The sequence below is a fragment of the Patella vulgata genome, chromosome 1, assembly GCF_932274485.2.
Source record: "Patella vulgata chromosome 1, xgPatVulg1.2, whole genome shotgun sequence".
Lineage (NCBI taxonomy): Eukaryota > Metazoa > Mollusca > Gastropoda > Patellidae > Patella > Patella vulgata.
This window is the reverse complement of record NC_065879.2, coordinates 61,920,494-62,208,851: the sequence shown is the minus strand read 5'-3', so window position 1 is coordinate 62,208,851 and position 288,358 is coordinate 61,920,494. Positions and strand designations below refer to the sequence as shown.

General features: G+C 36.5%; 7 protein-coding genes and 2 long non-coding RNA genes across 15 annotated transcripts; 4 read left to right on the top strand and 5 right to left on the bottom strand.

Moving 5' to 3' along the window:
- Nucleotides 1–1,600: 1,600 nt before the first annotated feature.
- On the top strand, nucleotides 1,601–34,100 carry LOC126831298 (uncharacterized). 3 transcript variants are annotated; one of them, XM_050561921.2, is made up of 2 exons: nucleotides 1,601–1,762; nucleotides 26,348–34,100. In XM_050561921.2, the coding sequence occupies exon 2, from the start codon at nucleotides 26,362–26,364 to the stop codon at nucleotides 28,147–28,149; it is 1,788 nt and encodes a 595-aa protein (XP_050417878.1). In that variant the 5' UTR covers nucleotides 1,601–1,762; nucleotides 26,348–26,361; the 3' UTR covers nucleotides 28,150–34,100. The 3 variants fall into 3 exon arrangements, with proteins under 3 accessions (XP_050417878.1, XP_050417877.1, XP_050417876.1); XM_050561920.2 differs by having other exon boundaries at nucleotides 1,601–1,872; XM_050561919.2 differs by lacking the exon at nucleotides 1,601–1,762 and adding an exon at nucleotides 1,902–2,288.
- Nucleotides 34,101–43,006: 8,906 nt separating this feature from the next.
- LOC126831750 (uncharacterized) lies at nucleotides 43,007–52,433 on the top strand. The gene is made up of 5 exons (XR_007684293.2): nucleotides 43,007–43,114; nucleotides 45,740–45,809; nucleotides 47,340–47,522; nucleotides 48,577–48,768; nucleotides 49,561–52,433. It is a non-coding gene; the product is annotated as an uncharacterized LOC126831750 (long non-coding RNA).
- Nucleotides 52,434–54,721: 2,288 nt separating this feature from the next.
- LOC126831651 (mediator of RNA polymerase II transcription subunit 4) lies at nucleotides 54,722–63,423 on the bottom strand. The gene is made up of 6 exons (XM_050562263.2): nucleotides 63,268–63,423; nucleotides 61,484–61,605; nucleotides 60,612–60,727; nucleotides 57,052–57,196; nucleotides 56,450–56,563; nucleotides 54,722–55,405 (listed from the first exon to the last, which is right to left on the bottom strand). Exons 1-6 carry the CDS (start codon nucleotides 63,330–63,332, stop codon nucleotides 55,221–55,223), a joined length of 747 nt encoding a protein of 248 aa, XP_050418220.1. The 5' UTR covers nucleotides 63,333–63,423; the 3' UTR covers nucleotides 54,722–55,220.
- Nucleotides 63,394–73,851, top strand: LOC126831664 (eukaryotic translation initiation factor 4E type 2). Of its 4 annotated transcripts, none has more exons than XM_050562285.2 (7): nucleotides 63,394–63,520; nucleotides 64,952–65,018; nucleotides 65,727–65,849; nucleotides 66,453–66,557; nucleotides 68,419–68,571; nucleotides 71,615–71,751; nucleotides 73,004–73,851. In XM_050562285.2, exons 1-7 carry the CDS (start codon nucleotides 63,501–63,503, stop codon nucleotides 73,044–73,046), a joined length of 648 nt encoding a protein of 215 aa, XP_050418242.1. In that variant the 5' UTR covers nucleotides 63,394–63,500; the 3' UTR covers nucleotides 73,047–73,851. The 4 variants fall into 4 exon arrangements, with proteins under 4 accessions (XP_050418242.1, XP_050418250.1, XP_050418265.1 ...); XM_050562308.2 differs by lacking the exon at nucleotides 63,394–63,520 and adding an exon at nucleotides 63,625–63,792; XM_050562301.2 differs by lacking the exon at nucleotides 63,394–63,520 and adding an exon at nucleotides 63,625–63,848.
- Nucleotides 73,852–80,866: 7,015 nt separating this feature from the next.
- LOC126831639 (D-beta-hydroxybutyrate dehydrogenase) lies at nucleotides 80,867–97,959 on the bottom strand. The gene is made up of 9 exons (XM_050562241.2): nucleotides 97,882–97,959; nucleotides 97,459–97,635; nucleotides 95,151–95,275; nucleotides 92,037–92,159; nucleotides 90,350–90,453; nucleotides 88,598–88,670; nucleotides 84,984–85,045; nucleotides 82,492–82,542; nucleotides 80,867–81,271 (listed from the first exon to the last, which is right to left on the bottom strand). Exons 2-9 carry the CDS (start codon nucleotides 97,611–97,613, stop codon nucleotides 81,179–81,181), a joined length of 786 nt encoding a protein of 261 aa, XP_050418198.1. The 5' UTR covers nucleotides 97,614–97,635; nucleotides 97,882–97,959; the 3' UTR covers nucleotides 80,867–81,178.
- A 33,890-nt stretch (nucleotides 97,960–131,849) lies between these two features.
- On the bottom strand, nucleotides 131,850–197,175 carry LOC126831420 (transcription factor Dp-1). The gene is made up of 12 exons (XM_050561929.2): nucleotides 196,770–197,175; nucleotides 189,605–189,720; nucleotides 181,576–181,639; nucleotides 177,753–177,844; nucleotides 167,086–167,204; nucleotides 156,606–156,771; nucleotides 152,763–152,906; nucleotides 151,159–151,227; nucleotides 148,821–148,969; nucleotides 147,751–147,917; nucleotides 142,108–142,195; nucleotides 131,850–137,051 (listed from the first exon to the last, which is right to left on the bottom strand). The coding sequence occupies exons 1-12, from the start codon at nucleotides 196,813–196,815 to the stop codon at nucleotides 136,847–136,849; spliced, it is 1,425 nt and encodes a 474-aa protein (XP_050417886.1). The 5' UTR covers nucleotides 196,816–197,175; the 3' UTR covers nucleotides 131,850–136,846.
- A 9,932-nt stretch (nucleotides 197,176–207,107) lies between these two features.
- On the top strand, nucleotides 207,108–216,351 carry LOC126831567 (2-acylglycerol O-acyltransferase 1). 2 transcript variants are annotated; one of them, XM_050562149.2, is made up of 5 exons: nucleotides 207,108–207,199; nucleotides 209,783–210,103; nucleotides 210,490–210,664; nucleotides 212,976–213,175; nucleotides 215,773–216,351. In XM_050562149.2, exons 1-5 carry the CDS (start codon nucleotides 207,127–207,129, stop codon nucleotides 215,928–215,930), a joined length of 927 nt encoding a protein of 308 aa, XP_050418106.1. In that variant the 5' UTR covers nucleotides 207,108–207,126; the 3' UTR covers nucleotides 215,931–216,351. The 2 variants fall into 2 exon arrangements, with proteins under 2 accessions (XP_050418106.1, XP_050418097.1); XM_050562140.2 differs by having other exon boundaries at nucleotides 209,611–210,103.
- Nucleotides 216,352–218,101: 1,750 nt separating this feature from the next.
- LOC126831460 (E3 ubiquitin-protein ligase RNF13) lies at nucleotides 218,102–257,182 on the bottom strand. Its single transcript, XM_050561965.2, has 12 exons — nucleotides 257,051–257,182; nucleotides 249,975–250,094; nucleotides 245,867–245,953; nucleotides 241,630–241,755; nucleotides 236,634–236,724; nucleotides 235,211–235,295; nucleotides 234,317–234,428; nucleotides 230,588–230,681; nucleotides 230,034–230,114; nucleotides 227,943–228,167; nucleotides 227,021–227,209; nucleotides 218,102–222,783 (listed from the first exon to the last, which is right to left on the bottom strand). The coding sequence occupies exons 2-12, from the start codon at nucleotides 250,077–250,079 to the stop codon at nucleotides 222,647–222,649; spliced, it is 1,332 nt and encodes a 443-aa protein (XP_050417922.1). The 5' UTR covers nucleotides 250,080–250,094; nucleotides 257,051–257,182; the 3' UTR covers nucleotides 218,102–222,646.
- Nucleotides 257,183–280,877: 23,695 nt separating this feature from the next.
- On the bottom strand, nucleotides 280,878–281,887 carry LOC126831814 (uncharacterized). Its single transcript, XR_008785886.1, has 3 exons — nucleotides 281,825–281,887; nucleotides 281,487–281,660; nucleotides 280,878–281,322 (listed from the first exon to the last, which is right to left on the bottom strand). It is a non-coding gene; the product is annotated as an uncharacterized LOC126831814 (long non-coding RNA).
- Between the last annotated feature and the right edge of the window lie 6,471 nt (nucleotides 281,888–288,358).

Below are 288,358 nucleotides of genomic sequence, written 5' to 3'. Positions count from 1 at the left end.
TTTCCTGTATTTAACCATTGTAGTTTTCTGCATTTGTTATATAAACTTAGTAACAACATAAACGGTGTTCCAGAATCAATTAATTGATGATTGAAATAATTGATCCCACAACGTGAAGTCAAAGAAAGTCCTAGACGAAAGTGTTACATATAATTCCTTATTTAGTGCCGTGACGAAGGGTTAATCTCGTAAATGACCGCAGTGTTATAATCTATACTTAAAATCGGAACCTTCCGATGACCGAGAGAGTTAAGTATGGGCTTCTCATGTTAATAAATGTGTGTGAAATAACTTTAACGTCCGCTTCCACCGAAGTGATATCGCCGAAAATGACATATTATATATTATATAGTTACATATTTACATGGTGATTAGCGTGAAAATAGCGGAAAGGTGATATTTTTATATATAATATGGCCACAGATCACCAATGATTTCCCCATTGACTTTTCCCAAATTTTCGTTGGGTAGAACGCCTTCTACCACAGATGGAGCATCATTTGGCAACCTCTTGCCCAAAAGCACGTATGAGGTTCATCATGAAAAACTTGTACCCGTACGCCTTAAAATCATTAATATTCATCAAAACCTGGCAGAAAATGTATATTCAAACCCTTTTCTTCAATTCTACACCAAAAAGTCAACAAATATCGACACGCAAAGGGAGAGAAAGAGAGAAATGGGGTTTAACGTCCACTCGACACAGACTAAGTCATTTCGGGCTAACATAATATGGTTTTAATTTTATTTCAATAATTCGCTTGCGCGTAGGTGTCTTTAGCAGTGGGAGGAAACCGGAGGACCCTGGGAAAACCCACGGGGTTGGACAGGCAATCTAGTCCTTGTCACGTACAACCGGGGATTCGAAACCACGCCAGTTGACTCAATGACAGGCCTCGTGATACAGCGCGCACGTGCTAACCATTCGGCCATCCAGCCCCCCCCCCTCCAGCCATGCAAAGGGGGGAGAAAGAGAAAGGGGGAGAAAGATTAAAAATAGCTTTGGCCCTTGTATCGTAGGTAGAATTAATTGGGGAGCTGTGTTCATAATATTATGTACATAGAGACACAATTAAGGGCAGACAATTGGACAATAGACATTAATTTAACAAGCAGACGAAGACATATACACTCTTACAAAATAGGTACGAAAACGACACATAGAGACAAACAGGTACAACATTTACATGCCACACTCTAACAGACAAACATTAAACAAATAAAATTGGACAAACATAAAATGTACACACACACACACACATATATATATGCAATATACTGTGTTTCTTTCCTCGACATCTTAATTTTCATATAATATACATAAATAAAAAAAAAATACCAGTTAAAAAAACAATCACCTACAAGTTATACGCCTTCATTCTGATGTACATGAAATGATAAGCTAGTTGTCTGCTCTTTCTCGAGCGTCTTGACACCTTCAACAAGAGTACGTCAACACCCATAAATTATATAGTATTTCTACTATTGGTGTGCAGTATGTGTAACGCTCTAGTTTTACCTGTGGGCTGTGTATATACAGCCATTGCGGAATAAAGGGGTTGTCTACTTGTCTTTTATAATCGTCTTTTGTGTGTATACTTCATTCAACTATACTGCGCGACTAGTCGGGTTTTGTTGAGTTGGACTACTGTACACACTTGAATAGCTTTTAGGCAGTTACGATACAGCTGTCTATGCGGTTTACATTTAAAGTATGCTTCAAGTATTGGACTCGTATCCATATAGTAAAGATGTCGATAATGTGAGTTCTTGATAATACCTGGATATAATAGTGAAATTACTCGTGAATAGCAAACCAATGTGGTCTAACAGAGGATTTCATTTCCAACAATAATAGCTGGATGTACTAAGGTTTGTGAAATTTTCGTGCACGAAATACTGTTAATTTCTGGTTAAAATCTTTCATAAATCAGATTTTAAATATCTACTAGAGCTGATTGAATTTTATTAACTTATTTATGGTAAACACTACTTGTAAAAGACACCAAAACATATATTGTATTACTGTTTACGATCTCGCTAGAACTTGTCACAGCATGTCCCAGAAAAATTGACGGCATATAGGTCTATAAGGTAGTCTTATATCATTCATTGTTGAAAGCTCATTAGGTAATTATCTGATTAATTAATCTCTGAGGGATTATTGACAGGTAGTATTCAGTACTGTCGTGTATATTACCTAGTTACACGGTGTGCTCTGTGATAAACTGTTATGAAAAGGTCGTAACGGGAATATCGTAACGTCGGAATATAACCCACAACTACAGGTAAATATATCGATTTTTTTTTATATACAACTAAATAATTTATTGTAGCACGACCATTTTAATAACATTTTAAAACCGGCGTTGTTGCGATTTATTCTATCGTAATAAGACAAGAAGTCAGAGGGAACTGACGGAAAGACAATTTGACAGTATAACACTACTGTATCTCATTTATATGAGTTTTCTTAAACACTCGCTAAATTACAAAGTGCACATAAAGTTAGCTGTCTAGAAGATGGCCATTAATTTTGTAGTTTAAATTTGTTTCTATTGATTTCACATCCCCATGTTTATACATATAGGAATAATAATTCGGCTATATTTTATAAGCCCACGGGCCACATGGAAATGTGGTTGTATATTGCCGTCGCCCCCGTCTGTCGGTACGTCGTTTCTTGTAAACACTCTACAGATTACATTTATTCCCTGATTGTTTTAAAATTGATATATGTTGTTTACTTTAATGAGATGAAGAATACTATTTAATTTCTATAATGTCCGTTAATTTCTTCTTGAGTTATGGCCCTTGTTTCACTTTGTTGCACCTTTTGAACGCTCTAACGACAAAGGTTCTCATCCGATCTGTTTAAAATGTATATGCATTATTTAAATTAGTAAAAGGAAGAAGCCTATTGGATTTCAGCAATTTCCGTTAATTGCGTCTAGAGCTATGACCATTGTTTCACTTTGTTGAATCTTCTAAACGCTCTAACGACAAAGTTATCATCCGATCTGTATGAAATGTATATGAATGATTTAAATTAGTGAAACGAAGAAGTCTGTTGAATTTCAGCAATTTCCGTCAATAACCCTGTGAACGCTCGAACACCAAAAGTTATCACCGATCTGTATAAAATTTATATGCATCATTTAAATTAGTGAAACAAAAAATCCTATTGAATTTCAGCAATTTCCATCAATGACTTTTAGAGTTATGACCCTTGTTTCACTTTGTTGAACCTTGTGAACGCTCTAACACCAAAAGTTATCATCCGATCTGTATGAAATTGATATGCATCATTATCATTAGTGCAATGAAGAATCCATTTGAATTTCAAAAATTTACGCCAATTAATGCTAGAGTTGTGGTCCTTGTTTTACTTTGTTGAACCATGTGAACGCTCAAACGACAAAAGTTACCATCCGATCTGTATGAAATTGATAATCATTTAAATAAGTAAAACGAAGAATCCTATACATTATTTAAATTAGTAAAAAGAAAGTTTCTTAGATATGCTTAATTATATAATAAAGGTTTGCACATTAAAATAGAAAAGTTTCATAGTTTTGTCATATATAATATGACAAATTCTTACTGTGCTTAGTCTAGTGTGAGAAATTGTTTCGCAAACTTCCCTTTACGATCAGTTAGTATAATTACACGCGCTGTTTACGCCCTTACACTGCTTTCTTATGGATGACGCATAACTTTTATTTTGACAAACTAGAACTTTGTTATGTATGTTTGTTCTAATGTTATCTTTGTAATTGTATGCTGCTCCCCGTGGCCTTTTTTATGCAATAAAATTTGTCTTTAACCAGTAATGGTCATCTAGCCTACAAACACACGGACCCTCTCTCTCTCTCTCTCTCTCTCTCTCTCTCTCTCCCCCAATGTCCTTTCTTTGATAATAATTTCTACAGTACAGATATGGAGAGTTTACTTTCCTGTAACTATTGACAACTTAAGAATAAAAACACATAAGTAAAAGTATATGAACAAGGTGATAGCAATCCTTTATTACCCAAAAATATACATTTGAAGATACATCGAAGTGAATACAATAAACTTTATATATTAATGACCGCCAAATGATACTACCTACAAATTACATTTAAAGGTATATCGAAGTCTGATATACTACACAATAGTGGCCGCCATAACCTACATTCTACATAAAGGTATATTGAAGTGTGATACAAACCATTATATCAAACAATAATGGCTGCCATAATCCATGTGATCCTACTAACAATCTACATTAAAGGTATATTAAGTCTGATATACCCTTCATTCTACATTTTAAGGTATATTGAGACATGCATTTCAAGTTCCATCAAAATTGGGTGAAAATTCTGACCTTTAGAGTGTCCACAAGCTAAAAACGTGATTGTTCGTACAATTAGGGGACATAATCCATTAAGTTATGATCCGATACATGCCAATATCGAAATGAACCAAGATCTTTGGGAGATAAACCTATTTTTCACGCTTTGTCAAAATAGGATAAAAATTGTGACCTGTACGTATAGTGTCCACAAACAATTGTGGAGAGAGAGAGAGAGAGAGAGAGAGAGAGAGAGAGAGATGGGGTTTAATGTCCAATCGACACAAACTAGGTCATTTCGGGACTAATATATGGTTCAATTTTATTTCAATAATTCGCTTGCACGCAGGGGTCTTTAGCAGTGGGAGGAAACCGAAGGTATGTGTCATTTTAGCAGGGATCACATGAAACTACAATATTGTGAAAATAGGAATATCAGTAGAAACTGGTTTAATTCCGTTCAGTATTTACAAAAATATGTGGAATTGAAATTTCATCGATCTATGCAGCTCGTTATGTAATTACCCAGTTCGCACTTTGTTGTCTGCGAACATTTATTGATTGGCCGGTTTTGAATCTGACTGAATCCAAATCCATGGCGGGACATTATCTGTTATAGCGTTAGTATTTTGATTTTGTTTTTTAATCAAATGTTAAATAATCAATGTAAGTACTTATTAGTCTGGATTAAGCCGTGAGAAATATAGATTCATGGGTGATATTACCCATATACTTACTGCGATATCTCCCAGGCCACATAGCTTTAACGTTTTGATGCGCTCATTTAGAGGCCAAAGTTATCACCCGGTGGACTTAAATTTATGCACAGTGTTTGTGCTTTGAGACAAAGAATCCTATTGATCATTGATTCTCAATGATATCCGATATTTACTGTTGAAGTCATGCCCCTTTATCAATTGAAAAATATATTGGTCCTTCAAGTAGCTACAATTATTATCAGATTGATTATAAGACGGTCTGCGCCCCACACACACACCCATACATACCCACACACACACAATTTGGGCTTAGAACAAAATTAAGAGTTAGATTTGAAAATACGAAGGTAACCCTCAAATCGCGACAAAAGCTTCTGAATTGATACAATTGACAGGGGTTCGTAACTTTGTCGACTTTTGGCTAATTGTTTCTCATATAATATTTTATTATAGTGACTGTTTGTCTTTAAAGAGCACTGGCTAGTATTCGTACCTAGATTGATGTTTGAAACTTATGTTCTAATACACAAAATGTTCAATATTTCTATTTTATATTACTTGTGTTACTCGCCCAGAATATACCCCAGAAAGCACAAAAACGAATCTATTTTTCAAAATGTTCTTGACCCTTTTTTTCGCATTTTCGTAATTCAACCCCTTCATTGATTTGTCCCGGGTCTCACAAAAAGCATAACCCGACCCTGAACCCCAGTCCTGTGTTTTCCTGTCTATATAGCACGTTATAGCCTACAGTTGTCGATCCACCGATTGACTATTGACTATTGACTTAGGCAATGGCGAGACGAAAACAATCAAGTATAGATGACCCAATTAAATCATCTTGATATTTAAGCTGGAATACCATGATGACCTTGGAGAAAACTCTTATCAATTAAGCGGGAATGGTCTCGAACTGACATTTAAATATACAATTAAGACGCTAAAACCCTCTCTATTTTTATAAAATTCAAAGAAAACTTTATGATTTAAAAAAACAACTGTCATTACTACCTGGTTGTTTCCTTGTACAATTCAAAAGATCTGATGACTCGTGACTAGCGCGAAAACAGAATATTCATTGTATTATAGTTAACCATCCTTATTTAAACGATAATTTTATTGGTAGATAAATATAACACACTGCATAATTGACTGAACATTTTAGGATGGCAACCACCATATAATTTCGATATTATTTAGATAGCTTTATTTGCTGTGGTGTATGCTTAAGCATCTGATAGGAGCGATTGATTTCTAAATATTGACCCAGTAATTGAATGCGTTCAAGTAATTGAAGTACGTCTTGGCCCACCATTGCCATTATATTGTCGCGTGACATTGTTTGATATTGTTAGAGGGGGGTGGGGGGGTGGGGGGTGTTTGGTTTCGCTGGATGCCAATATCGCGATTCGGAGCATTTAGTGTATGATATTGTATACTCTAGAATTTCGATATAATTAAAACATATAATTAAAACATATACAACGAACCATATCCCAAGCCGGAAATATTCCCATTTGTAGATTATGAATCCTTTGGAAATATGTACACTTTTGGATGAGTCCACGTGAATATCGACAAATTATTTGTAGGCCTGTGTGTATCAATTTATCAAATACTGGTAGGCCTACTAGTTAGATTACAGTGCTCTGTTTAATTTGACAGAATGGCCTCATTTCAAAAACTAGGCTTTCAATTGTTTTGTTTTTTCAATTATACTGACATTTTCGTCTACAAAATTAGTCAAAATGATAAGCGTAGTGAGGGTTGGCGCCTATCTGGGGTCTATCTGAATCGTATAAGAGCGGCGCTGGTTTTGGTGGCTCGCTCGAATGGCACCGAAGATGTTGGTTCGCCAATAGCGGCGCCAGTTTCGGTGGTTCGCCAGTTTTATGGTCGGTCTCGTATTTGTTTAGCTCCACCTCGTCCCTGAACGTTACAAACTTTTACACGTATAATTAAATTATGTAGGCTTACGGGTTTTATTCAAATTATTTCAGGCATGTCGATTAGTTTAGCTGTATAATAATAAGTCATTATTTATATTTCCACGACGTTGAAACAAAAGGTGACTAGCCCCTACTGACCCCAATAACCTTAACTTTATCATTCAAGACAGTCCAGGTGCGTGGGAATTGACTCTAAACCGAGAATATAAGTAATATTTTCCCATGTGTGGCGAATGTACTAATGGTGTCCGACAACCTGTTACTGTGACTGTTAATCAATCAGCCGAAGAAGGACCTGTGTGTTTGGGGGTTCAAGTAATCCATTAAAACCAACCGTCAAATTGAAAATGCATGACGTCAACGCGAAATCCAAGATGGTCGACAATAAGTCAACGAACCAATGACGGATATATATATTAAATATGTCAGTGCAACGAACTATGAAACTATAACCTCACCTAGCAGAATAGTAAGTTTGAAGGGAAATGTATCAAGTTGCGTAACAGTTTAAAATTTCTCATACGATGTAGACATGGATGTTTAGCCTACTGCAGAAAAGGATCCCTCAACCACTTTGACGGTTTCTAATTGATTATCTCTCGTTGTATATTAATGTTTTCATTGTTCCATATTGTGTGTATATATATCTTCACGGTACTTTGGCTGTCAATCTTTGCTTGATAAACACGAGGGAACCCTCGTCGAAACGTCACCGGAAATAAACTTTTAAGTAACTTGTATTCCATCATTATGTCGTTATTATGTTAGCGACAGCGGCACTACAACCTCTTATATCGAATTTCTTTTACTTCCATGCCAATGTGTACCGGGACATCGGCTTTTCATCTCACCCGAACGACTATACATTCCTTTCTCTTGCCAGGCCCCCCGCCCTGCGCCACTGACAAAGAGAAACTACGCCAGACAAATCCCGATGAACTCACAGGGATCGAACACAGTACCTCCAGGTTGGCGAGTTAACGCCATACTCACTGAGCCACCGTGGCTCCCACGTAATCATAGTTAACAGAACATTCTTGCTATGTTCAATTGTTCATATCATCTTCTGTATTTAAACATCTGCTAACATTTTCTTATCAAATATTGTTATATAATTATTTTAATTCCTAACTTGACCATAGTTTAGTAACCATTAGCCAGTTGAGGAATCTCGGTTATTAAAAGTATATATTTAAATAATTTAACTGCGTTATCGTCGTTAGTGCTGGAAGAAGCTACACCATGGCAATGCTAACGTAACATGTTTATTGTACACAGTTGTACGTAGGTAGTTGTGTGGGTATTTTAATTCAGTTGGAAGTTCAAGTCTCGTACTAAACACTATAGATACTAATTATTTACACTGCACGACCGTTCTTCACCATCTCTACACTAGTTCATTAAAATTACATTCTCACAACGGTAAAGAAAGCCATGGGAATCGATGAATTTCATGTCAAGGTATTTTCATAGAGAGGGTAATTCCCACAAATCCAGTCACGGTGCACGCTAGGAATCTAGACATCGGTTTAAAGGTGAATTCAAGGAATCTAGACAGTGATTTAAAGATCGGTTCTAGGATCTAGACAGCGGTTCAAATGTCAATTCTGGGAATCTAGACAAGCGGTTTAATACCACTACAGAGTAGTTTAAAGGCGCACTCTATGAATCTGTATACTGTTTTAAAGTCCTGGAATGTAGCAAATCAGCCGGGCTCATCCTCTCCGATGCTTCACGCCAAATTTAAACATCAATAGGGTTAATCCACAGTACCATTGCTTCAATTGCTTCGCGCCAAATCTGAAATAATGCGGAAGACCATTAAGGTCAATCAAATAAAAAATGTTATTTTTATTATCTCGTAATTACGAGATAACTACATAATCATCTCGTAATTACAACATACTCAGAAGCCCATTAGGGTCAATCAAATGAAAAAAACTTATATATTCTGAGTATCTCGTAATTGCGACATTACTATCTCGTAATGACGACATAACTTTCCCGTAGTGGCGACATAACTATCTCGTAATTACAAATAAATATTTTGTGATTGCGATGTAACTAGGGTAGCTAGACCAATCCGCATATTGAATTCGACTGGTGAAAGGTTGCAATCAGTGTATTCTTTTCGTGCTCTTGTTAATATCACTTGTTAATATCATTCATTAATTTCCTGCATTCATTAAAATCAAATATTAATTCCATGGTCTCATTAATATCAATCATTATTTTCGTGCCCTTATAAATATCATTCGGTATTTTCATACTCTCATTATTTTCATACCCTTATAAATATCATTCGGTATTTTTATACTCTCATTATTTTCATATTTCATGGTTTCATTGATACCGTTCATTAATATCATGCTCCCACTGACACCATTCATTTATTAAAGCCGCTAATCGTCATTTGCATTTTCGGAAAATATCAAATTTTCCACGGATTAATTCAGGCGGAAATGTACCAAAATCAAAATATCACCGGTATATAATCTCCTGACTTGGACACAATCTCATTCGGATTAGAATAAGGCGCCACCAAAACGGTTCAGCGAAACTTAAAGATGGCGACTGTTTGTTTAAAACTAATATAGGCGAAGCGGCGTTAAGCCAAACCAGCCCAACATTTGGTCAAAATGGACCCATAGATTGGTCATAATAGCCATAAAAAAATCCAAACAATCGATTAAATATTTGTGATTTAATAAGAATCCAATGATTATATTTGATTCAATCAGATTAAAAAGAGACCCATCCACAGATTGTACCAAACGCGTGTGAATATTGTCGACGGGGATGCCAATTTTGTGAAATTTTCAAATCATGTCTTTGTAAATACTGAACCTAAATGAACCATTTTAGACAAATGTTCCCTTTAGCAATCCAAGTTTCACAATATATTTTAGTTTGCAAAGATTAACAAACATTCGGGGAATTTTAATATTATTCATTAATATGCATTATGTAAGAGCTAAATCTGCCTATCGCATACCTTTATTTTGGCTCCATATATATAAACTATTATTTAAACATTTATTAACATGTCAAGCCCATAATCAATCCCCTAAGCTCCGTTTTAAGTAGATTAGAACGCTTCGGCCATTTAACGATTTGATTTAAAAATGGAGAAGCGAGGGTAAGTCTCGAATGATAAGTACCATTGTTTCGATAATAAACAAACAATGCCACATATTATTAAAACTCCAAACATTGATAATACAAGGACAACCGTCTAGTGGTTCGGATGGGACGAAAACCCGCGGTCCCGTGTACACATTGGCGTGCTCGTAAAAGATCTCTTGACTTGGAATTCGATGTAAGGGTTGGCCGTAGTACCGCTATCCGGGCAAAATTTCCTTCATAGCACTGTTTAAAGTTTTGACAAGATGTGCCATATTTTGCATATTACCGTAGTAACGGTACTTGATAATCGAGACTAAGCCCCAATTTACAATTTTTAAATCAAATCATTAAATGGTGATCGGGTTTCAATATTTTTAAATCTCCGCTATCCGATGTTCTAGATAGTTCATAATAGGCTCTTTGTGTGAGTAAATGTCTAAATAATAGTTTATATAACATTTGAAGCCAAAATAAAAAGACCTGTAGATTTATCTGTTATATAATTTTAGATACACTATGTAAGAGCTAAATCTGTCTTTCTTTTGGTCTCATATGTTATATACTTTTCAAAAAAAGGTAGGGGATATTCAGAAACAATACAAAATTGCGGAAATGCACTGCTGATTTTATTAGAGGTAACCAGTGTATGTTAATAACACGCCAATCGCCTACACATGAACAGTTCATATGTGCGGCTTATCTGACGGTCCCATTTCACTCGCAAAGAGATACACTGTCAAACGTGAAAATGGACGTTTTTGATTTTTGCCTTAATAATGAGTAATTGCTCCACCAATCCTCAGACATTCAGCAATTGGTCGTGGCATACTCCTAATCAACCGTCCAATCACGATTTTGGACAATCTGACCCACTGCTCTTCCAGTGCCACGGCCAATTCTTGCAGTGTTGTCGGTTGACGTCGACGTCGACGAACAAGTCCCCGATCATGTCCCAGACATGCTCTATAGGGGAACGGTCAAAACTCATGGCTGGCCAATGCATATGGACAATATGGTGACGCTGGGGGTAGTCATTCAGGACACGAGCGCGGTGGGCACGGGCACTATTATCTTAAAAGATGAAACGTCGACCTGCACGTTGAGCAAAGGGCAGAACTATCGGTGCCAGGATGTGGTCACGGTAGTACACACCAGTGACCCTTCCTTGAACAATATGCAAGTCCGTTCTGCTAGTCATGGCGATTCCTCCCCACATCATAACAGACACACGCCCGAATCTGTCATGCTGTCTGACGTTAACGTTAGCATGACGCTCATTTACACGCCCCCAAACGTGAGCACGCCTATCGGTGAAATCCAGAGTAAATCTGGACACATCTAAGAACATTACACGCGCCCATCGACGATTACCCCAATTTCTACGCTGCCTACACCATTGACGCCTGTTTGCCATGTGCTGGCGAGTTAATGGAAGTACAACACGCGGTCGTCGCGCATGCAAATGGGCTGCATGTAGCCGATTTCTAATCGTTTGGGGTGTAACTCGAATTCCTGTACAAGTTTACAGAAAGCTGATTGGCCGTCTGTCCTCGATTTCGCAGAACCTGTGTACGAATGTATCGATCCTGGGCTTGTGTAGTGGCTCTAGGACGACCTGAACGGGGTCTATCATCAACATTGTGTGTTTGTTGGTACCGGTTCCACAGTCTGCTGATCACAGACTGTGACACATTAGGCATGTTGCCTACTGCTCGCTGTGTAGAACACATTTGAAGCATATCAATAGCACGTAGACGTTCATCATGTTGAAAACGTCCCATTGCAAATTAAACGTAACACACTAAAGCAAAGATACGCTAAACAGTAAATCTTATGCAAGAACAATGGGGAAGCAAACATGGATAGGATAAACCAGCACGCGGCAGTTTTCATCAACCCTTCCTTGAAGTGTTAAATTTGACAATGAACCCCTCCCACGTGTATGTCGCTATTGCGTGTCGCACATGCAGCTCAGTGGTTCTGTTGGGCGATAAGTTCTTTATCTGTAAACATACTCTCAAAGCATCTCAAGTGTCCGTGGCTATTTATCATATCACAACCTGCATAGGTATTTGCATTTCAATATAGCCTACTTTTTTTGAAGAGTATATTAAGTATTAATTAGACATTTATTAACATGCCAAGACCATAAACAACTCAAGACCATCGCATGCTCGCAATTTCCAGTGGATTACAATATCGTGATTTAACAAATGGATAATCGAGACTTAGTAACAACAGTAGCAATGACAATCGAGATTTCACTATTTTCCAGTCAGCTCAGAATGAAGTAATTTGGCTGAAATTTTCAATATATTCATTTTTCATCATCTATTTTTAAACGATTAAAGCGAGAAATGTCAACTCTTTATCTAAATCTTACATAATGCACTGTAACGTTTCCTTGAAGGGAAAACGACGTTTGGGGTATGGGGAGCTTGGTATCTCTGCCACCAGTGATCAATTCCTGGCTGATCACGAGCCACCGGTAAACGGAACTTCGGAAGGGTGTGTAAGGACCAGCTAAAAAGTGGTCAGTAACGGTGTTTTGCTAAAATTATAATAAGCTTCACCGTAGGAATAAAACAGACTCGTTCAGTTTTCAAACCTTTATGTAACAAAAAAAACTTTCAAAATATATTTATATCAGTATTTACAGCTTAAATACGTTTATTTCTATTAATTACTGTCCTTTTTCGGGTGAACAGCGTTCACCGTACTCTGTAAGTGTCTTTCCTTTTTCGGACGAATAGCATTCACCGTACTTGATCTGTCAGTGTCTTTCCTTTTTCGGGCGAATAGCATTCGCCGTATTTTTCTTCAATCCGCAACTTGTCTCTTTCGGGCAATCCTAGTTTGCCGTACTCGCTGAAAGAGAAAGAAGCTTTAAAGGAGCTTCTGTGCCATCTGAACGTAGCTTGTCACTATCAGCGAGTTCTTCGCTGACCTTCGACCGCAGTCCCAGAAGCTAGCCTACCGTGCAAATTCCAGCCATCTACACGTATCTATAAGAGACATTTATTCCTACTGGCGATTCACAAATATTGCATGAAGAAATTCAAATCATAAGAACATAAACACGACTAATAAACAGTATCATATTGATTATAAAAGTACAATGTATATATTGGTTACCCTATATATGTCACAAAACACTAATCATTAGATAATAATAATTATTTACTAATTATATAAATCACTTTAGGAGGTAGGAGTTATCCGTTGTTTAATTTAACAGTTATATAATTACCCTGGTTATAAAGGTACGAATAATTAAGGTATTTAAACAAATGATTACGAAAGAACATAACACTATAGACTTCTATGATAAGACATATAATACATGTTTAATATATATATAAATGACAATGTCCTACGCTAACAAATAATGAAATATGATAGTATCAGTAAATATAAAAAACAAAGTAGTCGCGATCATCCTGGCTCTTGACTGCTTCAGCACCTGTAACTATTTATCATAGTTATCTTGGTTAGTGTTGGGATAACTACAACCCCTAGAATACAGCACTACAGCATTATTATATCGGGAACTGTCAGCTCTTTATCGAAATCATACCTAATGCATACGAATTTCTAAATACGTAGTTATAGAAATAACTAGTTATGGTCAGTTAATAAAGATATTGAAACAAAGAACCTTTAAATTTGTTTAAGTTTACGAAGCAGTAGTTTTCCTATTGTTGATATGGGAGAAATGCCATTTTATCCAGTGCTATTTTGACATTAGGAGAATTATACAGCGATTTAAGACACTATACTCTAATAAAAGTCCCGTTTTCAATTTTACATCAATTTAATAGTACTACTATTTAAAGGAATCGTGTACATGTAGTAACTTTCAACGCCATTTTTGTTGGTTTGTCCGTTTATTTATTTACAGAAAGAATATAGTATTATATCAGCTTTGTACGTAGATGTTTGTATATATTGTTATTTGTGTCCACATCCGTTATAGAAAGTATAAAGAATTGCAACGGTTTGTTTATTTAACTGATAGTTTAGTGTAATAGTTAAAATTTAAGTTATGCTGTTGGCTTTTTCTTGGCGCATTTGTCCTTCTGTTTAAGGTTTCAAAGTTATAATAATTTATGATTTATCTATAGAGATAAATGGATGGTACGAATTGATCTATCTGTTATCTATATCAAGTTTGTAATATATATGTTTCTTTTCCCTTCCAAACTCATAATTCAAAATGGTATGAAGTGGTATTATGTATAGTTTGCACTGTTTGTAACATTCACTGAGTTAGTTAATCTGTTTATTTTACATTCTTTAACTTATTGTTATGTTTAAAAGAGTCAATCGCTCATTTATCTCCAAACAATTTCAATGTTTTAATAAGCGTTGCCCATACGGATACATTCGCCCGATTTGATAGTTTGTTGTGGTTGCAAATCCCATGTGTCGCATGATATTCCTCTGAACTTTCTAAGGCCATTACTCATAATAATAGGATTTCAAAACATCCATATCGCAGCGCGTTCATAGGCGTAGGATTGGGAACAGGACCTGGTGTATAGACCCCACCCCCACCCTTCCTTCCTCCCTCAATGATCTTTTTGTTATTGCTGTTAATCAAGCTGATAATACATGAGCTAATTATATCTGTTAGTCAGTATTATCTAATCTTCCCAATTATTACAAAATATGTTAACGTGCCGATATACAATAAATATAACATTGAAATATTTATCTAGGGAACGATTAAGGTTAACTGTTAAACATGTAAATTGCTCAACATGACATTTATAATACGAAATCCGAATTTTAGCTTCGTCAACATTTCCTAGTTGCTATTCCTGTGTGTTTTTGGTGGATTAAATATGTGTTACAGCTGTGATGGTGGTAATTATAAACTCAGTATTCCATTCAGTGTGTGTTAGAGGTATCTACCAACGTACTGAGTCTAATAAAATTATACCAATATTATGTTTCGTTTATGGGTGTTTTTCCTGTGTACACATTGCCGAGCACGTAAAAGAACCCATGGCAGTTGGTATTCGAAGTAAGAGTAGATCGTAGTGCCGCTGTCCGGGCCAAACTTTCTTCATAGCACACTATATGGCGTATGCCCGTCTTCATTAGCCCAGTCGGAGCAGAACAATAGGACGCTAAACCCAGTTTTTATGGGGTTTTATTTTACGTCCAGTAAGTATACGGGATTTCGACTTATCGTCCCATTCAAACGACTAGACAGACTTTTGGTCCGCCTGATTGTATTGAATTACTTGACTTATATAGATAATCTAAATTAGAAATTCTTTGTCTCCTAGGTTACAGGTCAAAGTTCACGAGTCATCTCAATATGTATTTCAGGTAATATGAGAAATTTGGTTTATAAGATGAAGTCGTGCAGAGTAATTAAAAGGTTTTTTTAGTTGAAGTAAATGGGATATTATACTGGCTTGAAATGTAAAATTTATTGCAGCGATTCTTATTTTCAAATAGATACTAGATATTATTTGCACTCGTTGCAGAGTTTTGGTTTTTTATACGTCCTCATTTACGTTTATAAATTATGGTGGCTGTTAACGGCCATTCAAATGAATCTAAATCGTCGCCTTGTGAAGAAGGCGACAAGTCGACAAAATCAACCCGCCAATACGACAAAATAACCCGACGATTGTCGCCTTCATTTCGTCGACTTGTCGACTTGTCGCCTTCGACTTATTCACAACCCGACAAGTCGACAAGTCGATAAAATACAATTATTTCGACTTGTCGTGCGGCGACTTGTCGCCTCGGAAGTCAAACTCGTGTTTGCGCATTTGCTGATTGAATAACTTGCATGCGCACAGATTAATTTCTATGGAAGCGTATTTGGGTCACTACTTATTGAGATAATATCGCAACACATCGAACTAAAATATGTCAACTTCATGAGTTATGTTACAAAAAATCGACTTAATAAGTCGATTCGACGCATTAAATTCACCTCTAAACGACAAAAACGGCAACCCTACTCCTTGTCACGTACAACCGGGGATTCGAAACCACGCCAGTTGACTCAATGACAGGCCTTATGATACAGTGCGCACGTGCTAACCATTAGCGAGTATTGATGTTTGCTCCTGATGCATCAACACGTACAATTTTACTTGATATCAGTACTAACAAACATTGCGGTTTTATTAGGTGGTCATTCCCGTTAAGCGGTCAGTCATGCAAACCCCCTTGAGTCTACTGTACTCAGGAGAAATTTGAAGTAGGGTTGCCTGTCCAACCTAGTGGGTTTTCTCCGGGTCCTCCGGTTTCCTCCCACTGCTAAAGACCCCTAAAATTAAACCATATGTTAGTCCCGAAATGACCTAGTTTGTATCGAGTGGACGTTAAACCCCATCATTGGCTGCACTTTTATGAATAAGCAATCTCGGGCAATGAAATTAAGCACGTGGTACATAACTGAAAACGGCGACATTATTAAGTCTATATATTGCATTAAAATATGACTTGTTGATTTAGAGTCCAATCGACTATTGGCATGATGTAAACATATCAAGATAGTTTTTGTCGTTTAGAGGTGAATTTAATGCGTCGAGTCGACTTATTAAGTCGATTTTTTGTAATATAACTCATGAAGTTGACATATTTTAGTTCGATGTGTTGCGATATTATCTCAATAAGTAGTGACCCAAATACGCTTCCATATAATTTCCGAGGCGACAAGTCGAAATAATTGTCGACTTGTCGGGTTGTGAATAAGTCGAAGGCGACAAGTCGACAAGTCGACAAAATCAACCCGCCGACACGACAAAATAACCCGACAATCGTCGCCTTCATTTCGTCGACTTGTCGGGTCAATTGTGTCACCTTCGACTTATTCACAACCCGACAAGTCGACAAAATACAATTATTTCGACTTGTCGTGCGGCGACTTGTCGCCTCGGAAGTCAAACTCGACCTTGCGCATTTGCTGATTGGATAACTTGCATGCGCATAGATTAACTTCAGAGGCGACAAGTCGCCACACGACAAGTCGAAAAAATTGTATTTTGTCGACTTGTCGGGTTGTGAATAAGTTGACGCGACAAGTCGACAGAAATGACCCGACAAGTCGACGAAATGAAGGCAGACGATCGTCGGGTTATTTTGTCGTGTTGGCCGGTTAATTTCGTCGACTTGTCGCCTTCTTCATAAGGCGACGATTTAGAAGACATTTGAATGGCCGCTAACAGCCACCATAATAAATGCTTTCATTACCGACAAAAGAAAAAATAATTATGCGACAACCCTTGTGACCTTCGGACGACTTAGCTGCTGTAATTAATTTGAGAAAACTTTGTTTATAGATTGGGAGGATATTCACATTCGTTCACATTAAAAATTGTATAGTGGTTTTCAAGTTCACAGAACAGTCTGTATAGAATGCGTTACTCTAAACAGGACAGTCACTAATTACGTCAGTAAATTTTATCATCATACTTTCAAAAATCAATTATTTGTTTAAAGTATTAACGTCTCTAGATATTGTCTACCTTTTTTTTCTTCTTTTTTTCTTTTTAGAGAATTCAAACCTACCCAATATAGACGGGGTCAAGGTGACTTTATGTAGGCCTACTTGTTATTAATGTTTGTCAGGTCTATTGTGTACATGGTAAAGTTTTTATTTTTACTGCTGATTTGTTAAAGGTCCACTCTTGGTGGTAATTATAAGAAACAGTTTGCTCGAACGTTGACATATATCTCAAACTTAAAAAAATAACCGATTTAATGTAAGGACTATTCCTATTGTTATTACTTTCTAAGACACATAAAGATGGTGGCATGAAATCCATTGAAACCAAAACGTTATTGTAAGCGAGTAATTAATTGTAATTAAACCTGGAAGTGGTGTAATTGTCTTACCATACTCACTGGTCTCTATAGTAAGCATACAGCTTTGGCGTAAGTTTAGCGCTGTATTTTGTTCTCGCGTCGTCGTTTGGCCGTTTATTAGGATATTTATATACATGTATGAAATATTCTTTTATTTTTTTATTTTTTTTTTTTTTAAAAAAAAGATGCATTATGTAAATGCTAAATCTGCCTATTGCAGGTCTTTCGTTTGGCTTCAAATGTTATATAAATTATTATTTAGACATTTATTAACATGACAAGGCCATAATCATCTCTCTAGAACATCGGACGGATGACCGAGATTTAGCGATCAAATGGACAATCGAGGCTAAGTCTCGGTTGTTATGTTCCGTTGCTATGATAATGAATGATCGACGCTATATCTTCAAACAGTGATAACTTCAATCATAATAACGTAATTTGAATTAAGTTTTTAGTATATTCATTTTATCTATTTTTAAACTATTAGAGCAGCTCCAAATCTTACATTTTCCTGATTATGTCTAACGCTATTTTACCGAAATTTCGTCTAATGGTTTGGGTGTAGCTTTGGCAGCTTACTCTTCCGGACACCCGTTACCACTGTACATCATGTATTTTGTACATGGTGAACAGTCCATTTGCTGAATTCACTATTTTACCTATACCATTTTTTAGGACTTCGAATTTTTTCTAATGGTTTGGATTGTTCGTACTTGGTTTTATTTTATTAATAATTAATGGATCTTTAACATTTAATATACAGAGCATTCGCGTACACCCACCCTTACTGAACAGGACGCTGTTACGGCTATATCACGTGGTATGTTTTAAGTGTGGTTTAATGGTCGAGAGCGAGACATTAAGTAATATATTGAAACAACACGAGTGGCGTATTCACGAGTTGTTGTTTCAATATATTACGCAATGTCTTAAGCTCGAGATCATTAAACAACTTAAAATACAGACACTCACACGTGCTTTGATATGAAATACGTCACACGGGTCCAAAATTTTAACTAGTATAAATAATGATACGTCAACATCAGAGGATGCCGTCACATCTGTATTTTAAACTTATCAAATTATGTCAACGTCAGACACCAACGTATCGCAATATAAGATATTATCTTGTTTGAGCGCACGTTTTGCCTTAACCAGATTCTACTTTAAAGCAAGCTACTAGAATCACCTTTCTAGGCGCTTCCGTTCAATCGCCAAACTAAATTAAAGACTGTGAAACCAGAACTAGCAATGTTCCATTGGATAGGGGTAAACACATTACTAACAACCTATTTCCACATAAATAATTTGATCGATTTACTTAAAACTTCGCCATTTTAGTCTTGGGCATTCTATATTCAGAAATCTGGTAGCGGTGATGGCGCCACTAACGAATTCTTTAATTCGGAGATAACTCCTTCCTGTTTCGAATTTAGCGGGGTTTATTTTCCATTTAAAGATGCTTGAATAATTAGAACACGAGACACAGTATAAAGATATATTGCCAAGAAAGTATTTATAAGGTAGTTATTTCCAATATAACTAGGAATATTTTGTATTATATGGAGAGTAAGGACACTCAATCTTACAAGTAAAATTCTGGATTCCCTTAAAAAAATTTAAAAAAAAACATGGGGCGGTCACAGGACAAAAATGTAAGGATGTCCCTAATCGATAGCCAGCCTGCTTGACTGAGGTAAGGGGCGCGTCTTATGTCTTGATCTAATTGCTAACGGTTATGAGAACATTGAGAGACTTAAACGGCCATGCAGTAGATTCGCGATTTAACGGTGGATATGGCAAATGATACTCCAAGAGTTTACTTAGATCTCGATATTTAAGGCAAATGGACAGCGCCTAACGACAATAAAAACATACTGAAAATGGATTCTCCGTTACGTGACAAACAAGGAGGCTGAAAATAGATTCTAGCCGCATGGGTTAATTTTCCTGAGATTAAAATGTTTTAGAGAGATTGGGGAAACAAAAATCCTTTTGAAAGATAAATTAGTTTGTGTTGTAGTCCAAATATATCATCAAATCACACATTTTATACCGGAAGGTAGTTCCTTTAGGAACTATCTTTGACCGGACGATGTCCGCTGACAGTTCCTATCCCTTCCTATATAGCAGCAATATGAAAATACGGTAAAATACGGTAAAATACTGCTCTTCCCCACCTCTGTTCTCCGGCTATTTTGGAACTTTTGCCCTCTATTTTTCACCATGATTCTTTATTTTTCGCAAAAGGAATCATTTCTGAACATATCTGACACAAATTTATAAAAATTCAACACTGTTTTCTAGTAGAATTTAGCGATTAAATAAACATGCAAGTCAGGTCAATATAATGGAAAATTTCCCCTCAACCCCCCAAAAATTGCTACAAAAGGTTTCTCAACTGATTCTGGTAGGGTTTAGTGTACTTTATAACATACTAAATGTTTACCAAAGTAGGACCCCTGGAAAAGTGTTTTTTAAAGATGGCGTCAAAAATGGCCACCGAAACGTCTTAAAATGATCATAACTATGTAACTATCTACTCAAATTTGACGATCTTGGTGTCTTTCCCAAGGTTTTAGGGGGCAAAGAACACATTAAAATCATTAAAAATGATGTTGGCCTATTATGTCAAAAATGGCCGCCAACACCTCCAATTATTGACTCAAATTTGATGATCTTGTATATCTATCCCCAGGTTTTGGGGGACCCGGAACACATTAAGACAACTTTGGATATCACTGAGCTGTTGAATCATTATTGTGTTGGAGTTTTCTTCTTTTTTTTTCGTGAGGGGGGGGGGGGGTCGTTTAAAAAAACAAAGAAAGCGACATAGTTTGTTAGCTATGTTTGTGTGTACTAGCAAGAGTAAGCATGTCCTGTATGTGAAAGGCAAGATACTAATTTTTGTTGATTTTGTTTCAACCGACCTAAATAAGATGACTCTGCAAGAAAACGTGTAAATTGTTGAGAATGTAGCGTGTATTGAATATATCTGAAGGTAGCTGGTAAACGTCTAAATGGGGGTATAATCGCTAACATTAGTTTGACTGGGGGCATTCCACATCTAATAGTAACGTTTATTTTAACCACTGTTCAAATACTATCGTGTTGACAAACTGAAATAGGTCGTACAGTTTTTATACCATGTCGTAAAGTCAACTGTATAGAATTATCTTAAACTTTTCTTTTCTTTTGCGAAAAAATCTATCGTCATTACCTATAAAGTTTAAAGTAATATTGTTATCACTGTTTTGTGTGTGACAAAGGGTGGATTGCATGCCTAACCTCGTGGGGTTACTCCGGGTGCTCCAATTTCGAAAAAACGATAAAATATACCATGTTTTTGTACCGAAATGAACAGGGGTACATGTTAAATCCCACTTCGTCTTTCAATAAATATTTTCGGTTTTCTCTATTTCAATTGTGCATCTTCTCTGTGAATATGCACACATACCTAACTGTACATTGTTCTTCTACTGTCAAGTGTTCTTTTACGTGCACGCCAAGGTATACACGGTATTTGGTGTCATCCGTACGACTAAGCAGTGTTCCTACGCACTACACCACAGAATAGTACCCCGCCGGAAAATTCCGGGCCAACACAATACTGAGCCACTACTCGGATATCATACAGGCGCAGAGGTTTAAGGGGCATTATGAAAGATTAGATAAAGAGCTGACAGTTCTCACTATAATAGTAATAAACTAGATAATGTAAAGGGAATATACTGAAAATTTCAGTCAAATTGCTCCACTCTGATCGGAGATATTAGCGTATGAATTTTAGGCCTAGCCTCGATCATCTTTACTAAAGTTGGTACTATAAAAAAAACATTGTCTCGAATATCCATTTTTGGGTTAAATCATAAATGAGTGGTGAGCAGCAAATCGGATTTAAATTCAGTGAAAATCCGACACATAAGATGATATCGAGAGTTGTTTATGGTCTTGTCATGTTAATAAATGTCTAATCAATAGTTTATAATTCATTTCGGGCCCAAAGAAAGGCCTACAATAGGCAGATTTAGCTCTTGTATAATGTATGTTTAAAGATACATTATGGGAGATTAGTTAAAGAGCTGGCAGTTCTCACTATAATAGTTAAAAACTAGATAATGTAAAGGAAATTTCGGTACAATAAAAAGACATAGTCTCGATTATCCAATTCATTATTAAATCATGAATGAAAGTCGAACAACAAATCGGAACCTAATCCAATAAACATCGCGGGCTGGCGATGACATCGGGAGTTGATTATGGTCTGGATAAGTTAATTAATGTCTAATTGATAATTTAAATAACATTTCAGGCCTAAAGGCAGATTTAGATCTTGCATAATGTATATTGAATGTATAAAGTAAAGGAGATTTTGTTTCCCCATTAAGATTTTGGACTGGATAATCGTCGATGGACGAGGCCTTAAATGTCGGTGAAATGGCGTTTAATTTTTTTACTAACCATCCATTGAAGGAAAACAAACTAAGCTGTATGGTTATTCAACTACTGTATAAGGTGACATAATAGCCAGCCTTTAAATTCCTGGAATCTTGTTTTTAATTTGTTAACATACAAACAAATATAATTGTACCCCTTCCTTGACGTTTAAAAGGTTTCTTTATTTGAAGTTCACACGTATATTTTATCAATTTGAACAATGCTCTCTTGCATTTTTTAAAAAACTATCTGTTAAATACTAATCTTAGAAAAACAACGAACCGGCAACCATGTTAAGTCGTGATACATAGTCACATTTCAAATAAATGTGTATAAAAACAATTCAGTTGCCAGTGTCTGTAATTAAAGGCGTGAGAATTTATATAAAATTATCGAAAGGAACTGATTTTAACAAACACCATTTAGAAGTATTTTTGTGTTATATATTTTATAAAATACCATATGGAAAGTGTCCGTCGGTACTGTCACTGCCCTTGTATTTTTTGGCTGTGCTTTAAAATGCATTTCAGCAAAATATCTTTACAAGAGAGAGAAATGGAGTTTAACGTCCACTCGACACAAACTAGGTCATTTCGGGACTAACATATGGTTCAATTTTATTTCCATAATTCGCTTGCGCGTAGGGGTCTTTAGCTGTGGGAGGAAACCGGAGGACCCGGAGAAAACCGACGAGGTTGGACAGGAGACCCTACTCCTTGTCACGTACAACTGGGGAATCGAAACCCCGCCTGTTGACTCAATGACAGACCGTATGATACAGCCCCCAACTGTCTTCCCTGTTACGGAGTGTTCATCAATTTGCTTAATCGTATTTTGTGACTCAAAAAATAATTAAGGCCTATTGATCACGCGGTCCAGCGACCTGATAAAAGAGACAAAGTCACCAGGTTATGCCTATAGACATGGTTACCATAACACTTGTTGGCTGTCAAAATAAAACGTTTGCAATTCTTTGAGAATTATCACATAGCCTCAGGGCATTAACTTTTTACAGTCAAAGGCCTTGCGAGCTAAATTTAACCTATTCACAAGAGAAAAATATCAATTTAAAGGGTTAACTGACATTTGATGTCACTTACTATTTTTTTTTCTTACCCTTGTCATTAAAATGACTATACAGATTGTCAGTATACATACTAACGTGCATATATTTTGGTGAAGATTGTTGACTTAGAGCGATTAATGTATATCGAATTGATTTGATACACAGTTGACTAGTTTTATATAATAGATATATTGTATTTGATGGTGATTTTTATATCCCTTTACAAAAACACACATAACAAATACACGCAGTTGAATGAAAAATACATGAAAATGTCTATCTTTACTCTTAATATTTATTCAATATATATATTAACATTATAATCCTACATAAACCAATATCTTACATTGATCAATGCATTTGATTTCTCGTTATTCATGTGCCATATTTCAAAATATATCAAAGAATGCATTAAGGTCTTGTGTCGTTTAGGGTCAAATGGTAAAAGACATAAGTTTGTCTGGATATAAAATGTTATAAAATCTCTCATTTCCAACATAGTCGTACATCAATGTATTGTGCAGTCCATAGAGAGAGAGAGAGAGAGAGAGAAATTTTATTTTCATGTAACTATTGACGATTTAAAATAAAAATACGTAAGTAACAGTATATGAATAATGTCCGTTATATCCTTTAATAAAATCAATGTGATTCCACTTAGATTTAAAGGTGTATTGAGGTTTGTCAATAATGGCTGTCATAACCCATGTGATCTTACCTACAATCCTCATTCAAAGGTATATCGAAATATGATATTCAACCCAATAATGGCCGCCATAACCTAAATTCTACATTTTAATGTTTAACTCTATGTTAAAGCTAGCGCTATATTCCTATACAATATTGTGAAAGGTGAATCTCTAATAGGAATATCAGTCCAAATGTGGATCAATTCCGTTCAGTATTTACAGAAATATGTCGAATTGAAATTTCATCGATCTATGCTGCTCACTGTTCAGTAAGCCCGCCACCATTTTGTTGTCTGCGAAAATTTATTTAGGCCGGTTTTGAATCCGATTGAATTCAAGCCTGGACATTATCTAGAGTTGGTAATTTGATTTTGTTTTTTAATCAAATGTTAAATAATCAACCTGAGTATATATTAGCCTGGATTAAGCGGTGAGAAATTTGATATTTTAGCGAAATAAAATTCAAGTGACGCATCTTTACTTTGAAGAAATATAAACCCCATGTCTAATTTTTGTAAAGCCCCCTATAGAGCTATTATATATGGTGAATAAATAATTATTTTTATTACATGTATTATAAACCATATATCTACGAAAGCCCAGAAGGCTCATTCCAAATTCCAAATTCCAAATGCGAAATTCCAAATTCCAAATGCGAAATTCCAAATTCCAAATTACAAATTCATGTTTACCAATAAAATAGCAAATTGGCATCTCCCCTCAATTAAACAAATTAGAATTTAAATAAATTGTAATTTTACACAACTAATTGGTGTTAGTTTACCTACACGAAAGCCCGACTCATTCCAAATTCCAAATTCCAAATGCCAAATTCCAAATTCCATACACAGCGTTTAAAGTCGTGAGACGAAGAATCCTATTGATTTTCAGCTATTTCCGATTATTACTGCCAGAGTTATGGCCCTTGATCACTCCAAAAAATCTTGTGGACGGTCTTGAGGCCAAAGTAAATATCAAATTGACTTTAAATTTATACACAGTGTTTAAGGTCGTGAGACGAAGAAGCCTATTGATTTTCAGCTATTTCCGATTATTACTGCCAGAGTTATGGCCCTTGATCACTTCAAAAAATCTTGTGGACGCTCTAGAGGCCAAAGTGAATATCCGATTGACTTTAAATTTATACACAGTGTTTAAGGTCGTGAGACGACGAAGCCTATTGATTTTCAGCTATTTCCGATTATTACTGCCAGAGTTATGGCCCTTGATCACTTCAAAAAATCTTGTGGACGCTCTAGAGGCCAAAGTTAATATCCGATTGACTTTAAATTAATACACAGTGTTTAAGGTCATGAGACAAAGAAGCCTATTGATTTTCAGCGATTTCCATAATTACTTCCAGAGTTATGGCCCTTGATCACTTCAAAAAATCTTGTGGATGGTCTAGAGGCTAAAGTTAATATCCGATTGATTTTAAATTTATACACAGTGTTTAAGGTCATGAAAGAAAAAAGTCTATTGATTTTCAACGATTTCCGATGATTACTGCCAAAGTTATGGCCCTTGATCACTTTGAAAAATCTTGTGACGCTCTAGAGGTTAAACCACCGTATAATTTCTATATTATTTAGATAGCTCTATTTGCTGTGGTGTATGTTTAAACATCTGACAGGAGCTATTGATTTCTAAAAAATGGCACAGTAAAGGAATTCGTAATTGAAGTACGCCTTGGCCCACCATTTTTTGTTGTCGTGCAAGTATATGGGTTCGGAGCATTTAATGCATGATATTGTAAACACTAGAATTCCGGTATGAGACATAATAATATTTGGTGGGGGGGGGGGGTATTTGAAATAATGTCAAAGGTGATTTGTGGCGCATATCTCAGCCAAATATAATAACATCGAATTTCATCAGCTATGACCTCACCGTAATGCAACCAATAAAAAGCTTAAATTGACACAATTCATGGAAACAGAATATTAAGTAAATTTTTTATACTGTTATAATAGGCGGGGGGGGGGGGTGACTCGCCACTGGATCAAAATGCTGTTTTGAAGATTTGATATAACATGCAAGTGTGGGATAGGGGAACACCCTTGTTCTAAGATATATAAGAATGGTGCGAGCTTTTAGGGTTTACTTTTATGGTTACATCTAGTTTCCCGGTATGCCGTGGGTATGCTTGTTTAACTCACAATAGCTTCTTTTTCTACTTACAGGTAATTAAATAATCATGGATTTCCAGAATATAAGAACCGAAGTGACGACTACGACAACAAGGACAATTCAAAATGGCGTCGATGATTTCACATCTAAAATGTCGGACGGCGAAGACGAAGTTATCCAGACTTTTGATTCATTAGGTGATATAAGAGACGGAGACAGTGACAATGGCGACGAGAATATTCGAGTAAGAAAAACAGTTACATATGCATACAACACGAATGACATTTCCGATGACATTAACGTTAATCCGGAAGTACACGATTTGACAAATAACATCGAACGGACATTACCGAGTGATTGGGATCTAGATAATGTTGATCTTGTAAATGAACGTATTGGAACAACGGTGGTTTCTCATGTTGATGAAGATTTAGAAGATTCTGAGGTAGATAATTTTTTCGGTGTTCCGGAAGTAGATCATGAAATCGTAACGAATGTTGACGACCGAATGCGGCCACCAGTAGATTCTGAAATATCCGTTAATACAGGTTATCATAACAACGACACGGTTATAGCAGACGGTTTAATATCCGAAGAAGTCAATCGCATCAACCAGATTTCTGAAGATAATGAGTTTGGGATTTCTGATGCATTAAACAGCCCGCTTGCAGATTCCGGTGGTTTTATTCAAAATGGCGAGCATGTTATGGGTGATGTGAGAACCGACGTGACTGGAGATTGGAGAATGGGTGAAGTGGAAGGAAGTGAGGTTCCTGATGATTTCAACAGGGTAAGGGATGACGTAGAGGAATTTACAAATATAGCGGATGACCCAGCGAACACTCCTTCCTTTGGTACGGATATTAATATTAACCCAACTTCAGAAAACAGAAATGATGATATGAAACATGAAATTACAGACGAGGACAATAGTGCTACTGTAGACACCCCAGAGGGGGGTGTATTCGGAACAATTAAAGAAAAGGTCATGGAGGTTCGTTCCACGGGTTTGCATTACGCAGGAGATGCCATCACGAACAAACTGGAAGGCGCCAGCGACGAAGGAATTATGGGAACGATTAAACATAAAGCAAAAGAAACGAATGCAGTAGAAACCGTAAAAAACAAAATCACCGATGCCAGTGATTCTGCGATAAACAACGACGGTATTGTAGATATGGTGAAGGATAAAATGGGCAGCTCGGATTTCCTTGGTTCATTTGGTGCCAGTTTAACCGGTGGTTCTTGCGAGGGTGAAGAAAAATCAGAAACCTTGGATGTGATAGGAGACTCACCCGACGTAATCAGTAACAACACTAATCTTGCAGACGATACAACTTTAAAAATAGTAGATAACTCTGATTTTATTGAATCTGTAAAAGTAGCAGACACCAATGCCGAACCTCCATCAAATCATGTCCATTCGGAACCTCCAACAATTCAAGTCAATTCGGCACCTCCAACAATTCAAATCAACTCAGAACCGCAAGGCATTGAAATAGACACATTTAATGCTTTAAGCGATGATGACATGGACTATGAGATGAAAGACGTCGACATTAGTATCAACAACGAGGAGGACTTTGGGAAAGTTTTCGCAGAAAATCGTCAGTCCATGAGAGAGGGTCAGGGGACGGAATTGTTTCGTCAGCCCCCGAGGTTTAACAGTAACGAATCTCTGAATAGAAAGGACAAAGAGAAAAAGGCGAAAAAAGAGAAAGAGGCGAATGGAACGAACTACACGATATCGGACATGCCAAAAGATGAGGCTCGATCACAAAGAACCTGCGCGGGAATTATGAAAAGTTTCTTTTGTCCAAAACGCGGCAGTTGGCAACCGGACAGTTATCTTTGAGGAGTGTGTTGTAAAGTGAACTTAACTGAAACGTTTTAAAAACTGTGAATGGACACAAATATTGTTATTTGATATCAAATATTTTTATATGGTGCGAATGAATTAACCTAATTTTATAAACTAGTGACCATGGTGTCGTGTTTGTATGTGAACATGTTTGTATAGACTGTCTGATTTTGATTTATTTGTACTATCATAGGCCTACTAACATTAAGACGAAACTTTGACGTCATATACCATGCGACATAATAATCAACGCAATCACCGGCCATCCAGTGAGGTTTTAAGTCATGGGTAATAATAATATTATGTTAATGTTAATATGACAATGGCTTTGACAAGGAATGGGCGTTAACGAGGATCCACAATATTTGTTTGTTTTTGTAGACAGAAAGCGAAAACGATGTGTCATGTTTAGAAATGAAATTAATTGACATATTTTAAAAAAAAGTACCTAGTTAATAAGGTTCCTGATTACACAATAAACAAAACAGACAGAGCGGTGTGAATAAAGGACAATGTTGGTATCCAACTATTTTACATTTTGTGATAGAACTGGTTAAACACATTCCAAATATAATTGTAGCATAAAAATCTTTGCTATGATTTGGCCGACTGGAAAGGAGAGTGGTATGGTAACAGCTACACAGGCGAGTTTCAGCTCATTGGTAATTCCTGAGAAGACGAAACCAACTATATAGTTACTTACGCCATTTTTAACAGCATATATCAAAATATCATACTTAACGCAATCAAATGCTTTACTAGATTCGATACTATACAATACATACGACCCTTGGCTTTAACTAAAGCTCTAAAGTACAATATTTATGTCCACTAATATATTCAGAAACAATGCCACACTGAGGAAATGCTCTGATGCTTTTATTAGAGGAAACCCGTGTATGTTAATAACGGGCCAATTGCCTACACATGTACATAAACAGTTCATATGGGCGGCTTACCTGACGGCCCACTTCACTCGCAAAGAGATACACCGTCTTAATAATGAGTAATTGCTCCACCAATCCTCAGACATTCAGCAATTCGCCGTGGCATGCTCCTAATCTGTAATCAACCATCCAATCACGATTTGGGGCAATCTGACCCACTCCTCTTGCAGTGCCACGACCAATTCTTGCAGTGTTGTCGGTTGACGTTGAGGTCGACGAACACGTCTCCCGATCAAATTAAACGTAACACACTAAAGCAAGATACGCTAAACAGTAAATCGTATGCAAGAACCGATAGGAAAGCAAACATGGATAGATAAACCAGCACGCGGCAGTTTTCACCAACCCTTCCTTTTCATCAAATTTGACAATAAACCCCTCCCACGTGTATGGCGCTATTTCGTGTCGCATGTGCAGCTCAGTGGTTCTGTTGGGGCGATAAGTTCTTCATCTGTGAAAATACTCTCAAAGCATGTCAAATGTCCATGGCTATTTATCATATCGCAACCTGCATAGGTATTTGCATTTCAATATCCCCTACTTTTTTTGAAGAGTATAGAAAAATATTTTGGGCATGTTCATTAATACCATACGCTTACTTACTGATGAATTGTGTGTATACCATAGATAGATGTACTTATTTTCATACTGGTATAAAGTTCCTTTATCACAAAAGTAATTGTTTTAGGGGTGTGGTTCATAAAACATTCATGTTATAAAGAAATGTCGATCATAAAACATTTACTATTCAATTCTGTGTGAATTATCACCACTTTCTATCCATACCGTAGGCGAATTCGAAGCATCTCGAATCGGTTTTCTGGATTTGATAAATTCTTCTTAATGATTTGCTACAAACAAAGATCTCTCTACCCTGTCTCTAGAAATATTTTGCGTTACCGTCTTAGGGAGGTCTTTTTTCTTAATCATAATGTCTGTCAAGCATCGAGACTTGGACCCCAGGCTAAAGGTATACCATATTATATTAGCCTCTCTCCACCCACCCCCTCTCATATACAGTATTTTTATTTTAAGTCGTCAAAAGTTACATGAAAATAAAATCTCTCTCTCTCTCTCACACACACAGCTATTTATATCCCCCACCTTCTTATGAAAGAAACGCGTCATAGATCTAAATTACAGTAATAATAGACCAGTTTACAATTTTTGTTACAATTTAAATCTAATCAACATAATAGTTTTAGTGCTGTATATTTATTTATATTTTTGTGTTAACATATAGCTTATTTTATAAACAATATTTATCCAATCTTGATCTCACTTAATCACAAATTTCCTAGAACATATTGTTTAACAGTGTTATTTTGGGGGCTTTTTGTTAATCAGATACTTGTGAATTGTGTACATTTTTAATAATTTTGTTACAAGATTTAACCGCCATAAAAATGAGGTGATGTATTTATTACATATTTTTTTTTTTAGATATATGGGTATATATATTCCACATTAATTAAAAGTCACCTTTCTTATGGGAGCTTTCGGCTGTTGTTCATGGTCAACAATACAAAGAACGAATGGAACATGAACAAGACGCTATAGGGATGAATGGCAAAACTCTTTCATATGTTTTAAACTCAGGGAGCCACGGTGGCTCAGTGAGTAAGACGTTGATCCCTATGTTGACCAAGAAAGTTCATCAGATTTTTTCCGGCGTGATTCCCAATTGGCAGACATGTAGTAAATAGGGCCTTGCGAGGGACAGCGTGTAGCCGTTCCACACTGATCAGCAGTGAATTTTCGCTAGGCTGCTACAATCACTGATAAAGATGACATCGATGCGACTTAATGAGTCCCAAATATTAACTTTTTTTCTTCCGTCAAATTAAATTCTAAAACATTTTTTTCATTTATTAGAAAAATAAATAAAGACGTTTGAATTATTTGTAGGTTAAAATCATTTCCTATTTAGTGTAAATGGGTAATAAAATAAGTAAAATTCGTCATTTAGCCCGAATGTATAACGTCTTATGTAAACAATGATTGTAACCGTTCGGGTGGAACGAAAATCCGGGGTCCCGTGTACACATAGGCTTGTGCATAAAATAACAATTGACAGTTGGAATTCGATATAAGAGTAGGCCATAGCGCCGCTGTCCGCGGCAAAATTTCTCCTATAGCAACCTGATAGCGCATGCCCGTCTTTATTAGCCCAGTCGGTGCAGAACAGTAAGCCGTTAAACCATTTCATTTTTCGTTTTAAACTCAATATGACGATAGACACAAAACTGATAACTACGTATAAATAATGCTCAACGGACATTTTGGGCTCATTCAGATGAGGCTAGTAACAAGTGGTATCAACTCTTCTGGAAAGAATAAGACCCTCCCCCCACACACCTTCCCCATCATCCGTTAAAACGTGTAGCTATAGTTATCATTCTTGATGCTTTTATTCTCCAAGTTGTATAACTACAGTTCCTATGTATGAAATATGGAAAATGTAGTCAAATAATTGAAATCAAGAAAAATTTATTGTGATATCCCCGTGTTTAAGTTAGAAAGAAACAAAGCCAGTAATTGTTGTTGAAACATTATGTGATACTTAGTTAAATCTAGAAATGATATTTTAAAAACGTTTTGACTTTAAATTGTATCTATATTTTTATACGCCCGCATTGAAATGTCGTATATTGTCGTCACCCCTGTCCGTCGGCCCGTAATTACTTCCAGAGCTATGGCCCTTGATCAAGGTAACAAGTCTTGTTAATATTAACCACCAAAGTTAACATCCGTTTGACTTTAAATGTATACACAGTGTATACGGTCATAGGATGATGAATCCTATTGATTTCCAAGGAGTTCCGATAACTACACTACTGCCATAGTTATGGCGCTTGATCACTATAAAAAATCTTGTGGACGCTCTATAGGGCTAAAATTTCAATCTGAGTGACTTTAAATTGATGCACAATTTATTTTTAAGGTCGCGAGACAAAGACGTCTGTGGATTTTCAATGATTTTCAAAAAGAACTTCCAGAGTAATGGCCCTTGATCATATTGAAAAGTCTTGCCGTGGTTCTAGATACAATATTTATCATCCGATTAACTTTAAATGTATACACAGTCACAGTATTTATGTTCATTGAACAAAGGAGCCGTTTGAATTGCAATGAATTCCGATGACAAGTAAATCCATGATATTATATGTTTTTAAATTAAACGTTAGCATCGGGCAGAACTAGAAGCCAAATAAATTCTAATAATTTCTGATAACTCTTAATTAGCTTTTTGTGTTTTGTAGAGGCTTTCATTACCGACAAAAGAAAAATTAGCGACAACCCTTGTGGTCTATCGGACGACTTAGCTGCTGTGGTTGTATGTTTCATTGCCTGGCAACATATCTTTTATTTATACATTATACGTACATGTATTTCAAGCATATTAATTGATATAATTTATTAACATATGAATTTAAGTTGTCTAAATCAGGGTTGGAACTGACAATCTGTCGGACAAAGCTATCAACGTATACGCCAATTTCTCGTCACCGACATTTTCCTATCGCCTAATCTTCGAGGCTTTGCGCAGGTAAAATAGCTTCAAGTGCAAAATTCTCCACACATATAATTAGGTTCAGTTGTAAATTTTCAACACTATCATCACAGTTTGCATGGAAATAAGTAATTATGTTACAAATAGCGAAGAGTGGAACACTGAAATCTTAATCTTACCTAACTGAACAGTTTTTTCTGTATTTTCGAGTAACATGAAATCGCGTGATTCTGGTTCGGCGGCCATTTTAAAATGAACAGAAATTTCGCATAGCTTTTGGTTTGAATCAAATCATATACTTATGCGGTAAGGTTTTATCTTTATTTCAATGGTAATTAGTTTATTATATATTAAGCTATGTACAGTACAGTTCGAAATTGAGGGAGTTATAGGCTAATAACTTTTTGTAGTTAAATGACTACAAAACTTGCTCAAAGGAAGGCCTTGGGACGATCCACTACTATGGCTGGAGCAAGACGCAAGACATCAGTAGTGGAACCATTTCTAATATAATTATACTTTGTAAGTAGAATTTGGGGTTCGTTTAATTGGAAAGTACGGTAGGTTAATCCACTAACTTTGTTGTCATCAAATGATTACAAAACTTGTCCTGTAACCAACCACTACTGTGGCTGGAGGCAAAACGAAAGACATCAGTAGTGTAACCATTTCTAGCGTTCACCCATACAATTATTCGTTTAAATAAAACTAAACGGAATGGATTCAATCAATAACTTAAACTAAAAATCCCCTTTAGAAAAGATTTTATAACCCCGATGGTTTGTCGGCGATGGATTGGCTACCAAATATTGCTTGCTGTGCGCAGATTTTTCTGGAGTTCGTTAAACATCAGGTAAATTTGAAATTCCAACCCTGGTTTGTCCTTTAATAGAATATGAATTTTTTTTATATAGGAATGGTAAATACGTTTTGTTTGTATACAAATATATGAATTATAAGGTGATATTTTAATATTAATATTAATTCTCATAATACAGTAACTGACATAACATTTTAATCGGCGGTTTCCGTTACTCGGCAAACCTCGACAGATTCCGTTACTCTACATCTAGCCTCGGCTGTGTGGAGGTAAGTGATATGTACCTACGCCTATACAATTGCGATGCGGCACCGGTTTACTTATTAGGAAAAGTTGCCGCTTTTAAAAAGGTGTTATCAAAATTGCGTCGTTCAAAGCGTGTGTAGAATTGTCAGTGCAAAGTTGTCCTTGTTTGAAGAAAATCGGATGAACTTGTAAGAAAAACAGCTTCAGACTTTGAAATATTTGTATGATAAAACATCTTTCACAAGGCGTCGTCATGTGAAACGCTGTTGGTAATCCCGGAACTTGAAAGTAGTTCCAATGGCGTACTTCGTCATACAGCTAGATGTAGGGTACTGGAATCTGCTGAGGTTTGCCGAGTGGGTTACATGTAGAGTCCTGTATTATAAACATAATATAATAAATTGAGTATTTATATAAAGGTGTTTTATATTATAAGCATATAACAGAGTATGCATGTTAAATTCCTGCCAGTGTGGGGCTGTGATAGTCGAAAAAAGGTGGGCTGGCAGAGAATATTTGTAATTGTTATTGGATTTAGTCCATAAACATCTAAAGTAAATACACAAACAGTGAACAGCCGATGGGGGGGGGGCAAAATTCACAATAATGGATCCAATTTTAAGCATCTGGAACATTAATATCATCCTACCAGCGGTTGCCAGGCAAGATACGCCCACATTTTGCAAAAGATGGATAGAGAACAACCTAAACAACACCGCAATTTTTCGAACAATCACGGGCCATGATCCAGAAAGTTACGTTCGGATATCGACAAGAACCAAGATCTTTGTGATGTAAACAGGAATTTAAAATTTCATCAAAATCGGATCAAAATTGTGGCGACAACCTTAATATACCATATTTTTACACTATTTGCGTAAGAGGGGTGACCATTTTGTCCAGCAGTTTTGGTCCGATTTTCACAAAATTCAAACTCAACCATCATTAGGGTGTAACGGTGATATATTCAAACTTTTTTTTTAAATTGTGACCTCTAGAGGGACCGCAATCGAAAAACGCGATTTTTCGTACAATCATAATTCAGGAAGTTACAATCTGATATGCTCGAATATCGAAAGGAGAAACAAGATCTTGGGTTATAGACATGAATTTCAAGTTTCATCAAAATCGGATCAAAATATTGTGACCTCTAGAGTGATTTTTGTACAGTCAGGGGCCATAATCCATGAAGTTCTGGTCCGATACATGCCAATATCGAAAGGAACCGAGATCTTTGGGAGATATACCTATTTCAAGTTTCCTTAATAAACATCGGATAAAAATTGTGACCTGTAGAGTGTACACAAACAACGACATAATACCTCCACATAAAAATGTCGAGGTATAAAAAACAAAAGATGCTCCCCGCTGCCTTTCTCATGATTTGGGTTTGCAACTTCTGAGCAATATCATATTTCCCTTAGTGAGAGACATAAACTTATAACAGACTCTGTGATAAAACGGCGGAAAAATATGTAGGCATAGGATGAACCCAAAATATACGTCGATGTGTATGGTAAATTACCGTAAATGGACAGCGATTAAAGACAAATACGGGCTGAAATGGAACCCACCTCAGATTGACTGGTTTTACGACAGTCCAGTCGCGTGACAAACATGGATGCTTAAAGCTGAACTTCGATTACAAAACTACATAAATAATTAAATAATAAAAAAGGGAAAGGCCAAAACAATCGCCATACTTATATTAGGATCCCATATTTTCACGTTAAGATAAGAACGTAAATATTTGTATGGCTCTGTGGTATTACAATCAGGGCGGTAACTATAGCTCAGAGCAACGAGGGGGTGGGACGGGAAGTGTTCTCAGGGATGCTGTAAAATTGACGGACAAAGTATATCTAATGTTTTTATGGTCGACAATTTTTTCAGAGGAGGGGGGGGGGGCGAAACTGAAATTTTTTTTTTAAAAAAGTCCGTGCATTACCATGTTTTATTAGGTATACAATGAATAAAAACAAGGGAATGTACGGACTATTTCTTTCTTTCTCGTTTTCCCCTTATCTAGTGACATTCAATTACTTTTTTGAATTATCAGATATCCTCTCACTGTCTCGCATAACTTTTGATCTTCGAAGGAATTATTAGTAAGCAGAAATTCGCCCGTGTATCTGTTATCACTCGTCACTTCAGTCAATTATATTGGGTGCGTTCGATTACTAGCGCCGTGCTTACTCTAGTCTCCACACGTGCGTTCGGCCATTTAAACGGCTTACGCGCGCCAGGCCGCAGTAACCTGCCCCAAGGAGCCGGTTACTTCGGCAAGTGTCCCATAATCCAATTATTCAACATGGCAGCAAATCTACTTTTTTTTTTATCGAAGTTATATATCGTCGGTGACATGGGAAAACCTCGCAAGTCATTTTTCATAATTTTTTTTAGAAAAACACAAAAAACATTTTGGTTTAATTGCATTCTTGGCTAGTATTAAATTTTACACATAATGTTGCTCAAATATAGCTTTGATTTGTTGTTTGTAAGATTCTAAGAAAATTAATGTGGCATAATTTAAATATAGGGGAATGTTGTACTTACGATGTTTCCAATTCCAAAATATGAACACAAAAGCTGACTTGCGAGTTTATCATAATATATATTATCCTTTCAATAATTACAAAATTAATATAAACAACCCGTTTCATCTGTTTGTTTGAAGTAATATTCTGGTTGATAATTTGGGTGCCGCGGTGGCTCAGCAAGTAAGGCACAGACTCCTTAATCAGGAAGCCTCGTGTAAGGTCCCCCCCCCCCCTTTGCTGGCTCAGATCGTTCTTCGAATTTCTTTTTTTACGTGGTTCCACTTTGTCAGTGTCCAGTTATTCAGGTGGTACGGAAAACCAAAGCTCGATGTATACATTGGCGTACACGTAAAACAATCCTTGACTTTTGGAATTCGAAATAAAAGTATTCTGTAACACATTGAATCGCGAATGCCTGTCACCAGCCCATGCGGTGCAGAAAAGTAGGACGTTAAACTCCTTCCATTTCATATCTGACTGATAATTTACAGAAAGCATATTCGTGGTGTGCCGCTCTGGGTAAAAGACATATTTTGGTCGACCTAATACACATGGATAGTTTACAAAACAATGAAATTACTTTAAATTTAAAAGTGTGTGCGGTGGTGGGGGTACTTACTTTCTACTTTGGTGGTGGCGGGGAGAGTGTTGCCAACGCTCTACATTTTTGCACCTTAGGCTAATATGCCTTTTAGGGAAATTTTGTGACACCTACTCTTATTTATATTTCCATGTCAGGAGATCTTTAACATGCCGTCATTTTGATGGAAGTAGGATCTGTGGAAATATACTTGACACCGATAGCACAGGAGAATGGTATGGCTCACATCATTAATAGTTGGTCCTCGAGCCCTGGCGCTTTTGGTCAAAAACAAAAAATCACGAGAAAATCTCATTTTGTAGCAAAATTTGACATTTTTTGAAAACAATACTTTCCAGATTCGGAAAAGGAATTGCTACTGGAAATCACCTACTCGAGGCTTACAATTACACCAGGTATTAGACAACTGCGACGAGTGACAGACCATGAAACAGGTCGTTTCATAATGGGAGAAATTTAGCTTTGTAGAATTACGTACGTTATGGTCTGAAATGCGCAAATATCAAAAGGTACAGAGATCTTTGGGATATAAAGATATGTTTTAAGTTTCATCAAAATCAGAAAAAATTGTGACCTCAGTCTTAGAGGGTCCACAACCTTCGTATTACATACTTTTACACAATTTGCGTACAAAAAGTGGCCATTTTGTCGGACAGTTTCATTTCGATTTTCCCGAAATTCGAATTCAACCTTCATTATGGTGGAATGGTGATATATTTAAACGGTTTTTAAAATCGGGAAAAAAAATTTGTGACCTCTAGAGAACCCGCAAGCTAAGAATGCGATTTTTCGAACAATCAGGGGCCATAATCCAGGAAGTTAAGAATCTCGGAAAAACCAAGATCTTTAGGTTATAAACATGCATTTCAAGTTTCATCAAAATCGGATGATAATCGTGACCTCAGAATGGCCACAAGCTAAAAACGTGATTTTTCGTACAATCCATAATCCATGAAGTTATGGTCCGATACATGTCAATATCGAAAGGAACCGAGATCTTTGGGAGATAGACCTATATTTCAATTTTAATTTTAATCAGATTGGCGTGAGCTTGCCGTAAAGTGGATATAGTAACTATTGGCTACACGTAGCGAAAAAAACAATTGGGCATCTTATGTGGTCTTTAAGTTTCGTCAAAATCGGATAAAATTGTGACCTGTAGAGTGTTAACAAACAAATTGTGGACGGACGAACGGACAGGGGCAACGGCATAATACGTCCACATGAAAATGTGGGCGTATAAAAACTGGCAGGACATAACGCCATGGAAAACGCATCACTTAATTTTTCGTATAACAAAATGATCCTGTAAACATATCTTATTTATTTTGCTTCTTACTGTGAACAATATTCAAATGGGAACACGTCAATAACAACACATTTGTACACTTATGGATGTTTAATCTGTAATCAACGGTACAAAGTCAGAGGAGTCAAAACCAAAAGTACGACACAGATGTCAGTAGCGCGTGTGTCCTCCACGGGCTCTTACGTACGCTGTGCAGCGACGTCGCATGGAATTAACCGATGTTTGAAAGAAGGCCTGGGGCAAATTGTTCCATTCTTGGACAAGAGCAGCTTCTAAAGCAGCAATGGTGTGCATCTGTGGTCTCCGATACAGACGACGTCCAATCTCATCCCAGACATGTTCTATCGGTGCCATGTCCGGAGACATGGCTGGCCAGTCCAAGACATTGATGTTGTTAGCAGCCAGGTAGTCAATACTAAAACGGGCGGTATGCGTACGTGCATTATCCCCACACCATTACACTTCCCCCACCCCAACGATTCGTTTCGAAGACGCAGCAGTCTGCAAGACGTTCCCCAAGACGTCTCCACACACGTTGACGGCCATCAGCGTGATAAAGATGAAAGCGACTCTCATCACTGAAGAGCACACTTTGCCAGTCTACTCTTCTCCATGTCTGGTGTCCTTGAGCCCATATCAAACGCCGCTGACGGTGATGATCCCTGAGGATAGCTCCAACATAAGGTCGTCGTGCACGGAGTCCTACTTCTCTTAGACGACGTCTTACGGTGTTAACACTTACTGGTCCTTGTCTTCCGACGGTCACGTGTTGATCCAGTAACTCGAACACGTTCCACCAACCTTACAATAGTTGACTGATGACAACTGAAGTGTCTGGCAATAGCACGTGTAGACATGCCAGCCCGGGACATTCCCATGGCTTCATTCCGTTGATTTTCAGTAAGTCTCGGCATCTCTAGCTCGATTCCTTCACACGTCCAACAACAAATTACGACAGATTGACGTTTCACAGTTCATGTACTGCACATTAAGTTGAAAACATGCTTTTAAAGGGCTCACGCACAATGCTGCACGTGAATATTGGGTTTTTCATGTGCATCTCGTGCAATTGGTTCTTTTTTGTGCACACGGGCCGATATTTTTTGCGTTTGGGAGCATTGTGTGAAACAATAGTTCATAGTATTGCATAATATACTCAGCCAAATTAAAAACTTGACACTGATGTATTTCAACAAATTTTTTTTCTGGTAAGTCAAATAAATTTTAAAGTGTTTCTAACGATAGTAAGTAGTAAGAAGCCTTTAATTTCATAAAATTGTAAAGTCACGTGGATCACGTGACTTTTGAGCATATAAAGATGAAAAACCTGAAAAACACGCGCAAACACAAACTCGTGAGGTCAATCGATGCAAGTTTGCTTAAACTGAACACGCACACGTAACTTGAACTGGAAAAACAAATTAAAATTGTTATTTTCATCTTTGTTAGAAAATGCCGCGCCTTTCAAATGTAGAACGTCTACGTGCTATAGGTAGGCTCTATGCTGGTCAGTCTGTGGTCACTGTTGCAAGAGCCTTTAATTGTTCACGCCAGACAATAATTAATCTTAGAATGAGAGTGCTTCAAACTGGAACTATTGCCGACCGCCCAAGGGCGGGGGCGCCACGTGTGACGTCACTCCAGGAAGATCAAGCAATACGATTACGTCATCTTAGAAACAGATTTGTCACTGCAACCTCCACAAGTAGAGAGATGTTTGGTGGAAGGGTAACTGCACAAACTGTTCGAAATCGCTTGCAGGCTGCTGGTCTTCGAGCTCGGAGGCCCTATAATAGGCCAATATTGACACCTCTTCATCGCCGTAACCGACTTGTGTGGGCCACAAGACACAAAGATTTACTCAAAAACAGTGAAATTCGGTTGTCTTTAGTGACGAATCTCGATTCACTTTGAGATTTGCCGATGGCAGGGCCCGAGTGTACCGCAGACGAGGTGAACGTTACGCTCAAGTATGCGTCAGAGAAGTTATGGTTTGGGGTTCTTTTTGTGCACATGGACGTTCTCCTCTTGTTGTCCAAGGGAACTTAAATGCTGTCCAGTACAGGGATCAGAATTTGCAACCCGTTCTTCTTCCGTTTATGCTCGACCCCATACAGCAATTGCTACCCAAGTCCTGGATTGGCCGTCGCTTAATTAGCCCCAACCTTAATCCTATTGAACACATCTGGGGTCGATGTGTTCGTCAGCAAGTGAATCCACCACTGACGTTGCAGGACCTTCAACATGCTCTTGCTGAGCAGTGGCGACGTCTTCCTCGGGTAGTGTTAACTAATGTTCTGAGATCCATGAGAAGACATTGTGTGGCAGTACGAGACGCTAGAGGAGGCCACAACCGTTACTAAACACTTTATTCCGATTGTTCTCCAAGTCTGTGAATTTCATTTTGGGGGGTACTGTGACATCACGAACGTTATCAATGTCAAGGACTTTCGGCGAGACGTATGCTTGCTTTCTGTTGATGTCAAGGTCGTCTGTGCACAACATAACACTAAAATAGTTGCCTTAAACCAAATATTAAAAATCTAGAGTCCCAAAAATCACGAGTGTCAAGTTTTTAATTTGGCCGAGTATATTATACATACAAAACCACCTATATACATGTAGTAATAAAATATACTATTCAAAAAAAGTAGGGATATTTGATTTTGGGGGCATAATACTAAAATATGCAAATGACTACGAAAAAAGTCACTATAGAACCTAACAGAAGAAACATTTCCAGTTACATGTGACGCCCAAACGCACCAATAGCTACCGCATGGAATGCAGGTGATGCTTGAGATCATCATGGGGGTCCAACCCAAGATTTGCACGACTCTGACTTTGAATGTTACAGTCATTGTGGCATTGAATTCCAGGGTGGAAACATCAGTTTAATTGTTTTAGTGACCAGAAAACAAATTTTGATATGCGTCGGCTTACCCAAAATGAAAGGTTACGTGCCCTTGGCATGCTACAGATCGGCACAACACAGGCGGTTGTGGCGCGGACGATGAATGTTTCTCAGTCTGTCATAAGCAGGCTATGGTCCAGATACCCTGATACACAATCTGTACAGGACAGACCACGCTCAGGTCGACCAAGGGCGACATCTCAAGCCCAGGATCGATTTATCCGTACCTTGGCCTTGAGAAATCGTGTCATCACAGCAAATCAGATCAGCGCTCGTCTTCAAACAGACACTGGTGTGAGAGTGAGTGGCCAGACGATTCGGAATCGACTGCATAGGAGTCACCTTCGCGCCCGACGTCCTCGCGTGATCCCTTGTTTGAGAGATCATCACATTCAGGCAAGACGTCGTTGGTGTAGGGATCGTCAACACTGGGATAATCGACGCTGGAGCAATGTGATGTTTTCAGATGAGTCAAGGTTCACTGTTGATTTTTTTGGACAGACGTAGGAGGGTGTGGCGTCGTCGAAACGAGCGCTTCCAAGACGTTAACGTCATCAGACATGATCGATTTGGGGGTGGTTCTGTTATGGTGTGGGGAGGCATCACTGTTGCTGGAAGAACGGCTTTACATGTTGTTGCAGGGCGTGTTACAGGCCAGTACTACCGGGACAACATCTTGGCAGTCCATGTTGTGCCGTTCGCACGACGTCATGGCCGCCGTTTCATCTTCCAGGATGACAACGCAAGATGTCACAGGGCCAGGATCGTTACAGGTTACCTCCAACAACAGAACATCACCACATTACCTTGGCCAGCACTGAGTCCCGACCTCTCCCCCATCGAGCATGTCTGGGACATGCTTGGACAGAGGTTACGTCAACGTCAACAACGTCCTGCCAATGTCCAAGAACTTGCTGCTGCGTTGCAACAGGAATGGGACAATCTGGACCAAAATGACCTTAGACGTCTCATTAGGAGTATGCCACGTCGGATCAATGCTAGCTTGTTTGGCAAACAGAGGAGGATTTACCCGTTACTGACTTGGTTGTGATGCTGTGGTAACTTTGCTGTTTGACCCCGGGTATCATTTTACCCTTATAATGGTCAGTCTGTGCCTTACTTAGTCTAACGATCATTTGGAATAAATCGATGAATGTGAACTTCATTTCATTTTGTCATTTGTTTCTTCGTCAGTTTCATTAGGTGACTTTAATAACACTTAAAAATCAAATATCCCCTACTTTTTTTTGAATAGTATATTTGGAAAAAAAAGAGATACGTTTTCCATGCCATGCCGCTCAGTATATCTCGAAGATTGTGGCATAACATCCAAGAGGATAGTATGAAGAACCTAGAAAGGCCTTCGAAACAAGGTGGAAATTGCACGTATACCGATACCAGTATTAATAGCGAAGGTGTGAAAGTAAAGTGAGAGCTGAAGGGTTGCTTTTCGGAAGTAGGATACATAAGAATTAATAACTACTCAATTATTGTCGGTGTTTTGTTATTTGATTTTCTTTGACGCGCGTCATGTTTGAGATAATACACGGGTAAGAAAATAACGCTTAAGAAAACAAATGTATAAAACAAGACAGAATTATCAATATTAAAACACAGTATTTCAAAGACATCGGTCCGGGTGCGGTAGCACTATTTACCAAAATTCACAAATATTTCAACTCGCATAATAATCATTTATATCGATATTTGATTGCGCATTTAACTATCAACTTGCCTTGAAATCGCATATAAATTATTGTTTTAAAGTTGAAATAATGGTGGATTTGGGTAGATTAGGGTGATTTGGGTAAATTAGTCTTGGGATAAATCGGGGTTTAAGGGGTAAATTCCAATGAATGTAAGTGAATTTCGATGAATTTCGGCTTGGGGCCCAAAAACAGCTCCAATTCTAAATTTCACGTCTTGATAATCGAGTGTATATTTTACCTGTCGCCGATGACCTTGACACTTTTAGTAACAGGTAGTGAAGAAAGTGAAGTCTGGGGTAGATGCATTATATTAACGCGTCAGTTGACGTTATTAATCATTACTTACACCGAATTTGAAGGTCAGTATCATTTGTAAACTAGACATTTATTTTGATACCGCACCAAGAAAATATTCTTAGAATCATAATGAAATGAAATGATCGGCCAAATGAAGGAAGGTTAATATTAATAAGGACTATTAAAATCGACTATCGACAATTCCATCAGAACACTATAAAAAAAAAAAAAAACAACAACATAAAATCAACAGCTAGACCAAGCTCACATCTCATATTATGTGAAATAACAACTGCGGATAATCAACCCCCTTATATAGATCAACAGCACGTGCACTCCAAGAATATACGTGAGTTTTAGGCGACTCATAAATTATGTAGTTGAGTTTAGGCAACCTCTCAATACGGTTGAGTTTGGGAGAGCAAAACCAACATTGAAAGTTAGAAACTTGTCAAAGATATCTTGGATTTGTCAACTTCTGGAAAGTGTGTCCCCTAAATTTGACAAAAAGTGCTCTCAAGGGGGGTGGGGGGCATGTAAAGCAAATTCCCACCAAAAGGGCCCACAAATGGTGTATCACTCAGAAAAGTTTTTGATATCAACCCTGTCGATCCACCCTTTCAGGATTTGATATCAGAAAATATTTTGAACAATGCCCCCTGGCCTACATAGTGCAAAATATTTAATATTGGTTGGCATTTTAAACCAAAATGGGGCAAATTTTGAATATTTTAGGCACATTTATCAGGCACTATACGCTCTTAGAGAAGTGTGCAACTTTACCCTTTGTACATCCCTTTGGCAATGGGCTTGTTCATCATAGATAAGGAGTTGGCACAACATGCCCTGCTATATAAATAAACATATCCCGTCAACTGGGCAAGTTGTGCCATATGGATATCCCAGTTTGTTCACATTGTCCACTCTATGTTATTATAGATAGTGTAATACGATATTGCTATGTGGGTGACAGGGATGTGATACTTTGTGATAATCATTAAAGTAAAAAGTTGTGTATTAGAATGGACGAGCTAGCTAGGCGCTGAAAGCCACAATATGGCAGAACATACACCCTCCCCTACTGAAATGAAATGAGATGGGGTTTAATGTCCTACTGTTAGAAAATGTGCTATGTTATTGTAAATAAGTTATGATAGAAAAGCAATAAAAATATTTAGCTTACCTTGTTCAGAATATAAACATAAAATATATTTATGGGGTTTCCCGATTTATGGACCCAATACTAACACAAACAGCATCGTGGAAAATGTACTATACTGTCATGAAAATAAATAATCTGTAGAAAACCTATCAAAATATTAGGCTTATCTTGTTCAGAAAATAAATTTGACCAAATATGAAAATTACTCCGATCTAACTTGTAATTTGTCTTATTGGATAGATATAGAGGATATTTGTCGTTTTAGAGTGAATAACATATTTTATTTCATCGAGAAGCAAGAAAACTTATATTTTCACGAATGCGTAGCATGAGTGAAAATATAAACGTTTTCTTGCTTAGAGATGAAATAAAATGTGTTATTCACGACAAAACGACAAATGTTCTATTTATTTTAGGTAAAAACAATATGGACTACTTTAGCCAGTGGAATAACACTTTTATTTCACTGATAAAACGCGGTATTCCACTACTGATCATAAAATAAATCTGATTATTTATTGGATGTATTAGAGTCATCAATTAACAATTTTAAAGGTGTGATTCAAGTTTAGTGGTCCTTATGAAAGTCTTGTGTGAGGAACCGTGTCGAACACCTTATTGTGAAGTCTAGGGTTGCCAAGATATTTGTACTACACAAGTGATTTTTCCAAAATCCCCGTGTATATGACAGTGGCTACAGTTTTTAATACACTTTTTAAAGCTTGTGAACATGATAGAAATCAGATTTCTTGAAGGCATAGATCCTTATCAGATTTGGTCAACATACATGTTTGCTTTTGGGTAAGCTGTTGTCGAGACATAGCTGCTGTATGGGCATTTCCACACTTTGCTTGACTATTGTTTAGATCAGTGGTTCTCAATCTTTCTTTGCCAACGGCACACCTTGGAACACATTAAAAAATAGCGGCACACCTGACTAAATATATATGAAAAATATTTAAAATTTTGCAAAATAATCCATGTTAAGGCATACAACCGTAGACAGAGACTAGTCATAGACACATAGAATGACTCGAACTAAATAAAGAAAACACAGCTATGATCTTACCAGTAGACACCAGTGAATACTCATTTGGGATCGCTGGTTTTTCAAATTTTCTTAGTGTGCCGTTCAAAATTTCGCGGCACACTTAGGTAGATCTCGAGGCACACAGGTGTGCCGCGGCACACTGGTTGAGAATCACTGCCATTCACTGGTTTAGATTTATAGAGAATTTTTAAAATCAATGTAATTTCCAAATCTGTTCATTTATTTCTGAATGTTAGTTGATTGTATGGACTTATACAATTTTTCCTATACATGTAGCAGACAAAAAAAATGGTCAAATTCCATGACTTATATTTGACTTTGAACAGCGAATTCCAAAAAATCAGTTCGCATGGCCTCAATGAACTATTTGAATTCAAATATTTGAATATTTCTGTGAATATTACATGTTATTGGATAAGGATATCAAAGATAGATAAATATACATAAACATTGAAACAAATTTATATTTTCCAGAAAATTGTTATAATGATGTTACCAGTTGTAATACCAGTTTTGATTAGCTGTTTTGTCTCAGTTTATTCAGGTGAGTATAAATATTTTATTACTTGTGAAGGTTAACTATTTACATGTTTCAATACAACCTCATATGTTCACTCACTCAATTAACAAGAATAATTATAGGGTTGTCCGTTTGCTTATCAAGTAAAAATGAAATGAAATGGAGTTTAACGTCCTACTGTTGTGCTCCAAACTGGGCTAATGAAAACGGGCGTACGCCATACAGTGTGCTCTGAGGGAAATTTTGCCGGAAGTATTATGCGGTCACGTCCGTCTTTCCGTCGGCAATTTGTTTGTGGACACTCTAGAGGTCACAGTTTTTATCCTTCTTTGACAAAACTTGAAATATAGGTCTATCTCCCACAGATCTCGGTTCCTTTCGATATTGGCATGTATCGAGAGGTCACAATTTTCATCTGATTTTGATAATTTCGAGAAAATTGGACCAAAACTGCTAAACAAAATGCCCACCCCTCGTACGCAAATTACTGTAAAAAAATGGTACAACAATGTTGTGGACCATCTAGAGGTCACAATTTTGATCCGATTTTGATGAAACTTGAAATTCATGTTTATAACCCAAAGATCTTGGTTCCTTTCGATATTCGCACATAACGAATCATAACTTCCTGAATTTTGGCCCCTGATTGTATGAAAAATCCCGTCTTTAGCTTGTGGTTTACCTTTGATATTCGCACATATCGGATCGTAACTTCCCGAATTATGGCCACTGATTGTATAGTTTTAGCTTGTGGTATCACGACGGTCACAATTTTTATCCGATTTAAAAATGTTTGAATATATCGACGTTACACCATAATATCAGTTGAGATCGAATTTCCCGAAAATCGAAACAAAACTGACTGACAAAATGGCCGCTCTTTGTACCCAAATGGTCTAAAAGTATGTAATACGAAGGTTGTGGACCCTCTAGAGGTCACAATTTTATCTGATTTTGATGAAACTGACAATATATCTTTATATCCCAAAGGTCTCAGTCCCTTTAGATATTTGCGCATTTCAGACCATAACTTTCTGGATTATGGCCCCTGATTGTGTGAAAAATCACTTTTGTTTTTAGCTTGTTCTCTATCCATATCTTCCAAAATGTGGGCGTATCTTGCCTGGCAACTGCTGGTTTTAAATGGCACTACAAAAAACAAAGTGCTGTGTACACATTAGCATACACATAAAAGATCCCTTGACAATTGGAATTTGAAATAAGAGTAGGCCGTAGTGCTGCTGTCTGGGCAAAATATCCCACATAGCACACTATATGTCGTATGCCCGTCTTTCTTAGGCCATTATATTTTTTTATATTTTTTTGCCACAATGCTATGAAATACAATTACTGCTCATAATTTAGGGATGTTTCAACTATAGGCTTTTCTAGTCATTATCAAGCAATGTTCAATTACTAAATGCCAGTGAAACAATTCATTAGCCCAGTGGGTGCAGAACAGTAGGACTTTAAACCCCATTTCATTTTTGTCACTCAAGGATTACATAATTTCCTCGTGATACTCTCCCCTTAAACACTTATTGTATTTTACAGAAACTACTGTTGAAGTACCACGCTGGAAGAAAATATTGGGTAAATATATGAAATGGGAAGGCCGATATAATTACCAGTCAGAGATACATCATTGTAGAATGATTGTTCATTCTATACAGTTAACACAAACTGGTGGTATGGTGGCTACATTTAAAGATGAGTCCACAAATATGGATATAGAAGGTAATGCTTATGAACATAAATTTAAAACCTTGACTTGTCAGACTGGTAACAATTTTTAAAATATGTCCGCTAGTTATCTTGATATACTCACAGTGTAATGTGGTTGGTGGAACAATAACATTGTTGAATGAATGACAATTTTGGAGTTTACCAATGTGATAGAACATATTTCAAATACCCAGTATAATTTTAACAGAGCTCTTTGCTATGCTTGATCCGTAACAAAAGTTGGAAGTATCCAGAAGTGACACAAATAAAGGAAAGCAATTATTGTTGCTAATTTAAGTAGAGAGTGGTAACAGCTACCCAGACAATTTTCAGCTAACTATTAATAACTGTTATATGAGACTGTGAGGGGATATTGATTTGAAAGAAACTATTCATAAAAAGAAACTTGCTGTTGTGTTCAACATTTGACAGCGTAAGCCATAAACTAAAATTAGTAAATAGAGTTATCCCCCATTGCCGAAAGAATTGGGGATGCTCGATTGTCAGCCCGGAACGTCCCGAATTGACAGAATTCAATTCTGTCACAGTTCTGTCAGTCACAACTATGGAGGTGGTGTGAGTAGAATTGTGGCATAATTAAACACAACGATTATGTTTCAGCTGTCATGGTTGGTTGAGATATTTTCTTATGCAGTCGGCGCATGCGTTCTAGCTCCAAATTCCCATCTTCACTCGATTGTCATTATTTTTGGGGTTGATAGAATTAGATTCTGGAATGTTCAATTGAGCATCCCCCTTCTGAACACAAAAGAGACTACAGGTTTTTGAAGGGTTTATTTCAAATTAGGTGGGGAGCATTGGGGTCATGAGAGGACTGACCCTATCAATATTTAGCATTCCATGACCTTCTGATTCAGAAATTGAATTCCATTTGTTTCCTTAAAACTCCATTTTTAATGTGGACCCTTTAGAGGTTACAATTTTTATTTGATTTTAAAAACAGACAGAACGTTCTTGCGAAAATCTTTAATTATAAAAAAAACTAAGCTGGTGAACTAATGAATTTCGAAAAAAAAAGTCAGATTTGTGTCTATTTGTATTTTAGGGTATTCTACACTTACAGAAGAAGATGTTATAGAGATACGTAAAGTTACGGCCTATAATTCAAGTGACATATTTCCGCCAACGAAAGGTTTCCGAGCTTACTTAAAACTGAGATTGGATCGAGATCGTTGGATTTTATCAGGAAATGTAACAGAACCAAAAGGTTTTAGTGTCCTATATCTTGATGCTATCAGTAAGTTTTTAGCCTACATACATGTACTGATCAGGATAATTGTTGGAGATCTGAAGCACTAGGGAATAGGGAGAAGGTGGTCACAAGAAATGTTATTAATAGAATTTTCACTTTTGATTGTACACCCAAAAAACAATGCTGTAACAGGCCATACCACCAATTCATTCTAAATCGTACTTCAAGTGTATTATCTGGTTAGAGTAGGTAGTTTAGTAGTTTTCTATCTTTTGTATAGTCGAAATGTGGATATGTCTTGAAAGGTATAAAATTCAAAACTGCTTGCTAGTAATCAACCTGGTTCCAGAATGTCATAATTCTACATAGAAACACATAATCTCACTTCCTATAATACTTTCATGTTTCATATGAAAGCTTATTGTTTCTGTTAAGATAATTATTGTTTTGTGTGTTTTACTCATAGATCTAACCATAGGATCTTTGACCTGTATGTAACAAGGAGTTGGGTTGCCTGCCTAACCTTGTAGGTTTTCTCCAGGTCTTCTAGTTTGTTCCCACTGCTAAAGACCCATACCCATATGCTCAAGTAAATTATTGAAATAAAAGTGTACCATATTTTAGTCCCAAAATGACCTAGTTTGTGTTCATTAGACCTTAAATCCTATTTCTCTTATTTTCATTTGGTTTATTCAGTTGGTCACTTCATCAACATCTAAAGCCTTTCATAAGATTTTGTAGAATTTTCTGTATCACAGGTTTGATTGGTAGATTTGTATTTTAGTCAAAAGATAAAATGGAGTAATAAAATAAAACTGAACAAATTTTATTTTTTAGGTTCACATAATACAGCTACAGTATTGAATGATGATCAGAGAGCATCAAGAATTGGATTATCTGTGGGTATACCGTTAGCTCTAGCTATTATATTATCAATAGTTGCTGTTAGTTTGATAGTCTGGGCTATTAAACGTGGATATTTACGACTTAGACCCAACAGTTATAAACATTTTAGAAACAACGATATGGTCACATTTAATGACTGTAATCAACGTCCCACCATGGAGAAGGACTCTGGTCAACAGATGACGGATAGTAACACAATAGATCTTGGAGAAACACCATCTTCTGTTCACATCTAAACATTCCATCCATATCTTTTCTTTTTTCGACTATTCATAGCTTTGAACATTGATGTTTTCCATAACTTTTTACCCCTAATCTCTCTGACCATTGCTGTAATTGGAGCCAAAACTTGGGTTTTTGAATGGGTGTGTCTATTTTTGTCATCCAATTAAATCTTTCATTGTTGAAAGATTTGGGGTCTTTGCTTAATCTTCGGACAGTTGATTAACTGTATTAAAATATGGTGAAAACATTGTCGGTCTGCTTCAAATATGACCATAGAAACCCATGCTATTTTGACAAGGTACTGCTTCACAGTTCAAGTTTTTCTCCAAATTTGATGTGAAGCAGTGGGACAATGAAAGGATGAGCCCTATTGTCCATCTCTTGCAAAATGTTGATGTATCTTGCAAAATTAAAGTATTCTGTTTTTATATGCCCACATTGAAATGTGGTCGTATATTGTCGTCGCCCCCGTCCGTCCAGCGTCCACAAGATCTAGAGGCTAAAGTTAATATCCGATTGACTTTAAATAAATTTATACGCCATGATTGAGGTCATGAGATGAAGAATCCAATTGATTTTCAACGATTTCCGATAATTACTGCTAAAGTAATGGCCCTTGATCACTTTGAAAAAGCTTGTGACGCTCTAGAAGCTAAAGTTATCATCCTATTTACTTCAGATTGATACACAGAGTTTAAGGTCTTGAGACGAACACGTATATTGATTTTCAATGAATTTTGATAACTTCCAACAGCTGAATCCATGGTATTAAATGTTTCGTATACTAAACTGTTAGCATGGGGCAGAACTTTCTAAAACCAAACAAATTCTAATGATTTTCTGATAATTACTTTATGAGTTGTTTCTCTTAATCAGATTTTAGTGTACATGTATTATAAATGTTTCATTACCAAAAAAAGTCAAAATATGCAACAGCTCTTGTTGACTTCCCGGACGATTGAGCTGCTGTGGGCGTATGTTTCGTTGCCTGGCAACCTATCTTTCATAATAATATGGTAGTATTGGGTAGTAATAATAGTATTGGGTAAATTGTTCTGCCAGATTTTTCATGTTAAATTACGGAAAATGTTCCTCATATAGGTACACATATTTGTACCTCTGGTATATAACTTGCATCTTAGATATTAAAATAAATGGCTTTTATTGCTCATATTTAATACAGATTTATATTGTTTTCAGCGAGTTCTTGAAACATCAATGCTAATTGTTTAATCAAATGTCTGACATCATAGGGTCAAAAGCCACTAATATGACCCCTGACATGACCTCCCATTACAACCGGTCAGATCTTCATGTAGTAGAGGCCATTGCAAGCATAAAAAAAATGAAACGAAATATAGATTTATATTTTTATCAGATTGAGGGACATCAGCCTCACTTTTGGTTTGTTTATATAGTATTTTATACCCAGCTTTATACTGTCATAGTATGTATATATACGTTTTATCTCAAGAGCTGAATTTTGAATTAAAATGGTTATAATTTGGTTCAATATTGTTGTTGATAAATGTCTTCAGCTGTTTTTAGGATTTTATATTTTAATGATACAATCTAGTATTTTACTCTTTACAATAACACTAACAGTATAATATGTTTTATTGTGCATAATATTTTAAATTTCTATCTACATTTACTTCTATCAAAATAAATTTATTGCACCCGTTTGTGCACTGATAATTTTTGGAACTAATCGCCATTAGTTTTAAAATATTCTTATCTATCTTATACTGGTCACAGATTGTAGTTGGGAGAAGTGAGTCACAGTGGCTAAATGAGTAAGACGTTTGTTCGCTAACCTGGTGATGTCGTGTTCAGTCCCTGCATTGGCCATGAAAGTTCAACGGATTTTCCCTCATGGTTCCCCCATGTCAGTGGTGCAGGACAGAGGGTCTGGCAAGGGACAACGTTTAGTTCGGATGTGACGAAAAACCAAGGTTCTGTGTACACATTGACTTGCATATAAAAGATCCCTTAGTTCCTCATAGTACACTGTATGGCATATGCCCGTCTGCAGTACAGTAGGACGTTAAACCCCATTTCATTTCATAGTAGCGAAATTTCTAGTAGTATAATAAGAATGGCAAACATTTTGGAAAAACCCATTTCACATTATTGAGCAGGTCTATTGACAACTAATGGCCTATTTATTCCACAGACCGAAAATTTCTCCTGCATATCACCTGAACTGACAGTTAATAATGAAACCAGTCCCAAGTAGTCTTGCATTTCTAGGTATAAATCTCTAATATGTTTTTATTTTATTTATTACAAGCTGATTGGTATTTTATTTTAGGGGTAGATGTCTATAATATTTGCTATTTATTATATTAATTAGAAGGTTAATAAAATAAATATTTTTTCCATTCATTAAAATTATATTTCATGTTTGAAATGTTTCTCCGAGTTCAATTCTTCATAAATGTAACAATGTTGTAAAATTTTTTCATTGTATTAAATATGCATTCAAGCTTTGTATATATACATGTTTACATTCCATCCAATTATATTATTCTATTATGTTTACCATTTTATAAGAAAATGAATAAAATACAAGTATTTTTTTAAAATCCTTTAACAGGCTTTTGACTTGTGGTTTTTTTTGTTCAATGTGAACATATGTTGTCACATACCATCTTTTAAATGTAAATAGTAAATATCCCTCTTATTTTTTTTTCTGGTGTGAATATTAGGTAACCTTAAACTGATTTCATAAGTTAGTAGAAGTATAACTGGGATGTGGAAATCACATGTCTGGGAACAGCAGAGTTAACCAATAAGGTGTGATTAATTTCCTGCATTGTATTTCGAATGTTCTTTCCAGTTATCAGATTTCCTACTTTTCTGGCTCCATGGTATAGAGCAGTTTTAAGATGAGTAGCTAATTTTGCTGAGCATTACTTAAATGTGCTTCATCTTCGTAGAGATATTCTTTTATTGTGTTTTTTGCAAAACAAGTAACTGCATTGCTAAAAAGTTACGGTTTGTGTATGCACATCCCAATACATCATTTGTATTTTTCGCTAAAGTATCATATTTCTCACGGCCTATCACTAAATTTTCCCGGATAACAAACTGGTGTCAGGTTTATTGCATAAATTGATGAAATTTCAATTCAACATATCTTTGCAAATACTCATGGAATTAAACCCTGTTGGACTGATCGATATTCCCAGACATTCATCTATTGAAATATTGTAATTTGCAAGTGATTCAATAGTGCTAAAATGATGCATCAGGACTTTAACTGCTTTTTAAAAGCTATTGTTTTGATGTTATTTATATCATATTTCTGTCATAGTTCATTGTCCATATTTGTTAGGATTATCAAGATTGCATAAACCTCCTATGCGACATGTGCACAGTCTAAGGGAGATAACTACATTGTTTCTGCTGTAATTCTCTGCATATTTATTTATTGTACAAGCAGGATACCTGGCTTTGTCCAGGGCCCAAATTCGCTGGGGTCCAAATTTGAGAGCCTAAAATATGCACGAGTCATGCTGGTTAATTTGATACGTGGGGACAAAGCCTTATCCTAATTCACCCAGGGCCAAATTCGTTGGACTGAAACATTTACGGGGGTGGATCAAAGCATGATGGACGAACATACACACAGACAGCTTTTAACTGATTTATAGACTTTTGCGTCTTTACAAAATTTTATTAAAGTTCCCGAGTTTTAAAGGGTGTATGGCTCTATCCTTTGGAACCTTAAAAAGGATAAATATGGGTCTAAAAGCACATATTACTGAAATATGAATGTATATAGAAGGATTTTTTTTTCAAAATCTAAAACCACCCTAAATCATCTCATTGGTACTTGTCTCCAGTTTAAAGCCGACTGTTAAGTTTTGATAATGAGTGTCACATTTACAAGCATTTAATTTCCTGACCACTGTTTAAAATAATGTGATTTTCAACGATTTTTCAAACAAAAAACTGATACTGAATGTATGTTAATAGAAATTAGGGCCAAATACACAACATTAAATGATACCCGGGTTACAGTGATAATAGAACAAAATTCCCCCACCCCCATCCCGCTCTCCCACACACACATTTTTCTAAATTTAGTTGTCTGAACGAACTGTCATATTCCATCTGCTGTCGCCTTAGAGTCCTTTTTCCAAGTGCGAATTTGAGATACATACTAATCATACATGGTATGCGACTGATGGGCACTATGTCCATGACAAATCTGTATCTTCAGTTAGCATCATAATTAAATTGTAGGTCCACCAAACAGAATACTAATTCACCAGCAAGAATTACTCGCACATCAGGTTCACATCAGGTTTTCTTACGGAAAGAAATACCTCAGAAAAATAACCCCAAAGTCTCCTGGATATATATTCAAAGTCCTCCCCTGCCCCCGTATCAGATACCAGGAACAGAAAAACCTAGATAGATCAAAGGTATTTACTGTATATATGATTGTGAACTTTATTTCCCTGATGAAGATCTGTAAATAAAACAGACTGATATGTTGGAAATCAAGCATTTTACTATTTTAAATTCATTGTTAATCCTAATCTATCCCACAGTTTTTTTCTGTTCAGTGTTCCTAAATTATACCCATATACAACCGATTAGCATGCATGTATACATGTCATAAATGTTACTGTAAGTTACCTATATTCTATGTAACCATAGACAATCGTAACTGTGTTAATAAATATGTATAAAATGTATTTTGTCTATCTCTGTACAATGACATTATTAAACCAGTGTTGAAACAGCTTGTATCGGTGTACATTTCTCCTTTCTATTAATACCGTGAACAAAGTAGTGAAGCTTTACAGTTGTGATATATGAAAATTAAAATATTGAGAAAAGAAACACAGTATTATGCATCTAACGCTTTCAGTTCCATCAGGCTTTAATACACATTCTCCATTAATCATTACATAACAAATATATACAAGCTAAGAGCAGACCATCAATTATATTTTATATAAGGGGACCTTGTTTCTATTCTCCCCATGTCCTCCTCTCCATCAGAATAGCTTTCAATTATGTTCTTTAGGGCTCTGAAGATGTCTATAATTCAGTCCACACCTAGCCTAAAGCTGGACAAAACATACCATTTCATTGGTCCTCTTATATCAAAGAGAAAATGTCCTACTTTTCTGTACAAACAGAGCTACTCTTCCTTGAATTCTAACTGTAAAGGTTTTTTTTTTACGTGTACTTCAACGCTTTTCACTGCCAGAACCTCTGTCCTGAACAATATCCTTCCAGATCCCACTGTTGTGAAGGCGTAAAAAATGAAATAGGATTTGTACTTCAATCATATTGTAAATGACGGAGAATAGATACAAATAAAAAAGTGAGGTTTTTTTTGTTCATTCATCACTTGAACTGCTACTACTAGAGTCACTAGACATCAATTCTATTTCCTCATTCTCCTTATTATGTCCTTTGAAATCGGATATAGCATGGTGGGATATACTACTTGTGATCGATACTTCTGGTGGATGTTGCCACGACAACGAGTTGGAACTGACAGGCGTACTGTTCGTCTCTGAAACTAAACAGAAAAGTTTGTTTTCAATAAATAACTTAGAAGATTGGCAAGAAGTTGTGTCAATTTTAATCTCCTACAGATTAGCATGAACATCGAAATTCTTTTAGAATTGTGACACTTTTACCCAACAACAATCATTATCAAGTTGTTGGTGTCAGCGTTTGTACAATTTAGTGGTTGAGGGCAAGACAGGAATATTACGTGACTCATGCAATCATAGGTCTTTGTTTGGGCAGATGGTACGATGGAATGCAATTTTGCCTTATGAAAATTGTTAATAAAACAACATCTACCAGCGAAATACAACTGACTGAATATCATTCTTGTAACAACAAGTCGTTGCTATGCAAGATACACCCACATTTTGCAATAGATCAACCCAAACCACTAGGCCTCATTCTCTCATTGCTGCACATCGAATTCGAAAAATGTATTAAAAACTGTAGCTTCTATCGTGTTCACAAGTTTTCCTGAATGGGGGTAACTTTGGAACAGAATGTCACGCTGAATATTAACAGGACTCAACCTCTCATGATCCCAATGCTACACACCAAATTTAAAATAAATTTGTTAAAAACTAGATGGATTTCTGCCAAGAAGGCATAACTCTGGAACAAAAGGTCGCAGAGCGCTGATTATTGATAGGATTCATCCTCTCTTGACCCCAATGCTTAAAACCAAATTTTACAAAATATGGACTTAAGAGGGTCAAAATTTTGTACATATTTCACATTTAGCATGAAAGACAAGGGGCATAAGTCTCACACAGAAGGTCCGATGCACACATATTAAAGCTTTCAACTAAATCGGACAAAAATTGCAGTCTCTAGAGGGTCCACAAAATTTGTACATCACATTTTAGGTAAAACGCAGGGGGCATAACTCCAGCACGGGTCAGGTGCACGCCAAAACAGAACTCATCCAAGATCTTTTGATTCTGAACACATATCTATAAAGCGTCTTCATAAATTAGTAAATTTGGAAACTGGATCTGATTTAACATTTATATAATGTTGATGCGTGCATAGTAATACCAAAATAACTCACCATTTGATATTTGACTATTGCTCCGTGACACAGCTAATGTATCTGTGTATGTACCTTGACCTAAAAAACCTTGCCTCATGTCTAAATCTGTCGGATATGGTCTCCTTGGGTCACCTGAAAATAGTATATTACATTTCTAAAAAATATTATTGAATAATATTACATTTATTGTGAATTGAGAATTCAATATCAATTAAAACTAATTTTATTTGATTTGTTTTTTGTCGCCTATGACATATTCACTAATAATTATTAATTCCGTTAAATCAACTTATATTCAGAAACAAACAGATAAGGAAAATGTATATTTATTATTTATAGATATTTGAAAATGCACCAAAACCATGAAAAAGATAGGTTACCAGGCAACCGGGCAACAAAACATGGGTGATGACATAATACGCCTGCACTTAAATGTGCAAATATTTACAGTAGAGATCCTGTTAACAATGACAAGAACCCAAGGTTTGTTTTAGCACAAACTGGGACATTCTAGGCATAATTTTCTTACAACATGAGTCCATAATATGAAATACTAAAGACATGAGGAATGATAAAACGCATATAAAATTTCCAGAATTTGTTATTGTAATCATTGTTACCAGGTGCCCATGTTACAGGAGCTGCAACTGCATTACTAGCGCTGATTCTGTGAGCAAATTTTATTAATTCTTCTGATGATATTTTTTTTGTATTGGCCTGGTTTATACTCTCCAACTTCTGTTGAGCTTGGTACACTGCCGTTGACTGAAAAAGAGGGAGAACAAGATAGTTTGCCAGGCAACAAAATAGAAATGACGTCATGGTCAAATAAACTTAATAATAATGCTTTATAATTGTGGGATTGCGTTTGATCAAGTATTAAAATATCATCATAGCTCGTGCATTTTGATCACAAACGGCGTGATAATGACGTCATAATAATATATGACGTCATAGTCATTTTAGCCGTATTACGCATGCGCATAATCTCTGACGTCACATCGAATTTAAAATGGCGTCGTTTTGCGGGAATTTCGAAAAAACTGTGATTTTGAGTGTTAGAGTGTTGAATAATTGAATGGACACTGAATTGTATGCATGAATGGCGGAAGAAACTCCAACCCTTTGTCCCCTCTGCAGTGAGTCGTCTCCTGGTAAGGGTAAATTGATCTGTTTGACTGACAAAGGTGTTACTGGCATTTTGAAAGCGGCAGAAATCAGATCTATTTCTATTCATAGTATTAATATCGGAACCAATGTTCACAAAGATTGTCGCAGAAATTTCACTAGCAAGAAAGACATTCAAACATCAATCAAACGGGAACTGTCTGATATAACAAATACTATCAATCTTAGTCAGTGTCAGAAACGACGATCATACAACAAAAAATCTGAATGTCTTTACTGTGGTATGGAAGTGGATTTATCTAATTCGGATGCAAGTTCTGTTAAAACTGGTGCATTTGTCGACAGTATCACCAAAGCAGCAGATCAAAGGAAAGATGTATGGGCACTGGAAGTGAAGGGTAGACTTAATTACTACGCTTTTGATCTACATGCCGCCGATGTTGCCTATCATCATAAATGTGACATAAATTTCCGCACAGGTAAAGATGTACCGACTGCACGTGCAAATAGCTCAGTGCCAAATCGCAAGAAGTTGCGCACTCAAGGAAGACCCGTGGACAAAGAGAAAATGGCTGCTTTTTCCAAAGTGTGCACTTATTTTGAACAGAAGCAGCAGGCAACAATGTCAGAATTGGCAAGAAAGATGGAAGAATTTATGGATGGAAATGAATCATACTCTAATAAATGGCTAAAAACTAAATTACTCGACCATTATGGTACTGATATAAACATCAATACGCGCATAGGGTGTGATGACATTGTCACTTTTGTGGATACTATTGATAAAATATCTCGGGATTTTTTCCAAAAGTGCCAAATTGAGATGAATGGTGATAAAACGGCAGCCAAACTTATTCAAACTGCAATAAAAACCGCCGATTATCCAGGTATGGACTCGTATCCCACTAGCAGTGACCTAGAAATTGAGAGAATTTGGGCATCAACACCAGAGTTAGTGAGATATTTTTTGGAATATTTAATGGATGATAAGAAACCCACGCCCAAAACATGCTTCCTGGCGCAAACATTGGTGCACAATTTATGTCCACGATCGGTGATTACCCCACTAAATTTTGGGATTGCTGCCAGCACTTACACTGTACATAAATGTTGCAATATAGTTGATATTCTCAATTCGCTTGGTGTCTGCTCGTCATATAGCGAGGTTTTGAGATTCATTCACAACGCTGCCGCCACTAATTCAGACAAACCACTAGGAGAACTCAAAAAAACTATGACCGTTTTCTTTGTTGCCGACAATGTGAATCACAATCTGAGAACAGTAGACAGGAAGGGTACTTTCCACGGCCTGGGCATTTTGGCGTCGGTGACACCAGGGAACAAGAAAACTACTATTGTACCACGTAAAAGGATTGCAGACCTAAAAACGCAGGTGTTGGAAAGTAAAATCACTATTTATGACTACACAATGGCTAGAAAAACTTTAGGTCGTGTTCACTATACCGATATGCTAGATGCTCTGACGACTGCCAGTCAGAACTGTAGTACGAGAAGTGTTGATTTACTCTGGGAACTATCAGCGAGATTTACTTCTACTACACCAACGTGGAATGGAATGATGTGTTCTATAAATCCTTGAAGTTGTTCTTATAAGAAAGGATCAGCCTTTTACTGGACTTTCTTAGTGGAACAACTTCAAGATTGTTTGTATATAGTCAGTCGTATATCCGTCGCGCTTTTTACTGCAGTTGCTACTGAGCCTTCCGTAAGGTATCACCGTGCGACATATGACTGGGTAACTCGGAGTTACCTTGTCCGGAGTTACCCGATCCCGCCATTTTTCTGATCCTCGAAAATCACTGAGTTTGGGCCCCGCCTGAGATTAGACGCAAATGAGATTTCACCAGAATCCTTTTCAGCAGTGAAGTTTACGTTTTCATCTCTCGTTTGAATACAAATTCGACACAATGCGACTCTTGAAATACTACGAATAGAGTTGAAATTTTGACAAGGTATGCGACATTTTGGGTAACGCCATTTCTAGGATGGGGTAACTCCTCATGTTGTAGAAATGGTGTTACCCAAAATATTGCATATTGTCAAGATTTCGTCTTTATTCATAGTTTTACCAAGACTCCCATTCTGTCGAATTTATACTCGGTCGGAAGAATGACATGATAACTTCACAGCAGAAAAGGATTCAGGTCATATCTTCTCTTTTTCTAGTCTCAGTCGGCTTCCAAAATCAGAGATTTTCAAGGATCAGAAAAACGGCGGGATCGGGTAACTCCGGACAAGGTAACTCCGAGTTACCCAGTCATATGTCGCACGGTGAGGTATTAAAACTTAAGATAATATTGAAGTTTTTCGTTTAGAAATTATTTCTAGATTCTACAATCTATGTGAATATGTATAATCATTAAATTGTCTTGCATTTGCCCTTCACTTTTATTGATATTTTTAATTGTAATAAGAGAAAATATTGTTTATAACAAAAGCTATAGTTGTAATTCTTGAAACGAAATACCTAGTAGATCGGATTCTATTGAAATGGTCTCTCAAAAATGCGTTTTGTCGCATTTTCTTTCCTTGATTGTCCATCCCCGATAACCCCATGTATAAAGTCAAGTGTCGATACTCTATTAGGGCCCTATTATGATGATAAATCGCGGAATTAAGAGTCATGACGTCATTTCCAAATGAGGTCATGACGTCATATCGACGTCGCGTGACATAAATAATGGTTGCATTGGATTCAGCACCCCTGAAAACCCATAGTTTGACACTAAGTTTGATACTTTATGACAAATATTAAGGATTTTATGACAATTCTTTCATTTTTACCTCATTTTGACATGACCTTGAACTTTGACCCCTGTAGAACACTTATCTGAGGGCCGATTTTGTCCGATTTTCATATTTGCGACTTACAAGTCCCATAGCGTCGAAAAATGACAAAAAACAATTTCTTGCAATTTATTCTCGGTCCATCACTATTTTCTGCTATTTTTACTGGACTAATTAAACAATTGATGACATTTTTATTTGGTTTTTGTCATATTTACAAAACGATGAATTACTTTCTACTTACTAAAATTGTTTCAGATTCTTTAAGGTTTTTTTGTAATATCTTAATTTCTATATCTCGTTTATCAACTTGTGTTTTTAAACTGTCCATAACTGTCTGTATCTCTGCTTGCTCTTCAGCTAGTACATGTAACAAATGATCAAATATTTATAAATAACAGCTTTTACAATCAGATCAAAAACAGTTAAGATCTAAAAAAAAGAAAGAATGAATATAGGTTTAACATTTTGAGATAAACACGGAGATAGAAATTTCGTTTCTATGGTTATATGACTATGAGCAATACAATGGGGGAGAATTTTAACAATGTTTTCGCATACTCTTCTTCCTTTGGTTCTTTTAAGTGCATGCCAATGTGTACCTCGTTTTTAAGTCTCATCGAACAACTAGGTTCACTTTTCTTGGCAGCCCTGTAGGCAGTCCACCTGATAAGTAAGAATTGGGCTTGGAAAATGATTAAGCTTCTTGTCAGCCAACCCAGGTATTCCAACCAGGGACATTCTATTTGTGACTCAATTGCCTTGACAGCCTGAATTTGGTCGATTTGATGTGTTACAGCGATAAGTGATAAGGCAAAATCTATATTATTAATTTTTTGTTTCGAAGTTGGCTTATTTTAACTGATTTTAGTTTCATATTTGTCTTATTGTGGAACACACAATTGATTATATCTCAATATTGTCATCCCACAATAAAACAAATCAACGCATAAAATCCAATGAATTTGACACTTTTAACTTTTAACCCAATTCGCTCCATTGTTATTAGTACAGACATTTTAATTCTAAAAAAAATTCCCTCTGCTCCTTTATATTAGCAGAAAGTCTTGCAGAACTGAAATTAGTGTGGTCTTAATCATTCCAATCCAGCAGTACCTATCTTTAAAGTTGACTTAATTTCCTTGTCTTTTTCTACAAGAAGTTCCATTAACATGACAGTATCAGCTCCATCTGGTCGTAATTGATTCTTTGGTGTACTCATCGTTTCAAACAATTCCCTGAAAATATATGCATACATTATGTATATTGTACTAGGATTAAATATCAAAACATTGAAACAAGGGGATATTAAACTTAGTATCTTTCATAAAAAGAGCCACGCAAAGCATGGAAATACTCCCACACAGCAGCTATGTCTCAACAGCAGCTTATACGAAAAAAAAAAAATTCAAGAAATATAATCTCTATCGTGTTCACAAACTTTTCCAGACACATAATATAACTCTGAACAGAAAGTCCTAGATTGTTAAAAATCAATAGGGTTCATTCTTTTCCGATTCCATCCTCGGTATCCGCAGTGGTCTCATTCCATTTTACTCCACTAACCCCTGGGTTAATCGATGGGGGGTTAGGTGGGGAACACGTTTTCAAATTATCTGCCCTTGATGATTGTGCTATTTTTATTCACCAATCCCATAAATCGTTAATTGCAAATGAAGTTGGCAAAGGTAAGTAACTCAGCGGGTAAAGTACAATGTAAGCAAAACGCAAAGACAAGGTTAGAAATTAGCCAGAAGGTAGCCTAAATGAGAAAAGTCCAAATTATACTAAATGCGTATTTATTAACAACATATATTAATGAAGACCGGGCAGGTGTTTATATATGTGTAGGTTCAAGAGTTTTATTGAGGATTGTGTATGAAAGATGAGTGTGAGATTAAAATATATACATTAATAAATCATAATTACATTAACAATACAGTTTGGTATGAATAATAATATTGCTGTGCTGGCTATATCAACTTTTACTTGATATAATATTTTTAAATCTTTTGTATTTTCAGTAGTACGGTAGACTTGCGTTCTGGTGCCTAGGGGAGTGGCAGCTTGGGAAGAAAATTATATTTCATGTTGATTTATTTAATACAGTTAGCTACATAAATAAATATGATCCTGATTGATAAATAATTTGTTTTTTTAATTTTTTGAGGGGAGGGTATTATAAATATTATGATACTGGAATATAGATAGATTATTATATTTTATGTATATTTTTATTTTATTTTTACAAAAAAAATTGGTGTGTGTTTGTATTATTTTTTTTATTTTTTTGAGGGGGGGAGGGGTATTATTTTCATTTTATTTTTATTCTTCTTAGCTCATTCTTATTCTGTTTTGAATACTCTACGATGAAGTTTGTTTTTGTTTTTTAAAAAAAGGTGTTCATTACATTGTATCATTATTAATTATGATTATGTATAGTTCAAGTTCAAATAATTATTAAATATTCTCTTAGTAACAGTATTTCAAACCACAGAAAATAAACTATTCAAGTTAGGTGTCATGTGTTTGTATGGTTGTGTTGATATATAAATAAGCTTCATTTTGGGGACATAATTATGCCTCTAGCTCTTTTCACTTTCAGATATGAAGTGTGGTTGATCATTTAAGCAAAATGGCCAATTTCGCGAACACGGAGTCTGCCAGTTCGCGTTACTAAATGGACAGTAACTAAGTCAATTCTGCTCCGATTTTGAGATGTAGTAGGCCCTACTAAGCTGTAGGCCTACACTCCTACAGCTTTCCGAAAATAACAAGCTTCTGGAGAAGAAAATAATATTTAAAAATAGCTGCCGGTCGCTACTTGAAAATTCTAGTTGATTGCATATTCAACTAAACTAGTTACAAAATAAAACAAAGATAATTTTGAGAATAATTACTTAGAGACAATTTCTATGTCATCAATAAGACAGAGAAGTTTTTGTCTGGTACTGTTGGCTGCCATTTTGGATTTCTTGTGCTGCTAAACTAATGAAAATGAAAAACACATCGACTGAAAGGAAGCGCAAAGCGAGTCGTCCAATGAACTGCTCGGTAACAAATACGTTAGGCCAATTTTTATTTTATCAATAGACAATATTTAGAAAAGTTTCGTTTAATAAACTTGTCCAAAATGAACAATAAATTCGATGTGTAAGTAAAATATTTGATTTTCCAGAAATCTGAAACATTATCTGATAAAAATATCAGAAATTTTAGGACATCTGCATTCAGAGCTTCGGACACACACGTGGAAGACCTCACATCTCTACGCCTCACGGCCATTCACTCTACATTCACATGCAGTAGGACTCGGCTAGTACTAGTAGTACTACTCGGTCTCTAGTAGTAGTAGTAGTAGGTCTACTGTGTTCGTCAGACTCAACTCACTGACTGACTGACTTGATCATATAATCAGGCCTACGGTAAATTCAGTTTGGGTGAATTTGTGAGCTTGCTTTATAATTATATGAAGATAAAGGTATAACTAGTTTAGTTACTTTAACTTGCTTTCTTAGTGAGTTTTTGGCCGATTTTAATAATTATTTTTTCTTTAAAGTACGTAGCTAAGTCTCTAAAGCCTGTCGTACACGAGCAAATTTTCTTTTGACATTGCTCGTGTACGATAGGAAGTTTGCCACATTTTCATTTGCCATATGAGATTTGACAAAAGCTGGCATGCATAGCTTTTCGTCAAATAAATGTGTCAAAGATTTGGAACTTATGCTCGTGTACAGTCAAAGAAAATTTGAAGAGACCGTCAAAGAAAATTTGAAGAGACCGTCAAAGAAATTTGTCAAATTTTCTTTGCTCGTGTACAACGGGCTTAACTCAATATGACCAAATATTAGCGATTTAGCTCCTTTAATTAAGGTTCTTGAAAAAAAAAAATTGGTCAACAATACATTGATTGGTCTTGGGCTCATTCTTCACCCCTGGGACAGATTGAACCCTACGTGCACCGATTGTAATCAGCATGTATGTATCAAACTGGGACGCAGATTGTCAACTTTGTGCTGATTAGGCTACTCTTCAATATTTTTAAAGGACAATATTGGTGTCAGTCATTATCACATCCGTCATATGTGATAGAACTGATTTTTAAAAACACATTAAAAATATAATTTTCACACAGAGATCATTGCGCTTGTAGATTAGTCAATGGAAATTTGACTGGGATCACGCATGCGTGGGGATTTTTCTGTCCCCAAGGTGAATTCTGCACTCAGCATAGACATAGTGTGTGATAGCTGTTTCTAGGACAAATCTAGTTTATTCTGTCTGGATAAAAGAGAGGGCGTAAATGCATTGGCTGTTATTCGTGATCCATTGTGTTCACTCTGCTGAAGACATTTTGTTGTTCAATTAAATTGTCAATACCTTTTTGTAAGCTTATTGCAAAAATACCCCTAGTTATAGTAGGCTACATATAACAAAGCAGTCTGAAAGGATGTGTCTGGCATATTATGAAATTTTAATATTTATAAGCTACATCTTGTCATCAAATCCTCTTTTATTAATATGATTTTGTAAGATTTGAAAGATATAACCATTGTTTATACCAACTTTCATCATATTTTTTAGATTGAAAGGCGAAGATAGCGGTGACGAGGAATCAGTAGAAATGGATGTTCAGACAACCCCAGCTCCAGTACGTATCAGACTCTACTTTCACCTTCCAGTGCAACTAAAGTTCAAGTCTGTCTACATGCTTTCCCCTTCATGATTCATTCAGGGCTCAAAATGCTTACGTTAGACAGATAGTAAGGTAGTAAGTAAAACTACCAAGCGACAGGTGGACAAAATTTTAATAATGCTCAGTACTACAACATATCTTTAATTATTCCTTTCTTAAAGTCATCATCAACAATAATAATTTTACAACAACTCTGTGAAAACGGGCCCGAAAATAACCCTCATGTATGTCTGTCTAACACCATGATGAACATTCTGCCTGACATTTCGAATTTGGAGCCACTGTGGCTCAGTGAATACAAGACGTTCGTTTGCTAACCTGGAGGTTCTGTGTTCGATCCCCTGTTGACCAAGAAAGTTCATCAGGATTTTCAGGCGTGGATCCCCCTTGTCAGTGGTGCTGAACGGATGGCCTAGCAAGGAACAATGATAGTCATTTGGATGGGACAGAAAACCAAAGTTTTGTGTAAACATTGGTGTGCACGTAAAACAAAAACCTTGGTAGTTGGAATTCAACATAAGAGTAGTCCATAGCGCCGCTGTCCAGGCAAAATTTCCCTCATCATAGCATACTGTATGCTATATGCCCCCTTCATTAGCCTCATTGGGAGCAGAACAGTATATATTTATATATAGTATATATATAGTTTAATTAATATTTCAGCATCCGGGACCAGGTGAACATCCAATACAGTTTAATTATTCCCTCTGGTTTTCTAAACGAACCCCCGGCAAACAGACAACACGTTATGATCAAACTCTTAAATTTGTCGGATCTTTTTCTTCGGTAAGTACATGGTAGTAATTTATTAGAAAACCAAATCGGCTTAATTTTCTGTTCAAATTAAGGTGTAATTTGTACTCCGATAAACTGGCTAATTTGTTGGACAACCATGTCTTCCTTTTGGATAAGCTGCTGTCTGTGGCTTTTTTTCTGTGGGCATATTTCCACGGTTTATGTGGCTATCTTTTACTGAATTTGGGCTCTCTCTGTTGCCTTTAAATCAATGTTTTTCGGAATTGCTGTATGTTAAAATTTAAAGTTTGGTACACTGCTGTATAGCCGAGTTACATAATAAGTTGACTCTTCGCAAGATTCCATTAAAGATGCAGCATGTAAGAGCTAAATCTGCCTGTTGCAGGTCTTCATCAAATGTTATATAAATTATTAATTCAAAATGATAATTAATCACACAAGCCCATAATTAACTCTCTAAACTGTAGGATGCTTGTGATTTTGAACAGATGTTTTTTTTCTGCTAAATCTGCCTGTTGCAGGACTTTATCTTAGCCTCAAATGTTATTATAGATTATTAATTCAAAACGGTAATTAATCACCCAAGCCCATAATTAACTTTCTAGACTATCAGATGGTTGTTTTTTTCTTCAGGTAGAACAGTTTTGGTCATATTATACTCATCTGTCTCGACCCAGTGAACTTTCGGGACATAGCGATTATCATATATTTAAAGAGGGTATCAGACCCATGTGGGAGGTTAGTATAGATATTTATATTACAAGCGGGTATCAGACCAGTGGGAGAGGTAAGTATGCTGATTATCATATATTTAAAGAGCATATTGGAATTATATTAGGTTGGTATAGAGATTATAATATATTTAAAGGAGAATCTGACAATGTGGGAGTTCAGTATAGCCATTATCGTATATTTAATGAGGAATTCTCACCTTTGTTGGAAGGTTAGTATAGTGATTAAATATTTAATGAGGAATTCTCACCTTTGTTGGAAGGTTAGTATAGTGATTAAATATTATGATCTTGGGTTCTTTTGATATTTGCGCATATTGGACTGTAACTTCCTGGATTATGGCCCCTGATTGTACGAAAAATCATGTTTTTAGCTTGTGGACCCTGTAGAGGTCACAATTTGTATCAGATTTTAAAAAAAGGTTTAAATGTATCACCATTACACCCTTTGAAAAAAACGTTTAAATGTATCACCGTTACACCCTAATGGCTTGTAAGTTCGAACTTTGTGAAAATTGCACCGAAACTGCGTGACAAAATTGCCACTCCTTGTACGCAAATAATGTAAAAGTATGTAATATCAAGGTTGTGGACTCTCTAGAAGTCACAATTTTTATCCGATTTTGATGAAATTTAAAATATATCTTTATATCCCAAATATCTCAGTCCATTTTCACATCCACGCATTTCAGACCATAACTTCCTGGATTATGGCCCCTAATGTTAGCTTGTTCTCTATTCATCTCTTGCAAAATGTGGATGCATCTTTCCTGGCAACCGCTGATTAAAAATGAAATGAAATGGGGTTTAACGTCCTTCCTACTGTTCTGCTCTGAATGGGCTAATGAAGAGGGGCATATGCCATACAGTGTTCTATGAGGGAAATTTTGCCTGGAAAGCAGCACCATGGCATACTCTTATATCAAATTCCAAAGCCGTGTTACACACATCAATACATGATATACACCACTATTGGCTGGGTTTGTGTATTGGGTAGTGGTGGGTATTAGAATTAATCACATCTAGTTACACACCTTCTAATTAATGACTATTATATTATTTCTATTCATATTAAAGGTACATGTACATTGTCCTGAAAGTATTTATTGGGTGGTTATTTCCAATAAACATTTGGCAAATTTGGTATATATGGAAAGTATAGACACCCAATCTTACTAGAAAAATACTGTATTACCCCGAAAACACCCATGGGGCAAGCACTGGGCAAAAATGTCAGGGTATCACTAACTGACAAACCCGACTGTTCTTTACCAGGTTATTGTGTGCTAGCTTGACTGAGGGGGCGGTTGTTATTTCTTGATCAAATGGTTAAGCGCTTTGGGGAACATTGAGGGGCGCCAACGTACAAAAGACCCTGCAATTAACAACGGAAAATATAGTTGATAGAAAATAATCAAGAATTTACTTAGGTCAATATGTATGATAAAATACAGTCAGTAACAAAAAATACATTCTGAAAAATGGACCCTCCCTCAAGGAATTGAGCTGACAGACATGGCATCTAGCAACAGTTTATTTATGGCTTGCAGTATTTCCCGACGAATGCAAAGTTTTGAGAGGGATTTGAAGCAAATTTTTGATAGATTAATTAGTTTGAATATGTTTTTAGTCCAAATATATCATCAAATCACACAGTTTGTACATTGGAAAGTATCTTTAAAGATTAGCTTAGAGTAATGATGACTTAATAAATAAAAGTCATCTGTTCGTAAGTGAACAGTTTAAGTTTCACAGTGTTACAGGATGATGTTTATAAAGCATTGATGTTATTATTAAATGATGTTTATAAAGTATTGATGTAGTTATTAAATGATGATGTTTGTAAAGTATTGATGTTATTATTAAAGGATGATGCTAATAAAGCAGGTGGTAAATGGATTATACGTTTAAAGAAAGGAATTGCATCACGATGTTGGGAAAATTTAGTTTTAGCCATGTTAGGTGAACAGTTTATGGTCGGAGGAGAAGTTTGTGGAGCTGTAATATCAATTCGTTATCAGGTAGAGTTGTAATAAAATCAGTATTTGATGTGCGTATGACTATGGCTTATGTGATTCCATGTCAAGTGAACCAGTGGTGTGAAACCGACTCCTTCATTAAAATCTAGAAAAAATATATGTTAAAGAGTACAAAGTCTAAAATTACTTCAAATATTGGTGGAGATATAGCCATTTGAAAAAAAAAAGTTATAAATTTTTAATGAAATTCTATCGTGTCTAAAACCCCCTAACTAACTTGATAGAGTTTTTGACAGATTCTTTTTAAATTTGGTTATAAACATCATGGTCATGAGAGGCTACTTTTAGAGTTATGGCCTTTGTTTCACTTTGTTGAACCTTGTGGACCCTCTAACGACTAAAGTTATCATCTGATCTGAATTAAATCTATGTGCATTATTTAGATTAGTAAAACAAAGAAACCTATTGAATTTCAGTAATTTCTGTTATTAAAGGACAGTGTTGGCATCAGCCAATATATATGTGATAGACCTTACTGACCACATCCCAAATATAATTTTAACACTGAGATCTTTGCTACAATTGATCCGTAACAAAGATTTGAAGAATTAGGAAGTGACGCAAAAAAAGGAAAACATGAGTACTCCTTACAGACTGAAGTAGAGAGCGATAACAGTTACATGGGCAGTCGATTTTCAGCTCACTGATAATTCTATTAAATTGTTATAGGAGACCTTTAGAGGATATCTGTTTAAAACGAAGTATACATGTACATAAAAAGAATTTTTACAAGATAAGAGAATGGTAGAAAAATAGAAAAAGTCAGTGCATTCCCTTGTTTTTATTAATTCTGTATTTTCACATTGCAAGCGATAATTATAGTTTATTTAGGAAGCCCTACCAATGTTATTATGGTGACAGTTACTTTCGCCTCCGCCATGTGTATTACAAATCATATTTTGGCCTGTGCTCTAAAATGGCAATTAGGCAATCTTTATTCATCAAATACTGCATTCATATTTAATATCTCAACCGGCCCTTAGTTTAAAATTACTTGCCAATAAGTTCATTGAAAAAAAATATTTCTTTGGATTTCTGTGTACTTCTGATCAGATTTGCACAGAATGGGAATTTCGCTTGTTTTCCAGACCTGCAAACCTCACAATCTGTATGTATCAAAAATTGTATTTATATATGTGACAGTCAATGTCTACAATCGGTCAATGTGTACATTGCCGGGTTAGGGTAAGGGTTGAGGTGGGGGTTAGGGTTAGAGTTACAAAGGCATTGTACACATTGCCTGATTGTAGACATTGACTGTAACATAATACAAATGTAAAACAAAAACTGGTTGGGTTATGTGAACAACTAACATGGGAAGTGGTATAAGGTACTTTTGGAAAGAGTACGTGTGTATCCTACCTCGTATAGAACACCAAGCACTACTTTGAATCAGACGTCACTTTCAGAAGCCGGGGCTACTACTAAACTGGCATACTCCAATTTCTCTGAAAATTACAAAAGGGCTTAAAGTTGCAATTTCATATTTTTAAGTTATATTTTTAAAATGTATTAAAATAAAGCCTTAAAATAGATGGTATCTATAAACAGCCCTACCTTGTTAAAGAATAATCCTATTAATCCTATAATTCACTATTGCCAGTTGAGAAATTGGCAAAAATATCATTTTCCTCTTCAAATTCAAACATGGTGGAGAATAGAAAACAAGGGAGGTAATTGTGTAATTATTTCCGGTGTATATGAGTTTTAAGTGTGAGAATCACACCTATAATCGTATAATAGTGAGTTGACAACCTATTGAGTATATCTATATTTATAGGGCTGCCGGAATAAACTATAATTACTGCTTAAAATGTGTAAATAGAGAATTAAAAACAACAAGGGAATGCACAGACTTTTTAAATTTTTCTTGCATTCCCTTATCTTGATGGTTGATTCTTTTTATGTACAAATATTCTCTCCCGTCTCATATAACAACTTTTCGATGCCAACAGACTTATCATTGAGCTGAAAATCGACTAAGTAACTGTTACCGCTCTCTACTTCAGTAATAAAGATAACTTGTGTTTTCTTTATTTTGCTTCACTTTCTGATTCTTCAAATCTTTGTTACAGATCAACCATAGCATAGATTTCTGTGTTTAAATTATATTTGGAATGAATTTAACCAGGTCTATCACATGTAATATTGGCGAACACCAACATTGTCCTTTAAGTTCTACAGTTACATATGTATATGGCGGTATATTAGATTCAAAATTCTCCAAATCCTGCACTTGTCTTCAAAAAAAAAAGAAACAAATGTTGTATAGCATACATGTATTTGACATAGCATTTTGAAATATATATCTTGATCAATGCTGTTCCAATTTTAGCACCACATTCAATCTGACGAAGAGCGAGTTGTTTATATCAACCTAATGGTCCCAATCAGGTGCTCAATCACCAAATTTACCATGTAGTGGCGACAACAAACAACCTCATAATGATTGTTGCTAGATAGAAATGTCAAAATTCTAAATTTGTTTGATGTTCATGCTAAACATGTAAAGCATGAAGAAGACATTTTTGCCTTAATAATAGACATAAGATGAAATAATTAAAATTTACTCTGAACAAATAAATTGGATTATAAATTGTCTTAATTTAGAGTTTACATGAATAGAAGTTAGAAATTGGACAATAGCATGACATTAACAAATTTAGGATTTTGAATCTAATACTGCCATACAGTTATGGCCTTTGTTTTATTTTGTTGAACCTTGTGAATTCTCGATTGGCAAAAGTTATCATCTGTTCTGTATGTAATTGGCAGCATGTCTTGTAAATGCTCCTATTACATGTACCTACAAAGAATAAATATGTGACAACCCTTGTCGACTGCTCAGACGATTTAGCTGCTGTGGGAAGGGGATGACAATTGCCCATATTCAATGTTTTAATTTGTTAATTAAAGACAAAAAGATTTAAGCTTACTGCTATAATACAAGGTAATAAATAGAATATAGATAATATAAAAAAACAATGTTTTTCTCTAATAGTTAAGTGTATGGTTTTTTTTACAGGAAGATATTTTATCATTATGGAATAAAACCGCTAATGATCATGTGACCACATCAAGAATACGAGATACATTAAAAAGAATTTTAAATTTACCACCAAATACCATCATGGAATATAAATGTCACACAGATAGTTTAAAGTAAGTTTAAGTTTTGGGATATCAGGAGGGGTGGGACTTCTGGGTTTGGCGACTGGGTTGAAATAAGCTATGGGATATTACAAGTAAGTTTAAGTTTTAGAATATCCTGAGGGATGGGGTGTGGTTTCTCGGTTGGCTGACTAGTTTAAAGTAAGTTGAGGAATATTACATGGCTTGGGTTGGGGGTACTCTGAGGCCAAATGGTTTAGTTATGGTTTGGGGATATTACGACTACGAGGGATAGAGGAGGACTGAGTGGTCGAATGGTTTAAAGTAAGCTTGGAGATCTAACATTTGAGGGATATCAAGGAACATTATCGAAGTATCAGATTCAGTGAAACAACCACCATATTGACTCATATGATGGTGCCGTGTTGGCCAGTTACAATGTGATTGACCCCACAATTGTTTGTAACAAAGATTAAAAGAACTTTGCCGTAGATCCCAACTATTGAGCAATCAAAATTTACAATTGACCTTGTATTGATTTAGCATTAAACTTATTTCTTTCTTTGACCAAATTTGGAAGTCGTAGAACTAAGTGAGTAAGATGCTGGCTTACCAATCTGGAGGTCTAGGGTTTGTTCCCAGTGGTGACCAAGAAAGTTCCTGGCACAGGATGGAAGACTGTCTAGTCTAGTCATTCGGAATGGACGAAACACCATGGTCCCATGTACATATCTTGACACTTGAAATTCGATATAAGAGTAGGCTATAGGGCCACTGTCCGGGCAAAATTTCACTCATAGCACACTGCCTGGTGTATACCTGTCTTCATTAGCCCAGTTGATTCAGAAAAGTAGGATGATAAACCCCATTTCATTTCATCTGACCAAGTTTATCATTTATACTAGATCTTTGCCCACATATAGTCCATTCTAGATTTCTTGCAAACACTGTAAGTCTACAGGTCAGATTTCTTAACAGATTTTTTAAAATTTTCAGGGATTGTTTATAAGGAAGAACACTATTGAATTTCAGAATATTTTGATCAATATGTCTGGAGTAATGGAGTTGTATCCTCATTTATTTAATAACTTTTATATCTTGTGAACGAAATACAGGTATTGATTTTAGAGCTAGATGGGGAGATTTTTTGCTGGTGGGCGAATAAGGGACCTGATAAGCCCCTATCTATGTTTTTTTTTGTTTGCTATATGGAGTGGTTCACAGTTGGGCTTACATATAGGAACCCATGGCTCTAAAATTAATATTTAGCTGTTGTCATTTAGTGAAATATTGTTTATTCCAGAGATCGTTCAAGTTACAGAAATACAGATGTGTTTATGAGGTAGCCAGATAGTTTTTACACCAAGAAAAAATTTAAACTATTAAAGTGTTTTTAAAAGAATGTTTTAAAGAAAAATATGACAGTTTCTCAAGAAAAGAACAGAACTTATGTTACTTACGCCTACAAAGTTTTAGACTAGTGAAAGATATAGATCTACAGAAGTGGAAATTTGTGTTTGCCCAATGAACTTAGTCAGGGGCTAAGCATGCTGAGACAGAGTTTTCAATTTGATTTATGAGGATCTAACATATAGAAGCCAATTCTGGGACTTGATTAAGAAATTCATATACATTGAGTTGTGAAATTTGTTAATCATTAAAAGGGCAGTTCCACATCTCACAGGGTATTCGTTGATAAAAGTGAGAAATCGCCCAAATATCTTTTCTGAAAGTTCCTGCCCAAAATATTGCTGTTCAGAAATGATCTTCTTTAGCTATGGAAAACCTGGTAATAGCAACACTCTCATACCACTATAACTTATGTAAATGTATGTAGACATGGTCATCCTGACACGTGAACATAGCATCAAATTTGGGGACTTAAATGTACCACGAAAAACACATAGAAACTTTACTAAAAGTTTGTATCTTATTTCTGCAAAAAAGTACCACATGGCTTCTGATAGTTGTACAGATTTAGTATAAAGGTTTCTAAGAGTAATCCACAAGGTGGAATAAGTTTTATTAGACAAATGAAATGAAAGAAAATAGAAAAATGCTATAAATGATTTGAGCGGAATCCATATTGGGGGGGTAACTCATTATAATTTTAAAAGACTAGACCAAAATATAAATGTTGATTTTATTTAATTTTAATTGTTGATTTGTTTTATGGAATGGCCATCTGCCTTTGTTTTAAAATTTAGGTCTATAGATATTACCGGTAGATAAAGCCTGTGTTAAGATATAATCAACTAAAATTTCCAAACCAATCAACTTTTGCTGGATCTTTCCAAACAAAGTTTAAATGATATACAGCTTGCTCCATCACTAGTCGAAATAACACATCACTTCAACCCAATTTAATACTTTATTGTCCCGTGCCTTTCGAAGAAAGCAGGGAACTATTAAAATGGGATGTCTGTCACACTTTTTGAGACACAATAACTTTCCTTCTAATTGAGCTAGAATGTTCAAACTTGGTGTAGGTGTTTATTAGGAGTTCGAAGATGAGCATTTTCTGCTTAGGGTAAGCAGAGATAAGCAATTTGATTCTAAGGTTCGATGCTGAAGTAGAGACTTCAATCTGATTGGTCGAGACTTTGGAACACAATAACTGTCCTTCTAATTGAGGTAGAATGTTCAAAATTGGTGTACATATTACGTGGTTGAGACTTTGGAACACGATATTGAATAACTTTGGTTCTAATTGGGTGAGAGCGATGAAACTCCGAGTATAGTTCATTGTATCAATACATTGACTAAGGTTGATGATGAGAAATTTCTGCTTAGGCTAAGTAGTGATAAGCAAATTGATTGGTCAAGACTTTGGAACATAACAACTCTGCTTTTAATTGAGGTATAGCTGTTCATTAGGTGAATGCCTTGACTGAGTTCAATGATTAATATTTCCCATGAAAGATAAGCAGAGCTTTGGGACAAGATAACTTTGATTCTAACTAATGGAGAGTGATGAAACTTAGCGTATAGTTTCACTACCGGGTACTTCAAAACCTGAGTTTGATAGTGAACATTTTCTGCTTAGACTTAAGCATAAATGATCAGTTTGATCACTCAATTAATGTGCAATTAATTAATGTTTGGGATTTTGGCGGGGGACACTGATGGCTTGTTTTAACTGAAATCAAAGAGCTTTAGCTCCGTTGATTAACTAGAGAATTGCTAACGCTGCAATATACGTCCACATTCCTGCTTTCATTGATATGGTACTTTTTAAAATGAAGAGAATGAAATATGAAATAGCTGCAATTACTGTAATATGACAAGAGGCAAAGAAGGCTAGGGGTTGAGTTTGTTTGGCCAAATTTAGAGACTAAATATTAACAAAAAAGTGGGTGTGACACTGCCCCAGGGGGTCAGTGCATGCACCAAAATAAATAGTTGCTGTCTTTACGGCATAAGGAATAAATATGCAAAGTTCCAAGATGATCTTTTCAGAATTGCAGACTGTAGATGATAATACAAAAATATGGCATGGTTCTGCCCCTGGGAGTTGGATTTGGAACAATATAAATAGGTACCACCCTGTTATTGAAATGATTGATATGCTGAATTTGAACAAAATCTGTTAATTATAGCAACTGTACGTAGAGTATTTACAGACTAAAAAGTGGGTGTGGTAACACACCCCTGGCGGTTAGGACAATAAATAGTTGCTATCCTTACAGGAATAAATATGCCAAGTTCCAAGATGATTCATTCTGAATTCCAGCCTGTAGACAAAAATACACAAAAATTGGGTGTGGCGTTGGACATGGACATGGACCAAAATAAATAGGTACAACCCTATGATGGATCATTCCAAATTGCATCCAAATCTGTTAATAATTGCAGCCTATATAACATTTACAGATAAAATATTAACAAAAAGCGAGTGTGGCACCGCCCAAAGGTGTGGGGAGGGGGGAATCAAGCACCAAAATCGATAGTTTCCGTCCTTAGGGTATAAGGAATAAGCATACCAAGTTCCAAGATAATCCATTCAGAATTGTGGCCTTCAGGTGCTAAACACAGCTCCGCCCCTGGGGGTCAGGACATGCACCAAAATTGATAGTTGCCACCCTTAGGCTATAAGGAATACATATGCCAAGTTCAAAGCTGATCCATTCAGAATGTATATGACAAACACAAAAATTGGGCAGTGCTCTGTCCCTGGGACCGGGACGTGCACCAAAATCATAGTTGCCATCCTTTGGCTATAAGGAATATATATGCCAAGTTCCAAGACAATCCATTAAGAATTATGGTCTGTAGGCAATACATAGAGCCACAAAGAAAACATGGGTGTGGCTCTGTCTCTAGGGGTCAGGCATTCGCCAAAAACAATAGGAGTCATCCTTAGGGTATAAGGAATAGGTATACAAAGTTTCAAAGGATCTGTTAAGAATTGCGGCCTGTAGACGAAACACAGACACACATACACAAATTGGGTGTGGGTCTGTTCCACAGTGTCGGGCATGCACCAAAACTAATAGAGGTCATCCTTAGGGCATAAGGAATAAGTATGAAAAGTTTTCAAGACAATCGAATAAGAATTGCGACCTGTAAGCGACACAAACACACAAAAAGAAAATGGGCTTGGCTCTGCAGGGGGTTGGGCATGCACCACAAACAATATGTTCCTTAGGGTATAAGGAATAAGTATGCAAAATTTCGAGATGATACGTTAAAAAATGCGGCCTGTAGACGACAAACAAACAAATACATACGAACCACGACCGCAAGCCAGCATTGACGCCAGCTAGAGCCCGAAACGCGACACTCGACACCACTAGACCATCCCAACCCCCTCCTGAACTCTGTTGGTGATCTACCTGCAGGTTTAAGACACACATGAAAATCATACCTACAGTTACTCAATATGGTATGACGGCAATATATGCCAGAAAAGTTGTTATCTATTAGGTAAAATGATATTGAAAAGTTTCACATATTGTAAAAATATACATTTGTATTTAATTCAAATGGCTGCGCAAACAGGGATGGACTGAGGAGCCTGTGAGTATAATGGTTATTGTACGTTCTCGTGGAATTTGGGGACCCTTTTACTCAGGAAATACTCAAGTAAGCACCATTTACAGTCTTTTTTTTTTTAAATCCAGGCTCCCGAGGAAGAGACCCAAGGGACCTCAGACAAACAATCTGATTAAAACACATCCTATTTCGTTTCGTTTTTTATAGTTTAAAATTTCGGTTTTATACGCCCACATTTTTATGTGGACATATATTGTCGTCGCCCCTGTCCGTCCGTCCACAATTTGTTTGTGGACACTCTACAGGTCACTATTTTCATCCGATTTTGACGAAACTTGAAATATAGGTCTATCTCCCAAAGATCTCGGTTCCTTTCGATATTGGCATGTATCGGACCATAACTTCATGGATTATGGCCCCTGATTGTACGAAAAATTGTGGACACTCTAGAGGTCACATTTTTGATACGATTTTGATGAAACTTGAAATGCATGTTTATAACCCAAATATCTTGTTTCCTTTCGATATTCGCGCATATCGAATCGTAACTTCCTGAATTATGGCCCCTGATTGTACACAAAATCGCGTGGTCCCTCTAGAGGTCAAATTTTTTATCCGATTTAAAAAACCGTTTTGGTATATCACCGTTACACCCTAATGATAGTTGAGTTCGAATTTCGTGAAAATCGGACCAAAATTGCCGGACAAAATGGCTGCCCATTGTATGCAAATAGTGTAAAATATGGTATATCAAGATTGTGCACCCTCTAGAGACCACAATTTTCATCCGATTTTGATGATACTTGGAATGCACGTTTATAGCACAATGATCTTGGTTCATTTCGATATTCGCGCATATCCGATCGTAATTTCCTGAATTATGGCCCCTGATTGTACAAAAACTCGCGCTTTTAGCTTGTGGTCCCTCTGTTTGCCCCCCCCCCCCCCCCATAATTTTAGAAAATAAAAAAAAGTATTTGTGATACGTTTCGGTAATCAATACCTTCTACGGTGAATAAATCTCACATCCCCACTCAGTCATAAACTTGCATGTTGTAGAGCATTTCCGACAGTCTATTTTTCAAAATTTTCTTGGCGAGGTCCTAAATGGACTCGCTACTTTGACGCTCACAAGGGGAATTCGTTGAGGTTCGCAAGTCCGTTCGTTTGACATTTTGTTCTCTAGTCGGATAAACTAGTGATCAGGCGACGGACGGTATCTGGTCAGATCTATTTATCTCGACGATCGGTGCCTGACCGAATACTGTAAGACAGCATTTCCGGCAGTCTATTTTTCAAAATTTTCTGGGGGACACTCCCTACTTTGACGCTCTTTGTGTGGGCTTCGTCGTGATTCGCAAGTCCGTTCGTTTTACACTTTACCTCATCGATCAGTGCCTGAAATACTGCCAGGCTGCATTTCCGGCAACCTGTTTTTCAAAATTTTCTGGGGGAGGCCCCCTACCCCTAGCTAAAGCTCATGCCTTTGCCCCCTTAACCTTGGACTTTGCCCCAGCTTTGCCCCTCCAATCACCGACGACTGGCTCACTGGGTCCCTCTGGGCTCTAGAGGTCACAATTTTTATCCGATTTAAAAAAACTTTTTAATATATCACCGTTACACCCTAATGATTGTTGAGTTCAAATTTCATGGAAATCGGACAAAAACTGGCGGACATAATGACCGCCCCTGGTTCGCGAATAGTGTAAAAATATGGTATATCAATGTTGTGGACCCTCTAGAGACCACAGTTTTTATCCGATTTGGATGAAACTTTAAATATATGTTTTTATCATAAAGACCTTGGTGCATTTTGATAATCACACATACCCGCAGGTAACTTCCTTCATTATGGCCCCTGATTGGTCGAAAAATCGCATTTTTAGCTTGTGGATTCTCTAGAGGTCACAATTTTTTTTCCGATTTTAAAAACTGTTTAGATATATCACCATTCCACCATGATGAAGGTTGAATTGGAGTTTCGGGAATATCGAAATGAAACTGCCCGACATGGCTTCTCTTTATACGCAAATTGTGTATAAGTATGTAATACAAAGGTTATGGGCCTTCTCGAGGTCACAATTTTTATCCGATTTTGGTGAAACTTAAAACATATCTTATTCCAAAAATCGGAGTCACTTTTGATATTTGCGCATTTCAGACCATAACTTTCTAGATTATTGCCCCTGATTGTACAAAAAATCGTTTTTGTTTTTGGCTTGTTCTCTATCCATCTCTTGCAAAATGTTGGCGTATCCTGCCTGGCAGCCACTGCTATTTGTCTGTAATACACGGTGATCTGAAAGAGTTGTTATATAACATGCGTTCTGGATGGCGTGAAACCATCTGTTACGGGGACTTCTTGGCGTGCCATACACGGAACTTTGGGTAAACTACTAGAAACATCAACACTTATTGATTAATGAATGTCTCACGTCATAGGCTCAAAAGCCGCTCGTACAACCCCTGACCGACCTTTCAGCAGATCTTCATGTAGTGTTGGCCATCGAAAGTATAAAAAAAAACGAAACGAAATATAGATCTGTATTTTAATCAGATTGTCAGCAATGGACAAATATCAATTTCTAATTTCGAATACTGAGTTAGGCGTTTAGCCCCTTTAAAGATGCCTTGGTGATACTGTATATTTTACGAAAGCCCAGAAGGCTCATTCCAAATTGCAAATGCGAAATTCCAAATTCATGTCTTACCAATAAAATAGCAAATTGGCAGCCCCCACCAATTAAACAAATTAGAATTTAAATAAATTGTAATTTTACACAACTAATTAGTGCTAGTTTACCTATCTGATGCCTGGGCCGGATAAACACCCGTTCCAAATTACTAGATTCGAAATTCCAAATTCCAAATGCGAAATTCCAAATTCATGTCTTACTAATGAAATAGCAAATTGGCAGCCCCACTCAATTAAACAAATTAGAATTTAAATAAATTGTAATTTTACACAACTAAGTATGCGACACTTATCTTCTCTGCAGCTGCCATGATGATTGTAAAGAATTTGGAATTTCGAATCTAGTAATTTGGAACGGGTGTTTATCCGGCTCAGGCATCAGATAAGGAGGGAGAGAGAAATGAGGTTTAACGTCCACTCGACACAAATTAAGTCATTTCGGGACTAACATATGGTTTTAATTTTATTTCAATAATTCGCTTGCGCGTAGGGGTCTTTATCAGTAGGAGGACCCGGGGAAAACCCACGAGGTTGGACAGGCGACCCTACTCCTTGTCACCTACAACCGGGGATTCGAAACCACGCCAGATGACTCTATGACAGGCCTTATGATACAGCATGCACGTGCTAACCATTCGGCCATCCAACCCCCCAAATCAGATACGTAAACTAGCACTAACTAGTTGTGTTCAATTCTGAAGTACAGAAACCAGGTGATATTCTCTTCTGAAGGGTACCTTTTATTTTTAGGTCAACTGTGGCACCACTCTCACGAAAGAAGAATTTTGCCCGCCATACTTGGAACAGATCAGTCTTCTCCCCAATTAGATTGTCTTCTCCCAGTTCTACCGGGATTTTGTGATGTGTTCAGCTTGGAGCCCGTTCTGGAGTAGGATAGGAACCCATGGATTATGTGTTCTGAAGTGGTGTTTTATTTACTTTGGAACCATACCCTATCAGTTGAAAAAGGAATGAAAGTTTTCCGTCTTATTTGAAATAAACCTACGTACTCGGGTCACTAGGGGAAGTTCTGAAGCCAGAAGCCAGGGGATTTTTTGTTCTGAAGAGCACTTTTAAAATTTGTCTTAGCAACGTGAACATATGTAGCGAAAATTAACTTTGTCTGCAAAGATTTGAATTAAATGGACTTTTTCCGCGATTTCGGGGGCCTACAGCCCCTAAACCCAGGGGATGTGCAGCTTAAGAAATCCCATTTTAACCATTTTAACTTAACATACGTAATTAATAAGTATATTAACTTTGTCCGCAAAAATTTGAATTAAATGGACTTTTTCCGCGATTTCGGGGGCGTACAGCCCCTAATCCCAGGGGATGTGTAGCTTAAGAAACCCCATTTTAACTTATAATAATAAATATATGATGTTAACTTGAAGAGGGTGACATTTTGTCGGGGTGTGAGTTAGTGTTTAATAGCTTAGGTTCCTCATGGTAATTAACAAAATACTGAAAATTAACTTTTATCATAAAACTGATTTATTATATTGAAAGTCATTCTTTATCATGACACTAATTAATAATCATTTAAAAGCTTTGATATATTATCACAATTTCTGACAATACGTTTATAATTAAGCTTTCTGACAAGAAGTTACTTTTTTTATTTGCATAACCATTATATTCTCTATACCATGAATTAGAGGAAATTTTGACATATTCGTTAATATTTTTACTATGTTGTATCATTTTTACGATATAATACGGTTGACTCCATTTTCAGCTGTTCAAATTAGAACAGCTAAATGTTATTTGGTGGATGTTTGACGTTCTTTATCTGGCTGTATAACCACCATCTATCAATAAAGCTGTACCAGTGACGTTGCAGGCTCCTGGTGAACACAGATATAACACCATCTCACTTATCTACCAGAAAATAAAACAATATTTTATTATTAGTCACGGTGGACGAGCTAGTATTGCTTTGGTTGGTTACGGTAGAAGAGGTATGCCCCTTGAAGGCTGTTGTTTTTTAATGTTCTGTAAGTCGCGGAATGCTGAAAATCGATAGAGTTCGTCCTCTCACGACGACCACGATGCTTCTATCGCGCCCACGCGGTTTTCGGTCGGTGGGGGGGGGGGGCAGTGACGGATCATGGCGAGGGCAAGAGAGGCATATGCCTAGGGTCAAGACACCCGGCGATTTGGTCACCAAAAAATATTTGTTTTACATTTTGTGGAAAAAAATAATGAAGACCCATTTCCCAAAAACTGTGACAAAAAGTGGCCTTTTTTCGATGAATTTTGAAATTTCAGATTACTAGTCTAGAAGGACGCTAACTGCCTAGACCTAAGTATAGGACTTACCGCCCGGGATATACTCAACAGACCACCATTTCAGGTCGAAATTTCAAAAGATTTCTCAGGGGTGGAACCCCCACCCTTCAACCCGGGGTGGGGGGGGACGGAAGGGCGGAGCGGAAGTGACCCCAACCCCCTAAGGCGTCATCTTGATACTGGAGCCCGACAGCTACGCTGCCTCAGGGCCCGACGATCTCGTGATCCGTCACTCGGGACAACTCAGGAACGCAAGGCACCGGATGATGAATCGATGGCCCCAATGCTTCAAGCCAATCCCGGAACGCTGACAATCGATATGTGGTTCGTCATCTCATGACCACGGTGCGTCACACCAAATTTGAACTATTTAACACCTTCTGGGGGATCACGGTGGCTAAGTGGGTAAGACGCTGGCTCGCTAGCTTGGAGGTCGGGTGTTCGATCCCTGCATTGGCCGAAAAAGTTCATCCAGATTTTCCGGCGTGATTCTCCCCTGTCATAACATACAACTTTGTGGTGAGGAATTTTTTTTTGTTTGGTTGTTATTTATTTATATAAACTTACTTACTTACTTACTTACTTACTTACTTATTTGTACCATAACTAAAATAGTGTAATTATTCTTTACCTATATCATATATTACTTGAAATTGTACAGATATTATACACCCTACCCAAAAGGAAATAATATAAGCCTACATGGCTTGTTTTTGTATCCTATTATTTATACCTTTAAATTATACAATATTTAGTAATAAATAGTGTTTAAACCAAATCACCATTCCTGTCACGGTGTTTTTACTTACCTGATCTATAGTTACTAACTGATTTGTTGGAATCTGGGATGAATATTGGACCTGAAATTTAAAGGTATACAACTAGCTTAAAGATACATTAGTTAAGCGTCAAATATGTTTATTGCAAGTTTATACAGGCTTTAAATGTTATAGAAATTATTAATTGGTCCTTTATTTACACTATCTATGAGCCCAAAATCAACCCTGCAGACCCTCGGGTGGCTCGGATACAGCTTTGATTTAAACAGTCGTCCATTTAATAATTAAATCATTAAATGGCTGATCAAGCTAACATTTTACCGTTAATCACTGACGTCACTATCAGACACTGTCGATGACAGGACTGACAATCGAGGGTAGCCATTGAGAATGTCACTTGTTAATCGAGAATATATGGGTTGAGTTATCACCTGTCAATCAAACGATCGGCAATTCTCGGAGACGGTGCGAAGACAGTTGAGGCCTATTTCTAGTCCAAACTTCCTATAGTGATAATTCCGTTCAGAATAAGGTAATTTTACTGAAATTTTCAATATTTTCTTTTTTTCATCATCTATTTTTGAACTGTTATATCAAGAATGGCCAATTCTATTAAAATCTTAACTAATGTATCTTTAAACAATCCTCATAACTCAAACTAGGCCAAAATAATAAAAAAAAACAATTGTGTTTACGTTTACCCGATCGACGCTATTTGTTATGGCCAAAATAGCCGACCCCAAAACAGTTTTCCCCCATTTCCCAGGCCCTATACAAGCTTTGATTTTTTCTAGACAAATTCTTACACTGAAATTTCGGTATTATTTTCAAGAACTGTACCCAGTAATTAAGCTACAAATACAATGAAATAGATAACACAAATCCTACCAAAATATAATAAACAAAAATAAAATAGATTTTCCGACCGGCTGACCCTGTTTTTGCGGCCAAGTAACGGTATTTTTGTCCTTGGCTCATAAATCAGATTATTTGTTGTAATTTCCTATAATACGTATTTTGTTTTATATAAATTTTAGCTGTATTCCCATATTCTGTTCTGTCCACGTGTTTCCAAGACGGCTCACCATTCCCCCCAAAAGGTATAAAGATTAACGAAATTGATTAAATGGTATAAATGATTGGGTTTAGGGAATATTTTTTTGTTCCATGGGTTTCAAAACAAAAACAAAAAAAAAAACCCTTTTAAGTAAGGAAGTATAGTAACAACCCATAACCAGTTTGATCTTTACACAACTGGTACAATACAATTTCAACATACATGTACTTCAAATTTTATTAAGTCCCTGCAAGATGAAAACAGTGTACTTAATTTCTCTGTCCTTTGAAATTTCGCGGTCATTTTAACAATTGGAAAATAAGCATAACGTTATGTCTACCGACTAGCATGCGGGTTGATTTCACGTTCTAATTGTCAGGCATAGACCCCGAGAACCACAATATAGACATGTCGTAAGGTTTTGCTTGAATGTTGAACTATTGGTGGAATGATTTATTTCCACACCTTCAAAATATAAATTTTCTATCGTCATATTCAGTATACTTATGGAATACATTTTCAAATTTACTCAAGTATATTAAGGATAATGGTAATGTATTCAAGTTACAATCCGTTAATTAAAACAAAAGTGACGTCAAGATAATAATTAAAATGGCATAACAAATTAAAGAAGTAAAAATACAATAGCATACAAACATATAAAGGATATATTTAAAGGATTAATGAAAGGATTAATGTCAGGCGATCACAGGCGGAAAGTGACAGATATTGTCCAGTTTAACTTACACATGAATAAATTTGAAACATATATAATTTTGAGATAATTAATAATACGATAGTATTGTAATAATATTCCCAAAGCTTTTATTGTACTGTTGAATAATATACTCTTTATATTAAATATATTATGGGCTGATTTCGAAGCAATTTGCAAAATCTTAATTAATCTCTAGCTTTGATGTGTTGGTTTATAAAAGATAGAAGGAAATCTCCAAACACAATACTCGTATCAAGGTATTTTTGGTTTATAGATTTTATTATACAAACCAATTTCAACAATATTTAAATCTGTTAAATTCTCTTAATAATGAGATACATACAATGAAATTTAATATTAACTTCCATGTCAATATAGTTTATAGACAAATTAAGTTTACAGTATGTAATTCATCAATTAGTCACAATTTCTATTATCATTTTAATTTCAGGGGGGATAATCGGAACTATTTTGGATATATTTGACTTAATTTACCAAATTTTAACGGATTTTAAAAGTACTAAGTTAATATCTTTAAAGACAAACAAATTTGATACGAAATTTTCACTTTTTAAAAATTGAAACGTATAATATTGGCGTCAATATACGCCATAGCATAGATATTTGTAATGGAAATAGTGGCGTCTTGAAACATTTTTTCCGTGGGTTTGATTTGTGTAATTACGTGATGTGGTCCTCCTGAACTTACTATAAAAGAAATTAAATTATCAACATATTATTATTTACCTTGGCATCTTCATAACTTGTTTTCTGTTCCCCTGCTGCAACTTTTACAAATCGATGGAACACTTAAAACAAAATGCAAATACTAATTAATATAAACGACCTGGACACAAACTCGTTGAGCTGAAATACACTCGTTACATTAGAATGTTAAGAGCTATCATAGGCGAGCTTTTGAATAAAATATTGATTAAACCAAATACAAGGTTAGCCCAACACAAAAACAACGTTATATAGTCACGCTAAATTCATTATGGCGGCTATGTAGTTGTGTCATGAACATATTTGAAAGGTGTTTAACAACAATTGCAACTTCTAGAGGGTCCACAAGCTATAAAAACGATTTTTGGTACAATTAGGAACAATAATCCATACGAGTCAAAATTGACCGAAACCGAGATATTTGAGATATATTTTAGGTTACATCATAATCGGATGTAAATCGTAACTGGAAGAGTTTCCACAAGCTAAAAACACAATTTTTCGTACAATCTGGGTCAATAATCCAATATGTTACGTTCGGATGGGTGATAAAATCCACCTCAATTCACCGCCGAGATCTTTGGGTTATAAACATTGTGACATGTAGTGTGTCCACAAAGTGAACAGACGTCCGGACACGGCGACGACATAATACGTCCATATGAAAATGTGGGTGTATAAAAATATGTTAAAAGCTAAAGTCTCTATCCCATTCACTTGGTTTTCTGAAAATGGGGGTAACTCCGGAGCGTCCTCTCACGCTCCTAATACTTCAAACCAAACTTGAAAAACGTCTATTAAAAAACTGTAGGCTCTATCACGTTCATATCGCTTGGGTTCGTCCCGACATCACCAAATTTGAAATAATGTTTAAAACTGTAGCCTCTATCGCGGTAAAAAGGTTTGAATACGTTGCAGATTGCTGAATATCAATAAAGGTTTATTCTCCCATGACCCCAATGCTTCACACAAAATTTTAAATTTCTTTGTTAAAAACCATAGCCTCCATCATGCCCACAAGGTTTTCGACAAGAGGGGTGGGGGATATATCCGGTACGGAAAGTTGTAGCCAGTTGTTGACATACGGACCCACGGATAGGTTGACGATATGCGCCCAAACTACGCGTGGGCTATAATACAACCCGTTTCCATCTGTAGCCTCTAAATGTCGACGGATATTCATAGGAGACGACATAATACGCCAACAATAAAATTTATATACTTTTCACTTATGACTATTTCGTTTATAAATTAGAAATAATTTCAAGTACTGTGTAACAAAACTATAAAAGTATAAATTTGGAAAAATTTCACTTCATAATATTTACGTCAATATACGATATTTAGTCATTTATTATTTTTTATTTACTTCAGGTTAAAGCAGTATGCAGGGGCGGATTGGGGCCGGGAACTGGCCCGGGCTCCCGTGTCGGAGTGGCCCTTTTTACTGACCGCGGAGTTCGGACGGGGGTCCGGGGGCTCTCCCTCCTGAAAATTTTGAAAAATGAACCCCAAATATGCGATTTGGTGGCATATCTGATTATAATCTCTCAATCTGTTTCACAGAGAATTACGAGTCTAGTGATATATCTCTGTCAAAGATGACTGCCTTAACACGTGCTGTCACAGCACGCGGCGTCAATCATTGGCTGAATGGCGCGTGCATTGTTTACATAAGACGTTACTGCTTCGGAGAAAATGCTGCATTTTAGTCATTTTAATACCCATTTACACTAAATAGGAAATAATTTTTACCTACAAATACGTCAAACGCCTTTATTTATTTTTCCAATACATAAAAAAAATGTTTTAGAATTTAATTTGTCGCAGGAAAAAAGTTAATATTTCTGGCTCATTAAGCCACATCGATGTCATCCTTATCAGTGATTGTAGCGGCCTAGCAAATATTCACTGCGGATCAATCAGTGTGATAATCTCTGTCAAATAATATATCTCATAAATCAATTAACTTAGGCCAAAACCCCGCACTGCAAGTAATTTACAACCATCAACCTGTGAAATTATCATATCGTCATATTATTAATTAACGTATTATCATTGTATCGTCAAGAGTCAAGAGTCAAGAGAATTTAACTGGTTAAAAAATGGGACTAGTTAAGAAAATTTTGACCATTTGATTAATCAGTTAGGAATATTGAATAAGTAGGAATATTTCATTGAATGTCCCGTATAACAGGTGGCCTTGACGGAGTGGGAGCGGACATGCATAGGCGTAAGGGACACAATTCATTTTTGAATTTTTGGAAATGGGAGGCCATTTCCCGCAATTTGAGACCATTCCCGACATCCCAATTCTGTAACTTCATCTCTGAAAATAACGAGTTAATAAAAATGTCAAGGAATGTTTAACACCAGCCTCAGGAAATCGTCTCGCACTCATATTCAGCCAGCAGACCAGCTATCATCAAATTTTGCTGAGGCCTTAAAATTGAATTTTTTTTGGGAGTTACGAACCATCGGCAGACGTTTCTGACGTATCCCCACAAACAGGGTGTAGGTGACTTAATAATTAATAAATTTGCGGGCGACAGTGTCGGGTGAATCCGATGACATTTTCGGATGAAATTCGGAATCCTCATTGCAAGATTCCGAATTCCGGCCCACACCCAGCACACCCGGCCCAAAAAGTCTATTATACCAGTCCATTCCAGACTCCAGTGATGGCGTGGCGGCCCGTTAAAGCCACCGGCCACATACAACATGATCATCATCGCTCCATGGTCGGTCCAATACCCCCACCCCACCCCCACCCATCCCCCATATAATGTTCGGCAGAAAAAGGACAAAATTATTTTTTCGTTTTTTGTCCGACCAGCCCGATCGTCCGATGGCCCAATCCGCCCCTGGCAGTATGTACAATTATTTCAAACTATGGGGGGGGGGGTAGTTCATCTTGTCGGAAGGAACAATGGCAGTAAGTCTATGCCTTCTCCTGTCCTACATAACACCAAAACATCACATCAAACATGTCGTCGAAAGACGAAAGATCGATTATGATACAGGTCGCAATTCTATGGAATACAATTACTGCCTATTCCATAGAATTGTGACCTGTATATTCCAATCCAATTACTAAATGTCACTGAAACAATTTGTGATACAGAGGTCAATAAACATACGGCAAAACGATGTAAACACAGCAATATCCCTACTCCAATCTGGGTCACACACCAGTCATTCAAGGAAAACTCCTAAACGTCATCCAATGGGATCACGATTTATAGCTATCTAAGAAGATCGATCACACAGTCGGAATCTAAAAAGATCCCCCAACATTCACCCAAGGAAAGTACACAACTTACATCAAAAGAGACCACCCAGCAGTCATCTAAGGATATCACAAAGCAAGCAACGGACGCGGTCACTCAACAGCCATACAAAGAGATCTCACAACTAGCATCGCAAAGAAATTCACCAACAGTCATCAAACTTCAGTCAACCAACGTGATCACAAAACTTGCATCCAAACAGATCACTCAAATTTAGTCAACCTAAGCGATCACACAGCAGACATCAAAGCAGACCGGACAACTAAATTCAATACAAATCCCTAACCAGTCATCAAATGTGATTACAATTTTGGTATTATGTCCCTTTGCAATATAGACACTTACTGGGCGCATCAGCGAAACCCGGGCAGATAGCATTTACAGTTACACCATGTGCTGCTAACTCTAGGGCTACACCCTGAAATATACGATAGATAGCATTAACAGTTATATGTCATACTAGCAGGATACCCGGCTTCGCCCGAAACCGGAAGTGGTAGACTAACGCCACCTGGCCTATGTTACTCCCCGGTCCGAGCTACCCCTATACCCCAAATTTCAGACTCGGGGCAGACCTAGTGTAGCCGCCAACCCCGAACAGACCGGCTTCGCTCGGGGGTCATAACTCCGAAACCGGAAGTGGTAGACTAACACCACCTGGCCTATGTTACTCCCCGGTCCGAGCTACCCCTATACCCCAAATTTCAGACCCGGGGCAGACCTAGTGTAGCCGTCAACCCCGAACAGACCGGCTTCGCTCGGGGGTCATAACTCCGAAACCGGAAGTGGTAGACTAACGCCACCTGGCCTATTTACTTCCCGGTCCGAGCTACCCCTTTACCCCAAATTTCAGACTCGGGGCAGACCTAGTGTAGCCGCCAACCCCGAACAGACAGACAGCCAGACAGACCGACAGACAGACAGACAAACGACAGTCACAAATATATAGATAATAGATAATTTAAATACGTGTCTCCCCCATGGATGAGCCTAGGGGTTAGTGGAGTGGAACGGAATGAGACCACTAGGGTTACCGAGGATGTGCCATAGGAAAGGTGTTATTAACATTTACGCCATCAAAGGACTAGGGGCGTGGTGGGCCGAAGGGCGGTCCCAAGTAGCACAAAATTGTGGGGAGAAAATCGAAGGTCCATTTCCTAGTGTATCAGAGAATATTTCTAAAAGGTAATTCGATGCGTCGTTTCGCCTAACAAACCCACCCCATCCTTGAATCTGCCTAGCAAAAAGATAAAGTGAATAATGAGAAATGATCTGATTTAAATTGTGATAAGGACGAGGTTGGAACAGAATTCAGTGGCAACAAAAACTTCGCATTGGGATCGATACGGACCCGACTTCATTTCTCACGCGCACCAGTGTGATACTAAAGAATACACCCAGGCTTCAGCTGTCTGCATTGAAATCGTGTGAAAACAGCTCCGAATGGAACCGGAAAGATTGGATTGCATAGCCCGCCATGATGTTGAGACTGGTATCCGAACTTTTCATCTGACTCGCAATTTGACAAATATTCTGCTTTTTTCGCCTATAATAGGTCGTAAATGACGACTTTGACCATTTGACGAAGTATCCTATTGTAGTTCAAACATGATTGATTATTGTTGTTACTTTGTCTCATCTGCAAATGACCTGTAAAACTGTCTAAAATCTTCTGATATCGTTTTCATTGCGCAGGAGTTACTGTCTATTGGCAAAGGACAGATTGCATTAACAGAATTATGCTGCGACCAATGATGGTGATGCACAGGAGGAGGAGTGGCTCTGTTTCTACTGTTGCTACTGATGTTGAGGATGATGGTGATGATGGTGATGATGGATCGATAATAGGGTAATATCCACTAAACAGTCTATACGCGTTTTTCATTACAACCTGCCGTCTTCATTAGCCCAGTCGGAACAGAACAGTAAGACGCTAAACCCCATTTCATTTCATTTCATTTTATTACAACTTGGGGCAAACTCTAATTATAAACTCGCATCTCCGCAGTGTGCTCAATCTGAACATCGCCAATCCAAGATTCGACAACCAGTAAGCATAAGAAAAATGTGATGGTGTGTGATGATATTGTCGCCTACCTTAGTAAGACCAATGAGACCAGATTTAACAGCTGAATACGTCGCTTGACCTGGTGCACTCACGTGACCCATCTGTGAGGACATACTGATTATGCGCCCCCAACCTGTTATAAAACAAATTTGAATTCTGCTATGAATGGCAGTGATCACCCTGAACACAACTGGGTTATTCAGACACATATAATGGGAGAACGATCTAAGTCACATTTTTGTCTTTTCGCATAAAAGGCAAAACAGAGTTTTGGACGAGAATGCTTGATGCGAACAGAACAACAAGTGGGTTTAATTACAACTTCAAAATGATGTTTAATACGATTCATAATTACCAGTACAACAACTGACTTCCACTTTTCAGCCAAATTAAGGTCAAATAAAGGGTACGATGGACTTGTATTTGTCCGGGAGGCCATTTCAGAAGGGCTTTGGTTCGATGTGATTCCGATCGTTTTTATTTGAAATTGATTGTTCCACAGAAAGCTTATACAATTTGCTACCAGATGGCGCCATTAACTGGGGTTCATTGAAAAAGTGACTTAGATCGTTCTGTCCCGGGGCTCTTCATTTGTTTATGCTGTGAATGTTTTGAACGCAGCTGAAATCCAACTTGTGTTCATTAGCGTTAGTACACTGTATCCAACATTTGCCATATTATCTTAATATAACAATAAATGCAAGATCACAATAGGTTCAGTATCGCGTATAATCTGTAAATTCTGCGCACCAGATAGTGGTGCCTTACCTATAGAGACCTGGTCAAACCCATGTTCCAATAAAACCCCACAAGACCATGGCAGTTCAAGCTGCGTGAGAGTAGAGTTTTACTTGGTTGATGTGTCAATGAGATGTTTATTCATTATGGACAGCATGCATACAAGTAAATGTACATTTAAATAGAATCACACACATTACACAGTGTAATATGGAAACGACGTTGTTTACTTCTTTTCTGTATCAGTGGCTCTAGAATTATTCTTACCTGTATTTTGATTGTAAGGTTATATATTTATGAAAGACAGGGACAAAGAATTAAAACAAGAGGTTGGCATGAAAGATACGCACATATTTTGCAAGAGATGGACAGAGAACAAGCTAAAAGTTGATTTTTCGTACAATCAAGGGTAATAATCTAGGATGATACGGCCCGTCAAAAGGGATATTGGGATAAAAGCATATAATATTTTAAGTTTCATCAAGATCGGATATAAATTGTGACCTCTAGAAGGTCCACAAGCTAAAACGCGATTTTGCGTACAATCAGAGGCCATAATCCACGTAGTTATGGTCTGATTTATGCCAATATCTAAAGGAACCAAGATTTTTGGGAGATATACCTATATTTTAAGTTTCGTCAAAATCAAATCAAAATTGTGAGCTGTAGAGTCTGGACGGACAGGTGCGACGACAATATACGTCCACATAAAAATGTGGGCGTATAAAAATTAATTAAGACATTTCACCTATTTTTTCTGTTCGGCTGTTGTGAACTAAAAAACATTCATCATGAACTTTTAATATACGCTTTAAGTAATTCAAATATTTATTGATTAAGCCTACTTCTATTGCGTTCTAACGAATTACTAGGAAAACAGAACAGTAGATCTTCGACACTGCTCATTGTTTATTCTAAAGTAAAGATTGGGTGATACTTTGGTATCTATATTTATATAAAATACTCTCTACAGTCTACCTTTGGTTTTCATCTTTGGTATAAACTGTCGCATAAATATGAAGGGTGCAGTTAATGAAATTGCAACCATGTCATTCCATTTCTGTACTGGATAATCTTCCACGTCACTGATATGGATAATACCTGTAAATATACTTCCAAAATAGCATTCCATTTTCATGTCTGTCTGTTTAGAAATATTTTATTGCAAATAATTTACAAAGGGATTGGGACAATTTATAGAAATGAATCTTCTCCCAAAGGAACATTATTAAGATAATTAATATCGGACATTAGCGCATCTTTTTGAACGGTATAATTGATATTTAAAAAAAAAAATACAGGTAATTTTGTATATTTTTTACCAATGTTAAACAAAAACATATTTGGGGTATCATTTGATTAAAAAAGGTCATTATTAAGGCTAATTGGGCATGAAGAATTAGTTTACGTACACCAGTGTTTCCATATGGGGTGTGGAATATTTCATGGAAATAGTTTTCTTGAAATTGAAATATATGAATTGACATTCTTTTTATCAGTGAATAGTTTATTATATTCAGAAAAGGTTTTAGGAAAAAGGAATGGTTTTTTTTAGACTTAGTCAGCAAAAAGGAATCGGTATAATATCTTGACGTTTTAGATTATAGGTATATTATTGGCAGAAAGAACTAAATCTTAGAAGTATAAGGGAGAACCAATGCCCAAAATAAACAAAGTCTGTGGAGTTTTCTGCGATCTGTTAAATTTGGCCACCCAGTTTCGAAATATAAAACTTATCTTGGTGTGTAATTGAGCATCCTGTGACAACTCTTTCTGCTTTAAGTTGTAATAATTCTAATTTATGAATATTAATTCCAAACTTGACATGCATCCTAATAACGTGTTTATAGAATTCATTAAGAATGATTGTGTTAATTACATTTTGCTTTTTTTTTTAAATAGTGCTTGTTTGAACATAATATTATCAATTTGAAAATTCCACTTTAAAGCACTTTGAAAAAGTACTCCTAAATGTTTATGATAATATGAATTCACGAAAAAAGGTTTTATGAAATTTGATATTTAATGGATAGCAAATGCTTATATTTGTAAATATAAGTAAGGGTGTTTTTTTCAGGATTAAAAGAAATCAACCATTTTTTTGACCATGTAGAGCAGCTATCTAAATCTGAATTTAAGTTATTTTCAATGTTGCTGATAGACACTAGTGGAAATAAGTGACGTATCCGCTGCAAATAATCTAGATGTATTTATTAGACCTTCATGTATGACGTTTATTTTAATACGAAAAAGTAGCAGACCAAGTACATAACCTCGTGGGGACCCGGCATTGGGATATAAATCATTCGAATGACAGTTTTCAAGTATAACTTTTGTTTTCTATTTGATACGCAACTGGAAACTAGCTCAAGTAATTAGACATTTTATAGACTAAACCGTTATGTGAAACTTTGTCAAAGTATTATTGCTGTAATTTGTTTACTATCTAACGCGGTACATAAACGGTATGATTATACATCTCAATTAGTTGGTGTATTGTGGAAAAGCCGGGCAGAAATCCTGACTGAAATTTACATAATATCACATTATTATTTAATAAAAAGTCTATAATATGCTGATAAATAGTTTTGAAACAATGTTAAGCAGAGAAATTGGCCTATGATTTCTTAAGTCTGCTCGGTTACCTATTTTGTGCAGAGGAATTACTTGAGTTAATTTCCAATTGCTTGGAAACGTACCCTTAATTACTATCATCTCATTCAATATTAAATATATCATGATTCAACTGGCAAAATTTGCCAGTTTATATAAATATATTTTACACCGAAAACTTCCAATGTCATAGATATGGATATCAAGATGAATAAAAGTAGTAAAATATCTGGAATAATGATAGGAACTTCCTGAATATCTTCCGTGATATAACTAGTACCCGAGGAAATAAGTATAGGATCTAATAATGTATGTGATGGTTCAGTTACTTAGTAGGGATATTAAGATTATGCATGACACAACGTGTGTTTATATTTTCTCGCAGGTTAAAATAATTGGAATTAAGATCACCTAACAATATGGGTTAAAGATAAAAAGCTAGTTAACGGGAGATTCAATTGAATAATAGGTATGGCAGCATGATAAAAATATCGGAGTAAGCATTCATCAAATGATTTTAGAATGAAACTCTAAAGAGTAGAAATGTTCACAAACAATATCATTATGTATAAAAAATAATAATCCCAACCCGTATGATTAATCCGATCATTTCTAAACATTATATAGGCATCATCAAAGTGGGCCCCACTATCATTTATGCTAGTATCTAGATGTGTTTCTGTGGAACATATAACTTACATGGAAATCGGATAGAAAACTTTCTAGAAAATCTAATTTGTGCCACAAACTTCTAATATTAAGTTGACAAATAGACAACTGATCATGGTTGTGAATGTTGGATGGACCTGGATTAGGTGGAGCTTGGGTCAAGAGAATGATGGTATAATGATAGTACAGCACTAAAATATTCAAGGAACTATTGTAACAAAATGAATTTTGTAAAAATATTTATCAATTTTTGAGCTGTTAGATAGCAAATACTTATAAATTATATACATACTTATAAATTATAACTATGACTCATCTATTTATAATTACTTCCGCATTGTCTATTGACTTCTGAGATATAATTTTCTTTGTTCATTACAAATGGTGCTCGAAACCATTATAGAGTACACGACGTAGTATGCTGATTTAAAAATCTTCGTTGTGTCTTAAATATTGGATATTAGGAAAAGGAACCGATATTTTCAAGGTAAGGTGACAACACCAATTGAAGTGGACAAATATTGAATTCTAATTCGTGATTTTAATTTCGAATATTATGGTTAATATTGATTTGGAGGTTTGCTAGAGTCGATTTGCGGCATACCTGACCCACTGTGTTTGTTTGACACTGGCGAAAGTTTACAAGAGTATAAAATTGCACCTAACAAGAGTTATTGATAAGAAAGTCAACAACATCGGCATGTTGACAGTTTAAAAGCGTATAAAATAATTACTCACCTGCGTTATTGATAAGTATATCAACACCATCAGAATTTTGCAAATTTAAAAGTCTATATAATTACTACTCACCAGCGTTATTGATGAGAATATCAACACCACCAGGAAATAGTTGAAGAACCTTATCACAGAGACTTATAACACAGTCTTCTTTTCTTAAATCACCTTCTACATATTCATATCTACCTCTGTATTTACTATAAAAGAAAGCATAAATACCAATATCTAACCCTGTATTTAATACAGACAGAAAGCAGGCAACACCCGCTAAATACCAATATCTGCCCAGGGGCGTCCAGGGGAATGCTCTCCCTGGACTTTGGGAGAAGATTTTGCAGAATTCTGATGGTCAGAAAACACTAATAACATGAGTGGAATTCATGTTATTTATTAAGAATTTTGCAAGAACCTACAAAGTACTGTCAATCTGTGACAACTTCTAATAAGTGATAATTACATCATTTACATGGACCTATATCATCGATAGATTGTTGTGGTGAATATACAATAATTTACAAAGATATGATTATGTCCTCATATTTTCATCAAGCGTCCGCGCTTAGTCAATTTTGACCACCGATCGGCGATTTTGTCAAGATCGGTAGTGTCCGTCATGTCACGCTCACGCGCAAGAGCCATTGCTGCGTTCTTGTTTCATTACTGAACGCATAACAGTTTTTCTTATGAATTTGAGCTATGAAGAAGGTGCGTATTGTTATATCCAATCAAAGCCATCGAAATACAAGAAACAATCCCTACCACTCCATTTACTATAAAAAGAAAAGGCCCCATATACTTATTTGCAATAGAAAGAAATCATACAACACCTCACATACATTTACAATTTTAAAAGGATAGCCACGCGTGCACAGACAAAGTTGAAAATTGTTTGACTCACAGTCTGCCGGATGGAGGGAAATTTTGCCCGGACAGCGGCACTACGGCCTACTCTTATATCGAATTCCAACTGCCAAGGGATCTTTTTACGTGCACGCCAATGTGTACACGGTTTTTCGTCCCATCCAAACGACTAGACAGCTTTCCTTGTCAGCCCCTCCGTCACTGACAAGGGAGAACCACGCCAGAAAATCTGGATGAACTTTTTCGGCCAATGCAGGGATCGAACACCCGACCTCCAGGCTAGCGAGCTAGCGTCTTACCCACTTAGCCACGTGATCCCCTGGACGGAACAAAGAGACGACATTTTAACAATGCTTCAAACCAAATTTTAATTTTTTTTTAATAAATTTAATGCTTTAATCCATAAAAATTAAAGGAATCCATAACAAAATTCGTTACATTACATACAGGTTACATATTTGACGTTTATCAGATCAACGTACACTATCGCTTACCGCTTCGCACCCCTAATTCCATTTCATGAAAATAGACGACTAAATTTAAAACAGAAATATTCTAAGCCCGAGCATTCAAATATTATTTAACGCCATGGATTAAATTATATTTTATTCAAAATGAAAAACTATTAAAGTGGGATTATTATTATTGTTCTACTAATCCCATTTAATTATAATACCATTGATAAACAATTTGTCCGTTGACAATATATACAATTATGTCATGTCAACAAACCACTCCCGTGTACAAAATTCAAATAAAACAGATGCTACATCACGCGTCCATATCACGTGTTCTATGATATAATCGCGTGCAATAAATCTGTTGTTTTCACTGCTCTCACAAGTTTCTACAAAATGAGCAAGGGCAACTTTGGTCTCATTAAGTCCTGATGGGAGATACTGTACTAAACATTGCGTGCACCATCATCTTCTGTAATACACATAATATGAGTAACCCACTTCATTCGTTCGTTTCTGAAGTGTTATGTCCACTTCCACCGCTTAAGCTGATATCGTAGACAAGCCCACTTCATGCACCGTGATCTGTCATATACAACACACAGTTCTTATACACAATACACACCCTTTTCACACTGCACCCACACACCCACGCCTCTCTAACATTGCATAGATAGATACATGCACCTCTCTCACGCCAAGTTTTCTTTCAGACTGCACTCCTCCCCATCGTCTCTCTCATTGTGTGAACCATCATCTTCTGTAATGCACATTAGTAAGGCACCTCAAGCACCGTGATCTGTCTTATACAGCACACAGTTCTTATACACAATACACACCTTTCTCACACCTGCATAGCTCTTTTACACGTTACATACACCTCTCTCACACCAAGTCTTCTACCAGACTGCACCCCCCCTCTCTCTCTCTCTCTCTCTCTCGCTCGCTCATAATTAGGACTTAGCATCCCCTAATTAGCAGTTGCTTCTAATTATCTTCTAACACGCTTCCGTAAGAACATACTTTTAATACCAGAATAATAAAATATAATTATGTCTTACCCCCTGAAATCTTTTAAAACAGAATCGATTAAATCTTGTGAACCAAGTCCAGTAATAACAACAGAACAACCTTTAGATGCTAGATGATGTGAGATGCCCAATCCTATTCCTGTAGTCGATCCACTAACAACTGCCACTTTGCCCGACAAATCCATATTAACAACCTAGGCCCACACTCTATAATAAAAAGTTAGCGATTTCAATAAATCCGTACGAATTTAAGTAAACTTGTAAAAATCAGTGTGTTTCCAATTGGTTGTGGTTTTGTATCATTTGAAAGGGCATAAAAGGGCACTATGGTGCTAGCAAAAGACACATTTCCTCCAAAAGTATTACCATTGTATAAATGCGAAGGTATATAACCTAAAGATCTACTGGGTTATATAATAAAGTAAAGGAATAAAAAAAAATACATATACGTACAACAATGACAAAGAGAAATACCAAGGACTGGCGTGTGACAATCAGTTGCACAAAACATTTGTGGTGCATCTAGTTTATTTATATCATAGCGGGTGACCTTGTATTATTATTATTATCTATCTACAGGTGTTATGTTTAAAGGAACGACAAGTCAGTTGCGGTGTTTGAAGGCCTATGTACTCACAAGTTATTTGATGCCGATAACCCAATTTTTGTTTGCAGGTATCTCAGTTGAAAACATCCATCGTCTACCAAATCTTCGGAATACAGCTGAAAGAATCATCATCATCCCTTTAAAATCACTTCATTGGCTTCCTTATGACATAGAATAATCTTTAAAGTTCTAACCCTAACTTATTAGTGCATACACGGCACGGTACCAGGCTAATTGTGTAATACTATTCATACATACACTTCAGTTAAATAACTACAATCTGATTTCCAGTGTTTATGAACTGTCCCCCCCCCCCCTTAGTTTTTTTTTTAATCTAAACCCCTGAAATGCCATTTCCTGGCCTTTGGGGAAGCTTTTATGTGTAAGATACGATTTAATATTTCTGCTGGGATTGAATATGCAACAAATAAAAATTCTTAAGTTCAATAATGTTTCATAATTTAAAGATTTTTTATAAGCTCACATTTTCATGGGGACGTATATTGTCGTAGCACGGTATTTATCCGATTTTGACGAAACTTGAAATATAGGTCTATCTCCCAAAGATCTCGGTTTCTTGCCTGTCAATCGCTGGTTACGTATTTCTGAAACAAACTCGCCCTTTCTTTTAGCAATCCAAAAGATAAAACTATGCTTCCGATAACTTCTTATCAACTGTTCGACTAATATTATTCGTATGAAATCAAGAATATATTTTGAAATATAAAAATCTTCGTAACAAGCTCTCTTAATTTCTTAGACCAAGATACTCATAACAGAATAAGAGGCAATTTTTTTCAAACATGACAAGTTGACTAGGTTATTTTATACTATACCTTTACAATTTAGGTGTACGGATTCACACAAATACATATATTAAGTATTTGGGATTTTTCTCTCCTATTTTGGCATTGTTTGTTTACCTCATTAATGCATTTAGTCTGAGGACCGACTGCAGTGAGCACTTATTTTGAGACCGAATATTTTATTTTCCTCGAAAACATTTCTTAGACCAACATTATATTAAATATTTGAGATTTTCGCCCTTCTATTCTAGCATTTTGTGTTAACCTCATTAATTCATTTCGTCGCCGATGCATAATTATGAGACCGACTGCAGTGACTTCACTTATTCTGAGACGGACTATTTTTCTCCCTGGGGGAAAACATTTTTCTTAGACCAACATACTCACAACCAATGTGATTAAAATACAGATCTATTATATTTTCGATGGCCTACACTACATGAAGATCTGACCGGTTGTTGCGATAGGTCACGTCAGAGGTCATACTAGCGGCTTTTTACCCTTCGACGTCAGATATTTGCTTAACCAATCAGCATTGATGTTACTAGTGGATTACCCACAGTTCCGTGCAAAACACACATAAAGCTCTATGTAACAGACCGTTTCATTGGCTAATACCTCACACTATTCAGAACAAGTCAATGATCCTAGTGTAGTAAAGCCAAGTAAAATGAAATTTTGAACTATAAAAACGAAACGAAATAGGATCTGTGTTTTAATCAGATTGACTCACAACAGAATAAGAGTGAAAATCATTTTTTTCAAATACGATTAGTTGACAAGGTTATTTTATACACTAGTTTTGCATGGGTAGCGTGACGTATGCAATTAAGGTGCACGGATTCACGCAAATACGGCATTTGTTTGTTTACCTCATTTATTCATTTAGTCTGAGACTGACTGCTGTGAGCACTTATTTTGAGACCGACAACCTTTTTCACTCCAAGGGAAAACATCTCTTAGACCAACATGGCAACATACGCACAACAGAATAAGAGTGAAAAAAATTTTTTCAAACATGACAAGTTTAGGTGCAAGGATTCAAGCAAATACATTATTTGGAATTTTCCCTTCCGTTTTGGAATTGTTTATTTACGACATTAATTTCATTGTTTACGACATATTAGATTCAAAATTCGAACGTGCTATCGTGTAATTTCCAACTTCTATTCGTGTAATTTTTAAATTAAGACAATGTATAATCCAATTTCTTTATTTGTTCAGTGTAAATTTAGTTCCATTTCATCTTATTTCTAGTATTTAGACGAAAAACGTCTTCTTCATTGACCCTTTATACGTTTAGCATGAACATCAAACAAATTTAGAATTTTTACATTTCTGCTTAGCAACCATCATTATGAAGTCGTTTGGTGTGGCCTCTGCGTGCTAATTTGGTGATTAAACACATGGTCGGGACCATTATGTTGGTATAAACGACCCGCTCTTTGTCTGGTTGAATGGTTGGGCGGAGTGCTGAAATTGAGAGAGTGTGAGAGAGAGAGAAATAATAATAATAATAGTCTATTTATATTGCGCAATATCCATGCATGAGCATGTTCAAAAACGATCCCAACTTTTATAAAGTGAATGCTTTCTTAAACAAAAAGGTTTTACGTCTGGGTCTAAACACAGCAATTTCTGGAGAGTTCTTTATTTCCAGCGGCAAATCATTCAACTCTGTAGGGGCGGAGTAGAAAAACGTCCTTTGACCAAAAACGGGCTGTTTTAGGCTTAGGCACTACCAGGAGTTTCTTATCTACAGGTCTTAAGGTCCTTGCAGGAGTGTAGGATTGTAAGAGATCAATCAGGTATTTTGGGGCAATGCCATTTGAACATTGAAATGTATAACACAGAATTTTAAATGTGATTCTGTAACTAACAGGAAGAAAATGGTGTTATGTGACTGTAACGAGGAGCAAGAGATGTTATTCTGGCTGCTGTGTTCTGGATCTTGGGAGCACCAGCCAAAAAACTATTGCAGTAATCTATTCTGGAAAGAATCAACGGGGACACCAGTATCCTAGTAGAATCAGCATTAAGATACTTCCTGCCGCACCCAATGTTCCGTAGAATGAGATGGCACACTTTCGATATGTGGTTAATTTGCTTTTCCATATTGAGATTATCAAACATCACTCCAAGATTTCTTATGCTATTTGAAATTGGAACAGAGAGATTACCAACATGGACATGGGTTATACCGCAACGACCACGTCTAGATTCAGGACCAAGATGTAAAGCTTCAGTTTTCTCATCGTTAAGTTTAATTTGTTCATAATACTTTGATTGGGTTGAAGCAGCTGACATTGGTGTAGGCTTGAATATAGACATAAATTTGAGAGTCGTCAGCGTAAAAATGTCTAAGAAAGTCATGGTCACTAATAAGTAAACCTAATTCTTTAGTGTATAGGGTGAACAGTACCGCCCCAATACAGATCCTTGGGGAACCCCACAGGTTAGATCAACAGGAGTAGAGACACAATCGTGAACTGCAACACTTTGACTTCTGTCTGTTAAATATGACCAGAACCAATTCAATGTGTAACCAGCAAGTCCATAGTCATCTTTCAGCCTTGAAAGTAGATTATTGCGGTTAATGCTATCAAATGCTGCACCCAAATCAAGTAGTACCAAAAGAGCAGCATTGCCACTGTCAATACCAGTACATATATCATTGGACACACGAAGAAGGGCAGATTCTGTAGAATGGAATGGCCAATAAGCAGACTGATAAGACTCGAAAAGATTGTGTAGTGACAGATGTTCTGAAAGACGAAGACAAACTGCACGTTCTATAACATTGGAAATAAACGAAATGTTTGATACTGGGTGGTAGTTCTTTAACTACTCAGATTAAAACCTGTTTTGAATATTGTTGGCATTCTCGCTTCGGTTATACTCAGGTTAGCTAATTGTGTAATAACGGACAGAAAATGGTCGAGATGATCAAAAATCTTTGTCGTTGGGACAGGACCGAGCTTACAGGTTGTTGGTTTGACCTTTTTTCGAATAGACAATACACCAGCAAACTCAACTAAAGGGGGGGGGGGGACAGTACTTGATGATACAAACTCCATGTCGTCAAGTTGTCTTCGGATGTCATGTATCTTCTCTGTGAAATAATTTGAGAAAGTCTCTGCTATCGCCTGATATCCATCAAGATCAGGAAGAGTTGTTTCTTTGTCTGTCTTACCCATAAGTCGAAACATTAATTTATAGACAGCATTGGGGTCCTTCAATGATTCACCAATCTTGGAATTCGTGTAGCTCTGTTTGGCTGTTCTGATTTCCTTGCCAACACATGTTCGGGCGTCTTTATATGCTTGACGATGAACCTTCAGCGAGGATTTTCTCCATCTTCGTTCAGCTCTACACCTTTCAGATTTAAGTAATCGCACATCATCAGTGTACACCCATGGCGTATCAGGACTGATCGGAATCTTCTTGTTTTTTTCTGGAGCATGCTTATCCAGGAGAACCCTCAATGTACTATTATAGTTGAGAGCAAATTCGTCAAGTGTAGATGGCGGATGAAGAAAAAGGTTTGATGTCATTAAATTATGACGGAAAGCCTCACTGTGCATGCGTCTCAGATTTCTGAATTTGATTTCTGTCAACGGTTTGGTGGCGGGGAGGGGGGTATTAAGAAGACATGACACCAGAAAGTGGTTCGAGATTTGTAGATCTGACACAGTGGCAACTTCCACAGTACTGTCAGGAACATTTGAAACCACCCAATCCAGAATATGACCTTACTTGTGGGTTGGAGAACTATTATGTTGAATAAGATTGTTTGTGAGTAACTGAGACTGTAACTTGGCTGTATCAGGATTGTTTGAACGTCATAATGAAATTTGAAATCACCAAGTAAATTGGATAATTCATCATGAAACATTGCCGTCTTCAATTGATTTTTCTTTGATATTGGAGACCGATATACAACAGTAATTCTTGTTGCAGTTTGTGCACATGTCAGTAAACATACTAAATATTCAAATGATTTAACTTCTATGAGTTCTGGAGGACAGAATGTTTATGTTCAGATTTGTAACCATTTGGGTGTCATAGTAACAATTGCGGTTTAAGCCAGGTTTCAGTCAAGACAAGCACATCAATTTTATGATGTATAATAGTCTCCTCAATGTCAAGTTATTATTACAAACAGATCAGGCCCCGACTGATAATTTGGCTACAAGTACCCTTTTCTCCAGGTTATTGCACGCAAGTAACTATTCAGTTAGACACAGTGACGTAACTGAAAGAAGCCAGGTTTTAACATAGAAGTGAGACATCTAGAAATAGATCATAGACTCAGAAGAAAAACCCTTCTGTGCTCTATACTGATCTCTGGATCAAGAACCCCCAATTGGGAGGGTCGCGATTAGCTAACTTTACTGAGCAGTCGAATATTTCAATCCATCTCATTTCCGTTGTATCTATGATAGATTGGCTAATTAAAACAGGACAGGATAGAGTTTTTCTAACATTCCTTTGCAGGAGCTAAAGCTCTACAATGGAAGGTCTCATGCGTACCAAAATGAAACTCATCCAAGAACTTTTGATCCTCAACACATAGTTTAATTTTTATCTCATGAGTCGGATAAAAATTGTCGCCTCTGGGAGGTCCACAAACTTCATTCATATTTCACATTTTGCGTAAAAAGCATTTGGCATAACTCTAGACCAGAAGGTCCGATGCGCACGAAACCTGAACTCACCAAACACTCGTTTTAAATTTCATCGAAATCGGATAAAAATTGTTACAACCTTGGTATTACATATGTAGCATATCTGACCCATGGTATATGTTTGACATTGGTTGAGCATTATGATTATGATTTTAATGTTGAAAACCGCATTGAAACCGCATGCTTTTTTGCCATTTGTGAGGGGCGCAAAGCTTGTCATTGCGTCCCCTCTCACTTAGCCCCTTCCTCGAAAGGAACTATGTAGACAAATAAATGGAAACCATCGACTTTGTACAGGTCTTTCACAGATAGGCTTATAACTTTTCTGTCAGCCCTCGTATAAGTTCCATCTGAATCGGACAAAAATTGCGCGTAGGTGTCTCTAGCTGTGGGAGAAAACCGGAGGAAGGCTTTGTCATGTACAAGCGTTGAATCGAAACCACGTCACTTGACTCAATGTCAGACATTTTGATCTAACGCTCACGCGTTTAACCACTAAATCATTCAACCCCCATATTGCGGAAAAGACAGGGGGGAAAGGCCTGATGCGAACCAAAATCGAACTCACCCAAGAACGGATGGTATGATGCGTACCAAAATCAATGTTTCATCTGGAGGGCCCACATGTTTCACATTTAGCGTATACGGTAGGGGGAATAACTCCGGAACGAAAGGTATGATACACATCAAAATCGAACCCATTAAAGATTTTTTATCTTTACCACAAATTTCAATTTCCATCTAAATCCACAACCTTGGTATACGTATTAATGTACATGTTTTCCACTATTTGCGTAATGGTGAAGGAAGTTTTGAACCGCTTCTCAACAATGACTATATATTATGCAACTATGATGTATTGGAACGGTTTAAATAATTGCGTCCTCAAGAGGGTACACAAGCAAAAAACCACGATTTTTGATACAATTGGATTTTTGAGGCGATAATCCAGGTACGATATACGCCAATATCAAAACCGAGATCTTTGAAAAAAATCCACGAGGTTGGACAGGCGACCCTACTCCTTGTCATGTACAACCGAGGAATGGAAACCACGCCAGCTGACTCAATGACATACCTTATGATACACCGCGCACGCGCTAAACATTCTGCCATTCAACCCCCAGGGGTCTTTAGCAGTGGGAGGAAACCGGGGGACCCGGAGAAACCCCACAAGGATGGACAAGCGACCTTGTCACGTACAAGCGGGGAATCGAAACAACGCCACTTGACTCAATGACACACCTTATGACCCAACGCGCACGCGAAATTTGATAAGAATCTTTGAAGAAATCTAATCCTGCTCTTGTGATCCTTGTCGAGTGGACATTAAACCCCATTTGTCTCTCTCTTGTGATCCCATTGTTTCTAATCAAATTTGAAAATAAAATGTTAAAACCTCTATCGCGTTCACAAGGTTTTCGGCAAAGGGAGGATAACTTAGGAACGGAATGCTGCGGATTATGAATATCGATAGGGATCGATAACCAAAATACTTCAAACCAAATATGAAAAAATCCATATTTTTTCTATTCTCGGTAATGAAACATTTATAATACACTAAAATCTGATTAAGAGTAACAAGTCGTTAAGTAATTATCAGAAAATCATTAGAATTTGTTTGGCTTTTAGTTCTGCCCCATGCTAACGTTTAGTATACAAAACGTTTAATATCATGGATTTAGCTGTTCCAAGTTATCAAGAATCATTGAAAATCAATATATTATACTTGTTCTTCTCATGACCTTATACACTGTGTATAAATTTAAAGTTAATCGGATATTTCAAAGTGATCAAGGACCAGAAATCTGGTAGTAATTATCGGAAATCGTTGAAAATGAATAGGATTCTTCGTCTCATGACCTTAAACACTGTGTATAAATTTAAAGTCAATCGGATATTAACTTTAGCCTCTAGAGCGCCTACAAGCAATTGTGGACGCCGGACCACATTTCAATGTGGGCGTATAAAATCTATAGCCTTTGTCGCGTTCACACGGTTCTTCGGAAATGTGACCCAAATGCTCCCCACCAAATTTGAAAGATATCCGCTAAAAACTATAGCTTCTATCGCGTTCACAATGGTTTCGGAAAGGGTGTGGGTAATTCTGGAACGGCAAGTCACGGTACATTGAATACTGACAAGCCAAAAAGGGGCAATAACAATAAAGTTACGGGCCGATACGTGCCAATATCGAAAAGACCCGAGATCTTTGAGATATAAACCTACATTTCAAGTTTCGTCAAAATCGGACAAAAATTGTGACTTGGAGAATGTCCCCAAACAAATGTAAACGGGTGCCCGGAAAAAACAGGGGCGACGACGTACGTCCACTTGAAAATGTGGGCTTATGCAGACTTAGCATTCTGAACATAATCATCAGTTTAAAAGATTATACACGATTTAATCGTTCTGTATAATAATTGTATTTCTTATTATATATTTCAAATAATTCATTTAACATAATAAAGATTGGGCTGTTAATTATTGTCTAATATGGAGTTGAAATACGAGGCAGACAAGAATTTATTTTCACCATTTAAGTATGCCCGTATATAGCAATTCGCTCTCTCGGCTCTTGCTTAGTCAACCTGAACATTGTTTAGCTCTGAACGGAGTGTAACGAGAACTTACGTTCAGAGCTGAACTAACACCAATATAGCCTAACCAGGTGGCCTGAATTCCAAACAATCTATCAATCGTTTAGTCCAACAGTAGGACGTTAAGCCCCATTTCATTTCATTTCGTTTCGTTTCGTCCATGGTCGCAGGATGTGGGGAACTCACCATCACTGAGAAAATTTGATCGACACATGTGCTTTCCGCTATTTTAGCCCGTGAATCAAGCAACCATATGCGTACGGGTCCTATGGATGTTAGGTGAGCAGACCTGAAATGCTAGCTGTAATATTTGTAGCAGTGGTACTTGTCTTGTCCAACGCCACAATAGATACGCTATTTGAGGCTTTGCACACGTAAAGATAGGATGCAAGGTAACGAAACATACGCTCACAGCAGCTAAGTCGTCCGGGCCGTCAACAAGGATTGACGCATATTTTTGTTTTGTCAGTAATGAAAACATTTACAACGCACTAAAATCTGTTTACGAGTAACAACCCAGTAAGTAGTTATCAGAAATCATTAGAATTTGTTTCGATGACCTTAAACACTGTATAAATTTATAATTAACTTGAGCTTGTAGCGCGACCACAAGATTTTTTAAGTGATTTTTCAAGGTCCATAACTCCGGCAGTAATTATCGGAAATTGTTGAAAATCAATAGGTTTCTTTGTCTCGTAATCGCAAACACTGCCTACCGGTTAGTAATTTTACCCTGTATAGAGTGACCACAAGATTTTTCAAAGTGATCAAGGTCCGTAACTCTGGTAGTATTTATCAGAAATTGTTGAAATCAATAGGACCTTAAACACTGTGTATAAATTTGAAGTCAATCGGATATTAACTTTATACTTATCATATACTCACTTTTAAATGTTTAAATAATTTAGCTCCCGTTTACCTCTCAAATCTTTTTAGAACTTTATACACCTCAGGGCCGGCGGAAACAATTCTTGATTTGGTGGCTACCGTCCTAAGATTTTAGGAGGAGACGCTTTCTAAGTGATTTTTGGCTAGTATAATTACTCGGCATTGAAGTTTTTATGTTTTTTTAATCCCTTACCATGAAAACACTGCAGACGATGGTGATTTCTTGAGATGCTGAACTGGACAAATATATGTATAATAATACCAGGGTTGTGGACACTCTAGAGGTCACAATTTTTATCCGATTTTGATGAATCTTACAATGCATGTTTTATAACCCAAAGATCTCGGCTCCTCTCGATATTGGCGCATATCGGACCGTAACTTCTTGGATTATGGCCCCTGATTGTACGAAAAATCACTCTTTTAGCTTGTGTGCCCTCTAGAGATCACAGTTTTTATTGATTGTAAAAACCGTTCAAATTTTAATGTACCACAGTTACACCATTACGGCTGAGTTCAAATTCAAAGTTTAAATGGCCGCTCCCCTTTACGCAAATAGTGTAAAAGCATATAATACCCAGGGCGACCATCGGAATGAGATGGAATGAAATATTCGCCTGCTCAGTAAAGTTAACTAATCGCGACCCTCACAACTGGGAGCTCTTAACCAAGGGATCAGTATAGTGAATAGCGGTGTTTTTTCTTCTGAAAGTCTGCGTTCTACTTCTAGAAGTCTCACTTCTATATTAAAATCAGGTCTCTTCCAGTTATGTTACTGTATCTAACTGAATAGTTACTTGCGTGCAATAACCTGGATAAAAGATCAGGTAAACTACTTTTAAAGCCCAAAACTGTTCAACTAGCCTCTTATGGTCAGCGCTTTTTTAGTTATCAATATTATGGAATAATCTTCCATTTAGTTTAAGATGTTGTACATCTCTATATTCTTTTAAAAAACAACTTAAAAAACATGTATTTAATCAGGCTTTTAACGGACTCATAGCTTGATAATGACTAGAGAAGCCTAGTCGAAACGTCGCTCAGTAAAAAGCAGTAATTGTATTCCATAGAATTGTGACCGACATGTTAATGATTGTATACAGAGTCCGTTAAAAGCCTGATTAAATACATGTTTTTTAAGTTGTTTTTTAAAAGAATATAGAGATGTACAACATCTTAAACTAAATGGAAGATTATTCCATAATATTGATAACTAAAAAAGCGCTGACCATAAGAGGCTAGTTGAACAGTTTTGGGCTTTAAAAGTAGTTTACCTGATCTTTTATCCAGGTTATTGCACGCAAGTAACTATTCAGTTAGATACAGTAACATAACTGGAAGAGACCTGATTTTAATATAGAAGTGAGACTTCTAGAAGTAGAACGCAGACTTTCAGAAGAAAAAACACCGCTATTCACTATACTGATCCCTTGGTTAAGAGCTCCCAGTTGTGAGGGTCGCGATTAGTTAACTTTACTGAGCAGGCGAATATTTCATTCCATCTCATTCCGATGGTCGCCCTGGGTATTATATGCTTTTACACTATTTGCGTAAAGGGGAGCGGCCATTTAAACTTTGAATTTGAACTCAGCCGTAATGGTGTAACTGTGGTACATTAAAATTTGAACGGTTTTTACAATCAATAAAAACTGTGATCTCTAGAGGGCACACAAGCTAAAAGAGTGATTTTTCGTACAATCAGGGGCCATAATCCAAGAAGTTACGGTCCGATATGCGCCAATATCGAGAGGAGCCGAGATCTTTGGGTTATAAAACATGCATTGTAAGATTCATCAAAATCGGATAAAAATTGTGACCTCTAGAGTGTCCACAACCCTGGTATTATTATACATATATTTGTCCAGTTCAGCATCTCAAGAAATCACCATCGTCTGCAGTGTTTTCATGGTAAGGGATTAAAAAAACATAAAAACTTCAATGCCGAGTAATTATACTAGCCAAAAATCACTTAGAAAGCGTCTCCTCCTAAAATCTTAGGACGGTAGCCACCAAATCAAGAATTGTTTCCGCCGGCCCTGAGGTGTATAAAGTTCTAAAAAGATTTGAGAGGTAAACGGGAGCTAAATTATTTAAACATTTAAAAGTGAGTATATGATAAGTATAAAGTTAATATCCGATTGACTTCAAATTTATACACAGTGTTTAAGGTCCTATTGATTTCAACAATTTCTGATAAATATTACCAGAGTTACGGACCTTGATCACTTTGAAAAATCTTGTGGTCACTCTATACAGGGTAAAATTACTAACCGGTAGGCAGTGTTTGCGATTACGAGACAAAGAAACCTATTGATTTTCAACAATTTCCGATAATTACTGCCGGAGTTATGGACCTTGAAAAATCACTTAAAAAATCTTGTGGTCGCGCTACAAGCTCAAGTTAATTATAAATTTATACAGTGTTTAAGGTCATCGAAACAAATTCTAATGATTTCTGATAATTACTTACTGGGTTGTTACTCGTAAACAGATTTTAGTGCGTTGTAAATGTTTTCATTACTGACAAAACAAAAATATGCGTCAATCCTTGTTGACGGCCCGGACGACTTAGCTGCTGTGAGCGTATGTTTCGTTACCTTGCATCCTATCTTTACGTGTGCAAAGCCTCAAATAGCGTATCTATTGTGGCGTTGGACAAGACAAGTACCACTGCTACAAATATTACAGCTAGCATTTCAGGTCTGCTCACCTAACATCCATAGGACCCGTACGCATATGGTTGCTTGATTCACGGGCTAAAATAGCGGAAAGCACATCTGTGTCGATCAAATTTTCTCAGTGATGGTGAGTTCCCCACATCCTGCGACCATGGACGAAACGAAACGAAATGAAATGAAATGGGGCTTAACGTCCTACTGTTGGACTAAACGATTGATAGATTGTTTGGAATTCAGGCCACCTGGTTAGGCTATATTGGTGTTAGTTCAGCTCTGAGCGTAAGTTCTCGTTACACTCCGTTCAGAGCTAAACAATGTTCAGGTTGACTAAGCAAGAGCCGAGAGAGCGAATTGCTATATACGGGCATACTTAAATGGTGAAAATAAATTCTTGTCTGCCTCGTATTTCAACTCCATATTAGACAATAATTAACAGCCCAATCTTTATTATGTTAAATGAATTATTTGAAATATATAATAAGAAATACAATTATTATACAGAACGATTAAATCGTGTATAATCTTTTAAACTGATGATTATGTTCAGAATGCTAAGTCTGCATAAGCCCACATTTTCAAGTGGACGTACGTCGTCGCCCCTGTTTTTTCCGGGCACCCGTTTACATTTGTTTGGGGACATTCTCCAAGTCACAATTTTTGTCCGATTTTGACGAAACTTGAAATGTAGGTTTATATCTCAAAGATCTCGGGTCTTTTCGATATTGGCACGTATCGGCCCGTAACTTTATTGTTATTGCCCCTTTTTGGCTTGTCAGTATTCAATGTACCGTGACTTGCCGTTCCAGAATTACCCACACCCTTTCCGAAACCATTGTGAACGCGATAGAAGCTATAGTTTTTAGCGGATATCTTTCAAATTTGGTGGGGAGCATTTGGGTCACATTTCCGAAGAACCGTGTGAACGCGACAAAGGCTATAGATTTTATACGCCCACATTGAAATGTGGTCCGGCGTCCACAATTGCTTGTAGGCGCTCTAGAGGCTAAAGTTAATATCCGATTGACTTTAAATTTATACACAGTGTTTAAGGTCATGAGACGAAGAATCCTATTCATTTTCAACGATTTCCGATAATTACTACCAGATTTCTGGTCCTTGATCACTTTGAAATATCCGATTAACTTTAAATTTATACACAGTGTATAAGGTCATGAGAAGAACAAGTATAATATATTGATTTTCAATGATTCTTGATAACTTGGAACAGCTAAATCCATGATATTAAACGTTTTGTATACTAAACGTTAGCATGGGGCAGAACTAAAAGCCAAACAAATTCTAATGATTTTCTGATAATTACTTAACGACTTGTTACTCTTAATCAGATTTTAGTGTATTATAAATGTTTCATTACCGAGAATAGAAAAAATATGGATTTTTTCATATTTGGTTTGAAGTATTTTGGTTATCGATCCCTATCGATATTCATAATCCGCAGCATTCCGTTCCTAAGTTATCCTCCCTTTGCCGAAAACCTTGTGAACGCGATAGAGGTTTTAACATTTTATTTTCAAATTTGATTAGAAACAATGGGATCACAAGAGAGAGACAAATGGGGTTTAATGTCCACTCGACAAGGATCACAAGAGCAGGATTAGATTTCTTCAAAGATTCTTATCAAATTTCGCGTGCGCGTTGGGTCATAAGGTGTGTCATTGAGTCAAGTGGCGTTGTTTCGATTCCCCGCTTGTACGTGACAAGGTCGCTTGTCCATCCTTGTGGGGTTTCTCCGGGTCCCCCGGTTTCCTCCCACTGCTAAAGACCCCTGGGGGTTGAATGGCAGAATGTTTAGCGTGTGCGCGGTGTATCATAAGGTATGTCATTGAGTCAGCTGGCGTGGTTTCCATTCCTCGGTTGTACATGACAAGGAGTAGGGTCGCCTGTCCAACCTCGTGGATTTTTTTCAAAGATCTCGGTTTTGATATTGGCGTATATCGTACCTGGATTATCGCCTCAAAAATCCAATTGTATCAAAAATCGTGGTTTTTTGCTTGTGTACCCTCTTGAGGACGCAATTATTTAAACCGTTCCAATACATCATAGTTGCATAATATATAGTCATTGTTGAGAAGCGGTTCAAAACTTCCTTCACCATTACGCAAATAGTGGAAAACATGTACATTAATACGTATACCAAGGTTGTGGATTTAGATGGAAATTGAAATTTGTGGTAAAGATAAAAAATCTTTAATGGGTTCGATTTTGATGTGTATCATACCTTTCGTTCCGGAGTTATGCCCCCTACCGTATACGCTAAATGTGAAACATGTGGGCCCTCCAGATGAAACATTGATTTTGGTACGCATCATACCATCCGTTCTTGGGTGAGTTCGATTTTGGTTCGCATCAGGCCTTTCCCCCCTGTCTTTTCCGCAATATGGGGGTTGAATGATTTAGTGGTTAAACGCGTGAGCGTTAGATCAAAATGTCTGACATTGAGTCAAGTGACGTGGTTTCGATTCAACGCTTGTACATGACAAAGCCTTCCTCCGGTTTTCTCCCACAGCTAGAGACACCTACGCGCAATTTTTGTCCGATTCAGATGGAACTTATACGAGGGCTGACAGAAAAGTTATAAGCCTATCTGTGAAAGACCTGTACAAAGTCGATGGTTTCCATTTATTTGTCTACATAGTTCCTTTCGAGGAAGGGGCTAAGTGAGAGGGGACGCAATGACAAGCTTTGCGCCCCTCACAAATGGCAAAAAAGCATGCGGTTTCAATGCGGTTTTCAACATTAAAATCATAATCATAATGCTCAACCAATGTCAAACATATACCATGGGTCAGATATGCTACATATCGACTCTAGCATGTTCCACACAGCCCAATATTACTAGGTGGCGCTGGCAGGAACTGCCACCCCACCCCCTCCCCCGCACACACATATAAATATTGTTTTTGTGGGGCCCGGACGGGTATCTGTTCCTCATGCAAAATCATGGGTCACCACGCCCCTGCTTCGAGGTGTAGGCTACACACTCTTGCCAATGATGTTGCGAAGCCTGGGTGCCGGTCAGGAAGAAATTTTCTGCAGCCGCTCTAGCAAAATGACGCCGGACTAGTTTCTTTTTTCTGTTTTGGAAACGGGTCTCATCCATGGTTACAAATCTGGCCAAAATATTATCAGGATCTGCTTCAAAACGGCGCAGATTTCACGGGACGTCAAGAGCTTTATTCTTGGCACCCATCTTGCAGAAACCTTTGTCATTCCTAACTCGTTGGCGATAATGTGTCCAACCTTCTCATGAGAGATACCCACAACACTGGCAATATGTCAAGTACTCGACACAAACTAGGCCATTTCGGGACTAACATATGGTTCAATTTGTGCGTAGGGGTCTTTAGCGATGGAAGGACACGGAGAAAACCCACGAGGTTGGACAGGCAACCCTACTCCTTGCCAGGTACAAGCGGGAATTCGAAACCACGCCGCTTGACTCAATGACAGACCCTACCCTGCGAACAGGAAGGGGAATCATACCCCAAAGTCGGCATATATCTGTGTTGGGGTTAGTCCTTTCAGTTGCAGGTGCTTGATGACTGCCATTTGTCCATTTCTGGTGATTTCAATGGGTAGTGTTACAAGATGGTCAGATACGAAGACAATGTCTATGTCTTACGGCTATGATTTATGCAAGGATTATACGTGTTGGTAGCAAAAGTTTGTTTCAACCCAATTGATGTATCCCTTTCAGTCTTAGAGCTTTTCAGTCAGACCTGATACGCATCAGACCTTCCGTTCTTGGGCGAATTAGATTTTGGTACGCTTCAGACCTTATGTCCTACGGGGCCGGCGGAAGCAATTCTTGGTTGAGGGGCTACCGTCCTAGGGCTTTAGACGTAGGTGCAGGGACCGTGTAGGCCCCGGAAGCTCCCGTCAAATGGCCGCTCCCCTTTACGCAAATAGTGTAAAAGTATGTAATACCAAGGTTGTAACAATTTTTATCCGATTTCGATGAAATTTAAAACGAGTGTTTGGTGAGTTCAGGTTTCGTGCGCATCGGACCTTCTGGTCTAGAGTTATGCCAAATGCTTTTTACGCAAAATGTGAAATATGAATGAAGTTTGTGGACCTCCCAGAGGCGACAATTTTTATCCGACTCATGAGATAAAAATTAAACTATGTGTTGAGGATCAAAAGTTCTTGGATGAGTTTCATTTTGGTACGCATGAGACCTTCCATTGTAGAGCTTTAGCTCCTGCAAAGGAATGTTAGAAAAACTCTATCCTGTCCTGTTTTAATTAGCCAATCTATCATAGATACAACGGAAATGAGATGGATTGAAATATTCGACTGCTCAGTAAAGTTAGCTAATCGCGACCCTCCCAATTGGGGGTTCTTGATCCAGAGATCAGTATAGAGCACAGAAGGGTTTTTCTTCTGAGTCTATGATCTATTTCTAGATGTCTCACTTCTATGTTAAAACCTGGCTTCTTTCAGTTACGTCACTGTGTCTAACTGAATAGTTACTTGCGTGCAATAACCTGGAGAAAAGGGTACTTGTAGCCAAATTATCAGTCGGGGCCTGATCTGTTTGTAATAATAACTTGACATTGAGGAGACTATTATACATCATAAAATTGATGTGCTTGTCTTGACTGAAACCTGGCTTAAACCGCAATTGTTACTATGACACCCAAATGGTTACAAATCTGAACATAAACATTCTGTCCTCCAGAACTCATAGAAGTTAAATCATTTGAATATTTAGTATGTTTACTGACATGTGCACAAACTGCAACAAGAATTACTGTTGTATATCGGTCTCCAATATCAAAGAAAAATCAATTGAAGACGGCAATGTTTCGTGATGAATTATCCAATTTACTTGGTGATTTCAAATTTCATTATGACGTTCAAACAATCCTGATACAGCCAAGTTACAGTCTCAGTTACTCACAAACAATCATTTTTAGCTTGTGGATTCTCTAGAGGTCCCAAATTTTTTTTTTCCATTTTAAAAACTGTTTAAATATATCGCCATTTCACCATAATGAAGGTTCAATTGGAATTTTGGGGAAATCGAAATGAAACTGTCCGACAAAATGGACGGTCTTTGTACGCAAATTGTGTATAAGTATGTAATACAAAGATTATGGACCCGTCACCCGCTAGAGGTCACTATTTTTATCCGATTTTGATAAAAGTTAAAATATATCTTTATATTCCAAAAATCTCAGTCCCTTTTGATATTTGCACATTTCAGACCATAACTTTCTGGATTATGGCTCATTATTGTTCAAAAAATCGTTTTTGTTTTTAGGGTGTTCTCTATCCATCTCTTGCAAAATGTGGGCATATCCTGCCTGGCTGGTTTAATGATATGACCTTAAAATGCATATCTACATTTTAACACTATTGACTGTTATGTGGGTTTTTATGATGTTATGACGTCAAACTTCTTGGTCATTTAAGAGTTAAAAAATGTTTAAACATATCACCGAAACACATCAGTGAAGGTTAAGTTCAAATTCCGTAAAAATCTGACCCATACTGCGGAACAAAATGGCCTCTCCTTGTATGCAAATCGTGTAAAAGTATGTAATATCAAGGGTGTGGATGCTGTCGAAGTCACAATTTTTATTCGATTTTGATGAAACTTGAAATGTATTACTATATTCGATATTTGTGCATATCAGACCGTAACCCCCTGCATTATGGCCCCTGATTGTATGAAAAATCACGTTTTTAGCTTGTGGACGCTCTAGAAGTCACAGTTTTTATCCAACTTTAAAAAAAATAAAACGTTTAAATGTATCACCATTGTTACTCCCTAATGATGGTTGAGTTCGAATTTCGTGAAAATTTTACCGAAACTGTCTGAAAAAAATGACTGCTCAATGTAGGCCTACACAAATATTGTAAAAGTATGTAATACCAAGATTAATTTTGATTCGATTTTGATGAAACTTAAAATTTATATCCCAAAATATATATGTTTCTTTCGATATTTGCGTATTTCAGACCATAACATCCTGGATTATGGCCCTGGATTGTACTCAAAAAGGTGGGGTTGAATGGCTGAATGGTTAGCTTGTGCGTGCTGTATCATAAGGTCTGTTATGAATCAGCTGGCATGGTTTTGATTCCCTGGTTGTACGTGACACGGAGTAGCGTTGCCTGTCAACCTCGTGGGTTTTTTCTGGGTCTGCCTGTTTTCTCTCATTAGCCAAGACTTTAACAAAGAAACAGTCCAGTTAAATTGGGAGATTATAATCTAGCCTTCTTGCTCATGATAAAGTGAATACCTATACATTGAAGTGTATGGCATATAAATAAATGAACTGCAAATCTTTGGCGCACTGAGATTTTTAAATTTTTCTACTGATACTCTATTTGATAATTTCAGATATCAACAACATCAGCAGACTGCCATTATGCAGAAACCGTATTTAAATAATACAAGTATAACAGATTCTGAGGTGGCTAGTGCGACTGCTCTACTCTCAAGACAATCCAGCCTCGGTTCTCGTACAGCCACCGAAACGCCTTCAGAAACCTACTCGGACGATGATAGTGATACTGACGAATCCAGTCCAGTTGATATGGGCTAGTCTATGTCAATCAAGCCTATATTAGGTTCAAGCAATAATTATTCATCTCCAATAGGTCAGAGTTGACAGTTCAATCAGGTTGTTACGAAAGTGTCTTTGTTTTTGGGGTTTATTCTCCCTCAACTTTTGACTTGGAAGAATTATGAATCCATGTAAACATAAGGATGGACGATTACTAGAGATTTTAAAATTTTGTTTTGTTGATTTTTGTGCAGATAGCGTGAAGAGACGTGGATGGCGATGGTGTCATCCAAAATGAAATAATGATGCATAGTTAAAATTTTCAATCGAAGATCATTTGTGTTCGCACACAATAATGCAAGGTTTCCAGAAGAATTTATGAGTAAAACCCCCCAAAACTGTTAACATAACAATACAGAAGAGGATGTCAACCATGTTTTAAAAACTTGTCATGGCTTCTGAAGAATTAATTTAATGTGCATCCAGTTTTATCAGCATCTTTTGTTAGCTTGTCAGTATGTTGGTGAAATGTATGTACTTTAGAAAAATACTCAAACTGTTAAATTTCAAAAAAAAAAAAAGATTTTTTGTCATTGATAATGTTTGAAGATTGTGGTTTGTTTTTTTCAAAAGTGACAGGATTTCAAATGACCGGAAGGATTATAGTTTTAAGAAGTGTTAAAATATTTGAGAGGATGTGAACTAACTTTGAGCTGAATTCCTGTGTTTCCAGACCAGTATTCTGAAATTCCTGAGCCTGAACATGAATTTCAAAAACTTAATGCAACTCAAAAACTTGAAGTTTACTGCCAAGTACACTTAACACAATGCAAATTATAGTTTGTCTTGCAACAAAATTATTAACATTACACAAATTGATTTATTTTTCGTTTCATCAGATGTATTCATTTACCATTTAGCAATGATTGAACACTTTTCATAATGGTTCTAATTAGTTCGTAATAATTGATATAGATTTGACAAACTTTTCTTTTGAAATAAAGAGCACATAAAATGACCATAATATAATAGTCATATGTACTTGAAGCCAGTGTTTTTATTATACGCCCACACATAGTATGCGCGTATAATATTGTTGCTCTGCCTGTCCAAACCTGCTTGTCCCCTCTCTAGAGGCCACAATTTTTTACGAATCTTTTTCAAACCTTAGGATAATGGTGACGGTTGGGATAAAATTTTCATTCCTGAGTTAATAACTTTTTAAATAGCGTAATTTTGTTTGTCTGCTCTCTATGGAGGTCACAATTGCTGTCAAATCCTGACGAGTAGACAACAATCGCTATTTTTGTTCCAGACCCTTTTCACACCAAATTTGAAATAAATGTGTTAAAAACTGTAACAAAGGCATTTTTAGGGGAGGTCTATATTTGCGACTGTGTTTGAGTGAAAATGTCTGTATTAATTATGAATGGATTTCAGTTAAATTACTCTAGATGTAAACACTGGCTTTAAGTACATACAACTTTGATGTGGTCATTGTATGTGTTCTTTAAGCAAAAGAAAGCAATGATGGACTGGTACCATAACTAGTTCGTGAGAACAGATAAAATAATCAAACCCCATGTCACACAAAAGAGGTAAAGTTACTAAAATATAAAACAAAACATGAATATTGTGTTGAAGTGGCACCTGGATTTGTTCATTAGCTGAGCTAAATATCTTCTCAAGGAGCTTACAAATTTGAAATACTTTTGAGAGAACCTCCAAACACTTACAGCTGGGAGTCAATACCACTCTTGTAGCCTGGACCTCCCAACATCAAAGAACCATCTGGCACTAATTTCTTTTGGCCATAACCTTGGTAGTAACATACCATTTGATATAACCTTGGTAGTAACATACCATTCACAAAATGACTTAAAAGGAACCAATTTAGAGATTCACCACAGTCCAGGGCAATTTGAATCTCAAATAAGAATATCAGTCCAATAATGGTTGAATTCCTTTCAGTATTTACAAAGATATGTGAAATTGAAATTTCATTGATCTATGCAATAAGCCCGTCACCATTTTATCCATGAAATTTAATGGTACGCCTGTTTTCAATCTGATTGACTCTAAGTCAGGATATTGTCCAGTGTTTCTTTTTGGATTTTGTTGTCCCTCGCCTTTAGAAGAAAGCAGGGGATTATTAAAATGGGTCTGTCCGTCACACTTTTTGGGACACAATAACTCTGCTTCCAATTGAGCTAGACTTGGTGTAGGTGTTTATTAGGTCTTGATGGAGTTTGAAGATGAGCATTTTCTGCATAGGCTAAGCAGAGATAAGCAATTTGATTGGTTGATGCTTTGGGACACGATAACTTTAGTTCTAATTAAGTGAGAGTGATGAAACTTGGTGTATAGTTTCATTACATCAATTATCAATACCTTGACTAAGTTCGATAATGAGCATTTTTTTCACAAGGTAAGCAGAGCGATAAGCAATTTGATTGGTCGAAACTTTGGAAGACAATAACTCTCCTAATTGAGGTAGAGTGGTCAAACTTGGTGTAGTCGTTCATTAGGTGATTGCCTTGATAGAGTTTGAAGATGAGCATTTTCTGCTTAAGGTAAGCAGAAATAAGCAATTTGATTGGTTAATGCTTTGGGGCACGATAATGTTGGTTATAATTAAGTGGGTGATGAAACTCAGAGTATGGATTCATTACGTCAATACCTTGATTAAATGCGATAATGAGCATATTCTGCTTAGGCTAAGTAGCGATAAGAAATTTGATTGGGCGAGACTTTGGAAGGTAACAACTCTGTTGAATGATTAACATTTCCCACTAAAGCTAAGTAGATCTAAGCAATTTCATTGGTGGATGCTTTGGGACAAGATAACCTTGATTCTAACTGATGGCGAGTGATGAAACTTAATGTATAGTTTCACTACCAGGTACTTCAAAACCTTGCCTGAGTTTGATAGTGAACATTTTATACTTAGACTATAGATAATCAGTTCGATTGCTCAATACTGTTGAAAAAGATAAATGTGCAATTAATCAATATGTGTCATCTATCTATTTGGGGTGGGGGGACGGACATCAGCCTCACTGTTAGCTTGTTTTCTTAATTAAAACTTAATCAATCTGAGTTCACATTAGCATGGATTATTTTAGTGACAAATGGCAATGGCACATCGTTACTTTAATACTCTTGGAATGTTCCTAAGAAGGTCAATTTCCATCCAGCTCCGAGAAGAGAGAGAGGAGTGAATGAAAACGACACTTAAGACCACATCATGCGCTGTGCACTGCCTTACACCACAGGGTAAAATGTTTGGGGCTATACTTAATTATCTTTTCCATAAGCACCTGAATATAAAAAATGATTTGACAAATCATCCACTCACCTTAAACATGGTACAAAACAATAACTAGACAGTGGTGCTTACCTACTCATCTTCACATATAATTTAGACACCTTTCAAGTCAGTGACTAATATATAAATTGGTGGCATATATTTTATTTGTATGTACTAGGTTATTCAAAATGTCCTGAAAATATACTAGAAAAATACTGGACTACCCAAAAAAACACCCATGGGGCAAGCAATGGGCAAAAATGTCAGGGTATCACTAACTGACAACCTGACTGTTGTGTGCTAGCTTGACTGAGGGAGCGGGTGTTATTTCTTAATCAATGGTTAGGGAAACATTGAGGGGGGTTTCAATGTACAAAAGACTCTGCAATTAAACGTCGGAAAAAGAAACTGATAGAAAATAATTAAGAATTTACGTAGGCCTCAATACGTATGGTAAATGGACAGAAGTAATAAAAAATACATTCTGAAAAATGAACCTCCCCACAAAGAAGCAAGTTTACAGACATGGCATCTAACAACAGGTTATTTATAGCTATAGTTATCCCCGGCGAATAAAAGTTTTGAGGGGGATTTGAAGCATATTTTTGATAGATTAATTAGTTTGAATATGTTTTTAGTCCAAATATATCATCAAATCAAGTAGTTTGTACACGGGAAAATATCTTTAAATATGTTCATAGAAAAGAGTTAGAATCACAAACAGGTGTGTTGATAACCAATTCACAATTGATAAATTTTTAGTTAATTTTTTTATATTTAGCTTTTCGTGTCCGAGAGTTTGAAAGAAGGATATTTTATGGATTTTGTTTTTCTTTTGGCAAGATGCTATGATCTGTTCTAAGATCTTGTAGCTCTAAATCAATGAAAAATACCCATACATAAAATATCTTTGTTCAAGTTCTTGTTTTCTGTTAAATTCTAAGATATGTTTGCATGATCTTGGTTCCAAACACAATTTCTTAATGCTCTTTTGTTTCGATAATGTTAGATGATAAGTCCTTATTGGGAATATGCATAAGTAAAAATAATACATTTCCATTTAAAAAGCAGTTGGGAAAAGTTTAAATCTGATCTCAAGAACTGATTTAGGAGTTTAAAGAGGAAATTGTGCATCAGAATTTCTTGTGATATTGTTCATTTAAATATCAAATGTTATTGGACAAGAATGTACATCTAAAGAAAACTAAACACCCAATTAATTTGTACATAAATATAATGGGTAGAGAAGTTTATGCTCTGTCTTAAATAGTGTTGTAGGACAAAACTGAAAAATGTTCCCACCAATTTGTTGTTTAGAACTACATGTACGTTATTCTTTTATGCCTGAAAGGTTTTTTTTTTTTTATTACAAAATTGTAAGTAGCCATAGATTAGAATATTTTTTAAAATAGAAACATATTGCAGCAGAAGGCAATTTTTTAATGTTTGATATGAATTTAACTTGTAACTGCTCAGGCATTATAGACTTATTCTATAGAATAACATTTATCCATAGAAGAAAATAATGACATCATTTGTTAATAATTTCAATATGTATTGTAAATTCAATGTCATTGAAATATGTTATAAACATTGTCACAGACACGCGAACAAAAAAAATGTCATTTGTAAAATATATTAAAATCATTCATTGCCTCAAAGATTTATAATTGTTAAATGATGTTGATCAATATCTTGGTCTAAATAATGGAAAAACATTTACTGACATTGTGTTAAATATTGTTCTTTTTTTTATGCCCATATTAAAATGTGGCCCTATTCCCTATTTTTGACGCCACCCTTGTATGTCAATCATTCCTTGACCGCATGTAATTTATACAGTGGTCATGTTCATGTGATGAAAAAGCCCATTGATACTGCAATTCCCAAAGATTTCCAATGACGCGTTTATCCCAGGACAATTTTTTCAAAACTAATGAACACTCATAGACAATCTTGCTTTTCCGGCAGATGGGCAGGGGCCACGAAAATGCCCCCCGTGCCCTGAAACAAGTGGCAGGGGTGGGGGGGGGTCCTCTCTCCGACCGACTACATTTTGGCGTATATCTGGGGTAACTGGAGGTCACTTTGCTAAAACACAGAAACTGAAATGAAATATCAGGACATTTTATGCAAGCAAACATAAACTGTGACCATCCGACGCCAAAAAAAAAAAAATTGATCACATAAACTATTCGTTTATTTTTATGCGCCCACATTGAAAAGTGGTCTTATATTGTCGTCGGTCCGTCATCCACAATTTCTTGTGAACATACTACATTTATCATCTGATTGTTTTGAAATTGATATATGTTGTTTACATTACTGAAATGAAGATGCCTAGTTATTTTCAATAATTTCCTTTAATTTCTTCTGGAGTTATGGCCCTTGTTTCACTTTGTTGCACCTTGAATGTGAACGATCTAATGACATAAGTTATCATCCAATGTGTATGGAATTGATATGCAGCACGTATATTAGTGAAATGAACAAGCTTATAGAATTTCAGCAATTTTTGATAATTACGTCTAAGAGTTTTATGATCCTTGTTTCACTTTGTTGCACCTTGTGAACGCGCTAAAGACAAGAGTTATCCGATCTGTAATAAATTTATATGCATTACTTATATTAGTGAAACGAAGAAGCCTATTGAATTTCAGCAAATTCCATCCATTATGCCAAGAGTTATAGCCTTTGTTTCACATTGTTGCACCTTGTGTGAATGCTTTAACGACAAAAGTTATTATCCGATCTGTGTGAAAGTTGTCCAACCTCGTGGGTTTTCTCCGGGTACTCTGGTTTCCTCCCACTGCTAAAGAGCCCTACGCGCAAGCGAATTATGTAAATAAAATTAAACCAAATGTTAGTCCCGAAATGACCTAGTTTGTGTCGAGTGGACGTTAAACCCCATTTCTCTCTCTCTCTCTCTCTCTCTGTGGAAGTGATATGCATCATTTAGTTTAGTAAAACGAAGAACCCTATTGAATTTCAGCAATTTCTGTTTATAACTTCTACAGTTATAGCCCTTGTTTAACCCTGTCGAACCTTTTGAATGCTCGAATGACGAGTTATCATCCGATCTGTATGAAATTTATATGCACCTTTAAATTAGTGAAATCAAGAAGCCAGTTGAATTACAGCAATTTCCGTTAATGGCTTCTAGAGTTATGGCCCATGTTTCACCACATTGGACCGTGTGAATGCTCTAATGACAAAAGTTGTCATCCAATCTGTATGATCTTTATATGTTTCATTTAGATTAGAGAAATTACGTCTAGAGTTACGGCTCTTGTTTTACTTCCTTCAACCCTATGAAAGTTCAAACGACAATATGCTATCATCCGATCTGTATGAAATTTACATGCATTATTTAAATGAAATTTTTGCAAGTTTCCGGGTTCTTCTCGAGTTAAGGCCTTTATTTCCGTTTGTAGATCCTAGTGAACCCCCCAAAGGACGGAAATTATAATCTGATCTGTATGAAATTGTCTTGGATTCAAATGGACGGGGGTTCGGATATCCTGACGGCGACGAGAGCCTCAAGCAGAACGTGATAGAGCCGGGGCCCCATACATACATGGGGCCGATTGCTTAAAACTAAGTTATTTTAACCATCTGTTAGATCTTCTTAACGTGTCGTTCGTTAACGGTCCGTTAAATTTTTGTTGCTGGAAAGCCAATTTCATTATCCGTTAGCTAACGGACTGATTAAAGTTAATCCAAGAGAAGACTCTTCATTGACTGAATTTTAAATTCAATGTACATGTATAGCAACTTCATAGAAGTTAGTACTAACAAGAAAATGAAGACAGTCAAAAAGATAACTGTAAAATTTACCACAGAAAACACTATAAAATACCTTGTTTACTTTAGAAATTTTAGCATAAATCTGCAGGAAAATTTATTGGATTTGCACTACGGAAACTGTAGACTATTTTGGGCCATTACTTCCTACAGACCCCCAAATATCTGTAGATTACTATAGAATTTCATCCTATATTAATTGAAATAGCCCCCCCCCCCCCCTCCGAAAGCGCCCAACCCTCCAGAATGTTCTATAGAATATTACTCTGGTATGATTTTTTTTGCTAAGGGTATTACATGTACTTCGACTGACAGACGACTAATGCCATCGTTAAACAGTAACAAAGCCACAGAGTAAAGGCCCATTCTCACGGTGCGACTTGTAGTATCGACCCTAGTCGTACCAACTTTTACAAGCTCCCAACCAGTTGAAAGCGAGTTGAGCGAAATAGAAACTTCCCTATTTCAGTCAACAGATCGTATGAAATTGACCAATCAGAGACGTCGAGTATTAGTACAAACACGAATTCTCTCCCTTTGTTGTTGGTAAACATGGACGCGAAGCGCAGCCATCAAGAGCCGCTCAGCGAGAGGGTCTTCTTCTTCAAGTTCACGTAATAGGGAACTGTACGCGCCGGCAGTGGGTCTACACAGTATCCACTGTCTAACCCAGACGGATTTGGGTTTTCTCTTTTTCTTTTTGTTCTTATTTATCAAATGTAGGGCAATAATAGCCAGCGTCTCTTCGTCGCTTGGTCTTGGTGACGCCATTATGCTAAGACAAGACGAGATTATCGCGAGATTCCAAGTCGTATCAACTCATTTATATACGATTTTGTAATCTACATGTAAATACTACAAGTAGTTACTACAAGTCGCACCGTGAGAACGGGCCTTAAAACTTGGTGTAAAGTTTTAGTTCTGTGGCACATGGTAGAAGCGATTTGACGTCTCTGTGAGCCATGGCATACCATACATTAACACTTGGTTAAGGGATTAAGTCCTAAGGATCTGAACATGAACATAGTTGCCTGCTATCAAGAACTTAAAGACCTGTGAGTAAAGAAAAACAAGTATCAGCAAGGACTTGTATTCCTTACAAAGGGTACGCACCTGTCAAGTTTCATTCGATTCTGTTCCCTGTGAGTAAAGAAAAACAAGTATCAGCAAGGACTTGTATTCCTTACAAAGGGTACGCACCTGTCAAGTTTCATTCGATTCTGTTCCCTAATGAGAGAAGAGGGGGGGGGGGGGTAGAATTGAAACTAGACCGACAACCCAGAACGATAAGCCAGGCCAAGGAAGTTACTAGTGACAGATTTAAATGTCAATAGATTTTTCGTGGTGACGGTTAGCGTATTAGCCTTGAGTATGATAACCGGTAAAAACGTTCCCGTCGCCCGGGTTGCAATTTTCGTAAATTCATTTAAATAAATAAAACTAAGACACATTAATTGATTCTAACTATTATTGAAATATTAACCTGGCTGTGAAATCTATTCTGGAAGTCATCCGTGGAAATCGGGGTTTGATTGAGCTTGTATGGGGGTTCTTGCAGAAAAAGAAGGCACAATGTTTTTATTAGGGTGGGCATTTCCTTGAGTATTTAAGGTAACTGTCAAAATTAGAGGGTACATTTTCGGAAGAGGGTGTACGTAGCCATCCGCTCCCTCTCCTATACCTTGGTAGAAAATCTCATTGGATTCGAGCGTTATCTACCATTTCCAGTTTCTTTTGCTTTTGAGGGCAGGGTAGGCGATTGACTACCTGCCCAGCTGGCCACTGCAATGAGAATTTTGCTTAGGTTACACAGAGTAATGAACAATTTCAATGCTGGATGCTTTGTAAATATGTTAGATGTTGAAGTAATTAAAGAATGCCATCTATTTAGGGACACCAGCCTCAGTGTTGATTTGTTAAATACAACTAGATTAATGTCGAGTCGTTATTGGTCCTGTCTTAGCATGTCCGAAAAATAGGTGTTGCGAGTTTTACTGTTGTAACAGCGGCCACCAATTACATCTGTTGTAATGGACCGTATGATACTGGGAGACACTCAAAAGAAATTTAGTTGATACTGGATGAATGTCATTGTATCTCGCACCTGCAATCGGAAATCTAAATCCCTAATTGGAATTTCTCCTATAATGACACATAGAATCACCTAATTACTAAAAAAAATGTACGAAAATGGATTCAGCTACCCCGAAAACGTATATTTTGACACCAAACTTGATCCTTATGTAAAATTCGAATTTTCCCGCCAAAACTGACAACCATCTCGAATAACTCCCAATATTGACTCAGTGGTAACACTTACCGCAAAACGTATATTTTGATATTGGGTGGAAATTGGAATTTACAAGCAAAAACCGGCGGCTATTTTGGATTTTGGCCCATTTGGGCACGGATTTCGGACTGGGACTTTTGTTTTAGTTATAATATACGTCTAGACCGACCATAAACCGTGTTCGGCATTTCTATTGCAGCAACTTCCCACACTTATGCTATCGTACCTCTGGACTATAACTCCATGTTAATAATTTAACGGAGCTTTGAACAACCGGCCCATGGCATTACCTCTAGCGCCATTTTGGCGTATATCTGGCGTAACCGGAGGTCACTTTGCTAAAACACAGAGACTGAGATTTAACAACATACACACTTAAAGATGGGTTCCCGCGTACAAACTGGGTGATTTAATGGTATATATGGACTAAAAACATATTCAAACTAATTAATTTGTCATAACTTTGCTTCAAATCCTTCTCAAACATTGTAATTGCGAAGGAATGTCCTGCTATAAAAATTCGATCAAACCAGGTCATGTTTACGTCACGTGACTTACCTCTCTTGGAAGTCAGAGGAAAATTCATTGCATACATAAGACGATGTTGTCTTTAATCGCTTACTATTTATTACAAATATCGAATCCTAATTAAATTCTCGGATTATCCACTACCCGCGTCTTTTCCCGTCATTTTTATCTCAGAAAGTGTTGTCCATCTAACTCTTTATAAAGTTTATCAACTTGTACATCAAGCGCTCAATGTTCGCGTGTGACCTTTGACATCACGCGTGCAGAAATTCCTAATCGTCGGGCTGTTGATTAGGGGAACTCTTACATTTTTGTCCTGTATACGCTCCATGAGTGTTTTTCGGGGAATCCAGTATTTTTCTAGTAAGATTGGATATCTCTACTTTCCATATATACCAAAATTACCATAGCTTGATAATGACTAGAGAAGCCTAGTCGAAACGTCGCTCAGTAAAAAGCAGTAATTGTATTCCATAGAATTGTGACCTGTATACTCTAGTTCAATTACTAAATGCCATTGAAACAGTTCATTAACATGTCCATAGTCTTCTTGTTTATTATGATTATATTGTCACTTTGTAAAGTGCCCCTGGACATGTTTTATGAAAGGGCGCACTATAAATATGCTGTAATAATAACAATAATATTGTAAAATGTTATTGCGCGCGGTCTTATAGTATTCAGAACGTAAATAAATTGCCCGAAAAATGGTTCCGCTTGAGGCTCTCGTCACCGTCAGGGTATGCGGGACCCCTGCCGTTTGAATCAAGTTCGATATGATTTAGGGTATTTAGTTTATTATATTATGTGGTGAAACAAAATTCTTTTTGATATTTTGGCGTCAGACGATCACGGTTTTTGTTTTTCCATTTGTTTGCTTGCTTAACATGTCCAGTCAAAATAATGTACGTCTGATTCTTATTACACCATGAAAAAATAAAACGTAGTACATTATGTATTAAAGATGGGTTCCCAGAAAAGTATTTATCGGTTGGTTATTTCCAATAAAAGTATGGTAATTTTGGTATATATGGAAAGTAGAGATATCCAATCTTACTAGAAAAATACTGGATTCCCCGAAAAACACTCATGGAGCGTATACAGGACAAAAATGTAAGAGTTCCCCTAATCAACAGCCCGACGATTAGGAATTTCTGCACGCGTGATGTCAAAGGTCACACGCGAACATTGAGCGCTTGATGTACAAGTTGATAAACTTTATAAAGAGTTAGATGGACAACACTTTCTGAGATAAAAATGACGGGAAAAGACGCGGGTAGTGGATAATCCGAGAATTTAATTAGGATTCGATATTTGTAATAAATAGTAAGCGATTAAAGACAACATCGTCTTATGTATGCAATGAATTTTCCTCTGACTTCCAAGAGAGGTAAGTCACGTGACGTAAACATGACCTGGTTTGATCGAATTTTCATAGCAGGACATTCCTTCGCAATTACAATGTTTGAGAAGGATTTGAAGCAAAGTTATGACAAATTAATTAGTTTGAATATGTTTTTAGTCCATATATACCATTAAATCACCCAGTTTGTACGCGGGAACCCATCTTTAAGTGTGTATGTTGTTAAATCTCAGTCTCTGTGTTTTAGCAAAGTGACCTCCGGTTACGCCAGATATACGCCAAAATGGCGCTAGAGGTAATGCCATGGGCCGGTTGTTCAAAGCTCCGTTAAATTATTAACATGGAGTTATAGTCCAGAGGTACGATAGCATAAGTGTGGGAAGTTGCTGCAATAGAAATGCCGAACACGGTTTATGGTCGGTCTAGACGTATATTATAACTAAAACAAAAGTCCCAGTCCGAAATCCGTGCCCAAATGGGCCAAAATCCAAAATAGCCGCCGGTTTTTGCTTGTAAATTCCAATTTCCACCCAATATCAAAATATACGTTTTGCGGTAAGTGTTACCACTGAGTCAATATTGGGAGTTATTCGAGATGGTTGTCAGTTTTGGCGGGAAAATTCGAATTTTACATAAGGATCAAGTTTGGTGTCAAAATATACGTTTTCGGGGTAGCTGAATCCATTTTCGTACATTTTTTTTAGTAATTAGGTGATTCTATGTGTCATTATAGGAGAAATTCCAATTAGGGATTTAGATTTCCGATTGCAGGTGCGAGATACAATGACATTCATCCAGTATCAACTAAATTTCTTTTGAGTGTCTCCCAGTATCATACGGTCCATTACAACAGATGTAATTGGTGGCCGCTGTTACAACAGTAAAACTCGCAACACCTATTTTTCGGACATGCTAAGACAGGACCAATAACGACTCGACATTAATCTAGTTGTATTTAACAAATCAACACTGAGGCTGGTGTCCCTAAATAGATGGCATTCTTTAATTACTTCAACATCTAACATATTTACAAAGCATCCAGCATTGAAATTGTTCATTTCTCTGTGTAACCTAAGCAAAATTCTCATTGCAGTGGCCAGCTGGGCAGGTAGTCAATCGCCTACCCTGCCCTCAAAAGCAAAAGAAACTGGAAATGGTAGATAACGCTCGAATCCAATGAGATTTTCTACCAAGGTATAGGAGAGGGAGCGGATGGCTACGTACACCCTCTTCCGAAAATGTACCCTCTAATTTTGACAGTTACCTTAAATACTCAAGGAAATGCCCACCCTAATAAAAACATTGTGCCTTCTTTTTCTGCAAGAACCCCCATACAAGCTCAATCAAACCCCGATTTACACGGATGACTTCCAGAATAGATTTCACAGCCGGATTAATATTTCCATAATATTTAGAATCAATTAATGTGTCTTAGTTTTATTTATTTAAATGAATTTACGAAAATTGCAACCCGGGCGACGGGAACGTTTTTACCGGTTATCATACTCAAGGCTAATACGCTAACCGTCACCACGAAAAATCTATTGACATTTAAATCTGTCACTAGTAACTTCCTTGGCCTGGCTTATCGTTCTGGGTTGTCGGTCTAGTTTCAATTCTACCCCCCCCCCCTCTTCTCTCATTAGGGAACAGAATCGAATGAAACTTGACAGGTGCGTACCCTTTGTAAGGAATACAAGTCCTTGCTGATACTTGTTTTTCTTTACTCACAGGGAACAGAATCGAATGAAACTTGACAGGTGCGTACCCTTTGTAAGGAATACAAGTCCTTGCTGATACTTGTTTTTCTTTACTCACAGGTCTTTAAGTTCTTGATAGCAGGCAACTATGTTCATGTTCAGATCCTTAGGACTTAATCCCTTAACCAAGTGTTAATGTATGGTATGCCATGGCTCACAGAGACGTCAAATCGCTTCTACCATGTGCCACAGAACTAAAACTTTACACCAAGTTTTAAGGCCCGTTCTCACGGTGCGACTTGTAGTAACTACTTGTAGTATTTACATGTAGATTACAAAATCGTATATAAATGAGTTGATACGACTTGGAATCTCGCGATAATCTCGTCTTGTCTTAGCATAATGGCGTCACCAAGACCAAGCGACGAAGAGACGCTGGCTATTATTGCCCTACATTTGATAAATAAGAACAAAAAGAAAAAGAGAAAACCCAAATCCGTCTGGGTTAGACAGTGGATACTGTGTAGACCCACTGCCGGCGCGTACAGTTCCCTATTACGTGAACTTGAAGAAGAAGACCCTCTCGCTGAGCGGCTCTTGATGGCTGCGCTTCGCGTCCATGTTTACCAACAACAAAGGGAGAGAATTCGTGTTTGTACTAATACTCGACGTCTCTGATTGGTCAATTTCATACGATCTGTTGACTGAAATAGGGAAGTTTCTATTTCGCTCAACTCGCTTTCAACTGGTTGGGAGCTTGTAAAAGTTGGTACGACTAGGGTCGATACTACAAGTCGCACCGTGAGAATGGGCCTTTACTCTGTGGCTTTGTTACTGTTTAACGATGGCATTAGTCGTCTGTCAGTCGAAGTACATGTAATACCCTTAGCAAAAAAATCATACCAGAGTAATATTCTATAGAACATTCTGGAGGGTTGGGCGCTTTCGGAGGGGGGGGGGGGCTATTTCAATTAATATAGGATGAAATTCTATAGTAATCTACAGATATTTGGGGGTCTGTAGGAAGTAATGGCCCAAAATAGTCTACAGTTTCCGTAGTGCAAATCCAATAAATTTTCCTGCAGATTTATGCTAAAATTTCTAAAGTAAACAAGGTATTTTATAGTGTTTTCTGTGGTAAATTTTACAGTTATCTTTTTGTCCCACTGTCTTCATTTTCTTGTTAGTACTAACTTCTATGAAGTTGCTATACATGTACATTGAATTTAAAATTCAGTCAATGAAGAGTCTTCTCTTGGATTAACTTTAATCAGTCCGTTAGCTAACGGATAATGAAATTGGCTTTCCAGCAACAAAAATTTAACGGACCGTTAACGAACGACACGTTAAGAAGATCTAACGGATGGTTAAAATAACTTAGTTTTAAGCAATCGGCCCCATGTATGTATGGGGCCCCGGCTCTATCACGTTCTGCTTGAGGCTCTCGTCGCCGTCAGGATATCCGAACCCCCGTCCATTTGAATCCAAGACAATTTCATACAGATCAGATTATAATTTCCGTCCTTTGGGGGGTTCACTAGGATCTACAAACGGAAATAAAGGCCTTAACTCGAGAAGAACCCGGAAACTTGCAAAAATTTCATTTAAATAATGCATGTAAATTTCATACAGATCGGATGATAGCATATTGTCGTTTGAACTTTCATAGGGTTGAAGGAAGTAAAACAAGAGCCGTAACTCTAGACGTAATTTCTCTAATCTAAATGAAACATATAAAGATCATACAGATTGGATGACAACTTTTGTCATTAGAGCATTCACACGGTCCAATGTGGTGAAACATGGGCCATAACTCTAGAAGCCATTAACGGAAATTGCTGTAATTCAACTGGCTTCTTGATTTCACTAATTTAAAGGTGCATATAAATTTCATACAGATCGGATGATAACTCGTCATTCGAGCATTCAAAAGGTTCGACAGGGTTAAACAAGGGCTATAACTGTAGAAGTTATAAACAGAAATTGCTGAAATTCAATAGGGTTCTTCGTTTTACTAAACTAAATGATGCATATCACTTCCACAGAGAGAGAGAGAGAGAGAAATGGGGTTTAACGTCCACTCGACACAAACTAGGTCATTTCGGGACTAACATTTGGTTTAATTTTATTTACATAATTCGCTTGCGCGTAGGGCTCTTTAGCAGTGGGAGGAAACCAGAGTACCCGGAGAAAACCCACGAGGTTGGACAACTTTCACACAGATCGGATAATAACTTTTGTCGTTAAAGCATTCACACAAGGTGCAACAATGTGAAACAAAGGCTATAACTCTTGGCATAATGGATGGAATTTGCTGAAATTCAATAGGCTTCTTCGTTTCAGGGCACGGGGGGCATTTTCGTGGCCCCTGCCCATCTGCCGGAAAAGCAAGATTGTCTATGAGTGTTCATTAGTTTTGAAAAAATTGTCCTGGGATAAACGCGTCATTGGAAATCTTTGGGAATTGCAGTATCAATGGGCTTTTTCATCACATGAACATGACCACTGTATAAATTACATGCGGTCAAGGAATGATTGACATACAAGGGTGGCGTCAAAAATAGGGAATAGGGCCACATTTTAATATGGGCATAAAAAAAAGACAATATTTAACACAATGTCAGTAAATGTTTTTCCATTATTTAGACCAAGATATTGATCAACATCATTTAACAATTATAAATCTTTGAGGCAATGAATGATTTTAATATATTTTACAAATGACATTTTTTTTGTTCGCGTGTCTGTGACAATGTTTATAACATATTTCAATGACATTGAATTTACAATACATATTGAAATTATTAACAAATGATGTCATTATTTTCTTCTATGGATAAATGTTATTCTATAGAATAAGTCTATAATGCCTGAGCAGTTACAAGTTAAATTCATATCAAACATTAAAAAATTGCCTTCTGCTGCAATATGTTTCTATTTTAAAAAATATTCTAATCTATGGCTACTTACAATTTTGTAATAAAAAAAAAAAAACCTTTCAGGCATAAAAGAATAACGTACATGTAGTTCTAAACAACAAATTGGTGGGAACATTTTTCAGTTTTGTCCTACAACACTATTTAAGACAGAGCATAAACTTCTCTACCCATTATATTTATGTACAAATTAATTGGGTGTTTAGTTTTCTTTAGATGTACATTCTTGTCCAATAACATTTGATATTTAAATGAACAATATCACAAGAAATTCTGATGCACAATTTCCTCTTTAAACTCCTAAATCAGTTCTTGAGATCAGATTTAAACTTTTCCCAACTGCTTTTTAAATGGAAATGTATTATTTTTACTTATGCATATTCCCAATAAGGACTTATCATCTAACATTATCGAAACAAAAGAGCATTAAGAAATTGTGTTTGGAACCAAGATCATGCAAACATATCTTAGAATTTAACAGAAAACAAGAACTTGAACAAAGATATTTTATGTATGGGTATTTTTCATTGATTTAGAGCTACAAGATCTTAGAACAGATCATAGCATCTTGCCAAAAGAAAAACAAAATCCATAAAATATCCTTCTTTCAAACTCTCGGACACGAAAAGCTAAATATAAAAAAATTAACTAAAAATTTATCAATTGTGAATTGGTTATCAACACACCTGTTTGTGATTCTAACTCTTTTCTATGAACATATTTAAAGATATTTTCCCGTGTACAAACTACTTGATTTGATGATATATTTGGACTAAAAACATATTCAAACTAATTAATCTATCAAAAATATGCTTCAAATCCCCCTCAAAACTTTTATTCGCCGGGGATAACTATAGCTATAAATAACCTGTTGTTAGATGCCATGTCTGTAAACTTGCTTCTTTGTGGGGAGGTTCATTTTTCAGAATGTATTTTTTATTACTTCTGTCCATTTACCATACGTATTGAGGCCTACGTAAATTCTTAATTATTTTCTATCAGTTTCTTTTTCCGACGTTTAATTGCAGAGTCTTTTGTACATTGAAACCCCCCTCAATGTTTCCCTAACCATTGATTAAGAAATAACACCCGCTCCCTCAGTCAAGCTAGCACACAACAGTCAGGTTGTCAGTTAGTGATACCCTGACATTTTTGCCCATTGCTTGCCCCATGGGTGTTTTTTTGGGTAGTCCAGTATTTTTCTAGTATATTTTCAGGACATTTTGAATAACCTAGTACATACAAATAAAATATATGCCACCAATTTATATATTAGTCACTGACTTGAAAGGTGTCTAAATTATATGTGAAGATGAGTAGGTAAGCACCACTGTCTAGTTATTGTTTTGTACCATGTTTAAGGTGAGTGGATGATTTGTCAAATCATTTTTTATATTCAGGTGCTTATGGAAAAGATAATTAAGTATAGCCCCAAACATTTTACCCTGTGGTGTAAGGCAGTGCACAGCGCATGATGTGGTCTTAAGTGTCGTTTTCATTCACTCCTCTCTCTCTTCTCGGAGCTGGATGGAAATTGACCTTCTTAGGAACATTCCAAGAGTATTAAAGTAACGATGTGCCATTGCCATTTGTCACTAAAATAATCCATGCTAATGTGAACTCAGATTGATTAAGTTTTAATTAAGAAAACAAGCTAACAGTGAGGCTGATGTCCGTCCCCCCACCCCAAATAGATAGATGACACATATTGATTAATTGCACATTTATCTTTTTCAACAGTATTGAGCAATCGAACTGATTATCTATAGTCTAAGTATAAAATGTTCACTATCAAACTCAGGCAAGGTTTTGAAGTACCTGGTAGTGAAACTATACATTAAGTTTCATCACTCGCCATCAGTTAGAATCAAGGTTATCTTGTCCCAAAGCATCCACCAATGAAATTGCTTAGATCTACTTAGCTTTAGTGGGAAATGTTAATCATTCAACAGAGTTGTTACCTTCCAAAGTCTCGCCCAATCAAATTTCTTATCGCTACTTAGCCTAAGCAGAATATGCTCATTATCGCATTTAATCAAGGTATTGACGTAATGAATCCATACTCTGAGTTTCATCACCCACTTAATTATAACCAACATTATCGTGCCCCAAAGCATTAACCAATCAAATTGCTTATTTCTGCTTACCTTAAGCAGAAAATGCTCATCTTCAAACTCTATCAAGGCAATCACCTAATGAACGACTACACCAAGTTTGACCACTCTACCTCAATTAGGAGAGTTATTGTCTTCCAAAGTTTCGACCAATCAAATTGCTTATCGCTCTGCTTACCTTGTGAAAAAAATGCTCATTATCGAACTTAGTCAAGGTATTGATAATTGATGTAATGAAACTATACACCAAGTTTCATCACTCTCACTTAATTAGAACTAAAGTTATCGTGTCCCAAAGCATCAACCAATCAAATTGCTTATCTCTGCTTAGCCTATGCAGAAAATGCTCATCTTCAAACTCCATCAAGACCTAATAAACACCTACACCAAGTCTAGCTCAATTGGAAGCAGAGTTATTGTGTCCCAAAAAGTGTGACGGACAGACCCATTTTAATAATCCCCTGCTTTCTTCTAAAGGCGAGGGACAACAAAATCCAAAAAGAAACACTGGACAATATCCTGACTTAGAGTCAATCAGATTGAAAACAGGCGTACCATTAAATTTCATGGATAAAATGGTGACGGGCTTATTGCATAGATCAATGAAATTTCAATTTCACATATCTTTGTAAATACTGAAAGGAATTCAACCATTATTGGACTGATATTCTTATTTGAGATTCAAATTGCCCTGGACTGTGGTGAATCTCTAAATTGGTTCCTTTTAAGTCATTTTGTGAATGGTATGTTACTACCAAGGTTATATCAAATGGTATGTTACTACCAAGGTTATGGCCAAAAGAAATTAGTGCCAGATGGTTCTTTGATGTTGGGAGGTCCAGGCTACAAGAGTGGTATTGACTCCCAGCTGTAAGTGTTTGGAGGTTCTCTCAAAAGTATTTCAAATTTGTAAGCTCCTTGAGAAGATATTTAGCTCAGCTAATGAACAAATCCAGGTGCCACTTCAACACAATATTCATGTTTTGTTTTATATTTTAGTAACTTTACCTCTTTTGTGTGACATGGGGTTTGATTATTTTATCTGTTCTCACGAACTAGTTATGGTACCAGTCCATCATTGCTTTCTTTTGCTTAAAGAACACATACAATGACCACATCAAAGTTGTATGTACTTAAAGCCAGTGTTTACATCTAGAGTAATTTAACTGAAATCCATTCATAATTAATACAGACATTTTCACTCAAACACAGTCGCAAATATAGACCTCCCCTAAAAATGCCTTTGTTACAGTTTTTAACACATTTATTTCAAATTTGGTGTGAAAAGGGTCTGGAACAAAAATAGCGATTGTTGTCTACTCGTCAGGATTTGACAGCAATTGTGACCTCCATAGAGAGCAGACAAACAAAATTACGCTATTTAAAAAGTTATTAACTCAGGAATGAAAATTTTATCCCAACCGTCACCATTATCCTAAGGTTTGAAAAAGATTCGTAAAAAATTGTGGCCTCTAGAGAGGGAACAAGCAGGTTTGGACAGGCAGAGCAACAATATTATACGCGCATACTATGTGTGGGCGTATAATAAAAACACTGGCTTCAAGTACATATGACTATTATATTATGGTCATTTTATGTGCTCTTTATTTCAAAAGAAAAGTTTGTCAAATCTATATCAATTATTACGAACTAATTAGAACCATTATGAAAAGTGTTCAATCATTGCTAAATGGTAAATGAATACATCTGATGAAACGAAAAATAAATCAATTTGTGTAATGTTAATAATTTTGTTGCAAGACAAACTATAATTTGCATTGTGTTAAGTGTACTTGGCAGTAAACTTCAAGTTTTTGAGTTGCATTAAGTTTTTGAAATTCATGTTCAGGCTCAGGAATTTCAGAATACTGGTCTGGAAACACAGGAATTCAGCTCAAAGTTAGTTCACATCCTCTCAAATATTTTAACACTTCTTAAAACTATAATCCTTCCGGTCATTTGAAATCCTGTCACTTTTGAAAAAAACAAACCACAATCTTCAAACATTATCAATGACAAAAAATCTTTTTTTTTTTTTGAAATTTAACGGTTTGAGTATTTTTCTAAAGTACATACATTTCACCAACATACTGACAAGCTAACAAAAGATGCTGATAAAACTGGATGCACATTAAATTAATTCTTCAGAAGCCATGACAAGTTTTTAAAACATGGTTGACATCCTCTTCTGTATTGTTATGTTAACAGTTTTGGGGGGTTTTACTCATAAATTCTTCTGGAAACCTTGCATTATTGTGTGCGAACACAAATGATCTTCGATTGAAAATTTTAACTATGCATCATTATTTCATTTTGGATGACACCATCGCCATCCACGTCTCTTCACGCTATCTGCACAAAAATCAACAAAACAAAATTTTAAAATCTCTAGTAATCGGCCATCCTTATGTTTACATGGATTCATAATTCTTCCAAGTCAAAAGTTGAGGGAGAATAAACCCCAAAAACAAAGACACTTTCGTAACAACCTGATTGAACTGTCAACTCTGACCTATTGGAGATGAATAATTATTGCTTGAACCTAATATAGGCTTGATTGACATAGACTAGCCCATATCAACTGGACTGGATTCGTCAGTATCACTATCATCGTCCGAGTAGGTTTCTGAAGGCGTTTCGGTGGCTGTACGAGAACCGAGGCTGGATTGTCTTGAGAGTAGAGCAGTCGCACTAGCCACCTCAGAATCTGTTATACTTGTATTATTTAAATACGGTTTCTGCATAATGGCAGTCTGCTGATGTTGTTGATATCTGAAATTATCAAATAGAGTATCAGTAGAAAAATTTAAAAATCTCAGTGCGCCAAAGATTTGCAGTTCATTTATTTATATGCCATACACTTCAATGTATAGGTATTCACTTTATCATGAGCAAGAAGGCTAGATTATAATCTCCCAATTTAACTGGACTGTTTCTTTGTTAAAGTCTTGGCTAATGAGAGAAAACAGGCAGACCCAGAAAAAACCCACGAGGTTGACAGGCAACGCTACTCCGTGTCACGTACAACCAGGGAATCAAAACCATGCCAGCTGATTCATAACAGACCTTATGATACAGCACGCACAAGCTAACCATTCAGCCATTCAACCCCACCTTTTTGAGTACAATCCAGGGCCATAATCCAGGATGTTATGGTCTGAAATACGCAAATATCGAAAGAAACATATATATTTTGGGATATAAATTTTAAGTTTCATCAAAATCGAATCAAAATTAATCTTGGTATTACATACTTTTACAATATTTGTGTAGGCCTACATTGAGCAGTCATTTTTTTCAGACAGTTTCGGTAAAATTTTCACGAAATTCGAACTCAACCATCATTAGGGAGTAACAATGGTGATACATTTAAACGTTTTATTTTTTTTAAAGTTGGATAAAAACTGTGACTTCTAGAGCGTCCACAAGCTAAAAACGTGATTTTTCATACAATCAGGGGCCATAATGCAGGGGGTTACGGTCTGATATGCACAAATATCGAATATAGTAATACATTTCAAGTTTCATCAAAATCGAATAAAAATTGTGACTTCGACAGCATCCACACCCTTGATATTACATACTTTTACACGATTTGCATACAAGGAGAGGCCATTTTGTTCCGCAGTATGGGTCAGATTTTTACGGAATTTGAACTTAACCTTCACTGATGTGTTTCGGTGATATGTTTAAACATTTTTTAACTCTTAAATGACCAAGAAGTTTGACGTCATAACATCATAAAAACCCACATAACAGTCAATAGTGTTAAAATGTAGATATGCATTTTAAGGTCATATCATTAAACCAGCCAGGCAGGATATGCCCACATTTTGCAAGAGATGGATAGAGAACACCCTAAAAACAAAAACGATTTTTTGAACAATAATGAGCCATAATCCAGAAAGTTATGGTCTGAAATGTGCAAATATCAAAAGGGACTGAGATTTTTGGAATATAAAGATATATTTTAACTTTTATCAAAATCGGATAAAAATAGTGACCTCTAGCGGGTGACGGGTCCATAACCTTTGTATTACATACTTATACACAATTTGCGTACAAAGACCGTCCATTTTGTCGGACAGTTTCATTTCGATTTCCCCAAAATTCCAATTGAACCTTCATTATGGTGAAATGGCGATATATTTAAACAGTTTTTAAAATGGAAAAAAAAAATTTGGGACCTCTAGAGAATCCACAAGCTAAAAATGAGATTTTTCGACCAATCAGGGGCCATAATCCAGGAAGTTAATTTCGGATATGTGTGATTATCAAAAGGAACAAAGATCTTTATGATAAAAACATATATTAAAAGTTTCATCCAAATCGGATAAAAATTGTGGCCTCTAGGGGGCCCACAACCTTGATAAACCATATTTTTACACTATTTGCATACAAAAGGCGGCCATTATGTCTGTCATTTTTTTCTGATTTTCGCGAAATTCAAACTCAACCATCATTAGTGTATAACTGATCCCATTTTCACAAAATTCAAACTTTTGTGTAACAGTGATATATTCAAACATTTTTTTTTAATTGGATAAAAATTGTGATCTCTAGCAGAACTATTTCCATGCTGAATAATCACTTTACCCAATTTATCCAAATATTAAGTAATTCACTAATTGTGTAGCTTATATTCACCAGCGGTTGCTAGACAGGATACGTCCACGTAACCAAGATCTTTGTGATATAAAATTATATTTGAAGTTTCATCAAAATTGGATCTAAATTGTGTCCTCTAGAGGGTCCACAAGACCACAATATACCATATAATTTTTGCGTACGAGGGCCGGCCATTTTGTATGGCAGTTTTAGTCTGATTTTCACGAAATTCAAACTCAACCATCATTAGAGTGTAATGTTGGTATATTCAAACGTTTTGTTTAAATCGGATAAAAATTGTGACCTCTAGAGAGAGAGAGAGAAATGGGGTTTAACGTCCACTTGACACAAACTAGGTCATTTCGGGACTAACATATGGTTTAATTTTATTTACATAATTCGCTTGCGCGTAGGGGTCTTTAGCCGTGGGAGGAAACCGGAGGACCCGGAGAAAACCCACGAGGTTGGACAGGCAACCCTACTCCTTGCCACGCACAACCGGGGATTCGAAACCACGCCAGTCGACTCAATGACAGACTTTATGATACAGCGCGCGCACGCTAACCATTCAGCCATCCAACCCCCCGTGACCTCTAGAGGAACACAAGCTAAAACCGTGATTTTACGTACAATCAAGGGAGATAATTCAGTTACGATCCGATATGCGCGAATATCAAAAGGAACCAAGATCTTTGAGTTATAAACATGAACTTCAACAAGTTTCATCAAAATCGGATCTAAATTGTGTCCTCTAGAGGGTCCACAACCTTGATATACCATATATTTTTTGCGTACGAGGGCCGGCCATTTGTAAGGCAGTTTTAATCTGATTTATACGAAATTCGAACTCAACCATCATTAGGGTGTAACTTTGGTATATTCAAACGTTTTTTTTAAATCGGATAAAAATTGTGACCTCTAGAGGAACACAAGCTAAAACCGTGATTTTACGTACAATCAAGGGACATAATTCAGTCTGTTACTATCCGATATGCGCAAATATCAAAAGGAACAAAGATCTTTGAGTTATAAAGAATAAATTTCAAGTTTCATCAAAATTGTGGCCTCTAGAGGGTCCACAACCTTGATATACCATATATTTTTTGCGTACGAGGGCCGGTCATTTGTAAGGCAGTTTTAGTCTGATTTTCACGAAATTCGAACTCAACCATCATTAGGGTGTAACTTTGGTATATTCAAACGTTTTTTTTAAATCGGATAAAAATTGTGACCTCTAGAGGAACACAAGCTAAAACCGTGATTTTACGTACAATCAAGGGACATAATTCAGTTTGTTACGAACCGATATGCACAAATATCAAAAGCAACCAAGATCTTTCAGTTATAAACATAAATTTCAAGTTTCATCAAAATTGGATCAAAATTGTGGCCTCTAGAGGGTCCGAACTGTTTCTATAAGTAATATCCACGGACTTCTCCAGCCAGCTCCATTGAAACTTATTCTTAATATTCGTATCAATTCCTTTCAAATGTTCATCCGATTCCTCTCTTTGAATTATGGCCGCCATTTTCGTGCTTTAGTGAACTACCACAATCGTTGTGGTACAACAACAATAATGTATAAGAATTCGGGTAAATAACCTGTCATTGCGGTATGATAGTACACTGCAGTGCACATTACAATGGAAGCCTAGTACATATACTGCAGACTGGGGTAACAGATAGTTTGTAAACAAGATTTTTACCGAGCGTTCTGAAAACGATCGCTCAGCAGAATGTGAATTTTGAGACCTCACCTTCACCCCTTGAAATTTTTTTTGCATTTTTGTATTGATCTCAAAGTTTCGTCAAAATTGGATAAAAATTGTGACCTGTATAGTGTCCAAAAACCATTAGGGACGGATAGACAGACGGACGTCCAGACAGAGGCGACAACAATATATGTCTACATGAAAATGTGGGCATATATGAAGGATTTACAAAGGAAACAATCTAAAGCAGACTATTTGTATTTAAACAAGCCAACAGTGAGGCTGATGTCCCCCGCCGAAATCCCAAAATAAATAGATGACATATTAATTAATCGCACATTTATTTTTTTCAAAAGTATGGAGCAATCAAACTATACACTAAGTTTCATCACTCTCTATCAGATAGAATCAAGATCATCTTGTCCCAAAGTATCGACCAATGAAATTGATTAGTTCTGCTTAGCTTCAGCTCGAAATGTTAATCACTGAACTCAATCAAGACATCCACCTAATGACCATCTAAATCAAGTTTAAACATTCTACCTCAATTAAAAGGAGAGTTATTGTGTTCCAAAGTCCTGACCAATCAAATTGCTTATCGCTCCTTAGCCTAAGCAGAAAATTCTCACCATCGAACTTAGTCAAGGTAATGATATAATATATCTATATTCAGAGTTTCATCGCTCTCGCTTCATTATAACCAAATCTATCGTGACCTAAAGCATCAACCAATCAGATTCCTTATCCCAGCTTACCGTAAGCAGACAATGTACATCATCGAACTCCATCAAGGCATTCACCTAATAAACATCTACACCAAGTTTGAACATTCTACCTCAATTAGAAGGAGAGTTATTGTGTTCCAAAGTCTTGAACAATTAAATTGCTTATAGCTCTGCTTACCCTCAGCAGAAAATGTTCATTATCGAACTTAGTCAAGGTATTGATGTAATAAAGCTATACACCAAGTGCCCTCATTCTCACTTAATTAGAACTAAAGTTATCGTGTCCCACAGTATCAACCAATCAAATTGCTTATCTTTGCTTACCCTAAGTAGAAAATTTTTATCTTCAAAGTCCATCAAGGCATTCACCTAATAGACACCTACGCAAAGTGTGAACATTTTAACTCAATTAGAATGAGAGTTATTGTGTTCCAAAGTCTCGACCAATCAAATTGCTTATCGCTCTGCTTACCCTGAGCAGAAAATGCTCATTATCGAACTTAGTCAAGGTACTGATGTAATGAAACTATACACCAAGTTTCATCACTCTCCATCAAGGCATTGCACTAATAAACCCCTACACCAAGTTTGAACATTCTAGCTCTGACTCAATTAGAAAGAGAGTTATTGTGTCCCAAAAAGTGTGACGGACGGAAAGATGAACCTATTAATAAAATTAAATCATATAGAGCCATTTGAATAATGACCTAAAATACTTTAACACTAAAATCAGCACTCAATATGACAAGTAATTTCTTGAGATGTTCTTATGATAAAACTCACCGTTTTTGTTGATAACCGACATCGGTTGGGTCGATTGGTCGAATACCAGTTGATAAATTAACTAAACTAGAAGAATCAGAAGCCATTTCTGTAAAAGGAAACACACTGCACATAAGAGAGAGAAATATTGATTACGGTGCAGTCAACAGAAACTAAGCCATTTTAATTTAAGACCAATATATTGTGCATCTATATTTCAATAATTTTCTGGCGCAGAAGGGACTTAAAAAAGTGTGAGAAACCCCACAAGGTTAGGGATACACCTTTTGTCACATTGGAGGGAGAGATCAAAGTGAGACCATTTGGCAAATTAAGCTCAATGTTCTTTGAGATTCTTTTTCCAATTTCTTCTGTAAAATGGTTACTTTCAAACATCATGATACAAGGGATCTTTCTTAATTGTTTTTTTTTTTTCTCTTTGTCGGCTTTAGCTGCTTAAGTTCAATCAAGCCGATTGGTAAAACAATGAACCTGCCACTATGGTATCATAAATCAATCTACTTTCGGCTAAATTACAACGGGTTAATTATAACTTGTTAATCAAGAAGTCAGTCAACCTGCTTATCGGCTACAACAACAGTCATACCTTAGTGAGAATGTGGTTCATAATCCGAATAGCCTGATTAGCACATGTAACAGTAATTTTGATAATCCGGTAAAAAAACAAAACAAGCTTGTTGATTATGCATAACAGGTTCAGTAAGCTGCTTCAGTAAATATAACCCATATGGTGAAAGAAGACGATCTCAATAGTTTGCCAATCAAACGTCTTCCACGCTCTGTATGATTATGAATTCCAGGTACCAGAATAACTGGATCATACATTGATGGATTCACTGACCAGTTGTTAGGTAAATTTAAATCTTCATTGAATATAATCCCCTTATAGAACACCGAATACAATGAGAAACAGTCATTAATATATTTTCCTGATAGAATCTCCAATACCGAATCCCAATGATGTGTCGGTTAGAATTAGGTCAATAAATTGGTTTAAAATAGCATTTACCGTTATAATTTTTTTAATTTTAGTTCTGACAAAGGCTTAATTCTAAAAATATTGTTGTTTTTATTGAAGGCTATACCACAATCATACAGAATTTTTTTTTTAAAGCACTTTCAGTTATGGTTGTCATGTGACGTTTGTCTTTCATCGATGAATGAATAAAAATGTTTGCAAGTTCTGTAGTGCTGATATCAAGTAAAATTTTAAGGTAAGACGCGGGTCGAAAATGTCTAAAAATATTCCAAATTATGAGTTTTGACATTTTCTGATTTTCGGCAGGTTAAATATGTTTATTATCATATTACGAAAAAATTAAATTGACAAAATAAAAAATAAGTACCTAATTTCATGTTTTAAAAATGCCTAGGTCAATTAAAATCAATTTTTTTGTAAAGAGAATCGCAAAATATGCCACCGTCTTCGGCTTTCTTGCCGTCGACAGCATTGTTATGGTCGCCATGTTTGATATATCGATGGAAAGAGGAAGTTCCGCTACGTTTTATGGTCATAAAATATTCTATTTATAACCGTTACATATTTGGCAATTGCCGGTTCTTTCCGTTAAAAAATATCACGGAAACTGCCTTATATGGGTTTTTGAATACATAATAAGGGTCAATCGGTTGTGAACTCTTCCGGCGCATGCGCAGTACATTATAATCGTTACGTAGCCTAGTTACAGAGATGCGCGATCATACACGACTCACCATTGAGTTACTATTACTTATAAATGACAATCGCGACTACCGGGACGTTCTTTTACTCATTTTTATATCCTAGTAAAAGTTTACGCATGTTTTACGGGGTTTTTTTTAAACGAACAAATTAATTATTTTCCATTACATATATGGACATTATGGCTGCCAGGAACATTTCTAAGAAAAAATAATGATTTTAAAAAAGCAACCAATTTTCGAAGGATTTTAGTAGTGAAGCAAAAATAAAATCCATTAGACTAATGGATTTTATGATTAGTACTATTAGTAGTAGCAATACAAGTATTACTATCAGCACTGCTAATATAAATAAGACAAATAAGAGACACATTTTCTATTGATATTATGTATGGCTGCCTGTACAAAAAAAAAAAAATATAGACCTACAAATGTAATTTTATTTGATTTTTCTTATAGTAATTTTTTATTAGTTAACTAAATCACACCATGATAGATAGATGTTTAGTAGCTTGTTGTTACAATAACACCAAGTCATAGAACAGGTTGCCCACTATTTTATTGATTTTAACTTAAAAGCAGAAATATTTTAAAACGAGTTTCAAAAAGAAATTGACACAGAATGTTTGTTGGAAATATATCGGTAAAGATGTGTTTGTTTCCAAAGACTGGTTTTGTAGTGATGGCCGTATAAAAACGGAATCAGAGAAGTGGGTGAATTGTTTACTATTGCTGCTATTCAGCCAAATAATCAATTATATTAAAACTGTAGAATTCAGACAAATTAGGTTGCAAAAAAAAAAAGGAAAAAAAAAAGACAAAGCATCAACAATTTTAACTAAAATGGGAGAGAAAGTCTCTGTCAATTTCCAAGATCGCTGATTAGGATGCGTGGTTGAACGAGTGGGTGGGCTACTGTATGATACAGGCACAGACAACATCAACCCTAGAAAATATCAGAATAAAGCCTACAATTATTACTACTAAGTTTTTATATGATTCTGTAAGTGTTTAGCACTATCTATAAGCCGGTCTTTTACGGATCGCATGTGTTTGTGTTGTTTTTATTTGAAGATCGCGACAAAATCGGCATTTTCTCAGAACACATGTTTTGCACCTTAGGAAAGCCATAAAATGAAAACTATTATACCTAGAACAATCAAATTTGGCACGATATTAGCCCTATACTTACTGTACAGGAATATCTATAAATCATTTATGTATGTTATATTCATATTTCACAATTGGTCTTTGTAAAATGGAAAAAAGTGAAAATTTTCAAGTGATGAAGTTAACCAACACCCATTTGCTAAAATGAAGGTTGTCATTAATTTTGTATAGATAATCCTGTACAATGGTTCTTTTGGAATTCAGAAATAGGTTGTTTTATGATATATATTATGTTTCCCGGGAAAACTACTTTTCCTAAAAGTTGTATAATATTTCACCGTTTGCCTCCAATAAAATGTTCATGACTTAGTACCTAATATACCTAGGCATTTCATACTTTTCACATAAACTCATAATAACCACATCCAAACACCTGCCAAATTTCAATAAAATCCATACAGTAGTTTAGAAAATAGATTTTTCCTGCCACGTCTTACCTTAAGCATCGATGCATCAGACGCAAACATCGATACTTGCATCGACGTATCAGGAATTTTTTGATTCCATTTTGTTATTCAAAAATTACAGAAATAACATTAGTATTTCTGATAGAAACAGATTTCCCTAACATTATCATTATTATAGAAATGTCAATTTTTTTGAATAAATATATTTCCACAATATTCTGTTATTTATTATGACATTAATATTGTCCGATTTACTTCAATTGATACTTGTTAGCCATTGTTCAAATTTGTTGTGACAGTTTGCATTATACAGATCATATCAAAGCCTGTCTAGGGATTTATGAAGTACATTCTCTATTGCCTGTGACAGAAAATAAGACTAAATCGTTTTAATATTAGCATGACAAACCGTCAGGGAAATATTATCCTCCTAACATAGTTCGTTTGGCCATGGACTGTATATTAGATTTGGAATTTAAAATGAACCGGGAAATTGACCTTGAGGTTAAGGACATGATAGCCAGGGGAAGTAACCAACAAAGGCGGTCATTGTAGTCACTGGAAAATGGAGACAAACATAATGGAAGCATAGCGTAAACAGGTCAAGCTGGGCTAGCCTAATACAATGTGTGGTATTCATTGATTTGTTCTGTTACATGTATATTGTTTTATTTTGAATTATAAAAAATTACAGAAAAACGTATTGAAAAGGTGTTATTTATTCTAGTGCCATATAGCTAATTATCAGTATTTGTTGCCGATGCATCTATAATACAAACCAGCAGCTGTCGGGCAAGATACGCCCACATTTTGCAAGAGATGGATAGAGAACAAGCTAAAAACAAAAGCGATTTTTCATACAATCAGGGGCCATAATCCAGAAAGTTATAGTCTGAAATAATCAAATATCAAAAGGAACCACAATCTTTGGATTATAAACATACATTTCAAGTTTCATCAAAATCAGATAAAAATTTTGACTTCTAGAGTGTCCATAACCATGGTATTACATAGGCGGCCATTTTTTCCGGCAGTTTTGGTCCGATTATCACGAAATTCGAACTCAACTTCGAGAGAGACCACAAGATAAAAACTCGATTTTTCGTACAATCAGGGGCCATGATTCAGGAAGTTAAGATTAGATATGCGCGAATATCAACAGGAACCAAGATCTTTGGGTTATAAACAGGCATTTCAAGTTTCATCAAAATCGGATGAAAATTTTGACCTCTAGAATGTCCACAAGATTAAAACATGATTTTTCGTACAATCAGGGGCTATAATCCATGAAGTTATGGTCCGATACATTCCAATATCGTAAGGAACCAAGATCTTTGGGGAATAGACCTACATTTCAAGTTTCAAATCGGATAAAAATTGTGACCTGTAGAGTGTCCAACAAACAAATTGTGGACGAACAGGGGCGACGACAATATACGTCCACATGAAAATGTGGGTGTATAAAAATAGTCTTGCCCCAGTTACATCCATCTGCTCTAATCAGAATTATGGGATAGATTTTGCATTCATTACTGTTCACTATACCATAACCCATGACTGTACCAAATTTGATCTTTTTACCACCAAATGCACAATTATTTCACCACTTGGGGATCATGGTGGCTAAGTGGGTAAGACGCTGGCTCACTAGCCTGGAGGTTGGGTGTTGGATCCCTGCATTGACCAAGAAAGTTCATCCAGATTTTCCGACATGGTTCCCCCTTGTCAGTGATGCAGGATGGAGGGCCTGACAAGGACAGCTGTCTATTCGTTCGGATGGAACAGAAAACCGAGGTCCCGTGTACACATTGGTGTGCGCCTAAAAGATCACTTGACAGTTGGAATTTGATATAAAAGTAGGCTGTAGTGCCGCTGTCCAGGCAAAATTTCCCTCATAGCACACTGTATTGCATATGCCTGTCTTCATTAGCCCAGTTTGGAGCAGAATTGCAAAATAGAATGAATATTCTTTCATATTATATTTAAAATTATCTAGTCATGTTTCACAAATCACATAATTTTCACTGCAAAATGTCAAGTTATGATTATTTAATTTTTCTGCGTAACTTACGGGACGGTTACATTAAATTAAATTGTGGAAAAAACACCTGCTTTAAAGTTTTGATAATTATCAATTTTCAAAATTGACAGGATTGAGATATTCTGATGCATTTACTTATTGATTTAATTGATATCAATTTTACAGAGCTCTAAACTGCTCTGAACCGTAACTTACGTGACGTGAAATGGGCCTGCTCTATTTAGAGATTGCAGGCAATGCCAAAAAAATTAATTTTCCAAATGACAGGTTGTGGGGATATTGCGTACGCTAAAAAGAAATAAAGCAATCTTGTTGCCAGAAATCAGCCAACAGGTGGCAGTATACCTGTAACATAAGGCTCTAAGGCTTTTGGTACCATTCTTATAACTTTTATTAAATCATCAGTTGAACACTGCCCTTTCTCTAAACCAAAAGCCATTCCCATTCTCTTTAAAACTTCGATATCATCATGTATCTCGAATGTATTATCAAATGTAAACAAATATTCATCTCTGTAATAAAACAAATATAATTAACCTTTGAGATCATCATGTACTTCGAACACATTTTCAAATGCTAACATTCTGTAAATAAAGGTTTGCTATGCAAAATATACTCAAAATTTTACAAGAGATGGACAGAGAACGAACTTAAAAAAAGAAGCTATTTTTCGTAAAATTGGGGACCATAATCTAGAAAGTTACTGTCCGATATGTGTGAATATATACAATAAACATATAAAAATTGTGATCTCTAGAGGATCCACAACCTTCATATTACATACTTATAAACTATTTGCGTATAAGGAGCCGCCATTTTGTCAGGCAGTTTTGGTCAACCATCATTAGGGAGTAACGGTGATAAATTTAAACGTTTTTTAAAATTGGATAAAAAATTGTGACCTGTGGAGGGTCCACGAGCTAATACATCATTTTTTGTACAATCAGACGCCATAATCCAGGAAATAACAGTCCGATGATTATAAACATACATTTCAAGTTTCATCAAAATCAGATAAAAATTGGGACTTCTAAAGTGTTCACAACCTTGGTATTACATTTAGATTATTTGCGTGCAAGGAACAGCCATTTTGTCCAGTAGTTTTGGTCAGATTTTTACAAAATTCAAACTCAACCTTCAGTGATGGGGCCATAATCCATGAAGTTATGGTCCTATACATGCAAATAGAAAGGAAACAAGATCTTTGGGAGATAAACCTATATTTCAAGTTTCGTCAAAATCGGATAAAAATTGTGACCTGTAGAATGTCCACAAACAAAATTGTGGATGGACAGACAGACATACAGACTGATGGACAAGGGCGACGACAATATACATGAACATAAAAATAATAACTTTAGTACAAACAATAGTCTTCTGGAGGAAAGTTTAAAAGCCTAATTAGGTGTACTTACTTGTCATTAGAGATACTACAATCTATTACAGTCTTTTTACTAGTATTAACAATAATAAACGGTAACTGAATCGCAGAATTCGATGCTGGTGCCCCATGTTTTGCCTCCATTTCTCGATTTCTTGAAACCAAATTCTTAAATGCAATTTGCTGAAATATAGATTAAACATTGGCAATAGCAAATGAAATGGAGTTTGTATGCTTTACTTTTCTGCATCAACAGATTTGATTTGAAGTTAAAAGATTGTATCTAAGTTTTGCCAGATTATCCAGTGAGAGCTGTAAAATGTACTGAGATGGATACTTGTCATGCCTTATTTTCAAGATCTTTTGGATCCCTAACATATTGTTTAAGTATCATCGGAATTGGACAAGAATTGTAGCCCCTGGTGGAAGGTCCAGAAACTTCTCGAACTTTGTACATAATTCACATTTTGTGTAATGTAAAAGACACAGCATAACTCCGGCACATAAGGTCTAATGCATAATCATTCAAGATCTGTTGATATAACAGGGGTGGACATTTTGTCCGGCAGTTTTGGTCCGATTTTCAACCATCCTTACGGTGTAACAGTGATATATTCGAAAGGTTTTTAAAATCGGATATTAATTGTGACCTCTAGAGGGACAGCAAGCTAAAAACCCGACTCTACATACAATCAGGCACCATAATTCACGAAGTTACAATCCGATATGCACAAATATGGGTTATAAACATGCATTTCAAGTTTCATCAAAATCAGATGAAAATTGTGACCTCTGGTGTATCCACAAGCTAATAAAAAGGTGATTTTTCGTACAATCACTCAGGGGCCATAAGCCATAAAGTTTCGATCCATGCGAATATCGAAAAGAACAGAGATCTTTTGGAGATAAACCTATATTTCAAGTTTCATCAAAATCGGATAAGTATTGTTACCTGTAGAGTCTCCACAAACAATTTGTGGACGGACGGACAGGGGTGACGACAATATATGTCCACATGAAAATGTGGGCGTATAAAAATTATTAAATCCCAAATATTCGAAATTAGAAAAGGGCACAAGAGTACTAGTATAATAGGTTAATGTTTGTACAAAGTCCACATGAAAATGTGGGCGTATAAAAATTATTAAATCCCAAATATTCGAAATTAGAAAAAGGCACAAGAGTACTAGTATAATAGGTTAATGTTTGTACAAAGTTTCATGAAGATATTTTAAATGGTTTATGAGATATGCTTTGGAAACAAAATTGTACACCAAAAAAATAAGTCAAACTATGGAAACTAGGGTTGTCACGATTAATCGGTTTAGTCGTAGTCGATTCGGTTTCTAGCTCACGCATATCAACAATCACAAGGGAAAATCCCTGTAACGCAGTACAGACAATGACATTATTAGCCAATGAAAGAAACATTTATTTTACATTTTTATAGAATTTATACGGCATCCGATTAATCGGCACCGATACGATTTTTGGCTAGCCGATTAACCGATTCAAGAATTTTGTAATCGTGACAAGTAGCAAAAGGCACAACTACTATAATGGGTTTATGTGTGTACAAAGTTTTGTAAAATATATCTTGAACAGTTTATGAGAAACAAAATAATACACGAAAAACTAAGTCAAATTTGCTTTCATGAAAACACAAAAAATATAAATCCCAGAAATTCCTAAATAGAGTGAGAGAAAAATGGGGTTTAACGTTCACTCGACACAAACTAGGTCACTTTGGGACTAACACATGGTTCAATTTTATTTCAATAATTCGCTTGCGCGTAGGGGTCTTTAGCAGTGGGAAGAAAACGGAGGACCTGGAGAAAACCCATGAGGTTGGACAGGCGACCCTACTACTTGTCACGAACAACCGGGGATTGGAAACCATGCCAGTTGACTCAATGACAGACTTTATGATACATCACGCACGTGCTAACCATTCGGCCATCCAACCCCCTAATTCCTAAATAGCAAAAGGTACAACTACTGTACTAATTCCAAGTTGATGTGTGTTCAAAGTTTCAGAAATATATCCTGAACGGTTTATGAGATATGCTCCGAAAACAAAATATGGACGGACGGACCACATTTCAATATCCCTCTGTAATTTTGTTTGGCGCGAGATAATAGTAATATTGTCATTTATAAAGCGTCTTAATGCAAAAAAAAAAAAAGTTTGTAAGGCGCTGTTGGTTGTTATATAACTTATATTCACTGCTTTGTTTCATTGACTGTGGTAGTCTATTCCATAGAAAGTCTATAGTGAATCTTATTTAGGATGTTATATTCTAATTTTACAAAGGATGCAGATCTGATTGATTCTGATACTATTTATTCTAGTGAAGTTTGTTAAATCTTACTTGTAATATTAATTCTTGTAACTGCTGTGTTTTATGTTTTATTCTGTCCAATCTTCGCTGTTTTTCTGTCTAGATAAAAAAAAAAATCAGCATTCCAATTATGAAGTAAACATGACATGCCTCCTGTGGGGAAGTGAGTGATAATATAGTTTAATCTTGAATAACCATGGCACTGTAAGGCAACAAATAAATACCATCCAGCAGGATTTTGACGGGTGGGCAATTAAGTTCTAAAACCAGCGATAGTACCTCCTTGAAATATAGCTACACACAGCAAGGAAATATGCCTACACAGCAGGTATGTCTTCGAAAGAAAAAATATAATAATATACAACAGTTTATCCAACTTGCATGTTGACCAAATTTGATAAATGCCTTCAAGAAATCTAATCTCTATCATGTTCACAAGCTTTTCCAGAGACATATAAGATCTCATCTTCTCCAATCCCAATGCTCCACAGTAATCGTTTTGAACTCTGGAACGGAAGGTTGAGGAACACTGCATATCGATAGGGTTGGTTGTCTATTAGAATGCTTCCAAATTTGAAACAAGCGGTTGCCATGCAAGATATGCCCACAGTTTGCTTTAGATGGACGGAGAATAGGGAAGATCAATAAGATCATCCTTTCCTTCTCCCAATGTTTCACATCTAAAATTAGAAAAAGATAGCCATTCAAAGACTAAATTCATGCCTTTACATTATAAATAAATAGTGCTGATATCAAGTAAAATTTTACGCATCGATGCATCGGATGCAAACATCGATTCTCGTATCGATGCATCGGGAATTTTTTGCCGCCATTTTGTTAATCAAAAATTACAGAAATAACATTAGTATTTCTGATAGAAACATGAATTTCCCTAACATTATCATTAGGCCTACTATAGAAATGTCGATTTATTTGAATAAATTTATTTCCACAATATTCTTCTATTATTTATTATGACATTAATATCGTCCGATTCACTTCAATTGACACTCGTTAGCCATTGTTCAAATTTGTTGTGAAGTCTGTCTATAGGGGTTTATGAAGTATATTGCCCGTGGCAGAAAATAAGACTGAATCGTTTTAAAACTAGCGTTAAGAACCGGCCGCGAAATATTATCCTTCTGACAGTTCGTTTGGTCATTTAAATGAACCGTGAAATTGACCTTGGGGTTAAAGGACATGATAGCCAGGGGATGTAACCAGCAAACGCAGTCTTTGTAGTCATTGGAAAATGGAGACAAACATAACGGAAGCGTAGGGTAAACAGGTCAAGCCTAATAATTCGTGCGGGATTCATTGAATTGTTCCGTTATTGTTTTATTTTGAATTATTTAAAAGGTGGTTTTTTTTATTCTAGTGGACGAACTTTGAACTCCTCGGACACATAAAGCTAATTATTAGTATTTTTTGCCGATGCATCGATAATACAAAAAAGTACCGAGAATCGAATCGGCGTCAGCCAAATCGATGCATCGGCGATGCATCGATACTTGATATTAGCACTATAAATAAACCATAGTCACCAAAACATACAAACGTTATAGCTACATTCTGATGGGCAAGCCCCTGGACTGATGACTAAATAAATGATACTATAGTACCCAAATTCTTACCTCTAAAGATTGACATTCCTGAGCCGAGTTTGTGGGAAGACCAATCCATCGGATTTCTTTCTTTTCTTTAGATATGATATTCATGGCCATTAAAACATTTAAAGCATCATAGACCCTTCTTCTGATGTTCTTTTGATCATACCCCTGTAAAATATTCGGTCATCTAGAGCGTCCACAAGATTTTTGAATGTCATCAAGGGTGGATTATCGGATATCATGGAAAATCAATAGGCTTCGTCGTCTTAACCAATGTGTATGATTGATGTCAATCGGACGATAATTTAACCTTCACAGTCTCCACAAAATTTTTCAAAGTTGAGAAAGGGCATTAAGTCTTACACTAATTATTGGAAATTGCTGAAAATCGATAAGCTTCGTCTTATAAACTTAACCAACAAGTCAATTGGATAATAACTTTAGCCTGTAGTGTCCACAAGATTTTTCAAATTGATCAAGGGCCATAACTCTGGCAGTAATCATCAGAAATTGTGGAAAATCAATTAGCTTTCCCATCTCATGACCTTAACCAATATGTATCAACTTGTTCAAAGATAGGTTGCCACCAGGCAACGAAACATACACCCACAGCAGCTAAATCGTCCAGGCAGTCAGCACGAGTTGTCAGATATTTCTACTTTTTCAGTAATGAAACATTTATAATACACTAAAATTGACCAAAATCTGATTAAGAGTAACAACTCATCATGTAATTATCAGAAAATCATTAGAATTTGTTTGGTTTTTATAAATTTCTTCCCCATGCTAACGTTTAGTATACGAAACATTTAATATCATGGATTAAGCTGTTCAAGTTATCAAAATTCATTAAAAACCAATATACTTGTTCGTTTCAAGACCTTAAACTCTGTGTATCAATCTAAAGTCAATCGGATGATAACATAGCCGTAGTGTAGAGCTTCACAAGATTTTTCATAGTGAACAAGGGCCATAACTTTGGCAGTAATTATCGGAAATCGTTGAACTTCAATAGGATTCTTCGTCTCATGACCTCAAACACTGTTTATAAATTTAAAGTCTTGACAGTAATTATCGGAAATCGCTGAAAATCAATAGGCTTCTTCATCTCATGACCTCAAACACTGTGTATAAATTTAAAGTCAATCGGATATTAACTTGTGCCTCTAAAGCCTCAACAAAATTTTTAAAAGTGATCAAGGGCCATAACTCTGGCAGTAATTATCGGAAATTGCTGAAAATGAATAGACTTCTTCATCACATGACCTTAAACACTGTGTATAAATTAAAAGTCAATCGGATATTAACTTTTGCTTCTAGAGCCTCAACAAGATTTTAAAAAGTGATCAAAGGCCATAACTCTGGCAGTAATTATCGGAAATAACTGAAAATGAATAGGCTTCTTCGTCTCATGACCTTAAACACTGTTTATAAATTTAAAGTCAATCGGATATTAACTTAAGCCTCTAAAGCGTCCACAAGATTTTTTTGAAGTGATCAAGGGCCATAACTCTGGCAGTAATTATCCGAAATCGCTGAAAATCAATAGGCTTCTTCATCTTATGACATTAAACACTGTGTATAAATTTAAAGTCAATCGGATATTAACTTTAGCCTCTAGTGCAGTGGTTCTCAACCTTTTTTTGCCAACGGCACACCTTGGATAACATGAAAAAATAGCGGCAGACCTGGCTAAATATATATGAAAAATATTTAAATTTTGCAAAATAAAAACATGGCAAGTTATAGACGACATACACCCGTAGACACAGACTAGTCATAGACACATAGAATGACTCAAAGAAAAACACAGCTATAAACATATCAGTCGACACCACTGAATACTGGGATCACATGGTTTTTCGCATTTTCTTAGTGTGCTGTCCAAAATTTCGTTGCACACTTAGGAAGATCTCGCGGCACACCTGTGTGCCACGGCACACTGGTTGAGAATCACTGCTCTAGGGCGTCCACAATTGTTGGACAGACGGACGGTGGCGACGATGATATACGACTACATTCTAATGTGGGTGTGTGCCATGGCACACTGGTTGAGAATCACTGCTCTAAAGCGTCCTCAATTGCCAGACGGACGGACGGACGGACGGGGGCGACGACGATATACGACTACATTTCAATGTGGGTGTATAAAAATGAACATACATCCTGCTCTTGAGAGAAGGCATATGAATGTTTTTTCTTTTTTCCTGTTAATCTTACTTGATAGCTAATGACTTTAAAATGCACAACAACCAGGTTCAATATTTCAGATATAACATGGACAAGACAATTTTTGATGAAAAAATTGACCAAAATCACTTTGACAAAAAAGAATTTTTGAGAAAACCTATGTATTTTGGAGTTGCTTGGGAAATCAGAGTAATTGTTACAAAAATGTGAAAATCGAAACATAATTAGCCTTAAAGTTGTATTTCATGAATTTACATCAACATTTTTGATAGGTTTGTTATGAAATGAAATATGACATCGCAAAAACACCAAAAATGACTTTTTCAAGGCGTTGAAAAACCTTTCTTCCATGAAAAGTCAAAAATCGCAACTTTGAGCCTCCATAAAAAAATATTTTCATCCGATTTTGAATCTGTAAAAAGTTTTGGGAGAAGAATGATGAGATCTACTTGAAAAACTAATAAAATCAAATGTAAAATCATAATTATAAATCTCAAAATCACCTTTTCCACCTACTTTAATAAAAATCCTCCAAATTCTGAATTGGAATCACTTTCCACAGCGAAGAAATTATTAGAAGAGTGAGGGTGGGGATACTACATTCAACAAAGACTGGCTGCCATTTTTTGGTACGCCGTATATCACATATCTCCTTCTCCATTTCAAATCTCAGAAAAATCAAGTTCCGGAACATTACTGAGATTAATATTCACATCCAAATTGCCTTTGATAAAATTCCTTCAAATTCTGAATCAGATAATAATCATTTTCCATAGCAAAGGAATTATTGGTAGAACGAGCGTGATAATATTAAACTTGCGTACAAAGTGGCTACCTATGACATGAATTTTCTTGCGAGTTCACGACCTTACAAGTATAATACATAACCTCTAAACCATTGTTGTGACGTATAAGTTTTATGTTTTCAATAATTACTTCAAACTATGTTTATTGCATAACTATTTTTGGAACTAATTAGCTTTTTTTTTAATAACTTTACTGATCAATAAAACGGTACATTAAAAAGGCCGGCAGCAGTCATTGATGGGAAAATTATCTCGCAAGTTTACGACCTTATAACCCCTAAACCTTTGACAGATTAATTTTATGATTCCAATAATTAGTTCAAACTATATATTTATTGGATAACTACTTTTGGAAAGCCAAATTGGCCTTTTCTGATAACTTTCTTGATCAATAAAACTTTACATCAAAGAGAATGAAAGCAGTCTTCGTTGGTAAAACTGACTAGACAGTACGTCATCGACAGGTGGCGTAGGATGGTGAAATTCAGTAGCTAATTAGGTCGATAACAGGTCCAAATGATTTTTTCAAAATGATCAAGGGCCATAACTCTGGCATTATCAGGAATCGTTGAAAATCAATAGGATTCTTCATCTCATGACCTTAAATACTGTGTATAAATATTTCAAAGTGATCATGGACCATAATATAACGCTGGCATCAATTATTTCGAAATCCTTGAAAATCAATGGGCTTCATCGCCTCATGAGCTTAAACCCTGTGTATAAATTTAAAGTCAATCGTATATTAACTTTAGCTTTTAGAGCATCTATACAAGCAATTGTCGACGTCGGCCTAACTACAGTATACAACCACATTTCAATGTGTGTGGGCATATAAAAAAAAAAAAAAGAAATTGACTTCAATACAAACCGCTTCTTGTTGTGACTGGGGGTTTCTGGGGTCAGTAAATTCAGCCACCAGTTCATCAGCAACCTCGTTATACGATGTAACACCTTTTCGCTGAACTTTTTCACAAACTTTCATAGAAAAATGACGTAAACCTTTGCCACCCTTCTCTCCCTTCTTGCCCCGTTTCCTGGAATAAATAATAATGTAGTCATCTGAAGGAATCTTAATTGACTGATTATACTAAATTCGGCTACAGATATTTGTATCACATTTGTTATTTGTAATAAATCACAGAAAGGTAACGTCTTTAAACAATCTGCCAAGCACGACAGCCTCGATTGATCAACAAATTAATTTTTTTACAGTATTGAACAACCTTGTCACTCTATAAAGAAAGTCAAAAAAGGAAAACAAAACAGTTTGATGTGAAAAAATAATAAAATAAACAGGATAGTAAAATAGGTCATTGGTACCATACAACATGGCTAGTGAAAGGAACAGGTGTAGTAAAATCTTTGGAAAGAGCAGACATGTAAAATAATCAAATTTACTTTGTATGCTTTCAAATATTTAAGTCATAACTACCCTTACAAAGCATTAGATCAGGCTATATGTCTATATGTGATCTGTCAAAGTACTGACAGAAGATGGAGAAATGCAATGTCAAGAATGAATAGAAATTGTACAGATGGTTAACTTAAAAGCTTTAAAGCTACGTTCCCAGAAAAGTATTTATCGGGTGGTTATTTCCAATAAAAGTATGGCAATTTTGGTATATATCGTAAGTAGAAATATCCAATCTTACTAGAAAAATACTGGATTCCCTGAAAAAAATGCATGGAGTGCATACAGGACGAAAATGTACGGGTTTCCCTAATGGACAGAAGGACGATTAGGAGTGTCTGCACGCGTGACGTCGAAGGTTGCACGCGGAGATTGAGCGCTTGATGTACATGTTGATAAACATTATGAAGAGTTAGACGTATAACACTTTCTGAGATAAAAATCAGAAAAAGATGCGGGCAGTGGATAATCCGAGAATTTAATTTAGGCTTTGATATTTGTAATAAATAGTCAGCGATAAAGGCAACATTGCCTTTTGTATACAATGAATTCTCCTCCGACATAGCACCCGTTGTGTCACGTGACACAAACATGACCTCTTTTTGATTGAGTTTTTATAGCCGGGTATTCCCTGACAATTGCAATCTTTTGAGAAGGATTTGAAGCAAAATTATGATAAATTAATTAGTTTGATTATGTTTTTAGTCCAAATCACCTAGTTTGTACCCAGGAATGTATGTTTAATACCAGTGAACAAAATGGTTAACAGTATGAAACAGTTCTGAGAAATTTTTGCTTATCAAATCAAAATTTTGATTAGCTGTTTTGGTCATTTGAGGTGCAGCTACAATCTATCATGATTACTCAATATTAATTAAATGTAACAGTTTACTTTTATTAGGTAAATTTTGGCGGTTATTGTTATTTTGGAAAATATTAATAATTGTTGTTCATATTTTGTGCAAGTTACTGATGTCATATGATAAGAATTGTATTCTGGATGGTATTTTCAACACCAATCATTTACTATGCAGTTGTTAAACGAATTCCAACTGCAGAAGACATATTTCATGTTGTCACATGGTCTGAATCAGGGATCTCAATTGGTTGTTTTTTATCGGCTTTAGCCGCTTGAAGTTCTATCAAGCCGATTGGTAAAACAATGAACCGGCCACTATGGTATCATAAATCAATCTACTTTCAGTTAAATTACAACCGGTTAATTATTACTTGTTAATTAAGTAGTCAATCAACTTGCTTGTCGGCTACAATAACAGTCATACTTTAGTGAAAATCGGCCATGTAGTTCATAATCCGAGTAATTAGCACAAATAACCGTAATTTTGATAATCGACCGGTAAAAAAAACAAAACAAGCTTGCTGATTATTCATAACAGCCAGGCGGCAATCGAAGGAAGACGATCTCGGCATGATGGATTGTTTATCTATCGCGCGCCTTCGAAGCTTTGTATGAATTCCAGGTGTACCGGTAGATATTAAAATAATAATTGTATTATTATTTAATGGTTTCACTGACCAGTTGTTAGTTAAATTCAAATCTTAGTTGAATATAATCCTCAAATAGAACACTGAATACACCGAGAAACAGTCATTAATAATATATTATGATTCTCCAATGCTGAATTCCCGATGACATGTGATATCAGTTGGAATTAGGTCAGTAAACCAGCGATGCTAGTTTTAGTTTTAAAAAGCGTTTACCGTAATGATTTTTTATTTTATACACATTCTGACAGAGGCTTATTTTTTTTTAAATATTGTCGTATTATCATTGAAAGCTATATGGCACAGTCGTATGGAATTTAACTTTAAAGCCATTTCAATTATGGTTGTCACATGATCACTGGGCCGTGTGTCTATCATGGACGAATGAACAAATACATTTGCAAGTTACGTGATAGAAAAAAACCTACAAATTGTGTTATGAAGAAATACCACGGTGCCGTATCAGGTTATATCCATAAAAAAAAAAACGAATACAGTAATTTATTCCAGAATATTAATGACATGAATTTCAAGCCGGTACGTGAATTAAATATGGAAAATTTTCCGAACGATGTACTTATTTGTCGTTATTTTGGTGCTAATTACATACAGTAGAATACAATATTCCTCGTAACAAATTACCAAGAATTATTTTTGTTCAAGTCTGGTTATATTTTAAAAGGGAATGGAAGCTTAAAATTTTTGAAACCAGTTCCTACCCGGACCTCATTTGACCCAATTCTGGGCGGTTCGTTTCAAAATGGATTAAGAACCCTGGTCTGAATTACCCCCACCCAGTGTATAAAATTCGTCAAGAAAAGTTGTAGGCCAATAGGACCCGCTGGAAGACGCCATTCATGAAAGTTGTAGGTCCTAACATTAAGTTGCGGGCCCAATAAATATTAACAAAACACACGTACACTACCCCACCCCAACTTTATTTCTAAGTTCTAGCCATTTTGGACAGATTTAAAAGTTAAAATATATATTCAATATTGATTGACTGTACACATTACAATTTTAACTTTTGAAGGATTTAATGTTAATACTTTGTGTATAGAAAGATAAAAATCATTCCACCCCTATTTTACCCCAGACTTGATATTTATTTTTTCTGTAATAAATAAATATTTACTTGTAGTTGTAATAATCTTAATGATTATATAGGTCTACCAGTACTGACAATATAATATCTCGAAATTCCATTCACATAGAAATCTGAAGATTACGGATTAAAATGGCCCTTTACACTCTCCGAGTATTAACAGAAAATATTGTTCATTTAAATGTAATGAAATAAAACTGGCGTTCAGGTCCTTCCAGACATAGATTAATGTCTTGCATTTCAATAAACATGTTAAATTTACTGTCCGGTAGCAACAATCATTTTATTTGTTTTATTCATCATGACGTGTGGAACTGTGAAATGAGAGACCGTGACCTCTTTCAAAATGAAAGTAAACTGAAATTGTATTGTTACCAGTAGTTAGGCTATCAGGGAATTTTCAGCTCTGCTTTTTCAATTTCATTTTTAGAAGACAAAGAATTTATATCATGTGAATTTTTATTCTTGGATTCATGACAGTACAGTAGATGGACTGACCTAGTTTAGTAGCACACGTTTGGATTTCACAATTGAAGGAATATAATATGCCGGATTATTCATGTGTATTCAATATCGGATAAAGACAAATAAGACAGCAAGTAAGGCATACTACAACGGAACACACACTCATCTATTCCACACTTTATCAAAATGGTTAAATAATATTCTGCCGAACTCTAGGAGCGTGCTGATATTTGCAAGCACAACCTCACTCCTACAACGATTTCTTTCGGTGGACAATTGTATTTTCATTTCCGATAATGAAATACAGTTAAATATCTGGATGAAATATATTACGGATATAAATAGGGACAATATAAATATTTTCAAAGGAGAATTTGATAGATCCATGAACAAATATCCATGACACATATTTTTCCCGACAAAAACAGTCGGCTCACAGGGCCGACCCACCATATTCAAAATAAAAAGATGTCGGCCCGCCAAGTTATTTATCGGCACTGGGCCGACGGACCGACGTAAATTTTAAACACTGCCCCCACCTTGGTTACATGGCTGCCATGATTTTAACCTCACTCGTAATTAATTAAAAATGTATGTAAATAAAGTGTTATTCATCCTGAACATTAACAATAGTATATAATTTTTTTTCTTACAGAAATTTCTATGAATATGAGACCTTCGGAAGCATGCAATATCAAAATTTCAGTTTCGCAAATCGGCAGCTGATTACGTAAAGTATGTCGAACTGAGAGCATCATTTTGATGATTGGAAAAGTTATTTAACATAAAAAATCATGAATATTACGATCAGACTAGTATTAAACATACATTATGCAAGAGCTAAATCTGTCTATTGCCAGTCTTTCTTTAGGCTTGAAATGTTATCTAAATTATTAATTAGACATTAATTAACCCATCCAGACCATAATCAACTCTAGATGGCATTGCTAGCCTGCGATCTTTAGTGGATTTATGCACCAATTTACTGCATAACTTTCCTTCACGATTTAAAGATTAAATAGATAATTAAGACTACGCTATTTATCGTACTGACTTTAGTAAGGATGATCAAGGCTAGCCGGGTATTTCAACCGGTTAGTTCTCGGTTCATAGTGGATCAATTTGAATGAATTTTTCAGCAAATTGCCTATACATTATCTAGTTTTTAACTATTATAGTGAGAACTGCGAACTCTTTAATGTATCTTTAACTTTTAAGCAATAGAGAGAAAAGTGAAGACATGTGGCATAGTAGTAGTAGTCACGTTTTCCAGACGTATGACCGATAATTCCATGCATGTCTGCATAAGCTCTACCAAAAACAGACCAACTCATGAAATAAACATAGTGTTGTAAAATGTAGTATAAATTTAAAAAGGATAGCTTCGCCTTTTTTTAATTTTGATTTCCAACTTTATAGTTTCCCAGGTGAAGTTCGCTTATGATCACTTTTTCCATTGATTTGACGTAACATCAGAAATGCAAAGCAAACACAGTTATTTTGTTCCAAGTATAATAATATTAATAATGTATAATATCCCAGGGCTTCCACTTCAAAATTTTCACTGTCGTTCATTTTTGATAACGCACGAAACTTTGCAAAATAAATTCATATTTCATGTTTTTTATTCATGGTAGGGTATTGTGAATTCACGTGTGTGTTCCACTTTGTCAGCATGGTGTACACAAAAGATAGGTTGCCAGGCAACGAAACATACACCCACGGTAGCCAAGTCGTCCGAGCAGTCAACAAGAGTTGTCGCATATTCTGTGAGATATATGTCGTCGATAATTATATATTTATCTTCATATTGAAGTTATTGTATTGTATTACAACTCAAAATTATCCAGGTCAGTGTGTTTTCTATAGAGCACATGGTAATTACGTGTCAGCTACTGGAATTTATTTTCCCCGGCCAATTCAGCTATTTCGATCATTTAAACATGCATTATGCAAAAGCTAAATCTGATTATTGCAAGTCTTAATTTAGGCTTCAGATGTTATAGAAATTATAAATTAGATCTTTATTTAAACAACAAGACCAAAATCAACTCTATAGACCCACGGATGGCTCGGCTACAGCTAGGATTTAAATAGGATTTCACTAATTGATTAAATCAGATAAGGGGTAACCTGATGAAAATACGTCAGTTAGATCGAGGCTAAATGATAGAGTGTACTTAGCGAGGCCGCTGTAAAGCGTTTCCGTATGCCATTGAAAACTTTACTTGATAATCGAGATATGTAGGTGGAGTTAACGCCTGTCAATCAAACGTTCGACGAAGGTGAAGACACATTTCGCTACCATTTCTAGGCAGTACAAGCCCACATTTTCGAGAGATGGATAGAGGACAGGCTAAAAAGAAAGTGATTTTTCCTACAATCAGGAAATTACAATTCGATATGCGCAAATATCAAAAGGAACCGAGATCTTTGGGTTATAAACTTACATTTCAAGTTTCAACAAAATCGGATAAAAATTGTGACCTTGATATACCATATTTTCACGCTATTTGAGTGTAACGGTGATATAATAATACGTTTTTTATAAATTGGATAAAAATTATTATTCAGGAACTTACGGTCCGATATGCGCAAATATCGAAAGGAACCGCGATCTTTGGGTTATAAACTTACATTTCAAGTTTCAACAAAATCGGATAAAAATTGTGACCTCTATAGGGTCCACAACCTTGATATACCATATTTTTAAGCCATTTTGTCTGTCAGTTTTGGGCCGATTTTCACGAAATTCGAACTCAGTCGTCCTTAGGGTCTAACGGTGATATAATAATACGTTTTTTTAAATCGGATAAAAATTATGACCTCTATAGGGTCCACAAGCTAAAAACGCAATTTTTCGTACAATCAGGTGCCATTACTCAGGAAATTTCGGTCCGATATGCGCAATATCGAAAGGAACCAAGATCTTTGGGCTATAAACTAACATTTCAAGTTTAAACCAAATTGGATAAAAATTGTGACCTCTACAGTGTTTACAAGCTAAAAACGTGATTTTTTCGTACAATCAGGGGCCATAATCCATGAAGTTACAGTCCGAAACATGCCAGTAGCGAAAGGAACCGAGATCTTAGAGTGATAAACCTATATTTCAAGTTTCATTGAAATCGGATAAAAATTGTGACCTGTAGACTGTTCACAAACAATTGAGGACGGACGGACAGGGGAGACGACAATATACGTCCACATGAAAATTTACTTTACAAAGTTTTCGTGCGTTATCAAAAATGACCGGCAGTGAAAATTTTGAAGTGGAAGCCCTGGTCCGCAAACTTCGTATACATACTTTTACACAATTTGCTTACAAGGCAGGGTTCGAATTTTATTTTTAACACCAGAAGCAATTTTTTGCTTGTTATTTTTAAAATTAGAAGCAAAAACAAAGTGTAACAAGCAAAAATTTCAATAGTTGTAATTAAACCTTTTTAATTCAAATTTACATAAAGTTAACACATTTTATTGCCTGCTGCCAAATGGAACAGAATTTGGTCGTTTGGACCTTTGTCCATTCAACCACCACTTGTTTACAAATGGTCTCGGGTTGAAGTCATTTAATGGTGGACCTTCCAGGTCAATTCTCATTAACATGTCCACAGTACTATTGGACAGTCTACACCTCAAGTCACTTTTTATACGTTTCATCGTAGAAAAACCTCTTTCACATGATGCATTTGACAGTGGAAAACAACTGGTAAGATGAATCACTTTCATAATGTTGCTATAATTGTTATTGACATCTTCCTGACTGACTCTTTGCCAAACAGCAAGGGGATGATAAGCTCTAAAATGAGTATTTCTGGCCACATATAACTTTAAATCTGACCATTCAGTGATTACAGAATCAGTATTACAAATATTTTGCAGAACATGCTGAAAGTGCTGGATAATATACTTTAGGTCTAAATTACCATGATATAAGGCTGGTAAGTCATTTTCAGCAGGCCAGTTCTTATGGTCAAAAATTTGGGCAGCAGTGAAAACTGATTTCCCACCTAAAATATCTTCGAATCGACTTTTACAACAATCAATAATTTTATTGAGAATGCCATTTTTCTGATCTTCAAGGACATCCTGGTCCACAACACTCAACAGAGTTTGGCCCTTGTAGGAATTTCCACTCACATCATTATTAAATGATTGTAACTGAGCACCTGGATGATCTATCATCTGCTGGAGAGAAATCTGTGTGGATTTGATTTTAGTCACAGCACTGCTGACATCAATGTCATCACGTTGAAATAGTAAGCTTACTCTGCTGACCTCAGATAGGACATCTTTAATGAAATAGAGATACCATATAAATTTAAATTGCGTAAGCCTTTTGATGTAGCCTTGAGTTTTAGCTCTATCTTCTCCTTTATTGGTGTTGTCTGATGCATAATTAGACATACGAGTCAAAATAACTCCCCAGCTATTCAAAAGTTTGGTGACTGCTTGAAGTTTGTGTTCAACCCATCTTGTCCCATTAGCTTTTGTTGGTTTGGAGAAATGTTCATCCATTATCTCTGCAATGTCTGTAGCCTCTTTATTCCTTTTTGCAGAGCCCTGATAAAAGTGGTAGACATTCTGCAAACCTTCAATTATATTGTTCATATAAGTATCATTAAATGCATCTTTTACTGCCAGTTCTAACCGATGTGCTAGACACCAGACAGATACTATATAATCTGCATTAGCTTCTTCTTTCAACAAGCTTATAACTCCTCTCCTTTGGCCCATCATAACATTTGCACCATCAGAACAGAAGCCTATCAATTTCTGTTTATAATTTGGCACTCCCAAGCTTTTAAAGGCAGTGTTGATTGCTTCCAATATTCCTGTTGCTTTTGTAGTAGGAGGTTGTTCTAGTTTGACATATCTTATCTTGGGGTAGAAGTTTTCTAAAACTTTTACCATAATCAATTCTTTAACCACTTCTGTCCTATCAGTTGAACCGTCACAAAAGATGCTAATGTAATCAGCCTTTGTCAACAATTCTTTCAATCCTTCAGAATAACTATCAGCTATTACTGAAACAAAATTCTTTACAGCTTTATCATTATAGTAACCCTTTCCAATGTTAGCATCATTAAAATTTTGAAGTTCCACTAAATCTCTAAAATCATTGAAAGGCCTTTCTTTTTTTACCAAATAATAAGATGTTCTAAACAATTTGTCCATTTTAATAAGCTCATCTTCACTCAGCTTCTTAAAGGCTGTTTCAATTGGGGGAAGCTGGTCTTTTTTAGTGATATCAATAGCAAGTTTGGCCTGAAATGCCCTATCATGACTGATTGATTTCTTGTGTTGCTGGACGGATTCTTTCTTTACTCTTTGACTACCTGTGACAAAAGAAGAATTTCTGTCACTGCTATAACCTTTACAAACAGTACACCAAATTTCACAAACAATGTCTGTATTGGTTCCATCATCATTCTGTTTGACCTTATAGCCAATATCAATGTTCATATCATGCATCCACTTCTTGACAGTTTTGACACTTGCCTGAGGAATCATTGACTTAATTTTTTTACTAGGTGACTGTACCAGGTTTTCATTGTTATCTTCGCATTCCTGGCTATGTGTATTTTCTTGGTTTTTGCGTTTAAAAAATGCAGTGATCATCGTTTACACGAAATACTACGGTAGTAGTAATTTCGTAGTATTTTCGTTACGGACGAGTAAGCCGTGGGAAATGACCTTTTCACCTTCCCACGGTCAATACAGTTAGGTATAACATGATTGGTCGATAATATCACATGGTTTTAATTTTGCATATATTATTTGTCGGATGATGTGTTGTTATTTCATTGGTTAAGTTACGCGTGGGCGATTATTTCCGTACTCTTCGTTGAGACTCGGGTGTACTCGGAGTTTGTTCAAGGGAAGTAAGTCTTACCGAGACCCAGTCTAAACACAAGAAAATGGTGTCGTACGTGAAATTTTGTCGTAAACGCTTTCAATCTATTCGAAGAGTTCAGCTATAGAAAAACTAAAGTATTAAAATATTCTTTTTAATCAAAATTACGTAGACGCAAAACTTTGCGTTATAGTATAAATCTAACACGCTATTTTCATATTTCAACACGCATTTTGCGTCTTTGCGTTCGCTAATTTCGAAGCCTGACAAGGAGTCGCCATTGAGCAGATTCGTTATGATTTTCGTGAAATTCGAAGACAACCATTATCATGTTTAAGAGTGATATATTCGAACAATTTTTTTTAAATTGGATAAAATTGTGACCTCTAGAGTTGGACACAAGCTAAATGAACTGGGCTAATGAAGACGGGCATACGCCATACATACAGTGTGCTATGAGGGAAATTTTGCCCGGGCAGCGGCACTACGGCCTACTTTTATATCGAATTCCAACTGCAAAGAGATCTTTTACGTGCACACCAATGTGTACACGGGACCTTGGTTTTTCGTCCCATCCGAACGACTAGACAGCTCTCCTTGTCAGGCCCTCCGTTCTGCATCACTGACAAGGGGATACCATGCTGGAAAATCTGGATTAACTTTCTCGGCCAAGGCTGGGATCAAACAACCGACCTCCAGGCTAGCGAGCCAGCTTCTTACCCACTTAGCCACGTGATCCCCAGCTAAATGAAGATACGGTCCGATACATGTTAATATTGAAAGGGACAAAGATCTTTTTGAGATAAACCTATATTTCAAGTTTAATCAGAAAAAAAATAATTGTGACCTGTAGAGTGTCAACAAACAAATTGTGGACGGACAGATGGGCAGAGGAGACGACAATATACATCCACAGGAAAATGTGGGCATATAAACAAACAAATAAATTGGCCTTCATTTGTCAGGCCAGCAATTGTATTAGATCCTTCAGGCTTGCTTACCCATTATCAGTGTATTCGTTTTCAAAAATAATTAATTCTGCTGGTCGCTTTCTCACACTACTCCAAGGTGAGGAAGGATCAATCTGGACAGCATGTGAGCTAGGACTACAAGCAATCATCTGTAATATAAACAATTAATTCCTTATTTATCTTCACTTCCTATTTCTTGAAAGCATCTTTTTTTAAGATAACCTATATATATAACCACCAGTAGGTTGTGTAGCTCTAAGATATAGTATGTTCCAAATTGTTTGAACTCAAAATGCTCACCAACCGCAAAAAAAAACCCCGAGAGCATCGCTAATGCTGCAATATACGTCCACATTCCAGCATTGATTGATATGGTACTTTTTAAAATGAAGAGAATAAAATATGAAATGGCTGTAATATGATAAGAGGCAAAGAAGGCTAGGCGATGGGTTTGTTTTGCCAAATTTACAGTCAAAATACTAACAAAAAAGTGGGTGTGATACTGCCGCAGGTCGGGGCAAGCACCAAAATAAATAGTTGTTGTCTTTACGGTATAAGGAATAAATATGCAAAGTTCCAAGATGATCCATTCAAAATTGCAGCCTGCAGACGATAAATACAAAAAATGGGTATGGCTCTGCCCCTGGGGGGTGGATATGGTACAATATAAATAAGTACCACTCTGTTATTGAAATGACAACATCAATAGTTTCAAAATGATCTGTTAAGAATTGCGGCCTGTAGATGACAAACAAATAAATACAATAAATGGGCGTGGCTCTGTCCCAGGGGGTTGGGCATTCACCAAAAACAATAGGGATCATCCTTAGGGTATAAGGAATTCATACGGAATTATTTCAAGACGATCAATTAAGAATTGTGGCCTGTAGGCGACACACAGACATACAAAAAGAAAATGGGCATGCACCCCAAATGATAGGAATGTTCCTTCGGGTAGAAAGAATAAGTATGCAAAGTTTCAAGATGATACGTTAAGAAATGCGGCATGTGGACGACAAACAAACAAATACAAGAAATGAGCGTTGCTCTGCCCCCTGGGGAATCGGGCATGCACCAAAAACCATAGGGATTATCCATAGGGTATAAGTAATTCATACGAAATTTTTTCAAGACGATCGAGAATTGTGGCCTGTAGGCGGCACACAGACACACAAAAAGAAAATTTGAGTGGCTCTGCCCCTGGGGGTTGGGCATGCACCCCAAACGATAGGGATGTTCCTTAGGGTGCAAAGGATAAGTGTATGCAAATATGATATGTTAAGAAATGCGGCCTGGCTGTAGACCACAAACAAATACAAGAAATGGGCGTTGCTCTGCCCCTGGGGATCGGGCATGCACCAAAAACAATAGGGATCATTCATAGGGTATAAGGAATAAATGTGTAAAGTTTCAAGATGATCACTTAAGAATTGTGGCCTGTGGGCTACATACAGACACACAAAAAGAAAATGGGCGTGGTTCTGTCCCTGGGGGTTGGGCATACACCCAAAACGATAGGGATGTTCCTTAGGGTACAAAGAATAAGTATGCAAAGTTTCATTATGATACGTTAATGCGGGCCTGTAGATGACAAAGAAATATAAAAAAATAGGCATGGCTTTGCCCCTTGGGGTCGGGAATGCACCAAAAACAATAAGGATCATCCTTAGGGTATAAGGAATAAGTATGTAAAGTTTCAAGATGATCACTTAAGAATTGTGGCCTGTAGGCGACACACAGACACACACACAGACAGGGGCGACGGCATATACGTCCACATTATGAATGTGGAAGTATAAAGATAGGTTGTCAGGCAACGAAACATACGCCCACAGCAGCTAAATCGTCCAGGCAGTCAACAAGTGTTGTCGCATATTTTTACTTCTTTCGGTAATGAAACATTTATAATACACTAAAATCTGATTAAGAGTAACAACTGTTGAAGTAATTGTCAACTGGCAGTAATTATCGGAAATCGCTGAAAATCAATAGGCTTCTGTATAAATTTAAAGTCAATCGGATATTAACTTTGGCCTTTAGAGCGTCCACAAGATTTTTTTAAGTGATCAAGGGCCATAACTCTGGCAGTAATTATCGAAAATCGCTGAAAATGAATAGACTTCTTTGTCTCATGACCTTAAACACTGTGTATAAATTTAACGTCAATCGGATATTAACTTTAGCCTCTAGAGCGTCCACAAGATTTTTCAAAGTGATCAAGGGCCATAACTCTGGCAGTAATTATCTGAAATCACTGAAAATAAAAAGGCTTCATCGTCTCATGACCTTAAACACTGTGTATAAATTTTAAGTCGCTCAATATTTGGGACCTAGAAATTGACACAAATGGGTCGCAACGCATACAATAATGTAATATGAATGTATATATCAATTGATTTAAATTCAATCGTTTCTGTTTTTACTGTAATTTCTAATCAGTTAGGTTCGGCGAAATATGCCAGTATTCTCAATCGAATTTCAACCTCTAACGACTGGTTATTCCAGCCTACGCCGATAGTATTTATTGGGCATGCTCTCCAGATAAGACTTGTGGAATATGCTTAGCCTCGTTTTTCGAGTCCCTTATTACAAATAGCGCTGAAACGTATTGTGGTACACGATTCGTGTACCAATTGTAAAATGTTTATTTTGTCTTAAATATTGAATATTAGAAGGCCATCTTTTCCGGGTAAGATCACAACATCAATCTTGATTTAAACCGACAAATAAATCATGTTTTCAATGTCAAAGATTTTGGATGATATTGAGTTAGAGACTTAGCTACTTTAACTTTAGCCTCTAGAGCGTCCACAAGCAATTGTGGACGCCAGACTGACGGAGGCGTATAAAAATGATGTGAAATTGTGAATAAATCGCCAAGAATTCATTTAAAGATGGGTTCCCGCATACAAACTGGGTGATTTAATGGTATATATGGACTAAACACATATTCAAACTAATTAATTTGTCATAACTTTGCTTCAAATCCTTCTCAAACATTGTAATTGCGAAGGAATGTCCTGCTATAAAAATTCGATCAAACCAGGTCATGTTTACATCACGGGACTTACCTCTCTTGGAAGTCAGAGGAGAATTCATTGCATACATTAAGACAATGTTGTCTTTAATCGCTTACTATTTATTACAAATATCGAATCCCAATTAAATTCTAGGATTATCCACTATCCGCGTCTTTTTTATCTCAGAAAGTGTTGTACGTCTAACTCTTCATAAAGTTTATCAACTTGTACATCAAGCGCTCAATGTTCGCGTGTGACCTTTGACATCACGCATCCAGAAATTCCTAATCGTCCAGAAATTCCTAATCGTCGGGCTGTTGATTAGGGGAACCCTTACATTTTTGTCCTGTACACGCTCCAGGAGTGTTTTTCGGGGAATCCAGTATTTTTCTAGTAAAATTGGATATATACCAAAATTACCATACTTTTATTGGAAATAACCCCCTGATAATTACTTTTCTGGGAACCCATCTTTAATGTTTCATCAAATTTTTCAGTTCTAGCAATGTATTTATTTCATCGAAGCATTTCAAATATTTGTATTTCTTAATTCAATCAGCAGTTGCCAGGCAAGATACTCCCAAATTTGCAAGAAATGAATAGAGAACAAGCTAAATAAAACAAGCCAACAGTGAGGCTGATGTCCCCCGCCGAAATCCCAAAATAAATATGACACATATTCATTAATCGCACATTTACTTTTTCAAAAGTATCAAACAATCAAACAAATTATCACCTATATACCGTATTTTTCGGTGTATAAGGCGCATGCGTAGATAAGGCGCAGGGCGACTTTGGCAGAGGTGTTTCAGGAAAAAAAAAAAAATGCGTGGTTTAGGCGCACCCTTTCCCAGCGCGTGTGAAACTCGTGCCATAGCATATGTGACTCAAATTTGAATTATGTTAAATGAATGAAGATGCTATTATTTTTGGGTCATAAGACAGTAAAGATGACCATTTTAGTAAATATAAAATGTCTCTTTTGAATTGGACAGACGCATGGCACATTTATTTTCCTTTCAGATATTAACTGTTGCTTATATATATTAATAATTTTCTTCAAAAGTTTAATGTAATAATACATTATCTAAATCTGAAGTTTCATGGGATATGATTTACAAATTAATTTTTAATTTCAAAATTAATTGCATTGCTTATGTTACATGTGGACAGACATTCTGGCAGATTTGTAACATTAGCACTAAAGTTTGAAGAAAATTTCTATTTATAGTGTTGATGTAAGTAATTAATCAGATTTTTTTCATGCTAAATAAAGCATAATATTAAGAATTTAAGATTAATATAATAAAATATAATCATATATATTAATAACCTAAAATTTAAACATTTATAGGGCATGCAACTGTTGCTAACGTTACATAAGGACAGACGTTGACATTTTATAAATAACTGTTTACTTGAATTATTGTTTTTATCTAAAAATAAAAATAGTCCGTAATGAAAGGTATTAATAAATTGTATAGTATTTCTACCCTTGGGCGAGTTTTAAATTTAAAATCGGACAAAAATTATTTTAAAAGCATGTGCTAACGTTACGTAAGGACAGACGGTTTATTTAATCGGTCTGACAATTGACACGTTAGCACTTTTTTGCGGGGGTCAAAGTCATTTTGATCGAGTGAATAAGGCGAGAATGCCGATGGCCATGTTTATGCATCGGGAATCGGAAAGCCGGTTTTCTTTTCTAAAGGCCGTAAAGAAAGTGATACATTTTGAGTAAATAACGCCGTGAAAGGCGAATTAGTGGTGCTAACGTATCAAGAGTGCTAACGTATCAAGAGTGCTAACGTTAACATTTTCGGACAGACAACTGTAAAAATGGCATAATCAATCGGCTGCCCGTGTCAAATTATCCGTATCCTGTGTGGAAGATCGAGACTACATTCACGCTTCGTTTGCAGCGGTTATTCAAATTCTATCACGTAATATGAAGCCGAAAAGAAATATTAAAATAATGCTAACGTTTCGCTAAAACTGGACAGACATCAATTGGACGAAACGTTAGCAATATATAAGCATGGAAATTTGATTTTCTAAACCATTTTCCTGCTTTTTTTAAATGGCATATACTAAAACATAAACAGCCATTCCACAAATGGACAAATTTATTTCCACGTGACGTAAAAATACAAAGTTTACAAAACAAATGTAAGACCACTTCAATGATGTAGTGGATGGACAGACAAGTCAAATTTTCACAGGGGTTTGAACAATTCAATTTTCGGAACTTGTTATTTTTCTCATCAGTATATTTTTAAGTCTGTTTTAAAGAAGACACACTTGCCATTATAATTATACAAAAATAAATTAAAAATTTTAAAACAAATGTTATTTCAATGTATTCTAAAATCTTGATAAAAAGTGATGGGAAAAATGTCTGTCTTAAATGATGTAATTCATTAAAATATTTGTAAATTATTTTAATAAAAAAATACATCAATAAACCTGGTATTAAGTATTTTATATGTTCAATATATTCTGATTTTGAAGATAAGAAAAATATTTAAAAACTCTTTTTCTCTTTTCTAATAAAACCATTACATTTGTTAGATACCCACTGGTACACTTTATAATAAAACATGCCATAAATTTAAAGTCAATCAGATATTAATTTTAGCCTTTAGAGCATCCACAAAATTTTTTGAAGTGATCAAGGGCCATAACTCTGGCAGTAATTATCGGAAATAACTGAAAATCAATAGGTTTCTTCGTCTCATGACCTTAAACATTGTGTATTAATTTGAAGTCAATCGGATATTAACTTTGGCCTTTAGAGCGTCCACAAGATTTTTTTAAGTGATCAAGGGCCATAACTCTGGCAGTAATTATCGGAAATCGTTGAAAATCAATAGGCTCCCTCGTCTCATGACCTCAAACACTGTATAAATTTAAGGTCAATTGGATATTAACTTTGGCCTCTAGAGCGTCCACAAGATTTTTCAATGTGATCAAGGGCCATAACTCTGGCAGTAATTATCGGAAATCGCTGAAAATCAATAGGTTTCTTCGTCTCGTGACCTTTAACATTGTGTATAAATTTAAAGTCAATCAGATATTAATTTTGGCCTTTAGAGCATCCACAAGATTTTTTGAAGTGATCAAGGGCCATAACTCTGGCAGTAATTATCGGAAATCGCTGAAAATCAATAGGTTTCTTCGTCTCATGACCTTAAACATTGTGTATAAATTTAAAGTCAATCGGATATTAATTTTGGCCTTTAGAGCATCCACAAGATTTTTTGAAGTGATCAAGGGCCATAACTCTGGCAGTAATTATCGGAAATCGCTGAAAATCAATAGGCTTCTTCGTCTCATGACCTCAAACACTGTATAAATTTAAGGTCAATTGGATATTAACTTTGGCCTCTAGAGCGTCCACAAGATTTTTCAATGTGATCAAGGGCCATAACTCTGGCAGTAATTATCTGAAATCGCTGAAAATCAATAGGTTTCTTCGTCTCGTGACCTTTAACATTGTGTATAAATTTAAAGTCAATCAGATATTAATTTTGGCCTTTAGAGCATCCACAAGATTTTTTGAAGTGATCAAGGGCCATAACTCTGGCAGTAATTATCGGAAATCGCTGAAAATCAATAGGTTTCTTCGTCTCATGACCTTAAACATTGTGTATAAATTTAAAGTCAATCAGATACTAACTTTGGCCTTTAGAGCGTCCACAAGATTTTTTGAAGTGATCAAGGGCCATAACTCTGGCAGTAATTATCGGAAATCGCTGAAAATCAATAGGCTTCTTCGTCTCATGACCTTAAACACTGTGTATAAATTTAAAGTCAATCGGATATTAACTTTGGCCTTTAGAGCTTCTTCGTCTCAAGACCTTAAACACTGTGTATAAATTTAAAGTCAATCAGATACTAACTTTAGCCTCTAGAGCGTCCACAAGCAATTGTGGACGCCGGACCGCCGGACGGACGGGGGCGACAAAAATATACGACTACATTTCAATGTTGTTATGTTCAAAAGTCTTGACCAATCAAGTTGCTTATCGATCCTTAGCCTAAGCAGAAAATTCTCATCTACAAACTTAGTCAAGGTAATGATATAATGAATCTATACTCAGAGTTTAATCACTCTCACTTAATTAAAACCAAAGTTATCGTGCCCCAAAGCATCAATCAATCAGATTGCTTATCTCTGATGTATTTATGTAATGTAACTATACTAGTGCTGGGTATTGTGACTGCAATCACGATACAATACGTATTGCGATTCATGTGCCACGATACGATACGTATCGCGATTCGTAACTAGGTCATAGATTTATCAATAAAACAACAAATTAAATATGTGATTGTGTCTTTAATGAAGCTTGAACTTCCACAGGTTTAACTGGCCGTCTTCTTAATCTTAGCAGACGAACTTAGACAGTCGCCACTATGGTGTCTTGTCAAGTGAGTGCTGAGATTGGTTGTATTACCACAATATTTTAGAATAGCTTTGCATATTCTACAAACAACTTTCGTTGTGTCCCAAACTTTAGATTTATATTTCAGTCACTGGAGGATTTGTTATTGCGAGTGTGTTTTCCGGCATTTTGATTTTTACAAGAGCTACTATCTATTATATTTACGTTCTAAATCTATAAAATTCTAGGGTAAAATGTTGTTTTATGTATTTAAATATGTATGTTTTATTAACTAAGCTTTATAACAAACTTTAAAATTCGGAAACAAAACGAAAAGGCGTTAAAATGTTGTTAATCTAAACCTACGAAACTAACGGTAATTACGGTTGTGCGCTATTTATAGTAACACACACGTCAAGACTACTGGACATCGTTTGCGAAGTGTTATTGTTTCAAATAAAGTTTAGGGTATAATTTAAAGTTTTAAAGTTCACAATATATTTGAGAAAACGCAAAAAAGAATCATGAAAAATCGATTCGGCATCCTGCGATTCAATACAGGTATCGTGAGACGGTGAATCGCGATACATCGATTCAACGATATATCGTGCCAGCACTAAACTATGCACCAAGTTTCATCACTCTTACTTAATTAGAACTCAAGTTATCGTGTCCCAAAGCATCAACCAATCAAATTGCTTGTTTTCTGCTTACTCTAAGCAGAAAATGGTCAATCTTCGAACTCCATCAAGGCACTGACCTAATAAACACATACACCAAGTTTGAACATTCTAGCTCAATTAGAAAGAGAGTTATTGTGTCCCAAAAAATGTGACGGACAGACAGACGGACGGACGGACAGGCAGACGAACCCATTTTAATAGTCCCCTGCTTTCTTCGAAAGGTGGGGGTCAAAAAAGTGATTTTTCGTACAATCAGGGGCCATAATCCAGGAAGTTATGTTCCGATATGCGTAAATATCAAAAGGAACCGAAATCTTTGGATTATAATCTTACATTTCAAGTTTCATCAAAATCGGATAAAAATTGTGACTTTTTAGAGTGTAAACAAACTTGGTATTACCATTACATACTTTTATTTGCGTACAAGGAACGGCCATTTTTTCCGGCAGTTTGGGTCAGATTTTAACGAAATTCGAATTCAACCTTAATTGATGTGTAACGGTGATATATCTAAAGTTTTTTTTATAATTGAATACAAATTGTGTACAATCAAGGGTCATAATTCAGGAAGTTACAATCTGATATGCGCGAATATCGAAAGGAACCAAGATCTTCAAATGGATTATAAACATGTATTTCAAGTTTCAGCCTCTAGAGTGTCCACAATCTTGAAATACCAAATATAGACTGTACGAGGGGTGGCCATTTTGTCCGGCATTTTGGTCCGATTTTCACGAAATTCAAACTCAACCATTAGGGTGTAACGGTGATATATTCAAACGTTTTTTTTTTATTGGATAACCAGCGGCTGCCAGGCAGTATATGCCCACATTTTGCTAGAGATAGACAAACAAATTAAAAACAAAAACGATTTTTTGTACAATCAGTGGCCATAATCCAGAAAGTTATGGTCAAAAGGGACTGAGATATGTTTTAAGTTTCATTAAAATCGGATAAAAATTGTGACCTCTAGAGGGTCCACAACCTTTGTGTTAAATACTTTTACACAATTTGTGTACAAAGAGCGGCCATTTTGTTGGGCAGTTTCATTTCAATTTTCCCGAAATTCGAATTCAACCTTTATGTGGAATGGTGACAAATTTAAAATTGGAAAAAAAATTGTGACCTCTAGATAATCTGCAAGCTAAAAAGATGATTTTTCGAACAATCAGGTGCCATAATCTAGGAAGTTACGTTCGGATATGCACAATTATCAAAAGGAACCAAGATCTTAGTGTGTAACAGTGATATATTCACACTTTTTTTTTTAAATCGGATAAAACTTATAACCTCTATAAAGGAACCACAAGCTCAAAACGTGATTTTTTTGTACAATCAAGGGCCATAATTCAGGAAATTACGATCCGATATGCGCAAATATCGACAGGAACCAAGATCTTTGCATTATAAACATGTATTTCAAGTTTCATCAAAATTGATCAAAATTGTGACCTGTAGAGGGTCTACAACATTGATATACCAGATGTTTACACTATATGCGTACAAGGGGCAGACATTTTCTCCGGCAGTTTTGGCCCAATTGTCGCGAAATTATAACTCAACCAACATTACTGTGTAACGATAATATATTCAAAAGTTTTTTTAAAATCAGATAATAATTGTGACCCCTAGAGGGACCACAAGCTAAAAACACGATTTTTCGTACAATCAGGGGGCATAATTCAGGAAGTTACGATCTGATATATGCACGAATATTGAAAAGAACCAAGATCTTTGGGTTATAAACATGCATTTCAAGTGCTATCAAAATCGGATCAAAATTATGACCTCTAGTGTGTTCACAAGCTAAAAACGTCATTTTTTGTACAATCAGGTGCCACAATCCATGAAGTTATGGTCCGATACATGCCAATATTGGAAGGAACCAAGATCTTTAGGAGATAGACCTATATTTTAAGTTTCGTCAAAAGCGGATGAAAATTGTGATCTGTAGAGTGTCCACAAACAAATTGTGGGCGTATGAAAAGAACATCCGACAAGTCTGTTAATCAGATGTTGAGTTAATGAATATTTATTCGGAATTCCGGGTATTCCAGCTGATTAGAACAGAATATGTGAGGTGACGATACCTACAGGAATAATCTTACCCCAGCATATATACATGTATATACAGCTCACTTCATCAGTTTATCTCACATACATTGCTAAATACCAAAGGGATACACTAGATACATTTATACACCTCCAAAATTTTATTTCAGTAATTGTCATGACATTGAATTTTTGAAACACAATAATTCTAATTATCGCGATAATATACTCCAGGCGATAATCCATATCGCGATAATTTATTTTACCAATATCGCGATATTTTTTTTCTGTATCATTGCAAGCTTAGCATTGCCATTAATATGGAAAGGAACCGCTCAAGATCTTTGGGAGATAAACACATATAATTGAAGTTTCGTCAAAATAGTACAAAGACATGATCTGTAGTGTGTCCGTAAACAAATGTGACGGGGCGACAACATGAAATTGAAGATATATAAAAAGTTGAAAAGAGACTATAATGATCAATAGTGAAAGTCACCCTTTGGCTATAAGCTTTAAAATCTCAAAACATTTGGTATAAAGATGTAATCTACCTGTTGTGGTTGTATAGTTTTAGGTAGTAACTGAGGTTGATCTTTATAGGGAGACATCTTGGAGGGTGATTGTAAAGCTATAATATGATACGCTGAAAAATATAAAATAACGACCATTAATCTTTATCTTTTAAAAAAAAAAAATCACAGAATGTTCAATCAGCACCAATTCTTAACATTTTATACTTTATGATTTCATTTTGAAATTAATTCAATCATACTCAAACTAAAGTACAAGTCCTCTATAGTAATTCACACACCAGTCAGCTGCAGTGTTATGATGGCAACTGTCATGAACTTATTGTACATAACAAAGGAGAGAGAGAGAGAGATAGATATGGGGTTTTAGATGTCCACTGAGAAATGTCCCAGAGAAAACCCACAAGGTTGGACAGGCGACCCTACTCCTTGTCAAGTTACCGGGGATTTGAAACCACGCCAGTTGACTAATGGCAGACTTTATGATACAGCACGTACATGCTAACCATTCAGCCATCCAACCCCCCTACTGTACATAACAAACCAACCAACATGTCAGATGCTGACAGTAAATTTATCAGTCAGTACAGATAGAATTACAAATAGTGGTGCAGATATCAATTTGATACAGTTCGGACAATAACTTTTCTTGTTAAACTTAGAGCGTTCACAAAGTTCAACAAAGTGGAACAAGGGCCATAACTTTAAAAGTTATTAATGGAACTTTATGAAATTCAAAAATTCTCTTCATTTTTATAACTTTTAAAATAATGCACATAAATTTAATACAATCGAATGATAACTTTTGTCGATAGAGCATTCACATTTGAAGCGAAACAAGGAAAAGAGTAGTTAATAACAAAACTTGCTGAAATTCAATGCTTCTTAATTTTACTAATTCAAATAATGTATATAAATTCAATACAGATCGAACAGTAACTTTAGTTGTTCAAAAAGCACAAGGTTCAACAAAGTGAAACAAGGATGATAACTCTAGAAGTAACTAAAACTTTGATGCAGGGATGACGTGTTTTACCGGTGCTATGTTACCCTTGAACTAACGTCATTTTTTGTACCAATGGAATCGTTAATTTTAAACCGATTACCAAAAAGAGCATTGCGCACGTGTTATAAAATGGACGCAGAATTAGCCAATAAATCCAGCAATATCAGTTCCATTGATACATTTGTTACCACTTTCATTATCTACAAATTATCTATTGGTTTACAGGAGTAACAACTTAAATTGGACAGGCGACCCTACTCCTTGTCACGTACAACCGGGGAATCAAAACCACGCCAGTTGACTCAATGACAGACTTTATGGTACATCGTGCGCACGCTAACCATTTAGCCATCCAACCCCCCTGTCTCTAGAAGACCAAAATGTTGCTGTTAGGCCTACGTACGTAACATCACAAAATAAAAAATTTTATATCACTAAATTTCAAGTCCAAATGTCTGTGATTTGAACTTTATGTGCTGTTTTACCATTTTATTGTGCATACACAATAGATATATTTTGGTATACTAACAAATACACTGCATATAAATTTAAAGTCATTCGTATATTAACTTTAGCTTCTAGAGCGGCGTTTCCCAACCTCTGGGTCACGACCCAAGTTGGATCGCAAGCACTTTTCGTGGGGTCGCGGACTAGTCTGAGAACTTTAAAAAAAAAATTCTATCTTTTCATGTAATCTATCTCTATACATCATCAATAGAAGGCTTGATGTCGCTTTAACTCCGTACATCTTATCAAGGCCTTCACGTAACACTCTACATTTTTCGTCAATAATTTCGATTGGTCTAGGACCCAGCTCTAGACCTATCAGATTCGATAGAAAATATCATCGCGAATACCAAGTCTCCCGCTTTCTAACTGAAATATCTATCTGTGATAATCGAGTTAAAAAGTTCAAGGTTGCTGGAAATTTCCAAAACAAAGAGACTTGCCGCTGCCAATTTTCGTGCAAATAAATACTTCTCTAGTCTCTAAAACAGTTTTGATTGCTTTTCCGTGAGTTTTTCAACTGAAAAAAAAAACAACCTTTTAACGGCTGTCAACTTATCTATTCATTTTTTGGTGGAGATCGCAATGTTTGTATTTGGATATTTGTTTGTATCGCGACCTCTGATTGGACAACGTTATTGTTCACGTGTCTGCAGTAAAGGTAAATAACGTACCTAAAAGTTCGGGAAATTCAGACAATTCTGGCAACGGATAGAAGTTGTAAAACTGCGGCCGTTGCTTAGGGAACATGTGATCTATACAGCTCTTGCCACATTGCTAATCAATTTACTCTCATGGCCACGATTTGTTTCATCGGTCTATCATTGTAAAATGTGACTTTGTTCTTCTAGGGGTCGCGATCTGGTCCTGGGTCTGGAATGGGGTCGCCACCCAAAAAAGGTTGGGAACCTATGCTCTACAGCGTCCAAAAGATTTTTCAAAGTGATCAAGGGCCAAAACTCTGGCAATAATTATCAACAGCGGCTGCCAGACAGGATACGTCCACATTTTGCAAGCGATGGATAGAGAACAAGCTAAACAAAACGCGATTTTTCGTACAATCAAGGGCCATAATTCAGGAAGTTACAATCCGATATGTGCAAATAATGACAGGAACCAAGATCTTTGGGTATAAAGATATATTTCAAGTTTCATCAAAAACTGATCAAAATTGTGACATCTAGATTGTCCACGACCTTGATATACCATATATTTACACTAACAGTGAAACTTTTCAATCTAGAGGCCACAGTTTTGATAAGATTTTGATGAAACTTGAAATACATGTTTATAACCCAAAGATCTTGGTTACTTTGATAGTCAAGCATCAGATCGTAACTTCCGCAATTATAGCCCTTGATTGTACGAAAAATTGCGTTTTTAGCTTGTGGACCCTCTAGAGGTCACAATTATTATCCGATTTAAAAAAAACGTTTGAATATATTACAATTACACCATCCACAAGCTAAAAACGTGCTTTTACGTACAATCAGGGGCCACAATCCATGAAGTTATGGTCCGATATATGCCAATATCGAAAGGAACAGAGATCTTTGGGAGACAGAAATATATTTTAAGTTCCGTCAAAATCGAATAAAAATTGTGACCTGTAGTGTCCACAAACAAATTGTGGACAGTCAGACAAGATCAGACACTTTTTAATAGACAAGACCAGACCAGACCAGACCAGACCAGACCAGACCAGACATTTTAATAGTCCCCTGCTTTCTTCGAAGCATTCACAAGGTTCAACAAAGTTAAACAAAGACAATTAACAGAAATTGTTGAAATTAAATAGGCTTCATCGCCTCACTAAATGTATATAAATTTCTAACAGTTCAGAGTGTTTACAAGAAATTGTAGGCGTATAAAAATCCGAATAACTGATGAACTATACCTTTATCCACCGAATAAACCAAGTCATTTATTAAGGATTATTTTTTTTTACAACTTGAAACCGGTACATGAATTAAATATGGAAAATATTCAGCAAGTTTAGCTATTTGTCATTATTACTTGTGGCAATCACTAGTACTAGTTTATTCAAAATACCACATTCTACATAACAAATTACCAAGAATTTTGTTTAGTCTGGTTATATTGAAGGGAATGGGAGCTTATAATTACTATATTTCCTTCTGCGACATCTATTGACCAAATTCTGGTTAGTTCCATTTAATTACCAAGAATTTTGTTTAGTCTGGTTATATTGAAGGGAATGGGAGCTTATAATTACTATATTTCCTTCTGCGACATCTATTGACCAAATTCTGGTTAGTTCCATTTAAAATGTACAGAACAATCCAGAGTAAAACCATCATCAGAACTCACCTGGTTTTTGTGGTGTCTGTTCTCTTAAACCTCTTAAAGCACTTGATGCATCCATTAACCCAGGCTGCAATAAAAATTATACATTAAAGCATTTGATGTACCGGTATGCATTAACCCAAGCTACAATAAACATAATATTGGTGTATCAATATTAATCAAGTTTGCAATAAACAAAGGTATTAAATTACTTGGTGTATCCCTTAACCCTTTCATTGCGTATACCCGGTAGTACCGGGTATTATAAAATGTCGGTACTCAGTAAAGCCCTCGCTAAAATTAGTACCGTAACTGCAAGTGCCATCTATTGTATTTTCTATACACTAGAACATATTTCCACGTGTTTCAAAGCTGCAAACCGTAAAATGGCGGAGTGCATAGTGACAACGTAGACAATGCACTCTCGACGATGTCTGAATGACGTCTTGCTGACCAACACGTGGACTATTTCGAGGCGGGTGATACATATAATTCGTTTCCAGTTACTTGATAATGATAGTAGTCAGGACAGTGATTGGTATTATGAAGTGTGTCATTTGTTGCGCGACATTCCGCCCATGGCTAGCTATGTCTCCCGTGCCTGATGAACAAGCCCAATGTGAAGACGATAGATCTATTGACTGACTATATTGATAATGATATGGGACTTGGGGATGAAAGTGAACGTGAAAGTAAAAACAAGGTATTGCAATCCGCACGTGGTCATGGCAGCGGGAGACATGATGCGCGTGTTCGTGGTGGCATTGCTCATGGCTGCTATTGATATTTTTGTTCATTTTATATATCTTTATCAAAATCCAGTGAAAAAAACAATATCTCATAAGTATTTCATGGAGAAAAATTCGTTTTCGTGTTAGCTTTAGTGAGAAATGATAAATCCAAAATGGCAGCCATGACGTCACGTGACTACATTATTATGCAAATTTCCAAAATTATATTTTTTCCTCTTAGCCCAACCTCATGCCCATCTCAACAGACAAAAAGATTTTTCATAAAAGTACTGTTTGGCATTCAGTTCCAACCCCCCTTTTTTCCTCAAAAAAGGGTCTAGCACAGGCAGTGGATTTACGTCTAGCATTGAAAGGGTTAAACTAGGCTACAGAAAGCCTAATAATCCACAAAACAATGCACTGAAACTAATTACGGTATACAACATTCAATTAAAGATGCACTATGTAAGAGCTAAATCTGCTTATCGCAGGTCTCTTTGGGGCTTCAATTGTTATATAGAGTATTATTTAATCATTTATTAACCTGATTAAGTCATCAGATGGCTTCAATTTTAAGTAGATTACAAAACTGCTGCAATTTAAGAGTTTAACAATAAAACAGATAATCTTGATTGTCGTTCTATGCAACATTCTGTCAAAACTTCGAACACTTATTCATACAGGCTTTGTCTTTTAAGGTGTGCCATGAGTCTAGCACTCCATGAAACTTCTGTTGACATTTGATAATAAACTTCCGTTTCAGGTTGATCGAGACATACATCTGAGAAGAGAACTTCTGTTGCTAGTATTACTAGGATGTACTTTTGAAAATATTTAGCCTCGAAATTCCCACTGTGCAAACTTTGCCCATTTTCTCCTTAATTTGGCTGTGTGACGGTGTTAAAATTTTGAAAAACATCTTGAAAATGAAACTTCATTTACCCCACTATAAGTTAAACTTCATCTTGTGTATTTGATGGCTTATATTTTTAATTTACCCCCTTTACAGACAGACAACCCCATTTTAATAGTTCCAAAGACAAAAATAAAGATAGGTTGCCAGGCAACAAAACATATACGCCCACAGCAGCTAAATCGTCCGAGCGGCCGACATGGGTTGTCGCATATTTATTCTTTTGTAGGTAATTAGGGGAATTTAATAGATAATTTCATACAGATGACATTATAATTTTCGTCGTTTGAGGGTTCACAAGGTTCTAAAAACCAAAACAAGGGCCGTAACTCTGGAAGTAATCTACAGAAATTGTTGAAATTTGACAAGCTTTTTCGTTTTACTAAAATAATGCATACATATTATAATTTTCATACAGATCGGATGATAACTTTTGTCGCTCGAACGTTCACAAGGTTCAACAAAGTGAAACAAGGGCAATAACTCTAGCTGTAATTAACTAATTTAAACAATACATAAATTTCATACAGATCGGATAATAACTTTTGTCATTAGAGCATTCACAAGGTACAACAAAGTGAAACAAGGGCGTAATTAACGGAAATTGCTGAATTTCAATAGGCTTCTTCGTTGCACTAATTTAAATGATGCATATCAATTTCAAACAGATCGGATGATAACTTTTGTCGTTCAAGCATTAACAAGATTCAACAAAGTGAAATAAGGGCCATAACTCTAGCTGTAATTAACTTAATAGGCTTGTTCATTTTACTAATTTAAACGATACATATAAATTTCATACAGATCGGATGATAACTGTTGTCATTAGACTTAGAGCGTTCACAAGATTCAACAAAGTGAAACAAGGGACATAACTCTAGATGTAATTAACAGAAATTGCTGAAATTCAATAGGCTTCTTTGTTTTGCTAATTTAAATGATGCATATAAATTTCATACAGATCGGTTGATAACTTTTGTCATTAGAGCGTTTACAAGGTGCAACAAAGTGAAACAAGGGCCATAACTCCAGAAGAAATTAACAGAAGTTATTGAAATTAAATAGGCTTCTTCATCTCACTAATGCAAACAACATATATCAATTTTAAAACAATTGGTTGATAAATGTAGTCTGTAGAGTGTTCACAAGAAATGTGGACGTATAAACATGATTTTTTGTATATTCAAGGGCCATAATTCAGGAAGTTATGATCCGATACGCGCGAATATCGAAAGAAACAAATTTCTTTGGGTTATAAACATATATTTCAACTCTCATCAAAATCGGATAACCAGCGGCTGCCCACATTTTGCAAGAGATGGATAGAGAACAAGCTAAACAAAAAGTGATTTTTCGTACAATCAGGGGCCATAATTCAGGAAGTTACGGTCCAATATGTGCGAATATCAAAAGGAACCGAGATCTTTGGGTTATAAACTTACATTTCAAGTTTCATCAAAATCAAAAGAAAGTTGTGACCTCTAGAGAGTCCACAACCTTGATATATCATATTTTTACGCTATTTGAGTACGAGGGGTGAGTGCAGAGGTCTCAGTCACGCAAAAATCTGAGTATTTCATGCATTTTTTTCAAAATAAACGCAAATATTGACGGACGCAAATATTTCCCCGACGTGAGAATAATTAGATAATTCTATGTCGTAGTTTGTACAATTTATGTGCTTCACTCGCCATTTAAACACCTCTACTGTACGTGGTCTCCGTAGTTTCCTCTTATTTTATTCATAAGTTCATGGCAGTAAGCCTACGTAGCTATCCTATTGGAAGCAATAAAGCGCATTTCATACAAGACTTGGGATTGGTTAGAACAAGACATACTGTTTACATTCAGCCAATCAAATGTTGGCTTTCATAGCGATAGTTTTCTCTTTACATCCTGTCGAATAGAAGATTGAAATGACTGTGCCGACAACCGTAGACATGCCGTTAACCTCCAGTCGTCATTAGACTAAATACAGTAGGCATATCAATAAAAATAAAGTAAGGACGCTTAAAATAGGGTTGTTCACAAAACGACTTTACATGCTTCTATATTGGGTATTTTGAGAGGCTCTTCACGCAGATGTAGAGGGCAAAAACGCAAAATTTTGTAATGTCTGCGTATTTTTACGCAACTCGAAATTGATCAACTGCGACCTCCGGGTGGGTGGACATTTTGTCTGTCAGTTTTGGTCCTATTTTTACGAAATTCGAACTCGACCATCCTTAGGGTGTAACAGTGATATATTTCAAGTTTCATCAAAATCAGAAGAAAATTGTGACCTCTAGAGAGTCCAAAACCATGATATATCATATTTTTACGCTATTTGATTATGAGGGGCGGCCATTTTGTCTGTCAGTTTTGGTCCGATTTTCACGAAATTCGAACTCAACCATCCTTAGGGTGTAAAGGTGATATATTCAACCGGTTTTTGAAATCGGATAAAAATCATAACCTCTATAGGGTCCACAAGCTAAAAACGTGATTTTTCGTACAATCAGGGGCTATAATTCCGGAAGCTATGGTCCAATATGTGCGAATATCGAAAGGAACCAAGATCTTTGGGTTATAAACTTACATTTCAAGTTTCAAAAAAACGGATAAAAATTGTGACCTCACATAGGGTCCACAAGCTAAAAACGTGATTTTTCGTACAATCGGGGGCCATAATCCAAGAAGTTTCGGTCCGATACATGCCAATATCGAAAGCTACCAAGATATTTTGGAGATAAACTTATATTTCAAGTTTTGTCAAAATTGGATAAGAATTGTGACCTGTGGACAACCGGACCGACAGGGGCGGCGACAATATATGTCCTCATGAAAATGTGGGCGTATAAAAATGGCAGTCAATGGAAAGATTTTTACTCATACAAAGTTCATGTTGTGACATACATTTGTGATTGTTCGATTAGCTAAAACTATATGCTGATTGGATAATTAGTTTTGGTTAGCCAATCGGCTTTTAATTATTATACTATCTATAGAGACCGTCAATAGACACTGCTAGGGATGCCATTATTAGACAGTAGACCGTTTATACGTACTATCAGAACTAGCGAGGTATTTAATTAGGCTGTTAATAAACACCAACGGACCTGATGAGTTAACTAAGAATATTTGTCATGTCTTGAAACACATAATTATAATTTCTCTTGATTTTTTTATTCCCACAACCCAAAGATCACAAAAGTTTATTTTCATGGTCAGGAAATATTCAATGATTTAAACGTGTCAACATGAATTGGACTAGTACATTTTAAAAAGACCTTGGCTTGATCTAAAAAATAAGGGCAAGAACAATTGTAAACTCACCATCTAAGACAGTACTGATGCGTTGACCATCAAATAGAGTGCTACATGTATATACTTTGATAGAGTAAGAAGGTGTTCCAGAATAGGTTTAATATATAAAACCCAGTAGTTTAAGTAATAAACATCACCAACAATCTTTTAAGGTATAGGCTTCTGAGGAGAATATAGGGGTTATGGCAAAGAGTACTTAATTTTTGTCCTCCCGGGCCTTTTTAGGGAATTTACATGTACCCGTATTGTAATTATTAAAGTGTGTGAAGCGGGGGAGGAGCTTTTAAAACCAGACAGTGATCAACAATACCATAACACAATAGTTTTATATTACTTTAGAAACTTTTCTCTGATAATTTATCTAATTCACTCTTGCCATAGTTCATTCATATTTAAATAACCAACAGGTGGAATACGCACACACAAAACTTCAACTAATACAAACAGAATCAGTGAGGCATGGCCTTTTTATCAGCAAGTTACATATCAACTACCTTGTCCTACACTCAAATAACACTTCATATAATCTTACATTATCTTTTTTACTTTCAAATGAGTTCAGAAAATCTTTCTTTTTTTGAATTAAGCTTATCTTTTCACAATTATTTTGTTTACTGGCAAAATATATTTTTTGAATTAAGCTGATCTTTTCAAAATGATTTTGTTTACTGGCAAAAATAAGGGGATGTGACCTTCACATTCATACCTCTTTTATACAATTCTTTAAAATAATTCTTTACAAGTATTATTAATCATTTGTTGACTATGCATATCAAATATCACTGAAATCAATTTTGACCCTTGTCCATTTAGTAAAAATAAAAAAAAAAACAACCACTGTATAATTTGTGTCATAGTCTGATTTAGGGTTTTTAAGTTCAAGACAACAGGGGGACAACTATACAAAATGTGTTCAAAATTTAGAATCCAAAAATGTAACAAGCGGTTGCCACGAAAGATACGCCAAAATTTTGCAAGAGATGGATAGAGAACAAGTAGTGTTTAAACTACTATTTGGATATTTGTTAACGGATACAAAATAACGGTTATCCGAATCAAAATTGTGACCTCTCTAAGAGTGTCCACAAGGTAAAGTCTGATACATGCCAACATCTAAAGGAACTGAGATCTTTTCGAGAATAACCTATATTTCAACTTTCATCAAATTCGGATAAAAATTTTGACCTGTAGTGTGCCCACAAACAGGGCGGACAGACAGGTGCAACAACGATATACGTCCAATGAAAATGCGAGTGTATGAAAATGTGAGTGTATAACAAGTGTAACCCGCATCAAAAGAGAACTGGAGCAAAATTACAATAATTAAAACATCATACAAAGTAACTCAAATGCGTCTAAGGTTTCAAAAAGATTCGTCAAAAATTGTGACCTATAGAGAAGACAATCAAAATTATACTAATTAAAGGGCCATAACTCTTTGCCGTCTACTCATGGTGGGGAATTTACAAGACCATTTCATACAGATCAGATTATAATTTCCGTCGTTTGAGGGTTCAAAAGGTTCTACAAGCTGAAACAAGGGCCTTTAAAAGAAATTTGCAGAAATTCGTTTCACTAATTTAAAGAATGCATAAATTAAATACGAATGATAATTTTTGTATGGTAACTTTTGTGGTTAGAATGGTCACAAGGTTTAAGAAACTGAAACATGGGCCATAACTCTGTAATTCACGGAAATTGATGAAATTTAATTTAAGGTTTCTTCGTTTTACTAATGTAAATGATGCATATAAATTGAAACAAGGGCCATAACTCCAGAAGAAATTAACGGAAATTATTGAAATTAAATAGGATTATTCATCTTAGTAATGTAAACAACATCAATTTGAAAACAAATAAAGCAGTATGTAGATTGTTCACAAGAAAGTGTGGACGGCCGGGACCGACAGCAATATATACGAACACACTTCCATGAGGGCGTATAAAAATTAAGATTCAAGAACTCTGCCAGTTTACATATTATCGTTATTAATATTTTAATTCGACTAACTTGTATGACATTCTATTGATAGAATTAAATTCATCTGTAAAATTACACAAGCTGGTCAAGGGTAAAATATCCATCATCGCGTCTACATGTACCAACGTTAGCAACAATAATTTGACATCAAGCCCAAGTACATGCATTCAAAATTTGACTTCTTAAGGTACAGGTCATAAATTATCAAGATAATATTGTTTATCGTGATATTTGATAAATTATCACAATATTTTTTTCATTATTGCCCAACACTACATAATAATCATACGGATGCAAATGACACTTGGGCGAGTCATGAGAAACAAACAATTAACAGATTTTTATTTTCAAGAGCTCACACAGTAGGCCTACTCTTATTTTGAAAAGCAACTGACAAGGGTTCTTTTAGGACCTTATTTTTTTGTCCCATAGAATGATGTTCCCCGCCAGGCCCTCTATTATGCACTACTGACAAAGGGTAAACCACATTGAAAAATACAGAAGAAATTTCTTAGCCAACACTGAGATCAATCCACGGACCTTAAGGTTAGCAAGCCAGACCTATCACCAGAGCCCGATTAACCTTGTGGGGGGCCCAGGACATACCAATTGTGCTGGGGCCCTATTGTTGTTTGTTCAAATTGTTTGTACTGACAGCAGATCGTACTAGTATGTACTCCGCCCCCTTGAGTGCCTGGGGTGTTTTCCTCCAGGAATTTTTTTTTAAAATTAGGATTAATTTCAGTGCATCTGAGACAATTTAGGCAGCGATTTCCTAGGCCCCTGAAAATCTGTTGGTACCTACCAGTCCCGGGGCCCCCAATATCCCTTACTGCCCAGGGCCCCAATCCTCACCCCCTTAGCCCAGGTACTGGTTGGCTCTGTCCGGGATAAAATATTAGTATGACCCAGAATTGTGGGAGGCCCCTAAATGTTGGGGGCCAGGGACATTTGTCCCACTTTGCCCACCCTAGATCCGGTAAGGCCTATCACACTGAGCCACCGTTCAGAGAAACCAATAACGCAGCAAGTTAGCAAAGGTGGGGAATAGCAGGCTAGTCTGGCTTGGTCAAGACTAGGTGTGACAAGTTGAATACTGAACAGTCATTTTCTCATTCTCACCTCTATCTTAGGTACTGGTTCAAGTCCTGCATCTTTACTATAATACTTCATATTTTCCTGTTGATCATTACTCTTTGATGGCGTTGTCTGTACAATCTTGACTGGACTTGACTGACCTAAACACAATATACTATATTCAGCTTGTAAAATACAGGGCAAAATCACAACACAAGTGGTGTACTGGTACACACATAATGCAAGATAAGCCCACATTTTGTAAGATATGAATGCAGAACTGGGAAAATGCTTCATCGAGTGCAAAGTTAACACAAAGCGGGAGAAACTATGGAACGGAAGGTTGAGGACAGGGGAATATCTTTGAGTGTGTCCTATCATAAAACCACCAATGTGCTGGACACAAATTTTGAAAAAGATCTGTTCAAAATTGTAGCCTCTATCACCACGTTAACAAAGTTATCTACTCGAGGTGCATACATGTACTCTGAAACAAAAGGCTGCAGACAGCAGATTATCAATAGCGTTCGTCCTTTAAAGACCCCAATGCTTCGAACAAGATTTTAAATAAATCTGTTAAACGTTTAACGTTCTACTTCTAAACTGGGCTAATGAAGACGGGCATACACCATACAGTGTGCTATGAGGGAAATTTTTGCCTGGGGAGCGGCGCTACGGCCTACTCTTATATCGAATTCCAACTGCCAAGGGATCTTTTTCGTGCACGCCAATGTGTACACGGGACCTCGTGTTTTTGTAACATCCGAACGACTAGACAGCTGTCCTTGTCAGGCCCTCTGTCCTGCATCACTGACAAGGGGCGACAACAATATACAAACAACCACATTTCAATGTGGGCGTATAAAAATCGGATAAATATTGTAACCTCTAGAGGGTCTACAAGATAAACAAGCCAACAGTGAGGCTGATGTCCCCCGCCGAAATACCAAAACAAATAGATGACACATATTAAAGATACATTATGGGAAATAAAATAAAGAGATGGCACTTCTCGCTATAATAATAGTTAACCAGCGGCTGCCAAGCAGGATACGCCCACATTTTCGAGAGATGAATAGAGAACAAGCTAAAAAGAAAGTGATTTTTTGTACAATCAGGGGCCATAATTCAGATAGTTACGGTCCGATATGCGCGAATATCGAAAGGAACTGGGATTTTTGGGTTATAAACTTACATTTCAAGTTTCAACAAAATCGGATAAACATTGTGACCTCTATAAGGTCCACAACCTTGATATACCATATTTTTACGCGAATATCGAAAGAAACCGAGATCTTTGGGTTATAAACTTACATTTCAAGTTTCATCACATCAAAATAGGATTAAAATTGTGACCTCTATAAGGTCCACAACCTTGATATACCATATTTTTACGCTATTTGAGAACGAAGGGCGACCATTTTGTCTGTGAGTTTTGGGCCGATTTTCACGAAATTTGAACTCAGTCGTCCTTAGAGTCTAACGGTGATATAATATGTTTTTTTTAAATCGGATCAAAATTATGACCTCTATGGGGTCTACAAGCAAAAATCGCGATTTTTCGTACAATCAGGGGCCATAATTCAGGAAGTTACGTTCCGATATGCGCGAATATCGAAAGGAACCGAGATCTTTGGGTTATAAACTTACATTTCAAGTTTCATCACATCAAAATAGGATTAAAATTGTGACCTCTATAGGGTCCACAACCTTGATATACCATATTTTTACGCTATTTGAGAACGAGGGGCGGCCATTTTGTCTGTCAGTTTTGGGCCGATTTTCACGAAATTCGAACTCAGTTGTCCTTAGGGTGTAACGGTGATACAATAATAAAAAATTTTTAAATCGGATAAAAATTATGACCTCTATAGGGTCCACAAGCTAGAAACGCAATTTTTCGTACAATCAGTGGCCATAATTCACAAAGTAATACGGTCCGATATGCACGAATATCGAAAGGAACCAAGATCTTTGGGATATAAACTTACATTTCAAGTTTCAACAAAATCGGATAAAAATTGTTACCTATATAGGGCCCACAACCTTGATATACCATATTTTTACGCTATTTGAGAACGAACGGCGGCAATTTTGTCTGTCAGTTTTGGGCCGATTATCACAAAATTCGAACCCAGCCGTGCTTAGGGTTTAACGGTGATATAATAATACGGTTTTCTAAATCGGATAAAAAATTATGACCTCTATAGGGTCCACAAGCTAAAAACGTGATTTTTCGTACGATCAGGGGCCATAATTCAGGAAGTTAAGTTCAGATATGCGCGAATATCGAAAGGAACCGAGATCTTTGGGTTATACTAATACATTTCAAGTTTAAAATAAATCGGATAAAAATTGTGACCTCTACAGTGTTCACAAGCTAAAAACGTGATTTTTCGTACAATCAGGGGCCATAATCCATGAAGTTACAGTCCAATACATGCCAATATCGAAAGGAACAGAGATCTTAGGGTGATAAACCTATATTTCAAGTTTCATTGAAATCAGATAAAAATTGTGATCTGTAAACTGTTCACAAACAATTGTGGACGGACGGCGGACGGACAGGGGCGACGACAATATACGTCCACATGAAAATGTGGGCGTAAAATAACTAGATAGTGTAAAGGTAATTTGCTGAAAATTTCAGTCAAATTGATCCACTATGAGCCGAGAACGAAGCAGGTGAAATTTTCGCATAGTCTCGGTCATCATTACTAAAATCATTAATATAAACAGCATAGTCTCGATTATCCACTGTTTTGATTTAATTATCAATGGCCGTTAAGCGGCATATAGGAATCTAATCCAGCCAACATCGAAGGCTAGCCTTGACATCTAGAGTTTATTATGGTCTGGATAAGTTAATTAATGTCTAATTGACAATTTAGATAACATTTCAGGCCTAAAGAAAGACTTGTAATAAGCCGATTTAGCTCTTGCACAATGCATGTTTAATTAATCGCAGATTTATTTTTTTTCAAAAGTATCGAGCAATCAAACTATACACTAACTTTCATCACTCTCTATCAGATAGAATCAAGATTATCTTGTCCCAAAGCATCAACCTGTGAAATTGATTAGCTCTGCTTAGCTTCAGCTCAAAATATTAATCATTGAACTCAGTCAAGACATTCACCTAATGAACATCTACATCAAGTTTAAATATTCTACCTCAATTAAAAACAGAGTTATGTTCAAAAGTCTTGACCAATCAAATTGCTTATCACTCCTTGGCCTAAGCAGAAAATTCTCACCATCGAACTTAGTCAAGGACAAGGTAAATGATATAATGAATCTATATTCAGAGTGCCATCACTCTCACTTCATTCTTACCAAAGTTATCGTGTCCCAAAGAATCAACCAATCAGATTGCTTATGTTAATCATCAAACTCCATCAAGGCATTCACCTAATGAAGGCCTACACCAGTTTTGAACATTCTACCTCAATTAGAAGGAGAGTTATTTTGTTCCAAAGTCTCGACCAATCAAATTGCTTAACGCTGTGCTTACCCTCAGCAGAAAATGTTCATTATCAAACTTAGTCAAGGTATTGATGTAATAAAGCTATACACCAAGTGTCCTCACTCTCACTAAATTAGAACTTAGATTAGAAGTAAAGTTATCGTGTCCCAAAGCATCAACCAATCAAATTGCTTATCTATGCTTACCCTAAGCAGAAAATTCTCATCTTCGAACTCCATCAAGGCATTCACCTAATACTAATAGACACCTACGCCAAGTGTGAACATTCTAACTCAATTAGAATGAGAGTTATTGTGTTCCAAAGTCTCGACCAATCAAACTGCTTATCACTCTGCTTACCCTGAGCAGAAAATGCTCATTATCGAACTAAGTCAAGGTATTGATGAAATGAAACTATACACCAAGTTTCATCACTCTCACTTGATTAGAACTAAAGTTATTGTGTCCCAAAACATCAACCAATCAAATTGCTATCTCTGCTTACCCTAAGCAGAAAATGCTCATCTTCGAACTTCATCAAGGCATTGACCTAATAAACACCTTAACCAAGTTTGAACATTCTAGCTCAATTAGAAGGAGAGTTATTGTGTCCCAAAGTCTCGCCAATCAAATTGCTTATTGCTCTGCTTACCCTCAGCAGAAAATGCTCATTATAGAAATAAGTCAAGGTATTGATGTAATGAAACTATACACCAAGTTTCATCACTCTCACTTAATTAGAACTAAAGTTATTGTGTCCCAAAGCATCAACCAATCAAATTGCGATCTCTGCTTACCCTAAGCAGAAAATGCTCATCTTCGAACTTCATCAAGGCATTGACCTAATAAACACCTACACCAAGTTTGAACATTCTAGCTCAATTAGAAAGAGAGTTATTGTGTCCCAAAAAGTGTGACGGAGGGACAGACAGACAGATTTTAATAGTCCCCTGCTTTCTTTGAAAGGTGGGGGACAAAAAGATTATTATTCATACAATCAGGAGCAATAAGCCATGGAGTTAAGGTCCAATAAGTGCCAATATCGAAAGGAATCAAGGTCTTTGGGACTAAGTTTCGTTAATAAAATCGGACCTGTAGTGTCCACAAACAAATGTGAACAGACATACAGAAGCAAATGAAATGAAAGGGGGGTTAACATCCTACTGTTCTGCTCAGACTAGGCTAGGCTAATGAAGACGGGCATACTCCATACAGTGTGCTATGAAGGGCAATAATATAGGAAGTTACAGTTCTTAAATTTCTATATGCACCAATATCGAAGGAAAGATCTTTGGATACTATATTTCACGTTTTGTCATAATCGAATGAAATATGTGACCTGTGGCCGGTGTCCACAAACAAACATGAACTGTCCGTCCAAAACATAATACGTCAACATGAAAATCTGGGCATATAAAATTTGTGACCTCTTGAGTGCTACAAACCAAATGTGAATGGACATCCTGAAAAACAGAGGGATGACATGAACATATGGGTGTATAAAAATTGTACGGTAAACGGGAATGTCTACTTATAGAATCACTAGCTCAAGCGTAGGAAAATGAAACACTCGTCAAATACCTCCAAATTCTAACCCAATACTACAAAATACAACCACATAGGCCCTTATCTACCATTTTATTATCCAACAGTATCAGAATACTTCAATGAGTTTATTTCTAGGAAAAGTGCAAATTTTACGGTAATCTGAAATTTTTTTTATTTTATATCACTGAAAATGGAACGGCAAAACATTGAATAAATAATCTATTTCTACAAACGTTTTGCACTTTTATCGCATTTTGGGTAGTATTGACACATTAATGTCATTATTTAACAATAAAAGAAATGGACTAATATTGAGCCAACGGTACCATAGTATTGGGTGGGTAAATGTCTTGATGTTTCGGACTTGGGTAGGTGAAACGCACTGTCGACACCGACCATTAAAGTTGGTATTGAAATAAGTAATTTCATCACAAATAGTGAAGACTGGACTACTAATAAAATAGTTACCTAACAAAACAGTTTTTCTTTGTGGTAATGCATTCTACATTTTCGACACCACCCAAGTGAAATCTCCCCAAATATCGCACACGTTAACCCCGCCTATCGCTTCCCTTATGAGGCAGTGTTACTACACTTTTTTACTATGAATGCCATAAATGGAGAGTGACTATGATCAAGTGAGAAAGAGTGTGAATGCTATTTTAAGTTGGATAAGAGAGAAATTTCGCGTAGCAGTTGGGCTTCATCAAATCATATAATTATGCAGTAAGGCTTCACCTTTATTTCAATGGGAATCGGTTTATTATATGCTATACATACATTATGCAAGAGCTAAATCTGCCTACGGTAGGTCGTTCTTTAGGCCTGAAATGTTACCCGTTAGAGATTATTAATTAGATTAATTAACTGATCCAGGCCATAATCAACTCTCGATGGCATCGGATTTCTCCGATATATTAAATAGATTAGAACAGTTCAGCCATATTTTGATTTAAGCTGAAAATGGAAGAGCAAACTTAGCTTCGAACAACCAGTACGATGGTTGAAATTATTGCACACGTCTTGTCAAACCTTCAAAGACTAATATCTTCGCTCGCAATAGAGTAATTTAAATGAAATTTTCAAATTATTCATTTTACATTATATATCTATTTTCAAACTATACTCTTCAAAAATAGTAGGGGATATTGAAATGAAAATACCTATGCAGGTATCGATATGATAAATAGTCATGGACATTTGACATGCTTTGAGGGAATGTTCACAGATGAAGAACCTATCGCCCCAACAGAACCACTGAGCTGCACATGCGACATGCAATAGCGCCATACACGTGGGAGGAGTTCATTGTCAAATTTGACACCTCAAGGAAGGGTTGATGAAAACTGCTGCGTGCTGGTTTATCTATCCATGTTTGCTTTCCTATCGGTTCTTGCATAAGATTTATTGTTTAGTGTATCTTTGCTTTAGTGTGTTATGTTTAATTTGATCGGGAGAAGTGTTCGTTGACGTCAACAGACAACACTGCAAGAATTGGCCGTAGCACTGCAAGAGGAGTGGGTCAGATTGCCCCAAATCGTGATTGGACGGTTGATTAGATGCATGCCACAACGAATTGCTGAATGTCTCAGGATTGGTGGAGCAATTACTGATTATTAAGACAAAAATAAAAAACGTCCATTTTCCCTTTTGACAGTGTATCTCTTTGCGAGTGAAATGGGGCCGTCAGATAAGCTATGTGCAGTACAGTTTAGGGTCAGTTTATGTAGAAATTAAGGGAGCTATTAAAACCAGTGCTAGTAACATTTTTGTAGTCATTTGAATTTTACTAAAAAAACTTGCTCAAAGAACTCCATAGGGCGATCCACTACTGTGGCTGGAGTAACGCGGAAGAAATTAGTACTGCTAATAGTAGTGGAACCATTTCTAGCCAGTAGGAGTAGGATAGGACTTAATTAAATTGAAATAGAATTGTATTTGTAAGTTATTCGTTATTCAATGTTTTCTTTCAATCTTTGGCTTAGTTAGTGTGTAGGCTACAGACGAGTTTATATCTTATTACATAGTGTGAGTTCAATAACATAACGTAATATGCATTGACCCATACCGGTTTCTTCGATATGAATGATTTCGTTTGTAATATTCATCCGAAGAAGGAAAAACAGAGATCACAAACATAGATCTACCAGTCACCGTTCATGTCACGCTCAATTTTACGAAAAAAAATATCATTACCGTCATCCATCCAAAGACTGGCAAGCGTTGTGTTAGAGTTCGCCATTGTATAAATTAATGTTAAAAATTAAAATAGAGTGTTCAGTATGTATTTCTTGACTAATGTTTATTCTACACATGAATTATGCAATGTGCAGGAATGGCAAGGTTTTCCAAGGTTTAAAATTCCACCATCAAAATGGCGACTAATTTTCCAGCTCCATTTCACTTTTCCAGTAAATTTATGTAGAACTGTCCGGCTGAATCACAATTTCAACCACTTCAAAACTTAGTGCGATGATCCATTATTTCAGTTTCTGGGGTGTATTTTAGGAAATATTAAAGATAATCCAAATATCTTTGCTTAAAGTTCACTTATTTTTCATTCATTTCCTAACAAAACGAGCTTGGCGGCGTCGGCCATCTGTCGAACGTGATTGGTTGATCCAGACACGTGGGTGATGAGTGCGCCTGCGTGGTTCATTTTAACAGGTCAAAGGAGAAATTCTCAAAATGCGCAAAACAAAGCAATGGGCACTGGAAATCCATTGATCAATAAAAATAACAATTTATTAATTTGCAGGCATCATAGTTTTTTTGCATTGAGACATTTCTTCTCCGCCTACATAACCACAGGAAGGGCCAAGTGCATAAATAGCGCATATTGATTGAAATGCCAAAAGTTTAGGAATAGGTAATTATTTTCGACAGCGATAAAGATTCAAAAGATCATCAAAATGCGGGATTTTCAAAAAAAAAAAAAAAAAAAAATTGTTTGACGGGATCTTTCTGCCTGCCTTTTTTAAAACTGTATGTGGTGTTGAATTTGCAAGACCACTCACAAGAAATTAAAATATTAAAGGAGCTATATCGCTAATATTTGGGACCTATTATAGAATTGACACAAATGCTGAAATGGGTCGCAATTAATAATGTAATATGAATGTATATTATAAACTGATTTACACCAATCGTTTCCGTATTTACTCTAATTTCAAATCAGTTAAACGTCTAAATCGAATGCTAATTTCTATAGCGTCTGGTTAGTCTAATCTACACAGATAGTATTTATTGCGCATGCTCTCCAGATAAGAATATGTGGTCACCGTTTGACATGACTTAAGTGGAATATGTCTAGCCAGTGCAGTGGACGCTTACGGCTGGTCCCCGGATCCATTCACTTAATTTGATATTTGTTTATTTGGTGCAATGTCTATTTGGTGCAATGTCAGATATCCTTTCACAGTCTCACACAACAACATTTGGTCTTCGAAGGAATTATTAGTGAGCAGAAATTCGCCCATGTATCTGTAATCATTCGTCACTTCAGTCAGTTATATAAAGGGATAACTCGTGTTTTCCTTTTGCGTTCGTCATTTCCGATTGTTGAAACATTGATTACGCATCTATCGTAGCAATGATCACTGTGATGAAATAATATTTTGAACGTGTTTAACCAGTTCTATCACATGTGTGATAATGACTGGCACCAATATTGTCCTTTAAATAGTGCAGTGGCTAGGGAATAGATTCGTCTTTTTACCCATCATAATGCCTCGCTCGCCTTGACAATTTTCGAGTCGCATGTTCAACTGGCTTTTTTGCTCGATTTTATAGCTCTCTTTCAACGATTTCCGAACGTTTGCTTAGACGAAAATATCAAGATTAGTATTGAAGTGTCGAGAATATCTTGGCCTACATGCTTTCAGTGGTAATGACTATCTACTGTTCTTTTCCCACCTTTCTAACAAATTTTAAAGAGCTGGGACAGGCAAGATGTTTCTGATGACGTAATTGCTGGTTTAGAAAAAAAATGTTTGTACCATGTACGGAGAAAGGCGACTTACATCAGTAGATGACACTAGATGAAAGATTTTCTGGAGGAATTTTAATTGTGATGAAAAATAACAAACCTTTCTTTCTTTATTACCATCTTGCCTGGGTAGTCTTTTACTGCACATTAAACGCAACAATTATGTTGCAACAATATGATCGAACAAGATGATCCTGAATACAAGGCTGGAATGAACAATGTGAATGGGTATCTGAAGCATATCCAAAGGATATAGCCTATGCGATCTGTTGATTAGCCATCAAGAAGATATCTATCCCGCTCATATTATGAACTTTGATTTTTAATCTCCTGATGAAGACTAAGAATAGACTAATATCTAAACATGTCTCTGATTTACTGTGTTTTTTATATACATTTCCAGATCTCGCAAAGTACGAGAGAGAGAGAGAAATGGGGTTTAACGTCCACTCGACACAAACTAGGTCATTTTGGGACTAACATATGGTTCAATTTTATTTCCATAATTCGCTTGCGCGTAGGGGTCTTTAGCTGTGGGAGGAAGCCGGAGGACCAGGAGAGAACCCACGAGGTTGGACAGGCAACCCTACTCCTTGTCACGTACAACCGGGGAATGGAAACCCCACCAGTTGACTCAATGACAGACCGTATGACACAGCGCGCGCGTGCTAACCCCTCGGCCATCCACCCCCCCCTCGCAAAGTACCATTATAATCTAATATTTGGAATGACGAAATTGGTACTGAACGAAAAAGCAATGTGATTAAAATACAGATGTATATTTCGTTTCATTGTTTTATACTTTCGATGGCCTACACTACATGAAGATCTGACCCGTTGTACTGGGAGGTCGCGTCAGGGTCATACGAGCGGCCTTTGACCCTGTGACGTCAGACATTGATTAATCAATCAGCGTTGACGTTTCTAGGGGTTTACCGACAGTTCCAAAAACTCGCCGTAACAGACCGCTTCATTAGCTAATTCGTCACATCAACTAGACCGCCTGTTATATAACAACTCTTCCAGTTCCAGATCCTAGTGTTGTGAAGACAAGTAAAACGACATTTTGAACTAAAAAACGAAACGAAATAGCATCTGTGTTTTAATCAGACTGAACGAAAAAGCTAACGAGAAAACACTTTTCGGGTCAATTTTGAACCACGCGGTTTCTCTCCCCAAAATAACATTTACCCCCCCCCCCCGCGCCCCATACAATGGGAATCTTACACACATATTTAGAGATGTGCAGCGGAATTAAAAAGAAATGTTTTTTACCAAGCTCTAAAAAAAAATCATCATTTAAATCATCGTGAACTCATTTCCCGCCAATTTTACACCCCCACCCCCTCCATACACACTAACCTCCTCCCCCAGCCCACCTCCCCACAAATCAAAACAGTTGTCCAGGGGCATCATATACACATGATAATCATTTATGTCAACATAATGACATTTCCCCCCAATTGTAGGCATTGGACGCCCCATATCGCGAAAACGCCCCCTCAAAGGCCTGATCACCACCCAGATTCGGAATCTACGCAAAAAAAACTGTTCTAGAAAAACTTGGTCTCATAAATTCACAGCTCGGGTGGCTATTCAATTTTTACCACCCGATCATTGGTTTTGCAGCTTGTCATCATATTCATGCAACATAATTGCTGCGTTTAATATGCAGCAAAAGACTACTCCGGCAAGGTGGTAATAAAGAAAAGTCTGTTATTTTTTCATCACGCTTAAAATTCCCACTGACAATTTTTCTCCTAGGGTCATCTACTAACACCAGTCCGGAGTGACTTTCAACCTAGTGATTATACTATATTCCAACTAATCGACCTAACATACTTCTTCTTTCGAGCCATCGATCAACATCGATATACCGAAATAGTCTTCTGTGATATAAGCAAGGCTTTGGCATGAGCTGGGTTCTGCAGGAGTTCGAGGAGAACTTAAATCGCATCAAAAATGGTTAAACCACCATTATTTATGAACCTGGTACAAATCAAATAAGTAAGTCAACATAAACACCTCGGACTAATCTTCTAACATAACTCTAAATGGAATAATGATATAGATAACATTGTAAGCAAAGTATCAAAACTAGTAAATTGCCATCGCCTCTCCAAAATATCGATTGAATAGAAATTCTTTAAACACAATATACTGTTATTTTATTCTTCGCTGATGCTTGTGCCCGAAAAACGGAAATACATTGCCCGGAAAATGGACGGTTCATACCCCCCTCCCCCTTCCCCCGCCACCTACGCCTATGATCAGCACGAACTCAATTTGCGGACATTGCCCCTCACCCAATATCTCGAAAACGCCTACCTCAAAAACGCCTGATCACCATCCTGGTTTGGAATCCACGCAAAAACATGGTCTAGAAAAACTTGGTCTCATAGTTTCACAGCTCGGGTGGCTATTCAATTTTTACCACCCGACTAGTTAAACCCCATTTCATTTCTTTATATCATCAGACCTTAAAAGACCAAAACTAACCAGGGCCCAATTCCTAGAAAATTTTAAGTAGACTTTGCATTTAAGTAAACTTATCTTATTTTGTGTTCCCAGAAAATTCTTAAGAACTTTCTTGTGCTTAGATTTTAAGTAGACTTCAGCACAGACACGTTATTATGTGTTCAAAGAACAAACTTAAGCACAACTTCGTTCTTAAATATTGGGTCAATTCAAGTCCCGGGTTAGGCTTGTGTTATGGTTGTGTTGTAGTGGTGTATAACTGGTGTTCTTTTTAGTGCCTTATCCTGAGCCCCTTGATTTAGCACTAGTGTTTACACTAGTGTCTAAACTAGGGTAATACCAGTGTTAACACTGGTGGAAAATAAAAAACACCTAACACTAGTGTTAATTTTAAATGTTGCACAGTGTTTTTGTCTTCTGTTATTTGCATGAGCTAGCCAACTAAAAAAAAACAGCGGTTGCCAGGCAAGATACACCCACCTTTTACACGAGATGGATAGTTAAAAACAAAAGCCATTTTTCGTTCAATCAGGGGTCATAATCCAGAAAGTTATGGTCTGAAATGCGTAAATATCGACAGGGCCTTAGAACTTTAGGACATAAACTTATATTTAAGTTCTAATAAAATCGGATAAAGATTGTGACCTCTAGTGTGTCCACAACCTTCTAAATGAACTGTCTCGGCCAATGCAGGGATCGAACACCCGACCTCCACGCCCTGCATCACTGACAAGGGGGAATCCGCCGGAAAATCTGGATGAACTTTCTCGACCAATGCAGGGATCGAACACCCGACCTCCAGGCTGGCTTAACATCCACTCGTTGCAAACTAAATCATTTCAATAATTTGTTTGCACGTAGGGGTCTTTAGCAGTGGATAGAAACTGGGGTATCCGGAGAAAATCCACAAGGTTGGACAAGCTATCCTACTCCCTTGTCATGTTTAAGCGGGGAATCGAAACCACACCACTTGAATCAATGTCAGACCTTGTGGTTTCACGCGCACGTGTTAAACCACTAGACTACCCAATCGCCATGTATGTTGTTGTATATTGTATATATCAGTACGGGAAATTTGTTTTATAATAGGCCTATATAATAAATTAAATTGTTGTAGCCTAAGGTGTGGTTTTTTTATCAGACATATTTGGCAGATAAAATATCCCAGTTGGCGGAAAAAAAATATGAACATTTTATTATATAAAAATTATTATCCATTTTGACGGAAAAGAATGAAATACAGTGTGAGCCCTGATTGCACGTATTCAAATGCGACCTGGAAAACTGAGACTACAACAACTTCCGAGGCGAAAAGTCGCTAATAAAAATGAAATGAAATGAAATGGAGTTTAACGTCCTACTGTTCTGCTCCTAACCTGGGCTAATGAAGACGGGCATACGCCATACAGTGTGCTATGAAAGTCGCTAATAGCGTGGTGTGTTAATTTCCTAATTTCTACTTTTCGAGTTGCATTTTGGCTTGTATAGCGTGTTGGCGCCTTCTTACTGACATCAATAAATACAAAAATATGACTAAGTCGAAAGTCGACAAGACGGTATACAAGCCAAAATGCAAGTCGAAAAGTAGAAATTAGGAAAAAACAATGAAATGAAATGGGGTTTAACGTCCTACTGTTCTGCTCCTAACCTGGGCTAATGAAGACGGGCATACGCCATACAGTGTGCTATGAGGGAATTTTGCCCGGCACTACGGCCTACTCTTATATCGAATTCCAACTGCCAAGGGATCTTTTACGTGCACGCCAATGTGTACACGGGGCCTCGGTTTTTCGTCCCATCCGAACGACTAGACAGCTGTCCTTGTCAGCCCCTCCGTCCTGCATCACTGACAAGGGAGAACCACGCCGGAAAATCTGGATGAACTTTCTCGGCCAATGCAGGGATCGAACACCCGACCTCCAGGCTAGCGAACTAGCGTCTTACCCACTTAGCCACGTGATCCCCAATTAGGAAAAAACGAGGGGCGAAAAGTCGCTAATAGCGTGGTGTGTTAATTTCTTAATTTCTACTTTTCGAGTTGCATTTTGGCTTGTATAGCGTGTTGGCGCCTTCTTACTGACATCAATAAATACAAAAATATGACTAAGTCGAAAGTCGACAAGACGGTCTACAAGCCAAAATGCAACTCGAAAAGTAGAGGGGCGCTATTATCGTTGTGTGTTATTTCTTAATTTCCTATTTTCGAGTTGATTTTGGCTTGTATATCGTGTTGTCGCCTCACATTTTGTCGTAACTTATACTTTTCGACTTTTCGACTTTCGCGTTGTGAAGTGGCGAAAAGTAGAAATTATGAATGGTAGTTATAGGCTTCCATATAGTAACGAATTAAAATGGTCTGAAGACTCGTTTGATAACGATGAAAGTACTAGCCAAAAGTTTATTGAAGTAAACCAAACAATTATTGAAAATCAAAATTACACAGTTACATGTCATCAAAGTTAGTCATCATCATCATCGCTGTGTATGAACATCAAATTCGGTCTCTTTAACAGTCTTTTTGCTTCATTTTCACATTGACTACACTTACACAGATATGTACATGACAACTCCGGTGCGGTTTCCCCTTGTTAGTGGTACATGACCGGGGGGGGGGGGACTGGAAAGGGTAGTATAACCCATTCGTTCGGATTGGATGAAAAACAATAGTTTAAACAGTATTTGATTCAACAAATTTAATCGGATTGAACAACAGACAAGGAGCTATAGTATATAAGTTGTCTCAAAACAGTATTTCTACTAGTATATCTGTAAACCTTTAGTTCAGATAAGATTTGAGGTTAAATTCCTAACAAATATTTGAATTGAAACAAAACATCTATAATGTAATTTTCTCACTAAAATAGATAAGATATATGGAAAAAACTGAAAAATACTGTAAGGGAGTGACAATTGTATGAAGAGAAAAAAAATATCAAATGGAGTTTAATGTATTACTGTTCAGTATCAACCGGGATAATGAAGATGTACATATTATGCTATATTATGGGAATTTGGCCCAAACAGCGACGTTATACGGTCTATACTCTTTATTTCGAATTCGAGCTGTCAAGTGTTCTTTTACTTGCATAGCAACGAGCACACGACACTCCTGCAACACCGACAAGGGGAAACAACGCTGGAAAATTATTACTATTATTTATTTATTTATTTTTTTTTTTGGGGGGGGGGGGAATTTTTAAGCCATCGGGAGAAATGGGGTTTAACGGCCACTCGATACAAACTAGGTAATTTCGGGACTAATATATGGTTCAATTTTATTTCCATAATTCGCTTGCGCGTAGGGGTCTTTAGCATTTTGTTTAAACTGTGTATGCTGTCCTTGCTGGATGAAATGATACAATAAAATATTGTCTTATCTTATCTTATTAATGAATTTCGTCCTACAGGAAATGATTTTGATAGCCCCCCCCCCCCCCTCTCTGTGTCTAGGATGTTCTATAGAAAACGACACTGGTAATCTATAGGAATTTTGCTAAGGCTATATACTTCGACTGGCAGCCGACTAATGCCATCGTTAAACCGATAACGGAGCCCAACACCTTCGTTAAATGTAAATAACGGCAAGTTAACGACACGTTCTCAAAGTTAACGGGCCTCAAGCAACCGACTTTCTCGACGTTAAAGATAATGATCCGTTAACTCCATGTTAATAAATCTTTATAAGTTAACTGAGCTTTGAACAACCGGACCCAGGTCTGACTACTTTAACCCTTTCAAGCTCATGTGGTTAAATTTCTTGATTTATGATCTATTATTATTATAGATGATTTGGGTTTGGTAAGGGTGTCCACAAAATTATTTTTAAGTTTTACAAATTGTTCTGAAGGGGGTGGGGTGGGACTGGAAAGTCCCGACAAGCTGTAAAGAGGAAAACTATTTTCAATACGAAAAAGACAAAGAAGTTAGTTATTCTTGAAATCTGGTTAAATTTCTTGATTTATGATACGTTATAATTATAGATGATTTGGGTTTGGTAAGGGTGCCCACAAAATTATTTTTAAGTTTTACAAATTTTGCTGAAGGGGGTTGGGGTGGGACTGGAACGTCCCGACGTGCTGTAAAGAGGTAAATTATTTTCAATACGAAAAGGACAAAAAAGTTTAAGTAATTCTTGAAATCTGTATTTTTATCGCAACTTTAATCAGCGACACTAAAAAGACAGTTGAAACAAAGAAAACTGTTGAAACAATAATCCATAGTTAAATTCATTCAACAAAAGGCGTAAACAATGTTAACTTGAAAAACATTTTTTTTTTATTTATTACAGAATAAGAATACAATGCATGTCACAGATTTACTTAGCTACTGATGTGCTTGATTTTAACTACGATTGGGTGGGTGCCTTTAGTTCCAAGTGGCAAACTCAGTTTCTTTATTAATGCATGTAACATCTTGAAAATAAGATATTTTTTATACTATTATGACTAATTACACTTGCAGAGGCCAATGTAGTGGCACAACTATCGCCTAACTCCAAATATTCGTGTTTAAATTGATGAAGCGTTGTTTTTATCCGACATACACCGTCATCCAGCTCCCATTTAAAAATGGCGTTCTTAGTAACGGCTTAACGCCTCGATTTTAAATACGATGATTTATACCCGTTTCAGGTAGGATTATATGCTTAATTGTAGTTGGATGTGAAAGAAATATTATAAATAACATTAACCAATTGTCGTTTTGATGAAAAATATTGTCAATTTTGCTTACTGAGTCCCGACGATGTGATTTGCATTGGGATTTGCTACGTGGAACTATATAGCACCATCTCTTATCTCGAAACACGAAGGGTTGAGAGATAAGGTTTGTTATCTAAAATTTACTGTGAGGGCGAGATTCAACGTTTGTCTTAGAGTTAGAAAAACCTCGCATCGACCACGATTTTCTGAAAACATCATTTCACAGACCTGTTGTAAATTAAAACCCCTCTGTGTCATCTATACAAAGGATAAATTTAGAAAAAAACAACAAAATCGCAAAGGAAAACCACATAAATTTGGAAAAAACGCATTGGTACCAGGTCCCAAAATGGTGTTGTATCTGCCAGACGGGACAAGTAAGTCCCACCGAAAAGAATATTGCAAATGTTACCCAGTTTTTATAAAAATTCTATAAAAGGGTTTAGAATAGGATAAAGTTTCATGAAAAAAATTCACAATCATTTAACATACTTTGAACTTTCCCCGTGTCTTCAAACATGTACAAGGATTTTCTTACAAAAACAATACCGGTGATATTGTACTTGACAATGAAATGACACTACACATTTCTTTGCAATAAGACTGCACTTCTTCAACCCGACCTTAGACCGACCTAATACTGTCATGTACGGTAATACTGACCACAATGTACATAGTAGGCCCTATGCATTGCAATATTCACTATAAGATAAGATAAGATTTTATTGTATCAAAACAGCATACAATATGAACATGTACATAAAGATATTGCAATATGACAAATAATATATATATTTACAAACAAGACAAATGATAATTTAATCTATGTTACACATTATGCAGAGGCCGCGGAGCGATTTCCGAAGTGGGGGGTCTGACAATAATAATTGAGGGACGAAGTCCCGAAAACGAAGCGTCGCGTAGCGACGCGAGAGCGTATTGCTGGAGGCGTCGCAGGCGCCGGAAGCTTCCGGCGTGGGATTTGGGGCCCGCTTAAGGGCCCCAAGAATATTTTGAAACTTTGATGTGATTTTTTGCATTTTTAAGTAACCCAAAACCCTCCTGCTATCACGAAAGAAAAGCTGACCATGACTCACCACTCATGTTATCCATGACGAGAGCAATGCCAGTTATAATTATTATAAATGTAGAATGGGACGAAATAACGAATTTTTTTTTTTTTTTTTTTTTGCAAAAAAAAGTGTGTGTGTGTGTGGGGGGGGGGGTGAAGCCCCCGCAGCCCCCCTGTTCCGCGGCCCCTGAATATGATGGGACATGATAGTCCCATCGATCCTGAAAGGGTTAATACTGTACTGATAGCTATCAACCAAAAGATTTGGTGGTTAGGTAGCCTAAAGGTCGCGATATAGAATGGACCTTGACATTGATGAAAGAAATCTTTTCAATGGTACAAAGTTTGCAAGTTGACATATTGGCTGATTTGCACTTATACTTATGCAGTAGGTATTTTCTTTTAAAACTGAAAGTTTCCAGATAAAATAACTTGATCAATTTATAACCTAATTTTAGATTTGTTCACAAATAGCCTGCTTTAAAAATGACATTGTGATTGTGTCACATCATCATGTGCATCATCATATTGATAAATCCTTATTTATTTTACATGAACATGCACTATCAGATTAGACTTGTATGAAAAGCCAGTTTAGGGTTATATATCTGGAGGATGCATTAAAGCATGCTCTAGAACTAACCTCCATGCTACCCCACACCCACCCCTTATGGAAAAAACCCAATGGAAATCCAATAAAAAAAAACATGGCCTGTGTAGTGGCAATTGACCCATAGTTATGCCCCCTTTGTTGAAAACCTTGTGCATGCGATAGAGGCTACAGTTTTAGACACATTTGGTGTGAAGCATTGTGGTCATGAGAGGTCAAACCCTATTGATATTTAGTGTACCGTGACTTTTTATTCTGTATATAGTTTTTAAGGAATATTTTTCAAATTCCCATGCATAGTACTCAATTTTATTCATCAGAATTCTGCCAAATCTTTCCCAAAAGTTCAGGAAATGGCATCATTCAGACTCAAAATTAAAAAATTTCTCTGAGGGAGCATGAGCCAGACCCCCCACCCCCTTATAAAGCTCTCTCCTGCGGTGCTCGGCTCGTGGCTGTGTTACTCTTATTAGGGGTCTCATTTTTGCTCCCCCCATCACTAAACAAAATCAATATGGATGCCCCTGACAAAAGAGGCAATAGTTTTTAACCAATATTGTAAAATTTGGGTGTGAAGTATTGGGGTCATAAGAGAATGAATCCTACAGATATTCAGCGTTTCGCGACTTTCCGTTTAAGATTTATGCCCTTATCCCGAAAAACCCTGTGAACGCGTTAAAGGCTATAGTTTTTAATGGATGGGAGCCGCAGTGGCTCAGTGAGTAAGACGTTGGCAATGGCTTGCTAACCTGGAGGTCCCCATTTTATACGCCCACATTTTTATGTGGACGTATATTGTCGTCGCCCCTGTCCGTCCGTCCACAATTGCTTGTGAACACTCTACAGGTCACAATTTTTATCCGATTTCAATGAAACTTGAAATATAGGTTTATCAACCTAAGATCTTGGTTCCTGTCGACATTGGCATGTATCGGACTGTAACTTCATGGATTATGGTCCTTGATTGTACGAAAATCATTTTTATGTGGACGTATATTGTCGTCGCCCCTGTCCGTCCGTCCACAATTGCTTGTGAACACTCTACAGGTCACAATTTTTATCCGATTTCAATGAAACTTGAAATATAGGTTTATCAACCTAAGATCTTGGTTCCTGTCGATATTGGCATGTATCGGACTGTAACTTCATGGATTATGGTCCTTGATTGTACGAAAATCATGTTTTTAGCTTGTGAACACTGTAGAGGTCACAATTTTTATCCGATTTGTTTTAAACTTGAAATGTATGTTTATAACCCAAAGATCTCAGTTCCTTTTGATATTTGCGCATATCGGACCATAACTTCCTGAATTATGGCCCTTGATTGAACAAAAGATCAAGTCTTTAGCTTGTGGTCCCTGTAGAGGTCACAATTTTTATCCGATTTAAAAAAAAAAAACCTGTGAATATATCACCATTACACACTAAGATCTTGGTTCCTTAACTTAACTTCCTGGATAATTGCCCCTGATTATTCGAAAAATTGCATTTTTAGCTTGCGGATTCTCTAGAGGTCACAATTTTTTTTTCGATTTTAAAAAACGTTTAAATATATCACCATTCCACCGTAATGAAGGTTGAATTTGTATTTCGGGAAAATCGAAATGAAACTGCCCGACAAAATGGCCGCTCTTTGTGTAGAAGTGTGTAATACGAAGGTTGTGGACCCTCTAGAGGTCACAATCTTTATCCCATTTTGATGAAACTTAAAACACATCTTTATATCCCAAAGATCTCTGTCCCGTTTGATATTTGCACATTTCAGGCCATAAATTTCTGGATTATTGCCCCTGATTGTACAAAAAAATCATGTTTCTTTTCAACTTGTTCTCTATCCATCTCTTGCAAAATGTGGGCATATCCTGCCTGGCAGCCGCTGGTTGATCCTAGTGTTGGCTGGGAAAGTTCATCAAGATTTTCCTCATAAACACTGTACGGCTTTTGTCGAAGTTTATCCTTTCCAAATTTGACATCAAGTTTTCCTTTCATATTGTCTATGCCTATGTGTTTTTTTTAGACAAAGCTGCTGTGTGGGTGTATTTTCACGTTCTGCGTAGCTATCTTTAATGATGTTTGATGTGGGTATCTGATAATTTGTTTGGCCTACAGTTGGTGCAGAAAAATAGGACATTAAACCCTAGTTAATTTCATTTCATAGTTAACAATTGTATTTTGATTTTTTGTTTCAGAAAATGAAAATTCTTGGCTTTGATTTTGCTCCATTAAATATTCCGTTGTCTAGACGTTTAGAGACCTTCTCTGTTTTCTTTTTTACTTGTTGTTTCTTGTTTTTCGGTTTTGGTTGCTTTTTCTTCAGTCTATATGTGCTATTATTTACCCAATATTATTATCTCCCCTTAGCATATTTTGCTTATTATTTATACGATCGTGAAACACCAGCAAGAGGAGGTCGAAGACTTCAATGCTTCAGACAGTGGAAACTATGGAAGTATTACGCTAACTTTTTCCCATTAAAATTAATAAAAACTGTGGACCTAGATCCGAAAAAGAACTACATATTTGGTTGTCATCCACATGGAATATTGTGTTATAGCCATTTTGGAAATTTCTGTACAGAAGGATCCGGTTTCAGTGAGCTGTTTCCAGGCTTGACGTCATATTTAACAGTTTTAAGTGGACAATTCATGTTTCCCGTTTTTCGAGATTGTTTCATGCTAACAGGTGAGTGAGTATTGATGGGCCTAAATTCCAATGTTTCAGAGCAAGGTTTGGTGGCAGCCATCTAATGCTTATGCTTTAGATCATATTTAAGGTTGGTCATTGAGTCTCCAGTCTTGTGATATCGATCCCAGGATTGCATATGACAAAGAGTTGCCTTGTAGGGTTTCTCCAGATTCTTCTGTTTTCTCACACTGAGAAAGACCCCAGTGGGCAAGCAAATTATTGAAATAAATATTCAGCATTTGTTAATCTCACAATGACATAGTTTAAATGTTAAACCCTATTCCATTCCACATTAAATCACATATTTTGTTCTGTAGCATTTGTTCTCCTGTATGTTGTAAGAATTTCACTATTTAACAATTTGTTTTATTTTACATATGTAGGGGCTGTGGAAGTATCAAAGGAGAGTATAAGTTATTTACTCTCTAAAGAAACGGGAGGAAATGCTGTGTGTGTTATTTTAGGTGGAGCAAGTGAAGCATTGGATGCTAATCCAGGAAATTTCACTGTGCGAGCCACAAAACGAAAGGGTTTCTGTCGACTTGCTTTGAAATATGGGTAAGTGTAAGATCTTCACAGACACTTCCATTTTAAACCATTATCAAAGAGGTTATGTACTTATTTAGGTTTCTGGATGGATATAGTGTCACCCTAAAATAAAAATGTAAATATGATTAGTGCTGGGTACTGGTGTTATTGTGACGATATAATTTGTATGTATACTATTCAAAAAAAGTAGGGGATATTTGATTTTGGGGGCATAATACTAAAATATGCAAATGACTACGAAAAAAGTCACTATAGAACCTAACAGAAGAAACATTTCCAGTTACATGTGACGCCCAAACGCACCAATAGCTACCGCATGGAATGCAGGTGATGCTTGGGATCATCATGGGGGTCCAACCCAAGATTTGCACGACTCTGACTTTGAATGTTACAGTCATTGTGGCATTGAATTCCAGGGTGGAAACATCAGTTTAATTGTTTTAGTGACCAGAAAACAAATTTTGATATGCGTCGGCTTACCCAAAATGAAAGGTTACGTGCCCTTGGCATGCTACAGATCGGCACAACACAGGCGGTTGTGGCGCGGACGATGAATGTTTCTCAGTCTGTCATAAGCAGGCTATGGTCCAGATACCGTGATACACAATCTGTACAGGACAGACCACGCTCAGGTCGACCAAGGGCGACAACTCAAGCCCAGGATCGATTTATCCGTACCTTGGCCTTGAGAAATCGTGTCATCACAGCAAATCAGATCAGCGCTCGTCTTCAAACAGACACTGGTGTGAGAGTGAGTGGCCAGACGATTCGGAATCGACTGCATAGGGGTCACCTTCGCGCCCGACGTCCTCACGTGATCCCTTGTTTGAGAGATCATCACATTCAGGCAAGACGTCGTTGGTGTAGGGATCGTCAACACTGGGATAATCGACGCTGGAGCAATGTGATGTTTTCAGATGAGTCAAGGTTCACTGTTGATTTTTTGGACAGACGTAGGAGGGTGTGGCGTCGTCGAAACGAGCGCTTCCAAGACGTTAACGTCATCAGACATGATCGATTTGGGGGTGGTTCTGTTATGGTGTGGGGAGGCATCACTGTTGCTGGAAGAACGGCTTTACATGTTGTTGCAGGGCGTGTTACAGGCCAGTACTACCGGGACAACATCTTGGCAGTCCATGTTGTGCCGTTCGCACGACGTCATGGCCGCCGTTTCATCTTCCAGGATGACAACGCAAGATGTCACAGGGCCAGGATCGTTACAGGTTACCTCCAACAACAGAACATCACCACATTACCTTGGCCAGCACTGAGTCCCGACCTCTCCCCCATCGAGCATGTCTGGGACATGCTTGGACAGAGGTTACGTCAACGTCAACAACGTCCTGCCAATGTCCAAGAACTTGCTGCTGCGTTGCAACAGGAATGGGACAATCTGGACCAAAATGACCTTAGACGTCTCATTAGGAGTATGCCACGTCGGATCAATGCTTGTTTGGCAAACAGAGGAGGATTTACCCGTTACTGACTTGGTTGTGATGCTGTGGTAACTTTGCTGTTTGACCCCGGGTATCATTTTACCCTTATAATGGTCAGTCTGTGCCTTACTTAGTCTAACGATCATTTGGAATAAATCGATGAATGTGAACTTCATTTCATTTTGTCATTTGTTTCTTCGTCAGTTTCATTAGGTGACTTTAATAACACTTAAAAATCAAATATCCCCTACTTTTTTTGAATAGTATATTACATGAATGTGTGTATTTTCTGTTACCAGTAGAACTTGAATAGTCTTGAATATTATGTTGAGATGTTTCATGACAAGAGTTTTCAGTGCAATATGAGTCCTTTTATACAGAAAATATTTCAAAATTACGGAAAATTTACTAAAAAAACAAAATCAACATGTATTGATGTCAATTAATGTGCTTGCAGTAAAGTAAATAGAAATAGGTTGATTCAACAACAATCTGATTAAAACACAGATTCTGTTTCTTTTCATTATTTATTGTTTAAAATTTTGTTTTACTGGTTGTATAATAAAAACAAAGCGAATAATAATATATGTAGTTTAAACAGATTTATTCAATATATTGTAATTGTACTATTCATATTCATGAACAACCGAAAGATCAGTCTTTAATTAAAGGTAGACCCTTCAGGAGTGGAAGCATCTCAAGTTATTCTTAAAGTTGATGTGAGTATTGGTCATCAAGACAATGTCTACTCTCGTCTCGTTAGGTTGCATCTGAATGCTCCTCAGATTGTACAGAATTGAAAAGAAAATTCAGAATCCATGTTCCGCTACACTTCCTAATAGATTACAGTGCTATAAATTTTAAATAATGTCTTATTTTTTCAGTGCTAGTCTTGTACCAGTATATAGTTTTGGAGAAAACAACCTGTTTGTTCAGGTGACAAATCCTGATGGTTCCAGGTTACGAAAATTTCAGGATTTCTGTACAAAGCGGTTGGGGTTCTCTCCCCCTATATTTCATGGGCGGGGTATCTTTAATTATAATTTTGGACTGATACCATACAGACATCCTGTTAATAGTGTTGGTGAGTTTTCTGGTTTTGCATAGAACTGAATTTTGAAGAGTGAAAGTATGGCTGGTGAGTGGTTAAAATCAGGACGTGCCAAACAAATAAACCCAGGTCAAGCAGCATTTCAACAATATCTCTTGTAAGGACTATGTCTATAGGGTACAGATAATTCAAAAACTATGTTAAGGCCATTTCGCCAATGGCAAGACCAACCCTGCTGTAACATGAAAGGTTTAAAATGTAGACTATAATAATCGATAAGGAAATAATTTGATAACAAGAAATTGTTAATTGATACTGACCCTTAATTTTAGAATAAAAATAGCTTGCCAGGCAACGAAACATATGCCCACAGCAGCTAAATCATCTGAGCAATCGACAAGGGTTGTCACATATTCATTCTTTTGTAGGTAATGGGTACATTTACAAGATACTTGAAATCAATTTTATACAGTTTGGACAGAACTTTTCGAGTATAACAAGATTAATAATACCCCAAAAGTTAACTAATTTAAAAAATGCATTGCAATTTAATAAAGAATGGATAATAACTTGTGTCGTTTAAGCATTCTTAATGTTCTACAAAGTGTAACAAGGACCATAACCTCTAGAACTAATTATTGGAAATTGTTGAAATTCTTTGTTTTACCAATTTAAATAATGTATTTGAATTTAATACTGATCTGATGTCAAATTTTGTCTCTAGGGCATTGACAAGGTTCTACAAAGTGAAACAAGGGTCAAACACCAGGGGCAGAGCCACATCCAATTTTTGTATTTATCTACAGGCTGCAATTCTGAATGGATCATCTTGGAACTTGGCATATTTATTTCTTATACATGTACCGTAAAGACAGCAACCATTTATTTTGGTGCATGCCCCGACCACCTGGGGCGGTTTCACACCCACTTTTTTGTTAATATTTAGTCTCTAAATTTGGCAAAACAAACCCAGCGCCTAGCCTTCTTAGCCTCTTTGTCATATTACGGTCATTGCAGCTATCTGATATTTCATTCTCTTCATTTTAAAAAGTACCATATCAATGAAGGCAGGAATGTGGACTTATATTGCAGCGTTAGCGATGCTCTAGTTATTCTATATAGTAGTATAAAAACTAATAAAGATTGAATAATAAATGTAGTCTGTAGAGTGTTCACAATTAATTGCGAACGGACAGAGGTGACAACGATATACAACCACATTTCCATGTGGACGCATTATGCCGTCGCCTCTGTCCATCCATCCACAATTCGTTTGTGGACACAATTTTTGTCTGATTTTGACGAAACTTGAAATATAGGTCTATCTCCCAAAGGGAGATAAAAACCAATATCTATAAAAAAAAAAAACAACAAAGACAAAGAAACTATTTTTATATGCCCACACATAGTTTGGGTACATCCGTTGGTACGCCAACAATTGGCTTGTGAATGCAATATATTCTACTGTTTTTGACAAACCTTTTTCAAATTTGGTTTGTAGCATTGTCGTCACGAGAGGCTAAACCCAATCAATATTCGGCATTCATTTCCAGAGTTATTCCCTTTTTTCTGAAAACCTTGTTAATGCAAATTAGGCTGCAGTTATTAAACTGAACCAGCGACTGCCAGGCAGGATACGCCCACATTTTCGAGAGATGGATAGAGAACAAGCTAAAAAGAAAGTGATTTTTCCTACAATTAAGGGCCATAATTCAGGAAGGTACAGTCCGATATGCGCGAATATCGAAAGGAACCGAGATCTTTGGGTTATAAACTTACATTTCAAGTTTCAACAAAATCGGATAAAAATTGTGACCTCCATAGGGTCTACAACCTTGATATACCATATTTTTACGCTATTTGAGAACGAACGGCGGCCATTTTGTCTGTCAGTTTGGGGCAGATTTTCACAAAATTCGAACTCAGCCGTCCTTAGGGTGTAACAGTGACATAATAATACTTTTTTTTAAATCCGATAAAAATTATGACCTCTATAGGGTCCACAAGCTAAAAACGCGATTTTTCGTACAATCAGGGGCCATAATTCGGGAAGTTATGGTCCGATATGCGCGAATATCGAAAGGAACCGAGATCTTTGGGTTATAAACTTACATTTCAAGTTTTAACAAAATCGGATAAAAATTGTGACCTCTATAGGGTCCACAAGCTAAAAACATGATTTTTCGTACAGACAGGGGCCATAATCCATGAAGTTTTGATCCGATACATGCCAATATTGAAAGCAACCGAGATCTTTTGGAGATAAACCTATATTTCAAGTTTCGTCAAAATCGGATAAGAATTGTGACCTGTCGAGTGTCCACAAACAAATTGTGGACGGACGGACAGTGGCGACGACAAGATACATCCACATGAAAATGTGGGCGTATAAAAAGGCTGTTGAATTTCAACAATTTTTGTATATTACTTCCAGAGTTAAGGCCTTTGTTTCAGTTCGTAGCACCTTGTGAACCCTCGAAGGACAAAAATTACAATTTGATTTGTATAAAATTGTCTTGTAAATGCCCCCCCCCCCCCCATTACCTTGAAAAGATTAAATATGTGACAACCCTTGTTGACTGCTTGGATGATTTAGCTGCAAAGGGCGTATCTTTTTTTTTTCATTTTAGTTGGTGCACCTATTAATATAGAGAAGAATGAGAAACCAACAATGGAAGAAGTTGATGATCTTCATGACAGATATTTAAAAGCTCTTACTGAACTATTTGAAAAATATAAAGTTAAATATGGTGTTAGTGAAAATGATCATTTAGTTTTTAAGGATTGATATTGACCATGCTACTTTTTATGCGCCTACATTTTCATATTCAGATCATGCGTACAAATTGACAAATCAAATTATATGTAGAGATATTCTTGCCATGTGGCTAGGTGGGATTTGAAACCCAAAGTAGGCAAAAATAATGGCCTCCATGTAAACAAATCGATTTTTGTTCTTTAGTATATAACAACAATTATTTATGTAGAGATTACATCCCTTTGATAGAAAGTTAGTAAGATTATGATGTAGTGTAATATCAGTAAAAACAGATCAAATTTTTGAATTAGGCTAATTTTAATTAGAGTGGAAAATTAAAAGTTGAAGGTTCTATATGAAAAACTAATAAATGTTAATTTTACCATCAAATGGATAAAAATGCATTTTTATGGTTTCTACTATAATTGTTGGCAAATATAAACAAAATAAAACAAAAATAGAACTTTTTTTTTTGTGCAAAGGTTGAAAATTGGTTTATAAACTGAGATGGGGATAAATGAATTAAATGAAATGGGGTTTAACATCCTACTTTTTTATGCACCATCTGGGCTAATGAAGACAGGTATACGCCATAAATATGGACAGTGGCACCAAGGCCTACTCTTATTACAAATTCTAACTAGTAATGGTTCTTTTACAAGCACACCAACACATACACAGGACCTCTGGTTTTTATCCCCTCCGAGCGACTAGACACTGTCTTTGTCAGGCCCACTATTCTGCACAACTGACAATGGCAAACCATGCTGGAAAATCCAGAGTCACTGAGCCACTGCAGCTCCCAGATGGTGATAAAAAAGTCCAACTTAAAATATACATGACCTGTTTTAAAGGAGCTGCACTGGTCACAATCACCCACAAATATCGGCCATCATACACAGATGGATGACTCGTGTTTTCCTTTGGGATTCGTCACTTCCAATTCAGGAAACCTGTTTTACTCGGCTATCGTAGCAATGATCTTTGTGTTAAAATTATATTTGGAATGTGTTTAACCAGCTCTATCACATATGTGATAATGACTGACACCAATATTGTCCCTTAAGAAATCATAGAAAAGCGTACTAAAGCGAGTAAGGAGGAGGCAGGGTGATGTTTTAAATAATATTCTCAGGATTCGGTCAACCATCTGGGTCTACTTCGAAGCCAGATTTAAAGTATTTACCTGTACCTGAGATAAGAGCATGAGGCGTTTTTCTTAACCAATTTTGATCATTATTCAGATAAGTTTTATTCATATTTTTTAATAGATCAATATATGCTGTCAAGAGCGAGTTGATCAATGGGCAGTCACATAGTATGGGTCTTTTGTTTTCAGAATCACATGACATATTTCCATCCCTCAATTTAAGAATTTTCATTTATGAAGAGAAATTTGCTGGTTGTGGACCCGTAAAAATGCATTTGCTTTGAGTGCATGCAAATGTATCGTTGCAGGTCTAAGCTTTGTGGACATAGAGACATAATGTAGGAGGAGTATCCATATCATCAATAACATTATTGCCGGCATCTGGTTTTCATTAAAGAAAATTACCAAAATTAGTACTTTTTTTGTGTACAGGGGCAGATACATAGGCTTTTTTATTTGTAATTTCTTTAATGTTGTTTAATTTACCTTCACTACAATAAGGATAGATTGCCAGGCAACTAAACATATGACCACAGCAGCTAAGTCATCTAAGCAAGTCCACAAGGGTTGTCGAATATTTAATGTTTTGTAGGTAATGACACCCCAAACTCACCAAGATTAACAACCCATTAAGTTATTATCACAAATAGTAAAGATTTAGTCTCCAAAGTGTCCAAAAGATTTTTCAAGGACTGTAACTCTGGCAGCAATTATCGGAAATCCCAGAAAATCAAAAGGCTTCTGCTTCACTTGACCATAAACACTGTGTATAAATTAAACATCAATAGCCATGACCAATAAGGACACAATTTTAAAAAATGAGCTTTTGTCAGCATGTGTATGACATACTAAATTAGAACGTAATTCTTGAATCAGCTTTTAACAGGTTTTTTGTATTCGATGTGAAGCATTGAGACAATGGGTCGATGAACCCTATTGATTTTCCTTGTTCGATGTTCATCTATTCTAAACTGTGGGTGTATCTTGGATGGAAAATGCTTGTTCAGTTTTATCATTATATAATTTTTAAATAAAAACTATACAAAATGTGTAATAATCATTGAATATATTATCTATATATCTATATTACAATATACAAAATAATCATCACCATGGTAATATCTTCATACAAATACTAATGTAATAACATTCTTATATATACAGCAATACATGGTTGCCAACACATACCTCATAGTAGCAATTTCTGCAATATTAATATCACTATGCAACAACAACATAAAAATCACCATAGTCACATTAACAGGGCGGGATTAAGCCTGCATGGGGGCCCCTGTCTGAAAATGTCATTTGGACCTTGTATTGACAGTGAAAAGGGGGCATAATATTCTGATCATTTCCCACCACAATCACACAAAAGTAATTTGTAGGTCACTATGATAGATAGGTTTACCAAATGTTTTTCGGGCCCTTTTAATATTGGGGGGTGGGGCTGGTTGCAGACCAGTCAGCCCCCCCATTAATCCGGGCCTAAACATACTATCATATCCACTATGTTGTAGTATCACTATCATCATTTACAGGTAGATAATTTTAAATCAACATTTTTTAATTTGGGTCCTATACATGTGCAATCTATTCTCAGTATCCCATTTGATCTGACACACTCTCTGAACCTGATAATGAAGATGTTTCATTTTGGTGCTTTATTGAAAATATCAATGGAAAGTGGGTATCATAAATATTATAAGAGATTTTTGTGTGTTTACTACCAATACAACAAAAAATATATACACACTCAGTCAGTGTGGAAAAAAATAAAGAATTTATTGAATATGAGACTAACATAAAATGGTAATTTTTATGTCAATAGTTACAGGTGCCTTGCTTGGGGTAGAATTTTGCCAGGAAAGCAACATTTACGGGAACTACCAATTTGTATACGATTGGCAAATTTTGTAAATTATCAAAATATTAAAGCATTTAATTCTTGGGTTACTTTTTTCAAAATTTCTCCAACAAATTAACAAATTCTAATAGGGAAATTATCTCAAAACTATTTATATCAGAGTAAAAAAGAGATTTATTAGATTCTGAAGTATTTTAACCATATCTTTATATTCATTTACATGTTAGAATGGAATTTATAATCTATTTTTATTCCAATACAGTTTGATCCAAAGAAGAATATATTTTTCCAGCAGATCATTTTCTGTAAAATATTTTACAAGTTAAAATGTTTTTAGACTAGATTAAAATATTTTAAGAATACTAATGATTCATTGGTGGGGAACTAAAATTATAACAATCTGATTAAAACACAGATCCCGTTTAGTTTTGTTTTTTATAGTTTTTACATGTCTTTACTACACTAGGATCTAGAAGAGTTGTTATCATTGACATGTTCTGGATGATGTGAGGGATTAGGCAATGAAACGGTCTGTTACGGCGAGCTTTTGGCATGAGATGCACCAAACTGTGGGTAATCGACTAGAAACATCAATGCTGATTGGTTAATCAAATGTCTAATGTCATAGGGTCAAAAGCCACTCAAATGACCTCTGATGCGAACTCCCAAAACAACTGGTCAGATCTTCATGTAGTGTAGGCCATGGAAAGTATAAAAAAAATGAAACGAAATATAGATCTGTATTTTAATCAGATTGAAATTATAGCAAAGATTTAAGCTCTTAGCCAATGAAAATGCTGCATAAGGCCCAAGTTATCTAATAACAATCATCTTGTAAGGAGAATCATCAAAAGCATTAATTAACAAATAATATTCTTGTTCTACAGGGTCATTTTTTAAAAAGGTTTTGGATACATGTAAATGTCCATAAGATGAATATGAACTCTCCACGTGAATAAATGTCATTTTGATAATTAATATACAAAATATAACAATGTTTGGCATTCCTTCCGAAAAACATAATACAAAAGTCTAGTTCAAATTCCTGGAGAAAGAAATTTGGAATTAAAGTTAGAATAGGAAATGAATTTCACCCAAACCATCAAATACTGTTATCAAACCCTAACTCAAACACAACATCCAATTTGAAAATATCAATCCAAAAAGTCGGAACATTTTCCTTCTTCTTTATGGCCTACTTTACACTCTTTTTTTCCGAGGGCATATAAAAATAAATCTGTGAATTTTCAGGAATATGTGAAAAAGACTGTACTATCTATATGGGAATGTGAACATTATTTAAATGCACTGGTAGCACTGTATTCATATTTTAAATAACAATTCCCAAATTTAGGCATGGTATTTGGTTGGTTAAATACCTATCACCTGATTAATTATGGAAATTTTATAAAACGTTATTTGCCATTAATTTATTAAGAGTTGGTTTGTTTAGGCCACACCAATTTGATGTTTTGTTTGTCTGGATTTTCAGCGAGCGAATTTTTTTTTAATTAAAATTTTTAAATTTAAAATAAAGGAGCAAGAGAGCCACCAGGTTAATTTTAATAATAATAAAAAAATTAATTTCAAGATAATTGATCGGTCCTGTGCTTCAAACAGTATATTAATACCCCATCATTGAATCAGATATAAACCACACCACTTTAAATTAAACTTTTAATAAATCAACAAAAAAACAATAGAAGAGACTCATTTGTCATTTGGTAACAAAACCAAATTCTGTGGGGTTTTGAGAGTTGTTTGCTATTCTTTCCTGGAAACCAGAACCAGTACAAAAATAGGCACGTTCTGATGAATTCAGCGACTCAACTCGGCCAAAGTTTGCTGTAAACTGATTCACCACAATGGAAACATACACAAAAATTTGCTTGTTGTCAGTATACTAAAGACCAAGGGCATCGCATTTCCTGATTTTACAAGGGTAGTATTATTAAAAGAGGGCGATGATATGGAGGGCTTGAACATCTAATAGCTCAATTTAGATCAATAGCTCAATGGCTGCAGGAAATGACATCATAGACAATTTTTGACATTCAATGAAACATTTTTAGACTGAAAAGCAGTTTTCACCAATTGGTAATAGTTTTTATTTCACAAGTTTTGTCTAAAGAAATGTCTCTACAGTGCATGACCTAATTATAAGCTTTAAATTGTTAAAATTTTAAACTAACTTTTTTTTATTTTTCAAAATATAGACTTAAAACTTACAAATGAAATAGGTAGTAAGCCAAATATATTAACAGAAAGTTCTGATTATCTCCCTTTAGAAAATGAGATCATAGCATTTTGATGTTTGACCTAGATTGTTTTTATAGTGACGTCATAATTTTTTATTTTTTTAAAACTAATAAAAGTGCAAATACTTTGAAATCATGTCAAACATCGATGCCAAATGATAAAGTACGCCAATTGGAAATTGTATCAAAATCGGTTTGTAAACAACAGTTGTGTGCAACCTTTAAAAATTTTAGATGTGAGCAAGTATGGAACAGCACCTTTAATATCAACTAGTTGTCTGTGTAGTTTATGTCTGGTCTGCCGGTTTTTTAAACCTGTTTCTAGGACAATTCTAGTTTTAATTTATTTTTAAAACCTTTGAAATGAAAAGCAGCTGTTTGTGATTAGGAGTGTGATAGTATTTATTTTTTTTTAAATAAAAGAAGTACAATGACCATAATTATGTTCCGGAAATCTGACAAACGAAAGATCAAATAGGTGTGGCCTTATAGACACTGCTCCATTTGGAACACTACATTACCTTCTTTACAATCAATGAGCGAATTGACAAAAAAAAAAAATATATATAACATGTGAACAATCATGACATAAAAAAATTCAGATATATTAATCTCTCCATGTAAATATAAATAATATTAATAATTGTTTATAACTTTATAATTTCTCAAATATGTACAAATGGAAAGCAAAAGTATGTAAGCAGAACTCTGAAAAAAATAATCAAAATCAAAAACTTTGCCTAAGTAGTAGCACTTTCAGCAAGAAATTTTTGTTTTTCATTTCGCCATACAAAACATTTTTATAGAAAGAAAGGTTGCCACAAAAAAACAAAAAAAAAACAATAATGTACGACTACAGCAGCTAAGTTGACTAATTATTAATTAGTTATCACAAAAAAATCAAAATTTGATTGGCTTCTAGTAAGTTCTAGTTCATCGAAATCAGTCAAGACATTCACCGAACGAACATGTAAATCGGGTCTGAACATTCTACTTTAATTAGAAGCAGAGTTGTTGCATCTCTAGGTCAAAAGAAACCAAGACCTTTAGGATATAACATATATTTCAAGTTTCGTCAAAATCGGATAAATATTGTGGCCTGTAGGTAAAGTGTCCACACACAAATGTAAATGCACGTCCGGACGGACAGCCGAACAACATAATACGTCCAAATAAAAATGTGGGTGTATAAAACACAAACAGTCTCATAAATATCAATTTTTGGTATTTTTCAGTAAACCTTTCGTGCAAATGGAAACAGTTATCAGGTCCATTTTAAGCAATACAAGCTATTGGTACAAGGGTACTTTCACTCAATACCATATAATGGCCTATATAATTTTCTGTCAGAGAAAAGGCCAGTAAAAAGGGAAACCTGTAAAAGCTCCTATAGTAATTTTTTTTTAATCAAAAATATCGTAATTAAAAATCTATTTAAAATATGGAAGTAAAAAACCATTAAATCTTGTCACTAAACAACTTGATTCAGTTTCAATTTTTTGTCTTCTTTCACAAAACTCACTTCATCTTCCTCTCTGAAGGCTGTGTTAGACTGACCTGTTGTAGATCTGGGAGGTGTTGGGTTACCTGCACTTGCTAAAGAATTATCTGAAAAAAACAAATTATCCTACATGATTTAAAGAATTAATCTAATTACCACAAATTCAGTTTAATTAAAATATTAACATTTCATTCTATTTTATTGTTCAGTAGTAGATAGCTTAGCAAGTTCATGTGAACATTCCGGAAAAAGGGCTGAATTTTCCACAAATTGTCGCTGGGCTTTCAAAACCTTGTAACTTGGATTTTTGGCAAAATTGCTTTTGTGCTATTTTTAGAACTATAAACTCACAAAAGATGGTAAACCTAGTCCAATTAGAAATATATATAGGGATTTACTGCGTGTGACTAATACTTCTATTTCAATTGCTTCCGAAAAGAATTCCTAAAAAATTTCCTGATTTTTTTTAAAGGTGCAAAGAACCTTTGTTTACAAACCAATTTAGATAAAAATTTCAACTAAATGTAATTAAGTAGTTTGCTCATAATCAAAGAAATCCACTTAATTTTACTTGTCATTTACCTCATTTCTCAACACACTGACATTGCAATTTCTTGTAGCACATAGCCAATCACACAAGACTGATAAAACGTTTGGGAAATATTCCCCCTTTTTCTTGGATTGTTTCCTTTATTGATATTTTGTTTTAATTTTGAGTGAGGTCTGTAGCACTACAGATCTGGGACTGTATAGCGCAGTGGACTCTTACAGCTGGCCCCCGGACCCATCCATTAGATATTTGTTGTGTATTGTTTGCAATATGTCTGTATATTGTCCATCTTGTCAGCGGAGGTGTCTTGTGTATTTTGTTTAGGTGTGGTGCTGTCCTCCTGCAATTACTATTAGCCTAAGCAGAAAATGCTCATATCATCAAACTTAGTGAAATAAAACATAGTTTAAGATCCTGCTGTTCTGCACTGACTGGGCATACGCATAGCAGTGTGCTATAAGAGAAATTTTGCACGGACAGCAGCGCTACAGCCTACTCTTATTTCGAATTCCAACTGTCAAGGGTTCTTTTACGTGCATGCCAAATTGTATACGGCACCGCAGTTTTCCGTCCCATTAGAAATGAAATGGGGTTTAACGTCCTATCGATCTGCTTCGAACTGGGCTAATACAGACGGGCATACGCCATACAGAGTGCTATGAGGGAAATTTTGCCCGGACACCGGCACTACGGCACTATGGCCTACTCTTATATCGAATTCGAACTGTCAAAGAATTTTTTACGTGCACGTCAATGTGTACATGGGACCTCAGTTTTTCGTCCCATCCAAACAACTAGACAGCTGTCCTTGTCAGGTCCTCCGTCTTGCATCACTGACAAGGGGAAACCATGCCGGAAAATCTGGATGTACTTTCTCGGCCAATGCAGGGATCAAACATCCGACCTCCAGGCTAGCGAGCCAGCGTCTTACCCACTTAGCCACTGTGACCCCCGTCCCATTAGAACAACTAGACGCTGTTCCTTGTCAGGCCAACTGTCTTGCAACACCAACAAGGGGAATTCCACGTGAAAGACATGTGACTTATTGTTCAACTAACCTGAGCAGAAAATTCTCAATATTAGGGTGCCCCCCCCCCCCCCAATAAATATCTCCACATATATTGATAACTTAAATTATAGCACAATATTCACATATGTAACAAGCCTTAACTTACTGTCTGAACCGTGGTAAATTTTAAACAGATTTCTTCGATTGTGAACAAACTACTGAATAATTGTTATTAAAAACTTGCCTATGTGTTTGAAATCACCTCTGGTTGAATAAAATCCATTGCACAATTGAATATCCCAACGAAAAAAAAAAAGTTCTCTCTTGAAAAGTCAATGATTTTGCTTGTATTTCCGACTATGTCCATCATAACATTACACATGTCATGTGACGAGCTAAACCATCGTAATATGCTGAAGAGGGTAAAGGTTGACAAATTTTGACTATCACGTGGGTTGTAATCATAACAGCACACAACCTTTTTGATCGTTTGAGTTTGGGCAACAAAAATAGCAACTAAAGACAATAACATTAATTTGGAAACAACAGATTGTCAGTCTACTAAATTTTATTCACAATGCTTTTCACATTACATCATCATCACCCCATAATTTTAAATACACTGCCTGTATAATATATTTTTATAAATTATATTACATCCCTGCCAATTATAGGCAACTTTGTGGCTAACATTTATAAATAAACACACTTTATTTCATAATTTTAATTGATCAAATAACGGGGTCTAATTCCAATGCTCTATTTTGTCCATTTTCAAAGTTTTATGATTACCACAAAAAAGGGCCACCACTTCTCAATAATTTCCATATTTATTTCACGTTACGACTGTTCATGTCAGTAATATTCCTGATTAAATTACTTTTTTTAGTTTATTCAACAGATACTGAAATCGACACATTCTTGATAAGAAGTTTGGGATGTCTTTATAAAAATGTATTTAAAACAAAAAATCAATTGCAATAGAGGCATCGCAGATTGCGTGTATTATTGGGTCTTGTGTGTTAATTATGCGGTTTCGCGCTAAATTTAACCATTTTCACTGCATCTGTGTAGCATACAATAACTCACATGGCATGGTACCTTTTACGGTACTAGAATTCAAAGCGTTGATTGGCTGAGGCATGATCGCGATCTACGAAATGCCATCAGAAAATTCCATTCCCCATGGATTTCAAAATGGAGTTGTACTTGTGATTAATATATAGTTAATAACTGAGAGTACCATCGTGTGGATTCATTGCCCTGTGAATTTCAAAACGAAGCCGGGATTTTTGGAAATTGTGTTACCGAGACGCACGATTATAAAATTCTGAACAGTTTTTGCACAACGGAAATAATATTGGAAGAGAAATAGAAAGACATGGAACTGTCTGCCGATAATTAAACCAATGTGCGGTACGATTTGTTGATAATAATTTTTGGTATTTATTAAAATAAAATAATGTTACCGGTATACCTATTCAATGGCCTCGGCTATTAATTTTGCTGAGGCAATTGCAAAAAACATCAGCATTTACGGATTTACCTCGGCTACAGCAGATTGCCGAGGTTAATTGACAGGACTGCTTAAGTTCATCAAGAAATATTGTTCTGTTCTGTACGGGCGTATTTATGTTTGTAAACGGCCAAACTCATTACTGGGTCCGAGAGCAATAGATTATTCATACACAAAATTTGAACTGTCGTAAAAGAGCCAAACACCTTTACGATAGACAAGCCTTGCTTCGACCCCGATAAGTGACGTAATTAGCTTCCATTTTTGTATTTCTCGATGTCAAGTTTGTGATGCGTTCAATTTTACAAGAGAGAACTTTTTTATTTGCTGGGATATTTAGTTGTACAATGGATTTTATTTAACCAGAGATAATTTCAAACACACAGGTAAGTTTATAATAACCAAAGTTAAGTAGTTTGTTCATAATCGAAGAAATCCGTTTAAAATTTACGACAGTTCAGACAGTAGTTACTCACATTCATCATCACTACAGAAACTGTCATGTTGTATTTAACAATTTATTACCATTTAAAGTGCAATAAAAAAAATAGACTGAAATTGTAAACAAATGGTCAGATACCACATCCAGGAATTTTTTAGAGCAAAATAGGTTACATGCCCTTGATTTGAAATAAGTCGCACTAACCCAGTCTACTGATCGTTCAGGCCTGGAAAATCAAGACTATTTTCTACGAAAAAAAATACAGAAAGCTAGATCAAGAAATCTAATTTAGTAACAAAACAGTTAATAGGCAATTCAACTATTTTGTTTTGAGAACCCAGTAAAAGCAAACAGTAAAATACTACAAGTAATTTGATCTTGCCTATTAAACCTGCATGCTTTGGAGATATTAATTGAACTAAACCTAACATAATATTCTAAAATCTTATCACGATGCAACAACCAATAAGCAAAATATTACTTTAATTCAAAATCTTTAACATCCATTTTTTAGGGTTTATTATAGGGTTCTTAATCTATTTTGAAATGAACTGGCCAGAATTGGGTCAAAACAGATCCTGGTAATTAAACTTCTTTTCTCTTTGATATGTGGGTGTATACAAAGATGACGTCCATTCAACACAAACTAAGAATAAACTCTCTATTTTCACTTGTGCGTTGGAGTGTTGCCATGAGCTAGGGCAAGTTATCCTTCTTGTCAAGTACAAGTGTGGGATTAAAACCACAACACTATGACATATCACAGTGGCATAATTGTATAAATTAGACCACTTGGTCACAAGGGTTAATAAGAGCTGAATACATACCGTTTCTGGATGCTAATGAAGTGTTACTTCCCCCTGATGAGCTACCAGAATGGTTTTTAACTGGGTGTTTATCCTCAACTTGTACCGACATACCACCCACAGCACCCTGTACAGAACCATCAGAATCTTCTGAGCTTTCTACAACTTGTTGTAAACCTGTAACTTCTGCTCGTACAGATTCTGGTAACCCTGCGTAAACAATATTCGAAGTTTCAAATTTAAAAGTCAACAATTACTGATTTATTCTACAATTTTTAGCAGTCTCATGTACAAACTGTCAAGAGCCCTTGACAGTTGTAATTCAACTGCTGATAAGGCAAAATTTCCCTTATAGTACACTGTTTTGTGCATGCTTATCTTCATTAGCCCAGTAGGTGCAGAAATATCCATTAATATCCATTAGTACGTCCACCAAGCCCAGATCCGCAGCAAGAGCTTCACATTTGCACAAAGTAAGTGCATTTTTCAGGGTCCAACAAAGAGCTTATTTTTTTTTACATAAATGACAACATTTCTTTAGCTAAATGATGGAAATATGTCATCATGTGATTCTGAAAGCAGAATACTATCACAAGTGTGACATTTCACGTTTTTGTCGACTCACATCTTTGACAGTATATTCAATATGGAACTGTTAAAAAAGACTAAAATTTAGTTTAAAATTGATCAAATTCAGCTAAAAAAAAATGTCCAATCCCTATATCTTCAAAAAGCTACTGGTAAATATTTTCAAAACTATTTTGGCTCCGAAGCAGACATTGGTGACCAAAAATGAGAATATGAATCAAAACTTCCGAAACCCCCACTACATCACTTTTGCACGATTTTGCTTGGTTTTCTTATGGAATGACTCTTAAGACATGAAGAAAAATATCTGCCCGAAACAAAAATATTTTTTTACCCAACAAAATTTAAAACAAACCTGAATTATCAAAAGTGGAAGTTCGAGGAGTTGAGGCAGATACCGCTGGTTGTGTGGCTAATAATGGTGTTCTTTCTGTTGGTTCGGCATGACTTGTGCTCCCACCATCCTCATCAGAATCGCTGTCTGATTCATTTTCTTCACCTGGTATGACTCGTCTTTTACAGATAGGACAGGTCTTTCTGTTTTTTGTCAACCAGGGGTCGATACATTTCCGATGATAGGCTAAAATATTTCAGTTAATTAAAACATTGATTACAAGTGAAGAATAAAATAATATGTGTTTGTGTGGACTGTTCTAGGATCGAATCCTAATCTTGTGTGCATTGTAACCATACGAAAATAAAAATAATAACAAGCCAACAGTGAGGCTGATGTCCCCCGCCGAAATCCCAAAATAAATAGATGACACATATTAATTAATCACACATTTATTTTTCTCAAAAGTATCAAGCAATCAAACTGATGTAATAAAACTATACACCAAGTGTCCTCACTCTCACTTAATTAGAACTAAAGATATCGTGTCCCAAAGCATCAACCAATTAAATTGCTTATCTCTGCTTACCCTAAGCAGAAAATTCTCATCTTCGAACTCCATCAAGGCATTGACCTAATAAACACCTATGCCAAGTGTGAACATTCTAGCTCATAAGAAGGAGAGTTATTGTGTCCCAAAAAGTGTGACGGACGGACGGACGGCAGACAGACAGACAAACCCATTTTAAAAGTATCCTACTTTCTTCGAAACGCAGAGCACAATTGATATGTATATTCACTATTCACACCACTAAGGATTACGATCAAAGTGAGACACAGTTACTACCTGGTCCATGGCTTCACTACCCCTCCTTTATATCTTAGAACGCACTGCTAAAAAGAGCACAACATTTTTTTGTATAATTGCACACACACCAAAGTAAAGGTACCCAATTAGAGCTGGGTTCACTGAAATACAGGGATGAAGTGTCTTTTTCAGGACAAACAACTGTTTTGTCACAATAACCTTTATTGCAAACCCTCCTGAAGAAGGCTAGTTTAAAAGATTTTACTGTTTAAAAAGATAGGTTCAAATTGTTCAAATTCGACAGGCTTTTTCGTTTTACTAATTCAAATAATGCATATAAATTTCATACAGATCGGATGATAACTTTTGTCGTTCGAACGTTCACAAAGTTCAACAAAGTAAATCAAGGCCCATAACTCTAGAAGTAATTGACGGAAATTGCTGACATTCAATAGGCTTCTTCATTTCACTAATTTAAATGATGCATATGAATTTCATACAGATGAGGTGATAACTTTTGTCGTTCAAGTGTTCACAAGATTCAACAAAGTTAAAGAAGGGCCATAACTCTTGATGTAATTTACGGAAATTTGCTGAAACTCAATAGGCTTGTTCGTTTTACTAATTTAAATGATACATATAAATTTCATACAGATCGGATAGAAACTTTTGTCGTTAGAGCATTTACAAGGCTTCTTTGTTTCACTAATTTAAATGATGCATATAAATTTCATACAGATCGGTTGATAACTTTTGTCGTCAGAGCGTTCACAAGGTGCAACAAAGTGAAACAAGGGCCATAACACCAGAAGAAATTAACGGAAATTGCTGAAATTCAATAGGATTCTTCATTTCACTAATTTAAATGATGCATATCAATTTCAAACAGATCGGATGATAACTGTTGTCATTAGAGCGTTCACAAGATTCAACAAATTGAAACAAGGGCCATAACTTTAGATGTAATTAACGGAAATTGCTGAAATTCAATAGGCTTCTTTGTTTTACTAATTTAAATGATGCATATAAATTTCATACAGATCGGTTGATAACTTTTGTCGTTAGAGCTTTCACAAGGTGCAACAAAGTGAAACAAGGGCCATAACTCCAGAAGAAATTAACGGACGTTATTAAAATTAAATAGGCTTCTTCATCTCACCAAAGCAAAACAATCAGATGATAAATGTAATCTGTAGAGTGTTCACAAGAAATTGTGAACGATGGACGGACGTGCGGACTGACCGATGGACCGACGGCAATATACGACCACATTTCCATGTGGGCGTATAAAATGGGTGACTTACCATGTGAACAAGGTAAAATTCTCAATTTATCGCCTTCTTCATAATCATCTAAACAAATGGCACAAACATCATAATTATCACCTTAAAAGAAAAACAATAACTTACTGAATATAAAAGAGTATGCATATTAATTTTGTTCCTTAACATAAAATAGTTTGACATTGTCAAAGACAACACACCTCACAACAAAAAAGTAAACAAGCATTGAATAAATTGGTCAATCAGTCAGTGATAGGGTGCCCCACGCAGCTAAATTTAAGCTCTAATAAAAGGTTATCCTACCTCAACATATGTTCACTGTTAAATGACAAATTTTAGAATGATCACAGAGCTGGCTTGGAGCACCTGCAAGCTATCGTGTGTGTGTATAAAAACTGTAGCCTCTGTCACGATAACAAGAATCTGTTAAAAACTGTAACCTCCATTGCGTTAACAAGCCAAGTCAACAGAATGGTGGATGTCATAATAAAATTCATTGGAAAATTAATGGGCAACTGAAATAGGAGAAAGATCCAAGGAAATGGACAGTTTTATGTCCCTTTAAAATTAAATACCTTTCTTAAATTTCTTAATAGGAATCTTTTTTAGATGTTTAGTAGAAAGCCTTGATCGATTTCTCCTACGTCTATCACGGCACCATTTAGCTATCTGAAAATATAGAATTTTAACAACAACGGTAATCATCATCCTATGAGTGAATTTCTAAAAGCTAAATATAAACTTTCAGAGTATAAACAAGCAGTTGCCATGCAAAATACGCAAACATTATACAAGAGAACTAGGAAAATCGGTAGACCTCATCCTGTCATTGTCACAAGTCTTTGCATTAAATCTGTTAAGGATAGATTGCCAGACAACAAAACATACGTCCCCAGCAGTTAAACCATCCGAGCAGTCAATAATGATTGTAACATATTTCTTGTTTTGTAGGTAATGGGAGTATTTTAAAGACACTAAAAACTGATCAAGTTTAAACATTCTACCTCAATTAAAAGCAGAGTTATGTTCCAAAGTCTTGACCAATCAAACTGCATATCGCTTTTAGCCAAAACAGAAAATTTTCATCATCGAACTTGGTCAAGATAATGATATAATGAATCTATACTCAGAGTTTCATCACTCTCACTTTATTATAACCAAAGTTTTCGTTCCCCAAAGAATCAACCAATCAGATTGCTTATCTCTGCTTACTGTAAGCAGACAATGTTTATCATCAAACTACATCAAGGCATTCACCTAATGAACGCCTACACCAAGTTTGAAAATTCTACCTCAATTAGAAGGAGAGTTATTGTGTGCCAAAGTCTCAAACAATCAAATTGCTTATCACTCTGCTTACCCGGAGCAGAAAGTGCTCATTATCGAACTTAGTCAAGGTATTGATGTGATAAAACAATACAACAAATTTCATCACACCTACACCAAGTGTGAACATTCTACCTCAATTAGAAGGAGAGTTATTGTGTTCAAAAGTCTGGAACAATCAAACTGCTTATCGCTCTGCTTACCCTGAGCAGAAAATGTTCATTATCGAACTTATTCAAGGTATTGATTTGATAAAACTATACACCAAATTTCATCACTCTCACTTAATTAGAACTAAAGTTATCGTGACCCTAAGCATCAACCAATCAGATTGCTTATCTCTGCTTACCTTTTGCAGAAAATGCTCATCTTTGAACACCATCAAGGCATTGACCTAATAAAAACCTACAACAAGTTTGAACATTCTACCTCAATTTGAAGGAGAGTTATTGTGTTAAAAAGTCTCGGCCAATCAAACTGCTTATCGCTCTGCTTGCCCTGAGCAGAAAATGCTCATTATCGAACTTAGTCAAGGTATTGATGTAATGAAACTATACACCAAGTTGCATCACTTTCACTTAATTAGAACTAAAGTTATCGTGTCCCAAAGCATCAACCAATCAAATTGCTTATCTCTGCTTACCCTAAGCAGAAAACGCTTATCTTTGAGCTCCATCAAGGCTCTGACCTTATAAACACCTACACCAAGTTTGAACATTCTAGCTCAAATAGAAGGAGAGTTATTGTGTACCAAAAAGTGTGACAGAAGGACGACAGACACACAGACAGACAGACGGACAGACGAAACATGTATCGGTAACGATGATAAATTTAGCTCTCACATTTATCACAAATCATTAAAAATCAATAGGCTTTATCATATAAACAATGTGTATTAATTTCAAATCAATTGGAAGACAACTTTAACCACTACAGTGATCATGGGTAAATAAATCGGAAGTATTTCTAGAAGTCTTCACTTCTTAAACATACACACTGTGTGTAAAATAAAGCTATTCGAAAAAATATATTTATAATTTTCAACACCTACAAGGTTTTTTTTCAAACTCATCAAGGATCATAAATCTGGCAGTTATTATCTGTCACCGTATACGAAGGGCAAAGGCCCCCCCCCCCCCCACCTGAAAACTGATGAATATTCCTAACTAGTAAGTTGATTTTAAACTGTTATACTAGTACTTACTGAATAGAGATTGTAACCTACGAACTAATCAGTTGATTTTAAACAGTTAAACTGGTACCCAATGAATACAGATTGTAACTTTTTAACTACTGAGTTGATTTCAAAGAGCTAAACTAGTTCCCACAGAGGTGTACGGGCCTGTTCAGTGTTGGGAGGGGTAAGCTGGAACCCCCAGATAATTTTGAAAATTAAATGGCCACAAACTTGTTTTCCAACCATTCCTGCCGGTGAATATACAAACTAGAAAGTATTCCAATATAGCCTTATTTATGTGGCTTTGGTACAGAAATCCCACTCTTTGCCTGTCTGAATTCCAGATATTTGGGTAACACTGGAACAAAAAGTTGCGGAACACCAAGTATCAACAAGGCTTGTCCTCTCATGACCACAATACTTTCCACCAAATTTGAAGAAGATCTGTTTGACACTGTATCCGCTATAGTGTTGACAAGGCAAGGTTTTTGGCAAATGGGGGAAAGCTGGTTATCAATAAGGTTGATACCAAATTTGAAAAAGATTTGTTAAAAACTGGTCTCTATCACATTCACAAGGTTTTCATCAAGGGGGAAGGGCGTACAATCCCGGAATGGAAGTCGCACAACACTTAATATCGATAGGGTTCGTCCTCTCATGACCCTAATGCTTCCCCCGAATTTTGAAAAAAAGTTTTCGGAAAAGTTGCAAAATGTGGAATATCAATAGCGTTTTTTAGGTTCGTCCCCTCATGAACACAATATTTCACACAAAATTTGAAAAAGATCTGTCAAAAACTGTAGCCTCTATCCCATTCACAAGCCAATCATCGAGGGACGGACAGGGTGACAAGGTGTGGGCTTATATATATCAAAATTAATTTTATCATATTTGCCTAAGATTATAATTGAGCAATTTGAATATTTTTGGGTAAAATATTTTTTAATAATATTACTTCCGTTTTTTAAATTCTATATCTAACCATCATTTTAGCATGTTGGAGCTTTATAATATACTAATGTCCAAAAGAAAGTATTCATACTAAAAATATGACTAAATTTTGTTTAAACTCAATATTTCTAAGCAAATAAACGGCAAAACAAATGGACATTGTACCCAAATACTGCATACAATGGAAAAACGACTTTGTTTGAAGCAGGACGAAATGCACAGGGTATACTTTCTTTTGGACATTAGTATATATATGTAAGGATTGCACACAGCTAGGCAGACAGAAGCCATATAAATTTACCTTAAAGATACATTATGGGAGATTAGATAAAGAGCTGGCAGTTCTCACTAAATAGTTAAAAACTAGATAATGTAAAGGGAATTTGCTGAAAATTTCAGTCAAATTGATCCACCCTGAACTGAGATTTTGGCGATTGAATTTTCGGCCTCATCTCGATCATCATTACTAAAGTCGGTACGATAAAAAAAACATAGTCTTGATTATCCATTTCATGATTAAATCATGAATGGAAGTCAAACAGCAAATCTGAACCTAATCCAATAAACATCACAGGCTAGCGAAGACATCAAGAGTTGATTATGGTCTGGATATGTTAATCAATGCCCAATTAATAATTTAGATAACATTTCAGGCCTAAAGAAAGACGTGCAACACGCCGATTTAGCTCTTGCATAATGAATGTTTAAATATAACCATATATATCATTAAATTTAAATTAAATATAAACTTATCTTAAATAACCATTAAAATTACCATAAAAATAACCATTAAACAAAAATTTAAATTTAAAGTAAATATAAACTTACCATAAATAACCATTAAACTTACCATAAAAATAACCATTAAACAAAAACATGTACCAACAACAATAGCAAATGGCCACAGATAAACTTTATAATTGGGTAATGGTATTCCACCATCCATGGTTATTAATATATTACTGAAAATGAAAATTACACAAAATTATTAATTTACTTAATAATTATACATTAGAGCACTTTGCAGGCCTTTGTCTGCTGGTAATTCTTTTTTTTATTAAACTATATTTGTGCTTAACTAAAATGAGAAGCGGAAATCAGTACAGGTGTTAAAGAAATATAATCTTTGAGTGACGTTTAGCAATCGAGAAACACTAACAGAACACAGTTTTTATGGGAAATAATCACTTGTTTTATTCTAAAATTAGTGCTTGATAACGATAAGAGGATACTTGTCGAAACGATGTGTTTTTAGAATAAAACTAGTGATTGTTTCCAATAAAAACTGTTCTGTTAATGTTTAAGAAATAGTAGGCATACTTTGCTTTATACACAACACCCATCACTACTTAATTTTAGAACCCAAAACTACATGGTTAAAGATGCATTTTGTAAGATTTAGATAAAGAGCTGGCTGTTCTTGCTATAATAGTTCAAAAATAGATCAGATAGCTTAGAATTTAGATTGTATATTATTGTAGCAATGGTACCTGACATGCAAGACTGTCCATTTCATTGTTAAATTTTAAAATCTAGCTGGCATCTGACAGTCTAGAGTGTTGATCATGGGCTTGTCTTGTTAATAAATGTCTAAATAATAGTTTATGTAACATGTGAAGCCAAGATAAAGACCTGAAATAGGCCAATTTAGCTTACATAATGCATCTTTAAGGGGAAATTCACCAGTCCAACAGTAAAGTCACTATTATTTTCCAAGGCAGAGTTGTATTTAGACACAACTTACTTCTTTCGATAATCAAAATTATCTGCCATGTCTTTGCCAGTACTGTAACCAACAAATACTGAAGGTATTGATACTCGAGTTCCATCTGTAAAAACAAGAATAAAAGTCACCAACATGTCTTTTAATAGCATACTAATTCTACTATCATTACACATTTTCTATAGTGTAAAACAGTAATGGGATCTAATAAAACATTTTTCAAAGATTACAAAAAAGGTCTGGAGCAAGTTCATTGTCAGCAGTAGCTTGTATTTGCCTATAAATAGTAATGCACATGATATTATAAATAATACAGCGTTTAGAAAATATGAATACAGAATTACAGAAATATTAGATTGTCAGTTACGATTAATATTGATCAAGGCATTCGATCACCTAATAAATACCTACACCAAGTTTAAACATTCTAGCTCAATTAGAAGCAGAGTTATCGTGTCACAAAAAGTGTAACATGTAGTGCAGAAAGACTCATTTTAATAGTCTGTCCCCTGCTTTCTTCGAAAGGTGGGTGGCAATAATCAGCCCGAGTAGTATACACTGTAACCTCACCACAGCAAGAACAGCGTTATAGTGAAGCTCTAAAGTCTAATATAGAGGAGATTGCTTAGAATTGTATTTTGATTAAGACACGCGTTTACCATAAACATCACAAGAGCAGAGGGACAAGCCATCTCAATTAAAATATCATTTAATTAACTATGTGCTAAGCAGGATGATGGATGGGTAAGACAGGTACTTGAAAGAATGAATAAGAAAGAGAAATAAACAATAATTAAACCTGTCAAAGATGAAAAAAAGGTAATAATGTCACAAAAATTCTTAAGTGCTTATTCTATTACTAAATAAGTTCAGCACGCAGTTAAAAAAAAGAAGAATAAAAGCTTTATACAATCTTTCAACTTTCATACATGTACCTTCGATCGATCATATGGACAGTTCAGACTATTTTCCTGAGCAGATTCGACTGTCCAGACATCAACATATCCAACAATGTAGAAAGCATTTTGACTTAACAAGAAATAATCAAGTAAGAATATCATTTTGAGTGTGATGTTACATATCAATACTTATTTTATACAGCTTAGCCTGCAATATCTTTGCTTTATCTTGTCAGGATGTTTCCTCCTACATAATAAATGTATGTATAATGTATCATGTTCATGTGAACAAGCTGTGTAATATACCATATACTGCATACTATTAAATCATACATTCCATTTATTCTTTGACGTTAAAACTTTTGTTATTGAAAAGGATGATTGTTTCATGCACTTCAAATGTTTACAAGTGAATAGACAACAGATTAACCTAAAGAACATGTCACAGCAAAAATATTTATGTTGTGGACAACAACCTTAAGAAAGACTTCATCTAAGGGTTAGTAAAACACACAATATCTACTGTCGAGGCATCATATACTTACAAGTTCCTCCGCTCATAGGTACCAAATGTTCATCACCTTTTTTATTAAATACAATAGCTACATCAAAACCTGCATCTTGTGCATGTAACACCTGAAAATTACCAGCTTTATATCAACTATAGTACATTTAATTGCATCCATGTTCTTCCTCTCTAAATTTTCATGGAAAAATTTTTTTTTTTGACAATCTAATTAAAATTGTACCAACATTTTGTATTTTTATTTTTTGGTTGTTTTTGGCACTAAAGACATGATTTATTATACTGTAGTAATATGCAGATTGTGATTTGTCAATTACACTTCAATTTACCAACTGAAACCTGTCATACAGAATATTCTGCAAAATCTTTTTAAAAAGATTTGATTGGCTGTCTAATCAAGGTAGAAAGCATTACAGGGCCTTAGAAATTAATAAAGCGACAAACTTAATGAATAAGGCAAATGATTAATTACTCAACACCGCTAGTGAAAGAACACAGTTGTAAACCCAACACTCATTATATCTAATCTAGATGACCTATTTTCAACTATGCAGCAGTAGGAACCCAATATTTTTCTTTGATTCTGAACAAATTAGAACAATTTGCCTGCGATGGTTAGAAACTAAACATTAAATACAGCAACTCCACTATACCCAAGTTGTAGTGTCTGGAACAGTAGGTCACAAAGTGCTGAATATTAATAGGGTAACCTCTATTACGTTAACATGATTTGTTTTGGGAGGGAGGGGGGGTGGGCGGGTGTTTCACACTGGAAGGGATGGTCGTGGACTGCTGAATATTGATATGGTTCGTCTTCTTATGATCCCAACTGAATTTGAAAAACATCCATCAAAAACTCTAGTCTCTATTACATTAATGAGAAATTGCAATGTCAGAATGACAAGGGCAGTTACTCAAGATTGGAAAATTGGAGAACATTGAAAATCGATAGGGGTCATCATCTTATGGTGCCTATGCTTCATATCAAGTTTGAAAAAAATCGTGTAAACAAGAAATATTCCTGTCGAAAAGACAGAGGAAATATATCTGAAACAAGATGTGCTAGAATGTCGAAAATCAATGGGGATCTTCATCTCAAGGTTTGCAATCCGCTCACCACATTTGACTAAAACTCTCTATTGTGTTAACAATGATAACTGCAAAATTAGAGACAATCTAATTCAAACTAGATAATATATTCATTCAGTTAGTCACTCCATTCAAATCTAAAGAGAGAGAGAGAGAGGGAAATGGGGTTTAACGTCCACTCAACACAAACTAGGTCATTTTGGGACTAACATATGGTTTAATTTTATTTCAATAATTCGCTTTCAGCTTGCGCGTAGGGGTCTTTAGCAGTGGGAGGAAACCGGAGGATCCGGAGAAAACCCACGAGGTTGAACAGGCAACCCTACTCCTTCTCACGTACAACTGTGGATTCGAAACCACGCCAGTTGATTCAATGACAGGTCTTATGATACAGTACGCATGTGCTAACCATTCGACCATCCAACCCCCCCCCCCCCAAATCTAAAGAGAAGCACATTCTGCTCTTGTAACTACGTATTAAAACAGCATAACTAGATCGATAGGTTTATCTGCAAACAACCAATCACAATCTGCACAGTACTTAAAACACTCACTATAAAGAAAAAATGTAAACAACCAAAAAATAAATTAGAACTATTGGTATAATTTGTATAGACTTTACGATGTGGTAGGTTTATGAGAAAGAATATGACAGTGTGGTTCCTGCAGCGAAGATATATATAAATTATGCAAGGTTTTTGCAGCAGTAAAGGTTGGGTGGGGGGTGTTTGCAACGTAAGACAATATCTCTAGATAAAACATAAATCTTAGTCAAACTATTCTGATTAATGAAAAACACGTAATAACAAATTACGAAAATAAATTGGCAGGATCTTGACATAATGTGTATATAAATTAAACTTAAAGACACAACAATCCAGATTGATCCGATACATTTCAAAATTCAAAGATAACCATGCAAAGTGTTGAAATACGCCTACAAAGTAGCATATCTCAACAGCAGCATACCCGATGTTGACCAAATTTGATAAGAAAGGATACCTTCAAAGAATCTTGAAATATTAGGTTAAAAATGTTACCTCTATGGATTTCACAGGGTTTTCATTCAGAAAAATGATCACAATGCTTTACACTGGATTTCAAACAAATCCATTAAAGACTGCAGCATGGTTTTTGGCAAAGGGGGCAAGTTCATCAGTGCTAATACTGTTCGTTATTGATTACGCTCTGCTGGACTATGTGCCCGACGGCCTTACCTTGGACCACTTATAACTCTTTGGAATTTCATATATATATGTGTATATATATATATTATATGTGAAAAAACTGGATTGTTGTGCCTTTGTTTAATGCTAAGAGTTATTATTTATTATACCATAAAAAGTGTTCTAGTGATTTGTTCGAAGTATTATCTTTTTTTTTTAAAGTTTAAGTTTTATCTAGCAGATTCTTTGTTGTGTTAAGCGTTGACCTACTGACCTCCACCCATTCTGACTAAATCATCAGAGCCAATTGTATTAAATACAATTGCTATATCATATCCCGCTCTCTGTGCATTTAATACCTGTATGTATGAAAATAACATTTAAAATCTCATCTTATTTTCAAAGATAGCCACACAAAGAGTGTAAATACCCCACATAGCAGCTATGTCTCGACAGCACCTTATCCAAAAGGAAAACGTGGATGTTTACCAAATTTAATAAAGAAAGGATACGTTCAAGAAATCTGATCTCTATAATATTTACCAGATTTAAAATTCTGTTAAAAACTGTTGCCTCTATCGTTTTCACTGGGTTTGGGGGGAAAAGGGCGTACTCCAGAACGGAAGAACACAGAACATTGAATGTTTATAGGTTTCGTCCTCTCATAACCCCAATGCTTCACATCAGATTTGAAACTTTAGGATAATCATATGTTGATGAATGGACCGACTGACAGGGTGACGACTATATACATACCGTAGAATCTGTATGAACAGCCACTCCTATTCAGCGACAACTCCTTGTAAGCGGTCATGATAAATTCCCCCCATAAAAATTCTATTGTTTCATCTCTTTAATCAATGGTCACTCCTCTAACGCGGCCAGCGGTCACTATTTTACTAACAAATTTAACAAAACATTTCCCATTTCTTTGTAACACCCCCGCTAATCCCATGATTAATAGTTATTGACTAGGTAAAAAGAAATGTGAAAATAACAAGCCAACAGTGAGGCTGATGTCCCCCGCCGAAATAGGAAAATAATTAGAGGACACATATAAATTTATCACAAATTATCTTTTACAAAGTATTGAACAATCAAACAGTATATCTTTACTTCCAAAGTCTCGACCAATCAAATTGCGTATCGCTCTGCTAACCCTGAGCAGAAAATGCTCATTATCAAACTTAGTCAAGGTATTACTGTAATGAAACTATACACCAAGTTTCATCAATCTCACTTAATTAGAACTAAAGTTATCATGTCCCAAAGCATCAACCAATCAAATTGCTTATCTCTGCTTACCCTAAGCGGAAAATGCTCATCTTCGAACTCCATCAAGGCATTGACCTAATCAACACATACACCAAGTTTGAACATTCTAGCTCAATTAGGAAGAGAGTTATCGTGCCCCAAAGTATCAACCAATCAAATTGCTTATCTCTGCTTACCCTAAGCGGAAAATGCTCATCTTCGAACTCCATCAAGGCATTGACCTAATAAACACATACACCAAGTTTGAACATTCTAGCTCAATTAAAAGTTATCGTGTCCCAAAGCATCAACCAATCAAATTGCTTATCTCTGCTTACCCTAAGCGGAAAATGCTCATCTTCGAACTCCATCAAGGCATTGACCTAATCAACACATACACCAAGTTTGAACATTCTAGCCCAATTAGGAAGAGAGTTATCGTGTCCCAAAGCATCAACCAATCAAATTGCTTATCTCTGCTTACCCTAAGCGGAAAATGCTCATCTTCGAACTCCATCAAGGCATTGACCTAATAAACACATACACCAAGTTTGAACATTCTAGCTCAATTAGGAAGAGAGTTATTGTGTCCCAAAAAGTGTGACGGACAGACAGACGGACGGACAGACAGACGGACGGACAGACGGACAGACAGAAGGACAGACAGAAGGACAGACAGACAGACAGACAGACGGACGAACCCATTTTAATAGTCCCCTGCTTTCTTCGAAAGGCGGGGGACAACAATAAACCCGGGATTATCTGTTAATTAATCTTTTGTTTTATTAAACGACAAACCCTGATCACTCTTTTCACACGGAACGAAACATTATTTGATACTGATTGAATAAACTAAAAGTACCGACAAACCTGAGTTTTGTCACGGTCATCTAGTATCTATTTTCTATTGCTACTTCATTGCTAAACAGGCGTTTTAGCGCCTCCTATAATATTACATGCAGAGTTACACCCCCTGATTATAGGTGACAAATTCAGCAATGTTTTTTTGTTCATGTGCTTGTTTGATAAAATAAAATTAATTCATGGATTTTCTTTACAAAAATGGATAAATATTATCGAATTCATCACAATGGTAGACAGTAGTATCGATGTTGATACAAAATGACACGTTTACAGAAGTTACGTCAGATTTGAGTCAAAGAATTTTCGTTCCAAGCAAGTTTCAGCGACGGCCAAATTTACCGATGCAAGTATTGATGTTTGCTTCCAATGCATCCAAGCGTAATATTTAATTGATGTCAGCACAAAAACAACACTGAGATTTTATTCAGACTCAATAAGAGGCCACTCCCGTTAGCGGTCAGTCGTGAAAATTCCCTTTGGTGGTTGCTTAATACAGATTCTACTGTAGGCAAAAACTACATGTGGGCGTATAAATAGTTGAGGGCCTTCTCCATATAACTTCTAAATGTGATTAGAAAGCATGGGAGAATTCTTGATTAGCTACATAATTCACCACAGTTATATTACAGAATAATAATATACCTTTTCAGCAAAATCACATCCCTCCCTTGCAATTAATGCAATCCATTTAACCATTAAATGCATTTGCTTTGGTGGTTTTTCTACAATGGTACAGGCATTATGGGGTTTAACATATACCAATCTCCCCTGTAAGATAAAATAATTTGATTTAAAATATCATCAGTCATAAAAAACGTATACCAACAGCAGCTAAGTTCTATGAGCTACTCAATAAAAGTTGTCATATTCAGATAAAAGTTAGGCTCTAAATTTTAGGTTACACAATATAGTAAGGTAACACACGAACAGCCTTTTATTAGCATAGTTAATCAGCTTAAGTTAATCTCGCTGTGATCGTTGCTGTTTTTAATATTGCCCCTGATTGTACAAAAAATCCTGTTTGTTTTTATCTTGTTCTCTATCCATCTCTTGCAAAATGTGGGCGTATCCTGCCTGGCAGCCGCTGGTGGGATTTCGGCGGGGGACATCAGCCTCACTTGTTTGTGGATCCCTGCTTAGGGTTGATCAGTCTCGCTCTTGTGAGCAAATCTTTTTAGATAAGAGTTCCTTCTAAGTGATAATATATGCCATGCCATTTCTATTGAATGGAATGAAATGAAAATGAAATGAAATGGGGTTTAACGTCCTACTGTTCTGCTCCTAAACTGGGCTAATGAAGACGGGCATACGCCATACAGTGAGCCAGGAGGGAAATTTTGCCCAGACAGCGGCACTACGGCCTACTCTTATATCGAATTCCAACTGCCAAGGGATCTTTTACGTGCATGCCAATGTGTACACGGGACCTCGGTTTTTCGTCCCATCCGAACGACTAGACAGCTTTCCTTGTCAGCCCCTCCGTCCTGCATCACTGACAAGGGAGAACCACGCCGGAAAATCTGGATGAACTTTCTCGGCCAATGCAGGGATCGAACACCCGACCTCCAGGCTAGCGAGCTAGCGTCTTACCCACTTAGCCACGTGATCCCCTTCTATTGATTGAGCTTACTAAATTAAACAGCAGTGGGATTATAATCCATGATAAAAACGATTGACTTTCGTTTTAATTTGCTGTTCAAATTACGACTTAGTTTTTACTCTGGTATAATGACTGATAATAGAACCAGAGCTTTCTGATTGACAGATTCCACTCCAGTATTTGTTCTGGAGTTAAAATCTATTAGAGTCATTTTTGTGAAATTTGATTCAGGGTCCAGTATCTCGTTGGAGGTGACTAGAGTCATGAAATTCTTAGCAGGTCAAGTTATTCTGCAGTTAGTAAAGATTTAGTGAAGAGTTCACATAAGAACAAAACTAGTAGCTTCATGAGAGAAATCTGGGAGGGCTAGCTGCCATTTATAGGTAATTTTTCAATAAATTCATCAAATTCTTTTTTTTTTTTTAAATATACCGGTACTAAAATATTACAGATGACAGAATGATGTATATCAAAATTATTTTAATAAAAAATCAATGTTGCATTGAGATAATCATAAATCTATGGACAAAATTTTGCCGTACCTATAAACGTTTGTCTATACAATGTGACATCCAGATGTTTACTTGATGACAAACAATAAATTGAACAACAACAGAGAGGCTGATGTCCCCCGCTGAAATCCCACCAGCGGCTGCCAGGCAGGATGGGCCCACATTTTGCAAGAGATGGTTAGAGAACAAGCAAAAAACAGGATTTTTTGTACAATCAGGAGAATAATCCAGAAAGTTATGGTCTGAAATGCGTAAATATCAGAAGGGACTGAGATCTTTGGGATATAAAGATATGCTTTAAGTTCCATCAAAATCGGATAAAAATTGTGACCTCTAGAGGGTCCACAACCTTGATATTGCATACTTTTACACAATTTGCGTACAAAGAGCGGCCATTTTGTAGAGCAGTTTCATTTCGATTATCCCTATATACATGTATATATATAAACTGTCCATATTGCGTCATTGTAATGCCAGGTGTATTTTTTTGTTCTAAATACACTTCAGTATCATGTTCCGCTAACCTCAATATAGATTTATAGGGAATAAAACCTAAAGTTTAAATGTTTTAGTACGCAGATATGCTGGTCGAGATATAATGTCATTTGAGGGTTATATTACTTATTACATCATATTACTTTTAAAACATATTACAGATGAAAAGAAGGAAATATAAGAAAAAATATTATTGTATAAATAAGCTACATTGGAAATATTGTTGTTCCTATATACAATGCATGATCTGTTGTGCATCGATTGACAGACTTTGATTTTTGATACGTCACAATTCCAAGATGGCTGTGATAAGCAGGGGCGGATTGGGCCATCAGGCGATCACCCGAAGGGCCGGTCGGACAAAAAATGAAAAAAAATAATTTTGTCCAGTTCGTCTAAAAAACCTTTTTTCTGCTGAACATTATATGGGGGGTGGGGGTGGAGCGATGATGATCATGTTGTATGTGACCGGTGGCTTTAACGGGCCGCCACGCCATCACTGGAGTCTGGAATGGGTTGGTATAATAGACTTTCTGGGCCGGGTGTGCCGGGTGTGGGCCGGAATTCGGAATCTTGCAATGGGGATTCCGAATTTCATCCGAAAATTTCATCGGATTCACCCGACACTGTCGCCCGCAAATTTACTAATTATTAAGTCACCTGCACCCTGTTTGTGGGGAAACGCCAGAAACGTCTGCCAATGGTTTGTATATCCCAAAAAAATTCAATTTTAAGACCAGCAAAATTTGGTGATAGCTGGTCTGCTGGCTGAATTTGACAGAGATTATAATCAGATATGCCACCAAATCGCATATTTGGGGTTCATTTTTCAAAATGTTCCCACGGGATAGCACCTGGGCATACCCCCCGCAGCCAGTAAAAGTGGCCGCTCCGACACGGGAGCCCGTGCCGGTTCCCCCCAATCCGCCCCTGGTGATAAGTCATAGTCAGTGAATGGTCTATAGTAAGGCGGTACAAGTCTCTTTAGTATAGTTTTAAAAGCAGCAAAAGCAGTGACATTACAAATCTGAATTGGTAATCGAAAGAAAGAAAGGTACTTCAACATAGCATGAATGGTAACCGCATGATCAATTATAAGAGTGCTGCAAAAGCAACGATGTAGCGGTAGAGGATAGCAGATTTCTAGGGGGTTTATGGTACAGTATTCGAGAAGTCCAGATTCAAGTTTCATCTAAATCAGACCACAAGCGGTTGCCATCCAAGATACGCCCACATTTTGCAAGAGATGCTTCACATCAAATTTGAAAAAGAAAATCAGTTAAAAACTAGTTTTAGGGAACTGGTCTTCATTAGGGACAATGAACAATGATCAAAATATACATTGTTTAATATCTTAATATTCTCCAGTCTACTGTGTATTAACAGAATAACATGATATAACACCCATGTTGTAAGATACAGTGTTTCAGTACTGTTCATTATAAACCCTATGGTATTTCCTAAATAATTCACTGTGAATTAACAACCAAGGCTGTATTAAACAAGAAGTTGAGCTTTGATACGCACCAAGATGGAAAGTATAAGAACACTTAATATTGATTGGGTTCATCCTCTCATGACCCTAATGCTTCCAACCAAATTTCACCAAAATCTGTTGAAAATTATAGCCTGTATCGCGTTCACAAGATTTTTTGGCAAAGGGGATAAATAATTCAATATCAATTAACAACTCTGGCTGTGTGAACCATACATACAAAAGCATACAAAAATCGAACACAAAATGAAAAGTAGAAGAACACTGAATATCGAAAAAGTTGCATAATGCTGAAAATCAATACTTCTCACCAATTTGAAAATCATCTGTTAAAAACTACAGACTCTATCGTCTTCACAATGTTTTTGGAAAAGGGGAATAACTCCGGAACAAAAAGTTGCGGAATGCTGTAAATCAACAAAGTTCATCCTCTCATGACACCAATTCTCCCCACCAAATTTGAAAAACATCCATTAACAACTACAGCCTCTATCATGTTCACAAGGCTTTTGGCAAAAAGGGGGGGGGGGAGGTTGTTTTGGAACGAAACGTCACAGTACACTAAATATCGATAGAGTTTGTACTCTCATGACCACAATACTTCACACTTCACACCAAACTTGACAAAAGTCTGTCACAAACTGTAGACTGTATCATGTTCATAAGCCAATTGTTGACAGACGGACAGAGGGGTGGGGGAGATTTCAGTGTGGACGTATAAAAATTGATTATTGAGACTTTGTTTATTACCGTAACATCAGGTCTAGGTGTACTTACATTTATGCCTTCATCAGGTAGACGGTCTCCAAAAATGGCTGGCATGTCATCATACGTTGCTACTGTAATATTCTTTACAGTATCCACCTACAATTTAAGACAGAGATAGAGAGTGACAGGTCATTTTCGGACTAACATTGTGTGTATTTATTTCTAAAATCAGCAGGTGTCTTGAACTGTGGGCTGGCCTTGACATAACAATTTCGGTTGTGTCAGACTTATTAATAATATCACTAAACACCGATTACCAGGCAACTAAACATATGACCACAGCAGCTAAGTCGTCTGAGTAGTCCACAAGGGTTATTGCATATTCATTGTTTTGTAGTGAATGGAAGCATTTAATTTAAGACACTTATGGGGTAACAATGCATTAAGTAAATAATTTAAATTTAATTATGGGGCTGGGCGATATTTCGGTTTTTCGATATAAAACTGTCACAGAAATAAAGATAGGTTGCCAGTCAATGAAAAATATGCCCACAGCAGAAAATCTGAACAGTCGACGAGGGTTGTCTCATGTTTTACAAGACACTGATATCAATTTAATACAAATCAGATGATAACTTTTGCCGTGAATCAAGAGCAATCCAGAAATTGTTGAAATTCGATAGACTTCTCTGTTTTATAAATTTAAACCAGTGGTTGCCAGACAGGATACGCCCACATTTTGCAAGAAATGGATAGAGAACAAGCTAAACAAAAAGCGATTTTTTGTACAATCAAGGGCCATAATTCAGGAAGTTACGATCCGATATGCGTGAATATCGACAGAAACCAAGATCTTTGGGTTATAATTATATATTCATGTTTCATCAAAATCAGATCAAAATTGTGGCCTCTAGAGGGTCCATGGTTAGCGTGTGCGCATTATATCATAAGATGATAAGGTTTGTCGTTGAGTCAATATGCTGAAAATCAATAGGCTTCTTCATCTCATGACCATAGACACTGTGTATAAATTTAAAGTCCATCGGATAATAACTTTAGCTTTAGAGCGTCTGGGGGAGTTGGTGGCCGAATGGTTAGCGTATGCGCGTTGTTTCATAAAATAAGGTCAGTCATTGAGTCAACTGGCGTGGTTTCAATTCCCGGTTGTACGTGACAAGGAGTAGAGTCGCAGGGCTAGAAATTTGTCATTTTTTTGCGAGAATCTAAGAGGATTCTCATATATGCAATCTGCACGAATCCTTCAAATCTTAATAGGCCTACTGTCTAAATTTTGTTTATTGCCAGTATCAGAAAATGCTGTAGTCAAAATAAGCTGATACAGCACCATGGCATTTCTTCATAACACAATTTGTAGTCTTTTGTCCATCACGAAACAGTCATGTAACTTGCAAAAGTTTTTCTTCATTTATTCGTCGATGATAGACAAACGGCACAATGATCATGTGACAACCATAACTGAAATTGCTATAAAAAAAAATTCTGTACGACTTTTATATATGTGTCAGCATGTGTATAAAATAAAAAAAATCATAACAGTAAACGCTATTTAGAACTGGTTTACTGATCTTATTCCAACTGATATGTCACATGTCATTGGAATTTGGCATTGGAGATTCTGTCGGGAAAATATCCACTGTTTCTCTCTCTGTGTATTCGGTGTTTTATCAGCGGATTATATTGAATGAAGATTTAAATTTACCTAACAACTGCTCAGTGAATCCATCAATGTATAATCCAGTTATTATCTTAATATCTACCGGTACATGAAATTCACACGGATGGAGCGTGAAAACCAGCCACCTGGCCACCTGGCTTTTTTATTTACTGAACCTATTATGAATAATCAGCATATGTTAGTCCCGAAATTACCTAGTTTGTGTCAAGTGGACGTTGAACTCCATTTCTTTATTTCTCTCTCTTTAAACCGTCTACAAGTAGATGCTGACGCTGGACCAATGAATCGGCGGACAGACAGGGGTGACAACAATATACAACCACATTTCAATATAGGCATGGGTCTTCTGTTAAAGTCGCTCATCGAGAGTCAAGACTGCAACAGTGCCACTCGGCAAACCTCAGCAGATTCCAGTACCCTACATATAGCCTCGGCTGTATGACGAAGTCCGCCATTGGAACTACTTTCAAGTTCCCAGGTTACCAACGGCGTTGCCCATGACGACGCCTTTGAAGAATGTTTTATCATACAAATATTTCAAAGTCTGAAGCTGTTTTTTTTTCAAGTTTATCCGATTTTCTTCAAACAAGTACAACTTCGCACCGAAATTTCTACACACGCTTTGAACGATGCAATTTTGATAACTTTTTTTTAAAGGCGGCAAGTTTTCCTAATAAGTAAACCGATTGTATAGGCGTAGGTACATATCACTTACCGCCATACAGACGAGGCTAGATTAGTAATGGAATGTGCCGAGGTTTGCCAAGTGCAACAGTGCAAACAGATAACTAGAACTGCGATGCAGTAATGACGGGTTTCACTGGTGCCACGTTACCCTTGAACTTATGTCACTTCCGGTACCAATGAAACCGTTAATCAGGTTTCCACATAAGCATTGCAGATAAGAAATAAAATGGACGCAGAATCAACCAAATCCAGCAATCAATTCATTTCATACATTTGTTACATATAAGTGATCCTGACAAAATTACATTACTTCCGGTGATAATGAAAATGTTAAATTAGTTTAATGATATCAGAAATGACATCATCACATGGTGAAAATTTTATGTATATCGAATAATAATTGCCACTTTTATAGACCAAAAACCTTGAAAAGTGACTTGTGGAAAATCGGCTATTTCTCTGTAACCGTACAAGTTAGACACCATGCTATCTGTATGATCGTGTGGGTTCATTAAATTTTTGTTGATTGGAATCAAATATCATAATTTTAAAAACATTACAAATATCTGTTTTGAAGGCTAAAAATACAGTTTTTGCCAAAATGACATTAGTTCCGGTGATACTAAAAATGTTAAATTAGTTTTATAACAACGTCTATGACATTGGGCATCACATGGTGAAAATTTTATGAAAATCGAATAATAATTGACACTTTTATGGATCAAAAACCTTCAAAGGTGACTTGTAGAAAACCGCCTATTTCTCCGCAACCGAACAAGATAGAAACAATTTTATGATATTTATATGACCGTATGAATTTTATTAATATGTTAATTTAAACCAAAAGTTAAAAATATTAATACATATTAAATAATTCTTGGTTGAAAAAAATATTGATTTTAAAAGTTAAAAGTCAAGTTTAAATTGTAATCAATTTGATAGGACGTATACTTGCTTTTTTAATCAAATGGTGTCACTTTTATGAAAATCCAATAATTATTGACTATTTTAAAGGCAAAATAACGAAAACGATGACTGATTCAAAATTGCCCATTTCTAGCCAACTGCTTATATTACAAACTAATTTTAACATACATTTACTTGGTATGGATTATAGCTTCAATTTTATAAAAGTTACGTAGAAATATTTTAAGAGCTGAAAAGCCTGAATGGGTTGTAAATAGGTCAATTTTACACTTTTTTTCACCTCTTAATCGAATTTGCTCGAAAATGAAATCGAAATTAAAAAAACTGAGCTCACACTTTTTTGCGCCTTTAAAGGGCACACTCTTTTAGTTATATCAGTTTTTAAAAAAATAATATAATTTTGCTTTCGAAAAGTGGTACCTAACTGTCAAAATTGTAGTTTTTGGTAAAATTACACCACTTCCGGTGCCGACAGATAACTCTATTGGTAACATTCTGACATTTCACATTGTCGCAGAACGTTCAAAATAGTTTTATCCTCTAAGTCACACCCACTTTCCCAGTAAAACCTAAGAAATCGAAACGATGAGACAAGCAGTTGCTGAGATCTAATAAAAATGGAATTTGAATAATAATAATAAGAATAATAATCTTAACAAAAACAATAGTGTTTCACACAAGCTACGCAGTGTGAAACCCTAATTACCGAAAAACTTGCAAGTGGTACTTGTAGTTAACATACATTAGTTGTAATGCACTTCAAAATCACATATCATATCTGAGTATAAGGATGTGAAGAGGCACTGTCTGGGCCCTTACTCAGTAAGGTTTTAAACTATTTTCTTTACTTCTAAAAGTTGTACTTACGACTGTTATTTCTGCATTAACCAAACTAACATGGAATAATGCTATAAGATTGACTATAGTAAACAGATACAAAACTGTTACATGACCTGGTATTGAACTTTCCATCTTTATAACCGACACCTAAAATATATAATATATATACATACATATCTACAATCAACATATAATATAAGATAGCTTGGAAATACGCCTATACATATCCACTATGTTTTGACAGCAGCTTATCCAAAAGGAAAATTTGGATGTTGACCAAATTTGAAAACAATGCCTTCAAGAAATCAAACCGCTATCGTGCTCACAGGGCTTTCGGAAAAGGTTGGTAACTCTGGAACAGAAGGTAGCGGAACAATGAATATTTTAAGGATTTGTCCTCTTATTACCTTACCCTAATTCTTAAACCAGATTTGAAACAAATCCATTCATGACCGTAACCTCTTACCCTAACGCTTCAACCAAATTTGAAACAGATCCATTCATGACCGTAACCTCTATCATATTCACTAGGTTTCAGAAAATGTGGTGTAACGCTGGGATGCACAATTGCGGAATGCGGAATATTGATAGGTTTTGTCCCTTCATGACCTCAATGAATGTTTCACTCCAAATTCGAAAAGAATTGGCGTAAAACTGTAGCAGCTAACCCATTCACAAGGTTTTAAGAACAATGGGGGACCATCCTCTCATGGTCCCAATGCCTCACATCGAATTTGAAAAAAAAATCGAACTCATTCAAGATATTTTGATCCTTAACAAGTTTCATCAGAATCAATCAAAGATAGGTTGCCAGGCAACGAAGCATACGCCAACAGCTGCTAAATCATCCGAGCAGTCAACAAAGGTTGTTACGCATTTATGCGTTTGTAGGTAATAGGAGCATTTACAAGATGCTGATATCAATTTCATACTGATCGAATGTTCACAAGGTTCAACAAAGTAAAACAAGGGCCATAACTGTAGATGTTATGAACAGAAATTGCTTAATAAAAATTCAATAGACTTCTTCATTTTACTAATTTCAATAAAGCATTTAAATTTAAATAATACAGATCGGATGGTAATTTTTGTCATTAGAGAGTTCACAAGGGGATCAACAATTAACAAAGTGAAACAAGGGCCATAACTCTAGAAGCTATAAACGGAAATTGTTGAAATTCAATAGGATCCTACTAATTTAAAGTAGCTAAGTCTCTAACTCAATATCATCCAAAGTCTTTGACAATGAAAACACAAATTATTTGTCAATTTTTAAATCAACATTGATGTTGTGATCTTACTGGGAAATGATAGGCTTCTACTGATATCCAATATTTTAGACAAAATAAAAATTTTACCGTTGGTACACGAATCGTGTACCATAATGCCATTTGTATTACTAACAAGGGTCTCGAAGAACGAGGCTAGACATAGTCCACAAGTCATATCAAACGGTGATGACATATTCTTATCTGGAGAACATACACAATAAATACTATCGGTGTAGACTAGGATAACAAGACGCTAGAGACTGCAATTCGATTGAGACTTCTGACGTATTTCGCCGAACAAATGATTTGAAATTTGGGTAAAAAACGGAAACGATTGAGCGTACATCAGTTATATACATGTACATTCATATTACATTATTACATGTGTTGCGACCCATTTGTGTAATGAAATGAAATGAAATGGGGGTTTAATGTCCTACTGTTCTGCTCATAACCTGGGCTAATGAAGACGGGCATACGCCATACAGTGTGCTATGAGGGAAATTTTGCCCGGCCAGCGGCACTACGGCCTACTCTTATATTGAATTCCAACTGCCAAGGGTTCTTTTACGTGCACGCCAATGTTTACACGGGACCTCGGTTTTTCGTCCCATCCGAAATACTAGACAGCTGTCCTTGTCAGACCCTCCATCCTGCTTCACTGACAAGGGGGAACCACGCCCGAAAATCTGGATGAACTTTTTCGGCAAATGCAGGGATCGAACACCCAACCTCCAGGCTAGCGAGCCAGCGTCTTACCCACTTAGCCACGTGATCCCCCTCATTTGTCTAAATTTCTAGATCCCAAATATTAGCGATTTATCTCATTTAAATAATACATGTAAATTTAATACAGATCGCATGATAACGTCAATCGTTCACGAGGTTCAACAGCATTGTTGGCTGATCTGACCACTACCGGTTCATCTCAGGCTGTTTCATCCCAAATTTACACGGTTCCTTTCATCCCACTTATATCGGGTCGTTTCATCCCACAAATTTAAAACCAGTATTACATGAATATTTAATATTTTGTTTATACATTAATACCAATAACAATATGTCAATGCAATTTTATCAAGAATAATGTCCAAGTCCTTCTTTTGCATACACCTTAAGTAGCTTATTTTCCAAATATTTTATTTATACAATGTCAATGCAATTTTTACACGCATGACAGGATTGCCAGTGATAGAACAGTCTATCAAAGAATAAAATTGCACGTAGTCACTATTTCGACACATGTTATCTTTAGATGTGCAGACTACCTGGCGCCTCATTGGTTTACGATTTATTTTATAATTTATCACACAGTTTAGACCACAATGTGTTACGATTCGCATTTTGGTATTCTAAATGAATTTTTATTCGGAATTCTTATATTTGGAGTTGTTTAGTTTCATTTCGTGTACGGAAATTAAATCAACGATCAGTTTTAAAATTAATTATGGTTTCAAAATAATATCAATCTAATTTGTCTTATTTAAAAGGGGCTTCTGCGCAATTTAGTTGATTATTTGGTAAGACGTAGAGTCCATGATGTATTTTGGCGAGTGATTAAGCTGTCAATTATAAAATACCTTTTTATAAAGAAGATAAATGATGTTAGACGTCATAAACTAACAAACAATACGCGTATACTTTATTACAAAAACATCGGTGAACTAATCTAAAATCATAACAGCAATTAACTAACAATACGAATAAACCAATACGCTATACAGCGGTGAACTAATCTCGGCCGTGATCGGTAATCAACAAAAGTCGATGAGTAAAACTTATTTATTCCATACATTATTGTTTATTTAACAAGATGTAAGTGTTTAACAGTTTATTTAACGATAAGTACAACTCAGTTAATTGACTGCTATTATAATAACAAGGGGGATGAAACAGCTCGGGATGAAACAGCCCGATAAAAAATTAGGTTGGGATGAAACAGCCCAGGGGAAAACGGTTGTGGGATGAACTGACCCGCATCCCCTTAACCCTAACCCATAATCCACATACAAACCTATGAAAAAAGTAGTCAGAACAACCAACAGCGCAAGTTCAACATAGTGAAACAATTAGGGCTACAACATAATTAAAGGAGCTAAATCGCTAACATTTAGGACCTAGAAATTGACAAAAGTGGGTCGCAACGCATATAATACTGTAATATGAATGTATATAAACTGATTTACATTCAATGGTTTCCGTTTTTACTCCAATTTCAAATCAGTTATGTTTGGCGAAATAAGCCAGCAGTCTCAAGCGAGTGCAAATTTCTAGCGTCTGGTTATTCCAGTCTACATACACCGTTTGATTTGGTGCAATGTGTCTAGCCTCATCCCTCGAGTCTCTTGATACAACTGGGGCTAAAGCGCATTATGGTACACGATTCGTGTACCAATGGTAAAATGTTTATTTTGTCTTAGCCCATCTTTTTCCGGTAAGATCACAACATGAATGTTGATTTAATTTGTGTTTTCAATGTTGAAGATTTTGGATGATATTGAGTTAGAGACTTAGCTACTTTAATACGTCAACATGAACATTTGGGCTCAAAAAAAAGTTATTATTGGCATCATCATAGGACGAATGCATGATCACTTGGACCAAAGACCACTCGGACCAAAACTACTCGGAACAATTGATAGACCAACTGGACCAAACAAAAAGACTACTCGGACCATACAAAAAGACTACTCGGACCAAACAAAAAGACCACTCGGACCAATAATAAAGTTTTGTTTTAATAAATTGTGTTTGTTTTAATATGACTACTCGGACCAATAATAAAGTTTTGTTTTAATAAATTGTGTTTGTTTTAATATGACTACTCGGACCGCTAATTAATTGTTGTTTTAATAAATTGTGTTTGTTTTAATATGACTACTCGGACCGCTAATAAATTTTCTATAAATTGTGTTTGTTTTAATATGACTACTCTGATCGCTAATAAATTGTTGTTTTAATAAATTGTGTTTGTTTTAATATGAAAATTATAAGTGTTATGTACTTACCCGTGGTATTTGATCATAATGAAGCACATCAAAGAAGATTAATTAACAAAATAACGATAAATGAGTAGTGATTAGTAGATGAAGCACATGAAAGAAAATTGATTCATTTTTAATTGGTGTGATTGGAGTAATGTCCAAGCGCTTAAATTGTATATAAACATGTAAAATGTATAGTTCATTATCATTTGTCAAAATGTCTGATATGTGTATAGTTTGCGATTCTTTAGTTCGACCAAGGCAGGAGGCTGTACTGTGTGACTAGATAACAAACCTTAATCTCTCAACCCTCCGTGTTTCGAGATAAGACATGAGGTCATTACCTTCAACATAGCACATGCGCGAGAAATTCGCACCCGGCATTTGTAAACAAAATTGACAATATTTTTAATAAAAACAATGATTGATTATTGTTATTTATAATATTTCTGCCAGACTCAACTACAATTGAGCATATAATCCTACCTGAAACAGGTACAAATCGACGTTTTTAAAATCGAGGCGTTAAGCCGTTACTAAGACCGCCATCTTTTTAAACGATACGCTGTCATCATGAAGGCGGGGCTAAATATAAGGTTATAACAGCCAATCAAAAGGGCAATCTAAAGCACTGTAACTATGAATGGATTTCGACGGCGGTGAATGTCAGACAAAAACAACGCTTCATTAATTTAAACATGAATATTTGGAGTTAGGCGACAGTTGTGCCACTACATTGGCCTCTGTAAGTTTAATTAATCATAATAGCATAAACTTATCTTATTTTAAAGATGTTACATGCATTAATAAAGAAATTGAGTTTTCCACTTGGAACTAAAGGCATCCAATCGTAGCTAAAAACAAACACATCAGTATGTTTTTAGCAACGTTCTCGTAGCTACTGTGTGACGGGTGTGAAAGATGGCAGCAAAGAACCTGTAATACTGGTATGTACATTTAATTGCTTACAAATCTAGACAATATGTAATCGCCGTTGAAGACATTAGATTTTTACTAAATTACATGAAAATTGCCTAATACAAATCTCGGCAACGTAATCGCAGTTGGTAAAATAGTTTCAAATTTTTTAATATATTTTTCAGATATATCCAGACCACTTGGACCAATACTTGCCTCTCGGACCAATATTTATGTTGCCTCTCGGGCCAACCCAAAGGATCGCTTCTCGATCCAATTATTCACTTAAATAAAATACAGATTTTAAATTAAATAAATATTATTCATTAAAAAATAACAATACAAAGAAGCGAATAATTTATAGGTGAATCTATACATAAATTTAGAAATGTCCCCCTTCCTTACATATTTATTACCATCAACAATTTATAAAATATTTATTACATCAACAATTTATTAAAAAAAAATTTTTTTTTTTAGTTTTTGATATGCCTGTGACATGTCTAGTGACCTGTTCGCTGGGACCGTAAATTAAACCACATTTCTTTAATAGTTGGCTTGTGCTGATTGCTTCTTCATTGTATAGTTTCCAAATCGCAAAAAGTTTTCCCTGTATTGAACGGGTCTGTTTTTTTGGGGGGTGTCTTTCTAATTTTCCTTCGGATATCATTTTCATCTGTTGAGGCAGTTGGCTGGCTTCTTTGTTAGTAGGCTTGTCAACAAATAAAATTTTAGATTTCATTTCTTAGTTTTCTGGTTGATGCGATTATGCCAGTCTTCGACATCGTTGTTGTCCTGACGAAATTGGCCACATAGTATTTTCTATCTAATTTGTTCGTTGTCGACCTTTTCCTCACGTTTTGTAAAAGCCGGCAAAATATGCTCTGATGGCAAAAATGGCAAGGTAAGGAGCTTTCTGAAGAACTTATAAATTTACTAATGACACAGTACAGCCTCGCGCCTTGGTCGAACTAAAGAATCGTAAACAATACACATATCGGACATTTTGACAAATGATAATGAAATATACATTCTACATGTTTATATACAATTTAAGCTCTTGGACATTACTCCAATCACACCAATTAAAAATGAATCAATTTTCTTTCATGTGCTTCATCTACTTTATTACCTTGTAACATGGATGAGTACATTATCAACACATACTAATGTATTAATCACTACTCATTTATCGTTGTTTTGTTAATTAATCTTCTTTGATGTGCTTCATTATGATCAAATACCACGGGTAAGTACATAACACTTATAATTTTCATATTAAAACAAACACAATTTTTTAGCGATCCGAGTAGTCATATTAAAACAAACACAATTTATTAAAACAACAATTTATTAGCGATCCGGGTAGTCATATTAAAACAAACACAATTTTTTAAAACAATAATTTATTAGCGATCCGGGTAGTCATATTAAAACAAACACAATTTATTAAAACAAAACTTTATTATTGGTCCGAGTGGTCTTTTTGTTTGGTCCGAGTAGTCTTTTTGTATGGTCCGAGTAGTCTTTTAGTTTGGTCCGAGTGGTCTATCAATTGGTCCGAGTAGTCTTGGTCCGAGTGGTCTTTGGTCCGAGTGGTCATGCATTCGTCTGAGAGGCAACATAAATTGATTGGTCCGAGTGGTTTTGGTCCGAGTGGTCCGGGTACCCATAGGACAAGCAATGTCATGGATTTCACATTGAAGTAAATTTGGCGGCGGGTGGAGAATTACTAGTCTCTGTCCATATCAGACAGATTGATACTGTAAAACTGATAGTTGTTGAATTGAAATTAATCGAACCCTTTGTCAACATTTGAGCAATTTTTGACTTCTCATGATTTCAGAAATCTGAGAAGTGAGTCCAATTTCTCTCAAATTTTCATGAATCCATTCGTGCTGGTGTAAATTTTGTTCATAACATCACTTACCTTTTACCCGCGAACTAATTAACGATTGATTATTCCTTAATCTAGTTAATTAAACCATTTTTCAGGTACAAATTCTTGCTAAATAAACAATAACATTGACCAAAACATGGCCGCTTCTAAAAATAAATCATGTGATAATGAGAGTGATTTCCCTTTACTGGAGTGGGTGTGGTTTGTAAGTTGTCAAGAGTTTTCGGGTCAAAATTAAGGCAGGGGTAAAATAAAAAATAAATGAACACTAACAATTTCAAAGATAACACAACACATTCGTAAACTGAGCTAATAAAGTCGGTCATACGCCATACAGTGTTCTACTCTTACATATCGAATTCCAACTGCCAGGGGATCTTTTACATGCATGCCAAGTACCTGGGACATTTTAAAAGAAGAGGGAGATTTGATAGATATCCAGTGGCAAATGGTCGAAGAAGGGGTCAATTTTCGCAATTGCAGGAAAACATATTGTAAAATCAATGGTAATATTTTTGAAGCCTGGGGGAAATATACAGATCGGTCAATTACAACAAGTGCTTTTTTTTAAAGCTAGCAGGGAATTTATATGGCCGTAAATGGGCTAGATATTTAATGGAACCACAAATTAAGTAACTGATTTATTTATAAAAGTCGTAGATAGATAATTTAATGAAACCAAAGTAACTGAAATGATACAAATAGTATTATTAAAAGTGCCATGACACATTGTTATTGTTATAAATGTATGAAAAAAATATTAAAAATACGTAAAACTTGTTTATTGATTTGTGGGATGAAACGACCTGTGTCATTTTGGAATGAAACAGTCCGGATGAAACAGCCCGGGGTGAAACGGTCGTGGGATGAAACGACCTGCTCCCGGTTTTTCATACCATCTGAAAGATTAGACAGCTGTCCTTGTTGTCAGGCCCTCTGTACTGCCCCATTGACAAGGGGAAACAACCCGGAAAATCCTGAGGAACTTTTTCGGCCAATTACCGGGAACGAACCCGCGACCTCCAAGCTACCGAGCCAACGTCTTACTCACTTAGCCACCATGGCTCCAGGCTACTTATTGTTATCTTAGTGCTTCATAAAATCTGGTTCTCCACCTTCAAGTCAAGCGACTGCTTTTTTCGACTGAAATATGCACTGAAATATTCGACTTGACGAGGTCACATTAAAAACCCTGTCTCGTCAGTGGCGGCGCCAGATGCCCCCCCATTAATCTGGTCTGCCCCCCAATAATTTTAGAAAATAAAAAAAAGTATTTGTAATACATTTCGGTAACCAATACCTTCTACGGTGAATAAATCCCACATCCCCACTCAGTCATAAACTTGCATGTTGTAGAGCATTTCCGAAAGTCTATTTTTCAAAATTGTCTTGGCGAGGTCCCCGAATTCGTTGAGGTTCGCAAGTCCGTTCGTTTGACATTTTGTTCTCTAGTCGGATAAACTAGTGATCAGGCGACGAACGGTCTCTGGGCAGATCTATTTATCTCGACGATCGGTGCCTGACAGAATACTGTAAGACAGCATTTCCGGCAGTCTATTTTTCAAAATTTTCTGGGGGAGGACTCCCTGCTTTGACGCTCATTAGTGGGCTTCGTCGTGATTCGCAAGTCCGTTCGTTTGACACTTTACCTCATCGATCAGTGCCTGAAATACTGCCAGGCTGCATTTCCAGCAACCTGTTTTTCAAAATTTTCTGGGGGAGGCCCCCTACTCCTAGTTGAAGCTCATGCCTTTGCCCCCTTAACCTTGGACTTTGCCCCGTCTTTGCCCCTCCAATCACTGACGGCTGGCGCCGCCACTGTGTCTCGTCCAATACCCCCAGCCCCTGACTACAGGCATATGTAGGATTCTATTCACTTAAATGACGGGGCCAAAAACATTACTCTCCAGTTAAGTACATGTATCACCTAAATACCTAGATCATAAGACTACTTTATTTTGCCCGAAAAATCTGACTTTAAAGTAGTTGGGAGGGATGGGGGTTGAAGCCCCTGGCTACAAGCATGATTGGGCTATTCTATATTACCTTCGTTCACTGCCACCGGTGCTTAATATTGAGCGACTGGTTTTATCAACTGGGATAAATGATATTTGAGTTAGTGCGTTTTTTATCGAGTCAAACAAACTATTCCCAAATTTTAGCCAACCATCGCTGAGTTTATTGACTGGAAATCCTAGTGGTACTTAGGGGTAATTGACCGATACCAACATAAATATATCAGAATCGACCTCACGTTACCGGATCCTGTTAAATACTTACCGAAATCAGGTTAACTCACAATGCGTGATTTGCATTTTTCGGAAAATATCAAATCTCTCACGACTTAATCCACACTTCAGGCCCGGCCCATAGCTAGCTCAAAAATGTTGGCGAGGTGGGAGGGGGGGGGGGCTTGGGTGGCAAATAGGGTTTTGCACCTGATGAGGGGAATTATGAAAATGACGAAAAATTTCAATTTTGAGACTGAATTTGCGATATGATATTTTGATGTTATAATATATGAGCAAAACGAAAAGTTTGGAATCGGGTTAGATCAGTACGTGCGACTTGTTTAAATTTTGAAGATTATCACGTCGTTTTGGGCACCCAGTTAATTCAAAGGCGCCCAACCAATCTGACTTGGCAATATTGGCGCCCTGCCATTATATTATGGGTGCCCATGATCTCGTCGTGGACGTCCCACCCCTTCCGAGAATTATGGGCGCCCCACCGGGATGAGGCACCCTATTGATCAAGTCGTAGGCACCTCATATAATGTTTGGGGAGGCGTTCTAGTCCTTCGGATGAAACGAAAAACCGAGGTCCCGTGTATACATTAGAATGCACGTAAAAGATCCTATGGCAGTCTTCATTAGCCCAGTATAGGAGTAGGACGTTAAACCCCATTTCATTTCATTTCCATTTTTTATTCAGAGCACAGTTTTCTTAATTTCGAAGCACGTTTGTGCTCCAAGGCACATTCTTTTAGGCCCTGTACTGGGGCGAATGACCAGAACGACAAGGCAATATTGATGTGGCAACTTATTCCTTGCAAATCACCACAACTGCCAAGTCGATCAGGCATATGGTACGTCTTCTCCCGAGTCATTAGTACAGCAAAACCTCGGCTATACATTCCCAAATTGGTAGTGGGTGGGGGCAGATATAGAAATTGAGCCTTGTTCAGGTGGAACAGAAACGACTAATTCGCAGCTGAAAGTTTAAAGACGTGTAGGCCTAATGCTTTGAATGCACTGGACTCCAATGCTAAGCAAAAACTGTTATCTCAAATTAATATAAAGCCTCTTGCCTCGTTCACATAATCGGCAATGGCCTGTGGATGGATTTCAGAATCTTAATTTACGTAGCATCTCAATTTACGTCTAACGCAGCTTGTTCACAGCAAAATTACAGATTCAGTAAAAACAACGATCGTAAAATATTTTATTTTTAAACGATTTATTTTATTTGTAAACGATTTTTAACTACATCTATAAGTATATAATTGATTAAGAATTAAGATATAAGTTGGACCATATTAAACAATATCTTAAAATAAGTTGGTATAGATAAATATTAAATGTGGTTTCAGGCAAAAATCTCATTAACAAAAGTATATAATTGATTAATTTGGCCTGATGATTATCGGCTGGCCTACATTAAACAATATTTTAAAATAAGTGGGTATAGATAGAAAAGATAAATGTGGTTGCACGTAAAAATCTCAACCCCACTACCACCCCCATATGTTTGTATGTCGAAAATTTCAAAATGATTTTGGCACCATTAAAATTACCATAAAAAGGTATGTTCCAAGTTTAAGGAAAAGGGAAAATTTACAAATTTGGACTTGTAGCATGACGGACCAACAGGCATAATAGATCTACCCACCCCCCACCCCCCAATCACAAGATGTATGTGTTGAAATTTTCGAAATAATTTTGACCCCATTCAAATTCCCATAACGGTCATGTTCCAAGTTTAGAATTTTGTTCTGTAGCATAAAAATATGGGCATATAAAAATATCTAATTATTGTTTAATATAGGCGTATAAGAAAAACTAAATAATGTACAATAATTTGGGAAATATAAATCAAAATCTCTTATCTATAAGTAAATAATTGATTAAGAAATAATATAATCTATTCAACAGATGAATTATTTGAATTTTGACCTCGTTCTATGTCCTTATAAAGTATTATGTTACCCTAACACAACTGACAATAATATAAACATGTGAATATTTATATCAATCTTTGTAGGCTTTTCCGACAATCTCTAGAGCCTGTTATCATATTATAGTATATATTTATTTGAAACAATGATGTAGATATGAGTGGTCAGTATTAAAAGCCAGCTAAATAACCCTAACTCCCATCTAGGAAGGGGCAGGTAGGATTTTTGCAAGTCCCCAGATCAACTGGAAGTGTTTACTCACTATTGACCTTACATTGCAAAATACATAATTATGCGTATAATATAAATGAACAATTATAACAGTAGACACCAGTCCTACAACTTCATTAAAACAAAATACTATTTTGGCAATAACAAGATTATAATTTGTCTTATTTAACATCAGATATTTTGATTACAATAACAAAAACTTTCAATGGGAAATACAAATATAAATCAAAACCTCTTATCTATAAGTATATAATTGATTAAAAAATGATTTAATCTATTCTGACTGATGACTTATCAGTTGGCCTACATTAAATATTCTAAAATATGTGGATATAGATAAAAAAAGCTAATAAATGTGGTTGCGCGTCAATATCTCGACCCCACTACCACCCCCATATATTTGTATTTCGAAAATTTCGAAATGATTTTGGCCCCATTAAAATTACCATAAACAGGTATGTTCCAAGTTTAAGGAAAAGGGAAAATTTACAAATTTGGACTTAGGGCATGACGGACCAACAGACGTAATAGATCTACCCCCCCTCCCCTGCCCCAATCACATGATGTTGGTATGTCGAAAATTTCGAAATAATTTTGACCCCGTTTAAATTCCCATAACGGTTATGTTCCAAGTTTAGGAAAATGGAAAATTTAGAAGTTTGTTCTGTAACATTAAAATATGGGCCTATAAAAATATCTAATTATTGTTTAATATAGGATTATAAGAAAAACTAAATAATGTATAATAATTAGGGACATACAAATATAAATCTCTTATCTATAAGTAAATAATTGATTAAGAAATAATATAATCTATTCAACAGGTGGATTATTTTAATTTTGACCTCATTGTATGTACTTATAAAGTATTAGGTTACCCTAACACAACTGACAATAATATAAACATGTGAATATTTATATCAATCTTTGTAGGCTTTTCTGACAATCTCTAGAGACTGGTATCATCATATTATAGTATATATTTATTTGGAACAATGATGTAGATATAAGTGGTCAGAATTATAAGCCAGCTAAAAAAACCCTAACTCCCATCTAGGAAGGGGCAGGTAGGATTTTCCCAAGTCCCTAGATCAATTTTAAATGTTTACTCACTATTGACTTTACATTGTAAAATACATAATCCTGCATATAATATAATCGAAAAATTATAACAGTAGACACCAGTCCTACAACTTCATTAAAACAAAATACTATTTTGGCAACAACAAGATTATAATTTGTCTTATTTAACATCAGATATTTTGATTACAATAACAAAAACTTTCAATGGGAAATACGAATATAAATCAAAACCTCTTATCTATAAGTATATAATTGATTAAGAAATGATATAATCTATTCCGACTGATGACTTATCAGTTGGCCTAAATTAAACAATATTTTAAAATATGTGGGTATAGATAAAAAAGCTAATAAATGTGGTTGTGCATCAAAATCTCGACCCACTACCACCCCCATATCTTTGGATGTCGAAAATTTCGAAATGATTTTGGCCCCATTAAAATTACCATTAACAGATATGTTCCAAGTTTAAGGAAAAGGGAAAATTTACAAATTTGGACTTGTAGCATGACGGACCAACAGGCATAATAGATCTACCCCCCCCTCCCCTGCCCCAATCACATGATGTTGGTATGTCGAAAATTTCGAAATAAATTTGACCCCGTTTAAATTCCCATAACGGTTATGTTCCAAGTTTAGGAAAATGGAAAATTTAGAAGTTTGTTCTGTAACATTAAAATATGGGCATATAAAAATATCTAATTATTGTTTAATATAGGCGTATAAGAAAAACTAAATAATGTATAATAATTAGGGAAATATAAATCAAAATCTCTTATCTATAAGTAAATAATTAAGAAATAATATAATCTATTCAACAGATGAATTATTTTAATTTTGACCTCGTTCTATGTACTTATAAAGTATTATGTTACCCTAACACAACTGACAATATAAACATGTGAATATTTATATCAATCTTTGTAGTCTTTTCTGACAATCTCTAGAGACTGGTATCATCATATTATAGTATATAATTATTTGAAACAATGATGTAGATATGAGTGGTCAGTATTGAGAGCCAGCTAGGGAGGGGGGAAGGGGGCAGAATTTTCCCCCAAGTCCCCAGATCAAGTGGAAGTGTTTACTCACTATTGACCTTACATTGTAAAATTACATAATCATTCATATAATATAATGAACAATTATAACAGTAGCAGTCCTACAACTTTATTAAAAAAAAAAAAAAAAAAATACTATTTTGGCAGTAACATGATTATAATTGGTCTAATTTAACATCAGATATTTTGATTACAATAACAAAGACTTTCAATGAGAAATATGAAAATATATATATCAAAACTTTATCTATAAGTATATAATTGATTAAGAAATGATATAATTCATTCCAACTGATGACTTATCAGTTGGCCTACATTAAACATTATTTAAAATAAGTGGGTATAGATAAAAAAGATAAATGTGGTTGCACGTAAAAATCTCAACCCCACTACCACCCCCATATGTTTGTATGTCGAAAATTTCAAAATGATTTTGGCACCATTAAAATTACCATAAAAAGGTATGTTCCAAGTTTAAGGAAAAGGGAAAATTTACAAATTTGGACTTGTAGCATGACGGACCAACAGGCATAATAGATCTACCCACCCCCCACCCCCCAATCACAAGATGTATGTGTTGAAATTTTCGAAATAATTTTGACCCCATTCAAATTCCCATAACGGTCATGTTCCAAGTTTAGGAAAATAGAAATTTTAGAATTTTGCTCTGTAGCATAAAAATATGGGCATATAAAAATATCTAATTATTGTTTAATATAGGCGTATAAGAAAAACTAAACAATGTATAATAATTTGGGAAATATAAATCAAAATCTCTTATCTATAAGTAAATAATTGATTAAGAAATAATATAATCTATTCAACAGATGAATTATTTGAATTTTGACCTCGTTCTGTCCTTATAAAGTATTATGTTACCCTAACACAACTGACAATAATATAAACATGTGAATATTTATATCAATCTTTGTAGGCTTTTCCGACAATCTCTAGAGCCTGTTATCATATTATAGTATATATTTATTTGAAACAATGATGTAGATATGAGTGGTCAGTATTAAAAGCCAGCTAAATAACCCTAACTCCCATCTAGGAAGGGGCAGGTAGGATTTTTGCAGGTCCCCAGATCAACTGGAAGTGTTTACTCACTATTGACCTTACATTGCAAAATACATAATTATGCGTATAATATAAATGAACAATTATAACAGTAGACACCAGTCCTACAACTTCATTAAAACAAAATACTATTTTGGCAATAACAAGATTATAATTTGTCTTATTTAACATCAGATATTTTGATTACAATAACAAAAACTTTCAATGGGAAATACGAATATAAATCAAAACCTCTTATCTATAAGTATATAATTAAGAAATGATATAATCTATTCTGACTGATGACTTATCAGTTGGCCTAAATTAAACAATATTTTAAAATATGTGGGTATAGATAAAAAAGCTAATAAATGTTGGCCTACATTAAATATTCTAAAATATGTGGGTATAGATAAAAAAAGCTAATAAATGTGGTTGCGCGTCAATATCTCGACCCCACTACCACCCCCATATATTTGTATGTCGAAAATTTCGAAATGATTTTGGCCCCATTAAAATTACCATAAACAGGTATGTTCCAAGTTTAAGGAAAAGGGAAAATTTACAAATTTGGACTTAGAGCATGACGGATCAACAGACATAATAGATCTACCCCCCCTCCCCTGCCCCAATCACATGATGTTGGTATGTCGAAAATTTCGAAATAATTTTGACCCCGTTTAAATTCCCATAACGGTTATGTTCCAAGTTTAGGAAAATGGAAAATTTAGAAGTTTGTTCTGTAACATTAAAATATGGGCATATAAAAATATCTAATTATTGTTTAATATAGGCGTATAAGAAAAACTAAATAATGTATAATAATTAGGGAAATATAAATCAAAATCTCTTATCTATAAGTAAATAATTAAGAAATAATATAATCTATTCAACAGATGAATTATTTTAATTTTGACCTCGTTCTATGTACTTATAAAGTATTATGTTACCCTAACACAACTGACAATAATATAAACATGTGAATATTTATATCAATCTTTGTAGTCTTTTCTGACAATCTCTAGAGACTGGTATCATCATATTATAGTATATAATTATTTGAAACAATGATGTAGATATGAGTGGTCAGTATTGAGAGCCAGCTAGGGAAGGGGGCAGAATTTTCCCCCAAGTCCCCAGATCAAGTGGAAGTGTTTACTCACTATTGACCTTACATTGTAAAATACATAATTATGCATATAATATAAATGAATAATTATAACAATAGCAGTCCTACAACTTTATTAAAACAAAATACTATTTTGGCAATAACAAGATTATAATTTGTCTTATTTAACATCAGATATTTTGATTACAATAACAAAAACTTTCAATGGGAAATACGAATATAAATCAAAACCTCTTATCTATAAGTATATAATTAAGAAATGATATAATCTATTCTGACTGATGACTTATCAGTTGGCCTACATTAAATATTCTAAAATATGTGGATATAGATAAAAAAAAGCTAATAAATGTGGTTGCGCGTCAATATCTCGATCCCACTACCACCCCCATATATTTGTATGTCGAAAATTTTGAAATGATTTTGGCCCCATTAAAATTACCATAAACAGGTATGTTCCAAGTTTAAGGAAAAGGGAAAATTTACAAATTTGGACTTAGAGCATGACGGACAAACAGACATAATAGATCTACCCACCCCCCACCCCCCAATCACAAGATGTATGTGTCGAAATTTTCGAAATAATTTTGACCCCATTCAAATTCCCATAACGGTCATGTTCCAAGTTTAGGAAAATAGAAATTTTAGAATTTTGTTCTGTAGCATAAAAATATGGGCATATAAAAATATCTAATTATTGTTTAATATAGGCGTATAAGAAAAACTAAATAATGTATAATAATTTGGGAAATATAAATCAAAATCTCTTATCTACAAGTAAATAATTGATTAAGAAATAATATAATCTATTCAACAGGTGAATTATTTGAATTTTGACCTCATTCTATGTACTTATAAAGTATTATGTTACCCTAACACAACTGACAATATAAACATGTGAATATTTATATCAATCTTTGTAGTCTTTTCTGACTATCTCTAGAGACTGGTATCATATTATAGTATATACTTATTTGAAACCATGATGTAGCTATGATTGTCAGTATTGAGAGCCGGCTAGGGAGGGGGGAAGGGGGCAGAATTTTCCCCAAGTGCCCTGATCAACTAAGTTTTTACTCACTATTGACCTTACATTGTACATGTAAAATACATAATCATGCATATAATATAAATGAACAATCATAACAGTAGACACCAGTCCTACAACTTCATTAAAACAAAATACTATTTTGGCATTATTATAATTTGTCTAATTTAACATCAGATATTTTGATTGCAATAACAAAAAACACCACGAGTGTCAATAACAGCAGCGCAGAGTCTGTACATGGAGTGGTCAGACGATTGATGAATGCCATCTGCACCTGGAACCACACTCTCAGAAAAGCCTGACGCAATCCATTGGCTGTGTTTGGTCTTGGCACGACGTTATTAAGTCTCCTCTGAATTTCATCCCAAAGATATTCAATCGGGTTTAAGTCCAGACTAAAGGCTTGCCAGTGCAAGATGTTGACACCTTTCTGCTGTAGAAAGTCCCAAGTAACTCTGGCAGTGTGGGCACGGGCATTGTCTTACTGGAAAACATTGTTTCAATGATGTGTGAAATGTGGTATGACGTGGGGTCTGAGAGCTTGATCGATGTAGCGCACTGCAGTTATGCTGCCTCCTCCCCCTGGACCAAAATTTTGGAACACCACAGGATCCACTCTCTAGTTCAGGCCGATTCCAGCCCAAACCATTATGCTTGGACCTCCCCATGAGTCTCGTTCCATGACACATTGGTCAGAATAACGCTGGCCATGTCGACGCCATATTCTGGTCCTGCCATCTGCAGTTGATACGCAATACCGACTCTCATCTGTGAACAGAACAGTTCTTCATTCCCTGTGTCGCCAGTTCTGGTGTTGTTGGGCAAACTGTAGACGGTCACGTCGATGGCAAAGGTGAGGATCAATCCACAGTAAGGTCTACGGTAATGGATGTTCTCGCTGGTGAGACGTTGGTGAACTGTATCGGTACTGTTGGGTCTCCCGTGTGTGTGTTCCCACTGTCTGATGTGCTGTCTCCAATGCCTGTGTGAAGGGTTTCTGCACGTGCTGTCGCACAACATGGCCGTCTTATCGCCTTGTGGTAACCCTTGGTCTACCTGTTCGGAGGCGATCATCCATGGTGTTGGTAGTATATGTGGGTATAGATAAAAAAAAAATATAATAAATGTGGTTACGCGTACAGATTTCCTCGGCCCAACTACCACCCCAATATGTTTGTATGTCGAAAATTTCGAAATGATTTTGACCGCATTAAATTTACCATAAATTGGTGTTCCAAATTTAAAGAAAAAGGAAAATTTAAAATGACTGACCAACAGGCATAATAGATCTACCGCCCCCCGCCAAATCACATGATGTTGGTATGTCGAAAATTTCGAAATAATTTTGACCCCATTTCAATTCCCATAACGATTATGTTCCAAGTTGAGGAAAATAGAAAATTTAGAATTTTGTTCTGTAACATGAAATATGGGCATATAAAAATATCTAATTATTGTTTAATATAGGTGTATAATGTAGAAAAACTAAATAATGTATAATAATTAGGGAAATATAAATCAATCTCTTATCTATAAGTATATAATTGATTAAGAAATAATATAATCTATTCAACAGATGAATTATTTGAATTTTGACCTCTTCTACGTCCTTATAAAGCATTAGGTTACCCTATAGTATATACTTATTTGAAACAATGATGTAGATATGAGTGGTCATTATTGAGAGCTGGCTAGGGAGGGGGGAGGGGCAGAATTTACCCCAAGTCCCCAGAAAAAGTGGAAGTGTTTACTCACTATATATAATATAATTGAAACATTATAACAGTAGACACCAGTCCTACAACTTCATTAAAACAAAATACTATTTTGGCAGTAACAAGATTATAATTTGTCTAATTTAACATCAGATACTTTGATTACAATAACAAAGACTTTCAGTGGGAAATACGAATATAAATCAAAACCTCTTAATTATAAGTGGGGGTTGGATGGCCAAATGATTAGCGCATGCACACTGTATCATAAGGTCTGTCATTGAGTCAACTGGCCAACCTGGTTCCTGAAAAACAAACATAGGTGGCCGAAAGCAATTATTACATGTGCCATGACAAACAAAAAAAAAGCCAAATTAACTTAATCTCTACTGAACTAAATGGAACTGAACTGGACTGTTCAGCTAGTCTTATCCCCAAGTATTGAGAGCAACTCGGTCTGCAGCCTGCCACTACCCTCAAAAAATCAATCAAAAAAACTGTACTCTCCTTTTATTCCAAATCGTTCAAACAGATCATCACCATACTGCCTTGCCTGTATCCTCTTCCATCTGTGTCCACCATTCTGCCTTGCCTGCATCCTCTTCCATTTGTGTCCACCATTCTGCATCCGCCAACCTGGTTCCTGAAAAACAAACTTAGGTGGCCGAAAGCAATTAGTACATGTGCAATGACAAACAAAAAAAAGCCAAATTAACTTAATCCCTACTGAACTAAATGGAACTGAACTGGACTGTTCAGTTAGTCTTATCCCCAAGTATTAAGAGCGACTCGGTCTGCAGCCTGCCACTACCCTCAAAAAAATCAATAAAAAAACTGTAATCTCCTTTTATTCGGAATCATTCAAACAGATCACCACCATACTGCCTTGCCTGTATCCTCTTCTATCTCGTCCACCATTCTGCCTTGCCTTGCTTGCATCAACTTCCATCTGTGTCAACCATTCTGCATCCGCCAACCTGGTTCCTGAAAAACAAACTTAGGTGGCCGAAAGCAATTAGTACATGTGCAATGACAAACAAAAAAAAAGCCAAATTAACTTAATCCCTACTGAACTGAATGGAACTGAACTGGACTGTTCAGTTAGTCTTATCCCCAAGTATTGAGAGCAACTCGGTCTGCAGCCTGCCACTACCCTCAAAAAATCAATCAAAAAAACTGTCCTCTCCTTTTATTCCAAATCGTTCAAACAGATCACCTCCATACTGCCTTGCCTGCATCCTCTTCCATCTGTGTCCACCATTCTGCCTTGCCTTGCCTGCATCCTCTTCCATCTGTGTCCACCATTCTGCCTTGCCTTGCCTGCATCCACCATTCTGCATCCGCCAACCTGGTTCCTGAAAAACAAACTTAGGTGGCTGAAAGCAATTAGTTCATATGCAATGACAAACAAAAAAAAGCCAAATTAACTTAATCCCTACTGAACTAAATGGAACTGAACTGGACTGTTCAGTTTTATCCCCAAGTATTAAGAGCAACTCGGTCTGCAGCCTGCCACTACCCTCAAAAAAATCAATAAAAAAACTGTAATCTCCTTTCATTCCAAATCATTCAAACAGATCACCACCATACTGCCTTGCCTGCATCCTCTTCCATCTGTGTCCACCATTCTGCCTTGCCTTGCGTGCATCCTCTTCCATCTGTGTCAACCATTCTGCATCCGCCAACCTGGTTCCTGAAAAACAAACTTAGGTGGCCGAAAGCAATTAGTACATGTGCAATGACAAACAAACGAAAGCCAAATTAACTTAATCCCTACTGAACTAAATGGAACTGATCTGGACTGTTCAGTTAGTCTTATCCCCAAGTATTGAGAGCAACTCGGTCTGCAGCCTGCCACTACCCTGAAAAAATCAATCAAAAAAACTGTACTCTCCTTTTATTACAAATCGTTCAAACAGATCACCACCATACTGCCTTGCCTGCATCCTCTTCCATCTGTGTCCACCATTCTGCCTTGCCTGCATCCTCTTCCATCTGTATCCACCATTCTGCCTTGCCTGCATCCTCTTCCATCTGTATCCACCATTATGCATCCGCCAACCTGTTTCCTGAAAAACAAACTTAGGTGGCTGAAAGCAATTAGTTCATATGCAATGACAAACAAAAAAAAGCCAAATTAACTTAATCCCTACTGAACTAAATGGAACTGAACTGGATTGTTCAGCTAGTCTTATCCCCTAGTATTGAGAGCAACTCGGTCTGCAGCCTGCCACTACCCTCAAATACATCAATCAAAAAAACTGTACTCTCCTTTTATTCCAAATCGTTCAAACAGATCACCACCATACTGCTTTGCCTGCATCCTCTTCCATCTGTGTCCACCATTCTGCCTTGCCTGCATCCTCTTCCATCTGTATCCACCATTATGCATCCGCCAACCTGTTTCCTGAAAAACAAACTTAGGTGGCTGAAAGCAATTAGTTCATATGCAATGACAAACAAAAAAAAGCCAAATTAACTTAATCCCTACTGAACTAAATGGAACTGAACTGGATTGTTCAGCTAGTCTTATCCCCTAGTATTGAGAGCAACTCGGTCTGCAGCCTGCCACTACCCTCAAATACATCAATCAAAAAAACTGTACTCTCCTTTTATTCCAAAGCGTTCAAACAGATCACCACCATACTGCTTTGCCTGCATCCTCTTCCATCTGTGTCCACCATTCTGCCTTGCCTGCATCCTCTTCAATCTGTGTCCACCATCCATTCTGCCTTGCCTGCATCCTCTTCCATCTGTATCCACCATTCTGCATCCGCCAACCTGGTTCCTGAAAAACAAACTTAGGTGGCTGAAAGCAATTAGTACATGTGCAATGACAAACAAAAAAAGCCAAATTAACTTAATCCCTACTGAACTAAATGGAACTGAACTGGACTGTTCAGCTAGTCTTATCCCCTAGTATTGAGAGCAACTCGGTCTGCAGCCTGCCACTACCCTCAAAAAAATCAATCAAAAAAACTGTCCTCTCCTTTTATTCCAAATCTTTCAAACAGATCACCAACATACTGCCTTGCCTGCATCCTCTTCCATCTGTGTCCACCATCCATTCTGCCTTGCCTACATCCTCTTCCATCTGTATCCACCATTCTGCATCTGCCAACCTGGTTCCTGAAAAACAAACTTAGGTGGCTGAAAGCAATTAGTACATGTGCAATGACAAACAAAAAAAAAGCCAAATTATCTAAATCCCTACTGAACTAAATGGAACTGAACTGGACTGTTCAGCTAGTCTTATCCCCAAGTATTGAGAGCAATTCGGTCTGCAGCCTGCCACTACCCTCAAAAAAATCAATCAAAAAAACTGTACTCTCCTTTTATTCCAAATCGTTCAAACAGATCACCACCATACTGCCTTGCCTGCATCCTCTTCCATCTGTGTCCACCATTCTGCCTTGCCTGCATCCACTTCCATCTGTGTCCACCATCCATTCTGCCTTGCCTGCATCCTCTTCCATCTGTATCCACCATTCTGCATCCGCCAACCTGGTTCCTGAAAAACAAACTTAGGTGGCCGAAAGCAATTAGTACATGTGCAATGACAAACAAAAAAAGCCAAATTAACTTAATCCCTACTGAACTAAATGGAACTGAACTGGACTGTTCAGTTAGTTTTATCCCCAAGTATTAAGAGCAACTCGGTCTGCAGCCTGCCACTACCCTCAAAAAATCAATCAAAAAAACTGTACTCTCCTTTTATTACAAATCGTTCAAACAGATCACCACCATACTGCCTTGCCTGCATCCTCTTCCATCTGTGTCCACCATTCTGCCTTGCCTTGCCTGCATCCTCTTCCATCTGTGTCCACCATTCTGCCTTGCCTGCATCCTCTTCCATCTGTATCCACCATTCTGCATCTGCCAACCTGTTTCCTGAAAAACAAACTTAGGTGGCTGAAAGCAATTAGTTCATATGCAATGACAAACAAAAAAAAGCCAAATTAACTTAATCCCTACTGAACTAAATGGAACTGAACTGGACTGTTCAGTTTTATCCCCAAGTATTAAGAGCAACTCGGTCTGCAGCCTGCCACTACCCTCAAAAAAATCAATAAAAAAACTGTAATCTCCTTTCATTCCAAATCATTCAAACAGATCACCACCATACTGCCTTGCCTGCATCCTCTTCCATCTGTGTCCACCATTCTGCCTTGCCTTGCCTGCATCCTCTTCCATCTGTGTCAACCATTCTGCATCCGCCAACCTGGTTCCTGAAAAACAAACTTAGGTGGCCGAAAGCAATTAGTACATGTGCAATGACAAACAAACGAAAGCCAAATTAACTTAATCCCTACTGAACTAAATGGAACTGATCTGGACTGTTCAGTTAGTCTTATCCCCAAGTATTGAGAGCAACTCGGTCTGCAGCCTGCCACTACCCTGAAAAAATCAATCAAAAAAACTGTACTCTCCTTTTATTACAAATCGTTCAAACAGATCACCACCATACTGCCTTGCCTGCATCCTCTTCCATCTGTGTCCACCATTCTGCCTTGCCTGCATCCTCTTCCATCTGTATCCACCATTCTGCCTTGCCTGCATCCTCTTCCATCTGTATCCACCATTATGCATCCGCCAACCTGTTTCCTGGAAAACAAACTTAGGTGGCTGAAAGCAATTAGTTCATATGCAATGACAAACAAAAAAAAGCCAAATTAACTTAATCCCTACTGAACTAAATGGAATTGAACTGGATTGTTCAGCTAGTCTTATCCCCTAGTATTGAGAGCAACTCGGTCTGCAGCCTGCCACTACCCTCAAATACATCAATCAAAAAAACTGTACTCTCCTTTTATTCCAAATCGTTCAAACAGATCACCACCATACTGCTTTGCCTGCATCCTCTTCCATCTGTGTCCACCATTCTGCCTTGCCTGCATCCTCTTCCATCTGTATCCACCATTATGCATCCGCCAACCTGTTTCCTGAAAAACAAACTTAGGTGGCTGAAAGCAATTAGTTCATATGCAATGACAAACAAAAAAAAGCCAAATTAACTTAATCCCTACTGAACTAAATGGAACTGAACTGGATTGTTCAGCTAGTCTTATCCCCTAGTATTGAGAGCAACTCGGTCTGCAGCCTGCCACTACCCTCAAATACATCAATCAAAAAAACTGTACTCTCCTTTTATTCCAAAGCGTTCAAACAGATCACCACCATACTGCTTTGCCTGCATCCTCTTCCATCTGTGTCCACCATTCTGCCTTGCCTGCATCCTCTTCAATCTGTGTCCACCATCCATTCTGCCTTGCCTGCATCCTCTTCCATCTGTATCCACCATTCTGCATCCGCCAACCTGGTTCCTGAAAAACAAACTTAGGTGGCTGAAAGCAATTAGTACATGTGCAATGACAAACAAAAAAAGCCAAATTAACTTAATCCCTACTGAACTAAATGGAACTGAACTGGACTGTTCAGCTAGTCTTATCCCCTAGTATTGAGAGCAACTCGGTCTGCAGCCTGCCACTACCCTCAAAAAAATCAATCAAAAAAACTGTCCTCTCCTTTTATTCCAAATCTTTCAAACAGATCACCAACATACTGCCTTGCCTGCATCCTCTTCCATCTGTGTCCACCATCCATTCTGCCTTGCCTACATCCTCTTCCATCTGTATCCACCATTCTGCATCTGCCAACCTGGTTCCTGAAAAACAAACTTAGGTGGCTGAAAGCAATTAGTACATGTGCAATGACAAACAAAAAAAAAGCCAAATTATCTAAATCCCTACTGAACTAAATGGAACTGAACTGGACTGTTCAGCTAGTCCTATCCCCAAGTATTGAGAGCAATTCGGTCTGCAGCCTGCCACTACCCTCAAAAAATCAATCAAAAAAACTGTACTCTCCTTTTATTCCAAATCGTTCAAACAGATCACCACCATACTGCCTTGCCTGCATCCTCTTCCATCTGTGTCCACCATTCTGCCTTGCCTGCATCCACTTCCATCTGTGTCCACCATCCATTCTGCCTTGCCTGCATCCTCTTCCATCTGTATCCACCATTCTGCATCCGCCAACCTGGTTCCTGAAAAACAAACTTAGGTGGCCGAAAGCAATTAGTACATGTGCAATGACAAACAAAAAAAGCCAAATTAACTTAATCCCTACTGAACTAAATGGAACTGAACTGGACTGTTCAGTTAGTTTTATCCCCAAGTATTAAGAGCAACTCGGTCTGCAGCCTGCCACTACCCTCAAAAAAATCAATAAAAAACTGTAATCTCCTTTTATTCCAAATCATTCAAACAGATCACCACCATACTGCCTTGCCTGCATCCTCTTCCATCTGTGTCCACCATTCTGCCTTGCCTGCATCCTCTTCCATCTGTGTTAACCATTCTGCATCCGCCAAACTGGTTCCTGAAAAACAAAATTAGGTGGCCGAAAGCAATTAGTACATGTGCAATGACAAACAAAAGAAAGCCAAATTAACTTAATCCCTACTGAACTAAATGGAACTGAACTGGACTGTTCAGTTAGTTTTATCCCCAAGTATTGAGAGCAACTCGGTCTGCAGCCTGCCACTACCCTCAAAAAATCAATCAAAAAAACTGTACTCTCCTTTTATTACAAATCGTTCAAACAGATCACCACCATACTGCCTTGCCTGCATCCTCTTCCATCTGTGTCCACCATTCTGCCTTGCCTGCATCCTCTCCCATCTGTATCCACCATTCTGCCTTGCCTGCATCCTCTTCCATCTGTATCCACCATTATGCATCCGCCAACCTGTTTCCTGAAAAACAAACTTAGGTGGCTGAAAGCAATTAGTTCATATGCAATGACAAACAAAAAAAAGCCAAATTAACTTAATCCCTACTGAACTAAATGGAACTGAACTGGATTGTTCAGCTAGTCTTATCCCCTAGTATTGAGAGCAACTCGGTCTGCAGCCTGCCACTACCCTCAAATACATCAATCAAAAAAACTGTATTCTCCTTTTATTCCAAATCGTTCAAACAGATCACCAACATACTGCCTTGCCTGCATCCTCTTCCATCTGTGTCCACCATTCTGCCTTGCCTACATCCTCTTCCATCTGTATCCACCATTCTGCATCTGCCAACCTGGTTCCTGAAAAACAAACTTAGGTGGCTGAAAGCAATTAGTACATGTGCAATGACAAACAAAAAAAAAGCCAAATTATCTAAATCCCTACTGAACTAAATGGAACTGAACTGGACTGTTCAGCTAGTCTTATCCCCAAGTATTGAGAGCAATTCGGTCTGAAGCCTGCCACTACCCTCAAAAAATCAATCAAAAAAACTGTACTCTCCTTTTATTCCAAATCGTTCAAACAGATCACCACCATACTGCCTTGCCTGCATCCTCTTCCATCTGTGTCCACCGTTCTGCCTTGCCTGCATCCACTTCCATCTGTGTCCACCATCCATTCTGCCTTGCCTGCATCCTCTTCCATCTGTATCCACCATTCTGCATCCGTCAACCTGGTTCCTGAAAAACAAACTTAGGTGGCCGAAAGCAATTAGTACATGTGCAATGACAAACAAAAAAAGCCAAATTAACTTAATCCCTACTGAACTAAATGGAACTGAACTGGACTGTTCAGTTAGTTTTATCCCCAAGTATTAAGAGCAACTCGGTCTGCAGCCTGCCACTACCCTCAAAAAAATCAATAAAAAACTGTAATCTCCTTTTATTCCAAATCATTCAAACAGATCACCACCATACTGCCTTGCCTGCATCCTCTTCCATCTGTGTCCACCATTCTGCCTTGCCTTGCCTGCATCCTCTTCCATCTGTGTTAACCATTCTGCATCCGCCAAACTGGTTCCTGAAAAACAAAATTAGGTGGCCGAAAGCAATAAGTACATGTGCAATGACAAACAAAAGAAAGCCAAATTAACTTAATCCCTACTGAACTAAATGGAACTGAACTGGACTGTTCAGTTAGTTTTATCCCCAAGTATTGAGAGCAACTCGGTCTGCAGCCTGCCACTACCCTCAAAAAATCAATCAAAAAAACTGTACTCTCCTTTTATTACAAATCGTTCAAACAGATCACCACCATACTGCCTTGCCTGCATCCTCTTCCATCTGTGTCCACCATTCTGCCTTGCCTGCATCCTCTTCCATCTGTGTCCACCATTCTGCCTTGCCTGCATCCTCTTCCATCTGTATCCACCATTCTGCATCTGCCAACCTGTTTCCTGAAAAACAAACTTAGGTGGCTGAAAGCAATTAGTTCATATGCAATGACAAACAAAAAAAACCAAATTAACTTAATCCCTACTGAACTAAATGGAACTGAACTGGACTGTTCAGCTAGTCTTATCCCCTAGTATTGAGAGCAACTCGGTCTGCAGCCTGCCACTACCCTCAAAAAAATCAATCAAAAAAACTGTACTCTCCTTTTATTCCAAATCGTTCAAACAGATCACCACCATACTGCCTTGCCTTGGCTGCATCCTCTTCCATCTGTGTCCACCATTCTGCCTTGCCTTGCCTGCATCCTCTTCCATCTGTGTCCACCATTCTGCATCCACCAACCTGGTTCCTGAAAAACACACTTAGGTGGCTGAAAACAATTAATACATGTGCAATGAAAAACAAAAACAAAAAATTCTTCAATGAATTTAAAGCCAAATTAACTTAACTCCCCAGAGAGAGAGGGGGGTGGGGGGTTTATGTGCACCCTCAAGACAAAACCAAGCAGAAAAACTATACTCTCCTTTTGAGCCAAGTCCAAACAGATCACCACTGTTTGCCTACATCCATCCATCTGTGTTCGCCATTCTGCATCCACCAATTCACGTTCTGAAAACAATTTTAAGGGGAAGAGAGCAATAAGTACATGTGCAATGATGAAAACTGGACTGATAATCGTCACTGGCCTGAAAATGGATTTCAGAAGCTTAAGTCATCGGCTAGTTCAGCTTTTGTTTCAAGTTAAAATATAAAATTTAGAAGTTTGACATGTAACACGACAGAATGACGGGCATGATTCATCTAAGCCACCCACCATCCCATATTAGTACGTCGAAAATTTCCGAATAATTTTGACCCCATTCAGTTTCCCATAAAGGTTTGTTCCAAATTTAGGAAAAAAGAAAATTTAGAAGAGTTTGGCCTATAGTATGACAGACCGACGGACATGAATCATATAATCAACCCACCATCAAATGATGTTGTGTCGAAAATTTCGAAATATGTTTGACGGTATTCAGTTTTCCAAAAAGGTTTGTTCTAAGTTTAATAAAATAGAAAATTTAGAAGTTTGACCTGTAGCATGACAGACTGATGGACATGTTTCATTTATTCCACCCACCATCACATCTTGTTGGTATGCCGAAAATTTCGAAAGAATTTGACACCATTCAAATTCCCATTACAATTTATGTTCAAAAATTTAGAAGTTCGATCTGTAACATGACGACAGAATGGGCATGATTCATCTAAGCCACCCACCTTCACATCATGCTGGTATGTCGAAAATTTGTAAATAATTTAGCCCCATTCAAATTTCCATAAAAGTTTATGTTCCAAGTTTAGTAAAATAGAAAATTTTGGAGTTTGGTCTGTAGCCTGACTGACCAACGGCATGAATCATCTAATCCATCATCATCACATCATGTTGGTATGTCAAATTTCTAAATAATTTTGACTATTCAAATTTCCATAAAGGTCAATGTTCCAAGATTAGGAAATTGTCAAAAGTTTAGCATGACAAATTGACACGCATGATATATCAGTGTATAAAAAAACTGAATAATGTTTAATATGGGCGTGCTGAAAACAATCTAAGCAGGGAGTGAGCAATTAGTTCATGTGTAAAAACATCTTCCAAGAAAGCTAAATTTACTTTATCCCCACAGAAATTAACTGGACTGTACAGCTGAAAGACAAAATCAAACAGAAAAACTGTACTCTAATGTGCAACAAAAAACAAAAAGCAAATAATCTTCAATAAATTTAAAGCCAAATTACCTTAATTCCCCACTGAACTAAATGGAACTGAACTGCCTTGGCTGCATCCTCTTCCATCTGTGTCCACCATTCTGCATCCACCAACCCGAGTCCTGAAAAACAAACTTATGTGGCCGAAAACAATTAGTACATATCTTCAATTAATTGAAAGCCAAATTAACTTCATCCCCAGTGAACGGAACTGGACTGTTCAGCTGGTTTAATTATCTGCCGAATTTAGAGTTGCCAGGCTACAGACCGACACCATGCTCAAGAAATTGTAGGTGTATAAGTACATATTGCTTTAAAAAATCATGCATATAATATAAATAACCAATTAACAACAGACATCTGTAGACAACTTCATTAGAAAAATACTATTGATGACCGTTAGCGATATACAGAGATATAACAATAGTTAAATCCAAATTGCAAAAGAACCCCCATCAATATTTGAATCAAAATGTTACAGTAAAGAAACACATGCTAACAGGTCTAGGACACACATTTATTTACATAAAGTGATTTGATAGATTTTCAGTGAGGAAACTGGTTTAAACTACATGAAGAAACAACCTGAAATGTAATGTTCTAGAGAAATGAAGCAGACTGCTTATATATTATCGCCTAATGTGTGGATCTTCTGTTCTGTATCATAAGCCCATAGCCTAACATGGATTGCCAACTACCAGTAATCTGAGATAACTGGGTGGCCAACCACAAGTCATCAAAGATAACTGGCCTTGTCGAGGACCAATGAATGAGGTGTGCACACCAGAAAAACCAATAGAAGCAAGACAGAAGTCTCTAGTATATCTCAGATGTAAATCAGCCACAATCCTGTTAGATTAACAATGTCATAAACCTTGAGTTCAGCTCTGTAATTGTTGATCACAGAAGTTCCAAATATGTATTGATGTGTTTGTGTTCTTGTTCTAAGAAGTAATAGTTAAGTCTGCAGCCTACAACCATTACAACGAATATTAATCTCCAGATAATAACATAGAAACTGTCTAGCTAGAAGCCACTAGAATACAAGAAATTCAGATTGTTTATGTTGTGTATGTGGATTAGAGAAGAAACTGTTTATGCATGAGGACTAGCTGTCTCAGCATTTCATCCATGTGAAACCTACAAGATTTCTGATCTCCAAACAATAACACAAAGAACCTGTCACGACCTACAAGAATTCTAATCTCCAGAATATAACAGAACTGCTGAAATCTGTTCTTCCACTAGTAGCCAGAAGAAAACAATGTTATATATGTGGACTACAGAAATTAATGTTGGTGTTGTGTTTTCTCCTGATAGAGATAAACATCTGTTTATATGGGTTTATATTGAAGTTATGACATGTTAATCTATCTAGCCTAGACATAACAAGTAGACTCATCCCTCAAGTAGCTATACACCAAATTTCCACTAAAAGTCAATGTTTCCAAGGACCCCTATTTTAAAATGTGTTTGGCGACTAGAAATTTTTATCCGCTTGCTCAAGTGTATATAGATTTCACTTATATAGATTTCACATTTAGATTTAAGAAATAAATGTGGTATACGGTCCATTCGAAAAAAATTCTATTTGGACACTAACAAGATTTATTTTTTATTGTTTCGAGAATAACATATGGTAAATGTTATTTGAAGCAAGGAAACGCATTGTTATGTACAAACCCTGGATTTAAAGGAACATGGTGGGACAAGGTGATTTGCTTTTCAAAATTTCAGTCTAATTTGTGGAAATAACAAGTGGTTGCCATGCAAGATACGCACAATCAGGGGACATAAACATATTTTGAGTTTCATCAAAATTGACCAAAAAATGTAACCTCTAGAGGGTCTACAAACTTGGTATTACCCACTTTTAAATTGTTTGCATACAAGGACCGGTCATTTGTTACGCGGTTTTGATTTAAGTTTCACGAAATTTGAACTCTACCATCATTACGATAAAAATTGTGACCTCCAGAGGGTTCAAAAGCTAAAAATGTAATTTTTCGTACTATCAGGGGCCAAAAGCTATGATGTTACGGTCTAATACATGCCAATAACGAGATAAACCTATATTTCAAATTTCGTCAAATTCAGATAAAAAAATTTGACCTATAGCTAGAGCGTCTTCATGAAAATGTGGGAGTACAAAAATGTAATAGTAATATGCACTGTTACATGTGCAATGACAAACAAAAAAAAAAGCCAAATTAACTTAATCCCTACTGAACTAAATGGAACTGAACTGGACTGTTCAGCTAGTCTTATCCCTTAGTATTGAGAGCAACTCGGTCTGCAGCCTGCCACTACCCTCAAAAAATCAATCAAAAAAACTCTCCTTTTATTCCAAATCTTTCACCAGATCACCACCATACTGCCTTGCCTGCATCCTCTTCCATCTGTGTCCACCATCCATTCTGCCTTGCCTGCATCCTCTTCCATCTGTATCCACCATTCTGCATCCGCCAACCTGGTTCCTGAAAAACAAACTTAGGTGGCTGAAAGCAATTAGTTCATATGCAATGACAAACAAAAAAAAGCCAAATTAACTTAATCCCTACTGAACTGAATGGAACTGAACTGGACTGTTCAGTTAGTCTTATCCCCAAGTATTGAGAGCAACTCGGTCTGCAGCCTGCCACTACCATCAAAAAATCAATCAAAAAAACTGTAATCTCCTTTTATTCCGAATCGTTCAAACAGATCACCACCATACTGCCTTGCCTGCATCCTCTTCCATCTGTGTCCACCATTCTGCCTTGCCTGCATCCTCTTCCATCTGTGTCCACCATCCATTCTGCCTTGCCTGCATCCTCTTCCATCTGTATCCACCATTCTGCATCCGCCAACCTGGTTCCTGAAAAACAAACTTAGGTGGTCGAAAGCAATTAGTACATATGCAATGACAAACAAAAAAAAGCCAAATTAACTTAATCCCTACTGAACTAAATGGAACTGAACTGGACTGTTCAGTTTTATCCCCAAGTATTAAGAGCAACTCGTTCTGCAGCCTGACACTACCTTCAAAAAAATCAATAAAAAAACTGTAATCTCCTTTTATTCCAAATCATTCAAACAGATCACCACCATACTGCCTTGCCTGCATCCTCTTCCATCTGTGTCCACCATTCTGCCTTGCCTTGCCTGCATCCTCTTCCATCTGTATCCACCATTCTGCATCCGCCAACCTGGTTCCTGAAAAACAAACTTAGGTGGCTGAAAGCAATTAGTTCATATGCAATGACAAACAAAAAAAAGCCAAATTAACTTAATCCCTACTGAACTGAATGGAACTGAACTGGACTGTTCAGTTTTATCCCCAAGTATTAAGAGCAACTCGTTCTGCAGCCTGACACTACCTTCAAAAAAATCAATAAAAAAACTGTAATCTCCTTTTATTCCAAATCATTCAAACAGATCACCACCATACTGCCTTGCCTGCATCCTCTTCCATCTGTGTCCACCATTCTGCCTTGCCTTGCCTGCATCCTCTTCCATCTGTATCCACCATTCTGCATCCACCAACCTGGTTCCTGAAAAACAAACTTAGGTGGCTGAAAGCAATTAGTTCATATGCAATGACAAACAAAAAAAAGCCAAATTAACTTAATCCCTTCTGAACTGAATGGAACTGAACTGGACTGTTCAGTTAGTCTTATCCCCAAGTATTGAGAGCAACTCGGTCTGCAGCCTGCCACTACCCTCAAAAAATCAATCAAAAAAACTGTCCTCTCCTTTTATTCCAAATCGTTCAAACAGATCACCTCCATACTGCCTTGCCTGCATCCTCTTCCATCTGTGTCCACCATTCTGCCTTGCCTTGCCTGCATCCTCTTCCATCTGTGTCCACCATTCTGCCTTGCCTTGCCTGCATCCTCTTCCATCTGTGTCCACCATTCTGCCTTGCCTGCATCCTCTTCCATCTGTATCCACCATTCTGCATCCGCCAACCTGGTTCCTGAAAAACAAACTTAGGTGGCTGAAAGCAATTAGTACATATGCAATGACAAACAAAAAAAAGCCAAATTATCTAAATCCCTACTGAACTAAATGGAACGGAACTGGACTGTTCAGCTAGTCTTATCCCCAAGTATTGAGAGCAATTCGGTCAGCAGCCTGCCACTACCCTCAAAAAATCAATCAAAAAAACTGTACTCTCCTTTTATTCCGAATCGTTCAAACAGATCACCACCATACTGCCTTGCCTGCATCCTCTTCCATCTGTGTCCACCATTCTGCCTTGCCTGCATCCTCTTCCATCTGTGTCCACCATCCATTCTGCCTTGCCTGCATCCTCTTCCATCTGTATCCACCATTCTGCATCCGCCAACCTGGTTCCTGAAAAACAAACTTAGGTGGTCGAAAGCAATTAGTACATATGCAATGACAAACAAAAAAAAGCCAAATTAACTTAATCCCTACTGAACTAAATGGAACTGGACTGTTCAGTTTTATCCCCAAGTATTAAGAGCAACTCGGTCTGCAGCCTGCCACTACCTTCAAAAAAAATCAATAAAAAAACTGTAATCTCCTTTCATTCCAAATCATTCAAACAGATCACCACCATACTGCCTTGCCTGCATCCTCTTCCATCTGTGTCCACCATTCTGCCTTGCCTGCATCCTCTTCCATCTGTATCCACCATTCTGCATCCGCCAACCTGGTTCCTGAAAAACAAACTTAGGTGGCTGAAAGCAATTAGTTCATATGCAATGACAAACAAAAACAAGAGCATCGCTAACGCTGCAATATACGTCCACATTCCAGCTTTGATTGATATGGTACTTTTTAAAATGAAGAAAATGAAATATGAAATGGCTGTAATATGATCAGAGGCAAAGAAGGCTAGGCGTCGGGTTTGTTTTGCCAAATTTACAGACAAAATACTAACAGTAAAGTGGGTGTGACACTGCCCCAAGAGGTCCGGGCAAGTATCAAAATAAATTGTTGCTGTCTTTATGGTATAAGGAATAAATATGCAAAGTTCCAAGATGATTCAGAATTGCAGCCTGTAGACGATAAATACAAAAACTGGGCGTGGCTCTGCCCATGGGGGTTGGATATGGAAACAATATAAACAGGTACCATCCTGTTATTGAAATGGCAACATCACTAGTTGCCGTCCTTAGGGTATAAGGAATAAGTACACCAAGTTCCAAAATAATCCATTCAGAATTGTGGCCTTTGGGCGTTAAAGGCAAAAATTGGGCGTTGCTCTGCCCCTGGGCGTTGGGGCATTCACCAAAATCAATAGTTGATGCCCTTAGGCTATAAGGAATACATATGCCAAATACCAAGTTGATCCATCCAGAATTCGGGCCTGTAAACGATATACATAAAAATTGGGCATGACTGCCCCTGGGGGTCGTGACATGCAGTTGTCGTCCTTAGGCTATAAGGAAAACATATCCCAAGTTCAAAGACAATCCATTAGGAATCGTGGCCTGTAGGCAACTCACAGAGACACAAAGAAAAAATGGGTGTGGCTCTGCCCCTGGGGGTTGGGCAATCACCAAAAAAATAGAGGTCAGCCTTGGGGTATAATGTATAAGTATAAAAAAGTTTTCAAGATGATCGATTAAGCATTGCAGGCTGTAGGTGACATACAGACACACAAAAAGAAAATGGGTGTGGCTCTGTCCCTGGGGGCTGGGCATTCACCACAAACAATAGGGATGTTCCTTAGGATAGAAGGAGTAAGCATGCAAAGTTTCAAGGTGATACGTTACGAAATGCGGTCTGTAGATAACAAACAATGAATATAAGAAATGGGCGTGGCTCTGCCACTGGGGGTCGGACATGCACCAAGAACAATAGGGATCATCCTTAGGGTATAAGGAATTCATATGAAATTTTTTCAAGACGGTCGATTAAGAATTGTGGCCTGTAGGCGACACACAGACACACAAAGAGAAAATGGGCGTGGCTCTGCCCCTGGGGGTTGGGCATGCACCCCAAACGATAGGGGTGTTCCTTAGGGTACAAAGAAAAAGTATGCAAAGTTTCAATATGATGCGTTAAGAAATGCGGCCTGTAGACGACAAACAAACAAATACAAGAAATGGGCGTGGCTCTGCCCCTGGGGGTCGGGCATGCACCAAAAACAATAGGGATCTTCCTTGGGGTATAAGGAATAAGTATACCAAGTTTGAAGAAAATCCAGTAAGAATTGCGCCCTGTAGGCGACACAAAGACACACGAAAAGAAAATGGGCGTGGCTCTGCCCGTGGCTCTGCCCCTGGGGGTTGGGCATGTACCCCAAACGATAGGGATGTTCCTTAGGGTACAAAGAATGTGTATGCAAGATTATAAGTTAAGAAATGTGGCCTGTAGACGACAAACAAACAAATACTAGAAATGGGCGTGGCTCTGCCCCTGGGGGTCGGGCATGCACCAAAAACAATAGGGATCTTCCTTGGGGTATAAGGAATAAGTATACCAAGTTTGAAGAAAATCCAGTAAGAATTGCGCCCTGTAGGCGACACAAAGACACACGAAAAGAAAATGGGCGTGGCTCTGCCCCTGGGGGTTGGGCATGCACCCCAAACGATAGGGATGTTCCTTAGGGTACAAAGAATGTGTATGCAAAGTTTCAAGATTATTAGTTAAGAAATGTGGCCTGTAGACGACAAACAAACAAATACTAGAAATGGGCGTGGCTCTGCCCCGGGGGGTCGGGCATGCACCAAAAACAATAGGGATCTTCCTTGGGGTATAAGGAATAAGTATACCAAGTTTGAAGAAAATCCATGAAGAATTGCGCCCTGTAGGCGAACCACAGACACACACACACACACACACACACACACACACACACACATACATACATACACACACACACACACACAGACAGGGGCGACGGCATAATACGTTCACATTATGAATGTGGACGTATAAAAAGCCAAATTAACTTAATCCCTACTGAACTAAATGGAACTGAACTGGACTGTTCAGCTAGTCTTATCCCCTAGTATTGAGAGCAACTCGGTCTGCAGCCTGCCACTACCCTCAAAAAAATCAATCAAAAAAACTGTACTCTCCTTTTATTCCAAATCGTTCAAACAGATCACCACCATACTGCTTTGCCTGCATCCTCTTCCATCTGTGTCCACCATTCTGCCTTGCCTGCATCCTCTTCCATCTGTGTCCACCATTCTGTATCCGCCAACCTGGTTCCTGAAAAACAAACATAGGTGGCCGAAAGCAATTATTACATGTGCCATGACAAACAAAAAAAAGCCAAATTAACTTAATCTCTACTGAACTAAATGGAACTGAACTGGACTGTTCAGCTAGTCTTATCCCCAAGTATTGAGAGCAACTCGGTCTGCAGCCTGCCACTACCCTCAAAAAATCAATCAAAAAAACTGTACTCTCCTTTTATTCCAAATCGTTCAAACAGATCATCACCATACTGCCTTGCCTGTATCCTCTTCCATCTGTGTCCACCATTCTGCCTTGCCTGCATCCTCTTCCATTTGTGTCCACCATTCTGCATCCGCCAACCTGGTTCCTGAAAAACAAACTTAGGTGGCCGAAAGCAATTAGTACATGTGCAATGACAAACAAAAAAAAGCCAAATTAACTTAATCCCTACTGAACTAAATGGAACTGAACTGGACTGTTCAGTTAGTCTTATCCCCAAGTATTAAGAGCGACTCGGTCTGCAGCCTGCCACTACCCTCAAAAAAATCAATAAAAAAACTGTAATCTCCTTTTATTTGGAATCATTCAAACAGATCACCACCATACTGCCTTGCCTGTATCCTCTTCTATCTCGTCCACCATTCTGCCTTGCCTTGCTTGCATCCTCTTCCATCTGTGTCAACCATTCTGCATCCGCCAACCTGGTTCCTGAAAAACAAACTTAGGTGGCCGAAAGCAATTAGTACATGTGCAATGACAAACAAAAAAAAAGCCAAATTAACTTAATCCCTACTGAACTGAATGGAACTGAACTGGACTGTTCAGTTAGTCTTATCCCCAAGTATTGAGAGCAACTCGGTCTGCAGCCTGCCACTACCCTCAAAAAATCAATCAAAAAAACTGTCCTCTCCTTTTATTCCAAATCGTTCAAACAGATCACCTCCGTACTGCCTTGCCTGCATCCTCTTCCATCTGTGTCCACCATTCTGCCTTGCCTTGCCTGCATCCTCTTCCATCTGTGTCCACCATTCTGCCTTGCCTGCATCCTCTTCCATCTGTATCCACCATTCTGCATCCGCCAACCTGGTTCCTGAAAAACAAACTTAGGTGGCTGAAAGCAATTAGTTCATATGCAATGACAAACAAAAAAAAAGCCAAATTAACTTAATCCCTACTGAACTAAATGGAACTGAACTGGACTGTTCAGTTTTATCCCCAAGTATTAAGAGCAACTCGGTCTGCAGCCTGCCACTACCCTCAAAAAAATCAATAAAAAAACTGTAATCTCCTTTCATTCCAAATCATTCAAACAGATCACCACCATACTGCCTTGCCTGCATCCTCTTCCATCTGTGTCCACCATTCTGCCTTGCCTTGCCTGCATCCTCTTCCATCTGTGTCAACCATTCTGTATCCGCCAACCTGGTTCCTGAAAAACAAACTTAGGTGGCCGAAAGCAATTAGTACATGTGCAATGACAAACAAACAAAAGCCAAATTAACTTAATCCCTACTGAACTAAATGGAACTGATCTGGACTGTTCAGTTAGTCTTATCCCCAAGTATTGAGAGCAACTCGGTCTGCAGCCTGCCACTACCCTGAAAAAATCAATCAAAAAAACTGTACTCTCCTTTTATTACAAATCGTTCAAACAGATCACCACCATACTGCCTTGCCTGCATCCTCTTCCATCTGTGTCCACCATTCTGCCTTGCCTGCATCCTCTTCCATCTGTATCCACCATTCTGCCTTGCCTGCATCCTCTTCCATCTGTATCCACCATTATGCATCCGCCAACCTGTTTCCTGAAAAACAAACTTAGGTGGCTGAAAGCAATTAGTTCATATGCAATGACAAACAAAAAAAAGCCAAATTAACTTAATCCCTACTGAACTAAATGGAACTGAACTGGATTGTTCAGCTAGTCTTATCCCCTAGTATTGAGAGCAACTCGGTCTGCAGCCTGCCACTACCCTCAAATACATCAATCAAAAAAACTGTACTCTCCTTTTATTCCAAATCGTTCAAACAGATCACCAACATACTGCCTTGCCTGCATCCTCTTCCATCTGTGTCCACCATTCTGCCTTGCCTACATCCTCTTCCATCTGTATCCACCATTCTGCATCTGCCAACCTGGTTCCTGAAAAACAAACTTAGGTGGCTGAAAGCAATTAGTACATGTGCAATGACAAACAAAAAAAAAGCCAAATTATCTAAATCCCTACTGAACTAAATGGAACTGAACTGGACTGTTCAGCTAGTCTTATCCCCAAGTATTGAGAGCAATTCGGTCTGAAGCCTGCCACTACCCTCAAAAAATCAATCAAAAAAACTGTACTCTCCTTTTATTCCAAATCGTTCAAACAGATCACCACCATACTGCCTTGCCTGCATCCTCTTCCATCTGTGTCCACCATTCTGCCTTGCCTGCATCCACTTCCATCTGTGTCCACCATCCATTCTGCCTTGCCTGCATCCTCTTCCATCTGTATCCACCATTCTGCATCCGCCAACCTGGTTCCTGAAAAACAAACTTAGGTGGCCGAAAGCAATTAGTACATGTGCAATGACAAACAAAAAAAGCCAAATTAACTTAATCCCTACTGAACTAAATGGAACTGAACTGGACTGTTCAGTTAGTTTTATCCCCAAGTATTAAGAGCAACTCGGTCTGCAGCCTGCCACTACCCTCAAAAAAATCAATAAAAAACTGTAATCTCCTTTTATTCCAAATCATTCAAACA

Bases quoted from the DNA above. Each gene is read 5' to 3' on its own strand.
- LOC126831298 (XM_050561921.2), top strand. From the start codon at position 26,362: ATGGATTTCCAGAATATAAGAACCGAAGTGACGACTACGACAACAAGG.
- LOC126831651 (XM_050562263.2), bottom strand. From the start codon at position 63,332: ATGGCAGCCAACAGTACCAGACAAAAACTTCTCTGTCTTATTGATGAC. The intron at 60,728-61,483 runs GTACTGCTGGAT...TACATGTACTAG, and splicing joins TAAGTCAACTTTAAAGATAG to CTGAAGAGCAAGCAGAGATA. The intron at 55,406-56,449 runs GTGAGTTATTTT...TTTTCTGTTTAG, and splicing joins CAATAGTCAAATATCAAATG to TTTCAGAGACGAACAGTACG.
- LOC126831664 (XM_050562285.2), top strand. From the start codon at position 63,501: ATGAACAATAAATTCGATGT. The intron at 65,019-65,726 runs GTACGTATCAGA...TTAATATTTCAG, and splicing joins TTCAGACAACCCCAGCTCCA to CATCCGGGACCAGGTGAACA. The intron at 68,572-71,614 runs GTAGAGTTGTAA...TTTTTTTTACAG, and splicing joins TAATATCAATTCGTTATCAG to GAAGATATTTTATCATTATG.
- LOC126831639 (XM_050562241.2), bottom strand. From the start codon at position 97,613: ATGGATTTGTCGGGCAAAGTGGCAGTTGTTAGTGGATCGACTACAGGA. The intron at 82,543-84,983 runs GTAAATAATAAT...TTTAAATTTCAG, and splicing joins CAAGTTATGAAGATGCCAAG to GTCCAATATTCATCCCAGAT. The intron at 81,272-82,491 runs GTAAGTAAAAAC...ATTTTCTGGTAG, and splicing joins AGTTAGTAACTATAGATCAG to ATAAGTGAGATGGTGTTATA.
- LOC126831420 (XM_050561929.2), bottom strand. From the start codon at position 196,815: ATGGCGAACTCTAACACAACGCTTGCCAGTCTTTGGATGGATGACG. The intron at 167,205-177,752 runs GTAGATTACATC...TTTATATTACAG, and splicing joins AAACTATACAACCACAACAG to ATGATTGCTTGTAGTCCTAG. The intron at 137,052-142,107 runs GTGAGTTTTATC...TGATAATTTCAG, and splicing joins GTCGGTTATCAACAAAAACG to ATATCAACAACATCAGCAGA.
- LOC126831567 (XM_050562140.2), top strand. From the start codon at position 209,614: ATGAAAATTCTTGGCTTTGATTTTGCTCCATTAAATATTCCGTTGTCT. The intron at 210,104-210,489 runs GTGAGTGAGTAT...TTACATATGTAG, and splicing joins AGATTGTTTCATGCTAACAG to GGGCTGTGGAAGTATCAAAG. The intron at 213,176-215,772 runs GTGAGTTTTCTG...TTTTCATTTTAG, and splicing joins ACATCCTGTTAATAGTGTTG to TTGGTGCACCTATTAATATA.
- LOC126831460 (XM_050561965.2), bottom strand. From the start codon at position 250,079: ATGGAAAGTTCAATACCAGGTCATGTAACAGTTTTGTATCTGTTTACT. The intron at 245,954-249,974 runs GTAAGTACAACT...CTTAAATTGTAG, and splicing joins TTAATGCAGAAATAACAGTC to GTGGATACTGTAAAGAATAT. The intron at 241,756-245,866 runs GTAAGTACACCT...TTTATCTTACAG, and splicing joins TACCTGATGAAGGCATAAAT to GGGAGATTGGTATATGTTAA.